We start from the raw sequence: 243,793 nt of genomic DNA, 5'->3' as shown, positions 1-243,793 counted from the left end.
TTCCTTTCAGTTAGTCCTGACGAAGGGTCTCAGCCCAAAACATCGACAGCGCTTCTCCCTATAGATGCTGCCTGGCCTGCTGTGTTCCACCAGCATTTTGTGTGTGTTGTTGTTCATATTAGTTTAATTTCTTTTCCAGTTCTGACAAAGAGTCTGGGATCTGAAGCAAACCATTCCGCTCTCTATGATCGCTGTCTGACCTGCTGAATGTTTCCAGTATTTTCTGTTTTAAATTTTGGTATATTGCACTGCATTGCCAAAATCCAATACTGCAGTCAGATGCTAACCTGAAAACATCAGATAATCATGAACTAATCCCGAGAGCCACAGGTCAATCGAATTTCACTCAGGGGATGCAGGTACAGCTAATATGACCCAACCCTGAAACCCCAGTGAAACTGACTCTGGGACTACTTAAGATCGCGCGGGAAATTCACATGTGGGCGACGTCGGGTGGGGGTGGTGTTTATCTCAACGGAGGAGGAGGAAACAATAATGTTTTTTCCCCAAAAAATAAAACATACAACATATTAGTTCCGGAAGCAGAGATGTGGGGCTCAGGGGTGGGGATATTGGTTGAAATGCCGTACAGAGACGACCGAGCCTGGGCTGCTGATTTATTTGGGAGAAGAGTTTAGGGAGAAAGCGATGGGGAGGGTGGGGGGAGTCGCAAGAAGATAAAAGGCAGGGCTTGGTTGGAAACGCGCACACGTCCGGGCTTTCAGGTCGGCGCAGACGTGCGCGGGTTCGGGAATGTGGCAAGAGAGCAGCAGAGGGTGGCCCCTGGTGCCAGGGAGGACGCGGGTGGCACGGAGCCGAGCGGAGCAAGGGATGAGCAGCGGCCCCGGTCCATGTCCTCTTTCTCTCCGTTAGACTGCCGTACACAATGGGAGGTGCGGAGACAATGGAACCGGCGATTTCCTAACGCAGCGCCGAATCAGGGAATTCTGCTACCGGTGTTGTATTTGGCCGCATATATTTTATTATCCAGCGATCAATAATCGACTTCTTTACATTTTTTTGTTTCTTTTTCTTGCATACGACTTAGTACAAACACCAGATGTAAATGATGTTCAAGTATCACATCCGCATGGTTTGCAATGACCTGAAGGTACTGGTTTTGATGAGATCTTTCGCGATGCAGAGGAGCGAGCAGGATTTGGAGACGGGCCGGAGAAGGGGTGGAGGAGGAGGAGGAGGAGGAGAAGAAGAGGGAGGGGGAGCAGGAGGAGGACGGCTGACCAGATCGGGATGCGGCTGGCCTCCCTTCCCCAATTGTTCGTCCCGGGCCGACGAGGATTGTTACGGGTCGAACGGTGCTGGAGCTGGAGGAGGATACGACGACAAGGAGAGGAATGGTGCTCTCCAAACCGGAATGGACTCCGTGTCCCTGAGCAGCAGCGAGAGTGGAATGAGGAGCCCTCTGTGCCGAATCTGTTTCCAGGGACCAGACCAGGTACAGCGAGGAGAAATGCTGAGATACCACATTCCGCTCACATATTCTGATCATTCTCAACATAGCCACTGTATCGAAGGCTCAGAGTTGTTAACAGAAGACAAATAACAAAGCATGTATATTTCTGCAAATGGTTATTTATCTGTATTGATGTGTTAGTCCCTCGGGGTAGACTAAGGAGCTATCTCAGGTGTCCAGGAATGATTAAAGGATTCCTTGGTTTCTTGGGGGAAAGCATCATTAAAATTAGAAGGAAAGGGTGATGACAGGATGGACAAAAGGGTGGTGGAAATATGGCACTCTTCGTCCCACAAAACAAATCTGTTGAGGCTGGGATTTGATTAAAATATTAAAATGTAATTTTAATTGATTTGATTTTATTGGATGGGGCACCAAGGAATGTGGAGCAAAGGTGGAGAGTTGGATTTTAGGTGCAGATCAGCAAATGAAAAGGAGGGAAGAAGGGCTGAATGGTCTCATTTTGAACCTACAAAATCTTGTCACCATTTTATAAGAGTACCATGTTTATTTCTTTTATGGTTTACATATTAAAATTCAAGGAACAGCGGGCTGAACTCACTGGGAAATGAAGTTGGTACAATCAGTGAATGTTGGAAATACATAGCGGATTACACAGCATGTCAAGTGAAAGATTAAACAGGAAGTGATATGACAAGAACCAGGAAAACGCTTTAACAGAATGAGATGTTTTGGGAGGAATGGAATAAAGGGGAAAGTTGGCTGAAGAGCTTAACTGTAAGAGGGAGGGACACTTGAGAATGAAGAGCAGTTTAGATAGGCTCATGAATGTGAGGAAGATAGAAGGACATGGCCATTGTGTGGGCAGGAGCAATTAGTTTGCTTGGTTATTTGATGACTATTTAATTTGGTATGGCACAACATTGTGGATGGACGGGCCTGTTCCGGTGCTGTACTGTTGAATGTTCTACATCTGATGAACTGTGTGCTGAGTTGGTCTCCCTATATAAGGAAGGACCTACTGGCCTTGGAATATAAATTCACAAGATTGATTCTGGGTATGAAGAGATTGTGTATTAGGAGAGACTAAGATTTGGCCATAATCATTGGGGTTTAGAAGAACGACAGGCAATGTCATTAAGACACCAGCTTTCGGAAGGGATCTTACAGGGTGGATATTGACAAGTTGTTTTCCCTGCAGGTAGACAGTCTGGATCTGGAAAGGGGGTCTCAGAGTAAGGGGTCACTCACTCACACTGAGAATGAGAAATTCCTTCACTTGGAGCGTGAGAATCTTTGTAATTCTTCAGCACAGAGGTCTGCTTGGGTTTAACAAATTAAAACTTGACCTGAAACCAACCCAAACATGAGCAAGTTGAACCCAGCATATCAACTGGCCAGAGCCTGAGGGCATTGTTTTTTTTTTTTGCTACCCAACCTGAACCTGATATTTGGCCGCGGAGGGGCCTGGGCTGGGTAGTGAGGGTCCAGGTTAGAAGGAAGGGTCAGAGCAGAGCATTGGCTGGGGCTTCAAGTGGGCTTTGCTGTGGGCACTACCCTTGCATGTCTGCTCACTTCGTCCGCTTTCCAGCCTCAGTTTCTTCATCCTTCTTGCTTTCCAATTCAGAGCGCCCCAAATATACTCATATTTGGCACAACCTAATAATGACATTAAATAGTGATAGTTTTTATAATTTTGTTATAAAGATCTGTCCCAACCCAAGAACTTTTCACTTCCTTCAGAGTTACTCCATATTTGGAGTAGCCCCATTTTGGCCTTGGTCAAACAGCCAGAGTAGAGGGCTTTAGATAAATTATTAAATCTCAACTAAAATTGACAGATCTTTAAACACTAAGGGTAATTGGGGATATGGGAATTGGAAAAAAATGGATGAGGTTGAGAATTGGTTGTGATTTCATTGAAGGGTGCAGGGGGCTTGAGGGGCCACATTTTGGAATTCTATTATTTTTCATTGAGGTCTGTTTAAGAGACAGATCAGATCCTGTTCCTTGAATGGGTGCTGAGATATTATCTAATTTCTGTTTTGAAACCAAGTTTAATCACTTTGGTTCAGTGAAATCACCTAAAACACACTGACCATTTCTTCTTGGCGAGTTAGCATATTTTGCACTGAATCTATCGTGACTAATGAGTGTGACTATTCACCAGCATATGGATGGTTGTGCAGCAGCAACATGCATGAGAAAGGAAAATGGACTTAAACTGATTCTGGTGCTGTATTAGAGTCATGAAGTTCAGCTGGTGGTTCTAACCTTTTGGAATTTTGCTCTTTATTGATAAGTTGCATGGTATTTGCTGCTTTGTAATAGTGAACGGTATGGGGAGCAGATTTAACCTGATCTCCAAAGGGCAGATCCATGGGATTAGGTGAAACATGGATTTCACTGCCCTGTCCCTTGAGAGTGAGATCAGACAGGGTGTAAAACTGGTCCTACATGCAACCAACTTCTCAACAGATGGACGGTTAGCCAGGTTAAAGTCTGTGCATCTGACCACCAACATAGTCTACTTCTCAGTTTAGGGAAGTGAGCTCCGACATTCAGCAATTCCCAGAGAACTGGCCTGCAGTTGCATTCTCATTCGCAGTAATTTCTGTAATCTGAGGACCAGTGGTTTCTCTGGTGTGAGGGCAAGATTTCCTCTTTGGTTGTTGTCTGTTTGTGGTGTTGTAAACATAGTGGGCAGGTTCCCTGCATTTGCTTTTTCCTGCAAACTTGCAGGTGTGTTTTAAATGAGAGGGTAAAATCCTCCTGAGTATCTGTTGAATGAGATTGCTTTCTCCGATCTCATCTTTGAGCAACAGCATACTCATCAATGGTAAATATTAATATTTTATTCTGTAGAAGATGAAGAAAAGGTGTTGTCTTCTTATCAATGTCATCACAAGGTATGATTGGTTGATCCTGGCGGGAAATGCATACTCCACAAATTGTAGTGGTGCACTGGCATGTCTTTATTTCTGCATCCATTAACAGCGTGTGGCTGTCACTGGCCAGGCCTCAGTTGTCCCTTACCCTGAGTGGTTTGCTCAGCCATTTCAGAGTCAACCACATTGCTGTTGGCCAATGACCCGGACTGGTAAGGGCAACAGATTTCTTCCTGTAAAAGATACCAATAAATCAGGCAGATATTATAACATTCTGGTATTTTAATTATCACTAATATCAACACCGATAATCAACTTTTTTCCCCATTTATTTAATACCTTGAACTTCCTCAGCTGCTGTGGGTTTGAATTTGTGTCTTTAGGTTGAAATTCCAGACTTCTGAATGTGGGCATCACAGTGGGAAAGCAGGTTGTGTTTTTGTCTTGAAGTCCAGTAACCTGTGTTCAGTTGTGCTGTCTGTCTGGAGTTTGCATGTTCTCCCTTTATCTCTTAGATTTCCCCTGAGTGCTTCAGTTTCCCCTTACACCCTGAAGATGGACAGGTTGGCAGGAACACGAGATTTTGCAGATGCTGGAAATCTTGAGTAACACACACAAAATGCTGGAGGAGTTCAGCAGGTCAGGCAGCATCTATGTAGGGGAGTAAACAGTTGATGCTTGGGGCTGAGACCCTTCATCAGGCTCAAAATGTTGGTTGTTTATTCCCCTCCATAGATGCTGCCTGACCTGCTGTGTTCCTCCAGTGTTTGTGTGTGTTGCTCAGGTTGGTATGCAATTGGTTATTGGTGTAAGAGAACGTAAATATTACTGACCTAGTAAGTTAACTATGTTATCATCCCTATTACGGGAAATATATAGGATATAATAGAGTCAGAAGGTTCAAGGACTTGAGGTGAAAAATCTAGGCTGACACTCCAGCGTTGTTGGAGGTAACATGCTTAATACAAAGCACCCTCCACCCAATCTTGTGGATGGAAAAGATCACATGGCCACCATTTCATAAAAGAGCAGAAGGGCTTCCTGCCAGTGTTGTGGCCAATATTTATCCCTCAACCGTTTCTATGAACTTGCTGACAAGTTTCTACTTTACCATAGTGACTGTACAGAGCAAAGTGCTCTAAAATTGTGGAAGATCCCATAAAAATGCATGCCTTTTCTGAAGACCGTGGTGAGGAAACAAAAAGCATTTTGTTCCATTAAGTTCTACGGGCTTGCACTGAGTGAGTGGATTAAGATAACACGTAGTTCTCTTCTTAAAAATTTGGAATAAATCAAATTCTGATTTGGAAACATAAATAGCTCTACAATGTCTAATTTTATTGAAGGTGGTTCCAGCTGTGGTGGAAGAGAATAACTGTATACATTGCTTATTGGGTTTAGAAAAATTTTGATGTCTTATCACCTGTAATGGTCTTCACTAGCATCAAGTTCATAGCACCATATCAGCAGAGAAAGAAGTTTTACGGCATATCATCTGTGTATTAGCTCTTTTAAAGTCTCTGAGAAGTCCAACTCCTAATCCCTCATTTGCGAGCATTTCCTTTTGGTATCAGGATTGGCAGTTCTAACAAAATGGCCAATGAACTATTTCCCTCAACCCAATTTAGTAGCCCCACAGGTGCCTTTTGTCCCATATACTTGCAACGGTTTGATGTACATACAGCCTATTTCAGATCCTGTCATAAAAATTGCAACCAAGCACGAGTTTAAACTTAGAACATAGAATATTACAGGCCCTTTGGCCCATAATGTTGTGCCAACTTTTTAACAGACTTTAAGATCAAGCTAACCCTTTCCACCCACATAGCCCCAATTTTTCTATCATCCATGTGCCTATCTAAGAGTTTCTTAAATGCCCTCTAACTCGACCCTGGCAGTTTGTTCCACATGCTCACTGCTCTCTGTGTAAAGAACAGGCTTCTGATATTACACCCCCCCCTCTATAATTTCCTCCACATCTTAAAATTATGCCCCCTTTTAAGCCACTGTTTGTCCACTCTGTCTATGCCTTTTACCATCTTCTACATTTTTATCAAGTCACCTCTCATCCTTCTCTTTTCCAAAGGAAAAAGCCTAGCTCACCCAGCCTATCCTCATAAGATATGCCCTCTCATCCAGATACATCTCCTCTGCACCCTCTCTAAAGTTTCCACATCCTTCCTATAAAGAGGCGACCAGAAATAAACACAGTGTTACAATTGTGGTCTAACCAGGGTTTTGGAGAGCTACACAACATTACCTTGCCTCCTTGAACTTGATCCCCCAACTGATGAAGGCCCACATGCCTTCTCAACGACCCTATCAACTTGCACGGCAACTTTGAGGAATCTATGGACATCGATCCTAAGGTTCCTCTGTTCCTCCGCACTGCCAAGATTTCTGCCATTAACAAGCAGTAGAAAATCTGCAGATGTTGGAAATCCAAGCAATACACACAAAATGCTGGAAGAACTCAGCAGGCCAGGCAGCATCTATGGAAAAGAGTAAATAGTTGACGTTTTCAGCCAAAATATCGAATGTTTACACTTTTCCATAGATGCTGCCTGATCTGCTGAGTTCTTCCAGCATTTTGAGTGTGTTTCTTGCCATTAACCCTGTATTCTGCCTTTAAATTGGACTTTCAAAAGTGAATCACTTCACACTTTTCCCAACTGAACTGTATTTGCCACTTCTCAGCCCAGCTCTGCCCCATTGCAACCGATGACAATCCTCCACACAATCCACAACTCCACTAGTCTTTGTTTTATCTTCAAACTTACTAACCCTCACTAAACCATTTATAAAAATCAAAAGGAGCAGGGATCCCAGAACAGATTCCTGTGGAGCACCACTGGTCACCATTCTCCAGGGAAAATATGCTCCTTCTGCTACCATCCTCAGCCTTCCGTGGGCAAGCCAGTTCTGTATCCACACAGCCACGTTTCTTTGGATCCCATGCCTCCTGACTTTCTGAATGAGGTTACCATGGGGAATCTTATCACACTCCTTCCTAAAGTCCATATACACTTGTATGCACTGCTCACATCCTTAAAGAATTCAATCACTCTTGTGAGACATGACCTGTCCTTCACAAAGAAATGCTGACTACTAACCCTTATCATTCGTTGCTTTTCCATAGAATGGAATATTCCGAATATAGTGATTGCTCCCTTCCTGATCTTTTCCACAGTGTCTCTGTTACTATTCGAGGGGTGTCTATGGAATATTCCCTATATATTGATTGCTCCCTTCCCGATCTGTTCCTGAGTATCTCAGTTACTGTTCGATGGCTGTCTATAGAATACTCCAAAAGGAATGATTGCTCCCTTCCCGATCTGTTCCTCAATGTCCGTCTTACTATTCGAGGGGTGTCTATCGAATACTCCCAATGGAATTATTGCTCCCTTCCTGATCTGTTCCACAGTGTCTCTGTTACTATTCGAGGGGTGTCTATAGAATACTCCCAAAGGAATGATTGCTCCCTTCCCGATCTGTTCCTCAGTGTCTCTGTTACTGTTCGAGGGCTGTCTATAGAATACTCCCAAAGGAATGATTGCTCCCTTCCCGATCTGTTCCTCAGTGTCTCTCTTACTATTCGAGGGGTGTCTACGGAATATTCCCAATATAGTGATTGCTCCCTTCCCGATCTGTTCCTCAGTGTCTCAGTTACTATTCGAGGGGTGTCTATAGAATACTCGCAACAGAGTGATTGCTCCCTTCCCGATCTGTTCCACAGTGTCTCTGTTACTATAGCAGGGTTGGGGGGGGGGGGGTGGTCTATAGAATACTCCCAATAGAGTGGTTGCTCTCTTCTCTGTTCCTATTGGTGTGCGGGGGGGGGGGGGGGGAGGTGGAGTTAGTCAACATAATACTCCCAATAGAAATTGCTCCCTTCTCTCTCTGTTCCTCAGTGTCTCTGTTCCTATTGGGGTGGGGTGGAGCGGGGGGAGTGAGACTGTAGAATATTCCCAATAGAGAGATTGCTCCCTTCCAGATCTGTTACACAGTGTCTCTGTTACTAATGGGGCAGGTGTCGGAATCGGAATCAGAATCAGGTTTATTATCACCAGAAGGTGTTGTGAAATTTGTTAACTTAGCAGCAGCAGTTCAATGCAATATGTAATCCAGCAGCGAGAGAAAAAAATAATAAGAATAAATAAAATGAAATAATAAATAAACAAGTAAGTCAATTACGTATATTGAATAGACGTTTAAAAAGTACAAAAACAGAAATACTGTATATTAAAAAAATGAGGTAGTGTCCAAAGCTTCAATGTCCATTTAGGAATCGGATGGCAGAGGGGAAGAAGCTGCTCCTGAATCGCTGAGTGTGTGCCTTCAGGCTTCTGTATCTCCTACCTGATGGTAACAGTGAGAAAAGTGCATGCCCTGGGTGCTGGAGGTCCTTAATAATGGACGCTGCTTCCTAAAGATGTCCTGGGTACTTTGTAGGCTAGTACCCAAGATGGAGCTGACTAGATTTACAACCTTCTGCAGCTTCTTTCAGTCCTGTGCAGTATCCCTTCGAAACCAGACAGTGATGCAGCCTGTCTCCACGGTACAACTATAGAAGTTTTGGAGTGTATTTGTTGACATGCCAAATCTCTTCAAACTCCTAATAAAGTATAGCCCTGTCTTGCCTTCTTTATGACTACATCGATATGTTGGGACCAGTTAAGATTCTCAAAGATCTTGACACCCAGGAACTTGAAGCTGCTCAATCTCTCCACTTCTGGTCCCTCTATGAGGATTGGTATGTGTTCCTTCATCTTACCCTTCCTGAAGTCCACAATCAGCTCTTATTGACATTGAGTGTCCATAGAATACTCCCAGTAGTGTGATTGCTCCCTTCTCGATTATGTTCCTCAGTGTCTCTCTTACTATTGTGTGTGGGTGTCGATAGAATACTCCCAATAGAGATATTGCTCCCTTCTGGACATGTTTGTTAGTGTCTCTGTTACTGTTCGATGGCTGTCTATAGAATACTCGCAACAGAGTGATTGCTCCCTTCCCGATCTGTTCCTCAGTGTCTCTGTTACTATTCGAGGGGTGTCTATAGAATACTCGCAACAGAGTGATTGCTCCCTTCCCGATCTGTTCCTCAGTGTCTCTGTTACTATTCGATGGCTGTCTATAGAATACTCCCAAAGGAATGAATGCTCCCTTCCTGATCTGTTCCTCAGTGTCTCTCTTACTATTCGAGTTGTCTCTATGGAATATTCCCAATATAGTGATTGCTCCCTTCCCGATCTGTTCTACAGTGTCTCTGTTAACTGTTCGAGGGGTGTCTATAGAATACTCCCAAAGGAATGATAGCTCCCTTCCCGATCGCTTCCACAGAGTCTCTGTTACTATTCCAGGGGTGTCTATAGAATACTCCCAAAGGAATGATTGCTCCCTTCCCGATCTGTTCCTCAGTGTCTCTCTTACTATTCGAGGGGTATCTATAGAATACTCCCAAAGGAATGATTGCTCCCTTCCCGATTTGTTCCTCAGTGTCTCTCTTACTATTCGAGGGGTGTCTATTGAATATTTCCAATATAGTGATTGCTCCCTTCCCAATCTGTTCCACAGTGTCTCTGTTACTGTTCGATGGCTGTCTATACAATTCTCGCAACAGGGTGATTGCTCCCTTCCCGATCTGTTCCTTGGTGTCTCTGTTACTATCCGAGGGGTATCTATAGAATACTCACAGTGGAATGATTGCTCCGTTCCCGATCTGTTCCACAGTGTCTCACTTACTATTCGAGGGTTGTCGATGTAATACTCCCAATGGAATGATTGCTCCCTTCCCGATCGCTTCCACAGAGTCTCTGTTACTATTCCAGGGGTGTCTATAGAATACTGCCAAAGGAATGATTGCTCCCTTCCCGATCTGTTCCTCAGTGTCTCTCTTACTATTCGAGGGGTATCTATAGAATACTCCCAATGGAATGATTGATCCCTTCCCGATCTGTTCCTCAGTGTCTCTCTTACTATTCGAGGGGAATCTATGGAATATTCCCAATATAGTGATTGCTCCCTTACCGATGTGTTCCACAGTGTCTCTGTTACTGTTCGATGGATGTATGTAGAATACACCCAAAGGAATGATTGCTCCCTTCCTGATCTGTTCCACAGTGTCTCTGTTACTATTCGAGGGGTGTCTATAGAATACTCCCAATGGAATGATTGCTAACCTTCCCGATCTGTTCCTCTGCGTCTCAGTTACTATTCGAAGGGTGTCTATAGAATACTCCCAAAGGAATGATTGCTCCCTTCCCAATCTGTTCCACAGTATCTCTGTTACAATTCGAGGGGTGTCTATAGAATACTCCCAAAGGAATGATTGCTCCCTTCCCGATCTGTTCCTCAGTGTCTCTCTTACTATTCGAGGGGTCTCTATGGAATATTCCCAATATAGTGATTGCTCCCTTCCCGATCTGTTCCTCAGTGTCTCTGTTAACTGTTCGAGGGGTGTCTATAGAATACTCCCAAAGGAATGATTGCTCCCTTCCCGATCTGTTCCTCAGTGTCTCTCTTACTATTCGAGGGGTGTCTATGGAATATTCCCAATATAGTGATTGCTCCCTTCCCGATCGGTTCCACAGCGTCTCTGTTACTATTCCAGGGGTGTCTATACAATACTCCCAAAGGAATGATAGCTCCCTTCCCGATCTGTTCCTCAGTGTCTCTGTTACTATTCCAGGGGTGTCTACAGAATACTCCCAAAGGAATGATTGCTCCCTTCCCGATCTGTTGCTCAGTGTCTCTCTTACTATTCGAGGGGTGTCTATAGAATACTCCCAAAGGAATGATTGCTCCCTTCCCGATTTGTTCCTCAGTGTCTCTCTTACTATTCGAGGGGTGTCTATAGAATACTCCCAAAGGAATGATTGCTCCCTTCCCAATCTGTTCCTCAGTGACTCTCTTACTATTCGAGGGGTGTCTATGGAATATTCCCAATATAGTGATTGCTCCCTTCCCGTTCTGTTCCTCAGTGTCTCTGTTACTGTTCGATGGCTGTCTATACAGTACTCGCAACAGAGTGATTGCTCCCTTCCCGATCTGTTTCACAGTGTCTCTGTTATTATTCGAGGGGTGTCTATGTAATATTCCCAATGGAATGATTGCTCCCTTCCTGATCTGTACCTCAGTATCTCTCTTGCTATTCGTGGGGTGTCAATAGAATACTCCCAAAGGAATGATTGCTCCCTTCCCGATCTGTTCCTCAGTGTCTATCTTACTATTCGAGGGGTGTCTATACAATGGTCCCACAGGAATGATTGCTCCCTTCCCGATTTGTTCCTCAGTGTCTCTCTTACTATTCGAGGGGTGTCTATAGAATACTCCCAAAGGAATGATTGCTACCTTCCCGTTCCGTTCCTCAGTGTCTCTGTTACTGTTCGATGGCTGTCTATGGAATACTCGCAACAGGGTGATTGCTCCCTTCCCGATCTGTTCCACAGTGTCTCTGTTACTATTAGAGGGGTGTCTATAGTATACTCCCAATGGAATGATTGCTCCGTTCCCTATCTGTTCCTCAGTGTCTCTGTTACTATTCGAGGGGGTCTATAGAATGGTCCCAAAGGAATGATTGCTCCCTTCCCGATCTGTTCCTGAGTGTCTCTGTTACTGTTCGAGGGGTGTCTATAGGATACTCCCAAAGGAATGATTGCTCCCTTCCTGACCTGTTCCTCAGTGTCTCTCTTACTATTCGAGGGGTGTCTATTGAATATTTCCAATAAGGTGATTGCTCCCTTCCCAATCTGTTCCACAGTGTCTCTGTTACTGTTCGATGGCTGTCTATACAATTCTCGCAACAGGGTGATTGCTCCCTTCCCGATCTGTTCCTTGGTGTCTCTGTTACTATTCGAGGGGTGTCTATGGAATATTCACAACATAGTGATTGCTCCCTTCCCGATCTGTTCCTCAGTGTCTCTGTTACTATTCGAGGGGTGTCTATAGAATACTCCCAAAGGAATGATTGCTCCCTTCCCAATCTGTTCCTCAGAGTCTCTGTTGCTGTTCGAGGGGTGTCTATAGAATGGTCCCACAGGAATGATTGCTCCCTTCCCGATCTGTTCCACAGTGTCTCTGCTACTATTCGAGGGGTGTCTATAGAATACTCCCAAAGGAATGATTGCTCCCTTCCCGATCTTTTCCACAGTGTCTCTCTTACTATTCGAGGGGTGTCTGTAGAATACTCCCAAAGGAATGATTGCTCCCTTCCCGATTTGTTCCTCAGTGTCTCTCTTACTATTCGAGGGGTGTCTATAGAATACTCCCAAAGGAATGATTGCTACCTTCCCGATCTGTTCCTCAGTGACTCTCTTACTATTCGAGGGGTGTCTATAGAACACTCCCAATGCAATCATTGATCCCTACCCGATCTGTTCCTCAGTGTCTCTCTTACTATTCGAGGGGTGTCTATAGAATACTCCGAAAGGAATATTTGCTACCTTCCCGATCTGTTCCTCAGTGTCTCTCTTACTATTCGAGGGGTGTCTATAGAATACTCCCAATGGAATGATCGCTCCCTTCCCGATCTGTTCCTCAGTGTCTCTGTTACTATTCGAGGGGTGTCTGTAGAATACTCGCAAAGGAATGATTGCTCCCTTCCCGATCTTTTCCACAGTGTCTCTCTTACTATTCGAGGGGTGTCTGTAGAATACTCCCAAAGGAATGATTGCTCCCTTCCCGATCTGTTGCTCAGTGTCTCTGTTACTATTCGAGGGGTGTCTATAGAATACACCCAATGGAGTGATTGCTCCCTTCCCGATCTGTTCCACAGTGTCTCTGTTACTATGCGAGGGGTGTTTACAGAATACTCGCAACAAAGTGATTGCTCCCTTCCCGATCTGTTTCTCACTGTCTCTCGTACAATTCGAGGGGTGTCTATACAATACTCGCAACAGGGTGATTGCTCCTTCCCAATCTGTTCCTCAGTGTCTCTGTTACTATTCGAGGGGTGTCTATAGAATACTCCCAAAGGAATGATTGCTCCCTTCCCAATCTGTTCCTCAGAGTCTCTGTTGCTGTTCGAGGGGGTCTATAGAATGGTCCCAAAGGAATGATTGCTCCCTTCCCGATCTGTTCCTGAGTGTCTCTGTTACTGTTCGAGGGGTGTCTATAGGATACTCCCAAAGGAATGATTGCTCCCTTCCTGACCTGTTCCTCAGTGTCTCTCTTACTATTCGATGGGTGTCTATTGAATATTTCCAATAAGGTGATTGCTCCCTTCCCAATCTGTTCCACAGTGTCTCTCTTACTGTTCGATGGCTGTCTATACAATTCTCGCAACAGGGTGATTGCTCCCTTCCCGATCTGTTCCACAGTGTCTCTGTTACTATTCGAGGTGTGTCTATAGAATACTCCCAATGGAATGATTGCTCCCTTCCCGATCTGTTCCTCAGTGTCTCTGTTACTATTCGAGGGGTGTCTATAGAATACTCCCAAAGGAATGATTGCTCCCTTCCCAATCTGTTCCTCAGAGTCTCTGTTGCTGTTCGAGGGGTGTCTATAGAATGGTCCCACAGGAATGATTGCTCCCTTCCCGATCTGTTCCACAGTGTCTCTGCTACTATTCGAGGGGTGTCTATAGAATACTCCCAAAGGAATGATTGCTCCCTTCCCGATCTTTTCCACAGTGTCTCTCTTACTATTCGAGGGGTGTCTGTAGAATACTCCCAAAGGAATGATTGCTCCCTTCCCGATTGTTCCTCAGTGTCTCTCTTACTATTCGAGGGGTGTCTATGCAATATTCCCAATATAGTGATTCCTCCGTTCCCGATCTGTTGCTCAGTGTCTCTGTTACTATTCGAGGGGTGTCTGGAATACACCCAATGGAGTGATTGCTCCCTTCCCGATCTGTTCCACAGTGTCTCTGTTACTATGCGAGGGGTATTTACAGAATACTCGCAACAAAGTGATTGCTCCCTTCCCGATCTGTTCCTCAGTGTCTCTCTTACTATTCGAGGGGTGTCTATAGAATACTCCCAATGGAATGATCGCTCCCTTCCCGATCTGTTCCTCAGTGTCTCTGTTACTATTCGAGGGGTGTCTGTAGAATACTCGCAAAGGAATGATTGCTCCCTTCCCGATCTTTTCCACATTGTATCTCTTACTATTCGAGGGGTGTCTGTAGAATACTCCCAAAGGAATGATTGCTCCCTTCCTGATCTGTTGCTCAGTGTCTCTGTTACTATTCGAGGGGTGTCTATAGAATACACCCAATGGAGTGATTGCTCCCTTCCCGATCTGTTCCACAGTGTCTCTGTTACTATGCGAGGGGTGTTTACAGAATACTCGCAACAAAGTGATTGCTCCCTTCCCGATCTGTTCCTCACTGTCTCTCTTACAATTCGAGGGGTGTCTATACAATACTCGCAACAGGGTGATTGCTCCTTCCCAATCTGTTCCTCAGTGTCTCTGTTACTATTCGAGGGGTGTCTATAGAATACTCCCAAAGGAATGATTGCTCCCTTCCCAATCTGTTCCTCAGAGTCTCTGTTGCTGTTCGAGCGGTGTCTATAGAATACTCCCAAAGGAATGATTGCTCCCTTCCCGATCTTTTCCACAGTGTCTCTCTTACTATTCGAGGGGTGTCTGTAGAATACTCCCAAAGGAATGATTGCTCCCTTCCCGATTTGTTCCTCAGTGTCTCTCTTACTATTCGAGGGGTGTCTATAGAATACTCCCAAAGGAATGATTGCTACCTTCCCGATCTGTTCCTCAGTGACTCTCTTACTATTCGAGGGGTGTCTATAGAATACTCCCAATGCAATCATTGATCCCTACCCGATCTGTTGCTCAGTGTCTCTGTTACTATTCGAGGGGTGTCTATAGAATACACCCAATGGAGTGATTGCTCCCTTCCCGATCTGTTCCTCAGTGTCTCTGTTACTATTCGAGGGGTGTCTATACAATACTCCCAATGGAATGATTGCTCCCTTCCCGATCTGTTTCAAAATGTCTCTGTTAATATTCGAGGGGTGTCTATTGAATACTCCCGATGGAATGATTGCTCCCTTCCCGATCTGTTCCTCAGTGTCTCTCTTATTATTCGAGGGGTGTCTATAGAATACTCCCAAAGGAATGATTGCTCCCTTCCCGATCTGTTCCACAGTGTCTCTGTTACTATTCCATGGGTTTCTATAGACTACTCCCAATGGAATGATAGCTCCCTTCCCGATCTCTTCCACTGTGTCTCTGTTACTATTCGAGGAGTGTCTATAGAATACTCCCAAAGGAATGATTGCTCCCTTCCCGATCTGTTCCTCAGTGTCACTCTTACTATTTGAGGGGTGTCTGTGGAATATTCCCAATATAGTGTCTGCTCCCTTCCAGATCTGTTCCTCAGTGTCTCTGTTACTATTCGAGGGGTGTCTATAGAATACTCCCAATGGAATGATTGCTCCCTTCCCGATCTGTTCCACAGTGTCTCTGTTACTATTCGAGGGGTGTCTATAGAATACTCCCAATGGAATGATTGCTCCCTTCCGGATCTGTTCCTCAGTGTCTCTGTTACTATTCGAGGGGTGTCTATAGAATACTCCCAAAGGAATGATTGCTCCCTTCCCGATCTGTTCCTCAGTGACTCTCTTACTATTCGAGGGGTGTCTATACAATGGTCCCACAGGAATGATTGCTCCCTTCCCGATTTGTTCCTCAATGTCTCTCTTACTATTCGAGGGGTGTCTATAGAATACTCCCAAAGGAATGATTGCTCCCTTCCCGATCTGTTCCTCAGTGTCTATCTTACTATTCAAGGGGTGTCTATACAATGGTCCCACAGGAATGATTGCTGCCTTCCCGATTTGTTCCTCAGTGTCTCTCTTACTATTCGAGGGGTGTCTATAGAATACTCCCAAAGGAATGATTGCTACATTCCCGTTCTGTTCCTCAGTGTCTCTGTTACTGTTCGATGGCTGTCTATACAATTCTCGCAACAGGGTGATTGCTCCCTTCCTGATCTGTTCCTCAGTGTCTCTGTTACTATTCGATGCCTGTCTGTACAATACTCGCAACAGGGTGATTGCTCCCTTCCTGCTCTGTTCCTCAGTGTCTCTGTTACTATTCGAGGGGTGTCTATGGAATACTCCCAATGGAATGATTGCTCCCTTCCCTATCTGTTCCTCAGTGTCTCTGTTAGTATTCGAGGGGTGTCTATGTAATATTCCCAATGGAATGATTGCTCCCTTCCTGATCTGTTCCTCAGTATCTCTGTTACCATTCGAGGGGTGTCTATGGAATACTCCCAATGGATTGATTGCTCCCTTCCCTATCTGTTCCTCAGTGTCTCTGTTACTATTTGAGGGGTGTCTATGTAATATTCCCAATGGAATGATTGCTCCCTTCCCTATCTGTTCCTCAGTGTCTCTGTTACGATTCGAGGGGTGTCTATGGAATACTCCCAATAGAATGATTGCTCCCTTCCCTATCTGTTCCTCAGTGTCTCTGTTACTATTCGAGGGGTGTCTATAGAATGGTCCCAAAGGAATGATTGCTCCCTTCCCGATCTGTTCCTGAGTGTCTCTGTTACTGTTCGAGGGGTGTCTATTGAATATTTCCAATAAGGTGATTGCTCCCTTCCCGATCTGTTCCTCAGAGTCTCTGTTGCTGTTCGAGGGGTGTCTATAGAATGGTCCGACAGGAATGATTGCTCCCTTCCCGATCTGTTCCACAGTGTCTCTGTTACTATTCCATGGGTTTCTATAGACTACTCCCAATGGAATGATAGCTCCCTTCCCGATCTCTTCCACTGTGTCTCTGTTACTATTCGAGGGGTGTCTATAGAATACTCCCAAAGGAATGATTGCTCCCTTCCCGATCTGTTCCTCAGTGTCACTCTTACTATTTGAGGGGTGTCTGTGGAATATTCCCAATATAGTGTCTGCTCCCTTCCAGATCTGTTCCTCAGTGTCTCTGTTACTATTCGAGGGGTGTCTATAGAATACTCCCAATGGAATGATTGCTCCCTTCCCGATCTGTTCCTCAGTGTCTCTGTTACTATTCGAGGGGTGTCTATAGAATACTCCCAAAGGAATGATTGCTCCCTTCCCGATCTGTTCCTCAGTGTCTATCTTACTATTCGAGGGGTGTCTATACAATGGTCCCACAGGAATGATTGCTGCCTTCCCGATTTGTTCCTCAGTGTCTCTCTTACTATTCGAGGGGTGTCTATAGAATACTCCCAAAGGAATGATTGCTACATTCCCGTTCTGTTCCTCAGTGTCTCTGTTACTGTTCGATGGCTGTCTATACAATTCTCGCAACAGGGTGATTGCTCCCTTCCTGATCTGTTCCTCAGTGTCTCTGTTACTATTCGAGGGGTGTCTATACAATACTCCCAATGGAATGATTGCTCCCTTCCCGATCTGTTTCAAAATGTCTCTGTTAATATTCGAGGGGTGTCTATTGAATACTCCCGATGGAATGATTGCTCCCTTCCCGATCTGTTCCTCAGTGTCTCTCTTATTATTCGAGGGGTGTCTATAGAATACTCCCAAAGGAATGATTGCTCCCTTCCCGATCTGTTCCACAGTGTCTCTGTTACTATTCCATGGGTTTCTATAGACTACTCCCAATGGAATGATAGCTCCCTTCCCGATCTGTTCCACTGTGTCTCTGTTACTATTCGAGGGGTGTCTATAGAATACTCCCAAAGGAATGATTGCTCCCTTCCCGATCTGTTCCTCAGTGTCACTCTTACTATTTGAGGGGTGTCTGTGGAATATTCCCAATATAGTGTCTGCTCCCTTCCAGATCTGTTCCTCAGTGTCTCTGTTACTATTCGAGGGGTGTCTATAGAATACTCCCAATGGAATGATTGCTCCCTTCCCGATCTGTTCCACAGTGTCTCTGTTACTATTCGAGGGGTGTCTATAGAATACTCCCAATGGAATGATTGCTCCCTTCCGGATCTGTTCCTCAGTGTCTCTGTTACTATTCGAGGGGTGTCTATAGAATACTCCCAAAGGAATGATTGCTCCCTTCCCGATCTGTTCCTCAGTGACTCTCTTACTATTCGAGGGGTGTCTATACAATGGTCCCACAGGAATGATTGCTCCCTTCCCGATTTGTTCCTCAATGTCTCTCTTACTATTCGAGGGGTGTCTATAGAATACTCCCAAAGGAATGATTGCTCCCTTCCCGATCTGTTCCTCAGTGTCTATCTTACTATTCAAGGGGTGTCTATACAATGGTCCCACAGGAATGATTGCTGCCTTCCCGATTTGTTCCTCAGTGTCTCTCTTACTATTCGAGGGGTGTCTATAGAATACTCCCAAAGGAATGATTGCTACATTCCCGTTCTGTTCCTCAGTGTCTCTGTTACTGTTCGATGGCTGTCTATACAATTCTCGCAACAGGGTGATTGCTCCCTTCCTGATCTGTTCCTCAGTGTCTCTGTTACTATTCGATGCCTGTCTGTACAATACTCGCAACAGGGTGATTGCTCCCTTCCTGCTCTGTTCCTCAGTGTCTCTGTTACTATTCGAGGGGTGTCTATGGAATACTCCCAATGGAATGATTGCTCCCTTCCCTATCTGTTCCTCAGTGTCTCTGTTACTATTCGAGGGGTGTCTATGTAATATTCCCAATGGAATGATTGCTCCCTTCCTGATCTGTTCCTCAGTATCTCTGTTACCATTCGAGGGGTGTCTATGGAATACTCCCAATGGATTGATTGCTCCCTTCCCTATCTGTTCCTCAGTGTCTCTGTTACTATTTGAGGGGTGTCTATGTAATATTCCCAATGGAATGATTGCTCCCTTCCCTATCTGTTCCTCAGTGTCTCTGTTACCATTCGAGGGGTGTCTATGGAATACTCCCAATAGAATGATTGCTCCCTTCCCTATCTGTTCCTCAGTGTCTCTGTTACTATTCGAGGGGTGTCTATAGAATGGTCCCAAAGGAATGATTGCTCCCTTCCCGATCTGTTCCTGAGTGTCTCTGTTACTGTTCGAGGGGTGTCTATTGAATATTTCCAATAAGGTGATTGCTCCCTTCCCGATCTGTTCCTCAGAGTCTCTGTTGCTGTTCGAGGGGTGTCTATAGAATGGTCCGACAGGAATGATTGCTCCCTTCCCGATCTGTTCCACAGTGTCTCTGTTACTATTCCATGGGTTTCTATAGACTACTCCCAATGGAATGATAGCTCCCTTCCCGATCTCTTCCACTGTGTCTCTGTTACTATTCGAGGGGTGTCTATAGAATACTCCCAAAGGAATGATTGCTCCCTTCCCGATCTGTTCCTCAGTGTCACTCTTACTATTTGAGGGGTGTCTGTGGAATATTCCCAATATAGTGTCTGCTCCCTTCCAGATCTGTTCCTCAGTGTCTCTGTTACTATTCGAGGGGTGTCTATAGAATACTCCCAATGGAATGATTGCTCCCTTCCCGATCTGTTCCTCAGTGTCTCTGTTACTATTCGAGGGGTGTCTATAGAATACTCCCAAAGGAATGATTGCTCCCTTCCCGATCTGTTCCTCAGTGTCTATCTTACTATTCGAGGGGTGTCTATACAATGGTCCCACAGGAATGATTGCTGCCTTCCCGATTTGTTCCTCAGTGTCTCTCTTACTATTCGAGGGGTGTCTATAGAATACTCCCAAAGGAATGATTGCTACATTCCCGTTCTGTTCCTCAGTGTCTCTGTTACTGTTCGATGGCTGTCTATACAATTCTCGCAACAGGGTGATTGCTCCCTTCCTGATCTGTTCCTCAGTGTCTCTGTTACTATTCGATGCCTGTCTGTACAATACTCGCAACAGGGTGATTGCTCCCTTCCTGCTCTGTTCCTCAGTGTCTCTGTTACTATTCGAGGGGTGTCTATGGAATACTCCCAATGGAATGATTGCTCCCTTCCCTATCTGTTCCTCAGTGTCTCTGTTACTATTCGAGGGGTGTCTATGTAATATTCCCAATGGAATGATTGCTCCCTTCCTGATCTGTTCCTCAGTATCTCTGTTACCATTCGAGGGGTGTCTATGGAATACTCCCAATGGATTGATTGCTCCCTTCCCTATCTGTTCCTCAGTGTCTCTGTTACTATTTGAGGGGTGTCTATGTAATATTCCCAATGGAATGATTGCTCCCTTCCCTATCTGTTCCTCAGTGTCTCTGTTACCATTCGAGGGGTGTCTATGGAATACTCCCAATAGAATGATTGCTCCCTTCCCTATCTGTTCCTCAGTGTCTCTGTTACTATTCGAGGGGTGTCTATAGAATGGTCCCAAAGGAATGATTGCTCCCTTCCCGATCTGTTCCTGAGTGTCTCTGTTACTGTTCGAGGGGTGTCTATTGAATATTTCCAATAAGGTGATTGCTCCCTTCCCGATCTGTTCCTCAGAGTCTCTGTTGCTGTTCGAGGGGTGTCTATAGAATGGTCCGACAGGAATGATTGCTCCCTTCCCGATCTGTTCCACAGTGTCTCTGTTACTATTCCATGGGTTTCTATAGACTACTCCCAATGGAATGATAGCTCCCTTCCCGATCTCTTCCACTGTGTCTCTGTTACTATTCGAGGGGTGTCTATAGAATACTCCCAAAGGAATGATTGCTCCCTTCCCGATCTGTTCCTCAGTGTCACTCTTACTATTTGAGGGGTGTCTGTGGAATATTCCCAATATAGTGTCTGCTCCCTTCCAGATCTGTTCCTCAGTGTCTCTGTTACTATTCGAGGGGTGTCTATAGAATACTCCCAATGGAATGATTGCTCCCTTCCCGATCTGTTCCACAGTGTCTCTGTTACTATTCGAGGGGTGTCTATAGAATACTCCCAATGGAATGATTGCTCCCTTCCGGATCTGTTCCTCAGTGTCTCTGTTACTATTCGAGGGGTGTCTATAGAATACTCCCAAAGGAATGATTGCTCCCTTCCCGATCTGTTCCTCTAGTGACTCTCTTACTATTCGAGGGGTGTCTATACAATGGTCCCACAGGAATGATTGCTCCCTTCCCGATTTGTTCCTCAATGTCACTCTTACTATTTGAGGGGTGTCTATGGAATATTCCCAATATAGTGTCTGCTCCCTTCCAGATCTGTTCCTCAGTGTCTCTGTTACTATTCGAGGTGTGTCTATAGAATACTCGCAACAGAGTGATTGCTCCTTCCCGATCTGTTCCTCAGTGTCTCTGTTACTATTCGAGGGGTGTCTATAGAATACTCCCAAAGGAATGATTGCTCCATTCCTGACCTGTTCCTCAGTGTCTCTCTTACTATTCGAAGGGTGTCTATTGAATATTTCCAATAAGGTGATTGCTCCCTTCCCAATCTGTTCCACAGTGTCTCTGTTACTGTTCGATGGCTGTCTATACAATTCTTGCAACAGGGTGATTGCTCCCTTCCCGATCTGTTCCTCAGAGTCTCTGTTGCTGTTCGAGGGGTGTCTATAGAATGGTCCGACAGGAATGATTGCTCCCTTCCCGATCTGTTCCACAGTGTCTCTGCTACTATTCGAGGGGTGTCTATAGAATACTCCCAAAGGAATGATTGCTCCCTTCCCGATCTTTTCCACAGTGTCTCTCTTACTATTCGAGGTGTGTCTGTAGAATACTCCCAAAGGAATGATTGCTCCCTTCCCGATTTGTTCCTCAGTGTCTCTCTTACTATTCGAGGGGTGTCTATGGAATACTCCCAATGCAATCATTGATCCCTACCCAATCTGTTCCTCAGTGTCTCTCTTACTATTCGAGGGGTGTCTATAGCATATTCCCAAAGGAATAATTGCTCCCTTCCCGATTTGTTCCTCAGTGTCTCTCTTACTATTCGAGGGGTGTCTATGGAATACTCCCAATGCAATCATTGATCCCTACCCAATCTGTTCCTCAGTGTCTCTCTTAGTATTCGAGGGGTGTCTATGCAATATTCCCAATATAGTGATTCCTCCGTTCCCGATCTGTTGCTCAGTGTCTCTGTTACTATTCGAGGGGTGTCTGGAATACACCCAATGGAGTGATTGCTCCCTTCCCGATCTGTTCCACAGTGTCTCTGTTACTATGCGAGGGGTATTTACAGAATACTCGCAACAAAGTGATTGCTCCCTTCCCGATCTGTTCCTCAGTGTCTCTCTTACTATTCGAGGGGTGTCTATAGAATACTCCCAATGGAATGATTGCTCCCTTCCCGATCTGTTCCTCAGTGTCTCTGTTACTATTCGAGGGGTGTCTGTAGAATACTCGCAAAGGAATGATTGCTCCCTTCCCGATCTTTTCCACATTGTCTCTCTTACTATTCGAGGGGTGTCTGTAGAATACTCCCAAAGGAATGATTGCTCCCTTCCCGATCTGTTGCTCAGTGTCTCTGTTACTATTCGAGGGGTGTCTATAGAATACACCCAATGGAGTGATTGCTCCCTTCCCGATCTGTTCCACAGTGTCTCTGTTACTATGCGAGGGGTGTTTACAGAATACTCGCAACAAAGTGATTGCTCCCTTCCCGATCTGTTCCTCACTGTCTCTCTTACAATTCGAGGGGTGTCTATACAATACTCGCAACAGGGTGATTGCTCCTTCCCAATCTGTTCCTCAGTGTCTCTGTTACTATTCGAGGGGTGTCTATAGAATACTCCCAAAGGAATGATTGCTCCCTTCCCAATCTGTTCCTCAGAGTCTCTGTTGCTGTTCGAGCGGTGTCTATAGAATACTCCCAAAGGAATGATTGCTCCCTTCCCGATCTTTTCCACAGTGTCTCTCTTACTATTCGAGGGGTGTCTGTAGAATACTCCCAAAGGAATGATTGCTCCCTTCCCGATTTGTTTCTCAGTGTCTCTCTTACTATTCGAGGGGTGTCTATAGAATACTCCCAAAGGAATGATTGCTCCCTTCCCGATCTGTTCCTCAGTGTCACTCTTACTATTTGAGGGGTGTCTGTGGAATATTCCCAATATACTGTCTGCTCCCTTCCAGATCTGTTCCTCAGTGTCTCTGTTACTATTCGAGGGGTGTCTATAGAATACTCCCAATGGAATGATTGCTCCCTTCCCGATCTGTTCCACAGTGTCTCTGTTACTATTCGAGGGGTGTCTATAGAATACTCCCAATGGAATGATTGCTCCCTTCCGGATCTGTTCCTCAGTGTCTCTGTTACTATTCGAGGGGTGTCTATAGAATACTCCCAAAGGAATGATTGCTCCCTTCCCGATCTGTTCCTCAGTGACTCTCTTACTATTCGAGGGGTGTCTATACAATGGTCCCACAGGAATGATTGCTCCCTTCCCGATTTGTTCCTCAATGTCTCTCTTACTATTCGAGGGGTGTCTATAGAATACTCCCAAAGGAATGATTGCTCCCTTCCCGATCTGTTCCTCAGTGTCTATCTTACTATTCGAGGGGTGTCTATACAATGGTCCCACAGGAATGATTGCTGCCTTCCCGATTTGTTCCTCAGTGTCTCTCTTACTATTCGAGGGGTGTCTATAGAATACTCCCAAAGGAATGATTGCTACATTCCCGTTCTGTTCCTCAGTGTCTCTGTTACTGTTCGATGGCTGTCTATACAATTCTCGCAACAGGGTGATTGCTCCCTTCCTGATCTGTTCCTCAGTGTCTCTGTTACTATTCGATGCCTGTCTGTACAATACTCGCAACAGGGTGATTGCTCCCTTCCTGCTCTGTTCCTCAGTGTCTCTGTTACTATTCGAGGGGTGTCTATGGAATACTCCCAATGGAATGATTGCTCCCTTCCCTATCTGTTCCTCAGTGTCTCTGTTACTATTCGAGGGGTGTCTATGTAATATTCCCAATGGAATGATTGCTCCCTTCCTGATCTGTTCCTCAGTATCTCTGTTACCTTTCGAGGGGTGTCTATGGAATACTCCCAATGGATTGATTGCTCCCTTCCCTATCTGTTCCTCAGTGTCTCTGTTACTATTTGAGGGGTGTCTATGTAATATTCCCAATGGAATGATTGCTCCCTTCCTGATCCGTTCCTCAGTATCTCTGTTACCATTCGAGGGGTGTCTATGGAATACTCCCAATGGAATGATTGCTCCCTTCCCTATCTGTTCCTCAGTGTCTCTGTTACCATTCGAGGGGTGTCTATGGAATACTCCCAATAGAATGATTGCTCCCTTCCCTATCTGTTCCTCAGTGTCTCTGTTACTATTCGAGGGGTGTCTATAGAATGGTCCCAAAGGAATGATTGCTCCCTTCCCGATCTGTTCCTGAGTGTCTCTGTTACTGTTCGAGGGGTGTCTTTTGAATATTTCCAATAAGGTGATTGCTCCCTTCCCGATCTGTTCCTCAGAGTCTCTGTTGCTGTTCGAGGGGTGTCTATAGAATGGTCCGACAGGAATGATTGCTCCCTTTCCGAAATGTTCCACAGTGTCTCTGCTACTATTCGAGGGATCTCTATAGAATACTCCCAAAGGAATGATTGCTCCCTTCCCGATCTTTTCCACAGTGTCTCTCTTACTATTCGAGGGGTGTCTGTAGAATACTCCCAAAGGAATGATTGCTCCCTTCCCGATCTGTTCCACAGTGTCTCTGTTACTATTCCAGGGGTTTCTATAGACTACTCCCAATGGAATGATAGCTCCCTTCCCGATCTGTTCCACTGTGTCTCTGTTACTATTCGAGGGGTGTCTATAGAATACTCCCAAAGGAATGATTGCTCCCTTCCCGATCTGTTCCTCAGTGTCACTCTTACTATTTGAGGGGTGTCTATGGAATATTCCCAATATAGTGATTGCTCCCTTCCAGATCTGTTCCTCAGTGTCTCTGTTACTATTCGAGGGGTGTCTATAGAATACTCCGAAAGGAATGATTGCTCCCTTCCCGATCTGTTCCACAGTGTCTCTGTTACTATTCAAGGGGTGTTTACAGAATACTCGCAACAAAGTGATTGCTCCCATCCCGATCTGTTCCTCACTGTCTCTCTTACAATTCGAGGGGTGTCTATAGAATACTCGCAACAGAGTGATTGCTCCTTCCCGATCTGTTCCTCAGTGTCTCTGTTACTATTCGAGGGGTGTCCATAGAATACTCCCAAAGGAATGATTGCTCCATTCCCGATCAGTTCCACAGTGTCTCTGTTACTATTCGAGGGGTGTCTACAGAATACTCGCAACAAAGTGATTGCTCCCTTCCCGATCTGTTCCTCAGTTTCTCTGTTACTATTCGAGGGGTGTCTAGAGAATACTCCCAATGGAATGATTGCTCCCTTCCCGATCTGTTTCAAAATGTTTCTGTTACTATTCGAGGGGTGTCTATAGAATACCCCCAAAGGAATGATTGCTCCCTTCCCGATCTGTTCCTCAGTGTCTCTCTTAATATTCGAGGAGTGTCTATAGAATACTCCCAAAGGAATGATTGCTCCCTTCCCGATCTGTTCCACAGTGTCTCTGTTACTATTCCAGGGGTTTCTATAGACTACTCCCAATGGAATGATAGCTCCCTTCCCGATCTGTTCCACTGTGTCTCTGTTACTATTCGAGGGGTGTCTATGGAATACTCCCAATGGAATGATTGATAACCTTCCCGATCTGTTCCTCAGTGTCTCTGTTACTATTCGAGGGGTGTCTATAGAATACTCCCAAAGCAGTGATTGCTCCCTTCCCGATCTGTTCCTCAGTGTCACTCTTACTATTTGAGGGGTGTCTATGGAATATTCCCAATATAGTGTCTGCTCCCTTCCAGATCTGTTCCTCAGTGTCTCTGTTACTATTCGAGGGGTGTCTATAGAATACTCCCAAAGGAATGATTGCTCCCTTCCCGATCTGTTCCACAGTGTCTCTGTTACTATTCGAGGGGTGTTTTCAGAATACTCGCAACAAAGTGATTGCTCCCTTCCCGATCTGTTCCTCACTGTCTCTCTTACAATTCGAGGTGTGTCTATAGAATACTCGCAACAGAGTGATTGCTCCTTCCCGATCTGTTCCTCAGTGTCTCTGTTACTATTCGAGGGGTGTCTATAGAATACTCCCAAAGGAATGATTGCTCCATTCCTGACCTGTTCCTCAGTGTCTCTCTTACTATTCGAAGGGTGTCTATTGAATATTTCCAATAAGGTGATTGCTCCCTTCCCAATCTGTTCCACAGTGTCTCTGTTACTGTTCGATGGCTGTCTATACAATTCTTGCAACAGGGTGATTGCTCCCTTCCCGATCTGTTCCTCAGAGTCTCTGTTGCTGTTCGAGGGGTGTCTATAGAATGGTCCGACAGGAATGATTGCTCCCTTCCCGATCTGTTCCACAGTGTCTCTGCTACTATTCGAGGGGTGTCTATAGAATACTCCCAAAGGAATGATTGCTCCCTTCCCGATCTTTTCCACAGTGTCTCTCTTACTATTCGAGGTGTGTCTGTAGAATACTCCCAAAGGAATGATTGCTCCCTTCCCGATTTGTTCCTCAGTGTCTCTCTTACTATTCGAGGGGTGTCTATGGAATACTCCCAATGCAATCATTGATCCCTACCCAATCTGTTCCTCAGTGTCTCTCTTACTATTCGAGGGGTGTCTATAGCATATTCCCAAAGGAATAATTGCTCCCTTCCCGATTTGTTCCTCAGTGTCTCTCTTACTATTCGAGGGGTGTCTATGGAATACTCCCAATGCAATCATTGATCCCTACCCAATCTGTTCCTCAGTGTCTCTCTTACTATTCGAGGGGTGTCTATGCAATATTCCCAATATAGTGATTCCTCCGTTCCCGATCTGTTGCTCAGTGTCTCTGTTACTATTCGAGGGGTGTCTGGAACACACCCAATGGAGTGATTGCTCCCTTCCCGATCTGTTCCACAGTGTCTCTGTTACTATGCGAGGGGTATTTACAGAATACTCGCAACAAAGTGATTGCTCCCTTCCCGATCTGTTCCTCAGTGTCTCTCTTACTATTCGAGGGGTGTCTATAGAATACTCCCAATGGAATGATCGCTCCCTTCCCGATCTGTTCCTCAGTGTCTCTGTTACTATTCGAGGGGTGTCTGTAGAATACTCGCAAAGGAATGATTGCTCCCTTCCCGATCTTTTCCACATTGTCTCTCTTACTATTCGAGGGGTGTCTGTAGAATACTCCCAAAGGAATGATTGCTCCCTTCCCGATCTGTTGCTCAGTGTCTCTGTTACTATTCGAGGGGTGTCTATAGAATACACCCAATGGAGTGATTGCTCCCTTCCCGATCTGTTCCACAGTGTCTCTGTTACTATGCGAGGGGTGTTTACAGAATACTCGCAACAAAGTGATTGCTCCCTTCCCGATCTGTTCCTCACTGTCTCTCTTACAATTCGAGGGGTGTCTATACAATACTCGCAACAGGGTGATTGCTCCTTCCCAATCTGTTCCTCAGTGTCTCTGTTACTATTCGAGGGGTGTCTATAGAATACTCCCAAAGGAATGATTGCTCCCTTCCCAATCTGTTCCTCAGAGTCTCTGTTGCTGTTCGAGCGGTGTCTATAGAATACTCCCAAAGGAATGATTGCTCCCTTCCCGATCTTTTCCACAGTGTCTCTCTTACTATTCGAGGGGTGTCTGTAGAACACTCCCAAAGGAATGATTGCTCCCTTCCCGATTTGTTCCTCAGTGTCTCTCTTACTATTCGAGGGGTGTCTATAGAATACTCCCAAAGGAATGATTGCTCCCTTCCCGATCTGTTCCTCAGTGTCACTCTTACTATTTGAGGGGTGTCTGTGGAATATTCCCAATATAGTGTCTGCTCCCTTCCAGATCTGTTCCACAGTGTCTCTGTTACTATTCGAGGGGTGTCTATAGAATACTCCCAATGGAATGATTGCTCCCTTCCGGATCTGTTCCTCAGTGTCTCTGTTACTATTCGAGGGGTGTCTATAGAATACTCCCAATGGAATGATTGCTCCCTTCCCGATCTGTTCCACAGTGTCTCTGTTACTATTCGAGGGGTGTCTATAGAATACTCCCAATGGAATGATTGCTCCCTTCCGGATCTGTTCCTCAGTGTCTCTGTTACTATTCGAGGGGTGTCTATAGAATACTCCCAAAGGAATGATTGCTCCCTTCCCGGTCTGTTCCTCAGTGACTCTCTTACTATTCGAGGGGTGTCTATACAATGGACCCACAGGAATGATTGCTCCCTTCCCGATTTGTTCCTCAATGTCTCTTACTATTCGAGGGGTGTCTATAGAATACTCCCAAAGGAATGATTGCTCCCTTCCCGATCTGTTCCTCAGTGTCTATCTTACTATTCGAGGGGTGTCTATACAATGGTCCCACAGGAATGATTGCTGCCTTCCCGATTTGTTCCTCAGTGTCTCTCTTACTATTCGAGGGGTGTCTATAGAATACTCCCAAAGGAATGATTGCTACATTCCCGTTCTGTTCCTCAGTGTCTCTGTTACTGTTCGATGGCTGTCTATACAATTCTCGCAACAGGGTGATTGCTCCCTTCCTGATCTGTTCCTCAGTGTCTCTGTTACTATTCGATGCCTGTCTGTACAATACTCGCAACAGGGTGATTGCTCCCTTCCTGCTCTGTTCCTCAGTGTCTCTGTTACTATTCGAGGGGTGTCTATGGAATACTCCCAATGGAATGATTGCTCCCTTCCCTATCTGTTCCTCAGTGTCTCTGTTACTATTCGAGGGGTGTCTATGTAATATTCCCAATGGAATGATTGCTCCCTTCCTGATCTGTTCCTCAGTATCTCTGTTACCATTCGATGGGTGTCTATGGAATACTCCCAATGGATTGATTGCTCCCTTCCCTATCTGTTCCTCAGTGTCTCTGTTACTATTTGAGGGGTGTCTATGTAATATTCCCAATGGAATGATTGCTCCCTTCCTGATCCGTTCCTCAGTATCTCTGTTACCATTCGAGGGGTGTCTATGGAATACTCCCAATGGAATGATTGCTCCCTTCCCTATCTGTTCCTCAGTGTCTCTGTTACCATTCGAGGGGTGTCTATGGAATACTCCCAATAGAATGATTGCTCCCTTCCCTATCTGTTCCTCAGTGTCTCTGTTACTATTCGAGGGGTGTCTATAGAATGGTCCCAAAGGAATGATTGCTCCCTTCCCGATCTGTTCCTGAGTGTCTCTGTTACTGTTCGAGGGGTGTCTATTGAATATTTCCAATAAGGTGATTGCTCCCTTCCCGATCTGTTCCTCAGAGTCTCTGTTGCTGTTCGAGGGGTGTCTATAGAATGGTCCGACAGGAATGTTTGCTCCCTTTCCGATTTGTTCCACAGTGTCTCTGCTACTATTCGAGGGATGTCTATAGAATACTCCCAAAGGAATGATTGCTCCCTTCCCGATCTTTTCCACAGTGTCTCTCTTACTATTCGAGGGGTGTCTGTAGAATACTCCCAAAGGAATGATTGCTCCCTTCCCGATCTGTTCCACAGTGTCTCTGTTACTATTCCAGGGGTTTCTATAGACTACTCCCAATGGAATGATAGCTCCCTTCCCGATCTGTTCCACTGTGTCTCTGTTACTATTCGAGGGGTGTCTATAGAATACTCCCAAAGGAATGATTGCTCCCTTCCCGATCTGTTCCTCAGTGTCACTCTTACTATTTGAGGGGTGTCTATGGAATATTCCCAATATAGTGATTGCTCCCTTCCAGATCTGTTCCTCAGTGTCTCTGTTACTATTCGAGGGGTGTCTATAGAATACTCCGAAAGGAATGATTGCTCCCTTCCCGATCTGTTCCACAGTGTCTCTGTTACTATTCAAGGGGTGTTTACAGAATACTCGCAACAAAGTGATTGCTCCCATCCCGATCTGTTCCTCACTGTCTCTCTTACAATTCGAGGGGTGTCTATAGAATACTCGCAACAGAGTGATTGCTCCTTCCCGATCTGTTCCTCAGTGTCTCTGTTACTATTCGAGGGGTGTCCATAGAATACTCCCAAAGGAATGATTGCTCCATTCCCGATCAGTTCCACAGTGTCTCTGTTACTATTCGAGGGGTGTCTACAGAATACTCGCAACAAAGTGATTGCTCCCTTCCCGATCTGTTCCTCAGTTTCTCTGTTACTATTCGAGGGGTGTCTAGAGAATACTCCCAATGGAATGATTGCTCCCTTCCCGATCTGTTTCAAAATGTCTCTGTTACTATTCGAGGGGTGTCTATAGAATACCCCCAAAGGAATGATTGCTCCCTTCCCGATCTGTTCCTCAGTGTCTCTCTTAATATTCGAGGAGTGTCTATAGAATACTCCCAAAGGAATGATTGCTCCCTTCCCGATCTGTTCCACAGTGTCTCTGTTACTATTCCAGGGGTTTCTATAGACTACTCCCAATGGAATGATAGCTCCCTTCCCGATCTGTTCCACTGTGTCTCTGTTACTATTCGAGGGGTGTCTATGGAATACTCCCAATGGAATGATTGATAACCTTCCCGATCTGTTCCTCAGTGTCTCTGTTACTATTCGAGGGGTGTCTATAGAATACTCCCAAAGCAGTGTTTGCTCCCTTCCCGATCTGTTCCTCAGTGTCACTCTTACTATTTGAGGGGTGTCTATGGAATATTCCCAATATAGTGTCTGCTCCCTTCCAGATCTGTTCCTCAGTGTCTCTGTTACTATTCGAGGGGTGTCTATGGAATACTCCCAATGGAATGATTGCTCCCTTCCCTATCTGTTCCTCAGTGTCTCTGTTACTATTCGATGCCTGTCTGTACAATACTCGCAACAGGGTGATTGCTCCCTTCCTGCTCTGTTCCTCAGTGTCTCTGTTACTATTCGAGGGGTGTCTATGGAATACTCCCAATGGAATGATTGCTCCCTTCCCTATCTGTTCCTCAGTGTCTCTGTTACTATTCGAGGGGTGTCTATGTAATATTCCCAATGGAATGATTGCTCCCTTCCTGATCTGTTCCTCAGTATCTCTGTTACCATTCGAGGGGTGTCTATGGAATACTCCCAATGGATTGATTGCTCCCTTCCCTATCTGTTCCTCAGTGTCTCTGTTACTATTTGAGGGGTGTCTATGTAATATTCCCAATGGAATGATTGCTCCCTTCCTGATCCGTTCCTCAGTATCTCTGTTACCATTCGAGGGGTGTCTATGGAATACTCCCAATGGAATGATTGCTCCCTTCCCTATCTGTTCCTCAGTGTCTCTGTTACCATTCGAGGGGTGTCTATGGAATACTCCCAATAGAATGATTGCTCCCTTCCCTATCTGTTCCTCAGTGTCTCTGTTACTATTCGAGGGGTGTCTATAGAATGGTCCCAAAGGAATGATTGCTCCCTTCCCGATCTGTTCCTGAGTGTCTCTGTTACTGTTCGAGGGGTGTCTATTGAATATTTCCAATAAGGTGATTGCTCCCTTCCCGATCTGTTCCTCAGAGTCTCTGTTGCTGTTCGAGGGGTGTCTATAGAATGGTCCGACAGGAATGATTGCTCCCTTTCCGATCTGTTCCACAGTGTCTCTGCTACTATTCGAGGGATGTCTATAGAATACTCCCAAAGGAATGATTGCTCCCTTCCCGATCTTTTCCACAGTGTCTCTCTTACTATTCGAGGGGTGTCTGTAGAATACTCCCAAAGGAATGATTGCTCCCTTCCCGATCTGTTCCACAGTGTCTCTGTTACTATTCCAGGGGTTTCTATAGACTACTCCCAATGGAATGATAGCTCCCTTCCCGATCTGTTCCACTGTGTCTCTGTTACTATTCGAGGGGTGTCTATAGAATACTCCCAAAGGAATGATTGCTCCCTTCCCGATCTGTTCCTCAGTGTCACTCTTACTATTTGAGGGGTGTCTATGGAATATTCCCAATATAGTGATTGCTCCCTTCCAGATCTGTTCCTCAGTGTCTCTGTTACTATTCGAGGGGTGTCTATAGAATACTCCGAAAGGAATGATTGCTCCCTTCCCGATCTGTTCCACAGTGTCTCTGTTACTATTCAAGGGGTGTTTACAGAATACTCGCAACAAAGTGATTGCTCCCATCCCGATCTGTTCCTCACTGTCTCTCTTACAATTCGAGGGGTGTCTATAGAATACTCGCAACAGAGTGATTGCTCCTTCCCGATCTGTTCCTCAGTGTCTCTGTTACTATTCGAGGGGTGTCCATAGAATACTCCCAAAGGAATGATTGCTCCATTCCCGATCAGTTCCACAGTGTCTCTGTTACTATTCGAGGGGTGTCTACAGAATACTCGCAACAAAGTGATTGCTCCCTTCCCGATCTGTTCCTCAGTTTCTCTGTTACTATTCGAGGGGTGTCTAGAGAATACTCCCAATGGAATGATTGCTCCCTTCCCGATCTGTTTCAAAATGTCTCTGTTACTATTCGAGGGGTGTCTATAGAATACCCCCAAAGGAATGATTGCTCCCTTCCCGATCTGTTCCTCAGTGTCTCTCTTAATATTCGAGGAGTGTCTATAGAATACTCCCAAAGGAATGATTGCTCCCTTCCCGATCTGTTCCACAGTGTCTCTGTTACTATTCCAGGGGTTTCTATAGACTACTCCCAATGGAATGATAGCTCCCTTCCCGATCTGTTCCACTGTGTCTCTGTTACTATTCGAGGGGTGTCTATGGAATACTCCCAATGGAATGATTGATAACCTTCCCGATCTGTTCCTCAGTGTCTCTGTTACTATTCGAGGGGTGTCTATAGAATACTCCCAAAGCAGTGTTTGCTCCCTTCCCGATCTGTTCCTCAGTGTCACTCTTACTATTTGAGGGGTGTCTATGGAATATTCCCAATATAGTGTCTGCTCCCTTCCAGATCTGTTCCTCAGTGTCTCTGTTACTATTCGAGGGGTGTCTATAGAATACTCCCAAAGGAATGATTGCTCCCTTCCCGATCTGTTCCTCAGTGTCTCTGTTACTATTCGAGGGGTGTCTATAGAATACTCCCAAAGCAGTGTTTGCTCCCTTCCCGATCTGTTCCTCAGTGTCACTCTTACTATTTGAGGGGTGTCTATGGAATATTCCCAATATAGTGTCTGCTCCCTTCCAGATCTGTTACACAGTGTCTCTGTTACTATTCGAGGGGTGTTTACAGAATACTCGCAACAAAGTGATTGCTCCCTTCCCGATCTGTTCCTCACTGTCTCTCTTACAATTCGAGGTGTGTCTATAGAATACTCGCAACAGAGTGATTGCTCCTTCCCGATCTGTTCCTCAGTGTCTCTGTTACTATTCGAGGGGTGTCTATAGAATACTCCCAAAGGAATGATTGCTCCATTCCTGACCTGTTCCTCAGTGTCTCTCTTACTATTCGAAGGGTGTCTATTGAATATTTGCAATAAGGTGATTGCTCCCTTCCCGATCTGTTCCTCAGTGTCTCTGTTACTATTCGAGGGGTGTCTATAGAATACTCCCAAAGCAGTGTTTGCTCCCTTCCCGATCTGTTCCTCAGTGTCACTCTTACTATTTGAGGGGTGTCTATGGAATATTCCCAATATAGTGTCTGCTCCCTTCCAGATCTGTTCCTCAGTGTCTCTGTTACTATTCGAGGGGTGTCTATGGAATACTCCCAATGGAATGATTGCTCCCTTCCCTATCTGTTCCTCAGTGTCTCTGTTACTATTCGATGCCTGTCTGTACAATACTCGCAACAGGGTGATTGCTCCCTTCCTGCTCTGTTCCTCAGTGTCTCTGTTACTATTCGAGGGGTGTCTATGGAATACTCCCAATGGAATGATTGCTCCCTTCCCTATCTGTTCCTCAGTGTCTCTGTTACTATTCGAGGGGTGTCTATGTAATATTCCCAATGGAATGATTGCTCCCTTCCTGATCTGTTCCTCAGTATCTCTGTTACCATTCGAGGGGTGTCTATGGAATACTCCCAATGGATTGATTGCTCCCTTCCCTATCTGTTCCTCAGTGTCTCTGTTACTATTTGAGGGGTGTCTATGTAATATTCCCAATGGAATGATTGCTCCCTTCCTGATCCGTTCCTCAGTATCTCTGTTACCATTCGAGGGGTGTCTATGGAATACTCCCAATGGAATGATTGCTCCCTTCCCTATCTGTTCCTCAGTGTCTCTGTTACCATTCGAGGGGTGTCTATGGAATACTCCCAATAGAATGATTGCTCCCTTCCCTATCTGTTCCTCAGTGTCTCTGTTACTATTCGAGGGGTGTCTATAGAATGGTCCCAAAGGAATGATTGCTCCCTTCCCGATCTGTTCCTGAGTGTCTCTGTTACTGTTCGAGGGGTGTCTATTGAATATTTCCAATAAGGTGATTGCTCCCTTCCCGATCTGTTCCTCAGAGTCTCTGTTGCTGTTCGAGGGGTGTCTATAGAATGGTCCGACAGGAATGATTGCTCCCTTTCCGATCTGTTCCACAGTGTCTCTGCTACTATTCGAGGGATGTCTATAGAATACTCCCAAAGGAATGATTGCTCCCTTCCCGATCTTTTCCACAGTGTCTCTCTTACTATTCGAGGGGTGTCTGTAGAATACTCCCAAAGGAATGATTGCTCCCTTCCCGATCTGTTCCACAGTGTCTCTGTTACTATTCCAGGGGTTTCTATAGACTACTCCCAATGGAATGATAGCTCCCTTCCCGATCTGTTCCACTGTGTCTCTGTTACTATTCGAGGGGTGTCTATAGAATACTCCCAGAGGAATGATTGCTCCCTTCCCGATCTGTTCCTCAGTGTCACTCTTACTATTTGAGGGGTGTCTATGGAATATTCCCAATATAGTGATTGCTCCCTTCCAGATCTGTTCCTCAGTGTCTCTGTTACTATTCGAGGGGTGTCTATAGAATACTCCGAAAGGAATGATTGCTCCCTTCCCGATCTGTTCCACAGTGTCTCTGTTACTATTCAAGGGGTGTTTACAGAATACTCGCAACAAAGTGATTGCTCCCATCCCGATCTGTTCCTCACTGTCTCTCTTACAATTCGAGGGGTGTCTATAGAATACTCGCAACAGAGTGATTGCTCCTTCCCGATCTGTTCCTCAGTGTCTCTGTTACTATTCGAGGGGTGTCCATAGAATACTCCCAAAGGAATGATTGCTCCATTCCCGATCAGTTCCACAGTGTCTCTGTTACTATTCGAGGGGTGTCTACAGAATACTCGCAACAAAGTGATTGCTCCCTTCCCGATCTGTTCCTCAGTTTCTCTGTTACTATTCGAGGGGTGTCTAGAGAATACTCCCAATGGAATGATTGCTCCCTTCCCGATCTGTTTCAAAATGTCTCTGTTACTATTCGAGGGGTGTCTATAGAATACCCCCAAAGGAATGATTGCTCCCTTCCCGATCTGTTCCTCAGTGTCTCTCTTAATATTCGAGGAGTGTCTATAGAATACTCCCAAAGGAATGATTGCTCCCTTCCCGATCTGTTCCACAGTGTCTCTGTTACTATTCCAGGGGTTTCTATAGACTACTCCCAATGGAATGATAGCTCCCTTCCCGATCTGTTCCACTGTGTCTCTGTTACTATTCGAGGGGTGTCTATGGAATACTCCCAATGGAATGATTGATAACCTTCCCGATCTGTTCCTCAGTGTCTCTGTTACTATTCGAGGGGTGTCTATAGAATACTCCCAAAGCAGTGTTTGCTCCCTTCCCGATCTGTTCCTCAGTGTCACTCTTACTATTTGAGGGGTGTCTATGGAATATTCCCAATATAGTGTCTGCTCCCTTCCAGATCTGTTCCTCAGTGTCTCTGTTACTATTCGAGGGGTGTCTATAGAATACTCCCAAAGGAATGATTGCTCCCTTCCCGATCTGTTCCTCAGTGTCTCTGTTACTATTCGAGGGGTGTCTATAGAATACTCCCAAAGCAGTGTTTGCTCCCTTCCCGATCTGTTCCTCAGTGTCACTCTTACTATTTGAGGGGTGTCTATGGAATATTCCCAATATAGTGTCTGCTCCCTTCCAGATCTGTTACACAGTGTCTCTGTTACTATTCGAGGGGTGTTTACAGAATACTCGCAACAAAGTGATTGCTCCCTTCCCGATCTGTTCCTCACTGTCTCTCTTACAATTCGAGGTGTGTCTATAGAATACTCGCAACAGAGTGATTGCTCCTTCCCGATCTGTTCCTCAGTGTCTCTGTTACTATTCGAGGGGTGTCTATAGAATACTCCCAAAGGAATGATTGCTCCATTCCTGACCTGTTCCTCAGTGTCTCTCTTACTATTCGAAGGGTGTCTATTGAATATTTGCAATAAGGTGATTGCTCCCTTCCCGATCTGTTCCTCACTGTCTCTCTTACAATTCGAGGGGTGTCTATACAATACTCGCAACAGGGTGATTGCTCCCTTCCCGATCTGTTCCTCAGAGTCTCTGTTGCTGTTCGAGGGGTGTCTATAGAATGGTCCGACAGGAATGATTGCTCCCTTCCCGATCTGTTCCACAGTGTCTCTGCTACTATTCGAGGGGTGTCTATAGAATACTCCCAAAGGAATGATTGCTCCCTTCCCGATCTTTTCCACAGTGTCTCTCTTACTATTCGAGGTGTGTCTGTAGAATACTCCCAAAGGAATGATTGCTCCCTTCCCGATTTGTTCCTCAGTGTCTCTCTTACTATTCGAGGGGTGTCTATAGAATACTCCCAATGCAATCATTGATCCCTACCCAATCTGTTCCTTAGTGTCTCTCTTACTATTCGAGGGGTGTCTATAGAATATTCCCAAAGGAATAATTGCTACCTTCCCGATCTGTTCCTCAGTGTCTCTCTTACTATTCGAGGGGTGTCTATACAATACTCCCAATGGAATGATCGCTCCCTTCCCGATCTGTTCCTCAGTGTCTCTGTTACTATTCGAGGGGTGTCTATAGAATACTCCCAAAGGAATGATTGCTCCCTTCCCAATCTGTTCCTCAGTGTCTCTCTTACTACTCGAGGGGTGTCTATGCAATATTCCCAATATAGTGATTGCTCCCTTCCCGATCTGTTGCTCAGTGTCTCTGTTACTATTCGAGGGGTGTCTGGAATACACCCAATGAAGTGATTGCTCCCTTCCCGATCTGTTCCACAGTGTCTCTGTTACTAAGCGAGGGGTGTTTACAGAATACTCGCAACAAAGTGATTGCTCCCTTCCCGATCTGTTCCTCACTGTCTCTCTTACAATTCGAGGGGTGTCTATACAATACTCGCAACAGAGTGATTGCTCCTTCCCGATCTGTTCCTCAATGTCTCTGTTACTATTCGAGGGGTGTCTCTAGAATACTCCCAATGGAATGATTGCTCCCTTCCCGATCTGTTTCAAAATGTCTCTGTTAATATTCGAGGGGTGTCTATAGAATACTCCCAATGCAATCATTGATCCCTACCCGATCTGTTCCTCAGTGTCTCTCTTACCATTCGAGGGGTGTCTATAGAATACTCCCAAAGGAATGATTGCTCCCTTCCCGATCTTTTCCACAGTGTCTCTCTTACTATTCGAGGGGTGTCTGTAGAATACTCCGAAAGGAATGATTGCTCCCTTCCCGATTTGTTCCTCAGTGTCTCTCTTACTATTCGAGGGGTGTCTATAGAATACTCCCAATGCAATCATTGATCCCTACCCAATCTGTTCCTCAGTGTCTCTCTTACAATTCGAGGGGTGTCTATAGAATACTCCCAAAGGAATAATTGCTACCTTCCCGATCTGTTCCTCAGTGTCTCTCTTACTATTCGAGGGGTGTCTATAGAATAATCCCAATGGAATGATCGCTCCCTTCCTGATCTGTTCCTCAGTGTCTCTGTTACTATTCGAGGGGTGTCTATAGAATACTCCCAAAGGAATGATTGCTCCCTTCCCAATCTGTTCCTCAGTGACTCTCTTACTATTCGAGGGGTCTCTATGGAATATTCCCAATATAGTGTCTGCTCCCTTCCAGATCTGTTCCTCAGTGTCTCTGTTACTATTCGAGGGGTGTCCATAGAATACTCCCAAAGGAATGATTGCTCCCTTCCCGATCTGTTCCACTGTGTCTCTGTTACTATTTGAGGGGTGTCTATGGAATATTCCCAATATAGTGTCTGCTCCCTTCCAGATCTGTTCCTCAGTGTCTCTGTTACTATTCGAGGGGTGTCCATAGAATACTCCCAAAGGAATGATTGCTCCCTTCCCGATCTGTTCCTCAGTGTCTCTCTTACTATTCGAGGGGTGTCTATAGAATATTCCCAAAGGAATAATTGCTACCTTCCCGATCTGTTCCTCAGTGTCTCTCTTACTATTCGAGGGGTGTCTATACAATACTCCCAATGGAATGATCGCTCCCTTCCCGATCTGTTCCTCAGTGTCTCTGTTACTATTCGAGGGGTGTCTATAGAATACTCCCAAAGGAATGATTGCTCCCTTCCCAATCTGTTCCTCAGTGTCTCTCTTACTACTCGAGGGGTGTCTATGCAATATTCCCAATATAGTGATTGCTCCCTTCCCGATCTGTTGCTCAGTGTCTCTGTTACTATTCGAGGGGAGTCTGGAATACACCCAATGGAGTGATTGCTCCCTTCCCGATCTGTTCCACAGTGTCTCTGTTACTAAGCGAGGGGTATTTACAGAATACTCGCAACAAAGTGATTGCTCCCTTCCCGATCTGTTTCAAAATGTCTCTGTTAATATTCGAGGGGTGTCTATAGAATACTCCCAATGCAATCATTGATCCCTACCCGATCTGTTCCTCAGTGTCTCTCTTACCATTCGAGGGGTGTCTATATAATACTCCCAAAGGAATGATTGCTCCATTCCTGACCTGTTCCTCAGTGTCTCTCTTACTATTCGAGGGGTGTCTATTGAATATTTCCAATAAGGTGATTGCTCCCTTCCCAATCTGTTCCACAGTGTCTCTGTTACTGTTCGATGGCTGTCTATACAATTCTTGCAACAGGGTGATTGCTCCCTTCCCGATCTGTTCCTCAGAGTCTCTGTTGCTGTTCGAGGGGTGTCTATAGAATGGTCCGACAGGAATGATTGCTCCCTTCCCGATCTGTTCCACAGTGTCTCTGCTACTATTCGAGGTGTGTCTGTAGAATACTCCCAAAGGAATAATTGCTCCCTTCCCGATTTGTTCCTCAGTGTCTCTCTTACTATTCGAGGGGTGTCTATGGAATACTCCCAATGCAATCATTGATCCCTACCCAATCTGTTCCTCAGTGTCTCTCTTACTATTCGAGGGGTGTCTATAGAATATTCCCAAAGGAATAATTGCTACCTTCCCGATCTGTTCCTCAGTGTCTCTCTTACTATTCGAGGGGTGTCTATACAATACTCCCAATGGAATGATCGCTCCCTTCCCGATCTGTTCCTCAGTGTCTCTGTTACTATTCGAGGGGTGTCTATAGAATACTCCGAAAGGAATGATTGCTCCCTTCCCAATCTGTCCCTCAGTGTCTCTGTTACTATTCGAGGGGTGTCTGGAATACACCCAATGGAGTGATTGCTCCCTTCCCGATCTGTTCCACAGTGTCTCTGTTACTATGCGAGGGGTATTTACAGAATACTCGCAACAAAGTGATTGCTCCCTTCCCGATCTGTTCCTCACTGTCTCTCTTACAATTCGAGGGGTGTCTATACAATACTCGCAACAGGGTGATTGCTCCCTTCCCGATCTGTTCCTCAGAGTCTCTGTTGCTGTTCGAGGGGTGTCTATAGAATACTCCCAAAGGAATGATTGCTCCCTTCCCGATCTTTTCCACAGTGTCTCTCTTACTATTCGAGGTATGTCTGTAGAATACTCCCAAAGGAATGATTGCTCCCTTCCCGATTTGTTCCTCAGTGTCTCTCTTACTATTCGAGGGGTGTCTATAGAATACTCCCAATGCAATCATTGATCCCTACCCAATCTGTTCCTCAGTGTCTCTCTTACTATTCGAGGGGTGTCTATAGAATATTCCCAAAGGAATAATTGCTACCTTCCCGATCTGTTCCTCAGTGTCTCTCTTACTATTCGAGGGGTGTCTATACAATACTCCCAATGGAATGATCGCTCCCTTCCCGATCTGTTCCTCAGTGTCTCTGTTACTATTCGAGGGGTGTCTATAGAATACTCCGAAAGGAATGATTGCTCCCTTCCCAATCTGTCCCTCAGTGTCTCTCTTACTATTCGAGGGGTGTCTATGCAATATTCCCAATATAGTGATTCCTCCGTTCCCGATCTGTTGCTCAGTGTCTCTGTTACTATTCGAGGGGTGTCTGGAATACACCCAATGGAGTGATTGCTCCCTTCCCGATCTGTTCCACAGTGTCTCTGTTACTATGCGAGGGGTATTTACAGAATACTCGCAACAAAGTGATTGCTCCCTTCCCGATCTGTTCCTCACTGTCTCTCTTACAATTCGAGGGGTGTCTATACAATACTCGCAACAGGGTGATTGCTCCCTTCCCGATCTGTTCCTCAGAGTCTCTGTTGCTGTTCGAGGGGTGTCTATAGAATGGTCCGACAGGAATGATTGCTCCCTTCCCGATCTGTTCCACAGTGTCTCTGCTACTATTCGAGGGGTGTCTATAGAATACTCCCAAAGGAATGATTGCTCCCTTCCCGATCTTTTCCACAGTGTCTCTCTTACTATTCGAGGTGTGTCTGTAGAATACTCCCAAAGGAATGATTGCTCCCTTCCCGATTTGTTCCTCAGTGTCTCTCTTACTATTCGAGGGGTGTCTATAGAATACTCCCAATGCAATCATTGATCCCTACCCAATCTGTTCCTCAGTGTCTCTCTTACTATTCGAGGGGTGTCTATAGAATATTCCCAAAGGAATAATTGCTACCTTCCCGATCTGTTCCTCAGTGTCTCTCTTACTATTCGAGGGGTGTCTATACAATACTCCCAATGGAATGATCGCTCCCTTCCCGATCTGTTCCTCAGTGTCTCTGTTACTATTCGAGGGGTGTCTATAGAATACTCCCAAAGGAATGATTGCTCCATTCCTGACCTGTTCCTCAGTGTCTCTCTTACTATTCGAAGGGTGTCTATTGAATATTTCCAATAAGGTGATTGCTCCCTTCCCAATCTGTTCCACAGTGTCTCTGTTACTGTTCGATGGCTGTCTATACAATTCTTGCAACAGGGTGATTGCTCCCTTCCCGATCTGTTCCTCAGAGTATCTGTTGCTGTTCGAGGGGTGTCTATAGAATGGTCCGACAGGAATGATTGCTCCCTTCCCGATCTGTTCCACAGTGTCTCTGCTACTATTCGAGGGGTGTCTATAGAATACTCCCAAAGGAATGATTGCTCCCTTCCCGATCTTTTCCACAGTGTCTCTCTTACTATTCGAGGTGTGTCTGTAGAATACTCCCAAAGGAATGATTGCTCCCTTTCCGATTTGTTCCTCAGTGTCTCTCTTACTATTCGAGGGGTGTCTATGGAATACTCCCAATGCAATCATTGATCCCTACCCAATCTGTTCCTCAGTGTCTCTCTTACTATTCGAGGGGTGTCTATAGAATATTCCCAAAGGAATAATTGCTACCTTCCCGATCTGTTCCTCAGTGTCTCTCTTACTATTCGAGGGGTGTCTATACAATACTCCCAATGGAATGATCGCTCCCTTCCCGATCTGTTCCTCAGTGTCTCTGTTACTACTCGAGGGGTGTCTATAGAATACTCCGAAAGGAATGATTGCTCCCTTCCCAATCTGTCCCTCAGTGTCTCTCTTACTATTCGAGGGGTATCTATGCAATATTCCCAATATAGTGATTCCTCCGTTCCCGATCTGTTGCTCAGTGTCTCTGTTACTATTCGAGGGGTGTCTGGAATACACCCAATGGAGTGATTGCTCCCTTCCCGATCTGTTCCACAGTGTCTCTGTTACTATGCGAGGGGTGTCTATACAATACTCGGAACATAGTGATTGCTCCTTCCCGATCTGTTCCTCACTGTCTCTCTTACAATTCGAGGGGTGTCTATACAATACTCGGAACATAGTGATTGCTCCTTCCCGATCTGTTCCTCAGTGTCTCTGTTACTATTCGAGGCGTGTCTCTAGAATACTCCCAATGGAATGATTGCTCCCTTCCCGATCTGTTTCAAAATGTCTCTGTTAATATTCGAGGGGTGTCTATAGAATACTCCCAATGCAATCATTGATCCCTACCCGATCTGTTCCTCAGTGTCTCTCTTACCATTCGAGGGGTGTCTATAGAATACTCCCAAAGGAATGATTGCTCCCTTCCCGATCTTTTCCACAGTGTCTCTCTTACTATTCGAGGGGTGTCTGTAGAATACTCCCAAAGGAATGATTGCTCCCTTCCCGATTTGTTCCTCAGTGTCTCTCTTACTATTCGAGGGGTGTCTATAGAATACTCCCAATGCAATCATTGATCCCTACTCAATCTGTTCCTCAGTGTCTCTCTTACTATTCGAGGGGTGTCTATAGAATACTCCCAAAGGAATAATTGCTACCTTCCCGATCTGTTCCTCAGTGTCTCTCTTACTATTCGAGGGGTGTCTATAGAATAATCCCAATGGAATGATCGCTCCCTTCCTGATCTGTTCCTCAGTGTCTCTGTTACTATTCGAGGGGTGTCTATAGAATACTCCCAAAGGAATGATTGCTCCCTTCCCAATCTGTTCCTCAGTGACTCTCTTACTATTCGAGGGATGTCTATAGAATACTCCGAAAGGAATGATTGCTCCCTTCCAGATCTGTTACACAGTGTCTCTGTTACTAATGGGGCAGGTGTCAGAATCGGAATCAGACAGTGATGCAGCCTGTCTCCACGGTACAACTATAGAAGTTTTGGAGTGTATTTGTTCACATGCCAAATCTCTTCAAACTCCTAATAAAGTATAGCCCTGTCTTGCCTTCTTTATGACTACATCGAAAGGTGGGACCAGTTAAGATTCTCAAAGATCTTGACACCCAGGAACTTGAAGCTGCTCAATCTCTCCACTTCTGGTCCCTCTATGAGGATTGGTATGTGTTCCTTCATCTTACCCTTCCTGAAGTCCACAATCAGCTCTTATTGACATTGAGTGTCCATAGAATACTCCCAGTAGTGTGATTGCTCCCTTCTCGATTATGTTCCTCAGTGTCTCTCTTACTATTGTGTGTGGGTGTCGATAGAATACTCCCAATAGAGATATTGCTCCCTTCTGGACATGTTTGTTAGTGTCTCTGTTACTGTTCGATGGCTGTCTATAGAATACTCGCAACAGAGTGATTGCTCCCTTCCCGATCTGTTCCTCAGTGTCTCTGTTACTATTCGAGGGGTGTCTATAGAATACTCGCAACAGAGTGATTGCTCCCTTCCCGATCTGTTCCTCAGTGTCTCTGTTACTATTCGATGGCTGTCTATAGAATACTCCCAAAGGAATGAATGCTCCCTTCCCGATCTGTTCCTCAGTGTCTCTCTTACTATTCGAGTTGTCTCTATGGAATATTCCCAATATAGTGATTGCTCCCTTCCCGATCTGTTCTACAGTGTCTCTGTTAACTGTTCGAGGGGTGTCTATAGAATACTCCCAAAGGAATGATAGCTCCCTTCCCGATCGCTTCCACAGAGTCTCTGTTACTATTCCAGGGGTGTCTATAGAATACTCCCAAAGGAATGATTGCTCCCTTCCCGATCTGTTCCTCAGTGTCTCTCTTACTATTCGAGGGGTATCTATAGAATACTCCCAAAGGAATGATTGCTCCCTTCCCGATTTGTTCCTCAGTGTCTCTCTTACTATTCGAGGGGTGTCTATTGAATATTTCCAATATAGTGATTGCTCCCTTCCCAATCTGTTCCACCGTGTCTCTGTTACTGTTCGATGGCTGTCTATACAATTCTCGCAACAGGGTGATTGCTCCCTTCCCGATCTGTTCCTTGGTGTCTCTGTTACTATCCGAGGGGTATCTATAGAATACTCACAGTGGAATGATTGCTCCGTTCCCGATCTGTTCCACAGTGTCTCACTTACTATTCGAGGGTTGTCGATGTAATACTCCCAATGGAATGATTGCTCCCTTCCCGATCGCTTCCACAGAGTCTCTGTTACTATTCCAGGGGTGTCTATAGAATACTGCCAAAGGAATGATTGCTCCCTTCCCGATCTGTTCCTCAGTGTCTCTCTTACTATTCGAGGGGTATCTATAGAATACTCCCAATGGAATGATTGATCCCTTCCCGATCTGTTCCTCAGTGTCTCTCTTACTATTCGAGGGGAGTCTATGGAATATTCCCAATATAGTGATTGCTCCCTTACCGATGTGTTCCACAGTGTCTCTGTTACTGTTCGATGGATGTATGTAGAATACACCCAAAGGAATGATTGCTCCCTTCCTGATCTGTTCCACAGTGTCTCTGTTACTATTCGAGGGGTGTCTATAGAATACTCCCAATGGAATGATTGCTAACCTTCCCGATCTGTTCCTCTGCGTCTCAGTTACTATTCGAAGGGTGTCTATAGAATACTCCCAAAGGAATGATTGCTCCCTTCCCAATCTGTTCCACAGTATCTCTGTTACAATTCGAGGGGTGTCTATAGAATACTCCCAAAGGAATGATTGCTCCCTTCCCGATCTGTTCCTCAGTGTCTCTCTTACTATTCGAGGGGTCTCTATGGAATATTCCCAATATAGTGATTGCTCCCTTCCCGATCTGTTCCTCAGTGTCTCTGTTAACTGTTCGAGGTGTGTCTATAGAATACTCCCAAAGGAATGATTGCTCCCTTCCCGATCTGTTCCTCAGTGTCTCTCTTACTATTCGAGGGGTGTCTATGGAATATTCCCAATATAGTGATTGCTCCCTTCCCGATCGGTTCCACAGCGTCTCTGTTACTATTCCAGGGGTGTCTATACAATACTCCCAAAGTAATGATAGCTCCCTTCCCGATCTGTTCCTCAGTGTCTCTGTTACTATTCCAGGGGTGTCTACAGAATACTCCCAAAGGAATGATTGCTCCCTTCCCGATCTGTTGCTCAGTGTCTCTCTTACTATTCGAGGGGTGTCTATAGAATACTCCCAAAGGAATGATTGCTCCCTTCCCGATTTGTTCCTCAGTGTCTCTCTTACTATTCGAGGGGTGTCTATAGAATACTCCCAAAGGAATGATTGCTCCCTTCCCAATCTGTTCCTCAGTGACTCTCTTACTATTCGAGGGGTGTCTATGGAATATTCCCAATATAGTGATTGCTCCCTTCCCGTTCTGTTCCTCAGTGTCTCTGTTACTGTTCGATGGCTGTCTATACAGTACTCGCAACAGAGTGATTGCTCCCTTCCCGATCTGTTTCACAGTGTCTCTGTTATTATTCGAGGGGTGTCTATGTAATATTCCCAATGGAATGATTGCTCCCTTCCTGATCTGTACCTCAGTATCTCTCTTGCTATTCGTGGGGTGTCAATAGAATACTCCCAAAGGAATGATTGCTCCCTTCCCGATCTGTTCCTCAGTGTCTCTCTTACTATTCGAGTTGTCTCTATGGAATATTCCCAATATAGTGATTGCTCCCTTCCCGATCTGTTCTACAGTGTCTCTGTTAACTGTTCGAGGGGTGTCTATAGAATACTCCCAAAGGAATGATAGCTCCCTTCCCGATCGCTTCCACAGAGTCTCTGTTACTATTCCAGGGGTGTCTATAGAATACTCCCAAAGGAATGATTGCTCCCTTCCCGATCTGTTCCTCAGTGTCTCTCTTACTATTCGAGGGGTATCTATAGAATACTCCCAAAGGAATGATTGCTCCCTTCCCGATTTGTTCCTCAGTGTCTCTCTTACTATTCGAGGGGTGTCTATTGAATATTTCCAATATAGTGATTGCTCCCTTCCCAATCTGTTCCTCAGTGTCTCTGTTACTATTCGAGAGGTGTCCATAGAATACTCCCAAAGGAATGATTGCTCCCTTCCCGATCTGTTCCACTGTGTCTCTGTTACTATTTGAGGGGTGTCTATGGAATATTCCCAATATAGTGTCTGCTCCCTTCCAGATCTGTTCCTCAGTGTCTCTTTTACTATTCGAGGGGTGTCCATAGAATACTCCCAAAGGAATGATTGCTCCCTTCCCGATCTGTTCCTCAGTGTCTCTCTTACTATTCGAGGGGTGTCTATAGAATACTCCCAATGCAATCATTGATCCCTACCCAATCTGTTCCTCAGTGTCTCTCTTACTATTCGAGGGGTGTCTATAGAATATTCCCAAAGGAATAATTGCTACCTTCCCGATCTGTTCCTCAGTGTCTCTCTTACTATTCGAGGGGTGTCTATACAATACTCCCAATGGAATGATCGCTCCCTTCCCGATCTGTTCCTCAGTGTCTCTGTTACTATTCGAGGGGTGTCTATAGAATACTCCCAAAGGAATGATTGCTCCCTTCCCAATCTGTTCCTCAGTGTCTCTCTTACTACTCGAGGGGTGTCTATGCAATATTCCCAATATAGTGATTGCTCCCTTCCCTATCTGTTGCTCAGTGTCTCTGTTACTATTCGAGGGGTGTCTGGAATACACCCAATGGAGTGATTGCTCCCTTCCCGATCTGTTCCACAGTGTCTCTGTTACTAAGCGAGGGGTGTTTACAGAATACTCGCAACAAAGTGATTGCTCCCTTCCCGATCTGTTCCTCACTGTCTCTCTTACAATTCGAGGGGTGTCTATACAATACTCGCAACAGAGTGATTGCTCCTTCCCGATCTGTTCCTCAGTGTCTCTGTTACTATTCGAGGGGTGTCTCTAGAATACTCCCAATGGAATGATTGCTCCCTTCCCGATCTGTTTCAAAATTTCTCTGTTAATATTCGAGGGGTGTCTATAGAATTCTCCCAATGCAATCATTGATCCCTACCCGATCTGTTCCTCAGTGTCTCTCTTACCATTCGAGGGGTGTCTATAGAATACTCCCAAAGGAATGATTGCTCCCTTCCCGATTTGTTCCTCAGTGTCTCTCTTACTATTCGAGGGGTGTCTATAGAATACTCCCAATGCAATCATTGATCCCTACCCGATCTGTTCCTCAGTGTCTCTGTTACTATTCGAGGGGTGTCTATAGAATACTCCCAAAGGAATGATTGCTCCATTCCTGACCTGTTCCTCAGTGTCTCTCTTACTATTCGAAGGGTGTCTATTGAATATTTCCAATAAGGTGATTGCTCCCTTCCCAATCTGTTCCACAGTGTCTCTGTTACTGTTCGATGGCTGTCTATACAATTCTTGCAACAGGGTGATTGCTCCCTTCCCGATCTGTTCCTCAGAGTCTCTGTTGCTGTTCGAGGGGTGTCTATAGAATGGTCCGACAGGAATGATTGCTCCCTTCCCGATCTGTTCCACAGTGTCTCTGCTACTATTCGAGGGGTGTCTATAGAATACTCCCAAAGGAATGATTGCTCCCTTCCCGATCTTTTCCACAGTGTCTCTCTTACTATTCGAGGTGTGTCTGTAGAATACTCCCAAAGGAATGATTGCTCCCTTTCCGATTTGTTCCTCAGTGTCTCTCTTACTATTCGAGGGGTGTCTATGGAATACTCCCAATGCAATCATTGATCCCTACCCAATCTGTTCCTCAGTGTCTCTCTTACTATTCGAGGGGTGTCTATAGAATATTCCCAAAGGAATAATTGCTACCTTCCCGATCTGTTCCTCAGTGTCTCTGTTACTGTTCGATGGCTGTCTATACAATACTCGCAACAGAGTGATTGCTCCTTCCCGATCTGTTCCTCAGTGTCTCTGTTACTATTCGAGGGGTGTCTATAGAATACTCCCAATGGAATGATTGCTCCCTTCCCGATCTGTTTCAAAATGTCTCTGTTAATATTCGAGGGGTGTCCATAGAATACTCCCGATGGAATGATTGCTCCCTTCCCGATCTGTTCCTCAGTGTCTCTCTTATTATTCGAGGGGTGTCTATAGAATACTCCGAAAGGAATGATTGCTCCCTTCTCGATCTATTCCTCAGTGTCTCCCTTAATATTCGAGGGGTGTCTATAGAATACTCCCAAAGGAATGATTGCTCCCGTCCCGATCTGTTCCACAGTGTCTCTGTTACTATTCCAGGGGTTTCTATAGACTACTCCCAATGGAATGATAGCTCCCTTCCCGATCTGTTCCACTGTGTCTCTGTTACTATTAGAGGGGTGTCTATAGAATACTCCCAAAGGAATGATTGCTCCCTTCCCGATCTGTTCCACAGTGTCTCTGTTACTATTCGAGGGGTCTTTACAGAATACTCGCAACAAAGTGATTGCTCCCTTCCCGATCTGTTCCTCACTGTCTCTCTTACAATTCGAGGGGTGTCTATAGAATACTCGCAACAGAGTGATTGCTCCTTCCCGATCTGTTCCTCAGCGTCTCTCTTACTATTCGAGGGGTGTCTATAGAATACTCCCAAAGGAATGATCGCTCCATTCCCGATCTGTTCCTCAGTGTCTCTCTTAGTATTCGAGGGGTGTCTATAGAATACTCCCAAAGGAATGATTGCTCCCTTCCCGATCTGTTCCTCAGTGTCTCTGTTACTATTCGAGGGGTGTCTATAGAATACTCCCAAAGGAATGATTGCTCCCTTCCCGATCTGTTCCTCAGTGTCTCTGTTACTATTCGAGGGGTGTCTATAGAATACTCCCAAAGGAATGATTGCTCCCTTCCCGATCTGTTCCTCATTGTCTCTGTTACTATTCGAGGGGTGTCTATAGAATACTCCCAATGGAATGATCGCTCCATTCCCGATCTGTTCCTCCGTGTCTCTGTTACTATTCGAGGGGTGTCTATAGAATACTCCCAACGGAATGATTGCTCCCTTCCCGATCTGTTCCTCAGTGTCTCTGTTACTATTTGAGGGGTGTCTATGCAATATTCCCAATATAGTGATTGCTCCCTTCCCGATCTGTTCCTCACTGTCTCTCTTACAATTCGAGGGGTGTCTATAGAATACTCGCAACAGAGTGATTGCTCCTTCCCGATCTGTTCCTCAGCGTCTCTCTTACTATTCGAGGGGTGTCTATAGAATACTCCCAAAGGAATGATCGCTCCATTCCCGATCTGTTCCTCAGTGTCTCTCTTAGTATTCGAGGGGTGTCTATAGAATACTCCCAAAGGAATGATTGCTCCCTTCCCGATCTGTTCCTCAGTGTCTCTGTTACTATTCGAGGGGTGTCTATAGAATACTCCCAAAGGAATGATTGCTCCCTTCCCGATCTGTTCCTCAGTGTCTCTGTTACTATTCGAGGGGTGTCTATAGAATACTCCCAAAGGAATGATTGCTCCCTTCCCGATCTGTTCCTCATTGTCTCTGTTACTATTCGAGGGGTGTCTATAGAATACTCCCAATGGAATGATCGCTCCATTCCCGATCTGTTCCTCCGTGTCTCTGTTACTATTCGAGGGGTGTCTATAGAATACTCCCAACGGAATGATTGCTCCCTTCCCGATCTGTTCCTCAGTGTCTCTGTTACTATTTGAGGGGTGTCTATGCAATATTCCCAATATAGTGATTGCTCCCTTCCCGATCTGTTCCTCACTGTCTCTCTTACAATTCGAGGGGTGTCTATACAATACTCGCAACAGAGTGATTGCTCCTTCCCGATCTGTTCCTCAGCGTCTCTCTTACTATTCGAGGGGTGTCTATAGAATACTCCCAAAGGAATGATCGCTCCATTCCCGATCTGTTCCTCAGTGTCTCTCTTAGTATTCGAGGGGTGTCTATAGAATACTCCCAAAGGAATGATTGCTCCCTTCCCGATCTGTTCCTCAGTGTCTCTGTTACTATTCGAGGGGTGTCTATAGAATACTCCCAAAGGAATGATTGCTCCCTTCCCGATCTGTTCCTCAGTGTCTCTGTTACTATTCGAGGGGTGTCTATAGAATACTCCCAAAGGAATGATTGCTCCCTTCCAGATCTGTTCCTCAGTGTCTCTTTTACTATTCGAGGGGTGTCCATAGAATACTCCCAAAGGAATGATTGCTCCCTTCCCGATCTGTTCCTCAGTGTCTCTCTTACTATTCGAGGGGTGTCTATAGAATACTCCCAATGCAATCATTGATCCCTACCCAATCTGTTCCTCAGTGTCTCTCTTACTATTCGAGGGGTGTCTATAGAATATTCCCAAAGGAATAATTGCTACCTTCCCGATCTGTTCCTCAGTGTCTCTCTTACTATTCGAGGGGTGTCTATACAATACTCCCAATGGAATGATCGCTCCCTTCCCGATCTGTTCCTCAGTGTCTCTGTTACTATTCGAGGGGTGTCTATAGAATACTCCCAAAGGAATGATTGCTCCCTTCCCAATCTGTTCCTCAGTGTCTCTCTTACTACTCGAGGGGTGTCTATGCAATATTCCCAATATAGTGATTGCTCCCTTCCCTATCTGTTGCTCAGTGTCTCTGTTACTATTCGAGGGGTGTCTGGAATACACCCAATGGAGTGATTGCTCCCTTCCCGATCTGTTCCACAGTGTCTCTGTTACTAAGCGAGGGGTGTTTACAGAATACTCGCAACAAAGTGATTGCTCCCTTCCCGATCTGTTCCTCACTGTCTCTCTTACAATTCGAGGGGTGTCTATACAATACTCGCAACAGAGTGATTGCTCCTTCCCGATCTGTTCCTCAGTGTCTCTGTTACTATTCGAGGGGTGTCTCTAGAATACTCCCAATGGAATGATTGCTCCCTTCCCGATCTGTTTCAAAATTTCTCTGTTAATATTCGAGGGGTGTCTATAGAATTCTCCCAATGCAATCATTGATCCCTACCCGATCTGTTCCTCAGTGTCTCTCTTACCATTCGAGGGGTGTCTATAGAATACTCCCAAAGGAATGATTGCTCCCTTCCCGATTTGTTCCTCAGTGTCTCTCTTACTATTCGAGGGGTGTCTATAGAATACTCCCAATGCAATCATTGATCCCTACCCGATCTGTTCCTCAGTGTCTCTGTTACTATTCGAGGGGTGTCTATAGAATACTCCCAAAGGAATGATTGCTCCATTCCTGACCTGTTCCTCAGTGTCTCTCTTACTATTCGAAGGGTGTCTATTGAATATTTCCAATAAGGTGATTGCTCCCTTCCCAATCTGTTCCACAGTGTCTCTGTTACTGTTCGATGGCTGTCTATACAATTCTTGCAACAGGGTGATTGCTCCCTTCCCGATCTGTTCCTCAGAGTCTCTGTTGCTGTTCGAGGGGTGTCTATAGAATGGTCCGACAGGAATGATTGCTCCCTTCCCGATCTGTTCCACAGTGTCTCTGCTACTATTCGAGGGGTGTCTATAGAATACTCCCAAAGGAATGATTGCTCCCTTCCCGATCTTTTCCACAGTGTCTCTCTTACTATTCGAGGTGTGTCTGTAGAATACTCCCAAAGGAATGATTGCTCCCTTTCCGATTTGTTCCTCAGTGTCTCTCTTACTATTCGAGGGGTGTCTATGGAATACTCCCAATGCAATCATTGATCCCTACCCAATCTGTTCCTCAGTGTCTCTCTTACTATTCGAGGGGTGTCTATAGAATATTCCCAAAGGAATAATTGCTACCTTCCCGATCTGTTCCTCAGTGTCTCTGTTACTGTTCGATGGCTGTCTATACAATACTCGCAACAGAGTGATTGCTCCTTCCCGATCTGTTCCTCAGTGTCTCTGTTACTATTCGAGGGGTGTCTATAGAATACTCCCAATGGAATGATTGCTCCCTTCCCGATCTGTTTCAAAATGTCTCTGTTAATATTCGAGGGGTGTCCATAGAATACTCCCGATGGAATGATTGCTCCCTTCCCGATCTGTTCCTCAGTGTCTCTCTTATTATTCGAGGGGTGTCTATAGAATACTCCGAAAGGAATGATTGCTCCCTTCTCGATCTATTCCTCAGTGTCTCCCTTAATATTCGAGGGGTGTCTATAGAATACTCCCAAAGGAATGATTGCTCCCGTCCCGATCTGTTCCACAGTGTCTCTGTTACTATTCCAGGGGTTTCTATAGACTACTCCCAATGGAATGATAGCTCCCTTCCCGATCTGTTCCACTGTGTCTCTGTTACTATTAGAGGGGTGTCTATAGAATACTCCCAAAGGAATGATTGCTCCCTTCCCGATCTGTTCCACAGTGTCTCTGTTACTATTCGAGGGGTCTTTACAGAATACTCGCAACAAAGTGATTGCTCCCTTCCCGATCTGTTCCTCACTGTCTCTCTTACAATTCGAGGGGTGTCTATAGAATACTCGCAACAGAGTGATTGCTCCTTCCCGATCTGTTCCTCAGCGTCTCTCTTACTATTCGAGGGGTGTCTATAGAATACTCCCAAAGGAATGATCGCTCCATTCCCGATCTGTTCCTCAGTGTCTCTCTTAGTATTCGAGGGGTGTCTATAGAATACTCCCAAAGGAATGATTGCTCCCTTCCCGATCTGTTCCTCAGTGTCTCTGTTACTATTCGAGGGGTGTCTATAGAATACTCCCAAAGGAATGATTGCTCCCTTCCCGATCTGTTCCTCAGTGTCTCTGTTACTATTCGAGGGGTGTCTATAGAATACTCCCAAAGGAATGATTGCTCCCTTCCCGATCTGTTCCTCATTGTCTCTGTTACTATTCGAGGGGTGTCTATAGAATACTCCCAATGGAATGATCGCTCCATTCCCGATCTGTTCCTCCGTGTCTCTGTTACTATTCGAGGGGTGTCTATAGAATACTCCCAACGGAATGATTGCTCCCTTCCCGATCTGTTCCTCAGTGTCTCTGTTACTATTTGAGGGGTGTCTATGCAATATTCCCAATATAGTGATTGCTCCCTTCCCGATCTGTTCCTCACTGTCTCTCTTACAATTCGAGGGGTGTCTATAGAATACTCGCAACAGAGTGATTGCTCCTTCCCGATCTGTTCCTCAGCGTCTCTCTTACTATTCGAGGGGTGTCTATAGAATACTCCCAAAGGAATGATCGCTCCATTCCCGATCTGTTCCTCAGTGTCTCTCTTAGTATTCGAGGGGTGTCTATAGAATACTCCCAAAGGAATGATTGCTCCCTTCCCGATCTGTTCCTCAGTGTCTCTGTTACTATTCGAGGGGTGTCTATAGAATACTCCCAAAGGAATGATTGCTCCCTTCCCGATCTGTTCCTCAGTGTCTCTGTTACTATTCGAGGGGTGTCTATAGAATACTCCCAAAGGAATGATTGCTCCCTTCCCGATCTGTTCCTCATTGTCTCTGTTACTATTCGAGGGGTGTCTATAGAATACTCCCAATGGAATGATCGCTCCATTCCCGATCTGTTCCTCCGTGTCTCTGTTACTATTCGAGGGGTGTCTATAGAATACTCCCAACGGAATGATTGCTCCCTTCCCGATCTGTTCCTCAGTGTCTCTGTTACTATTTGAGGGGTGTCTATGCAATATTCCCAATATAGTGATTGCTCCCTTCCCGATCTGTTCCTCACTGTCTCTCTTACAATTCGAGGGGTGTCTATACAATACTCGCAACAGAGTGATTGCTCCTTCCCGATCTGTTCCTCAGTGTCTCTGTTACTATTCGAGGGGTGTCTATGGAATACTCCCAATGGAATGATTGCTAACCTTCCCGATCTGTTCCTCAGTGTCTCTGTTACTATTCGAGGGGTGTCTATAGAATACTCACAAAGGAATGACTGCTCCCTTCCCGATCTGTTCCTCAGTGTCACTCTTACTATTTGAGGTGTGTCTATGGAATAATCCCAATATACTGTCTGCTCCCTTCCAGATCTGTTCCTCAGTGTCTCTGTTACTATTCGAGGGGTGTCTATAGAATACTCCGAAAGGAATGATTACTCCCTTCCCGATCTGTTCCACAGTGTCTCTGTTACTATTCGAGGGGTGTTTACAGAATACTCGCAACAAAGTGATTGCTCCCTTCCCGATCTGTTCCTCACTGTCTCTCTTACATTTCGAGGGGTGTCTATAGAATACTCGGAACAGAGTGATTGCTCCTTCCCGATCTGTTCCTCAGTGTCTCTGTTACTATTCGAGGGGTGTCTATAGAATACTCCCAATGGAATGATTGCTCCCTTCCCGATCTGTTTCAAAATGTCTCTGTTAATATTCGAGGGGTGTCTATAGAATACTCCCGATGGAATGATTGCTCCCTTCCCGATCTGTTTCAAAATGTCTCTGTTAATATTCGAGCTGTGTCTATAGAATACTCCCGATGGAATGATTGCTCCCTTCCCGATCTGTTCCTCAGTGTTTCTCTTATTATTCCAGGGGTGTCTATAGAATACTCCCAAAGGAATGATTGCTCCCTTCCCGATCTGTTCCTCAGTGTCTCTCTTAATATTCGAGGAGTGTCTATAGAATACTCCCAAAGGAATGATTGCTCCCTTCCCGATCTGTTCCACAGTGTCTCTGTTACTATTCCAGGGGTTTCTATAGACTACTCCCAATGGAATGATAGCTCCCTTCCCGATCTGTTCCACTGTGTCTCTGTTACTATTCGAGGGGTGTCTATGGAATACTCCCAATGGAATGATTGCTAACCTTCCCGATCTGTTCCTCAGTGTCTCTGTTACTATTCGAGGGGTGTCTATAGAATACTCACAAAGGAATGATTGCTCCCTTCCCGATCTGTTCCTCAGTGTCACTCTTACTATTTGAGGGGTGTCTATGGAATATTCCCAATATAGTGTCTGCTCCCTTCCAGATCTGTTCCTCAGTGTCTCTGTTACTATTCGAGGGGTGTCTATAGAATACTCCGAAAGGAATGATTACTCCCTTCCCGATCTGTTCCACAGTGTCTCTGTTACTATTCGAGGGGTGTTTACAGAATACTCGCAACAAAGTGATTGCTCCCTTCCCGATCTGTTCCTCACTGTCTCTCTTACAATTCGAGGGGTGTCTATAGAATACTCGCAACAGAGTGATTGCTCCTTCCCGATCTGTTCCTCAGTGTTTCTCTTATTATTCGAGGGGTGTCTATAGAATACTCCCAAAGGAATGATTGCTCCCTTCCCGATCTGTTCCTCAGTGTCTCTCTTAATATTCGAGGAGTGTCTATAGAATACTCCCAAAGGAATGATTGCTCCCTTCCCGATCTGTTCCACAGTGTCTCTGTTACTATTCCAGGGGTTTCTATAGACTACTCCCAATGGAATGATAGCTCCCTTCCCGATCTGTTCCACTGTGTCTCTGTTACTATTAGAGGGGTGTCTGTAGAATATTCCCAAAGGAATGATTGCTCCCTTCCCGATCTGTTCCACAGTGTCTCTGTTACTATTCGAGGGGTCTTTACAGAATACTCGCAACAAAGTGATTGCTCCCTTCCCGATCTGTTCCTCACTGTCTCTCTTACAATTCGAGGGGTGTCTATAGAATACTCGCAACAGAGTGATTGCTCCTTCCCGATCTGTTCCTCAGCGTCTCTCTTACTATTCGAGGGGTGTCTATAGAATACTCCCAAAGGAATGATCGCTCCATTCCCGATCTGTTCCTCAGTGTCTCTGTTACTATTCGAGGTGTGTCTATAGAATACTCCCAAAGGACTGATTGCTCCCTTCCCGATCTGTTCCTCAGTGTCTCTGCTACTATTCGAGGGGTGTCTATAGAATACTCCCAATGGAATGATTGCTCCCATCCCGATCTGTTCCTCAGTGTCTCTGTAACTATTTGAGGGGTGTCTATGGAATACTCCCAAAGGAATAATTGCTACCTTCCCGATCTGTTCCTCAGTGTCTCTCTTACTATTCGAGGGGTGTCTCTGGAATACTCCCAATGTAGTGATTGCTCCCTTCCCGATCTGTTCCTCAGCGTCTCTCTTAGTATTCGAGGGGTGTCAAGAGAATACTCCCAAAGGAATGATCGCTCCATTCCCGATCTGTTCCTCAGTGTCTCTGTTACTATTCGAGGGGTGTCTATAGAATACTCCCAAAGGAATGATTGCTCCCTTCCCGATCTGTTCCTCAGTGTCTCTGTTACTATTCGAGGGGTGTCTATAGAATACTCCCAAAGGAATGATTGCTCCCTTCCCGATCTGTTCCTCAGTGTCTCTGTTACTATTCGAGGGGTGTTTATAGAATACTCCCAAAGGAATGATTGCTCCCTTCCCGATCTGTTCCTCATTGTCTCTGTTACTATTCGAAGGGTGTCTATAGAATACTCCCAATGGAATGATCGCTCCATTCCCGATCTGTTCCTCAGTGTCTCTGTTACTATTCGAGGGGTGTCTATAGAATACTCCCAACGGAATGATTGCTCCCTTCCCGATCTGTTCCTCAGTGTCTCTGTTACTATTTGAGCGGTGTCTATGGAATACTCCCAAAGGAATAATTGCTACCTTCCGGATCTGTTCCTCAGTGTCTCTCTTACTATTCGAGGGGTGTCTCTGGAATATTCCCAATATAGTGATTGCTCCCTTCCCGATCTGTTCCTCCGTGACTCTCTTACTATTCGAGGGGTGTCTATAGAATACTCCCAAAGGAATAATTGCTCCCTTCCCGATCTGTTCCTCACTGTCTCTCTTACAATTCGAGGGGTGTCTATACAATACTCGCAACAGAGTGATTGCTCCTTCCCGATCTGTTCCTCAGTGTCTCTGTTACTATTCGAGGGGTGTCTATGGAATACTCCCAATGGAATGATTGCTAACCTTCCCGATCTGTTCCTCAGTGTCTCTGTTACTATTCGAGGGGTGTCTATAGAATACTCACAAAGGAATGACTGCTCCCTTCCCGATCTGTTCCTCAGTGTCACTCTTACTATTTGAGGGGTGTCTATGGAATAATCCCAATATACTGTCTGCTCCCTTCCAGATCTGTTCCTCAGTGTCTCTGTTACTATTCGAGGGGCGTCTATAGAATACTCCGAAAGGAATGATTACTCCCTTCCCGATCTGTTCCACAGTGTCTCTGTTACTGTTCGATGGCTGTCTATAGAATACTCGCAATAGAGTGATTGCTCCCTTCCCGATCTGTTCCACAGTGTCTCTGTTACTATTCGAGGGGTGTTTACAGAATACTCGCAACAAAGTGATTGCTCCCTTCCCGATCTGTTCCTCACTGTCTCTCTTACAATTCGTGGGGTGTCTATAGAATACTCGCAACAGAGTGATTGCTCCTTCCCAATCTGTTCCTCAGTGTCTCTGTTACTATTCGAGGGGTGTCTATAGAATACTCCCAAAGGAATGATGGCTCCATTCCCGATCAGTTCCACAGTGTCTCTGTTACTATTCGATGGGTGTTTACAGAATACTCGCAACAAAGTGATTGCTCCCTTCCCGATCTGTTCCTCACTGTCTCTCTTACAATTCGAGGGGTGTCTATAGAATACTCGCAACAGAGTGATTGCTCCTTCCCGATCTGTTCCTCAGTGTCTCTGTTACTATTCGAGGGGTGTCTATAGAATACTCCCAAAGGAATGATGGCTCCCTTCCCGATCTGTTCCTCAGTTTCTCTGTTACTACTCGAGGGGTGTCTATAGAATACTCCCAATGGAATGATTGCTCCCTTCCCGATCTGTTTCAAAATGTCTCTGTTAATATTCGAGCTGTGTCTATAGAATACTCCCGATGGAATGAAATCTCCCTTCCCGATCTGTTCCTCAGTGTCTCTCTTATTATTCGAGGGGTGTCTATAGAATACTCCCAAAGGAATGATTGCTCCCTTCCCGATCTGTTCCTCAGTGTCTCTCTTAATATTCGAGGAGTGTCTATAGAATACTCCCAAAGGAATGATTGCTCCGTTCCCGATCTGTTCCTCACTGTCTCTCTTACAATTCGAGGGGTGTCTATAGAATATACGCAACAGAGTGATTGCTCCTTCCCGATCTGTTCCTCAGTGTCTCTGTTACTATTCGAGGGGTGTCTATAGAATACTCCCAAAGGAATGATGGCTCCCTTCCCGATCTGTTCCTCAGTTTCTCTGTTACTATTCGAGGGGTGTCTAGAGAATACTCCCGATGGAATGATTGCTCCCTTCCCGATCTGTTTCAAAATGTCTCTGTTAATATTCGAGGGGTGTCTAGAGAATACTCCCGATGGAATGATTGCTCCCTTCCCGATCTGTTCCTCAGTGTCTCTCTTATTATTCGTGGGGTGTCGATAGAATACTCCCAGTGGAATGATTGTTCCCTTCCCGATCTGTTTCAAAATGTCTCTGTTAATATTCGAGGGGTGTCTATAGAATACTCCCGATGGAATGATTGCTCCCTTCCCGATCTGTTCCTCAGTGTCTCTGTTACTATTCGAGCGGTGTATATAAAATACTCCCAATGGAATGATTGCTCCCTTCCCGATCTGTTCCTCAGTGTCTCTGTTACTATTCGAGGGGTTTCTATAAAATACTCGCAACAGAGTGATTGCTCCCTTCCTGATCTGTTCCTCACTGTCTGTCTTACTATTCGAGGGGTGTCAATTGAATACACCGAATGGAATGATTGCTCCCTTCCGGATCTGTTCCACTGTGTAACTGTTACTATTCGAGCGGTGTATATAAAATACTCCCAATGGAATGATTGCTCCCTTCCCGATCTGTTCCTCAGTGTCTCTGTTACTATTCGAGGGGTTTCTATAAAATACTCGCAACAGAGTGATTGCTCCCTTCCTGATCTGTTCCTCACTGTCTGTCTTACTATTCGAGGGGTGTCAATTGAATACACCGAATGGAATGATTGCTCCCTTCCCGATCTGTTCCTCAGTGTCTCTGATAGTATTTGAGGGGTTTCTATGGAATACACCCAATGGAATGATAGCTCACTTCGCAATCTGTTCCTAGGTGTCTCTGTTACTATTCGTGGGGTGTCTATGGAATATTCCAAATATAGTGATTGCTCCCTTCCTGATCTGTTCCACAGTGTCTCTGATAGTATTCGAGGGGTGTCTATAGAATACTCCAAAAGGAATGATTGCTCCGTTCCCGATCTGTTCCTCAGTGCCTCTCTTACTATTCGTGGAGTGTCTATGGAATATTTCAAATATAGTGATTGCTCCCTTCCCGATCTGTTCCACAGTGTCTCTGTTACTGTTCGATGGCTGTCTATAGAATACTCGCAGCAGAGTGATTGCTCCCTTCCCGATCTGTTCCTCCGTGTCTCTGTTACTGTTCGATGTCTGTCTATAGAATACTCGCAACAGAGTGATTGCTCCCTTCCTGATCTGTTCTTCAGTGTCTGTCTTACTATTTGAGGGGTGTCTATAGAATACTCCCAATGGAATGATTGCTCCGTTCCCGATCTGTTCCTCAGTGCCTCTCTTACTATTCGTGGAGTGTCTATGGAATATTTCAAATATAGTGATTGCTCCCTTCCCGATCTGTTCCACAGTGTCTCTGTTACTGTTCGATGGCTGTCTATAGAATACTCGCAGCAGAGTGATTGCTCCCTTCCCGATCTGTTCCTCCGTGTCTCTGTTACTGTTCGATGTCTGTCTATAGAATACTCGCAACAGAGTGATTGCTCCCTTCCTGATCTGTTCTTCAGTGTCTCTCTTACTATTTGAGGGGTGTCTATAGAATACTCCCAATGGAATGATTGCAACCTTCTTGATCTGTTCCACAGTGTCTCTGTTACAATTCGAGGTGTGTCTATAGAATACTCCCAGTGGAATTATTGCTATCCCTCCCGATCTGTTCCTCAGTGTCTCTGTTACTATTCGAGGGGTGTCTATGGAATACTCCCAAACGAATGAATGCTCCGTTCCAGATCTGTTCCTCAGTGTCTCTCTTTCTATTCGAGGGTTGTCTATAGAATACTCCCAATGGAATGATTGCTATCCTTCCCGATCTGTTCCTCAGTGTCTCTGTTACTATTCGAGGGGTGTCTATAGAATACTCCCAATGGAATGATTGCTCCCTTCCCGATATGTTCCTCAGTGTCTCTGTTACTGTTCGATGGCTGTCTATAGAATACTCGCAACAGAGTGATTGCTCCCTTCCTGATCTGTTCCTCACTGTCTGTCTTACTATTCGAGGGGTGTCAATTGAATACTCCTAATGGAATGATTGCTCCCTTCCCGATCTGTTCCTCAGTGTCTCTGTTACTATTTGAGGGGTTTCTGTGGAATACTCCCAATGGAATGATTGCTCCCTTCCTGATCTTTTCCACAGTGTCTCTGTTACTATTCGAGGGGTGTCTATGATAATATTCCCAGTATAGTGATTGCTCCCTTCCCGATCTGTTCCTCAGTGTCTCTCTTACTATTCGATGGGTGTCTATCGAATACTCCCAATGGAATGATTGCTAACCTTCCCGATCTGTTCCTCAGTGTCTCTGTTACTGTTCGATGCCTGTCTGTAGAATACTCGCAACAGAGTGATTGCTCCCTTCCTGATCTGTTCCACAGTGTCTCTGATAGTATTCGAGGGGTTTCTATAGAATACACCCAATGGAATGATTGCTCACTTCCCAATCTGTTCCTCAGTGTCTCTGTTACTATTCGAGGGGTGTCTATGGAATACTCCCAATGGAATGATTGCTCCCTTCCTGATCTGTTCCTCAGTGTATCTGTTACTATTCGAGGGGTGCCTAAGAATACTCCCAATGGAATGATTGCTAAACTTCCCGATCTGTTCCTGTGTGTCTCTGTTACTGTTCGATGGCTGTCTATAGAATACTCGCAACAGAGTGATTGCTCCCTTTCTGATCTGTTCCTCAGTGTCTCTGTTACTATTTGAGGTGTGTCTATAGAATACTCGCAACAGAGTGATTGCTCCCTTCCCTATCTGTTCCTCCGTGTCTCTGTTACTGTTCGATGTCTGTCTATAGAATACTCGCAACAGACTGATTGCTCCCTTCCTGATCTGTTCCTCAGTGTCTCTGTTACTTTTCGATGGCTGTCTATAGAATACTCGCAACAGAGTGATTGCTCCCTTCCTGATCTGTTCCACAGTGTCTCTGTTACTATTCGAGGTGTGTCTATAGAATACTCCCAATGGAATTATTGCTATCCTTCCCGATCTGTTCTTCAGTGTCTCTCTTACTATTTGAGGGGTGTCTATAGAATACGCCCAATGGAATGATTGCTCCCTTCCTGATCTGTTCCACAGTGTCTCTGTTACTATTCGAGGTGTGACTATAGAATACTCCCAATGGAATGATTGCTCCCTTCCTGATCTGTTCCTCACTGTCTCTCTTACTATTCGAGGGGTGTCAATTGAATACTCCCAATGGAATGATTGCTCCCTTCCCGATCTGTTCCTCAGTGTCTCTGTTACTATTCGAGGGGTTTCTATAGAATACTCCCAATGGAATGATTGCTCCGTTCCTGATCTTTTCCACAGTGTCTCTGTTACTATTCGAGGGGTGTCTATGGAATATTCCCAATATAGTGATTGCTCCCTTCCCGATCTGTTCCAGAGTGTCTCTGTTACTATTCGAGGGGTGTCTATAGAATACTCCCAATGGAATGATTGCTCCATTCCCGATCTGTTCCTCAGTGTCTCTGTTACTATTCGAGGGGTGTCTATAATATACTCCCAATGGAGCGATTGCTCCCTTCCCGATCTGTTCCTCAGTGTCTCTGTTACTATTCGATGTGTGTCTATAGAATACTCGCAACAGAGTGATTGCTCCCTTCCCGATCTGTTCCTCCGTGTCTCTGTTACTGTTCGATGTCTGTCTATGGAATAATCGCAACAGAGTGATTGCTCCCTTCCTGATCTGTTCTTCAGTGTCTCTCTTACTATTTGAGGATTGTCTATAGAATACTCCCAATGGAATGATTGCTCCCTTCCCTATCTGTTCCTCAGTGTCTGGGTTACTATTCGAGGTGTGTCTATAGAATACTCCCAATGGAATTATTGCTATCCTTCCCGATCTGTTCTTCAGTGTCTCTCTTACTATTTGAGGGGTGTCTATAGAATACGCCCAATGGAATGATTGTTCCCTTCCTGATCTGTTCCACAGTATCTCTGTTACTATTCGAGGTGTGTCTATAGAATACTCCCAATGGAATTATTGCTAACCTTCCCGATCTGTTCTTCAGTGTCTCTCTTACTATTTGAGGGGTGTCTATAGAATACGCCCAATGGAATGATTGCTCCCTTCCTGATCTGTTCCACAGTGTCTCTGTTACTATTCGAGCTGTGTCTATAGAATACTCCCAATAGAATGATTGCTCCCTTCCTGATCTGTTCCTCACTGTCTCTCTGACTATTCGAGGGGTGTCAATTGAATACTCCCAATGGAATGATTGCTCCCTTCCCGATCTGTTCCTCAGTGTCTCTGTTACTATTCGAGGGGTTTCTATAGAATACTCCCAATGGAATGATTGCTCCGTTCCTGATCTTTTCCACAGTGTCTCTGTTACTATTCGAGGGGTGTCTATGGAATATTCCCAATATAGTGATTGCTCCCTTCCCGATCTGTTCGTCAGTGTCTCTGTTATTATTCGAGTGGTGTCTATACAATACTCGCAACAGAGTGATTGCTCCCTTCCCAATATGTTTCTCAGTGTCTCTGTTACTATTTGAGGGGTGTCTATAGAATACTCCCAAAGGAATGATTGCTCCGTTCCCAATCTGTTCCACAGTGTCTCTGTTACTATTCGAGGGGTGTCTATAGAATACTCCCAATGGAATGATTGCTCCATTCCCGATCTGTTCCTCAGTGCCTCTCTTACTATTCGTGGGGTGTCTATGGAATATTCCAAATATAGTGATTGATCCCTTCCCGATCTGTTCCACAGTGTCTCTGTTACTGTTCGATGGCTGTCTATAGAATACTCGCAACAGAGTGATAGCTCCCTTCCCGATCTGTTCCTCAGTGTCTCTGTTACTATTCGATGTGTGTCTATAGAATACTCGCAACAGAGTGATTGCTCCCTTCCCGATCTGTTCCTCCGTGTCTCTGTTACTGTTCGATGTCTGTCTATAGAATACTCGCAACAGAGTGATTGCTCCCTTCCTGATCTGTTCTTCAGTGTCTCTCTTACTATTTGAGGATTGTCTATAGAATACTCCCAATGGAATGATTGCTCCATTCCCGATCAGTTCCTCAGTGTCTCTGTTACTATCGAGGTGTGTCTATAGAATACTCCCAATGGAATTATTGCTATCCTTTCCGATCTGTTCCTCAGTGTCTCTGTTACTATTCGAGGGGTGTCTATGGAATACTCCCAAACGAATGATTGCTCCGTTCCCGATCTGTTCCTCAGTGTCTCTGTTACTGTTCGATGTCTGTCTATAGAATACTCGCAACAGAGTGATTGCTCCCTTCCTGATCTGTTCTTCAGTGTCTCTCTTACTATTCGAGGGGTGTCTATTGAATACTCCCAATGGAATGATTGCTCACTTACCGATCTGTTCCTCAGTGTCTCTGTTACTATTCGAGGTGTGTCTATAGAATACTCGCAACAGAGTGATTGCTCCCTTCCCGATCTGTTCCTCCGTCTCTCTGTTACTGTTCGATGTCTGTCTATAGAATACTCGCAACAGAGTGATTGCTCCCTTCCTGATCTGTTCTTCAGTGTCTCTCTTACTATTTGAGGATTGTCTATAGAATACTCCCAATGGAATGATTGCTCCATTCCCGATCAGTTCCTCAGTGTCTCTGTTACTATTCGAGGTGTGTCTATGGAATACTCCCAATGGAATTATTGCTATCCTTCCCGATCTGTTCCTCAGTGTCTCTGTTACTATTCGAGGGGTGTCTATGGAATACTCCCAAACGAATGATTGCTCCGTTCCCGATCTGTTCCTCAGTGTCTCTCTTTCTATTCGAGGGTTGTCTATAGAATACTCGCAACAGAGTGATTGCTCCCTTCCTGATCTGTTCCTCAGTGTCTCTGTTACTATTCGATGTGTGTCTATAGAATACTCGCAACAGAGTGATTGCTCCCTTCCCGATCTGTTCCTCCGTGTCTCTGTTACTGTTCGATGTCTGTCTATGGAATAATCGCAACAGAGTGATTGCTCCCTTCCTGATCTGCTCTTCAGTGTCTCTCTTACTATTTGAGGATTGTCTATAGAATACTCCCAATGGAATGATTGCTCCCTTCCCGATCTGTTCCTCAGTGTCTGCGTTACTATTCGAGGTGTGTCTATAGAATACTCCCAATGGAATTATTGCTATCCTTCCCGATCTGTTCTTCAGTGTCTCTCTTACTATTTGAGGGGTGTCTATAGAATACGCCCAATGGAATGATTGTTCCCTTCCTGATCTGTTCCACAGTATCTCTGTTACTATTCGAGGTGTGTCTATAGAATACTCCCAATGGAATTATTGCTAACCTTCCCGATCTGTTCTTCAGTGTCTCTCTTACTATTTGAGGGGTGTCTATAGAATACGCCCAATGGAATGATTGCTCCCTTCCTGATCTGTTCCACAGTGTCTCTGTTACTATTCGAGCTGTGTCTATAGAATACTCCCAATAGAATGATTGCTCCCTTCCTGATCTGTTCCTCACTGTCTCTCTGACTATTCGAGGGGTGTCAATTGAATACTCCCAATGGAATGATTGCTCCCTTCCCGATCTGTTCCTCAGTGTCTCTGTTACTATTCGAGGGGTTTCTATAGAATACTCCCAATGGAATGATTGCTCCGTTCCTGATCTTTTCCACAGTGTCTCTGTTACTATTCGAGGGGTGTCTATGGAATATTCCCAATATAGTGATTGCTCCCTTCCCGATCTGTTCGTCAGTGTCTCTGTTATTATTCGAGTGGTGTCTATACAATACTCGCAACAGAGTGATTGCTCCCTTCCCAATATGTTTCTCAGTGTCTCTGTTACTATTTGAGGGGTGTCTATAGAATACTCCCAAAGGAATGATTGCTCCGTTCCCAATCTGTTCCACAGTGTCTCTGTTACTATTCGAGGGGTGTCTATAGAATACTCCCAATGGAATGATTGCTCCATTCCCGATCTGTTCCTCAGTGCCTCTCTTACTATTCGTGGGGTGTCTATGGAATATTCCAAATATAGTGATTGATCCCTTCCCGATCTGTTCCACAGTGTCTCTGTTACTGTTCGATGGCTGTCTATAGAATACTCGCAACAGAGTGATAGCTCCCTTCCCGATCTGTTCCTCAGTGTCTCTGTTACTATTCGATGTGTGTCTATAGAATACTCGCAACAGAGTGATTGCTCCCTTCCCGATCTGTTCCTCCGTGTCTCTGTTACTGTTCGATGTCTGTCTATAGAATACTCGCAACAGAGTGATTGCTCCCTTCCTGATCTGTTCTTCAGTGTCTCTCTTACTATTTGAGGATTGTCTATAGAATACTCCCAATGGAATGATTGCTCCATTCCCGATCAGTTCCTCAGTGTCTCTGTTACTATCGAGGTGTGTCTATAGAATACTCCCAATGGAATTATTGCTATCCTTTCCGATCTGTTCCTCAGTGTCTCTGTTACTATTCGAGGGGTGTCTATGGAATACTCCCAAACGAATGATTGCTCCGTTCCCGATCTGTTCCTCAGTGTCTCTCTTTCTATTCGAGGGTTGTCTATAGAATACTCGCAACAGAGTGATTGCTCCCTTCCCAATCTGTTCCTCAGTGTCTCTGTTACTATTCGAGGTGTGTCTATAGAATACTCGCAACAGAGTGATTGCTCCCTTCCCGATCTGTTCCTCCGTGTCTCTGTTACTGTTCGATGTCTGTCTATAGAATACTCGCAACAGAGTGATTGCTCCCTTCCTGATCTGTTCTTCAGTGTCTCTCTTACTATTCGAGGGGTGTCTATTGAATACTCCCAATGGAATGATTGCTCACTTACCGATCTGTTCCTCAGTGTCTCTGTTACTATTCGAGGTGTGTCTATAGAATACTCGCAACAGAGTGATTGCTCCCTTCCCGATCTGTTCCTCCGTCTCTCTGTTACTGTTCGATGTCTGTCTATAGAATACTCGCAACAGAGTGATTGCTCCCTTCCTGATCTGTTCTTCAGTGTCTCTCTTACTATTTGAGGATTGTCTATAGAATACTCCCAATGGAATGATTGCTCCATTCCCGATCAGTTCCTCAGTGTCTCTGTTACTATTCGAGGTGTGTCTATGGAATACTCCCAATGGAATTATTGCTATCCTTCCCGATCTGTTCCTCAGTGTCTCTGTTACTATTCGAGGGGTGTCTATGGAATACTCCCAAACGAATGATTGCTCCCTTCCCGATCTGTTCCTCCGTCTCTCTGTTACTGTTCGATGTCTGTCTATAGAATACTCGCAACAGAGTGATTGCTCCCTTCCCGATCTGTTCCTCAGTGTCTCTGTTACTATTCGAGGTGTGTCTATAGAATACTCGCAACAGAGTGATTGCTCCCTTCCCGATCTGTTCCTCCGTGTCTCTGTTACTGTTCGATGTCTGTCTATAGAATACTCGCAACAGAGTGATTGCTCCCTTCCTGATCTGTTCTTCAGTGTCTCTCTTACTATTCGAGGGGTGTCTATTGAATACTCCCAATGGAATGATTGCTCACTTACTGATCTGTTCCACAGTGTCTCTGTTACTATTCGAGGGGTGTCTATAGAATACTCCCAAAGCAATGAATGCTCCCTTCCCGATCTGTTCCTCAGTGTCTCCCTTACTGTTCGAGTGTTGTCTATGGAATATTCCCAATATAGTGATTGCTCCCTTCCCGATCTGTTCCACAGTGTCTCTGTTACTATTCGAGGGGTGTCTATAGAATACTCCAAAAGGAATGATTGCTCCGTTCCCGATCTGTTCCTCAGTGCCTCTCTTACTATTCATGGGGTGTCTATGGAATATTCCAAATATAGTGATTGCTCCCTTCCCGATCTGTTCCACAGTGTCTCTGTTACTGTTCGATGGCTGTCTATACAATACTCGCAAAAGGGTGATTGCTCCCTTCCGGATCTGTTCCTCAGTGTCTCTGTTACTGTTTGATGGCTGTCTATAGAATACTCGCAACAGAGTGATTGCTCCCTTCCTGATCTGTTCCTCACTGTCTGTCTTACTATTCGAGGGGTGTCAATTGAATACTCGGAATGGAATGATTGCTCCCTTCCCGATCTGTTCCTCAGTGTCTCTGTTACTATTCGAGGGGTTTCTATAGAATACTCCCAATGGAATGATTGCTCCCTTCCTGATCTTTTCTGCAGTGTCTCTGTTACTATTCGAGGGGTGTCTATGGAATATTCCCAATATAGTGATTGCTCCCTTCCCGATCTGTTCCTCACTGTCTGTCTTACTATTCGAGGGGTGTCAATTGAATACTCGGAATGGAATGATTGCTCCCTTCCCGATCTGTTCCTCAGTGTCTCTGTTACTATTCGAGGGGTTTCTATAGAATACTCCCAATTGAATGATTGCTCCCTTCCTGATCTTTCCTGCAGTGTCTCTGTTACTATTCGAGGGGTGTCTGTGGAATATTCCCAATATAGTGATTGCGCCCTTCCCTATCTGTTCCTCAGTGTCTCTCTTACTATTCGATGGGTGTCTATCGAATACTCCCAATGGAATGATTGCTAACCTTCCCGATCTGTTCCTCAGTGTCTCTGTTACTATTCGAGGGGTGACTATAGAATACTCCCAAAGGAATGATTGCTCCCTTCCGGATCTGTTCCTCAGTGTCTCTGTTACTATTCGAGGGGTGTCTATAGAATACTCGCATCAGAGTGATTCCTCCCTTCCTGATCTGTTCCACAGTGTCTCTGTTACTATTCGTGGGGTGTCTATGGAATATTCCAAATCTAGTGATTGCTCCCCTCCCGATCTGTTCCACAGTGTCTCTGTTACTGTTCGATGGCTGTCTATAGAATACTCGCAACAGAGTGATTGCTCCCTTCCCGATCTCTTCCTCAGTGTCTCTGTTACTATTCGAATGGTGTCTATACAATACTCGCAACAGATTTATTGCTCCCTTCCTGATCTGTTCTTCAGTGTCTCTCTTACTATTCGAGGGGTGTCTATTGAATACTCCCAATGGAATGATTGCTCACTTACTGATCTGTTCCACAGTGTCTCTGTTACTATTCGAGGGGTGTTTATAGAATACTCCCAAAGCAATGAATGCTCCCTTCCCGATCTGTTCCTCAGTGTCTCCCTTACTGTTCGAGTGTTGTCTATGGAATATTCCCAATATAGTGATTGCTCCCTTCCCGATCTGTTCCACAGTGTCTCTGTTACTATTCGAGGGGTGTCTATAGAATACTCCAAAAGGAATGATTGCTCCGTTCCCGATCTGTTCCTCAGTGCCTCTCTTACTATTCATGGGGTGTCTATGGAATATTCCAAATATAGTGATTGCTCCCTTCCCGATCTGTTCCACAGTGTCTCTGTTACTGTTCGATGGCTGTCTATACAATACTCGCAAAAGGGTGATTGCTCCCTTCCGGATCTGTTCCTCAGTGTCTCTGTTACTGTTTGATGGCTGTCTATAGAATACTCGCAACAGAGTGATTGCTCCCTTCCTGATCTGTTCCTCACTGTCTGTCTTACTATTCGAGGGGTGTCAATTGAATACTCGGAATGGAATGATTGCTCCCTTCCCGATCTGTTCCTCAGTGTCTCTGTTACTATTCGAGGGGTTTCTATAGAATACTCCCAATGGAATGATTGCTCCCTTCCTGATCTTTTCTGCAGTGTCTCTGTTACTATTCGAGGGGTGTCTATGGAATATTCCCAATATAGTGATTGCTCCCTTCCCGATCTGTTCCTCACTGTCTGTCTTACTATTCGAGGGGTGTCAATTGAATACTCGGAATGGAATGATTGCACCCTTCCCGATCTGTTCCTCAGTGTCTCTGTTACTATTCGAGGGGTTTCTATAGAATACTCCCAATTGAATGATTGCTCCCTTCCTGATCTTTCCTGCAGTGTCTCTGTTACTATTCGAGGGGTGTCTGTGGAATATTCCCAATATAGTGATTGCGCCCTTCCCTATCTGTTCCTCAGTGTCTCTCTTACTATTCGATGGGTGTCTATCGAATACTCCCAATGGAATGATTGCTTACCTTCCCGATCTGTTCCTCAGTGTCTCTGTTACTATTCGAGGGGTGACTATAGAATACTCCCAAAGGAATGATTGCTCCCTTCCGGATCTGTTCCTCAGTGTCTCTGTTACTATTCGAGGGGTGTCTATAGAATACTCGCATCAGAGTGATTCCTCCCTTCCTGATCTGTTCCACAGTGTCTCTGTTACTATTCGTGGGGTGTCTATGGAATATTCCAAATCTAGTGATTGCTCCCCTCCCGATCTGTTCCACAGTGTCTCTGTTACTGTTCGATGGCTGTCTATAGAATACTCGCAACAGAGTGATTGCTCCCTTCCTGATCTCTTCCTCAGTGTCTCTGTTACTATTCGAATGGTGTCTATACAATACTCGCAACAGATTTATTGCTCCCTTCCCAATATGTTTCTCAGTGTCTCTGTTACTATTCGAGGTGTGTCTATAGAATACTCGCAACAGAGTCATAGCTCCCTTTCCGATCTGTTCCTCCGTGTCTCTGTTACTGTTCGATGTCTGTCTATAGAATACTCGCAACAGAGTGATTGCTCCCTTCCTGATCTGTTCTTCAGTGTCTGTCTTACTATTTGAGGGGTGTCTATAGAATACTCCCAATGGAATGATTGCTCTCTTCCTGATCTGTTCCACAGTGTCTCTGTTACTATTCGAGGTGTGTCTATAGAATACTCCCAAAGGAATGATTGCTCCCTTCCCGATCTGTTCCTCAGTGTCTCTCTTACTATTCGAGGGGTGTCTCTGGAATATTCCCAATATAGTGATTGCTCCCTTCCCAATCTGTTCCACAGTGTCACTGTTACTATTCGAGGGGTGTCTATAGATTACTCCCAATGGAATTATTGCTATCCTTCCTGATCTGTTCCTCAGTGTCTCTGTTACTATTCGAGGGGTGTCTATGGAATACTCCCAAACGAATGATTGCCCCGTTCCCGATCTGTTCCTCAGTGTCTCTCTTTCTATTCGAGGGTTGTCTATAGAATACTCCTAATGGAATGATTGCTATCCTTCCCGATCAGTTCCTCAGTGTCTCTGTTACTATTCGAGGGGTGTCTATAGAATACTCCCAAACGAATGATTGCTCCGTTCGCGATCTGTTCCTCAGTGTCTCTCTTTCTATTCGAGGGGTGTCTATAGAATACTCCCAATGGAATGATTGCTCCCTTCCAGATGTGTTCCACAGTGTCTCAGTTACTATTCGAGGGGTGTCTATAGAATACTCGCAACAGAGTGATTGCTCCCATCCCGATTTGTTCCTCAGTGTCTCTCTTTCTATTCGAGGGGTGTCTATACAATACTCCCAATGGAATGATTGCTCCCTTCCCGATCTGTTCCACGGTGTCTCTCTTTCTATTCGAGGGGTGTCTATAGAATACTCCCAATGGAATGATTGATCACTTCCCGATCTGTTCCACAGTGTCTCTGTTACTAATCGAGGGGTGTCTATAGAATACTCCCAATATAGTGATTGCTCCCTTCCCGATCTGTTCTACAGCGACTCTGTTACTGTTCGATAGCTGTCTATACAATACTCGCAAAAGGGTGATTGCTCCCTTCCGGATCTGTTCCTCAGTGTCTCTGTTACTATTCGAGGTGTGTCTATAGAATACTCCCAATGGAATTATTGCTATGCTTCCCGATCTGTTCTTCAGTGTCTCTCTTACTATTTGAGGGGTGTCTATAGAATACGCCCAATGGAATGATTGCTCCCTTCCTGATCTGTTCCACAGTGTCTCTGTTACTATTTGAGGTGTGTCTATAGAATACTCCCAATGGAATGATTGCTTCCTTCCTGATCTGTTCCTCACTGTCTCTCTTACTATTCTAGGGCTGTCAATTGAATACTCCCAATGGAATGATTGCTCCCTTCCCGATCTGTTCCTCAGTGTCTCTGTTACTATTCGAGGGGTTTCTATAGAATACTCCCAATGGAATGATTGCTCCGTTCCTGATCTTTTCCACAGTGTCTCTGTTACTATTCGAGGGGTGTCTATAGAATACTCGCAACAGAGTGATTGCTCCCTTCCCGATTTGTTCCTCAGTGTCTCTCTTTCTATTCGAGGGGTGTCTATACAATACTCCCAATGGAATGATTGCTCCCTTCCCGATATGTTCCACAGTGTCTCAGTTACTATTCGAGGGGTGTCTATAGAATACTCCCAATGGAATGATTGATCACTTCCCGATCTGTTCCACAGTGTCTCTGTTACTAATCGAGGGGTGTCTATAGAATACTCCCAATATAGTGATTGCTCCCTTCCCGATCTGTTCTACAGTGACTCTGTTACTGTTCGATAGCTGTCTATACAATACTCGCAAAAGGGTGATTGCTCCCTTCCGGATCTGTTCCTCAGTGTCTCTGTTGTTATTCGAGTGGTGTCTATACAATACTCGCAACAGAGTGATTGCTCTCTTCCCAATATGTTTCTCAGTGTCTCTGTTACTATTCGAGGGGTGTCTATAGAATTCTCCCAATGGAATGATTGCTCCATTCCCGATCTGTTCCTCAGTGTCTCTGTTACTACTCGAGGGGTGTCTATAAAATACTCCCAATGGAGTGATTGCTCCCTTCCTGATCTGTTCCACAGTGTCTCTGATAGTATTCGAGGGGTGTCTATAGAATACTCCAAAAGGAATGATTGCTCCGTTCCCGATCTGTTCCTCAGTGCCTCTCTTACTATTCGAGGGGTGTCTATGGAATATTCCAAATATAGTGATTGCTCCCTTCCCGTTCTGTTCCACAGTGTCTCTGTTACAGTTCGATGGCTGTCTATAGAATACTCGCAACAGAGTGATTGCTCCCTTCCGGATCTGTTCCTCAGTGTCTCTGTTACTATTCGATGTGTGTCTATAGAATACTCGCAACAGAGTGATTGCTCCCTTCCCGATCTGTTCCTCCGTGTCTCTGTTACTGTTCGATGTCTGTCTATAGAATACTCGCAACAGAGTGATTGCTCCCTTCCTGATCTGTTCTTCAGTGTCTCTCTTACTATTTGAGGGTTGTCTATAGAATACTCCCAATGGAATGATTGCTCCATTCCCGATCAGTTCCTCAGTGTCTCTGTTACTGTTCGAGGTGTGTCTATAGAATACTCCCAATGGAATTATTGCTATCCTTCCCGATCTGTTCCTCAGTGTCTCTGTTACTATTCGAGGGGTGTCTATGGAATACTCCCAAACGAATGATTGCTCCGTTTCCGATCTGTTCCTCAGTTTCTCTCTTTTATTCGAGGGTTGTCTATAGAATACTCGCAACAGAGTGATTGCTCCCTTCCTGATCTGTTCCTCAGTGTCTCTGTTACTATTCGAGGTGTGTCTATAGAATACTCGCAACAGAGTGATTGCTCCCTTCCCGATCTGTTCCTCCGTGTCTCTGTTACTGTTCGATGTCTGTCTATAGAATACTCGCAACAGAGTGATTGCTCCCTTCCTGATCTGTTCTTCAGTGTCTCTCTTACTATTCGAGGGGTGTCTATTGAATACTCCCAATGGAATGATTGCTCACTTCCCGATCTGTTCCACAGTGTCTCTGTTACTATTCGAGGGGTGTCTATAGAATACTCCCAAAGCAATGAATGCTCCCTTCCCGATCTGTTCCTCAGTGTCTCCCTTACTGTTCGAGTGTTGTCTATGGAATATTCCCAATATAGTGATTGCTCCCTTCCCGATCTGTTCCACAGTGTCTCTGTTACTATTCGAGGGGTGTCTATAGAATACTCCAAAAGGAATGATTGCTCCGTTCCCGATCTGTTCCTCAGTGCCTCTCTTACTATTCTTGGGGTGTCTATGGAATATTCCAAATATAGTGATTGCTCCCTTCCCGATCTGTTCCACAGAGTCTCTGTTACTGTTCGATGGCTGTCTATACAATACTCGCAAAAGGGTGATTGCTCCCTTCCGGATTTGTTCCTCAGTGTCTCTGTTACTGTTTGATGGCTGTCTATAGAATTCTCGCAACAGAGTGATTGCTCCCTTCCTGATCTGTTCCTCACTGTCTGTCTTACTATTCGAGGGGTGTCTATACAATACTCCCAATGGAATGATTGCTCCCTTCCCGATCTGTTCCACGGTGTCTCTCTTTCTATTCGAGGGGTGTCTATAGAATACTCCCAATGGAATGATTGATCACTTCCCGATCTGTTCCACAGTGTCTCTGTTACTAATCGAGGGGTGTCTATAGAATACTCCCAATATAGTGATTGCTCCCTTCCCGATCTGTTCTACAGTGACTCTGTTACTGTTCGATAGCTGTCTATACAATACTCGCAAAAGGGTGATTGCTCCCTTCCGGATCTGTTCCTCAGTGTCTCTGTTACTATTCGAGGTGTGTCTATAGAATACTCCCAATGGAATTATTGCTATGCTTCCCGATCTGTTCTTCAGTGTCTCTCTTACTATTTGAGGGGTGTCTATAGAATACGCCCAATGGAATGATTGCTCCCTTCCTGATCTGTTCCACAGTGTCTCTGTTACTATTTGAGGTGTGTCTATAGAATACTCCCAATGGAATGATTGCTTCCTTCCTGATCTGTTCCTCACTGTCTCTCTTACTATTCTAGGGCTGTCAATTGAATACTCCCAATGGAATGATTGCTCCCTTCCCGATCTGTTCCTCAGTGTCTCTGTTACTATTCGAGGGGTTTCTATAGAATACTCCCAATGGAATGATTGCTCCGTTCCTGATCTTTTCCACAGTGTCTCTGTTACTATTCGAGGGGTGTCTATAGAATACTCGCAACAGAGTGATTGCTCCCTTCCCGATTTGTTCCTCAGTGTCTCTCTTTCTATTCGAGGGGTGTCTATACAATACTCCCAATGGAATGATTGCTCCCTTCCCGATATGTTCCACAGTGTCTCAGTTACTATTCGAGGGGTGTCTATAGAATACTCCCAATGGAATGATTGATCACTTCCCGATCTGTTCCACAGTGTCTCTGTTACTAATCGAGGGGTGTCTATAGAATACTCCCAATATAGTGATTGCTCCCTTCCCGATCTGTTCTACAGTGACTCTGTTACTGTTCGATAGCTGTCTATACAATACTCGCAAAAGGGTGATTGCTCCCTTCCGGATCTGTTCCTCAGTGTCTCTGTTGTTATTCGAGTGGTGTCTATACAATACTCGCAACAGAGTGATTGCTCCCTTCCCAATATGTTTCTCAGTGTCTCTGTTACTATTCGAGGGGTGTCTATAGAATTCTCCCAATGGAATGATTGCTCCATTCCCGATCTGTTCCTCAGTGTCTCTGTTACTACTCGAGGGGTGTCTATAAAATACTCCCAATGGAGTGATTGCTCCCTTCCTGATCTGTTCCACAGTGTCTCTGATAGTATTCGAGGGGTGTCTATAGAATACTCCAAAAGGAATGATTGCTCCGTTCCCGATCTGTTCCTCAGTGCCTCTCTTACTATTCGAGGGGTGTCTATGGAATATTCCAAATATAGTGATTGCTCCCTTCCCGTTCTGTTCCACAGTGTCTCTGTTACAGTTCGATGGCTGTCTATAGAATACTCGCAACAGAGTGATTGCTCCCTTCCGGATCTGTTCCTCAGTGTCTCTGTTACTATTCGATGTGTGTCTATAGAATACTCGCAACAGAGTGATTGCTCCCTTCCCGATCTGTTCCTCCGTGTCTCTGTTACTGTTCGATGTCTGTCTATAGAATACTCGCAACAGAGTGATTGCTCCCTTCCTGATCTGTTCTTCAGTGTCTCTCTTACTATTTGAGGGTTGTCTATAGAATACTCCCAATGGAATGATTGCTCCATTCCCGATCAGTTCCTCAGTGTCTCTGTTACTGTTCGAGGTGTGTCTATAGAATACTCCCAATGGAATTATTGCTATCCTTCCCGATCTGTTCCTCAGTGTCTCTGTTACTATTCGAGGGGTGTCTATGGAATACTCCCAAACGAATGATTGCTCCGTTTCCGATCTGTTCCTCAGTTTCTCTCTTTTATTCGAGGGTTGTCTATAGAATACTCGCAACAGAGTGATTGCTCCCTTCCTGATCTGTTCCTCAGTGTCTCTGTTACTATTCGAGGTGTGTCTATAGAATACTCGCAACAGAGTGATTGCTCCCTTCCCGATCTGTTCCTCCGTGTCTCTGTTACTGTTCGATGTCTGTCTATAGAATACTCGCAACAGAGTGATTGCTCCCTTCCTGATCTGTTCTTCAGTGTCTCTCTTACTATTCGAGGGGTGTCTATTGAATACTCCCAATGGAATGATTGCTCACTTCCCGATCTGTTCCACAGTGTCTCTGTTACTATTCGAGGGGTGTCTATAGAATACTCCCAAAGCAATGAATGCTCCCTTCCCGATCTGTTCCTCAGTGTCTCCCTTACTGTTCGAGTGTTGTCTATGGAATATTCCCAATATAGTGATTGCTCCCTTCCCGATCTGTTCCACAGTGTCTCTGTTACTATTCGAGGGGTGTCTATAGAATACTCCAAAAGGAATGATTGCTCCGTTCCCGATCTGTTCCTCAGTGCCTCTCTTACTATTCTTGGGGTGTCTATGGAATATTCCAAATATAGTGATTGCTCCCTTCCCGATCTGTTCCACAGAGTCTCTGTTACTGTTCGATGGCTGTCTATACAATACTCGCAAAAGGGTGATTGCTCCCTTCCGGATTTGTTCCTCAGTGTCTCTGTTACTGTTTGATGGCTGTCTATAGAATTCTCGCAACAGAGTGATTGCTCCCTTCCTGATCTGTTCCTCACTGTCTGTCTTACTATTCGAGGGGTGTCAATTGAATACTCCCAATGGAATGATTGCACCCTTCCTGATCTTTCCTGCAGTGTCTCTGTTACTATTCGAGGGGTGTCTATGGAATATTCCCAATATAGTGATTGCGCCCTTCCCTATCTGTTCCTCAGTGTCTCTCTTAGTATTCGATGGGTGTCTATCGAATACTCCCAATGGAATGATTGCTAACCTTCCCGATCTGTTCCTCAGTGTCTCTGTTACTATTCGAGGGGTGACTATAGAATACTCCCAAAGGAATGATTGCTCCCTTCCCGATCTGTTCCACAGTGTCTCTGATAGTATTCGATGGGTTTCTATAGAATACACCCAATGGAATGATTGCTCACTTCCGGATCTGTTCCTCAGTGTCTCTGTTACTATTCGAGGGGTGTCTATAGAATACTCGCAACAGAGTGATTCCTCCCTTCCTGATCTGTTCCTCAGTGTCTCTGTTACTATTCGAGGTGTGTCTGTAGAATACTCCCAAACGAATGATTGCCCCGTTCCCGATCTGTTCCTCAGTGTCTCTCTTTCTATTCGAGGGTTGTCTATAGAATACTCCTAATGGAATGATTGCTATCCTTCCCGATCAGTTCCTCAGTGTCTCTGTTACTATTCGAGGGGTGTCTATAGAATACTCCCAAACGAATGATTGCTCCGTTCGCGATCTGTTCCTCAGTGTCTCTCTTTCTATTCGAGGGGTGTCTATAGAATACTCCCAATGGAATGATTGCTCCCTTCCCGATATTTTCCACAGTGTCTCAGTTACTATTCGAGGGGTGTCTATAGAATACTCGCAAAAGAGTGATTGCTCCCTTCCCGATCTGTTCCACGGTGTCTCTCTTTCTATTCGAGGGGTGTCAATTGAATACTCCCAATGGAATGATTGCTCCCTTCCCGATCTGTTCCACAGTGTCTCTGTTACTATTCGAGGGGTGTCTATAGAATACTCCCAATGGAATGATTGCTCCATTCCCGATCTGTTCCTCAGTGCCTCTCTTACTATTCGTGGGGTGTCTATGGAATATTCCAAATATAGTGATTGATCCCTTACCGATCTGTTCCACAGTGTCTCTGTTACTGTTCGATGGCTGTCTATAGAATACTCGCAACAGAGTGATAGCTCCCTTCCCGATCTGTTCCTCAGTGTCTCTGTTACTATTCGATGTGTGTCTATAGAATACTCGCAACAGAGTGATTGCTCCCTTCCCGATCTGTTCCTCCGTGTCTCTGTTACTGTTCGATGTCTGTCTATAGAATACTCGCAACAGAGTGATTGCTCCCTTCCTGATCTGTTCTTCAGTGTCTCTCTTACTATTTGAGGATTGTCTATAGAATACTCCCAAAGGAGTGATTGCTCCATTCCCGATCTGTTCCTCAGTGTCTCTGTTACTATCGAGGTGTGTCTATAGAATACTCCCAATGGAATTATTGCTATCCTTTCCGATCTGTTCCTCAGTGTCTCTGTTACTATTCGAGGCGTGTCTATGGAATACTCCCAAACGAATGATTGCTCCGTTCCCGATCTGTTCCTCAGTGTCTCTCTTTCTATTCGAGGGTTGTCTATAGAATACTCGCAACAGAGTGATTGCTCCCTTCCTGATCTGTTCCTCAGTGTCTCTGTTACTATTCGAGGTGTGTCTATAGAATATTCCCAATGGAATTATTGCTATCCTTCCCGATCTGTTCTTCAGTGTCTCTCTTACTATTTGAGGGGTGTCTATAGAATACGTCCAATGGAATGATTGCTCCCTTCCCGATCTGTTCTACAGTGACTCTATTACTGTTCGATAGCTGTCTATACAATACTCGCAAAAGGGTGATTGCTCCCTTCCGGATCTGTTCCACAGTGTCTCTGATAGTATTCGAGGGGTGTCTATAGAATACTCCAAAAGGAATGATTGCTCCGTTCCCGATCTGTTCCTCAGTGCCTCTGTTACTGTTCGATGTCTGTCTATAGAATACTCGCAACAGAGTGATTGCTCCCTTCCTGATCTGTTCTTCAGTGTCTCTCTTACTATTTGAGGGGTGTCTATAGAATACGCCCAATGGAATGATTGCTCCCTTCCTGATCTGTTCCACAGTGTCTCTGTTACTATTCGAGGTGTGTCTATAGAATATTCCCAATGGAATTATTGCTATCCTTCCCGATCTGTTCTTCAGTGTCTCTCTTACTATTTGAGGGGTGTCTATAGAATACGCCCAATGGAATGATTGCTCCCTTCCTGATCTGTTCCACAGTGTCTCTGTTACTATTCGAGGTGTGTCTGTAGAATACTCCCAATGGAATGATTGCTCCCTTCCCGATCTGTTCCTCAGTGTCTCTGTTACTATTCGAGGGGTTTCTATAGAATACTCCCAATGGAATGATTGCTCCGTTCCTGATCTTTTCCACAGTGTCTCTGTTACTATTCGAGGGGTATCTATGGAATATTCCCAATATAGTGATTGCTCCCTTCCCGATCTGTTCGTCAGTGTCTCTGTTATTATTCGAGTGGTGTCTATACAATACTCGCAACAGATTTATTGCTCCCTTCCCAATATGTTTCTCAGTGTCTCTGTTACTATTCGAGGGGTGTCTATAGAATACTCCCAATGGAATGATTGCTCCATTCCCGATCTGTTCCTCAGTGTCTCTGATAGTATTCGAGGGGTGTCTATAGAATACTCCAAAAGGAATGATTGCTCCGTTCCCGATCTGTTCCTCAGTGCCTCTCTTACTATTCGTGGGGTGTCTATGGAATATTCCAAATATAGTGATTGCTCCCTTCCCGATCTGTTCCACAGTGTCTCTGTTACAGTTTGATGTGTGTCTATAGAATACTCGCAACAGAGTGATTGCTCCCTTCCCGATCTGTTCCTCCGTGTCTCTGTTACTGTTCGATGTCTGTCTATAGAATACTCGCAACAGAGTGATTGCTCCCTTCCTGATCTCTTCTTCAGTGTCTCTCTTACTATTTGAGGGTTGCCTATAGAATACTCCCAATGGAATTATTGCTATCCTTCCCGATCTGTTCCTCAGTGTCTCTGTTACTATTCGAGGGGTGTCTATGGAATACTCCCAAACGAATGATTGCTCCGTTTCCGATCTGTTCCTCAGTTTCTCTCTTTCTATTCGAGGGTTGTCTATAGAATACTCGCAACAGAGTGATTGCTCCCTTCCTGATCTGTTCCTCAGTGTCTCTGTTACTATTCGAGGTGTGTCTATAGAATACTCGCAACAGAGTGATTGCTCCCTTCCCGATTTGTTCCTCCGTGTCTCTGTTACTGTTCGATGTCTGTCTATAGAATACTCGCAACAGAGTGATTGCTCCCTTCCTGATCTGTTCTTCAGTGTCTCTCTTACTATTCGAGGGGTGTCTATTGAATACTCCCAATGGAATGATTGCTCACTTCCCGATCTGTTCCACAGTGTCTCTGTTACTATTCGAGGGGTGTCTATAGAATACTCCCAAAGCAATGAATGCTCCCTTCCCGATCTGTTCCTCAGTGTCTCCCTTACTGTTCGAGTGTAGTCTATGGAATATTCCCAATATAGTGATTGCTCCCTTCCCGATCTGTTCCACAGTGTCTCTGTTACTATTCGAGGGGTGTCTATAGAATACTCCAAAAAGAATGATTGCTCCGTTCCCGATCTGTTCCTCAGTAGCTCTCTTACTATTCATGGGGTGTCTATGGAATATTCCCAATATAGTGATTGCGCCCTTCCCTATCTGTTCCTCAGTGTCTCTCTTAGTATTCGATGGGTGTCTATCGAATACTCCCAATGGAATGATTGCTAACCTTCCCGATCTGTTCCTCAGTGTCTCTGTTACTATTCGAGGGGTGACTATAGAATACTCCCAAAGGAATGATTGCTCCCTTCCCGATCTGTTCCACAGTGTCTCTGATAGTATTCGATGGGTTTCTATAGAATACACCCAATGGAATGATTGCTCACTTCCGGATCTGTTCCTCAGTGTCTCTGTTACTATTCGAGGGGTGTCTATAGAATACTCGCAACAGAGTGATTCCTCCCTTCCTGATCTGTTCCTCAGTGTCTCTGTTACTATTCGAGGTGTGTCTGTAGAATACTCCCAAACGAATGATTGCCCCGTTCCCGATCTGTTCCTCAGTGTCTCTCTTTCTATTCGAGGGTTGTCTATAGAATACTCCTAATGGAATGATTGCTATCCTTCCCGATCAGTTCCTCAGTGTCTCTGTTACTATTCGAGGGGTGTCTATAGAATACTCCCAAACGAATGATTGCTCCGTTCGCGATCTGTTCCTCAGTGTCTCTCTTTCTATTCGAGGGGTGTCTATAGAATACTCCCAATGGAATGATTGCTCCCTTCCCGATATTTTCCACAGTGTCTCAGTTACTATTCGAGGGGTGTCTATAGAATACTCGCAAAAGAGTGATTGCTCCCTTCCCGATCTGTTCCACGGTGTCTCTCTTTCTATTCGAGGGGTGTCAATTGAATACTCCCAATGGAATGATTGCTCCCTTCCCGATCTGTTCCACAGTGTCTCTGTTACTATTCGAGGGGTGTCTATAGAATACTCCCAATGGAATGATTGCTCCATTCCCGATCTGTTCCTCAGTGCCTCTCTTACTATTCGTGGGGTGTCTATGGAATATTCCAAATATAGTGATTGATCCCTTACCGATCTGTTCCACAGTGTCTCTGTTACTGTTCGATGGCTGTCTATAGAATACTCGCAACAGAGTGATAGCTCCCTTCCCGATCTGTTCCTCAGTGTCTCTGTTACTATTCGATGTGTGTCTATAGAATACTCGCAACAGAGTGATTGCTCCCTTCCCGATCTGTTCCTCCGTGTCTCTGTTACTGTTCGATGTCTGTCTATAGAATACTCGCAACAGAGTGATTGCTCCCTTCCTGATCTGTTCTTCAGTGTCTCTCTTACTATTTGAGGATTGTCTATAGAATACTCCCAAAGGAGTGATTGCTCCATTCCCGATCTGTTCCTCAGTGTCTCTGTTACTATCGAGGTGTGTCTATAGAATACTCCCAATGGAATTATTGCTATCCTTTCCGATCTGTTCCTCAGTGTCTCTGTTACTATTCGAGGCGTGTCTATGGAATACTCCCAAACGAATGATTGCTCCGTTCCCGATCTGTTCCTCAGTGTCTCTCTTTCTATTCGAGGGTTGTCTATAGAATACTCGCAACAGAGTGATTGCTCCCTTCCTGATCTGTTCCTCAGTGTCTCTGTTACTATTCGAGGTGTGTCTATAGAATATTCCCAATGGAATTATTGCTATCCTTCCCGATCTGTTCTTCAGTGTCTCTCTTACTATTTGAGGGGTGTCTATAGAATACGTCCAATGGAATGATTGCTCCCTTCCCGATCTGTTCTACAGTGACTCTATTACTGTTCGATAGCTGTCTATACAATACTCGCAAAAGGGTGATTGCTCCCTTCCGGATCTGTTCCACAGTGTCTCTGATAGTATTCGAGGGGTGTCTATAGAATACTCCAAAAGGAATGATTGCTCCGTTCCCGATCTGTTCCTCAGTGCCTCTGTTACTGTTCGATGTCTGTCTATAGAATACTCGCAACAGAGTGATTGCTCCCTTCCTGATCTGTTCTTCAGTGTCTCTCTTACTATTTGAGGGGTGTCTATAGAATACGCCCAATGGAATGATTGCTCCCTTCCTGATCTGTTCCACAGTGTCTCTGTTACTATTCGAGGTGTGTCTATAGAATATTCCCAATGGAATTATTGCTATCCTTCCCGATCTGTTCTTCAGTGTCTCTCTTACTATTTGAGGGGTGTCTATAGAATACGCCCAATGGAATGATTGCTCCCTTCCTGATCTGTTCCACAGTGTCTCTGTTACTATTCGAGGTGTGTCTGTAGAATACTCCCAATGGAATGATTGCTCCCTTCCCGATCTGTTCCTCAGTGTCTCTGTTACTATTCGAGGGGTTTCTATAGAATACTCCCAATGGAATGATTGCTCCGTTCCTGATCTTTTCCACAGTGTCTCTGTTACTATTCGAGGGGTATCTATGGAATATTCCCAATATAGTGATTGCTCCCTTCCCGATCTGTTCGTCAGTGTCTCTGTTATTATTCGAGTGGTGTCTATACAATACTCGCAACAGATTTATTGCTCCCTTCCCAATATGTTTCTCAGTGTCTCTGTTACTATTCGAGGGGTGTCTATAGAATACTCCCAATGGAATGATTGCTCCATTCCCGATCTGTTCCTCAGTGTCTCTGATAGTATTCGAGGGGTGTCTATAGAATACTCCAAAAGGAATGATTGCTCCGTTCCCGATCTGTTCCTCAGTGCCTCTCTTACTATTCGTGGGGTGTCTATGGAATATTCCAAATATAGTGATTGCTCCCTTCCCGATCTGTTCCACAGTGTCTCTGTTACAGTTTGATGTGTGTCTATAGAATACTCGCAACAGAGTGATTGCTCCCTTCCCGATCTGTTCCTCCGTGTCTCTGTTACTGTTCGATGTCTGTCTATAGAATACTCGCAACAGAGTGATTGCTCCCTTCCTGATCTCTTCTTCAGTGTCTCTCTTACTATTTGAGGGTTGCCTATAGAATACTCCCAATGGAATTATTGCTATCCTTCCCGATCTGTTCCTCAGTGTCTCTGTTACTATTCGAGGGGTGTCTATGGAATACTCCCAAACGAATGATTGCTCCGTTTCCGATCTGTTCCTCAGTTTCTCTCTTTCTATTCGAGGGTTGTCTATAGAATACTCGCAACAGAGTGATTGCTCCCTTCCTGATCTGTTCCTCAGTGTCTCTGTTACTATTCGAGGTGTGTCTATAGAATACTCGCAACAGAGTGATTGCTCCCTTCCCGATTTGTTCCTCCGTGTCTCTGTTACTGTTCGATGTCTGTCTATAGAATACTCGCAACAGAGTGATTGCTCCCTTCCTGATCTGTTCTTCAGTGTCTCTCTTACTATTCGAGGGGTGTCTATTGAATACTCCCAATGGAATGATTGCTCACTTCCCGATCTGTTCCACAGTGTCTCTGTTACTATTCGAGGGGTGTCTATAGAATACTCCCAAAGCAATGAATGCTCCCTTCCCGATCTGTTCCTCAGTGTCTCCCTTACTGTTCGAGTGTTGTCTATGGAATATTCCCAATATAGTGATTGCTCCCTTCCCGATCTGTTCCACAGTGTCTCTGTTACTATTCGAGGGGTGTCTATAGAATACTCCAAAAAGAATGATTGCTCCGTTCCCGATCTGTTCCTCAGTAGCTCTCTTACTATTCATGGGGTGTCTATGGAATATTCCAAATATAGTGATTGCTCCCTTCCCGATCTGTTCCACAGTGTCTCTGTTACTGTTCGATGGCTGTCTATACAATACTCGCAAAAGGGTGATTGCTCCCTTCCTGATCTGTTCCACAGTGTCTCTGATAGTATTCGAGGGGTGTCTATAGAATACTCCAAAAGGAATGATTGCTCCGTTCCCGATCTGTTCCTCAGTGCCTCTCTTACTATTCGTGGGGTGTCTATGGAATATTCCAAATATAGTGATTGCTCCCTTCCCGATCTGTTCCACAGTGTCTCTGTTACAGTTCGATGTGTGTCTATAGAATACTCGCAACAGAGTGATTGCTCCCTTCCCGATCTGTTCCTCCGTGTCTCTGTTACTGTTCGATGTCTGTCTATAGAATACTCGCAACAGAGTGATTGCTCCCTTCCTGATCTCTTCTTCAGTGTCTCTCTTACTATTTGAGGGTTGCCTATAGAATACTCCCAATGGAATGATTGCTCCATTCCCGATCAGTTCCTCAGTGTCTCTGTTACTATTCGAGGTGTGTCTATAGAATACTCCCAATGGAATTATTGCTATCCTTCCCGATCTGTTCCTCAGTGTCTCTGTTACTATTCGAGGGGTGTCTATGGAATACTCCCAAACGAATGATTGCTCCGTTTCCGATCTGTTCCTCAGTTTCTCTCTTTCTATTCGAGGGTTGTCTATAGAATACTCGCAACAGAGTGATTGCTCCCTTCCTGATCTGTTCCTCAGTGTCTCTGTTACTATTCGAGGTGTGTCTATAGAATACTCGCAACAGAGTGATTGCTCCCTTCCCGATTTGTTCCTCCGTGTCTCTGTTACTGTTCGATGTCTGTCTATAGAATACTCGCAACAGAGTGATTGCTCCCTTCCTGATCTGTTCTTCAGTGTCTCTCTTACTATTCGAGGGGTGTCTATTGAATACTCCCAATGGAATGATTGCTCACTTCCCGATCTGTTCCACAGTGTCTCTGTTACTATTCGAGGGGTTTCTATAGAATACTCCCAAAGCAATGAATGCTCCCTTCCCGATCTGTTCCTCAGTGTCTCCCTTACTGTTCGAGTGTTGTCTATGGAATATTCCCAATATAGTGATTGCTCCCTTCCCGATCTGTTCCACAGTGTCTCTGTTACTATTCGAGGGGTGTCTATAGAATACTCCAAAAGGAATGATTGCTCCGTTCCCGATCTGTTCCTCAGTGCCTCTCTTACTATTCATGGGGTGTCTATGGAATATTCCAAATATAGTGATTGCTCCCTTCCCGATCTGTTCCACAGTGTCTCTGTTACTGTTCGATGGCTGTCTATACAATACTCGCAAAAGGGTGATTGCTCCCTTCCGGATCTGTTCCTCAGTGTCTCTGTTACTGTTTGATGGCTGTCTATAGAATTCTCGCAACAGAGTGATTGCTCCCTTCCTGATCTGTTCCTCACTGTCTGTCTTACTATTCGAGGGGTGTCAATTGAATACTCCCAATGGAATGATTGCTCCCTTCCTGATCTTTTCTGCAGTGTCTCTGTTACTATTCGAGGGGTGTCTATGGAATATTCCCAATATAGTGATTGCGCCCTTCCCTATCTGTTCCTCAGTGTCTCTCTTACTATTCGATGGGTGTCTATCGAATACTCCCAATGGAATGATTGCTAACCTTCCCGATCTGTTCCTCAGTGTCTCTGTTACTATTCGAGGGGTGACTATAGAATACTCCCAAAGGAATGATTGCTCCCTTCCCGATCTGTTCCACAGTGTCTCTGATAGTATTCGAGGGGTTTCTATAGAATACACCCAATGGAATGATTGCTCACTTCCGGATCTGTTCCTCAGTGTCTCTGTTACTATTCGAGGGGTGTCTATAGAATACTCGCAACAGAGTGATTCCTCCCTTCCTGATCTGGTCCACAGTGTCTCTGATAGTATTCGAGGGGTGTCTATAGAATTCTCCCAATGGAATGATTGCTCACTTCCGGATCTGTTCCTCAGTGTCTCTGTTACTATTCGAGGGGTGTCTATAGAATACGCCCAATGGAATGATTGCTCCCTTCCTGATCTGTTCCACAGTGTCTCTGTTACTATTCGAGGGGTGTCAATTGAATACTCCCAATGGAATGATTGCTCCCTTCACGATCTGTTCCTCAGTGTCTCTGTTACTATTCGAGGGGTTTCTATAGAATACTCCCAATGGAATGATTGCTCCGTTCCTGATCTTTTCCACAGTGTCTCTGTTACTATTCGAGGGGTGTCTATGGAATATTCCCAATATAGTGATTGCTCCCTTCCCGATCTGTTCGTCAGTGTCTCTGTTATTATTCAAATGGTGTCTATACAATACTCGCAACAGATTTATTGCTCCCTTCCCAATATGTTTCTCAGTGTCTCTGTTACTATTCGAGGGGTGTCTATAGAATACTCCCAATGGAATGATTGCTCCATTCCCGATCTGTTCCTCAGTGTCTCTGTTACTATTCGAGGGGTGTCCATAAAATACTCCCAATGGAGTGATTGCTCCCTTCCTGATCTGTTCCACAGTGTCTCTGATAGTATTCGAGGGGTGTCTATAGAATACTCCAAAAGGAATGATTGCTCCGTTCCCGATCTGTTCCTCAGTGCCTCTCTTCCTATTCGTGGGGTGTCTATGGAATATTCCAAATATAGTGATTGCTCCCTTCCCGATCTGTTCCACAGTGTCTCTGTTGCAGTTCGATGGCTGTCTATAGAATACTCGCAACAGAGTGATTGCTCCCTTCCCGATCTGTTCCTCAGTGTCTCTGTTACTATTCGATGTGTGTCTATAGAATACTCGCAACAGAGTGATTGCTCCCTTCCCGATCTGTTCCTCCGTGTCTCTGTTACTGTTCGATGTCTGTCTATAGAATACTCGCAACAGAGTGATTGCTCCCTTCCTGATCTGTTCTTCAGTGTCTCTCTTACTATTTGAGGGAGGTCTATAGAATACTCCCAATGGAATGATTGCTCCATTCCCGATCAGTTCCTCAGTGTCTCTGTTACTATTCGAGGGGTGTCTATGCAATACTCCCAAACGAATGATTGCTCCGTTTCCGATCTGTTCCTCAGTTTCTCTCTTTCTATTCGAGGGTTGTCTATAGAATACTCGCAACAGAGTGATTGCTCCCTTCCTGATCTGTTCCTCAGTGTCTCTCTTACTATTCGAGGGGTGTCTATTGAATACTCCCAATGGAATGATTGCTCACTTCCCGATCTGTTCCACAGTGTCTCTGTTACTATTCGAGGGGTGTCTATAGAATACTCCCAAAGCAATGAATGCTCCCTTCCCGATGTGTTCCTCAGTGTCTCCCTTACTGTTCGAGTGTTGTCTATGGAATATTCCCAATATAGTGATTGCTCCCTTCCCGATCTGTTCCACAGTGTCTCTGTTACTATTCGAGGGGTGTCTATAGAATACTCCAAAAGGAATTATTGCTCCGTTCCCGGTCTGTTCCTCAGTGCCTCTCTTACTATTCATGGGGTGTCTATGGAATATTCCAAATATAGTGATTGCTCCCTTCCCGATCTGTTCCACAGTGTCTCTGTTACTGTTCGATGGCTGTCTATACAATACTCGCAAAAGGGTGATTGCTCCCTTCCGGATCTGTTCCTCAGTGTCTCTGTTACTGTTTGATGGCTGTCTATAGAATTCTCGCAACAGAGTGATTGCTCCCTTCCTGATCTGTTCCTCACTGTCTGTCTTACTATTCGAGGGGTGTCAATTGAATACTCCCAATGGAATGATTGCTCCCTTCCTGATCTTTTCTGCAGTGTCTCTGTTACTATTCGAGGGGTGTCTATGGAATATTCCCAATATAGTGATTGTGCCCTTCCCTATCTGTTCCTCAGTGTCTCTCTTACTATTCGATGGGTGTCTATCGAATACTCCCAATGGAATGATTGCTAACCTTCCCGATCTGTTCCTCAGTGTCTCTGTTACTATTCGAGGGGTGACTATAGAATACTCCCAAAGGAATGATTGCTCCCTTCCCGATCTGTTCCACAGTGTCTCTGATAGTATTCGAGGGGTTTCTATAGAATACACCCAATGGAATGATTGCTCACTTCCGGATCTGTTCCTCAGTGTCTCTGTTACTATTCGAGGGGTGTCTATAGAATACTCGCAACAGAGTGATTCCTCCCTTCCTGATCTGTTCCACAGTGTCTCTGATAGTATTCGAGGGGTGTCTATAGAATACTCCCAATGGAATTATTGCTATCCTTCCCGATCTGTTCTTCAGTGTCTCTCTTACTATTTGAGGGGTGTCTATAGAATACGCCCAATGGAATGATTGCTCCCTTCCTGATCTGTTCCACAGTGTCTCTGTTACTATTCGAGGGGTGTCAATTGAATACTCCCAATGGAATGATTGCTCCCTTCCCGATCTGTTCCTCAGTGTCTCTGTTACTATTCGAGGGGTTTCTATAGAATACTCCCAATGGAATGATTGCTCCGTTCCTGATCTTTTCCACAGTGTCTCTGTTACTATTCGAGGGGTGTCTATGGAATATTCCCAATATAGTGATTGCTCCCTTCCCGATCTGTTCGTCAGTGTCTCTGTTATTATTCGAATGGTGTCTATACAATACTCGCAACAGATTTATTGCTCCCTTCCCAATATGTTTCTCAGTGTCTCTGTTACTATTCGAGGGGTGTCTATAGAATACTCCCAATGGAATGATTGCTCCATTCCCGATCTGTTCCTCAGTGTCTCTGTTACTATTCGAGGGGTGTCCATAAAATACTCCCAATGGAGTGATTGCTCCCTTCCTGATCTGTTCCACAGTGTCTCTGATAGTATTCGAGGGGTGTCTATAGAATACTCCAAAAGGAATGATTGCTCCGTTCCCCATCTGTTCCTCAGTGCCTCTCTTCCTATTCGTGGGGTGTCTATGGAATATTCCAAATATAGTGATTGCTCCCTTCCCGATCTGTTCCACAGTGTCTCTGTTGCAGTTCGATGGCTGTCTATAGAATACTCGCAACAGAGTGATTGCTCCCTTCCCGATCTGTTCCTCAGTGTCTCTGTTACTATTCGATGTGTGTCTATAGAATACTCGCAACAGAGTGATTGCTCCCTTCCCGATCTGTTCCTCCGTGTCTCTGTTACTGTTCGATGTCTGTCTATAGAATACTCGCAACAGAGTGATTGCTCCCTTCCTGATCTGTTCTTCAGTGTCTCTCTTACTATTTGAGGGAGGTCTATAGAATACTCCCAATGGAATGATTGCTCCATTCCCGATCAGTTCCTCAGTGTCTCTGTTACTATTCGAGGGGTGTCTATGCAATACTCCCAAACGAATCATTGCTCCGTTTCCGATCTGTTCCTCAGTTTCTCTCTTTCTATTCGAGGGTTGTCTATAGAATACTCGCAACAGAGTGATTGCTCCCTTCCTGATCTGTTCCTCAGTGTCTCTCTTACTATTCGAGGGGTGTCTATTGAATACTCCCAATGGAATGATTGCTCACTTCCCGATCTGTTCCACAGTGTCTCTGTTACTATTCGAGGGGTGTCTATAGAATACTCCCAAAGCAATGAATGCTCCCTTCCCGATGTGTTCCTCAGTGTCTCCCTTACTGTTCGAGTGTTGTCTATGGAATATTCCCAATATAGTGATTGCTCCCTTCCCGATCTGTTCCACAGTGTCTCTGTTACTATTCGAGGGGTGTCTATAGAATACTCCAAAAGGAATTATTGCTCCGTTCCCGGTCTGTTCCTCAGTGCCTCTCTTACTATTCATGGGGTGTCTATGGAATATTCCAAATATAGTGATTGCTCCCTTCCCGATCTGTTCCACAGTGTCTCTGTTACTGTTCGATGGCTGTCTATACAATACTCGCAAAAGGGTGATTGCTCCCTTCCGGATCTGTTCCTCAGTGTCTCTGTTACTGTTTGATGGCTGTCTATAGAATTCTCGCAACAGAGTGATTGCTCCCTTCCTGATCTGTTCCTCACTGTCTGTCTTACTATTCGAGGGGTGTCAATTGAATACTCCCAATGGAATGATTGCTCCCTTCCTGATCTTTTCTGCAGTGTCTCTGTTACTATTCGAGGGGTGTCTATGGAATATTCCCAATATAGTGATTGTGCCCTTCCCTATCTGTTCCTCAGTGTCTCTCTTACTATTCGATGGGTGTCTATCGAATACTCCCAATGGAATGATTGCTAACCTTCCCGATCTGTTCCTCAGTGTCTCTGTTACTATTCGAGGGGTGACTATAGAATACTCCCAAAGGAATGATTGCTCCCTTCCCGATCTGTTCCACAGTGTCTCTGATAGTATTCGAGGGGTTTCTATAGAATACACCCAATGGAATGATTGCTCACTTCCGGATCTGTTCCTCAGTGTCTCTGTTACTATTCGAGGGGTGTCTATAGAATACTCGCAACAGAGTGATTCCTCCCTTCCTGATCTGTTCCACAGTGTCTCTGATAGTATTCGAGGGGTGTCTATAGAATACTCCCAATGGAATTATTGCTATCCTTCCCGATCTGTTCTTCAGTGTCTCTCTTACTATTTGAGGGGTGTCTATAGAATACGCCCAATGGAATGATTGCTCCCTTCCTGATCTGTTCCACAGTGTCTCTGTTACTATTCGAGGGGTGTCAATTGAATACTCCCAATGGAATGATTGCTCCCTTCCCGATCTGTTCCTCAGTGTCTCTGTTACTATTCGAGGGGTTTCTATAGAATACTCCCAATGGAATGATTGCTCCGTTCCTGATCTTTTCCACAGTGTCTCTGTTACTATTCGAGGGGTGTCTATGGAATATTCCCAATATAGTGATTGCTCCCTTCCCGATCTGTTCGTCAGTGTCTCTGTTATTATTCGAATGGTGTCTATACAATACTCGCAACAGATTTATTGCTCCCTTCCCAATATGTTTCTCAGTGTCTCTGTTACTATTCGAGGGGTGTCTATAGAATACTCCCAATGGAATGATTGCTCCATTCCCGATCTGTTCCTCAGTGTCTCTGTTACTATTCGAGGGGTGTCCATAAAATACTCCCAATGGAGTGATTGCTCCCTTCCTGATCTGTTCCACAGTGTCTCTGATAGTATTCGAGGGGTGTCTATAGAATACTCCAAAAGGAATGATTGCTCCGTTCCCGATCTGTTCCTCAGTGCCTCTCTTCCTATTCGTGGGGTGTCTATGGAATATTCCAAATATAGTGATTGCTCCCTTCCCGATCTGTTCCACAGTGTCTCTGTTGCAGTTCGATGGCTGTCTATAGAATACTCGCAACAGAGTGATTGCTCCCTTCCCGATCTGTTCCTCAGTGTCTCTGTTACTATTCGATGTGTGTCTATAGAATACTCGCAACAGAGTGATTGCTCCCTTCCCGATCTGTTCCTCCGTGTCTCTGTTACTGTTCGATGTCTGTCTATAGAATACTCGCAACAGAGTGATTGCTCCCTTCCTGATCTGTTCTTCAGTGTCTCTCTTACTATTTGAGGGAGGTCTATAGAATACTCCCAATGGAATGATTGCTCCATTCCCGATCAGTTCCTCAGTGTCTCTGTTACTATTCGAGGGGTGTCTATGCAATACTCCCAAACGAATGATTGCTCCGTTTCCGATCTGTTCCTCAGTTTCTCTCTTTCTATTCGAGGGTTGTCTATAGAATACTCGCAACAGAGTGATTGCTCCCTTCCTGATCTGTTCCTCAGTGTCTCTCTTACTATTCGAGGGGTGTCTATTGAATACTCCCAATGGAATGATTGCTCACTTCCCGATCTGTTCCACAGTGTCTCTGTTACTATTCGAGGGGTGTCTATAGAATACTCCCAAAGCAATGAATGCTCCCTTCCCGATGTGTTCCTCAGTGTCTCCCTTACTGTTCGAGTGTTGTCTATGGAATATTCCCAATATAGTGATTGCTCCCTTCCCGATCTGTTCCACAGTGTCTCTGTTACTATTCGAGGGGTGTCTATAGAATACTCCAAAAGGAATTATTGATCCGTTCCCGGTCTGTTCCTCAGTGCCTCTCTTACTATTCATGGGGTGTCTATGGAATATTCCAAATATAGTGATTGCTCCCTTCCCGATCTGTTCCACAGTGTCTCTGTTACTGTTCGATGGCTGTCTATACAATACTCGCAAAAGGGTGATTGCTCCCTTCCGGATCTGTTCCTCAGTGTCTCTGTTACTGTTTGATGGCTGTCTATAGAATTCTCGCAACAGAGTGATTGCTCCCTTCCTGATCTGTTCCTCACTGTCTGTCTTACTATTCGAGGGGTGTCAATTGAATACTCCCAATGGAATGATTGCTCCCTTCCTGATCTTTTCTGCAGTGTCTCTGTTACTATTCGAGGGGTGTCTATGGAATATTCCCAATATAGTGATTGCGCCCTTCCCTATCTGTTCCTCAGTGTCTCTCTTACTATTCGATGGGTGTCTATCGAATACTCCCAATGGAATGATTGCTAACCTTCCCGATCTGTTCCTCAGTGTCTCTGTTACTATTCGAGGGGTGACTATAGAATACTCCCAAAGGAATGATTGCTCCCTTCCCGATCTGTTCCACAGTGTCTCTGATAGTATTCGAGCGGTTTCTATAGAATACACCCAATGGAATGATTGCTCACTTCCGGATCTGTTCCTCAGTGTCTCTGTTACTATTCGAGGGGTGTCTATAGAATACTCCCAATGGAATGATTGCTCCCTTCCCGATCTGTTCCTCAGTGTCTCTGTTACTATTCGAGGGGTTTCTATAGAATACTCCCAATGGAATGATTGCTCCGTTCCTGATCTTTTCCACAGTGTCTCTGTTACTATTCGAGGGGTGTCTATGGAATATTCCCAATATAGTGATTGCTCCCTTCCCGATCTGTTCGTCAGTGTCTCTGTTATTATTCGAGTGGTGTCTATACAATACTCGCAACAGATTTATTGCTCCCTTCCCAATATGTTTCTCAGTGTCTCTGTTACTATTCGAGGGGTGTCTATAGAATACTCCCAATGGAATGATTGCTCCATTCCCGATCTGTTCCTCAGTGTCTCTGTTACTATTCGAGGGGTGTCCATAAAATACTCCCAATGGAGTGATTGCTCCCTTCCTGATCTGTTCCACATTGTCTCTGATAGTATTCGAGGGGTGTCTATAGAATACTCCAAAAGGAATGATTGCTCCGTTCCCGATCTGTTCCTCAGTGCCTCTCTTACTATTCGTGGGGTGTCTATGGAATATTCCAAATATAGTGATTGCTCCCTTCCCGATCTGTTCCACAGTGTGTCTGTTGCAGTTCGATGGCTGTCTATAGAATACTCGCAACAGAGTGATTGCTCCCTTCCCGATCTGTTCCTCAGTGTCTCTGTTACTATTCGATGTGTGTCTATAGAATACTCGCAACAGAGTGATTGCTCCCTTCCCGATCTGTTCCTCCGTGTCTCTGTTACTGTTCGATGTCTGTCTATAGAATAATCGCAACAGAGTGATTGCTCCCTTCCTGATCTGTTCTTCAGTGTCTCTCTTACTATTTGAGGGTTGTCTATAGAATACTCCCAATGGAATGATTGCTCCATTCCAGATCAGTTCCTCAGTGTCTCTGTTACTATTCGAGGTGTGTCTATAGAATACTCCCAATGGAATTATTGCTATCCTTCCCGATCTGTTCCTCAGTGTCTCTGTTACTATTCGAGGGGTGTCTATGCAATACTCCCAAACGAATGATTGCTCCGTTTCCGATCTGTTCCTCAGTTTCTCTCTTTCTATTCGAGGGTTGTCTATAGAATAGTCGCAACAGAGTGATTGCTCCCTTCCTGATCTGTTCCTCAGTGTCTCTCTTACTATTCGAGGGGTGTCTTTTGAATACTCCCAATGGAATGATTGCTCACTTCCCGATCTGTTCCACAGTGTCTCTGTTACTATTCGAGGGGTGTCTATAGAATACTCCCAAAGCAATGAATGCTCCCTTCCCGATCTGTTCCTCAGTGTCTCCCTTACTGTTCGAGTGTTGTCTATGGAATATTCCCAATATAGTGATTGCTCCCTTCCCGATCTGTTCCACAGTGTCTCTGTTACTATTCGAGGGGTGTCTATAGAATACTCCAAAAGGAATGATTGCTCCGTTCCCGATCTGTTCCTCAGTGCCTCTCTTACTATTCATGGGGTGTCTATGGAATATTCCAAATATAATGATTGCTCCCTTCCCGATCTGTTCCACAGTGTCTCTGTTACTGTTCGATGGCTGTCTATACAATACTCGCAAAAGGGTGATTGCTCCCTTCCGGATCTGTTCCTCAGTGTCTCTGTTACTGTTTGATGGCTGTCTATAGAATTCTCGCAACAGAGTGATTGCTCCCTTCCTGATCTGTTCCTCACTGTCTGTCTTACTATTCGAGGGGTGTCAATTGAATACTCCCAATGGAATGATTGCTCCCTTCCTGATCTTTTCTGCAGTGTCTCTGTTACTATTCGAGGGGTGTCTATGGAATATTCCCAATATAGTGATTGCGCCCTTCCCTATCTGTTCCTCAGTGTCTCTCTTACTATTCGATGGGTGTCTATCGAATACTCCCAATGGAATGATTGCTAACCTTCCCGATCTGTTCCTCAGTGTCTCTGTTACTATTCGAGGGGTGACTATAGAATACTCCCAAAGGAATGATTGCTCCCTTCCCGATCTGTTCCACAGTGTCTCTGATAGTATTCGAGGGGTGTCTATAGAATACTCGCATCAGAGTGATTCCTCCCTTCCTGATCTGTTCCACAGTGTCTCTGATAGTATTCGAGGGGTGTCTATAGAATACTCCAAAAGGAATGATTGCTCCATTCCCGATCTGTTCCTCAGTACCTCTCTTACTATTCGTGGGGTGTCTATGGAATATTCCAAATATAGTGATTGCTCCCTTCCCGATCTGTTCCACAGTGTCTCTGTTACTCTTCGATGGCTGTCTATAGAATACTCGCAACAGAGTGATTGCTCCCTTCCCGATCTGTTCCTCAGTGTCTCTGTTACTATTCGAGGTGTGTCTATAGAATACTCGCAACAGAGTCATTGCTCCCTTTCCGATCTGTTCCTCCGTGTCTCTGTTACTGTTCGATGTCTGTCTATGGAATACTCGCAACAGAGTGATTGCTCCCTTCCTGATCTGGTCTTCAGTGTCTCTCTTACTATTTGAGGGGTGTCTATAGAATACTCCCAATGGAATGATTGCTCTCTTCCTGATCTGTTCCACAGTGTCTCTGTTACTATTCGAGGTGTGTCTATAGAATACTCACAATGGAATTATTGCTATCCTTCCCGATCAGTTCCTCAGTGTCTCTGTTACTATTCGAGGGGTGTCTATAGAATACTCCCAAACGAATGATTGCTCCGTTCGCGATCTGTTCCTCAGTGTCTCTCTTTCTATTCGAGGCGTGTCTATAGAATACTCCCAATGGAATGTTTGCTCCCTTCCCGATATGTTCCACAGTGTCTCAGTTACTATTCGAGGGGTGTCTATAGAATACTCGCAACAGAGAGATTGCTCCCTTCCCGATCTGTTCCTCAGTGTCTCTCTTTCTATTCGAGGGGTGTCTATAGAATACTCCCAAAGCAATGAATGCTCCCTTCCCGATCTGTTCCTCAGTGTCTCCCTTACTGTTCGAGTGTTGTCTATGGAATATTCCCAATATAGTGATTGCTCCCTTCCCGATCTGTTCCACAGTGTCTCTGTTACTATTCGAGGGGTGTCTATAGAATACTCCAAAAGGAATGATTGCTCCGTTCCCGATCTGTTCCTCAGTGCCTCTCTTACTATTCATGGGGTGTCTATGGAATATTCCAAATATAATGATTGCTCCCTTCCCGATCTGTTCCACAGTGTCTCTGTTACTGTTCGATGGCTGTCTATACAATACTCGCAAAAGGGTGATTGCTCCCTTCCGGATCTGTTCCTCAGTGTCTCTGTTACTGTTTGATGGCTGTCTATAGAATTCTCGCAACAGAGTGATTGCTCCCTTCCTGATCTGTTCCTCACTGTCTGTCTTACTATTCGAGGGGTGTCAATTGAATACTCCCAATGGAATGATTGCTCCCTTCCTGATCTTTTCTGCAGTGTCTCTGTTACTATTCGAGGGGTGTCTATGGAATATTCCCAATATAGTGATTGCGCCCTTCCCTATCTGTTCCTCAGTGTCTCTCTTACTATTCGATGGGTGTCTATCGAATACTCCCAATGGAATGATTGCTAACCTTCCCGATCTGTTCCTCAGTGTCTCTGTTACTATTCGAGGGGTGACTATAGAATACTCCCAAAGGAATGATTGCTCCCTTCCCGATCTGTTCCACAGTGTCTCTGATAGTATTCGAGGGGTGTCTATAGAATACTCGCATCAGAGTGATTCCTCCCTTCCTGATCTGTTCCACAGTGTCTCTGATAGTATTCGAGGGGTGTCTATAGAATACTCCAAAAGGAATGATTGCTCCATTCCCGATCTGTTCCTCAGTACCTCTCTTACTATTCGTGGGGTGTCTATGGAATATTCCAAATATAGTGATTGCTCCCTTCCCGATCTGTTCCACAGTGTCTCTGTTACTCTTCGATGGCTGTCTATAGAATACTCGCAACAGAGTGATTGCTCCCTTCCCGATCTGTTCCTCAGTGTCTCTGTTACTATTCGAGGTGTGTCTATAGAATACTCGCAACAGAGTGATTGCTCCCTTCCCGATCTGTTCCTCCGTGTCTCTGTTACTGTTCGATGTCTGTCTATAGAATACTCGCAACAGAGTGATTGCTCCCTTCCTGATCTGTTCTTCAGTGTCTCTCTTACTATTTGAGGGTTGTCTATAGAATACTCCCAATGGAATGATTGCTCCATTCCAGATCAGTTCCTCAGTGTCTCTGTTACTATTCGAGGGGTGTCTATGGAATATTCCCAATATAGTGATTGCGCCCTTCCCTATCTGTTCCTCAGTGTCTCTCTTACTATTCGATGGGTGTCTATCGAATACTCCCAATGGAATGATTGCTAACCTTCCCGATCTGTTCCTCAGTGTCTCTGTTACTATTCGAGGGGTGACTATAGAATACTCCCAAAGGAATGATTGCTCCCTTCCCGATCTGTTCCACAGTGTCTCTGATAGTATTCGAGGGGTGTCTATAGAATACTCGCATCAGAGTGATTCCTCCCTTCCTGATCTGTTCCACAGTGTCTCTGATAGTATTCGAGGGGTGTCTATAGAATACTCCAAAAGGAATGATTGCTCCATTCCCGATCTGTTCCTCAGTACCTCTCTTACTATTCGTGGGGTGTCTATGGAATATTCCAAATATAGTGATTGCTCCCTTCCCGATCTGTTCCACAGTGTCTCTGTTACTCTTCGATGGCTGTCTATAGAATACTCGCAACAGAGTGATTGCTCCCTTCCCGATCTGTTCCTCAGTGTCTCTGTTACTATTCGAGGTGTGTCTATAGAATACTCGCAACAGAGTCATTGCTCCCTTTCCGATCTGTTCCTCCGTGTCTCTGTTACTGTTCGATGTCTGTCTATGGAATACTCGCAACAGAGTGATTGCTCCCTTCCTGATCTGGTCTTCAGTGTCTCTCTTACTATTTGAGGGGTGTCTATAGAATACTCCCAATGGAATGATTGCTCTCTTCCTGATCTGTTCCACAGTGTCTCTGTTACTATTCGAGGTGTGTCTATAGAATACTCACAATGGAATTATTGCTATCCTTCCCGATCAGTTCCTCAGTGTCTCTGTTACTATTCGAGGGGTGTCTATAGAATACTCCCAAACGAATGATTGCTCCGTTCGCGATCTGTTCCTCAGTGTCTCTCTTTCTATTCGAGGCGTGTCTATAGAATACTCCCAATGGAATGTTTGCTCCCTTCCCGATATGTTCCACAGTGTCTCAGTTACTATTCGAGGGGTGTCTATAGAATACTCGCAACAGAGAGATTGCTCCCTTCCCGATCTGTTCCTCAGTGTCTCTCTTTCTATTCGAGGGGTGTCTATAGAATACTCCCAAAGCAATGAATGCTCCCTTCCCGATCTGTTCCTCAGTGTCTCCCTTACTGTTCGAGTGTTGTCTATGGAATATTCCCAATATAGTGATTGCTCCCTTCCCGATCTGTTCCACAGTGTCTCTGTTACTATTCGAGGGGTGTCTATAGAATACTCCAAAAGGAATGATTGCTCCGTTCCCGATCTGTTCCTCAGTGCCTCTCTTACTATTCATGGGGTGTCTATGGAATATTCCAAATATAATGATTGCTCCCTTCCCGATCTGTTCCACAGTGTCTCTGTTACTGTTCGATGGCTGTCTATACAATACTCGCAAAAGGGTGATTGCTCCCTTCCGGATCTGTTCCTCAGTGTCTCTGTTACTGTTTGATGGCTGTCTATAGAATTCTCGCAACAGAGTGATTGCTCCCTTCCTGATCTGTTCCTCACTGTCTGTCTTACTATTCGAGGGGTGTCAATTGAATACTCCCAATGGAATGATTGCTCCCTTCCTGATCTTTTCTGCAGTGTCTCTGTTACTATTCGAGGGGTGTCTATGGAATATTCCCAATATAGTGATTGCGCCCTTCCCTATCTGTTCCTCAGTGTCTCTCTTACTATTCGATGGGTGTCTATCGAATACTCCCAATGGAATGATTGCTAACCTTCCCGATCTGTTCCTCAGTGTCTCTGTTACTATTCGAGGGGTGACTATAGAATACTCCCAAAGGAATGATTGCTCCCTTCCCGATCTGTTCCACAGTGTCTCTGATAGTATTCGAGGGGTGTCTATAGAATACTCGCATCAGAGTGATTCCTCCCTTCCTGATCTGTTCCACAGTGTCTCTGATAGTATTCGAGGGGTGTCTATAGAATACTCCAAAAGGAATGATTGCTCCATTCCCGATCTGTTCCTCAGTACCTCTCTTACTATTCGTGGGGTGTCTATGGAATATTCCAAATATAGTGATTGCTCCCTTCCCGATCTGTTCCACAGTGTCTCTGTTACTCTTCGATGGCTGTCTATAGAATACTCGCAACAGAGTGATTGCTCCCTTCCCGATCTGTTCCTCAGTGTCTCTGTTACTATTCGAGGTGTGTCTATAGAATACTCGCAACAGAGTCATTGCTCCCTTTCCGATCTGTTCCTCCGTGTCTCTGTTACTGTTCGATGACTGTCTATGGAATACTCGCAACAGAGTGATTGCTCCCTTCCTGATCTGGTCTTCAGTGTCTCTCTTACTATTTGAGGGGTGTCTATAGAATACTCCCAATGGAATGATTGCTCTCTTCCTGATCTGTTCCACAGTGTCTCTGTTACTATTCGAGGTGTGTCTATAGAATACTCACAATGAAATTATTGCTATCCTTCCCGATCAGTTCCTCAGTGTCTCTGTTACTATTCGAGGGGTGTCTATAGAATACTCCCAAACGAATGATTGCTCCGTTCGCGATCTGTTCCTCAGTGTCTCTCTTTCTATTCGAGGCGTGTCTATAGAATACTCCCAATGGAATGTTTGCTCCCTTCCCGATCTGTTCCTCAGTGTCTCTCTTTCTATTCGAGGGGTGTCTATAGATTACTCCCAATGGAATGATTGCTCCCTTCCCGATATGTTCCACAGTGTCTCAGTTACTATTCGAGGGGTGTCTATAGAATACTCGCAACAGAGTGATTGCTCCCTTCCCGATCTGTTCCACGGTGTCTCTCTTTCTATTCGAGGGGTGTCTATAGAATACTCCCAATGGAAAGAATGCTCCCTTCCCGATCTGTTCCTCAGTGTCTCCCTTACTGTTCGAGTGTTGTCTATGGAATATTCCCAATATAGTGATTGCTCCCTTCCCGATCTGTTCTACAGTGACTCTGTTACTGTTCGATAGCTGTCTATACAATACTCGCAAAAGGGTGATTGCTCCCTTCCGGATCTGTTCCTCAGTGTCTCTGTTACTGTTCGATGGCAGTCTATAGAATACTCGCAACAGAGTGATTGCTCCCTTCCTGATCTGTTCCTCACTGTCTGTCTTACTATTCGAGGGGTGTCAATTGAATACTCGGAATGGAATGATTGCTCCCTTCCCGATCTGTTCCTCAGTGTCTCTGTTACTATTCGAGGGGTTTCTATAGAATACTCCCAATGGAATGATTGCTGCCTTCCTGATCTTTTCCACAGTGTCTCTGTTACTATTCGAGGAGTGTCTATGGAATATTCCCAATATAGTGATTGCTCCCTTCCCGATCTGTTCCTCAGTGTCTCTGTTACTATTCGAGGTGTGTCTATAGAATACTCGCAAACGAATGATTGCTCCGTTCCCGATCTGTTCCTCAGTGTCTCTCTTACTATTCGAGGGGTGTCTCTGGAATATTCCCAATACAGTGATTGCTCCCTTCCCGATCTGTTCCTCAGTGTCTCTCTTTCTATTCGAGGGTTGTCTATAGATTACTCCCAATGGAATGATTGCTATCCTTCTCGATCTGTTCCTCAGTGTCTCTGTTACTATTCGAGGGGTGTCTATAGAATACTCCCAAACTAATGATTGCTCCGTTCCCGTTCTGTTCCTCAGTGTCTCTCTTTCTATTCGAGGGGTGTCTATAGAATTCTCCCAATGGAATGATTGCTCACTTTCCGATCTGTTCCACAGTGTCTCAGTTACTATTCGAGGGGTGTCTATAGAATACCCCCAAAGGAATGAATGCTCCCTTCCCGATCTGTTCCTCAGTGTCTCCCTTACTGTTCGAGTGTTGTCTATGGAATATTCCCAATATAGTGATTGCTCCCTTCGCGATCTGTTCTACAGTGACTCTGTTACTGTTCGAAGGCTGTCTATACAATACTCGCAAAAGGGTGATTGCTCCCTTCCGGATCTGTTCCTCAGTGTCTCTGTTACCTTTCGATGGCTGTCTATAGAATACTCGCAACAGAGTGATTGCTCCCTTCCTGATCTGTTCCTCACTGTCTGTCTTACTATTCGAGGGGTGTGAATTGAATACTCCCAATGGAATGATTGCTCCCTTCCTGATCTTTTCCACAGCGTCTCTGTTACTATTCGAGGGGTGTCTATGGAATATTCCCTATATAGTGATTGCTCCCTTCCCGATCTGTTCCTCAGTGTCTCTGTTATTATTCGAGTGGTGTCTATAGAATACTCGCAACAGAGTGATTGCTCCCTTCCCGATCTATTCCACAGTGTCTCTGTTACTATTCGAGGGGTGTCTATAGAATACTCCCAATGGAATGATTGCTCCATTCCCGATCTGTTCCTCAGTGTCTCTGTTACTATTCGAGGGGTGTCTATAAAATACACCCAATGGAATGATTGATCCCTTCCCGATCTGTTCCAGAGTGTCTCTGTTACTATTCGAGGGTTGTCTATAGAATACTCCCAATGGAATGATTGCTAACCTTCCCGATCTGTTCCACAGTGTCTCTCTTACTATTTGAGGGGTGTCTAAAGAATACGCCCAATGGAATGATTGCTCCCTTCCTGATCTGTTCCACAGTGTCATTGTTACCATTCGAGGTGTGTCTATAGAATACTCCCAATGGAATGATTGCTCCCTTCCTGATCTGTTCCTCACTGTCTCTCTTACTATTCGAGGGGTGTCAATTGAATACTCCCAATGGAATGATTGCTCCCTTCCCGATCTGTTCCTCAGTGTCTCTGTTACTATTCGAGGGGTTTCTATAGAATACTCCCAATGGAATGATTGCTCCCTTCCTGATCTTTTCCACAGTGTCTCTGTTACTATTCGAGGGGTGTCTATGGAATATTCCCAGTATAGTGATTGCTCCCTTCCCGAACTGTTCCTCAGTGTCTCTCTTACTATTCGATAGGTGTCTATCGAATAATCCCAATGGAATGATTGCTAACCTTCCCGATCTGTTCCTTAGTGTCTCTGTTACTATTCGAGGGTTGTCTATAGAATACTCCCAATGGAATGATTGCTAACCTTCCCGATCTGTTCCACAATGTCTCTGTTAGTATTCTAGGGGCGTCTGTAGATTACTACCAATGGAATGATTACTCCCTTCCAGATCTGTTCCTCAGTGTCTCTCTTACTATGCGAGGGTTGTCTATAGAATACTCCCAAAGGAGTGATTGCTCCCTTCCCAATCTGTTCCTCAGTGTCTCTCTTACTATTCGAGGGGTGTCTATAGTATACTCCCAATGGAATGATTGCTCCCTTCCCAATCTGTTCCACAGTGTCTCTGTTACTATTCGAGGGGTGTCTATAGAATACTCCCAAAGGAATGATTGCTCCCTTTCCGATCTGTTCCTCAGTGTCTCTCTTACTATTCGAGGGGTGAATCTGGAATATTCCCAATATAGTGATTGCTTCCTTCCCGATCGGTTCCTCAGTGTCTCTGTTACTATTCGAGGGGTGTCTATAGAATACTCCCAATTGAATGATTGCTCCCTTCCCAATCTGTTCCACAGTGTCTCTCTTACTATTCGAGGGGTGTCTATAGAATATTCCCAAAGGAGTGATTGCTCCCTTCCCGATCTGTTCCTCAGTGTCTCTCTTACTATTCGAGGGGTGTCTATAGAATACTCCCAATTGAATGATTGCTCCCTTCCCGATCTGTTCCTCAGTGTCTCTCTTACTATTCGAGGAGTGTCTATAGAATACTCCCAATTGAATGATTGCTCCCTTCCCGATCTGTTCCTCAGTGTCTCTCTTACTATTCGAGTGTTGTCTATGGAATATTCCCAATATAGTGAATACTCCCTTCCCGTTCTGTTCCTCTGTGTCTCTGTTACTCTTCGATGGCTGTCTATACAATACTGGCAACAGAGTGATTGGTCCCTTTCCGATCTGTTCCACAGTGTCTCTGCTACTGTTCGATCGCTGTCTATACAATTCTCGCAGCAGAGTGATTGCTCCATTCCCTGTCTGTTCCTCAGTGTCTCTGTTACTATTCGATGGCTGTCTATAGAATACGCGCAACAGAGTGATTGCTCCCTTCCCGATCTGTTCCACAGTGTCTCTGCTGCTGTTCGATCGCTGCCTATGGAGTACTCGCAGCAGAGTGATTGCTCCATTCCCTGTCTGTTCCTCAGTGTCTCTGTTACAATTCGAGGGGTGTCTATAGAATACTCCCCAAGGAATGATTTCTCCCTTCCCGATCTGTTCCTCAGTGTCTCTGTTACTATTCGAGGGGTGTCTATAGAATACACCCAATGGAATGATTGCTAACCTTCTCGATCTGTTCCTCAGTGTCTCTGTTACTATTTGAGGGGAGTCTATAGAATACGCCCAAAGGAATGATTGCTCCCTTCCCGATCTGCTCCTCAGTGTCTCTCTTACTATTCGAGGGTTTTCTGTAGAATACTCCCAATGGAATGATTGCTCCCTTCCCGATCTGTTCCTCAGTGTCTCTGGTACTATTCGAGGGGTTTCTATAGAATACTCCCAATGGAATGATTGCTCCCTTCCTGATCTTTTCCACAGTGTCTCTGTTACTATTCGAGGGGTGTCCATGGAATATTCCCAATGGAATGATTTCTCCCTTCCCGATCTGTTCCCAAATGTCTCTGTTACTATTCGAGGGGTGTCTATAGAACACTCGCAACAGAGTGATTGCTCCCTTCCCGATCTGTTCCAAAGTGTCTCTGTTACTGTTCGATGGCTGTCTATGGAATACTCGCAACAGAGTGATTGCTCCCTTCCTGATCTGTTCTTCAGTGTCTCTCTTACTATTCGAGGGGTGTCTATAGAATACTCCCAATGGAATGATTGCTCCCTTCCCGATCTGTTCTTCAGTGTCTCTCTTACTATTTGAGGGGTGTCTATAGAATACGCGCAATGGAATGATTGCTCCCTTCCTGATCTGTTCCTCAGTGTCTCTGTTACTGTTCGATGGCTGTCTATGGAAAACTCGCAACAGAGTGATTGCTCCCTTCCTGATCTGTTCTTCAGTGTCTCTGTTACTATTCGAGGGGTGTCTATAGAATACTCCCAATGGAATGATTGCTCCCTTCCCGATCTGTTCTTCAGTGTCTCTCTTACTATTTGAGGGGTGTCTATAGAATACGCGCAATGGAATGATTGCTCCCTTCCTGATCTGTTCCACAGTGTCTCTGTTACTATTCGAGGGGTGTCTATAGAATACTCCCAATGGAATGATTGCTCCCTTCCCGATCTGTTCCTCAGTGTCTCTCTTACTATTCGAGGGGTGTCTCTGGAATATTCCCAATATAGTGATTGCTCCCTTCCCAATCTGTTCCTCTGTGTCTCTCTTACTATTCGAGGGGTGTCTATGAAATACTCCCAATGGAATGATTTCTCCCTTCCCGATCTGTTCCACAATGTCTCTGTTACTATTCGAGGGGTGTCTATAGAACACTCGCAACAGAGTGATTGCTCCCTTCCCGATCTGTTCCTCTGTGTCTCTGTTACTATTCGAGGGGTGTCTATAGAATACTCCCAATGGAATGATTGCTCCCTTCCCGATCTGTTCCTCAGTGTCTCTGTTACTATTCGACGGGTGTCTATAGAATACTCCCAAAGGAATGATTGCTCCCTTTCCGATCTGTTCCTCAGTGTCTCTCTTACTATTCGAGGGGTGAATCTGGAATATTCCCAATATAGTGATTGCTTCCTTCCCGATCGGTTCCTCAGTGTCTCTGTTACTATTCGAGGGGTGTCTATAGAATACTCCCAAAGGAATGATTGCTCCCTTCCCGATCTGTTCCTCAGTGTCTCTCTTACTATTCGAGGGGTGTCTATAGTATACTCCCAATGGAATGATTGCTCCCTTCCCTATATGTTCCACAGTGTCTCTGTTACTATTCGAGGGGTGTCTATAGATTACTCCCAATGGAATGATTGCTCCCTTCCCGATCTGTTCCTCAGTGTCTCTGTTACTATTCGAGGGGTGTCTATAGAATATTCCCAAAGGAGTGATTGCTCCCTTCCCGATCTGTTCCTCAGTGTCTCTCTTACTATTCGAGGGGTGTCTATAGAATACTCCCAATTGAATGATTGCTCCCTTCCCAATCTGTTCCACAGTGTCTCTCTTACTATTCGAGGGGTGTCTATAGAATATTCCCAAAGGAGTGATTGCTCCCTTCCCGATCTGTTCCTCAGTGTCTCTCTTACTATTCGAGGGGTGTCTATAGAATACTCCCAATTGAATGATTGCTCCCTTCCCGATCTGTTCCTCAGTGTCTCTCTTACTATTCGAGTGTTGTCTATGGAATATTCCCAATATAGTGATTACTCCCTTCCCGTTCTGTTCCTCTGTGTCTCTGTTACTCTTCGATGGCTGTCTATACAATACTGGCAACAGAGTGATTGGTCCCTTTCCGATCTGTTCCACAGTGTCTCTGCTGCTGTTCGATCGCTGTCTATGGAATACTCGCAGCAGAGTGATTGCTCCATTCCCTGTCTGTTCCTCAGTGTCTCTGTTACAATTCGAGGGGTGTCTATAGAATACTCCCCAAGGAATGATTGCTCCCTTCCCGATCTGCTCCTCAGTGTCTCTCTTACTATTCGAGGGGTGTCTATAGAATACACCCAATGGAATGATTGCTAACCTTCCCGATCTGTTCCTCAGTGTCTCTGTTACTATTTGAGGGGAGTCTATAGAATACGCCCAAAGGAATGATTGCTCCCTTCCCGATCTGCTCCTCAGTGTCTCTCTTACAATTCGAGGGGTGTCTGTGGAATATTCCCAAAGGAATGATTGATCCCTTCCCGATCTGTTCCTCAGTGTCTCTCTTACTATTCGAGTGTTGTCTGTAGAATTCTCCCAATGGAATGATTGCTCCCTTCCCGATCTGTTCCTCAGTGTCTCTGGTACTATTCGAGGGGTTTCTATAGAATACTCCCAATGGAATGATTGCTTCCTTCCTGATCTTTTCCACAGTGTCTCTGTTACTATTCGAGGGGTGTCCATGGAATATTCCCAATATAGTGATTGCTCCCTTCCCAATCTGTTCCTCTGTGTCTCTCTTACTATTCGAGGGGTGTCTATGAAATACTCCCAATGGAATGATTTCTCCCTTCCCGATCTGTTCCACAATGTCTCTGTTACTATTCGAGGGGTGTCTATAGAACACTCGCAACAGAGTGATTGCTCCCTTCCCGATCTGTTCCTCAGTGTCTCTGTTACTGTTCGATGGCTGTCTATGGAATACTCGCGAAAGTGTGATTGCTCCCTTCCTGATCTGTTCTTCAGTGTCTCTCTTACTATTTGAGGGGTGTCTATAGAATACGCGCAATGGAATGATTGCTCCCTTCCTGATCTGTTCCACAGTGTCTCTGTTACTATTCGAGGTGTGTCTATAGAATACTCCCAATGGAATGATTGCTCCCTTCCCGATCTGTTCCTCAGTGTCTCTGTTACTATTCGAGGGGTTTCTATAGAATACTCCCAATGGAATGATTGCTCCCTTCCTGATCTTTTCCACAGTGTCTCTGTTACTATTCGAGGGGTGTCTATGGAATATTCCCAGTATAGTGATTGCTCCCTTCCCGATCTGTTCCTCAGTGTCTCTCTTACTATGCGAGGGTTGTCTATAGAATACTCCCAAAGGAGTGATTGCTCCCTTCCCAATCTGTTCCTCAGTGTCTCTCTTACTATTCGAGGGGTGTCTATAGTATACTCCCAATGGAATGATTGCTCCCTTCCCAATCTGTTCCACAGTGTCTCTGTTACTATTCGAGGGGTGTCTATAGAATACTCCCAAAGGAATGATTGCTAACCTTCCCGATCTGTTCCTCAGTGTCTCTCTTACTATTCGAGGGGTGAATCTGGAATATTCCCAATATAGTGATTGCTTCCTTCCCGATCTGTTCCTCAGTGTCTCTGTTACTATTCGAGGGGTGTCTATAGAATATTCCCAAAGGAGTGATTGCTTCCTTCCCGATCTGTTCCTCAGTGTCTCTCTTACTATTCGAGGGGTGTCTATAGAATACTCCCAATTGAATGATTGCTCCCTTCCCGATCTGTTCCTCAGTGTCTCTCTTACTATTCGAGTGTTGTCTATGGAATATTCCCAATATAGTGATTACTCCCTTCCCGTTCTGTTCCTCTGTGTCTCTGTTACTCTTCGATGGCTGTCTATACAATACTGGCAACAGAGTGATTGGTCCCTTTCCGATCTGTTCCACAGTGTCTCTGCTACTGTTCGATCGCTGTCTATACAATTCTCGCAGCAGAGTGATTGCTCCATTCCCTGTCTGTTCCTCAGTGTCTGTGTTACTATTCGATGGCTGTCTATAGAATACGCGCAACAGAGTGATTGCTCCCTTCCCGATCTGTTCCACAGTGTCTCTGCTGCTGTTCGATCGCTGTCTATGGAATACTCGCAGCAGAGTGATTGCTCCATTCCCTGTCTGTTCCTCAGTGTCTCTGTTACAATTCGAGGGGTGTCTATAGAATACTCCCCAAGGAATGATTGCTCCCTTCCCGATCTGCTCCTCAGTGTCTCTCTTACTATTCGAGGGGTGTCTATAGAATACACCCAATGGAATGATTGCTAACCTTCCCGATCTGTTCCTCAGTGTCTCTGTTACTGTTCGATGGCTGTCTATGGAATACTCGCGAAAGTGTGATTGCTCCCTTCCTGATCTGTTCTTCAGTGTCTCTCTTACTATTTGAGGGGTGTCTATAGAATACGCGCAATGGAATGATTGCTCCCTTCCTGATCTGTTCCACAGTGTCTCTGTTACTATTCGAGGTGTGTCTATAGAATACTCCCAATGGAATGATTGCTCCCTTCCTGATCTGTTCCTCACTGTCTCTCTTACTATTCGAAGGGTGTCAATTGAATACTCCCAATGGAATTATTGCTCCCTTCCCGATCTGTTCCTCAGTGTCTCTGTTACTATTCGAGGGGTTTCTATAGAATACTCCCAATGGAATGATTGCTCCCTTCCTGATCTTTTCCACAGTGTCTCTGTTACTATTCGAGGGGTGTCTATGGAATATTCCCAGTATAGTGATTGCTCCCTTCCCGATCTGTTCCTCAGTGTCTCTCTTACTATTCGAGGGGTGAATCTGGAATATTCCCAATATAGTGATTGCTTCCTTCCCGATCGGTTCCTCAGTGTCTCTGTTACTATGCGAGGGGTGTCTATAGAATACTCCCAAAGGAGTGATTGCTCCCTTCCCGATCTGTTCCTCAGTGTCTCTCTTACTATTCGAGGTGTGTCTATAGTATACTCCCAATGGAATGATTGCTCCCTTCCCTATATGTTCCACAGTGTCTCTGTTACTATTCGAGGGGTGTCTATAGATTACTCCCAATGGAATGATTGCTCCCTTCCCGATCTGTTCCTCAGTGTCTCTGTTACTATTCGAGGGGTGTCTATAGAATATTCCCAAAGGAGTGATTGCTCCCTTCCCGATCTGTTCCTCAGTGTCTCTCTTACTATTCGAGGGGTGTCTATAGAATACTCCCAATTGAATGATTGCTCCCTTCCCAATCTGTTCCACAGTGTCTCTCTTACTATTCGAGGGGTGTCTATAGATTACTCCCAATTGAATGATTGCTCCCTTCCCGATCTGTTCCTCAGTGTCTCTCTTACTATTCGAGTGTTGTCTATGGAATATTCCCAATATAGTGATTACTCCCTTCCCGTTCTGTTCCTCTGTGTCTCTGTTACTCTTCGATGGCTGTCTATACAATACTGGCAACAGTGTGATTGGTCCCTTTCCGATCTGTTCCACAGTGTCTCTGCTACTGTTCGATCGCTGTCTATACAATTCTCGCAGCAGAGTGATTGCTCCATTCCCTGTCTGTTCCTCAGTGTCTCTGTTACTATTCGATGGCTGACTATAGAATACGCGCAACAGAGTGATTGCTCCCTTCCCGATCTGTTCCACAGTGTCTCTGCTGCTGTTCGATCGCTGTCTATGGAATACTCGCAGCAGAGTGATTGCTCCATTCCCTGTCTGTTCCTCAGTGTCTCTGTTACAATTCGAGGGGTGTCTATAGAATATTCCCCAAGGAATGATTTCTCCCTTCCCGATCTGTTCCTCAGTGTCTCTGTTACTATTCGAGGGGTGTCTATAGAATACACCCAATGGAATGATTGCTAACCTTCCCGATCTGTTCCTCAGTGTCTCTGTTACTATTTGAGGGCAGTCTATAGAATACGCCCAAAGGAATGATTGCTCCCTTCCCGATCTGCTCCTCAGTGTCTCTCTTACTATTCGAGGGGTGTCTGTGGAATATTCCCAAAGGAATGATTGATCCCTTCCCGATCTGTTCCTCAGTGTCTCTCTTACTATTCGAGGGTTGTCTGTAGAATACTCCCAATGGAATGATTGCTCCCTTCCCGATCTGTTCCTCAGTGTCTCTGGTACTATTCGAGGGGTTTCTATAGAATACTCCCAATGGAATGATTGCTCCCTTCCTGATCTTTTCCACAGTGTCTCTGTTACTATTCGAGGGGTGTCCATGGAATATTCCCAATATCGTGATTGCTCCCTTCCCAATCTGTTCCTCTGTGTCTCTCTTACTATTCGAGGGGTTTCTATAGAATACTCCCAATGGAATGATTGCTCCCTTCCCGATCTGTTCCACAGTGTCTCTCTTACTATTCGAGGTGTGTCTATAGAATACTCCCAAAGGAATGATTGCTCCCTTCCTGATCTGTTCCTCACTGTCTCTCTTACTATTCGAGGGGTGTCAATTGAATACTCCCAATGGAATGATTGCTCCCTTCCTGATCTGTTCTTCAGTGTCTCTCTTACTATTTGAGGGGTGTCTATAGAATACGCGCAATGGAATGATTGCTCCCTTCCTGATCTGTTCCACAGTGTCTCTGTTACTATTCGAGGTGTGTCTATAGAATACTCCCAATGGAATGATTGCTCCCTTCCTGATCTGTTCCTCACTGTCTCTCTTACTATTCGAGGGGTGTCAATTGAATACTCCCAATGGAATGATTGCTCCCTTCCCGATCTGTTCCTCAGTGTCTCTGTTACTATTCGAGGGGTGTCTATAGAATACTCCCAAAGGAATGATTGCTCCATTCCCGATCTGTTCCTCAGTGTCTCTCTTACTATTCGAGGGGTGTCTATGCAATATTCCCAATATAGTGATTGCTCCCTTCCCGATCTGTTCCTCAGTGTCTCTGTTATTATTCGAGTGGTGTCTATAGAATACTCGCAACAGAGTGATTGCTCCCTTCCCGAAATGTTTCTCAGTGTCTCTGTTACTATACGAGGGGTGTCTATAGAATACTCCCAATGGAATGATTGCTCCATTCCCGATCTGTTCCTCAGTGTCTCTGTTACTATTCGAGGGGTGTCTATAGAATACTCCCAATGGAATGATTACTAACCTTCCCGATCTGTTCCACAATGTCTCTGTTAGTATTCTAGGGGCGTCTATAGATTACTCCCAATGGAATGATTACTCCCTTCCCGATCTGTTCCTCAGTGTCTCTCTTACTATTCGAGGGGTGTCTATAGAATACTCCCAAAGGAATGTTTGCTCCGTTCCCGATCTGTTCCTCAGTGTCTCTCTTTCTGTTCGAGGGGTGTCTATAGAATACTCCCAATGGAATGATTGCTCCCTTCCTGATCTTTTCCACAGTGTCTCTGTTACTATTCGAGGGCTGTCTATGGAATATTCCCAATATAGTGATTGCACCCTTCCCGATCTGTTCCTCAGTGTCTCTCTTACTATTCGATGGGTGTCTATAGAATACTCCCAATGGAATGATTGCTAACCTTCCCGATCTGTTCCTCAGTGTCTCTGTTACTATTCGAGGGGTGACTATAGAATACTCCCAAAGGAATGATTGCTCCCTTCCCGATCTGTTCCACAGTGGCTCTGTTACTATTCGAGGGGTGTCTATAGATTACTCCCAATTGAATGATTGCTCCCTTCCCGATCTGTTCCTCAGTGTCTCTCTTACTATTCGAGTGTTGTCTATGGAATATTCCCAATATAGTGATTACTCCCTTCCCGTTCTGTTCCTCTGTGTCTCTGTTACTCTTCGATGGCTGTCTATACAATACTGGCAACAGTGTGATTGGTCCCTTTCCGATCTGTTCCACAGTGTCTCTGCTACTGTTCGATCGCTGTCTATACAATTCTCGCAGCAGAGTGATTGCTCCATTCCCTGTCTGTTCCTCAGTGTCTCTGTTACTATTCGATGGCTGACTATAGAATACGCGCAACAGAGTGATTGCTCCCTTCCCGATCTGTTCCACAGTGTCTCTGCTGCTGTTCGATCGCTGTCTATGGAATACTCGCAGCAGAGTGATTGCTCCATTCCCTGTCTGTTCCTCAGTGTCTCTGTTACAATTCGAGGGGTGTCTATAGAATACTCCCCAAGGAATGATTTCTCCCTTCCCGATCTGTTCCTCAGTGTCTCTGTTACTATTCGAGGGGTGTCTATAGAATACACCCAATGGAATGATTGCTAACCTTCCCGATCTGTTCCTCAGTGTCTCTGTTACTATTTGAGGGGAGTCTATAGAATACGCCCAAAGGAATGATTGCTCCCTTCCCGATCTGCTCCTCAGTGTCTCTCTTACTATTCGAGGGGTGTCTGTGGAATATTCCCAAAGGAATGATTGATCCCTTCCCGATCTGTTCCTCAGTGTCTCTCTTACTATTCGAGGGTTGTCTGTAGAATACTCCCAATGGAATGATTGCTCCCTTCCCGATCTGTTCCTCAGTGTCTCTGGTACTATTCGAGGGGTTTCTATAGAATACTCCCAATGGAATGATTGCTCCCTTCCTGATCTTTTCCACAGTGTCTCTGTTACTATTCGAGGGGTGTCCATGGAATATTCCCAATATCGTGATTGCTCCCTTCCCAATCTGTTCCTCTGTGTCTCTCTTACTATTCGAGGGGTGTCTATGAAATACTCCCAATGAAATGATAGCTCCCTTCCCGATCTGTTCCACAATGTCTCTGTTACTATTCGAGGGGTGTCTATAGAACACTCGCAACAGAGTGATTGCTCCCTTCCCGATCTGTTCCTCAGTGTCTCTGTTACTGTTCGATGGCTGTCTATGGAATACTCGCAACAGAGTGATTGCTCCCTTCCTGATCTGTTCCTCAGTGTCTCTGTTACTGTTCGATGGCTGTCTATGGAATACTCCCAATGCAATGATTGCTCCCTTCCTGATCTGTTCTTCAGTGTCTCTCTTACTATTTGAGGGGTGTCTATAGAATACGCGCAATGGAATGATTGCTCCCTTCCTGATCTGTTCCACAGTGTCTCTGTTACTATTCGAGGTGTGTCTATAGAATATTCCCAATGGAATGATTGCTCCCTTCCTGATCTGTTCCTCACTGTCTCTCTTACTATTCGAGGGGTGTCAATTGAATACTCCCAATGGAATGATTGCTCCCTTCCCGATCTGTTCCACAGTGTCTCTGTTACTATTCGAGGGGTGTCTATAGAATACTCCCAAAGGAATGATTGCTCCCTTCCCGATCTGTTCCTCAGTGTCTCTCTTACTATTCGAGGGGTGTCTATGCAATATTCCCAATATAGTGATTGGTCCCTTCCCGATCTGTTCCTCAGTGTCTCTGTTATTATTCGAGTGGTGTCTATAGAATACTCGCAACAGAGTGATTGCTCCCTTCCCGAAATGTTTCTCAGTGTCTCTGTTACTATTCGAGGGGTGTCTATAGAATACTCCCAATGGAATGATTGCTCCATTCCCGATCTGTTCCTCAGTGTCTCTGTTACTATTCGAGGGGTGTCTATAGAATACTCCCAATGGAATGATTACTAACCTTCCCGATCTGTTCCACAATGTCTCTGTTAGTATTCTAGGGGCGTCTATAGATTACTCCCAATGGAATGATTACTCCCTTCCCGATCTGTTCCTCAGTGTCTCTCTTTCTATTCGAGGGGTGTCTATAGTATACTCCCAAAGGAATGTTTGCTCCGTTCCCGATCTGTTCCTCAGTGTCTCTCTTTCTATTCGAGGGGTGTCTATAGAATACTCCCAATGGAATGATTGCTCCCTTCCTGATCTTTTCCACAGTGTCTCTGTTACTATTCGAGGGGTGTCTATGGAATATTCCCAATATAGTGATTGCACCCTTCCCGATCTGTTCCTCAGTGTCTCTCTTACTATTCGATGGGTGTCTATAGAATACTCCCAATGGAATGATTGCTAACCTTCCTGATCTGTTCCTCAGTGTCTCTGTTACTATTCGAGGGGTGACTATAGAATACTCCCAAAGGAATGATTGCTCCCTTCCCGATCTGTTCCACAGTGGCTCTGTTACTATTCGAGGGGTGTCTATAGAATACTCGCAACAGAGTGATTGCTCCCTTCCTGATCTGCTCCACAGTGTCTCTGATAGTATTCGAGGGGTGTCTATAGAATACTCCAAAAGGAATGATTGCTCCGTTCCCGATCTGTTCCTCAGTGCCTCTCTTACTATTCGTGGGGTGTCTTTTGAATATTCCCAATATAGTGATTACTCCCTTCCCGTTCTGTTCCTCTGTGTCTCTGTTACTCTTCGATGGCTGTCTATACAATACTCGCAACAGAGTGATTGCTCCCTTCCCTATCTGTTCCACAGTGTCTCTGCTGCTGTTCGATCGCTGTCTATGGAATACTCGCAGCAGAGTGATTGCTCCATTCCCTGTCTGTTCCTCAGTGTCTCTGTTACAATTCGAGGGGTGTCTATAGAATACTCCCCAAGGAATGATTTCTCCCTTCCCGATCTGTTCCTCAGTGTCTCTGTTACTATTCGAGGGGTGTCTATAGAATACACCCAATGGAATGATTGCTAACCTTCCCAATCTGTTCCTCAGTGTCTCTGTTACTATTTGAGGGTAGTCTATAGAATACGCCCAAAGGAATGATTGCTCCCTTCCCGATCTGCTCCTCAGTGTCTCTCTTACTATTCGAGGGGTGTCTGTGGAATATTCCCAAAGGCATGATTGATCCCTTCCCGATCTGTTCCTCAGTGTCTCTGGTACTATTCGAGGGGTTTCTATAGAATACTCCCAATGGAATGATTGCTCCCTTCCTGATCTTTTCCACAGTGTCTCTGTTAGTATTCGAGGGGTGTCCATGGAATATTCCCAATATCGTGATTGCTCCCTTCCCAATCTGTTCCTCTGTGTCTCTCTTACTATTCGAGGGGTGTCTATGAAATACTCCCAATGGAATGATTTCTCCCTTCCCGATCTGTTCCACAATGTCTCTGTTACTATTCGAGGGGTGTCTATAGAACACTCGCAACAGAGTGATTGCTCCCTTCCCGATCTGTTCCTCAGTGTCTCTGTTACTGTTCGATGGCTGTCTATGGAATACTCGCAACAGAGTGATTGCTCCCTTCCTGATCTGTTCCTCAGTGTCTCTGTTACTGTTCGATGGCTGTCTATGGAATACTCGCGAAAGAGTGATTGCTCCCTTCCTGATCTGTTCTTCAGTGTCTCTCTTACTATTCGAGGGGTGTCTATAGAATACGCGCAATGGAATGATTGCTCCCTTCCTGATCTGTTCCACAGTGTCTCTGTTACTATTCGAGGTGTGTCTATAGAATACTCCCAATGGAATGATTGCTCCCTTCCTGATCTGTTCCTCACTGTCTCTCTTACTATTCGAGGGGTGTCAATTGAATACTCCCAATGGAATGATTGCTCCCTTCCCGATCTGTTCCTCAGTGTCTCTGTTACTATTCGAGGGGTGTCTATAGAATACTCCCAAAGGAATGATTGCTCCCTTCCCGATCTGTTCCTCAGTGTCTCTCTTACTATTCGAGGGGTGTCTATGCAATATTCCCAATATAGTGATTGCTCCCTTCCCGATCTGTTCCTCAGTGTCTCTGTTATTATTCGAGTGGTGTCTATAGAATACTCGCAACAGAGTGATTGCTCCCTTCCCGAAATGTTTCTCAGTGTCTCTGTTACTATTCGAGGGGTGTCTATAGAATACTCCCAATGGAATGATTGCTCCATTCCCGATCTGTTCCTCAGTGTCTCTGTTACTATTCGAGGGGTGTCTATAGAATACTCCCAATGGAATGATTACTAACCTTCCCGATCTGTTCCACAATGTCTCTGTTAGTATTCTAGGGGCGTCTATAGATTACTCCCAATGGAATGATTACTCCCTTCCCGATCTGTTCCTCAGTGTCTCTCTTACTATTCGAGGGGTGTCTATAGAATACTCCCAAAGTAATGTTTGCTCCGTTCCCGATCTGTTCCTCAGTGTCTCTCTTTCTATTCGAGGGGTGTCTATAGAATACTCCCAATGGAATGATTGCTCCCTTCCTGATCTTTTCCACAGTGTCTCTGTTACTATTCGAGGGGTGTCTATGGAATATTCCCAATATAGTGATTGCACCCTTCCCGATCTGTTCCTCAGTGTCTCTCTTACTATTCGATGGGTGTCTATAGAATACTCCCAATGGAATGATTGCTAACCTTCCCAATCTGTTCCTCAGTGTCTCTGTTACTATTCGAGGGGTGACTATAGAATACTCCCAAAGGAATGATTGCTCCCTTCCCGATCTGTTCCACAGTGGCTCTGTTACTATTCGAGGGGTGTCTATAGAATACTCGCAACAGAGTGATTGCTCCCTTCCTGATCTGCTCCACAGTGTCTCTGATAGTATTCGAGGGGTGTCTATAGAATACTCCAAAAGGAATGATTGCTCCGTTCCCGATCTGTTCCTCAGTGCCTCTCTTACTATTCGTGGGGTGTCTATTGAATATTCCCAATATAGTGATTACTCCCTTCCCGTTCTGTTCCTCTGTGTCTCTGTTACTCTTCGATGGCTGTCTATACAATACTCGCAACAGAGTGATTGCTCCCTTTCCGATCTGTTCCACAGTGTCTCTGCTACTGTTCGATCGCTGTCTATAGAATACTCGCAGCAGAGTGATTGCTCCATTCCCTGTCTGTTCCTCAGTGTCTCTGTTACTATTCGAGGGGTGTCTATAGAATACTCGCAACAGACTGATTGCTCCCTTCCCGATATGTTCCACAGTGTCTCTGTTACTCTTCGATGGCTGTCTATACAATACTCGCAACAGAGTGATTGCTCCCTTCCCGATCTGTTCCACGGTGTCTCTCTTTCTATTCGAGGGGTGTCTATAGAATACTCCCAATGGAATGATTGCTCACTTCCCGATCTGTTCCACAGTGTCTCTGTTACTACTCGAGGGGTGTATATAGAATCCTCCCAAAGGAATGAATGCTCCCTTCCCGATCTGTTCCTCAGTGTCTCCCTTACTGTTCGAGTGTTGTCTATGGAATATTCACAATATAGTGATTGCTCCCTTCCCGATCTGTTCTACAGTGACTCTGTTACTGTTCAATGGCTGTCTATACAGTACTCGCAAAAGTGTGATTGCTCCCTTCCGGATCTGTTCCTCAGTGTCTCTGTTATTGTTCGATGGCTGTCTATAGAATACTCGCAACAGAGTGATTGCTCCCTTCCTGATCTGTTCCTCACTGTCTGTCTTACTGTTCGAGTGGTGTCAATTGAATGCTCCCAATGGAATGATTGCTCCCTTCCCGATCTGTTCCTCAGTGTCTCTGTTACTATTCGAGGGGTTTCTATAGAATACTCCCAATGGAATGATTGCTAACCTTCCCGATTTGTTCGTCGGTGTCTCTGTTACTATTCGACGGGTGACTATAGAATACTCCCAAAGGAATGATTGCTCCCTTCCCAATCTGTTCCACAGTGTCTCTGTTACTATTCGAGGGGTGACTATAGAATACTCCCAAAGGAATGATTGCTCCCTTCCCAATCTGTTCCTCAGTGTCTCTGTTACTGTTCGAGGGGTGACTATAGAATACTCCCAAAGGAATGATTGCTCCCTTCCCGATCTGTTCCACAGTGTCACTGAAAGTATTCGAGGGGTTTCTATAGAATACACCCAATGGAATGATTGCTCCCTTCCCACTCTGTTCCTCAGTGTCTCTGTTACTATTCGTGGGGTGTCTATAGAATACTCCCAATGGAATGATTGCTCCCTTCCTGATCTGTTCCACAGCGTCTCTGTTACCATTCGAGGGGTGTCTATAGAATACTCCCAATGGAATTATTGCTATCCTTCCCGATCTGTTCCTCGTTGTCTCTGTTACTATTCGAGGGGTGTCTGTAGAATACTCCCAATGGAATTAATGCTATCCTTCCCGATCTGTTCCTCGTTGTCTCTGTTACTATTCGAGGGGTGTCTATAGAATACTCCAAAAGGAATGATTGCTCCGTTTCCGATCTGTTCCTCAGTGCCTCTCTTACTATTCGTGGGGTGTCTATGGAATATTCCCAATATAGTGATTGCTCCCTTCCCGATCTGTTCCACAGTGTCTCTGTTACTGTTCGATGGCTGTCTATACAATACTCGCAACAGAGTGATTGCTCCCTTCCCGATCTGTTTCTCCGTGTCTCTGTTACTGTTCGATGTCTGTCTATAGAATACTCGCAACTGAGTGATTGCTCCCTTCCTGATCTGTTCTTCAGTGTCTCTCTTACTATTTGAGGGGTGTCTATAGAATACTCCCAAAGGAATGATTGCTCCCTTCCTGATCTGTTCCTCAGTGTCTCTGTTACTATTCGAGGGGTGTCTATAGAATACTCCCAAACTAATGATTGCTCCGTTCCCGATCTGTTCCTCAGTGTCTCTCTTTCTATTCGCGGGTTGTCTATAGAATACTCCCAATGGAATGATTGCTATCCTTCCCGATCTGTTCCTCAGTGTCTCTGTTACTATTCGAGGGGTGTCTATAGAATACTCCCATACGAATGATTGCTCCGTTCCCGATCTGTTCCTCAGTGTCTCTCTTTCTAATCGAGGGGTGTCTATAGAATACTCCCAATGGAATGATTGCTCCCTTCCCGATATGTTCCACAGTGTCTCAGTTACTATTCGAGGGGTGTCTATAGAATACTCGCAACAGAGTGATTGCTCCCTTCCCGATCTGTTCCACAGTGTCTCTGTTACTATTCGAGCGGTGTCTATAGAATACTCCCAAAGGAATGAATGCTCCCTTCCCGATCTGTTCCTCAGTGTCTCTCTTACTATTCGAGGGGTGTCTATAGAATACTCCCAAAGCAATGAATGCTCCCTTCCCGATCTGTTCCTCAGTGTCTCCCTGACTGTTCGAGTGTTGTCTATGGGATGTTCCCAATATAGTGATTGCTCCCTTCCCGATCTGTTCTACAGTGACTCTGTTACTGTTCGATGGCTGTCTATACAATACTCGCAAAAGGGTGATTGCTCCCTTCCTGATCTGTTCCTCAGTGTCTCTGTTACTGTTCGATGGCTGTCTATGGAATACTCGCAACAGAGTGATTGCTCCCTTCCTGATCTGTTCCTCACTGTCTCTCTTACTATTCGAGGGGTGTCAATTGAAAACTCCCAAAGGAATGATTGCTCCCTTCCCAATCTGTTCCACAGTATCTCTGTTACTATTCGAGGGTTGACTATAGAATACTCCCAAAGGAATGATTGCTCCCTTCCCAATCTGTTCCTCAGTGTCTCTGCTACTGTTCGAGGGGTGACTATAGAATACTCCCAAAGGAATGATTGCTCCCTTCCCGATCTGTTCCACAGTGTCTCTGAAAGTATTCGAGGGGTATCTATAGAATACACCCAATGGAATGATTGCTCCCTTCCCACTCTGTTCCTCAGTGTCTCTGTTACTATTCGTGTGTGTCTATAGAATACTCCCAATGGAATGATTGCTCCCTTCCTGATCTGTTCCACAGCGTCTCTGTTACCATTCGAGGGGTGTCTATAGAATACTCCCAATGGAATTATTGCTATCCTTCCCGATCTGTTCCTCGTTGTCTCTGTTACTATTCGAGGGGTGTCTATAGAATACTCCCAATGGAATTAATGCTATCCTTCCCGATCTGTTCCTCGTTGTCTCTGTTACTATTCGAGGGGTGTCTATAGAATACTCCAAAAGGAATGATTGCTCCGTTTCCGATCTGTTCCTCAGTGCCTCTCTTACCATTCGTGGGGTGTCTATGGAATATTCCCAATATAGTGATTGCTCCCTTCCCGATCTGTTCCTCAGTGTCTCTGTTACTATTCGAGGGGTGTCTATAGAGTACTCCCAATGGAATGATTGCTCCCTTCCCGATATGTTCCACAGTCTCTCTGTTACTATTCCAGGGGTGTCTATAGAATACTCGCAACAGAGTGATTGCTCCCTTCCCGATCTGTTCCACAGTGTCTCTCTTTCTATTCGAGCGGTGTCTATAGAATACTCCCAATGGAATGATTGCTCACTTCCCGATCTGTTCCACAGTGTCTCTGTTACTATTCGAGCGGTGTCTATAGAATACTCCCAAAGGAATGAATGCTCCCTTCCCGATCTGTTCCTCAGTGTCTCTCTTACTATTCGAGGGGTGTCTATAGAATACTCCCAAAGCAATGAATGCTCCCTTCCCGATCTGTTCCTCAGTGTCTCCTTTACTGTTCGAGTGTTGTCTGTGGAATGTTCCCAATATAGTGATTGCTCCCTTCCCGATCTGTTCTACAGTGACTCTGTTACTGTTCGATGGCTGTCTATACAATACTCGCAAAAGGGTGATTGCTCCCTTCCGGATCTGTTCCTCAGTGTCTTTGTTACTGTTCATTGGCTGTCATAGAATACTCGCAACAGAGTGATTGCTCCCTTCCTGATCTGTTCCTCACTGTCTCTCTTACTATTCGAGGGGTGTCAATTGAAAACTCCCAAAGGAATGATTGCTCCCTTCCCAATCTGTTCCACAGTATCTCTGTTACTATTCGAGGGTTGACTATAGAATACTCCCAAAGGAATGATTGCTCCCTTCCCAATCTGTTCCTCAGTGTCTCTGCTACTGTTCGAGGGGTGACTATAGAATACTCCCAAAGGAATGATTGCTCCCTTCCCGATCTGTTCCACAGTGTCTCTGAAAGTATTCGAGGGGTATCTATAGAATACACCCAATGGAATGATTGCTCCCTTCCCACTCTGTTCCTCAGTGTCTCTGTTACTATTCGTGTGGTGTCTATAGAATACTCCCAATGGAATGATTGCTCCCTTCCTGATCTGTTCCACAGCGTCTCTGTTACCATTCGAGGGGTGTCTATAGAATACTCCCAATGGAATTATTGCTATCCTTCCCGATCTGTTCCTCGTTGTCTCTGTTACTATTCGAGGGGTGTCTATAGAATACTCCCAATGGAATTAATGCTATCCTTCCCGATCTGTTCCTCGTTGTCTCTGTTACTATTCGAGGGGTGTCTATAGAATACTCCAAAAGGAATGATTGCTCCGTTTCCGATCTGTTCCTCAGTGCCTCTCTTACCATTCGTGGGGTGTCTATGGAATATTCCCAATATAGTGATTGCTCCCTTCCCGATCTGTTCCACAGTGTCTCTGTTACTGTTCGATGGCTGTCTATACAATACTCGCAACTGAGTGATTGCTCCCTTCCTGATCTGTTCTTCAGTGTCTCTCTTACTATTTGAGGGGTGTCTATAGAATACTCCCAAAGGAATGATTGCTCCCTTCCTGATCTGTTCCTCAGTGTCTCTGTTACTATTCGAGGGGTGTCTATAGAATACTCCCAAACTAATGATTGCTCCGTTCCCGATCTGTTCCTCAGTGTCTCTCTTTCTATTCGCGGGTTGTCTATAGAATACTCCCAATGGAATGATTGCTATCCTTCCCGATCTGTTCCTCAGTGTCTCTGTTACTATTCGAGGGGTGTCTATAGAATACTCGCAACAGAGTGATTGCTCCCTTCCCGATCTGTTCCACAGTGTCTCTGTTACTATTCGAGCCGTGTCTATAGAATAATCCCAAAGGAATGAATACTCCCTTCCCGATCTGTTCCTCAGTGTCTCTCTTACTATTCGAGGGGTGTCTATAGAATACTCCCAAAGCAATGAATGCTCCCTTCCCGATCTGTTCCTCAGTGTCTCTCTTACTATTCGAGGGGTGTCTATGGAATGTTCCCAATATAGTGATTGCTCCCTTCCCGATCTGTTCTACAGTGACTCTGTTACTGTTCGATGGCTGTCTATACAATACTCGCAAAAGGGTGATTGCTCCCTTCCTGATCTGTTCCTCAGTGTCTCTGTTACTGTTCGATGGCTGTCTATGGAATACTCGCAGCAGAGTGATTGCTCCCTTCCTGATCTGTTCTTCAGTGTCTCTCTTACTATTTGAGGGGTGTCTATAGAATACTCCCAATGGAATGATTGCTAACCTTCCCGATCTGTTCGTCAGTGTCTCTGTTACTATTCGAGGGGTGACTATAGAATACTCCGAAAGGAATTATTGCTCCCTTCCCGATCTGTTCCACAGTGTCTCTGTTACTATTCGAGGGGTGACTATAGAATACTCCCAAAGGAATGATTGCTCCCTTCCCGATCTGTTCCACAGTGTCTCTGATAGTATTCAAGGGGTTTCTATAGAATACACCGAATGGAATGATTGCTCCCTTCCCACTCTGTTCCTCAGTGTCTCTGTTACTATTCGTGGGGTGTCTATAGAATACTCCCGATGGAATGATTGCTCCCTTCCTGATCTGTTCCACAGCGTCTCTGTTACCATTCGAGGGGTGTCTATAGAATACTCCCAATGGAATTATTGCTATCCTTCCCTATCTGTTCCTCGTTGTCTCTGTTACTATTCGAGGGGTGTCTATAGAATACTCCAAAAGGAATGATTGCTCCATTCCCGATCTGTTCCTAAGTGCCTCTCTTACTATTCGTGGGGTGTCTATGGAATATTCCCAATATAGTGATTGCACCCTTCCCGATCTGTTCCACAGTGTCTCTGTTACTGTTCGATGGCTGTCTATAGAATACTCGCAACAGAGTGATTGCTCCCTTCCCGATCTGTTCCTCAGTGTCTCTGTTTATATTCGAGGTGTGACTATAGAATACTCGCAACAGAGTGATTGCTCCCTTCCCGATCTGTTCCTCCGTGTCTCTGTTACTGTTCGATGTCTGTCTATAGAATACTCGCAACAGAGTGATTGCTCCCTTCCTGATCTGTTCTTCAGTGTCTCTCTTACTATTTGAGGGGTGTCTATAGAATACTCACAATGGAATGATTGCTCCCTTCCTGATCTGCTCCTCAGTGTCTCTGTTACTATTCGAGGGGTGTCTATAGAATACTCCCAAACGAATGATTGCTCCGTTCCCGATCTGTTCCTCAGTGTCTCTCTTTCAATTCGAGGGTTGTCTATAGAATACTCCCAATGGAATGATTGCTATCCTTCCCGATCTGTTCCTCAGTGTCTCTGTTACTATTCGAGGGGTGTCTATAGAGTACTCCCAATGGAATGATTGCTCCCTTCCCGATATGTTCCACAGTCTCTCAGTTACTATTCGAGGGGTGTCTATAGAATACTCGCAACAGAGTGATTGCTCCCTTCCCGATCTGTTCCACAGTGTCTCTCTTTCTATTCGAGCGGTGTCTATAGAATACTCCCAATGGAATGATTGCTCACTTCCCGATCTGTTCCACAGTGTCTCTGTTACTATTCGAGCGGTGTCTATAGAATACTCCCAAAGGAATGAATGCTCCCTTCCCGATCTGTTCCTCAGTGTCTCTCTTACTATTCGAGGGGTGTCTATTGAATACTCCCAAAGCAATGAATGCTCCCTTCCCGATCTGTTCCTCAGTGTCTCCTTTACTGTTCGAGTGTTGTCTATGGAATGTTCCCAATATAGTGATTGCTCCCTTCCCGATCTGTTCTACAGTGTCTTTGTTACTGTTCATTGGCTGTTATAGAATACTCGCAACAGAGTGATTGCTCCCTTCCTGATCTGTTCCTCACTGTCTCTCTTACTATTCGAGGGGTGTGAATTGAAAACTCCCAATGGAATGATTGCTCCCTTCCCGATCGGTTCCTCAGTGTCTCTGTTACTATTCGATGGCTGTCTATGGAATACTCGCAACAGAGTGATTGCTCCCTTCCTGATCTGTTCTTCAGTGTCTCTCTTACTATTTGAGGGGTGTCTATAGAATACGCCCAATGGAATGATTGCTCCCTTCCCGATCGGTTCCTCAGTGTCTCTGTTACTATTCGATGGCTGTCTATGGAATACTCGCAACAGAGTGATTGCTCCCTTCCTGATCTGTTCTTCAGTGTCTCTCTTACTATTCGAGGGGTGTCTATAGAATACTCCCAAAGGAGTGATTGCTCCCTTCCCGATCTGTTCCTCTGTGTCTCTGTTACTGTTCGATGGCTGTCTATGGAATACTCGCAACAGAGTGATTGCTCCCTTCCTGATCTGTTCTTCAGTGTCTCTCTTACTATTTGAGGGGTGTCTATAGAATACGCCCAATGGAATGATTGCTCCCTTCCTGATCTGTTCCACAGTGTCTCTGTTACTATTCAAGGTGTGTCTATAGAATACTCCCAATTGAATGATTGCTACCTTCCTGATCTCTTCCTCACTGTCTGTCTTACTATTCGAGGGTGTCAATTGAATACTCGCAACAGAGTGATTGCTCCCTTGCTGATCTGTTCCACAGTGTCTCTCTTACTATTCAAGGGTTGTCTATAGAAAACTCCCAATGGAATGATTGCTCCCTTCCTGATCTGTTCCACAGTGTCTCTGTTACCATTCGAGGGGTGTCTATAGAATACTCCCAATGGAATTATTGCTCCCTTCCTGATCTGTTCCACAGTGTCTCTGTTACCATTCGAGGGGTGTCTATAGAATACTCCCAATGGAATGATTGCTCCCTTCCTGATCTGTTCCACAATGTCTCTGTTACCATTCGAGGGGTGTCTATAGAATACTCCCAATGGAATTATTGCTATCCTTCCCGATCTGTTCCTCGTTGTCTCTGTTACTATTCGAGGGGTGTCTATAGAATACTCCAAAAGGAATGATTGTTCCGTTCCCGATCTGTTCCTCAGTGCCTCTCTTACTATTCGTGGGGTGTCTATGGAATATTCCCAATATAGTGTTTGCTCCCTTCCCGATCTGTTCCACAGTATCTCTGTTACTGTTCGATGGCTGTCTATAGAATACTCGCAACAGAGTGATTTTTCCCTTCCCTATCTGTTCCTCAGTGTCTCTGTTTGTATTCGAGGTGTGTCTATAGAATACTCGCAACAGAGTGATTGCTCCCTTCCCGATCTGTTCCACCGTGTCTCTGTTACTGTTCGATGTCTGTCTATAGAATACTCGCAACAGAGTGATTGCTCCCTTCCCGATCTGTTCTTCAGTGTCTCTCTTACTATTCGAGGGGTGTCTATAGAATACTCCCCAAGTAATGATTGCTCCCTTCCCGATCTGTTCCTCAGTGTCTCTATTAATATTCGAGGGGTGTCTATAGAATACTCCCCAAGTAATGATTGCTCCCTTCCGGATCTGTTCCTCAGTGTCTCTGTTACTGTTCGATGGCTGTGTATAGAATACTCGCAACAGAGTGATTGCTCCCTTCCTGATCGGTTCCTCACTGTCTCTGTTAGTATTCGAGGGGTGTCAATTCAATACTCCCAATGGAATGATTGCTCCCTTCCGGATCTGTTCCTCAGTGTCTCTGTTACTATTCGAGGGGTGTCTATAGAATACTCCCAAAGGAATGAATGCTCTCTTCCCGATCTGTTCCACAGTGTCGCTGTTACTATTCGAGGGGTGTCTATCGAATACTCCCAAAGGAATGAATGCTCCCTTTCCGATCTGTTCCTCAGTGTCTCTCTTACTATTCGAGGGGTGTCTATAGAATACTCGCAACAGAGTGATTGCTCCCTTCCCGATCTGTTCCACAGTGTCTCTGTTAGTATTCGAGGGGTGTCTATAGAATACTGCCCAAGGAATGATTGCTCCCTTCCCGATCTGTTCTTCAGTGTCTCTGTTACTATTCGAGGCGTGTCTATAGAATACTCACAACAGAATGATTGCTCCGTTCCTGATCTGTTCCACAGTGTCTCTGTTATTATTCGAGTGGAGTCTATAGAATACTCCCAATGGAATGATTGCTCCCTTCCCGATCTGTTCCACAGTGTCTCTGTTACTTTTCGAGGGGTGTCTATACGCTATTCCCAAAGGAGTGATTGCTCCGTTCCCGGTTTGTTCCTCAGTGTCTCTGTTACTATTCGAGGGCTTTCTATAGAATACTCCCAATGGAATGATTGCTCCCTTCCCGATCTGTTCCACAGTGTCTCTGTTATTATTCCAGGGGTGTCTATAGAATACTCCCAATGGAATGATTGGTCCCTTCCCGATCTGTTCCACAGTGTCTCTGTTACTATTCAAGGGGTGTCTATAGAATACTCCCAATGGAATTATTGCTATCCTTCCCGATCTGTTCCTCGGTGTCTCTGTTACTATTCGAGGGGTGTCTATCGAATACTCCCAAAGGAATGAATGCTCCCTTTCCGATCTGTTCCTCAGTGTCTCTCGTACTATTCGAGGGGTGTCTATAGAATACTCCCAATATAGTGATTGCTCCCTTCCCGATCTGTTCCACAGTGTCTCTGTTAATGTTCGATCGCTGTCTATAGAATACTCGTAGCAGAGTGATTGCTCCATTCCCTGTCTGTTCCACAGTGTCTCTGTTACTATTCGAGGTGTGTCTATAGAATACTCCCCAAGGAATGTTTGCTCCCTTCCCGATCTGTTCCTCAGTGTCTCTATTAATATTCGAGGGGTGTCTATAGAATACTCCCCAAGTAATGATTGCTCCCTTCCCGATCTGTTCCTCAGTGTCTCTATTAATATTCGAGGGGTGTCTATAGAATACTCCCCAAGTAATGATTGCTCCCTTCCGGATCTGTTCCTCAGTGTCTCTGTTACTGTTCGATGGCTGTGTATAGAATACTCGCAACAGAGTGATTGCTCCCTTCCTGATCGGTTCCTCACTGTCTCTGTTAGTATTCGAGGGGTGTCAATTCAATACTCCCAATGGAATGATTGCTCCCTTCCGGATCTGTTCCTCAGTGTCTCTGTTACTATTCGAGGGGTGTCTATAGAATACTCCCAAAGGAATGATTGCTCTCTTCCCGATCTGTTCCACAGTGTCGCTGTTACTATTCGAGGGGTGTCTATCGAATACTCCCAAAGGAATGAATGCTCCCTTTCCGATCTGTTCCTCAGTGTCTCTCTTACTATTCGAGGGGTGTCTATGGAATATTCCCAGTATAGTGATTGCTCCCTTCCCGATCTGTTCCACAGTGTCTCTGTTAATGTTCGATCGCTGTCTATAGAATACTCGCAGCAGAGTGATTGCTCCATTCCCTGTCTGTTCCTCAGTGTCTCTGTTACTATTCGAGGGGTGTCTATAGAATACTCGCAACAGACTGATTGCTCCCTTCCCGATCTGTTCCACAGTGTCTCTGTTAGTATTCGAGGGGTGTCTATAGAATACTCCCCAAGGAATGATTGCTCCCTTCCCGATCTGTTCCTCTGTGTCTCTGTTACTATTCGAGGCGTGTCTATAGAATACTCACAACAGAATGATTGCTCCGTTCCCGATCTGTTCCACAGTGTCTCTGTTACTATTCGAGTGGAGTCTATAGAATACTCCCAATGGAATGATTGCTCCCTTCCCGATCTGTTCCACAGTGTCTCTGTTACTTTTCGAGGGGTGTCTATACACTATTCCCAAAGGAGTGATTGCTCCGTTCCCGGTCTGTTCATCAGTGTCTCTGTTACTATTCGAGGGTTTTCTATAGAATACTCCCAATGGAGTGATTGGTCCCTTCCCGATCTGTTCCACAGTGTCTCTGTTACTATTCGAGGGGTGTCTATCGAATACTCCCAAAGGAATGAATGCTCCCTTTCCGATCTGTTCCTCAGTGTCTCTCGTACTATTCGAGGGGTGTCTATAGAATACTCCCAATATAGTGATTGCTCCCTTCCCGATCTGTTCCACAGTGTCTCTGTTAATGTTCGATCGCTGTCTACAGAATACTCGTAGCAGAGTTATTGCTCCATTCCGTGTCTGTTCCACAGTGTCTCTGTTACTATTCGAGGGGTGTCTATGGAATACTCGCAATAGAGTGATTGATCCCTTCCCGATCTGTTCCACAGTGCCTCTGTTAATGTTCGATCGCTGTCTATAGAATACTCGCAGCAGAGTGATTGCTCCATTCCCTGTCTGTTCCTCAGTGTCTCTGATACTATTCGAGGGGTGTCTATAAAATACTCCCAATGGAATGATTGCTCCCTTCCCGATCTGTTCCTCAGTGTCTCTCTTACTATTCGAGGGGTGTCTATAGAATACTCGCAACAGAGTGATTGCTCCCTTCCCGATCTGTTCCACAGTGTCTCTGTTAGTATTCGAGGGGTGTCTATAGAATACTGCCCAAGGAATGATTGCTCCCTTCCCGATCTGTTCTTCAGTGTCTCTGTTACTATTCGAGGCGTGTCTATAGAATACTCACAACAGAATGATTGCTCCGTTCCTGATCTGTTCCACAGTGTCTCTGTTATTATTCGAGTGGAGTCTATAGAATACTCCCAATGGAATGATTGCTCCCTTCCCGATCTGTTCCACAGTGTCTCTGTTACTTTTCGAGGGGTGTCTATACGCTATTCCCAAAGGAGTGATTGCTCCGTTCCCGGTTTGTTCCTCAGTGTCTCTGTTACTATTCGAGGGCTTTCTATAGAATACTCCCAATGGAATGATTGCTCCCTTCCCGATCTGTTCCACAGTGTCTCTGTTATTATTCCAGGGGTGTCTATAGAATACTCCCAATGGAATGATTGGTCCCTTCCCGATCTGTTCCACAGTGTCTCTGTTACTATTCAAGGGGTGTCTATAGAATACTCCCAATGGAATTATTGCTATCCTTCCCGATCTGTTCCTCGGTGTCTCTGTTACTATTCGAGGGGTGTCTATCGAATACTCCCAAAGGAATGAATGCTCCCTTTCCGATCTGTTCCTCAGTGTCTCTCGTACTATTCGAGGGGTGTCTATAGAATACTCCCAATATAGTGATTGCTCCCTTCCCGATCTGTTCCACAGTGTCTCTGTTAATGTTCGATCGCTGTCTATAGAATACTCGTAGCAGAGTGATTGCTCCATTCCCTGTCTGTTCCACAGTGTCTCTGTTACTATTCGAGGTGTGTCTATAGAATACTCCCCAAGGAATGTTTGCTCCCTTCCCGATCTGTTCCTCAGTGTCTCTATTAATATTCGAGGGGTGTCTATAGAATACTCCCCAAGTAATGATTGCTCCCTTCCCGATCTGTTCCTCAGTGTCTCTATTAATATTCGAGGGGTGTCTATAGAATACTCCCCAAGTAATGATTGCTCCCTTCCGGATCTGTTCCTCAGTGTCTCTGTTACTGTTCGATGGCTGTGTATAGAATACTCGCAACAGAGTGATTGCTCCCTTCCTGATCGGTTCCTCACTGTCTCTGTTAGTATTCGAGGGGTGTCAATTCAATACTCCCAATGGAATGATTGCTCCCTTCCGGATCTGTTCCTCAGTGTCTCTGTTACTATTCGAGGGGTGTCTATAGAATACTCCCAAAGGAATGATTGCTCTCTTCCCGATCTGTTCCACAGTGTCGCTGTTACTATTCGAGGGGTGTCTATCGAATACTCCCAAAGGAATGAATGCTCCCTTTCCGATCTGTTCCTCAGTGTCTCTCTTACTATTCGAGGGGTGTCTATGGAATATTCCCAGTATAGTGATTGCTCCCTTCCCGATCTGTTCCACAGTGTCTCTGTTAATGTTCGATCGCTGTCTATAGAATACTCGCAGCAGAGTGATTGCTCCATTCCCTGTCTGTTCCTCAGTGTCTCTGTTACTATTCGAGGGGTGTCTATAGAATACTCGCAACAGACTGATTGCTCCCTTCCCGATCTGTTCCACAGTGTCTCTGTTAGTATTCGAGGGGTGTCTATAGAATACTCCCCAAGGAATGATTGCTCCCTTCCCGATCTGTTCCTCTGTGTCTCTGTTACTATTCGAGGCGTGTCTATAGAATACTCACAACAGAATGATTGCTCCGTTCCCGATCTGTTCCACAGTGTCTCTGTTACTATTCGAGTGGAGTCTATAGAATACTCCCAATGGAATGATTGCTCCCTTCCCGATCTGTTCCACAGTGTCTCTGTTACTTTTCGAGGGGTGTCTATACACTATTCCCAAAGGAGTGATTGCTCCGTTCCCGGTCTGTTCATCAGTGTCTCTGTTACTATTCGAGGGTTTTCTATAGAATACTCCCAATGGAGTGATTGGTCCCTTCCCGATCTGTTCCACAGTGTCTCTGTTACTATTCGAGGGGTGTCTATCGAATACTCCCAAAGGAATGAATGCTCCCTTTCCGATCTGTTCCTCAGTGTCTCTCGTACTATTCGAGGGGTGTCTATAGAATACTCCCAATATAGTGATTGCTCCCTTCCCGATCTGTTCCACAGTGTCTCTGTTAATGTTCGATCGCTGTCTACAGAATACTCGTAGCAGAGTTATTGCTCCATTCCGTGTCTGTTCCACAGTGTCTCTGTTACTATTCGAGGGGTGTCTATGGAATACTCGCAATAGAGTGATTGATCCCTTCCCGATCTGTTCCACAGTGCCTCTGTTAATGTTCGATCGCTGTCTATAGAATACTCGCAGCAGAGTGATTGCTCCATTCCCTGTCTGTTCCTCAGTGTCTCTGATACTATTCGAGGGGTGTCTATAAAATACTCCCAATGGAATGATTGCTCCCTTCCCGATCTGTTCCTCAGTGTCTCTGTTACTATTCGAGGTGTGTCTATAGTATACTCCCAATGGAATGATTGCTCCCTTCCCGATCTGTTCCAGAGTGTCTCTGTCACTATTCGAGGGGTGTCTATAGAACACTCCCCAAGGAATGATTGCTCCCTTCCGGATCTGTTCCTCAGTGTCTCTGTTACTATTCGAGGGGTGTCTATAGAATACTCCCAAAGGAATGATTGCTCCCTTCGCGATCTGTTCCTCAGTGTCTCTGCTACTATTCGAGGGGTGTCTATAAAATAATCCCAATGGAATGATTGCTCCCTTCCCGATCTGTTCCAGAGTGTCTCTGTTACTATTCGAGGGTTGTCTATAGAAGACATCCCAAAGGAATGATTGCTCTCTTCCCGATCTGTTCCATAGTGTCTCTGTTAATATTCGAGGGTTGTCCATAGAAGACATCCCAAAGGAATGATTGCTCTCTTCCCGATCTGTTCCACAGTGTCGCTGTTACTATTCGAGGGGTGTCTATCGAATACTCCCAAAGGAATGAATGCTCCCCTTCCGATCTGTTCCTCAGTGTCTCTCTTACTATTCGAGGGGTGTCTATGGAATATTCCCAGTATAGTGATTGCTCCCTTCCCGATCTGTTCCACAGTGTCTCTGTTAATGTTCGATCGCTGTCTATAGAATACTCGTAGCAGAGTGATTGCTCCATTCCCTGTCTGTTCCACAGTGTCTCTGTGACTATTCGAGGGGTGTCTATAGAATACTCCGCAAGGAATGACTGCTCCATTCCCGATCTGTTCCTCAGTGTCTCTATTACTATTCGAGGGGTGTCTATGTAATACTCGCAATAGAGTGATTGATCCCTTCCCGATCTGTTCCACAGTGTCTCTGTTACTATTCGAGGTGAGTCTATAGAATGCTCCCAATGGAATGATTGCTCCCTTCCCGATCTGTTCCACAGTGTCTCTGTTAATGTTCGATCGCTGTCTATAGAATACTCCCCAAGGAATGATTGCTCCCTTCCCGATCTGTTCCTCAGTGTCTCTATTAATATTCGAGGGGTGTCTATAGAATACTCCCCAAGTAATGATTGCTCCCTTCCCGATCTGTTCCTCAGTGTCTCTATTAATATTCGAGGGGTGTCTATAGAATACTCCCCAAGTAATGATTGCTCCCTTCCGGATCTGTTCCTCAGTGTCTCTGTTACTGTTCGATGGCTGTGTATAGAATACTCGCAACAGAGTGATTGCTCCCTTCCTGATCGGTTCCTCACTGTCTCTGTTAGTATTCGAGGGGTGTCAATTCAATACTCCCAATGGAATGATTGCTCCCTTCCGGATCTGTTCCTCAGTGTCTCTGTTACTATTCGAGGGGTGTCTATAGAATACTCCCAAAGGAATGAATGCTCCCTTTCCGATCTGTTCTCAGTGTCTCTCTTACTATTCGTGGGGTGTCTATGGAATATTCCCAGTATAGTGATTGCTCCCTTCCCGATCTATTCCACAGTGTCTCTGTTAATGTTCGATCGCTGTCTATGGAATACTCGCAGCAGAGTGATTGCTCCATTCCCTGTCTGTTCCTCAGTGTCTCTGTTACTATTCGAGGGGTGTCTATAGAATACTCGCAACAGACTGATTGCTCCCTTCCCGATCTGTTCCACAGTGTCTCTGTTAGTATTCGAGGGGTGTCTATAGAATACTCCCCAAGGAATGATAGCTCCCTTCCCGATCTGTTCCTCAGTGTCTCTGTTACTATTCGAGGCGTGTCTATAAAATACTCACAACAGAATGATTGCTCCGTTCCCGATCTGTTCCACAGTGTCTCTGTTACTATTCGAGTGGAGTCTATAGAATACTCCCAATGGAATGATTGCTCCCTTCCCGATCTGTTCCACAGTGTCTCTGTTACTTTTCGAGGGGTGTCTATACACTATTCCCAAAGGAGTGATTGCTCCGTTCCCGGTCTGTTCCTCAGTGTCTCTGTTACTGTTCGATGGCTGTCTATACAATACTCGCAACAGGGTGATTGCTCCCTTCCGGATCTGTTCCTCAGTGTCTCTGTTACTATTCGAGGGGTGTCTATAGAATACTCCCAAAGGAATGATTGCTCCCTTCGCGATCTGTTCCTCAGTGTCTCTGCTACTATTCGAGGGGTGTCTATAAAATAATCCCAATGGAATGATTGCTCCCTTCCCGATCTGTTCCAGAGTGTCTCTGTTACTATTCGAGGGTTGTCTATAGAAGACATCCCAAAGGAATGATTGCTCTCTTCCCGATCTGTTCCATAGTGTCTCTGTTAATATTCGAGGGGTGTCCATAGAAGACATCCCAAAGGAATGATTGCTCTCTTCCCGATCTGTTCCACAGTGTCGCTGTTACTATTCGAGGGGTGTCTATCGAATACTCCCAAAGGAATGAATGCTCCCTTTCCGATCTGTTCCTCAGTGTCTCTCTTACTATTCGAGGGGTGTCTATGGAATATTCCCAGTATAGTGATTGCTCCCTTCCCGATCTGTTCTTCAGTGTCTCTGTTACTATTCGAGGGGTGTCTATAAAATACTCCCAATGGAATGATTGCTCCCCTCCCGATCTGTTCCTCAGTGTCTCTGTTACTATTCGAGGGGTGTCTATAGAACACTCCCCAAGGAATGATTGCTCCCTTCCCGATCTGTTCCTCAGTGACTCTGCTACTATTCGAGGGGTGTCTATCGAATACTCCCAAAGGAATGAATGCTCCCTTTCCGATCTGTTCCTCAGTGTCTCTCTTACTATTCGAGGGGTGTCTATAGAATACTCCCAATATAGTGATTGCTCCCTTCCCGATCTGTTCCACAGTGTCTCTGTTAATGTTCGATCGCTGTCTATAGAATACTCGTAGCAGAGTGATTGCTCCATTCCCTGTCTGTTCCACAGTGTCTCTGTGACTATTCGAGGGGTGTCTATAGAATACTCCGCAAGGAATGTCTGCTCCATTCCCGATCTGTTCCTCAGTGTCTCTGTTACTATTCGAGGTGTGTCTATAGTATACTCCCAATGGAATGATTGCTCCCTTCCTGATCTGCTCCAGAGTGTCTCTGTTACTATTCGAGGGGTGTCTATAGAACACTCCCCAAGGAATGATTGCTCCCTTCCCGATCTGTTCCTCAGTGTCTCTGTTACTGTTCGATGGCTGTCTATACAATACTCGCAACAGGGTGATTGCTCCCTTCCGGATCTGTTCCTCAGTGTCTCTGTTACTATTCGAGGGGTGTCTATAGAATACTCCCAAAGGAATGATCGCTCCCTTCCCGATCTGTTCCTCAGTGTCTCTGCTACTATTCGAGGGGTGTCTATAAAATAATCCCAATGGAATGATTGCTCCCTTCCCGATCTGTTCCAGAGTGTCTCTGTTACTATTCGAGGGGTGTCTATAGAATACTCCCCAAGGAATGATTGCTCCCTTCCCGATCTGTTCCTCAGTGTCTCTATTAATATTCGAGGGGTGTCTATAGAATACTCCCCAAGTAATGATTGCTCCCTTCCCGATCTGTTCCTCGGTGTCTCTATTAATATTCGAGGGGTGTCTATAGAATACTCCCCAAGTAATGATTGCTCCCTTCCGGATCTGTTCCTCAGTGTCTCTGTTACTGTTCGATGGCTGTGTATAGAATACTCGCAACAGAGTGATTGCTCCCTTCCTGATCGGTTCCTCACTGTCTCTGTTAGTATTCGAGGGGTGTCAATTCAATACTCCCAATGGAATGATTGCTCCCTTCCGGATCTGTTCCTCAGTGTCTCTGTTACTATTCGAGGGGTGTCTATAGAATACTCCCAAAGGAATGAATGCTCCCTTTCCGATCTGTTCTCAGTGTCTCTCTTACTATTCGAGGGGTGTCTATGGAATATTCCCAGTATAGTGATTGCTCCCTTCCCGATCTATTCCACAGTGTCTCTGTTAATGTTCGATCGCTGTCTATAGAATACTCGCAGCAGAGTGATTGCTCCATTCCCTGTCTGTTCCTCAGTGTCTCTGTTACTATTCGAGGGGTGTCTATAGAATACTCGCAACAGACTGATTGCTCCCTTCCCGATCTGTTCCACAGTGTCTCTGTTAGTATTCGAGGGGTGTCTATAGAATACTCCCCAAGGAATTGTAGCTCCCTTCCCGATCTGTTCCTCAGTGTCTCTGTTACTATTCGAGGCGTGTCTATAGAATACTCACAACAGAATCATTGCTCCGTTCCCGATCTGTTCCACAGTGTCTCTGTTACTATTCGAGTGGAGTCTATAGAATACTCCCAATGGAATGATTGCTCCCTTCCCGATCTGTTCCAAAGTGTCTCTGTTACTTTTCGAGGGGTGTCTATACACTATTCCCAAAGGAGTGATTGCTCCGTTCCCGGTCTGTTCCTCAGTGTCTCTGTTACTATTCGATGGCTGTCTATACAATACTCGCAACAGGGTGATTGCTCCCTTCCGGATCTGTTCCTCAGTGTCTCTGTTACTATTCGAGGGGTGTCTATAGAATACTCCCAAAGGAATGATTGCTCCCTTCCCGATCTGTTCCTCAGTGTCTCTGCTACTATTCGAGGGGTGTCTATAAAATAATCCCAATGGAATGATTGCTCCCTTCCCGATCTGCTCCAGAGTGTCTCTGTTACTATTCGAGGGGTGTCTATAGAATACTCCCCAAGGAATGATTGCTGTCTTCCCGATCTGTTCCACAGTATCCCTGTTACTATTCGAGGGGTGTCTATCGAATACTCCCAAAGGAATGAATGCTCCCTTTCCGATCCGTTCCTCCGTGTCTCTGTTACAATTCGAGGCGTGTCTATAGAATACCCGCAACAGAGTGATTGCTCCCTTCCCGATCTGTTCATCAGTGTCTCTGTTACTATTCGAGGGGTGTCTATGGAATATTCCCAATATAGTGATTGCTCCCTTCCCGATCTGTTCCACAGTGTCTCTGTTAATGTTCGATCGCTGACTATAGAATACTCGCAGCAGAGTGATTGCTCCATTCCCTGTCTTTTCCACAGCGTCTCTGTTACTATTCGAGTGGTGTCTATAGAATACTCCCCAAGGAATGACTGCTCCATTCCCGATCTGTTCCTCAGTGTCTCTGTTACTATTCGAGGGGTGTCTATGGAATACTCCCAAAGGAATGATTGCTCCCTTCCCGATCTGTTCCTCAGTGTCTCTGCTACTATTCGAGGGATGTCTATAAAATAATCCCAATGGAATGATTGCTCCCTTCCCGATCTGTTCCAGAGTGTCTCTGTTACTATTCGAGGGGTGTCTATAGAAGACATCCCAAAGGAATGATTGCTCTCTTCCCGATCTGTTCCACAGTATCTCTGTTACTATTCGAGGGGTGTCCATCGAATAATCCCAAAGGAATGAATGCTCCCTTTCCGATCCGTTCCTCAGTGTCTCTCTTACTATTCGAGGGGTTTCTATGGAATATTCCCACTATAGTGATTGCTCCCTTCCCGATCTGTTCCACAGTGTCTCTGTTAATGTTCGATCGCTGTCTATAGAGTACTCGCAGCAGAGTGATTGCTCCATTCCCTGTCTGTTCCTCAGTGTCTCTGATACTATTCGAGGGGTGTCTATAGAATACTCGCAACAGACTGATTGCTCCCTTCCCGATCTGTTCCACAGTGTCTCTGTTACTATTCGAGGGGTTTCTATAGAATACTCCCCACGGAATGACTGCTCCCTTCCTGATCTGTTCCTCAGTGTCTCTGTTACAATTCGAGGCGTGTCTATAGAATACTCGCAACAGAGTGATTGCTCCCTTCCCGATCTGTTCATCAGTGTCTCTGTTACTATTCGAGGGGTGTCAATGGAATATTCCCAATATAGTGATTGCTCCGTTCCCGATCTGTTCCACAGTGTCTCTGTTACTATTCGAGGGGTGTCTATAGTATACTCCGAATGGAATGATTGCTCCCTTCCCGATATGTTCCACAGTGTCTCTGTTACTATTCGAGGGGTGTCAATAGATTACTCCCAATGGAATGATTGCTCCCTTCCCGATCTGTTCCTCAGTGTCTCTGTTACCATTCGAGGGGTGTCTATAGAATATTCCCAATGGAATGATTGCTAACCTTCCCAATCTCTTCCTCAGTGTCTCTGTTACTATTCGAGGGGTGTCTCTGGAATATTCCCAATATAGTGATTGCTCCCTTCCCGATCTGTTCCTCAGTGTCTCTGTTGCTATTCGAGGGGTGTCTATAGAACACTCCCAAAGGAATGATTGCTCCCTTCCCGATCTGTTCCACAGTGTCTCTGTTACTATTCGAGGGGTGTCTATAGAATACTCCCAAAGGAATGATTGCTCCCTTCCCGATCTGTTGCTCAGTGTCTCTGTTACTATTTGAGTGGTGTCTATAGAATACTGCCAATGGAATGATTGCTAACCTTCCCGATCTGTTCCTCAGTGTCTCTGTTACTATTCGAGGAGTGTCTATAGAATACTCCCAATGGAATGATTGCTCCCTTCCCGACCTGTTCCACAGTGTCTCTGTTACTATTCGAGGGGTGTCTATAGAATACTTCCAATGGAATGATGGCTAACCTTCCCGATCTGTTCCACAATGTCTCTGTTACTATTTGAGGGGTGTCTATAGATTACTCCCAATGGAATGATTGCTCCCTTCCCGATCTGTTCCTCAGTGTCTCTCTTACTATTAGAGGGTTCTCTATAGTATACTCCAAATAGAATGATTGCTCCCTTCCCAATCTGTTCCACAGTGTCTCTGTTACTATTCCAGGGGTGTCTATAGAATACTCCCAAAGGAATAATTGCTCCCTTCCCGATCTGTTCCACAGTGTCTCTGTTACTATTCGAGGGGTGTCTATAGAATACTCCCAAAGGAATGATTGCTCCCTTCCCGATCTGTTCCTCAGTGTCTCTGTTACTATTCCAGGGGTGTCTATAGAATACTCCCAATGGAATGATTGCTCCCTTCCCGATCTGTTCCACAGTGTCTCTGTTACTATTCGAGGTGAGACTATAGAATACTCCCAAAGGAATGAATGCTCCCTTTCCGTTCCGTTCCTCAGTGTCTCTCTTACTATTCGAGGGGTTTCTATGGAATATTCCCACTATAGTGATTGCTCCCTTCCCGATCTGTTCCACAGTGTCTCTGTTAATGTTCGATCGCTGTCTATAGAGTACTCGCAGCAGAGTGATTGCTCCATTCCCTGTCTGTTCCTCAGTGTCTCTGATACTATTCGAGGGGTTTCTATAGAATACTCGCATCAGACTGATTGCTCCCTTCCCGATCTGTTCCACAGTGTCTCTGTTACTATTCGAGGGGTGTCTATAGAATACTCCGCACGGAATGACTGCTCCCTTCCCGATCTGTTCCTCAGTGTCTCTGTTACAATTCGAGGAGTGTCTATAGAATACTCACAACAGAGTGATTGCTCCGTTCCCGATCTGTTCCACAGTGTCTCTGTTACTATTCGAGGGGTGTCTATAGTATACTCCGAATGGAATGATTGCTCCCTTCCCGATATGTTCCACAGTGTCTCTGTTACTATTCGAGGGGTGTCTATAGAATACTCCCAATGGAATGATTACTCCCTTCCCGATCTGTTCCACAGTGTCTCTGTTACTATTCGAGGGGTGTCTATAGAATACTCCCAATGGAATGATTGCTAACCTTCCCAATCTGTTCCATAATGTCTCTGTTACTATTTGAGGGGTGTCAATAGATTACTCCCAATGGAATGATTACTCCCTTCCCGATCTGTTCCACAGTGTCTCTGTTACTATTCGAGGGGTGTCTATAGAATACTCCCAATGGAATGATTGCTAACCTTCCCGTTCTGTTCCACAGTGTCTCTGTTACTATTCGAGGGGTGTCTATAGAATACTCCCAATGGAATGATTGCTAACCTTCCCAATCTGTTCCATAATGTCTCTGTTACTATTCGAGGAGTGTCTATAGAATACTCCCAATGGAATGATTGCTCCCTTCCCGATCTGTTCCACAGTGTCTCTGTTACTATTCGAGGGGTGTCTATAGAATACTCCCAATGGAATGATGGCTAACCTTCCCGATCTGTTCCACAATGTCTCTGTTACTATTTGAGGGGTGTCTATAGATTACTCCCAATGGAATGATTGCTCCCTTCCCGATCTGTTCCTCAGTGTCTCTCTTACTACTAGAGGGGTGTCTATAGTATACTCCCAATGGAATGATTGCTCCCTTCCCGATCTGTTCCACAGTGTCTCTGTTACTATTCGAGGGGTGTCTATAGAATACTCCCAAAGGAATGATTGCTCCCTTCCCGATCTGTGCCTCAGTGTCTCTGTTACAATTCCAGGGGTGTCTATAGAATACTCCCAAAGGAAAGATTGCTCCCTTCCCGATCTGTTCCACAGTGTCTCTGTTACTATTCGAGGGGTGTCTATAGAATACTCCCAATGGAATGATTGCTCCCTTCCCGATCTGTTCCTCAGTGTCTCTCTTACTATTCGAAGGGTGTCTATAGTATACTCCCAATGGAATGATTGCTCCCTTCCCGATCTGTTCCTCAGTGTCTCTGTTACTATTCGAGGGGTGTCTATAGAATACTCCCAAAGGAATGCTTGCTCCCTTCCCAATCTGTTCCTCAGTGTCTCTCTTACTATTCGAGGGGTGTCTCTGGAATATTCCCAATATAGTGATTGCTCCCTTCCCGATCTGTTCCTCAGTGTCTCTGTTGCTATTCGAGGGGTGTCTATAGAATACTCCCAAAGGAATGATTGCTCCCTTCCCGATCTGTTCCACAGTGTCTCTGTTACTATTCGACGGGTGTCTATAGAATACTCCCAATGGAATGATTGCTAACCTTCCCGATCTCTTCCTCAGTGTCTCTGTTACTATTTGAGGGGAGTCTATAGAATACTCCCAAAGGAATGATTGCTCCCTTCCCGATCTGTTGCTCAGTGTCTCTGTTACTATTCGAGGGGTGTCTATAGAATACTCGCAACGGAGTGATTGCTCCCTTCCCGATCTGTTCCTCAGTGTCTCTATTACTATTCGAGGGGTGTCTACAGAATACTCACAATGGAATGATTGCTAACCTTCCCAATCTGTTCCACAATGTCTCTGTTTCTATTTGAGGGGTGTCTATAGATTACTCCCAATGGAATGATTGCTCCCTTCCCGAACTGTTCCTCAGTGTCTCTGTTACTATTCGAGGGGTGTCTATAGAATACTCCCAAAGGAATGCTTGTTCCCTTCCCGATCTGTTCCTCAGTGTCTCTCTTACTATTCGAGGGGTGTCTCTGGAATATTCCCAATATAGTGATTGCTCCCTTCCCGATCTGTTCCTCAGTGTCTCTGTTGCTATTCGAGGGGTGTCTATAGAATACTCCCAAAGGAATGATTGCTCCCTTCCCGATCTGTTCCACAGTGTCTCTCTTACTATTCGAGGGGTGTCTATAGAATACTCCCAAAGGAATGATTGCTCCCTTCCCGATCTGTTGCTCAGTGTCTCTGTTACTATTTGAGGGGTGTCTATAGAATACTGCCAATGGAATGATTGCTAACCTTCCCGATCTGTTCCTCAGTGTCTCTGTTACTATTCGAGGAGTGTCTATAGAATACTCCCAATGGAATGATGGCTAACCTTCCCGATCTGTTCCACAATGTCTCTGTTACTATTTGAGGGGTGTCTATAGATTACTCCCAATGGAATGATTGCTCCCTTCCCGATCTGTTCCTCAGTGTCTCTCTTACTATTAGAGGGGTGTCTATAGTATACTCCCAATGGAATGATTGCTCTCTTCCCAATCTGTTCCACAGTGTCTCTGTTACTATTCGAGGTGTGTCTATAGAATACTCCCAATGGAATGATTGCTCCCTTCCCGATCTGTTCCACAGTGTCTCTGTTACTATTCGACGGGTGTCTATAGAATGCTCCCAATGGAATGATTGCTAACCTTCCCGATCTGTTCCTCAGTGTCTCTGTTACTATTCGAGGGGTGTCTATAGAATACTCCCAAAGGAATGCTTGCTCCCTTCCCAATCTGTTCCACAGTGTCTCTGTTACTATTCCTGGGGTGTCTATAGAATACTCCCAAAGGAATGATTGCTCCCTTCCCGATCTGTTCCTCAGTGTCTCTCTTACTATTCGAGGGGTGTCTATAGAATACTGCCAATGGAATGATTGATAACCTTCCCAATCTGTTCCACAATGTCTCTGTTACTATTTCAGGGGTGTCTATAGATTACTCCCAATGGAATGATTGCTCCATTCCTGATCTGTTCCTCAGTGTCTCTCTTACTATTCGAAGGGTGTCTATAGTATACTCCCAATGGAATGATTGCTCCATTCCCGATCTGTTCCTCAGTGTCTCTCTTACTATTCAAGGGGTGTCTCTGGAATATTCCCAATATAGTGATTGCTCCCTTCCCGATCTGTTCCTCAGTGTCTCTGTTGCTATTCGAGGGGTGTCTATAGAATACTCCCAATGGAATGATTGCTAACCTTCCCGATCTCTTCCTCAGTGTCTCTGTTACTATTCGAGGGGTGTCTATAGAATACTCCCAATGGAATGATTGCTCCCTTCCCGATCTGTTCCTCAGTGTCTCTCTTACTATTCGAGGGGTGTCTATAGAATATTCCCAATGGAATGATTGCACCCTTCCCGATCTGTTCCACAGTGTCTCTGTTACTATTAGAGGGGTGTCTATAGAATACTCCCAATGGAATGATTGCTAACCTTCCCGATCTGTTCCACAATGTCTCTGTTACTATTTGAGGGGTGTCTATAGATTACACCCAATGGAATGATTGCTCCCTTCCCGATCTGTTCCTCAGTGTCTCTCTTACTATTAGAGGAGTGTCTATAGTATACTCCCAATGGAATTATTGCTCCCTTCCCAATCTATTCCTCAGTGTCTCTGTTACTATTCGAGGGTGTCTATAGAATACTCCCAATGGAATGATTGTTCCCTTCCCGATCTGTTCCACAGTGTCACTGTTACTATTCGAGGGGTGTCTCTGCAATATTCCCAATATAGTGATTGCTCCCTTCCCGATCTGTTCCTCAGTGTCTCTCTTACTATTCGAGGGGTGTCTATAGAATACTCGCAACAGAGTGATTGCTCCCTTCCCGATCTGTTTCTCAGTGTCTCTGTTACTATTCGAGGGGAGTCTATAGAATACTCCCAAAGGAATGCTTGCTCCATTCCCAATCTGTTCCTCAGTGTCTCTGTTGCTATTCGAGGGGTGTCTATAGAATACTCCCAATGGAATGATTGCTCCCTTCCCGATCTGTTCCACAGTGTCTCTGTTAGTATTCGAGGGGTGTCTATAGAATACTCCCAATGGAATGATTGCTAACCTTCCCGATCTCTTCCTCAGTGTCTCTGTTACTATTTGAGGGGAGTCTATAGAATACTCCCAAAGGAATGATTGCTCCCTTCCCGATCTGTTGCTCAGTGTCTCTGTTACTATTCGAGGGGTGTCTATAGAATATTCCCAATGGAATGATTGCTCCCTTCCTGATCTGTTCCACAGTGTCTCTGTTACTATTCGAGGGGTGTCTATAGAATACTCCCAATGGAATGATTGCTAACCTTCCCGATCTGTTCCACAATGTCTCTGTTACTATTTGAGGGGTGTCTATAGATTACTCCCAATGGAATGATTGCTCCCTTCCCGATCTGTTCCTCAGTGTCTCTCTTACTATTAGAGGGGTGTCTATAGTGTACTCCCAATGGAATTATTGCTCCCTTCCCAATCTATTCCTCAGTGTCTCTGTTACTATTCGAGGGTGTCTATAGAATACTCCCAATGGAATGATTGTTCCCTTCCCGATCTGTTCCACAGTGTCACTGTTACTATTCGAGGGGTGTCTCTGCAATATTCCCAATATAGTGATTGCTCCCTTCCCGATCTGTTCCTCAGTGTCTCTCTTACTATTCGAGGGGTGTCTATAGAATACTCGCAACAGAGTGATTGCTCCCTTCCCGATCTGTTTCTCAGTGTCTCTGTTACTATTCGAGGGGAGTCTATAGAATACTCCCAAAGGAATGCTTGCTCCATTCCCAATCTGTTCCTCAGTGTCTCTGTTGCTATTCGAGGGGTGTCTATAGAATACTCCCAATGGAATGATTGCTCCCTTCCCGATCTGTTCCACAGTGTCTCTGTTAGTATTCGAGGGGTGTCTATAGAATACTCCCAATGGAATGATTGCTAACGTTCCCGATCTCTTCCTCAGTGTCTCTGTTACTATTTGAGGGGAGTCTATAGAATACTCCCAAAGGAATGATTGCTCCCTTCCCGATCTGTTGCTCAGTGTCTCTGTTACTATTCGAGGGGTGTCTATAGAATATTCCCAATGGAATGATTGCTCCCTTCCTGATCTGTTCCACAGTGTCTCTGTTACTATTCGAGGGGTGTCTATAGAATACTCCCAATGGAATGATTGCTAACCTTCCCGATCTGTTCCACAATGTCTCTGTTACTATTTGAGGGGTGTCTATAGATTACTCCCAATGGAATGATTGCTCCCTTCCCGATCTGTTCCTCAGTGTCTCTCTTACTATTAGAGGGGTGTCTATAGTGTACTCCCAATGGAATTATTGCTCCCTTCCCAATCTATTCCTCAGTGTCTCTGTTACTATTCGAGGGTGTCTATAGAATACTCCCAATGGAATGATTGTTCCCTTCCCGATCTGTTCCACAGTGTCACTGTTACTATTCGAGGGGTGTCTCTGCAATATTCCCAATATAGTGATTGCTCCCTTCCCGATCTGTTCCTCAGTGTCTCTGTTACTATTCGAGGGGTGTCTATAGAATACTGCCAATGGAATGATTGCTAACCTTCCCGATCTGTTCCTCAGTGTCTCTGTTACTATTCGAGGGGTGTCTATAGAATACTCCCAATGGAATGATTGCTCCCTTCCCGATCTGTTCCACAGTGTCTCTGTTACTATTCGAGGGGTTTCTATAGAATACTCCCAATGGAATGATTGCTCCCTTCCCGATCCGTTCCTCAGTGTCTCTCTTACTATTAGAGGGGTTTCTACAGTATACTCCCAATGGAATGATTGCTCCCTTCCCAATCTGTTCCACAGTGTCTCTCTTACTATTCGAGGGGTGTCTATAGAATACTCCCAATGGAATGATTGCTAACCTTCCCAATCTGTTCCACGGTGTCCCTGTTACTATTCCAGGGGTGTCTATAGAATACTCCTAAAGGAATGATTGCTCCCTTCCCCATCTGTTCCTCAGTGTCTCTCTTACTATTCGAGGGGTGTCTCTGGAATATTCCCAATATAGTGATTGCTCCCTTCCCGATCTGTTCCTCAGTGTCTCTGTTGCTATTCGAGGGGTGTCTATAGAATACTCCCAATGGAATGATTGCTCCCTTCCCGATCTGTTCCTCAGTGTCTCTGTTACTATTCGAGGGGTGTCTATAGAATACTCCCAAAGGAATGATTGCTCCCTTCCCGATCTGTTCCACAGTGTCTCTGTTACTATTCGAGAGGTGTCTATAGAATACTCCCAATGGAATGATTGCTAACCTTCCCGATCTGTTCCTCAGTGTCTCTGTTACTATTTCTGGGGTGTCTATAGAATACTCCCAAAGGAATGATTGCTCCCTTCCCGATCTGTTGCTCAGTGTCTCTGTTACTATTCGAGGGGTGTCTATTGAATACTGCCAGTGGAATGATTGCTAACCTTCCCGTTCTGTTCCTCAGTGTCTCTCTTACTATTCGAAGGGTGTCTATAGTATACTCCCAATGGAATGATTGCTCCCTTCCCGATCTGTTCCACTGTGTAACTGTTACTATTCGAGGGATGTCTATAGAATACTCCCAAAGGAATGCTTGCTCCCTTCCCAATCTGTACCACAGTGTCTCTGTTACTATTCCAGGGGTGTCTATAGAATACTCCCAAAGGAATGATTGCTCCCTTCCCGATCTGTTCCTCAGTGTCTCTCTTACTATTCGAGGGGTGTCTCTGGAATATTCCCAATATAGTGATTGCTCCCTTCCCGATCTGTTCCACAGTGTCTCTGTTACTATTCGAGGGGTGTCTATAGAATACTCCCAATGGAATTATTGCAAACCTTCCCGTTCTCTTCCTCAGTGTCTCTGTTACTATTTGAGGGGTGTCTATAGAATCCTCCCAAAGGAATCATTGCTCCCTTCCCGATCTGTTGCTCAGTGTCTCTGTTACTATTCGAGGGGTGTCTATAGAATACTGCCAATGTAATGATTGCTAACCTTCCCGATCTGTTCCTCAGTGTCTCTGTTACTATTCGAGGGATGTCTATAGAATACTCCCAATGGAATGATTGCTCCCTTCCCGATCTGTTCCACAGTGTCTCTGTTACTATTCGAGGGGTGTCTATAGAATACTCCCAAAGGAATGATTGCTCCCTTCCCGATCTGTTGCTCAGTGTCTCTGTTACTATTCGAGGGGTGTCTATAGAATACTGCCAATGGAATGATTGCTAACCTTCCCGATCTGTTCCTCAGTGTCTCTGTTACTATTCGAGGGGTGTCTATAGAATACTCCCAATGGAATGATTGCTCCCTTCCCGATCTGTTCCACAGTGTCTCTGTTACTATTCGAGGGGTTTCTATAGAATACTCCCAATGGAATGATTGCTCCCTTCCCGATCCGTTCCTCAGTGTCTCTCTTACTATTAGAGGGGTGTCTACAGTATACTCCCAATGGAATGATTGCTCCCTTCCCAATCTGTTCCACAGTGTCTCTGTTACTATTCGAGGGGTGTCTATAGAATACTCCCAATGGAATGATTGCTAACCTTCCCAATCTGTTCCACGGTGTCCCTGTTACTATTCCAGGGGTGTCTATAGAATACTCCTAAAGGAATGATTGCTCCCTTCCCCATCTGTTCCTCAGTGTCTCTCTTACTATTCGAGGGGTGTCTCTGGAATATTCCCAATATAGTGATTGCTCCCTTCCCGATCTGTTCCTCAGTGTCTCTGTTGCTATTCGAGGGGTGTCTATAGAATACTCCCAATGGAATGATTGCTCCCTTCCCGATCTGTTCCTCAGTGTCTCTGTTACTATTCGAGGGGTGTCTATAGAATACTCCCAAAGGAATGATTGCTCCCTTCCCGATCTGTTCCACAGTGTCTCTGTTACTATTCGAGAGGTGTCTATAGAATACTCCCAATGGAATGATTGCTAACCTTCCCGATCTGTTCCTCAGTGTCTCTGTTACTATTTCTGGGGTGTCTATAGAATACTCCCAAAGGAATGATTGCTCCCTTCCCGATCTGTTGCTCAGTGTCTCTGTTACTATTCGAGGGGTGTCTATTGAATACTGCCAGTGGAATGATTGCTAACCTTCCCGTTCTGTTCCTCAGTGTCTCTCTTACTATTCGAAGGGTGTCTATAGTATACTCCCAATGGAATGATTGCTCCCTTCCCGATCTGTTCCACTGTGTAACTGTTACTATTCGAGGGATGTCTATAGAATACTCCCAAAGGAATGCTTGCTCCCTTCCCAATCTGTACCACAGTGTCTCTGTTACTATTCCAGGGGTGTCTATAGAATACTCCCAAAGGAATGATTGCTCCCTTCCCGATCTGTTCCTCAGTGTCTCTCTTACTATTCGAGGGGTGTCTCTGGAATATTCCCAATATAGTGATTGCTCCCTTCCCGATCTGTTCCACAGTGTCTCTGTTACTATTCGAGGGGTGTCTATAGAATACTCCCAATGGAATTATTGCAAACCTTCCCGTTCTCTTCCTCAGTGTCTCTGTTACTATTTGAGGGGTGTCTATAGAATCCTCCCAAAGGAATCATTGCTCCCTTCCCGATCTGTTGCTCAGTGTCTCTGTTACTATTCGAGGGGTGTCTATAGAATACTGCCAATGTAATGATTGCTAACCTTCCCGATCTGTTCCTCAGTGTCTCTGTTACTATTCGAGGGGTGTCTATAGAATACTCCCAAAGGAATGATTGCTCCCTTCCCGATCTGTTGCTCAGTGTCTCTGTTACTATTTGAGGGGTGTCTATAGAATACTGCCAATGGAATGATTGCTAACCTTCCCGATCTGTTCCTCAGTGTCTCTGTTACTATTCAAGGAGTGTCTATAGAATACTCCCAATGGAATGATTGCTCCCTTCCCGATCTGTTCCACAGTGTCTCTGTTACTATTCGAGGGGTGTCTATAGAATACTCCCAAAGGAATGATTGCTCCCTTCCCGATCTGTTCCTCAGTGTCTCTGTTACAATTCCAGGGGTGTCTATAGAATACTCCCAATGGAAAGATTGCTCCCTTCCTGATCTGTTCCACAGTGTCTCTGTTACTATTCGAGGGGTGTCTATAGAATACTCCCAATGGAATGATTGCTCCCTTCCCGATCTGTTCCTCAGTGTCTCTCTTACTATTCGAAGGGTGTCTATAGTATACTCCCAATGGAATGATTGCTCCCTTCCCGATCTGTTCCTCAGTGTCTCTGTTACTATTCGAGGGGTGTCTATAGAATACTCCCAAAGGAATGCTTGCTCCCTTCCCAATCTGTTCCTCAGTGTCTCTCTTACTATTCGAGGGGTGTCTCTGGAATATTCCCAATATAGTGATTGCTCCCTTCCCGATCTGTTCCTCAGTGTCTCTGTTGCTATTCGAGGGGTGTCTATAGAATACTCCCAAAGGAATGATTGCTCCCTTCCCGATCTGTTCCACAGTGACTCTGTTACTATTCGACGGGTGTCTATAGAATACTCCCAATGGAATGATTGCTAACCTTCCCGATCTCTTCCTCAGTGTCTCTGTTACTATTTGAGGGGTGTCTATAGAATACTCCCAAAGGAATGCTTGCTCCCTTCCCAATCTGTTCCACAGTGTCTCTGTTACTATTCCAGGGGTGCCTATAGAATACTCCCAAAGGAATGATTGCTCCCTTCCCGATCTGTTCCTCAGTGTCTCTCTTACTATTCGAGGGGTGTCTCTGGAATATTCCCAATATAGTGATTGCTCCCTTCCCGATCTGTTGCTCAGTGTCTCTGTTACTATTCGAGGGGTGTCTATAGAATACTGCCAATGGAATGATTGCTAACCTTCCCGATCTGTTCCTCAGTGTCTCTGTTACTATTCGAGGAGTGTCTATAGAATACGCCCAATGGAATGATTGCTCCCTTCCCGATCTGTTCCACAGTGTCTCTGTTACTATTCGAGGGGTGTCTATAGAATACTCCCAATGGAATGATGGCTAACCTTCCCGATCTGTTCCACAATGTCTCTGTTACTATTTGAGGGGTGTCTATAGATTACTCCCAATGGAATGATTGCTCCCTTCCCGATCTGTTCCTCAGTGTCTCTCTTACAATTAGCGGGGTGTCTATAGTATACTCCCAATGGAATGGTTGCTCTCTTCCCAATCTGTTCCACAGTGTCTCTGTTACTATTCGAGGTGTGTCTATAGAATACTCCCAATGGAAAGATTGCTCCCTTCCCGATCTGTTCCACAGTGTCTCTCTTATTATTCGAGGGGTGTCTATAGAATACTCCCAAAGGAATGATTGCTCCCTTCCCGATCTGTTCCACAGTGTCTCTGTTACTATTCGACGGGTGTCTATAGAATACTCCCAATGGAATGATTGCTAACCTTCCCGATCTCTTCCTCAGTGTCTCTGTTACTATTCGAGGGGTGTCTATAGAATACTCCCAAACGAATGCTTGCTCCCTTCCCAATCTGTTCCACAGTGTCTCTGTTACTATTCCAGGGGTGTCTCTGGAATATTCCCAATATAGTGATTGCTCCCTTCCCGATCTGTTGCTCAGTGTCTCTGTTACTATTCGAGGGGTGTCTATAGAATACTGCCAATGGAATGATTGCTAACCTTCCCGATCTGTTCCTCAGTGTCTCTGTTACTATTCGAGGAGTGTCTATAGAATACTCCCAATGGAATGATTGCTCCCTTCCCGATCTGTTCCACAATGTCTCTGTTACTATTTGAGGGGTGTCTATAGATTACTCCCAATGGAATGATTGCTCCCTTCCCGATCTGTTCCTCAGTGTCTCTCTTACTATTAGAGGGGTGTCTATAGTATACTCCCAATGGAATGATTGCTCTCTTCCCAATCTGTTCCACAGTGTCTCTGTTACTATTCGAGGTGTGTCTATAGAATACTCCCAATGGAATGATTGCTCCCTTCCCGATCTGTTCCACACTGTCTCTGTTACTATTCGAGGGGTGTCTATAGAATACTCCCAAAGGAATGATTGCTCCCTTCCCGATCTGTTCCTCAGTGTCTCTGTTACTATTCCAGGGGTGTCTATAGATTACTCCCAATGGAATGATTGCTCCCTTCCCGATCCGTTCCTCAGTGTCTCTCTTACTATTAGAGGGGTGTCTACAGTATACTCCCAATGGAATGATTGCTCCCTTCCCAATCTGTTCCACAGTGTCTCTGTTACTATTCGAGGGGTGTCTATAGAATACTCCCAATGGAATGATTGCTAACCTTCCCAATCTGTTCCACAATGTCTCTGTTACTATTTGAGGGGTGTCTATAGATTACTCCCAATGGAATGATTGCTCCCTTCCCGATCTGTTCCTCAGTGTCTCTCTTACTATTAGAGGGGTGTCTATAGAATACTCCCAATGGAATGATTGCTCCCTTCCCGATCTGTTCCACAATGTCTCTGTTACTATTTGAGGGGTGTCTATAGATTACTCCCAATGGAATGATTGCTCCCTTCCCGATCTGTTCCTCAGTGTCTCTCTTACTATTAGAGGGGTGTCTATAGTATACTCCCAATGGAATGATTGCTCTCTTCCCAATCTGTTCCACAGTGTCTCTGTTACTATTCGAGGTGTGTCTATAGAATACTCCCAATGGAATGATTGCTCCCTTCCCGATCTGTTCCACACTGTCTCTGTTACTATTCGAGGGGTGTCTATAGAATACTCCCAAAGGAATGATTGCTCCCTTCCCGATCTGTTCCTCAGTGTCTCTGTTACTATTCCAGGGGTGTCTATAGATTACTCCCAATGGAATGATTGCTCCCTTCCCGATCCGTTCCTCAGTGTCTCTCTTACTATTAGAGGGGTGTCTACAGTATACTCCCAATGGAATGATTGCTCCCTTCCCAATCTGTTCCACAGTGTCTCTGTTACTATTCGAGGGGTGTCTATAGAATACTCCCAATGGAATGATTGCTAACCTTCCCAATCTGTTCCACAATGTCTCTGTTACTATTTGAGGGGTGTCTATAGATTACTCCCAATGGAATGATTGCTCCCTTCCCGATCTGTTCCTCAGTGTCTCTCTTACTATTCGAAGGGTGTCTATAGTATACTCCCAATGGAATGATTGCTCCCTTCCCGATCTTGTTCCACAGTGTCTCTGTTACTATTCGAGGGGTGTCTATAGAATACTCCCAAAGCAATGCTTGCTCCCTTCCCAATCTGTTCCACGGTGTCCCTGTTACTATTCCAGGGGTGTCTATAGAATACTCCTAAAGGAATGATTGCTCCCTTCCCCATCTGTTCCTCAGTGTCTCTCTTACTATTCGAGGGGTGTCTCTGGAATATTCCCAATATAGTGATTGCTCCCTTCCCGATCTGTTCCTCAGTGTCTCTGTTGCTATTCGAGGGGTGTCTATAGAATACTCCCAATGGAATGATTGCTCCCTTCCCGATCTGTTCCTCAGTGTCTCTGTTACTATTCGAGGGGTGTCTATAGAATACTCCCAAAGGAATGATTGCTCCCTTCCCGATCTGTTCCACAGTGTCTCTGTTACTATTCGAGAGGTGTCTATAGAATACTCCCAATGGAATGATTGCTAACCTTCCCGATCTGTTCCTCAGTGTCTCTGTTACTATTTCTGGGGTGTCTATAGAATACTCCCAAAGGAATGATTGCTCCCTTCCCGATCTGTTGCTCAGTGTCTCTGTTACTATTCGAGGGGTGTCTATTGAATACTGCCAGTGGAATGATTGCTAACCTTCCCGTTCTGTTCCTCAGTGTCTCTCTTACTATTCGAAGGGTGTCTATAGTATACTCCCAATGGAATGATTGCTCCCTTCCCGATCTGTTCCACTGTGTAACTGTTACTATTCGAGGGATGTCTATAGAATACTCCCAAAGGAATGCTTGCTCCCTTCCCAATCTGTACCACAGTGTCTCTGTTACTATTCCAGGGGTGTCTATAGAATACTCCCAAAGGAATGATTGCTCCCTTCCCGATCTGTTCCTCAGTGTCTCTCTTACTATTCGAGGGGTGTCTCTGGAATATTCCCAATATAGTGATTGCTCCCTTCCCGATCTGTTCCACAGTGTCTCTGTTACTATTCGAGGGGTGTCTATAGAATACTCCCAATGGAATTATTGCAAACCTTCCCGTTCTCTTCCTCAGTGTCTCTGTTACTATTTGAGGGGTGTCTATAGAATCCTCCCAAAGGAATCATTGCTCCCTTCCCGATCTGTTGCTCAGTGTCTCTGTTACTATTCGAGGGGTGTCTATAGAATACTGCCAATGTAATGATTGCTAACCTTCCCGATCTGTTCCTCAGTGTCTCTGTTACTATTCGAGGGATGTCTATAGAATACTCCCAATGGAATGATTGCTCCCTTCCCGATCTGTTCCACAGTGTCTCTGTTACTATTCGAGGGGTGTCTATAGAATACTCCCAAAGGAATGATTGCTCCCTTCCCGATCTGTTGCTCAGTGTCTCTGTTACTATTCGAGGGGTGTCTATTGAATACTGCCAGTGGAATGATTGCTAACCTTCCCGTTCTGTTCCTCAGTGTCTCTCTTACTATTCGAAGGGTGTCTATAGTATACTCCCAATGGAATGATTGCCCCCTTCCCGATCTGTTCCACAGTGTCTCTGTTACTATTCGAAGGGTGTCTATAGAATACTCCCAATGGAATAATTGCTAACCTTCCCGATCTGTTCCACAATGTCTCTGTTACTATTCGTGGGGTGTCTATAGAATACTGCCAATGGAATGATTGCTAACCTTCCCGATCTGTTCCTCAGTGTCTCTGTTACTATTCGAGGAGTGTCTATAGAATACGCCCAATGGAATGATTGCTCCCTTCCCGATCTGTTCCACAGTGTCTCTGTTACTATTAGAGGGGTGTCTATAGAATACTCCCAATGGAATGATGGCTAACCTTCCCGATCTGTTCCACCATATCTCTGTTACTATTTGAGGGGTGTCTATAGATTACTCCCAATGGAATGATTGCTCCCTTCCCGATCTGTTCCTCAGTGTCTCTCTTACTATTAGAGGGGTGTCTATAGTATACTCCCAATGGAATGGTTGCTCTCTTCCCAATCTGTTCCACAGTGTCTCTGTTTCTATTCGAGGTGTGTCTATAGAATACTCCCAATGGAAAGATTGCTCCCTTCCCGATCTGTTCCACAGTGTCTCTCTTACTATTCGAGGGGTGTCTATAGAATACTCCCAAAGGAATGATTGCTCCCTTCCCGATCTGTTCCTCAGTGTCTCTGTTACTATTCGAGGGGTGTCTATAGAATACTCCCAAAGGAATGATTGCTCCCTTCCCGATCTGTTCCACAGTGTCTCTGTTACTATTCGACGGGTGTCTATAGAATACTCCCAATGGAATGATTGCTAACCTTCCCGATCTCTTCCTCAGTGTCTCTGTTACTATTCGAGGGGTGTCTATAGAATACTCCCAAACGAATGCTTGCTCCCTTCCCAATCTGTTCTACAGTGTCTCTGTTACTATTCCAGGGGTGTCTCTGGAATATTCCCAATATAGTGATTGCTCCCTTCCCGATCTGTTGCTCAGTGTCTCTGTTACTATTCGAGGGGTGTCTATAGAATACTGCCAATGGAATGATTGCTAACCTTCCCGATCTGTTCCTCAGTGTCTCTGTTACTATTCGAGGAGTGTCTATAGAATACTCCCAATGGAATGATTGCTCCCTTCCCGATCTGTTCCACAATGTCTCTGTTACTATTTGAGGGGTGTCTATAGATTACTCCCAATGGAATGATTGCTCCCTTCCCGATCTGTTCCTCAGTGTCTCTCTTACTATTAGAGGGGTGTCTATAGTATACTCCCAATGGAATGATTGCTCTCTTCCCAATCTGTTCCACAGTGTCTCTGTTACTATTCGAGGTGTGTCTATAGAATACTCCCAATGGAATGATTGCTCCCTTCCCGATCTGTTCCACACTGTCTCTGTTACTATTCGAGGGGTGTCTATAGAATACTCCCAAAGGAATGATTGCTCCCTTCCCGATCTGTTCCTCAGTGTCTCTGTTACTATTCCAGGGGTGTCTATAGATTACTCCCAATGGAATGATTGCTCCCTTCCCGATCCGTTCCTCAGTGTCTCTCTTACTATTAGAGGGGTGTCTACAGTATACTCCCAATGGAATGATTGCTCCCTTCCCAATCTGTTCCACAGCGTCTCTGTTACTATTCGAGGGGTGTCTATTGAATACTGCCAGTGGAATGATTGCTAACCTTCCCGATCTGTTCCTCAGTGTCTCTGTTACTATTCGAGGGGTGTCTATAGAATACTCCCAATGGAATGATTGCCCCCTTCCCGATCTGTTCCACAGTGTCTCTGTTACTATTCGAAGGGTGTCTATAGAATACTCCCAATGAAATAATTGCTAACCTTCCCGATCTGTTCCACAATGTCTCTGTTACTATTCGTGGGGTGTCTATAGAATACTGCCAATGGAATGATTGCTAACCTTCCCGATCTGTTCCTCAGTGTCTCTGTTACTATTCGAGGAGTGTCTATAGAATACGCCCAATGGAATGATTGCTCCCTTCCCGATCTGTTCCACAGTGTCTCTGTTACTATTCGAGGGGTGTCTATAGAATACTCCCAATGGAATGATGGCTAACCTTCCCGATCTGTTCCACAATGTCTCTGTTACTATTTGAGGGATGTCTATAGATTACTCCCAATGGAATGATTGCTCCCTTCCCGATCTGTTCCTCAGTGTCTCTCTTACTATTAGAGGGGTGTCTATAGTATACTCCCAATGGAATGGTTGCTCTCTTCCCAATCTGTTCCACAGTGTCTCTGTTTCTATTCGAGGTGTGTCTATAGAATACTCCCAATGGAAAGATTGCTCCCTTCCCGATCTGTTCCACAGTGTCTCTCTTACTATTCGAGGGGTGTCTATAGAATACTCCCAAAGGAATGATTGCTCCCTTCCCGATCTGTTCCTCAGTGTCTCTGTTACTATTCGAGGGGTGTCTATAGAATACTCCCAAAGGAATGATTGCTCCCTTCCCGATCTGTTCCACAGTGTCTCTGTTACTATTCGACGGGTGTCTATAGAATACTCCCAATGGAATGATTGCTAACCTTCCCGATCTCTTCCTCAGTGTCTCTGTTACTATTCGAGGGGTGTCTATAGAATACTCCCAAACGAATGCTTGCTCCCTTCCCAATCTGTTCTACAGTGTCTCTGTTACTATTCCAGGGGTGTCTCTGGAATATTCCCAATATAGTGATTGCTCCCTTCCCGATCTGTTGCTCAGTGTCTCTGTTACTATTCGAGGGGTGTCTATAGAATACTGCCAATGGAATGATTGCTAACCTTCCCGATCTGTTCCTCAGTGTCTCTGTTACTATTCGAGGAGTGTCTATAGAATACTCCCAATGGAATGATTGCTCCCTTCCCGATCTGTTCCACAATGTCTCTGTTACTATTTGAGGGGTGTCTATAGATTACTCCCAATGGAATGATTGCTCCCTTCCCGATCTGTTCCTCAGTGTCTCTCTTACTATTAGAGGGGTGTCTATAGTATACTCCCAATGGAATGATTGCTCTCTTCCCAATCTGTTCCACAGTGTCTCTGTTACTATTCGAGGTGTGTCTATAGAATACTCCCAATGGAATGATTGCTCCCTTCCCGATCTGTTCCACACTGTCTCTGTTACTATTCGAGGGGTGTCTATAGAATACTCCCAAAGGAATGATTGCTCCCTTCCCGATCTGTTCCTCAGTGTCTCTGTTACTATTCCAGGGGTGTCTATAGATTACTCCCAATGGAATGATTGCTCCCTTCCCGATCCGTTCCTCAGTGTCTCTCTTACTATTAGAGGGGTGTCTACAGTATACTCCCAATGGAATGATTGCTCCCTTCCCAATCTGTTCCACAGCGTCTCTGTTACTATTCGAGGGGTGTCTATAGAATACTCCCAATGGAATGATTGCTAACCTTCCCAATCTGTTCCACAATGTCTCTGTTACTATTTGAGGGGTGTCTATAGATTACTCCCAATGGAATGATTGCTCCCTTCCCGATCTGTTCCTCAGTGTCTCTCTTACTATTCGAAGGGTGTCTATAGTATACTCCCAATGGAATGATTGCTCCCTTCCCGATCTTGTTCCACAGTGTCTCTGTTACTATTCGAGGGGTGTCTATAGAATACTCCCAAAGCAATGCTTGCTCCCTTCCCAATCTGTTCCACGGTGTCCCTGTTACTATTCCAGGGGTGTCTATAGAATACTCCTAAAGGAATGATGGCTCCCTTCCCCATCTGTTCCTCAGTGTCTCTCTTACTATTCGAGGGGTGTCTCTGGAATATTCCCAATATAGTGATTGCTCCCTTCCCGATCTGTTCCTCAGTGTCTCTGTTGCTATTCGAGGGGTGTCTATAGAATACTCCCAATGGAATGATTGCTCCCTTCCCGATCTGTTCCTCAGTGTCTCTGTTACTATTCGAGGGGTGTCTATAGAATACTCCCAAAGGAATGATTGCTCCCTTCCCGATCTGTTCCACAGTGTCTCTGTTACTATTCGAGAGGTGTCTATAGAATACTCCCAATGGAATGATTGCTAACCTTCCCGATCTGTTCCTCAGTGTCTCTGTTACTAGTTCTGGGGTGTCTATAGAATACTCCCAAAGGAATGATTGCTCCCTTCCCGATCTGTTGCTCAGTGTCTCTGTTACTATTCGAGGGGTGTCTATTGAATACTGCCAGTGGAATGATTGCTAACCTTCCCGATCTGTTCCTCAGTGTCTCTGTTACTATTCGAGGGGTGTCTATAGAATACTCCCAATGGAATGATTGCCCCCTTCCCGATCTGTTCCACAGTGTCTCTGTTACTATTCGAAGGGTGTCTATAGAATACTCCCAATGGAATAATTGCTAACCTTCCCGATCTGTTCCACAATGTCTCTGTTACTATTCGAGGGGTGTCTATAGAATACTCCCAATGGAATAATTGCTAACCTTCCCGATCTGTTCCACAGTGTCTCTGTTACTATTCGAGGGGTGTCTATAGAATACTCCCAAAGGAATGATTGCTCCCTTCCCGATCTGTTCCTCAGTGTCTCTCTTACTATTAGAGGGGTGTCTATAGTATACTCCCAATGGAATGATTGCTCCTTTCCCGATCTGTTCCTCAGTGTCTCTCTTACTATTCGACGGTTGACTATAGAATACTCCCAATGGAATGATTGCTAACCTTCCCGATCTGTTCCACGGTGTCTCTGTTACTATTCGAGGGGTGTCTATAGAATACTCCCAATGGAATGATTGCTAACCTTCCCAATCTGTTCCACAATGTCTCTGTTACTATTTGAGGGGTGTCTATAGATTACTGCCAATGGAATGATTGCTCCCTTCCCGTTCTGTTCCTCAGTGTCTCTCTTACTATTCGAAGGGTGTCTATAGTATACTCCCAATGGAATGATTGCTCCCTTCCCGATCTGTTCCACTGTGTAACTGTTACTATTCGAAGGGTGTCTATAGAATACTCCCAATGGAATAATTGCTAACCTTTCCGATCTGTTCCACAATGTCTCTGTTACTATTCGAGGGGTGTCTATAGAATACTCCCAATGGAATAATTGCTAACCTTCCCGATCTGTTCCACAGTGTCTCTGTTACTATTCGAGGGGTGTCTATAGAATACTCCCAAAGGAATGATTGCTCCCTTCCCGATCTGTTCCTCAGTGTCTCTCTTACTATTAGAGGGGTGTCTATAGTATACTCCCAATGGAATGATTGCTCCTTTCCCGATCTGTTCCTCAGTGTCTCTCTTACTATTCGACGGTTGACTATAGAATACTCCCAATGGAATGATTGCTAACCTTCCCGATCTGTTCCACGGTGTCTCTGTTACTATTCGAGGGGTGTCTATAGAATACTCCCAATGGAATGATTGCTAACCTTCCCAATCTGTTCCACAATGTCTCTGTTACTATTTGAGGGGTGTCTATAGATTACTGCCAATGGAATGATTGCTCCCTTCCCGTTCTGTTCCTCAGTGTCTCTCTTACTATTCGAAGGGTGTCTATAGTATACTCCCAATGGAATGATTGCTCCCTTCCCGATCTGTTCCACTGTGTAACTGTTACTATTCGAGGGATGTCTATAGAATACTCCCAAAGGAATGCTTACTCCCTTCCCAATCTGTACCACAGTGTCTCTGTTACTATTCCAGGGGTGTCTATAGAATACTCCCAAAGGAATGATTGCTCCCTTCCCGATCTGTTCCTCAGTGTCTCTCTTACTATTCGAGGGGTGTCTCTGGAATATTCCCAATATAGTGATTGCTCCCTTCCCGATCTGTTCCACAGTGTCTCTGTTACTATTCGAGGGGTGTCTATAGAATACTCCCAATGGAATTATTGCAAACCTTCCCGTTCTCTTCCTCAGTGTCTCTGTTACTATTTGAGGGGTGTCTATAGAATCCTCCCAAAGGAATCATTGCTCCCTTCCCGATCTGTTGCTCAGTGTCTCTGTTACTATTCGAGGGGTGTCTATAGAATACTGCCAATGGAATGATTGCTCCCTTCCCGATCTGTTCCACAGTGTCTCTGTTACTATTCGAGGGGTGTCTATAGAATACTCCCAAAGGAATGATTGCTCCCTTCCCGATCTGTTGCTCAGTGTCTCTGTTACTATTTGAGGGGTGTCTATAGAATACTGCCAATGGAATGATTGCTCCCTTCCCGATCTGTTCCACAGTGTCTCTGTTGCTATTCGAGGGGTGTCTATAGAATACTCCCAAAGGAATGATTGCTCCCTTCCCGATCTGTTCCACAGTGTCTCTGTTACTATTCGACGGGTGTCTATAGAATACTCCCAATGGAATGATTGCTAACCTTCCCGATCTCTTCCTCAGTGTCTCTGTTACTATTCGAGGGGTGTCTATAGAATACTCCCAAAGGAATGCTTGCTCCCTTCCCAATCTGTTCCACAGTGTCTCTGTTACTATTCCAGGGGTGTCTATAGAATACTCCCAAAGGAATGATTGCTCCCTTCCCGATCTGTTCCTCAGTGTCTCTCTTACTATTCGAGGGGTGTCTCTGGAATATTCCCAATATAGTGATTGCTCCCTTCCCGATCTGTTGCTCAGTGTCTCTGTTACTATTCGAGGGGTGTCTATAGAATACTGCCAATGGAATGATTGCTAACCTTCCCGATCTGTTCCTCAGTGTCTCTGTTACTATTCGAGGAGTGTCTATAGAATACGCCCAATGGAATGATTGCTCCCTTCCCGATCTGTTCCACAGTGTCTCTGTTACTATTCGAGGGGTGTCTATAGAATACTCCCAATGGAATGATGGCTAACCTTCCCGATCTGTTCCACAATGTCTCTGTTACTATTTGAGGGGTGTCTATAGATTACTCCCAATGGAATGATTGCTCCCTTCCCGATCTGTTCCTCAGTGTCTCTCTTACTATTAGAGGGGTGTCTATAGTATACTCCCAATGGAATGGTTGCTCTCTTCCCAATCTGTTCCACAGTGTCTCTGTTACTATTCGAGGTGTGTCTATAGAATACTCCCAATGGAAAGATTGCTCCCTTCCCGATCTGTTCCACAGTGTCTCTCGTACTATTCGAGGGGTGTCTATAGAATACTCCCAAAGGAATGATTGCTCCCTTCCCGATCTGTTCCTCAGTGTCTCTGTTACTATTCGAGGGGTGTCTATAGAATATTCCCAAAGGAATGATTGCTCCCTTACCGATCTGTTCCACAGTGTCTCTGTTACTATTCGACGGGTGTCTATAGAATACTCCCAATGGAATGATTGCTAACCTTCCCGATCTCTTCCTCAGTGTCTCTGTTACTATTCGAGGGGTGTCTATAGAATACTCCCAAACGAATGCTTGCTCCCTTCCCAATCTGTTCCACAGTGTCTCTGTTACTATTCCAGGGGTGTCTCTGGAATATTCCCAATATAGTGATTGCTCCCTTCCCGATCTGTTGCTCAGTGTCTCTGTTACTATTCGAGGGGTGTCTATAGATTACTCCCAATGGAATGATTGCTCCCTTTCCGATCTGTTCCACAGTGTCACTGTTACTATTCGAGGGGTGTCTATAGAATACTCCCAAAGGAATGCTTGCTCCCTTCCCAATCTGTTCCACAGTGTCTCTGTTACTATTCCAGGGGTGTCTATACAATACTCCCAAAGGAATGATTGCTCCCTTCCCGATCTGTTCCTCAGTGTCTCTCTTACTATTCGAGGGGTGTCTCTGGAATATTCCCAATATAGTGATTGCTCCCTTCCCGATCTGTTGCTCAGTGTCTCTGTTACTATTCGAGGGGTGTCTATAGAATACTCCCAATGGAATTATTGCTCACCTTCCCGATCTGTTCCTCAGTGTCTCTGTTACTATTCGAGGAGTGTCTATAGAATACGCCCAATGGAATGATTGCTCCCTTCCCGATCTGTTCCACAGTGTCTCTGTTACTATTCGAGGGGTGTCTATAGAATACTCCCAATGGAATGATGGCTAACCTTCCCGATCTGTTCCACAATGTCTCTGTTACTATTTGAGGGGTGTCTATAGATTACTCCCAATGGAATGATTGCTCCCTTCCCGATCTGTTCCTCAGTGTCTCTCTTACTATTAGAGGGGTGTCTATAGTATACTCCCAATGGAATGGTTGCTCTCTTCCCAATCTGTTCCACAGTGTCTCTGTTACTATTCGAGGTGTGTCTATAGAATACTCCCAATGGAAAGATTGCTCCCTTCCCGATCTGTTCCACAGTGTCTCTCGTACTATTCGAGGGGTGTCTATAGAATACTCCCAAAGGAATGATTGCTCCCTTCCCGATCTGTTCCTCAGTGTCTCTGTTACTATTCGAGGGGTGTCTATAGAATATTCCCAAAGGAATGATTGCTCCCTTCCCGATCTGTTCCACAGTGTCTCTGTTACTATTCGACGGGTGTCTATAGAATACTCCCAATGGAATGATTGCTAACCTTCCCGATCTCTTCCTCAGTGTCTCTGTTACTATTCGAGGGGTGTCTATAGAATACTCCCAAACGAATGCTTGCTCCCTTCCCAATCTGTTCCACAGTGTCTCTGTTACTATTCCAGGGGTGTCTCTGGAATATTCCCAATATAGTGATTGCTCCCTTCCCGATCTGTTGCTCAGTGTCTCTGTTACTATTCGAGGGGTGTCTATAGATTACTCCCAATGGAATGATTGCTCCCTTTCCGATCTGTTCCACAGTGTCACTGTTACTATTCGAGGGGTGTCTATAGAATACTCCCAAAGGAATGCTTGCTCCCTTCCCAATCTGTTCCACAGTGTCTCTGTTACTATTCCAGGGGTGTCTATACAATACTCCCAAAGGAATGATTGCTCCCTTCCCGATCTGTTCCTCAGTGTCTCTCTTAGTATTCGAGGGGTGTCTCTGGAATATTCCCAATATAGTGATTGCTCCCTTCCCGATCTCTTCCTCAGTGTCTCTGTTACTATTTGAGGGGTGTCTATAGAATCCTCCCAAAGGAATGATTGCTCCCTTCCCGATCTATTGCTCAGTGTCTCTGTTACTATTCGAGGGGTGTCTATAGAATACTGCCAATGTAATGATTGCTAACCTTCCCGATCTGTTCCTCAGTGTCTCTGTTACTATTCGAGGGGTGTCTATAGAATACTCCCAATGGAATGATTGCTCCCTTCCCGATCTGTTCCACAGTGTCTCTGTTACTATTCGAGGGGTGTCTATAGAATACTCCCAATGGAATGATTGCTAACCTTCCCAATCTGTTCCACAATGTCTCTGTTACTATTTGAGGGGTGTCTATAGATTACTCCCAATGGAATGATTGCTCCCTTCCCGTTCTGTTCCTCAGTGTCTCTCTTACTATTCGAAGGGTGTCTATAGTATACTCCCAATGGAATGATTGCTCCCTTCCCGATCTGTTCCACAGTGTCACTGTTAGTATTCGAGGGGTGTCTATAGGATACTCCCAAAGGAATGCTTGCTCCCTTCCCAATCTGTTCCACAGTGTCTCTCTTACTATTCGAAGGGTGTCTATAGTATAGTCCCAATGGAATGATTGCTCCCTTCCCGATCTGTTCCACAGTGTCACTGTTACTATTCGAGGGGTGTCTATAGAATACTCCCAAAGGAATGCTTGCTCCCTTCCCAATCTGTTCCACAGTGTCTCTCTTACTATTCCAGGGGTGTCTATAGAATACTCCCAAAGGAATGATTGCTCCCTTCCCGATCTGTCCCTCAGTGTCTCTCTTACTATTCGAGGGGTGTCTCTGGAATATTCCCAATATAATGATTGCTCCCTTCCCTATCTGTTCCACAGTGTCTCTGTTACTATTCGAGGGGTGTCTATAGTATACTCCCAATAGAATGATTGCTCCCTTCCCAATCTGTTCCACAGTGTCTCTGTTACTATTCGAGGGGTGTCTATAGAATACTCCCAAAGGAATAATTGCTCCCTTCCCGATCTGTTCCACAGTGTCTCTGTTACTATTCGAGGGGTGTCTATAGATTACTCCCAATGGAATGATTGCTCCCTTTCCGATCTGTTCCACAGTGTCACTGTTACTATTCGAGGGGTGTCTATACAATACTCCCAAAGGAATGCTTGCTCCCTTCCCAATCTGTTCCACAGTGTCTCTGTTACTATTCCAGGGGTGTCTATAGAATACTCCCAAAGGAATGATTGCTCCCTTCCCGATCTGTTCCTCAGTGTCTCTCTTACTATTCGAGGGGTGTCTCTGGAATATTCCCAATATAGTGATTGCTCCCTTCCCGATCTGTTCCACAGTGTCTCTGTTACTATTCGAGGGGTGTCTATAGAATACTCCCAATGGAATTATTGCTAACCTTCCCGATCTCTTCCTCAGTGTCTCTGTTACTATTTGAGGGGTGTCTATAGAATCCTCCCAAAGGAATGATTGCTCCCTTCCCGATCTATTGCTCAGTGTCTCTGTTACTATTCGAGGGGTGTCTATAGAATACTGCCAATGTAATGATTGCTAACCTTCCCGATCTGTTCCTCAGTGTCTCTGTTACTATTCGAGGGGTGTCTATAGAATACTCCCAATGGAATTATTGCTAACCTTCCCGATCTCTTCCTCAGTGTCTCTGTTACTATTTGAGGGGTGTCTATAGAATCCTCCCAAAGGAATGATTGCTCCCTTCCCGATCTGTTCCTCAGTGTCTCTGTTACTATTCGAGGGGTGTCTATAGACTACTCCCAATGGAATGATTACTCCCTTCCCGATCTGTTCCACAGTGTCTCTGTTACTATTCGAGGGGTGTCTATAGAATACTCCCAATGGAATAATTGCTAACCTTCCCGATCTGTTCCACAATGTCTCTGTTACTATTTGAGGGGTGTCTATAGATTACTCCCAAAGGAATGATTGCTCCCTTCCCGATCTGTTCCTCAGTGTCTCTCTTACTATTAGAGGGGTGTCTATAGTATACTCCCAATAGAATGATTGCTCCCTTCCCAATCTGTTCCACAGTGTCTCTGTTACTATTCGAGGGGTGTCTATAGAATACTCCCAAAGGAATAATTGCTCCCTTCCCGATCTGTTCCACAGTGTCTCTGTTACTATTCGAGGGGTGTCTATATAATACTCCCAAAGGAATGATTGCTCCCTTCCCGATTTGTTCCTCAGTGTCTCTCTTACTATTCGAGGGGTGTCTCTGGAATATTCCCAAAATAGTGATTGCTCCCTTCCCGATCTGTTCCTCAGTGTCTCTGTTACTATTCGAGGGGTGTCTATAGAATACTCCCAAAGCAGTGATTGCTCCCTTCCCGATCTGTTCCTCAGTGTCTCTCTTACTATTCGAGGGGTATCTATAGTATACTCCCAATGGAATGATTGCTCCCTTCCCGATATGTTCCACAGTGTCTCTGTTACTATTTCAGGGGTTTCTATAGAATACTCCCAATGGAATGATTGCTAACCTTCCCGATCTGTTCCACAATGTCTCTGTTACAATTCAAGGGGTGTCTATAGATTACTCCCAATGGAATGATTGCTCCATTCCCGATCTGTTCCTCAGTGTCTCTCTTACTATTCGAAGGTTGTCTATAGAATACTCCCAAAGGAGTGATTGCTCCCTTCCCGATCTGTTCCTCAGTGTCATTCTTACTATTCGAGGGGTGTCTATAGAATACTCCCAATGGAATGATTGCTCCCTTCCCGATCTGTTCCACAGTGTCCCTGTTACTATTCGAGGGGTGTCTATAGAATACTCCCAAAGGAATGATTGCTCCCTTCCCGATCTGTTCCACAGTGTCTCTGTTACTATTCGAGGGGTGTCTATAGAATACTCCCAATGGAATGATGGGTAACCTTCCCGATCTGTTCCACAATGTCTCTGTTACTATTTGAGGGGTGTCTATAGATTACTCCCAATGGAATGATTGCTCCCTTCCCGATCTGTTCCTCAGTGTCTCTCTTACTATTAGAGGGGTGTCTATAGTATACTCCCAATGGAATGGTTGCTCTCTTCCCAATCTGTTCCACAGTGTCTCGGTTACTATTCGAGGTGTGTCTATAGAATACTCCCAATGGAATGATTGCTAACCTTCCCGATCTCTTCCTCAGTGTCTCTGTTACTATTCGAGGGGTGTCTATAGAATACTCCCAAACGAATGCTTGCTCCCTTCCCAATCTGTTCCACAGTGTCTCTGTTACTATTCCAGGGGTGTCTCTGGAATATTCCCAATATAGTGATTGCTCCCTTCCCGATCTGTTGCTCAGTGTCTCTGTTACTATTCGAGGGGTGTCTATAGAATACTGCCAATGGAATGATTGCTAACCTTCCCAATCTGTACCACAGTGTCTCTGTTACTATTCCAGGGGTGTCTATAGAATACTCCCAAAGGAATGATTGCTCCCTTCCCGATCTGTTCCTCAGTGTCTCTCTTACTATTCGAGGGGTGTCTCTGGAATATTCCCAATATAGTGATTGCTCCCTTCCCGATCTGTTCCACAGTGTCTCTGTTACTATTCGAGGGGTGTCTATAGAATACTCCCAATGGAATTATTGCAAACCTTCCCGTTCTCTTCCTCAGTGTCTCTGTTACTATTTGAGGGGTGTCTATAGAATCCTCCCAAAGGAATCATTGCTCCCTTCCCAATCTGTTGCTCAGTGTCTCTGTTACTATTCGAGGGGTGTCTATAGAATACTGCCAATGTAATGATTGCTAACCTTCCCGATCTGTTCCTCAGTGTCTCTGTTACTATTCGAGGGGTGTCTATAGAATACTCCCAATGGAATGATTGCTCCCTTCCCGATCTGTTCCACAGTGTCTCTGTTACTATTCGAGGGGTGTCTATAGAATACTCCCAAAGGAATGATTGCTCCCTTCCCGATCTGTTGCTCAGTGTCTCTGTTACTATTTGAGGGGTGTCTATAGAATACTGCCAATGGAATGATTGCTAACCTTCCCGATCTGTTCCTCAGTGTCTCTGTTACTATTTGAGGGGTGTCTATAGAATCCTCCCAAAGGAATGATTGCTCCCTTCCCGATCTGTTCCTCAGTGTCTCTGTTACTATTCGAGGGGTGTCTATAGACTACTCCCAATGGAATGATTACTCCCTTCCCGATCTGTTCCACAGTGTCTCTGTTACTATTCGAGGGGTGTCTATAGAATACTCCCAATGGAATAATTGCTAACCTTCCCGATCTGTTCCACAATGTCTCTGTTACTATTTGAGGGGTGTCTATAGATTACTCCCAAAGGAATGATTGCTCCCTTCCCGATCTGTTCCTCAGTGTCTCTCTTACTATTAGAGGGGTGTCTATAGTATACTCCCAATAGAATGATTGCTCCCTTCCCAATCTGTTCCACAGTGTCTCTGTTACTATTCGAGGGGTGTCTATAGAATACTCCCAAAGGAATAATTGCTCCCTTCCCGATCTGTTCCACAGTGTCTCTGTTACTATTCGAGGGGTGTCTATATAATACTCCCAAAGGAATGATTGCTCCCTTCCCGATTTGTTCCTCAGTGTCTCTCTTACTATTCGAGGGGTGTCTCTGGAATATTCCCAAAATAGTGATTGCTCCCTTCCCGATCTGTTCCTCAGTGTCTCTGTTACTATTCGAGGGGTGTCTATAGAATACTCCCAAAGCAGTGATTGCTCCCTTCCCGATCTGTTCCTCAGTGTCTCTCTTACTATTCGAGGGGTATCTATAGTATACTCCCAATGGAATGATTGCTCCCTTCCCGATATGTTCCACAGTGTCTCTGTTACTATTTCAGGGGTTTCTATAGAATACTCCCAATGGAATGATTGCTAACCTTCCCGATCTGTTCCACAATGTCTCTGTTACAATTCAAGGGGTGTCTATAGATTACTCCCAATGGAATGATTGCTCCATTCCCGATCTGTTCCTCAGTGTCTCTCTTACTATTCGAAGGTTGTCTATAGAATACTCCCAAAGGAGTGATTGCTCCCTTCCCGATCTGTTCCTCAGTGTCATTCTTACTATTCGAGGGGTGTCTATAGAATACTCCCAATGGAATGATTGCTCCCTTCCCGATCTGTTCCACAGTGTCTCTGTTACTATTCGAGGGGTGTCTATAGAATACTCCCAAAGGAATGATTGCTCCCTTCCCGATCTGTTCCACAGTGTCTCTGTTACTATTCGAGGGGTGTCTATAGAATACTCCCAATGGAATGATGGCTAACCTTCCCGATCTGTTCCACAATGTCTCTGTTACTATTTGAGGGGTGTCTATAGATTACTCCCAATGGAATGATTGCTCCCTTCCCGATCTGTTCCTCAGTGTCTCTCTTACTATTAGAGGGGTGTCTATAGTATACTCCCAATGGAATGGTTGCTCTCTTCCCAATCTGTTCCACAGTGTCTCTGTTACTATTCGAGGTGTGTCTATAGAATACTCCCAATGGAATGATTGCTAACCTTCCCGATCTCTTCCTCAGTGTCTCTGTTACTATTCGAGGGGTGTCTATAGAATACTCCCAAACGAATGCTTGCTCCCTTCCCAATCTGTTCCACAGTGTCTCTGTTACTATTCCAGGGGTGTCTCTGGAATATTCCCAATATAGTGATTGCTCCCTTCCCGATCTGTTGCTCAGTGTCTCTGTTACTATTCGAGGGGTGTCTATAGAATACTGCCAATGGAATGATTGCTAACCTTCCCAATCTGTACCACAGTGTCTCTGTTACTATTCCAGGGGTGTCTATAGAATACTCCCAAAGGAATGATTGCTCCCTTCCCGATCTGTTCCTCAGTGTCTCTCTTACTATTCGAGGGGTGTCTCTGGAATATTCCCAATATAGTGATTGCTCCCTTCCCGATCTGTTCCACAGTGTCTCTGTTACTATTCGAGGGGTGTCTATAGAATACTCCCAATGGAATTATTGCAAACCTTCCCGTTCTCTTCCTCAGTGTCTCTGTTACTATTTGAGGGGTGTCTATAGAATCCTCCCAAAGGAATCATTGCTCCCTTCCCAATCTGTTGCTCAGTGTCTCTGTTACTATTCGAGGGGTGTCTATAGAATACTGCCAATGTAATGATTGCTAACCTTCCCGATCTGTTCCTCAGTGTCTCTGTTACTATTCGAGGGGTGTCTATAGAATACTCCCAATGGAATGATTGCTCCCTTCCCGATCTGTTCCACAGTGTCTCTGTTACTATTCGAGGGGTGTCTATAGAATACTCCCAAAGGAATGATTGCTCCCTTCCCGATCTGTTGCTCAGTGTCTCTGTTACTATTTGAGGGGTGTCTATAGAATACTGCCAATGGAATGATTGCTAACCTTCCCGATCTGTTCCTCAGTGTCTCTGTTACTATTCGAGGAGTGTCTATAGAATACTCCCAATGGAATGATTGCTCCCTTCCCGATCTGTTCCACAGTGTCTCTGTTACTATTCGAGGGGTGTCTATAGAATAGTCCCAATGGAATGATGGCTAACCTTCCCGATCTGTTCCACAATGTCTCTGTTACTATTTGAGTGGTGTCTATAGTATACTCCCAATGGAATGATTGCTCCCTTCCCGATCTGTTCCACAGTGTCTCTGTTACTATTCGAGGGGTGTCTATAGAATACTCCCAAAGGAATGATTGCTCCCTTCCCGATCTGTTCCTCAGTGTCTCTGTTACAATTCCAGGGGTGTCTATAGAATACTCCCAATGGAAAGATTGCTCCCTTCCCGATCTGTTCCACAGTGTCTCTGTTACTATTCGAGGGGTGTCTATAGAATACTCCCAATGGAATGATTGCTCCCTTCCCGATCTGTTCCTCAGTGTCTCTCTTACTATTCGAAGGGTGTCTATAGTATACTCCCAATGGAATGATTGCTCCCTTCCCGATCTGTTCCTCAGTGTCTCTGTTACTATTCGAGGGGTGTCTATAGAATACTCCCAAAGGAATGCTTGCTCCCTTCCCAATCTGTTCCTCAGTGTCTCTCTTACTATTCGAGGGGTGTCTCTGGAATATTCCCAATATAGTGATTGCTCCCTTCCCGATCTGTTCCTCAGTGTCTCTGTTGCTATTCGAGGGGTGTCTATAGAATACTCCCAAAGGAATGATTGCTCCCTTCCCGATCTGTTCCACAGTGTCTCTGTTACTATTCCAGGGGTGTCTATAGAATACTCCCAAAGGAATGATTGCTCCCTTCCCGATCTGTTCCTCAGTGTCTCTCTTACTATTCGAGGGGTGTCTCTGGAATATACCCAATATAGTGATTGCTCCCTTCCCGATCTGTTGCTCAGTGTCTCTGTTACTATTCGAGGGGTGTCTATAGAATACTGCCAATGGAATGATTGCTAACCTTCCCGATCTGTTCCTCAGTGTCTCTGTTACTATTCGAGGAGTGTCTATAGAATACTCCCAATGGAATGATGGCTAACCTTCCCGATCTGTTCCACAATGTCTCTGTTACTATTTGAGGGGTGTCTATAGATTACTCCCAATGGAATGATTGCTCCCTTCCCGATCTGTTCCTCAGTGTCTCTCTTACTATTAGAGGGGTGTCTATAGTATACTCCCAATGGAATGGTTGCTCTCTTCCCAATCTGTTCCACAGTGTCTCTGTTACTATTCGAGGTGTGTCTATAGAATACTCCCAATGGAAAGATTGCTCCCTTCCCGATCTGTTCCACAGTGTCTCTCTTACTATTCGAGGGGTGTCTATAGAATACTCCCAAAGGAATGATTGCTCCCTTCCCGATCTGTTCCTCAGTGTCTCTGTTACTATTCGAGGGGTGTCTATAGAATACTCCCAAAGTAATGATTGCTCCCTTCCCGATCTGTTCCACAGTGTCTCTGTTACTATTCGACGGGTGTCTATAGAATACTCCCAATGGAATGATTGCTAACCTTCCCGATCTCTTCCTCAGTGTCTCTGTTACTATTCGAGGGGTGTCTATAGAATACTCCCAAACGAATGCTTGCTCCCTTCCCAATCTGTTCCACAGTGTCTCTGTTACTATTCCAGGGGTGTCTCTGGAATATTCCCAATATAGTGATTGCTCCCTTCCCGATCTGTTGCTCAGTGTCTCTGTTACTATTCGAGGGGTGTCTATAGAATACTGCCAATGGAATGATTGCTAACCTTCCCGATCTGTTCCTCAGTGTCTCTGTTACTATTCGAGGAGTGTCTATAGAATACTCCCAATGGAATGATTGCTCCCTTCCCGATCTGTTCCACAATGTCTCTGTTACTATTTGAGGGGTGTCTATAGATTACTCCCAATGGAATGATTGCTCCCTTCCCGATCTGTTCCTCAGTGTCTCTCTTACTATTAGAGGGGTGTCTATAGTATACTCCCAATGGAATGATTGCTCTCATCCCAATCTGTTCCACAGTGTCTCTGTTAATATTCGAGGTGTGTCTATAGAATACTCCCAATGGAATGATTGCTCCCTTCCCGATCTGTTCCACAGTGTCTCTGTTACTATTCGAGGGGTGTCTATAGAATACTCCCAAAGGAATGATTGCTCCCTTCCCGATCTGTTGCTCAGTGTCTCTGTTACTATTCGAGGGGTGTCTATAGAATACTCCCAATGGAATGATTGCTCCCTTCCCGATCTGTTCCACAGTGTCTCTGTTACTATTCGAGGGGTGTCTATAGAATACTCCCAATGGAATGATTGATAACCTTCCCAATCTGTTCCACAATGTCTCTGTTACTATTTCAGGGGTGTCTATAGATTACTCCCAATGGAATGATTGCTCCATTCCTGATCTGTTCCTCAGTGTCTCTCTTACTATTCGAAGGGTGTCTATAGTATACTCCCAATGGAATGATTGCTCCATTCCCGATCTGTTCCTCAGTGTCTCTCTTACTATTCAAGGGGTGTATCTGGAACATTCCCAATATAGTGATTGCTCCCTTCCCGATCTGTTCCTCAGTGTCTCTGTTGCTATTCGAGGGGTGTCTATAGAATATTCCCAAAGGAATGATTGCTCCCTTCCCAATCTCTTCCTCAGTGTCTCTGTTACTATTCGAGGGGTGTCTATAGAATACTACCAATGGAATGATTGCTCCCTTCCCGATCTGTTCCTCAGTGTCTCTCTTACTATTCGAGGGGTGTCTATAGAATATTCCCAATGGAATGATTGCTCCCTTCGCGATCTGTTCCACAGTGTCTCTGTTACTATTCCAGGGGTGTCTATAGAATACTCCCAATGGAATGATTGCTAACCTTCCCGATCTGTTCCACAATGTCTCTGTTACTATTTGAGGGGTGTCTATAGATTACTCCCAAAGGAATGCTTGCTCCCTTCCCAATCTGTTCCACGGTGTCCCTGTTACTATTCCAGGGGTGTCTATAGAATACTCCTAAAGGAATGATTGCTCCCTTCCCCATCTGTTCCTCAGTGTCTCTCTTACTATTCGAGGGGTGTCTCTGGAATATTCCCAATATAGTGATTGCTCCCTTCCCGATCTGTTCCTCAGTGTCTCTGTTGCTATTCGAGGGGTGTCTATAGAATACTCCCAATGGAATGATTGCTCCCTTCCCGATCTGTTCCTCAGTGTCTCTGTTACTATTCGAGGGGTGTCTATAGAATACTGCCAAAGGAATGATTGCTCCCTTCCCGATCTGTTCCACAGTGTCTCTGTTACTATTCGAGAGGTGTCTATAGAATACTCCCAATGGAATGATTGCTAACCTTCCCGATCTGTTCCTCAGTGTCTCTGTTACTATTCGAGGGGTGTCTCTGGAATATTCCCAATATAATGATTGCTCCCTTCCCTATCTGTTCCACAGTGTCTCTGTTACTATTCGAGGGGTGTCTATAGTATACTCCCAATAGAATGATTGCTCCCTTCCCAATCTGTTCCACAGTGTCTCTGTTACTATTCGAGGGGTGTCTATAGAATACTCCCAAAGGAATAATTGCTCCCTTCCCGATCTGTTCCACAGTGTCTCTGTTACTATTCGAGGGGTGTCTATAGATTACTCCCAATGGAATGATTGCTCCCTTTCCGATCTGTTCCACAGTGTCACTGTTACTATTCGAGGGGTGTCTATAGAATACTCCCAAAGGAATGCTTGCTCCCTTCCCAATCTGTTCCACAGTGTCTCTGTTACTATTCCAGGGGCGTCTATAGAATACTCCCAAAGGAATGATTGCTCCCTTCCCAATCTGTTCCACAGTGTCTCTCTTACTATTCGAAGGTTGTCTATAGAATACTCCCAAAGGAGTGATTGCTCCCTTCCCGATCTGTTCCTCAGTGTCTCTCTTACTATTCGAGGGGTGTCTATAGTATACTCCCAATAAATGATTGCTCCCTTCCCGATCTGTTCCACAGTGTCTCTGTTACTATTCCAGGGGTGTCTATAGAATACTCCCAATGGAATGATTGCTCCCTTCCAGATCTGTTCCACAGTGTCACTGTTACTATTGGAGGGGTGTCTATAGAATACTCCCAATGGAATTATTGCTAACCTTCCTGATCTCTTCCTCAGTGTCTCTGTTACTATTTGAGGGCTGTCTATAGAATCCTCCCGAAGGAATGATTGCTCCCTTCCCGATCTGTTGCTCAGTGTCTCTGTTACTATTCGAGGGGTGTCTATAGAATACTCCCAATGGAATGATTGCTCCCTTCCCGAACTGTTCCTCAGTGTCTCTCTTACTATTAGAGGGGTGTCTATAGTATACTCCCAATAGAATGGTTGCTCCCTTCCCAATCTGTTCCACAGTGTCTCTGTTACTATTCGAGGGGTGTCTATAGAATACTCCCAAAGGAATAATTGCTCCCTTCCCGATCTGTTCCACAGTGTCTCTGTTACTATTCGAGGGGTGTCTATAGATTACTCCCAATGGAATGATTGCTCCCTTCCCGATCTGTTCCACAGTGTCTCTGTTACTATTCGAGGGGTGTCTATAGAATACTCCCAATGTAATGATTGCTAACCTTCCCGATCTGTTCCTCAGTGTCTCTGTTACTATTCGAGGGGTGTCTATAGAATACTCCCAATGGAATGATTGCTCCCTTCCCGAACTGTTCCTCAGTGTCTCTCTTACTATTAGAGGGGTGTCTATAGTATACTCCCAATAGAATGGTTGCTCCCTTCCCAATCTGTTCCACAGTGTCTCTGTTACTATTCGAGGGGTGTCTATAGAATACTCCCAAAGGAATAATTGCTCCCTTCCCGATCTGTTCCACAGTGTCTCTGTTACTATTCGAGGGGTGTCTATAGATTACTCCCAATGGAATGATTGCTCCCTTCCCGATCTGTTCCACAGTGTCTCTGTTACTATTCGAGGGGTGTCTATAGAATACTCCCAATGGAATGATTGCTAACCTTCCCGATCTGTTCCACAATGTCTCTGTTACTATTTGAGGGGTGTCTATAGATTACTCCCAAAGGAATGCTTGCTCCCTTCCCAATCTGTTCCACGGTGTCCCTGTTACTATTCCAGGGGTGTCTATAGAATACTCCTAAAGGAATGATTGCTCCCTTCCCCATCTGTTCCTCAGTGTCTCTCTTACTATTCGAGGGGTGTCTCTGGAATATTCCCAATATAGTGATTGCTCCCTTCCCGATCTGTTCCTCAGTGTCTCTGTTGCTATTCGAGGGGTGTCTATAGAATACTCCCAATGGAATGATTGCTCCCTTCCCGATCTGTTCCTCAGTGTCTCTGTTACTATTCGAGGGGTGTCTATAGAATACTGCCAAAGGAATGATTGCTCCCTTCCCGATCTGTTCCACAGTGTCTCTGTTACTATTCGAGAGGTGTCTATAGAATACTCCCAATGGAATGATTGCTAACCTTCCCGATCTGTTCCTCAGTGTCTCTGTTACTATTCGAGGGGTGTCTCTGGAATATTCCCAATATAATGATTGCTCCCTTCCCGATCTGTTCCACAGTGTCTCTGTTACTATTCGAGAGGTGTCTATAGAATACACCCAATGGAATGATTGCTAACCTTCCCGATCTGTTCCTCAGTGTCTCTGTTACTATTCGAGGGGTGTCTCTGGAATATTCCCAATAGAATGATTGCTCCCTTCCCAATCTGTTCCACAGTGTCTCTGTTACTATTCGAGGGGTGTCTATAGAATACTCCCAAAGGAATAATTGCTCCCTTCCCGATCTGTTCCACAGTGTCTCTGTTACTATTCGAGGGGTGTCTATAGATTACTCCCAATGGAATGATTGCTCCCTTTCCGATCTGTTCCACAGTGTCACTGTTACTATTCGAGGGGTGTCTATAGAATACTCCCAAAGGAATGCTTGCTCCCTTCCCAATCTGTTCCACAGTGTCTCTGTTACTATTCCAGGGGTGTCTATAGAATACTCCCAAAGGAATGATTGCTCCCTTCCCAATCTGTTCCACAGTGTCTCTCTTACTATTCGAAGGTTGTCTATAGAATACTCCCAAAGGAGTGATTGCTCCCTTCCCGATCTGTTCCTCAGTGTCTCTCTTACTATTCGAGGGGTGTCTATAGCATACTCCCAATGAAATGATTGCTCCCTTCCCGATCTGTTCCACAGTGTCTCTGTTACTATTCCAGGGGTGTCTATAGAATACTCCCAATGGAATGATTGCTCCCTTCCCGATCTGTTCCACAGTGTCACTGTTACTATTGGAGGGGTGTCTATAGAATACTCCCAATGGAATTATTGCTAACCTTCCTGATCTCTTCCTCAGTGTCTCTGTTACTATTTGAGGGCTGTCTATAGAATCCTCCCGAAGGAATGATTGCTCCCTTCCCGATCTGTTGCTCAGTGTCTCTGTTACTATTCGAGGGGTGTCTATAGAATACTGCCAATGTAATGATTGCTAACCTTCCCGATCTGTTCCTCAGTGTCTCTGTTACTATTCGAGGGGTGTCTATAGAATACTCCCAATGGAATGATTGCTCCCTTCCCGAACTGTTCCTCAGTGTCTCTCTTACTATTAGAGGGGTGTCTATAGTATACTCCCAATAGAATGGTTGCTCCCTTCCCAATCTGTTCCACAGTGTCTCTGTTACTATTCGAGGGGTGTCTATAGAATACTCCCAAAGGAATAATTGCTCCCTTCCCGATCTGTTCCACAGTGTCTCTGTTACTATTCGAGGGGTGTCTATAGATTACTCCCAATGGAATGATTGCTCCCTTTCCGATCTGTTCCACAGTGTCACTGTTACTATTCGAGGGGTGTCTATAGAATACTCCCAAAGGAATGCTTGCTCCCTTCCCAATCTGTTCCACAGTGTCTCTGTTACTATTCCAGGGGTGTCTATACAATACTCCCAAAGGAATGATTGCTCCCTTCCCGATCTGTTCCTCAGTGTCTCCCTTACTATTCGAGGGGTGTCTCTGGAATATTCCCAATATAGTGATTGCTCCCTTCCCGATCTGTTCCACAGTGTCTCTGTTACTATTCGAGGGGTGTCTATAGAATACTCCCAATGGAATTATTGCTCACCTTCCCGATCTCTTCCTCAGTGTCTCTGTTACTATTTGAGGGGTGTCTATAGAATCCTCCCAAAGGAATGATTGCTCCCTTCCCGATCTGTTCCTCTGTGTCTCTCTTACTATTCGAGGGGTGTCTCTGGAATATTCCCAATATAATGATTGCTCCCTTCCCGATCTGTTCCACAGTGTCTCTGTTACTATTCGAGGGGTGTCTATAGTATACTCCCAATAGAATGATTGCTCCCTTCCCAATCTGTTCCACAGTGTGTCTGTTACTATTCAAGGGGTGTCTATACAATACTCCCAAAGGAATAATTGCTCCATTCCCGATCTGTTCCACAGTGTCTCTGTTACTATTCGAGGGGTGTCTATAGATTACTCCCAATGGAATGATTGCTCCCTTCCCGATCCGTTCCACAGTGTCTCTGTTACTATTCGAGGGGTGTCTATAGAATACTCCCAATGGAATGATTGCTAACCTTCCCAATCTGTTCCACAATGTCTCTGTTACTATTTGAGGGGTGTCTATAGATTACTCCCAATGGATTGATTGCTCCCTTCCCGTTCTGTTCCTCAGTGTCTCTCTTACTATTCGAAGGGTGTCTGTAGTATACTCCCAATGGAATGATTGCTCCCTTCCCGATCTGTTCCACAGTGTCACTGTTACTATTGGAGGGGTGTCTATAGAATACTCCCAAAGGAATGCTTGCTCCCTTCCCAATCTGTTCCACAGTGTCTCTGTTACTATTCCAGGGGTGTCTATAGAATACTCCGAAAGCAGTGATTGCTCCCTTCCCGATCTGTTCCTCAGTGTCTCTCTTACTATTCGATGGGTGTCTATACTATACTCCCAATGGAATGATTCCTCCCTTCCCGATATGTTCCACAGTGTCTCTGTTACTATTCCAGGGGTGTCTATAGAATACTCCCAATGGAATGATTGCTAACCTTCCCGATCTGTTCCACAATGTCTCTGTTACTATTCAAGGGGTGTCTATAGAATACTCCGAATGGATTGATTGCTCCTTTCCCGATCTGTTCCTCAGTGTCTCTCTTACTATTCGAGGGTTGTCTATAGAATACTCCCAAAGGTGTGATTGCTCCCTTCCCGATCTGTTCCTCAGTGTATCTCTTACTATTCGAGGGGTGTCTATAGTATGCTCCCAATGGAATAATTGCTCCCTTCCCGATCTGTTCCACAGTGTCTCTGTTACTATTTGAGGGGTGTCTAATAGAATACTCCCAATGGAATGATTGCTATCCTTCCCGATCTGTTCCACAATGTCTCTGTTACTATTTGAGGGGTGTCTATAGATTACTCCCAATGGAATGATTGCTCCCTTCCCGATCGGTTCCTCAGTGTCTCTGTCACTATTCCAGGGGTGTCTATAGAATACTCCCAATGGAATGATTGCTCCCTTCCCGATTTGTTCCACAGTGTCTCTGTTACTATTCGCGGGGTGTCTATAGAATACTCCCAAAGGAATAATTGCTCCCTTCCAAATCTGTTCCACAGTGTCTCTGTTACTATTCGAGGGGTGTCTATAGAATACTCCCAAAGGAATGATTGCTCCCTTCCCGATCTGTTCCTCAGTGTCTCTCTTACTATTCGAGGGGTGTCTATAGAATACTCCGAAAGCAGTGATTGCTCCCTTCCCGATCTGTTCCTCAGTGTCTCTGTTAATACTCGAGGGGTGTCTATAGAATACTCCCAATGGAATGATTGCTCCCTTCCCGATCTGTTCCTCAGTGTCTCTCTTACTATTAGAGGGGTGTCTATAGTATACTCCCAATAGAATGATTGCTCCCTTCCCAATCTGTTCCACAGTGTCTCTGTTACTATTCGAGGGGTGTCTATAGAATACTCCCAAAGGAATAATTGCTCCCTTCCCGATCTGTTCCACAGTGTCTCTGTTACTATTCGAGGGGTGTCTATAGATTACTCCCAATGGAATGATTGCTCCCTTCCCGATCTGTTCCACAGTGTCTCTGTTACTATTCGAGGGGTGTCTATAGAATACTCCCAATGGAATGATTGCTAACCTTCCCAATCTGTTCCACAATGTCTCTGTTACTATTTGAGGGGTGTCTATAGATTACTCCCAATGGAATGATTGCTCCCTTCCCGTTCTGTTCCTCAGTGTCTCTCTTACTATTCGAAGTGTGTCTATAGTATACTCCCAATGGAATGATTGCTCCCTTCCCGATCTGTTCCACAGTGTCACTGTTACTATTCGAGGGGTGTCTATAGAATACTCCCAAAGGAATGCTTGCTCCCTTCCCAATCTGTTCCACAGTGTCTCTGTTACTATTCCAGGGGTGTCTATAGAATACTCCCAAAGGAATGATTGCTCCCTTCCCGATCTGTTCCTCAGTGTCTCTCTTACTATTCGAGGGGTGTCTCTGGAATATTCCCAATATAGTGATTGCTCCCTTCCCGATCTGTTCCACAGTGTCTCTGTTACTATTCGAGGGGTGTCTATAGTATACTCCCAATAGAATGATTGCTCCCTTCCCAATCTGTTCCACAGTGTCTCTGTTACTATTCGAGGGGTGTCTATAGAATACTCCCAAAGGAATAATTGCTCCCTTCCCGATCTGTTCCACAGTGTCTCTGTTACTATTCGAGGGGTGTCTATAGATTACTCCCAATGGAATGATTGCTCCCTTCCCGATCTGTTCCACAGTGTCTCTGTTACTATTCGAGGGGTGTCTATAGAATACTCCCAATGGAATGATTGCTAACCTTCCCAATCTGTTCCACAATGTCTCTGTTACTATTTGAGGGGTGTCTATAGATTACTCCCAATGGAATGATTGCTCCCTTCCCGTTCTGTTCCGCAGTGTCTCTCTTACTATTCGAAGGGTGTCTATAGTATACTCCCAATGGAATGATTGCTCCCTTCCCGATCTGTTCCACAGTGTCACTGTTACTATTCGAGGGGTGTCTATAGAATACTCCCAAAGGAATGCTTGTTCCCTTCCCAATCTGTTCCACAGTGTCTCTGTAACTATTCCAGGGGTGTCTATAGAATACTCCCAAAGGAATGATTGCTCCCTTCCCGATCTGTTCCTCAGTGTCTCTCTTACTATTCGAGGGGTGTCTCTGGAATATTCCCAATATAGTGATTGCTCCCTTCGCGATCTGTTCCACAGTGTCTCTGTTACTATTCGAGGGGTGTCTATAGAATACTCCCAATGGAATTATTGCTAACCTTCCCGATCTCTTCCTCAGTGTCTCTGTTACTATTTGAGGGGTGTCTATAGAATCCTCCCAAAGGAATGATTGCTCCCTTCCCGATCTGTTGCTCAGTGTCTCTGTTACTATTCGAGGGGTGTCTATAGAATACTCCCAATGGAATGATTGCTCCCTTCCCGATCTGTTCCACAGTGTCTCTGTTACTATTCGAGGGGTGTCTATAGAATACTCCCAATGGAATGATTGCTAACCTTCCCGATCTGTTCCACAATGTCTCTGTTACTATTTGAGGGGTGTCTATAGATTACTCCCAAAGGAATGATTGCTCCCTTCCCGATCTGTTCCTCAGTGTCTCTCTTACTATTAGAGGGGTGTCTATAGTATACTTCCAATAGAATGATTGCTCCCTTCCCAATATGTTCCACAGTGTCTCTGTTACTATTCGAGGGGTGTCTATAGAATACTCCCAAAGGAATAATTGCTCCCTTCCCGATCTGTTCCACAGTGTCTCTGTTACTATTCGAGGGGTGTCTATAGCATACTCCCAAAGGAATGATTGCTCCCTTCCCGATCTGTTCCTCAGTGTCTCACTTACTATTCGAGGGGTGTCTCTGGAATATTCCCAATATAGTGATTGCTCCGTTCCCGATCTGTTCCTCAGTGTCTCTGTTACTATTCGAGGGGTGTCTATAGAATACTCCCAAAGCAGTGATTGCTCCCTTCCCGATCTGTTCCTCAGTGTCTCTCTTACTTTTCGAGGGGTATCTATAGTATACTCCCAATGGAATGATTGCTCCCTTCCCGATATGTTCCACAGTGTCTCTGCTACTATTTCAGGGGTTTCTATAGAATACTCCCAATGGAATGATTGCTAACCTTCCCGATCTGTTCCACAATGTCTCTCTTACAATTCAAGGGGTGTCTATAGATTACTCCCAATGGAATGATTGCTCCATTCCTGATCTGTTCCTCAGTGTCTCTCTTACTATTCGAAGGTTGTCTATAGAATACTCCCAAAGGAGTGATTGCTCCCTTCCAGAACTGTTCCTCAGTGTCTCTCTTACTATTCGAGGGGTGTCTATAGTATACTCCCAATGGAATGATTGCTCCCTTCCCGATCTGTTCCTCAGTGTCTCTGTTACTATTCCAGGGGTGTCTATAGAATACTCCCAATGCAATGATTGCTCCCTTCCCGATCTGTTCCACAGTGTCTCTGTTACTATTCGAGGGGAGTCTATAGAATACTCCCAATGGAATGATTACTCCCTTCCCGATCTGTTCCACAGTGTCACTGATACTATTCGAGGGGTGTCTATAGATTACTCCCAATGGAATGATTGCTCCCTTCCCGATCTGTTCCTCAGTGTCTCTCTTACTATTCGAGGGGTGTCTATAGTATACTCCCAAAGGAATGATTCCTCCCTTCCCGATCTGTTCCTCAGTGTCTCTGTTACTATTCCAGGGGTGTCTATAGAATACTCCCAATGCAATGATTGCTCCCTTCCCGATCTGTTCCTCAGTGTCTCTCTTACTATTCGAGGGGTGTCTATAGTATACTCCCAAAGGAATGATTCCTCCCTTCCCGATCTGTTCCTCAGTGTCTCTCTTACTATTCGAGGGGTGTCTCTGGAATATTCCCAATATAGTGATTGCTCCCTTCCCGATCTGTTCCTCAGTGTCTCTGTTACTATTCGAGGGGTGTCTATAGAATACTCCCAAAGGAGTTATTGCTCCCTTCGCGATCTGTTCCTCAATGTCTCTCTTACTATTCGAGGGGTGTCTATAGTATACTCCCAATGGAATGATTGCTCCCTTCCCGATCTGTTCCACAGTGTCTCTGTTACTATTCGAGGGGTGTCTATAGAATACTCCCAATGGAATGATTGCTAACCTTCCCGATCTGTTCCACAATGTCTCTGTTACTATTTGAGGGGTGTCTCTGGAATATTCCCAATATAGTGATTGCTCCCTTCCCGATCCGTTCCTCAGTGTCTCTGTTACTATTCCAGGGGTGTCTATAGAATACTCCGAATGGAATGATTGCTCCCTTCCCGATCTGTTCCACAGTGTCTCTGTTACTATTCAAGGGGTGTCTATAGAATACTCCCAAAGGAATGATTGCTGCATTCACGATCTGTTCCTCAGTGTCTCTCTTACTATTCGAGGGGTTTCTCTGGAATATTCCCAATACAGTGATTGCTCCCTTCCCGATCTGTTCCTCAGTGTCTCTCTTACTATTCGATGGGTGTCTATAGAATACTCCCAATGCAACGATTGCTAACCTTCCCGATCTGTTCCACAATGTCTCTGTTACTATTTGAGGGGTGTCTATAGAATACTCCCAAAGGAATGATTGCTCCCTTCCCGATCTGTTCCTCAGTGTCTCTCTTACTATTCGAGGGGTGTCTCTGGAATATTCCCAATATAGTGATTGCTCCCTTCCCGATCTGTTCCTCAGTGTCTCTGTTACTATTCGAGGGGTGTCTATAGAATACTCCGAAAGCAGTGATTGCTCCCTTCCCGATCTGTTCCTCAGTGTCTCTCTTACTATTCGATGGGTGTCTATAGAATACTCCCAATGCAACGATTGCTAACCTTCCCGATCTGTTCCACAATGTCTCTGTTACTATTTGAGGGGTGTCTATAGAATACTCCCAAAGGAATGATTGCTCCCTTCCCGATCTGTTCCTCAGTGTCTCTGTTACTATTCGAGGGGTGTCTATAGAATACTCCGAAAGCAGTGATTGCTCCCTTCCCGATCTGTTCCTCAGTGTCTCTCTTACTATTCGAAGGGTGTCTATAGTATACTCCCAAAGGAATGCTTGCTCCCTTCCCAATCTGTTCCACAGTGTCTCTGTAACTATTCCAGGGGTGTCTATAGAATACTCCCAAAGGAATGATTGCTCCCTTCCCGATCTGTTCCTCAGTGTCTCTCTTACTATTCGAGGGGTGTCTCTGGAATATTCCCAATGTAGTGATTGCTCCCTTCGCGATCTGTTCCACAGTGTCTCTGTTACTATTCGAGGGGTGTCTATAGAATACTCCCAAAGGAATGATTGCTCCCTTCCCGATCTGTTCCTCAGTGTCTCTCTTACTATTCGAGGGGTGTCTCTGGAATATTCCCAATATAGTGATTGCTCCCTTCCCGATCTGTTCCTCAGTGTCTCTGTCACTATTCCAGGGGTGTCTATAGAATACTCCCAATGGAATGATTGCTCCCTTCCCGATCTGTTCCACAGTGTCTCTGTTACTATTCGCGGGGTGTCTATAGAATACTCCCAAAGGAATAATTGCTCCCTTCCAAATCTGTTCCACAATGTCTCTGTTACTATTTGAGGGGTGTCTATAGAATACTCCCAAAGGAATAATTGCTCCCTTCCAGATCTGTTCCACAGTGTCTCTGTTACTATTCGAGGGGTGTCTATAGAATACTCCCAAAGGAATGATTGCTCCCTTCCCGATCTGTTCCTCAGTGTCTCTGTTACTATTCGAGGGGTGTCTATAGAATACTCCGAAAGCAGTGATTGCTCCCTTCCCGATCTGTTCCTCAGTGCCTCTCTTACTATTCGAGGGGTGTCTATAGTATACTCCCAATGGAATGATTCCCCCCTTCCCGATATGTTCCACAGTGTCTCTGTTACTATTCCAGGGGTGTCTATAGAATACTCCCAATGGAATGATTGCTAACCTTCCCGATCTGTTCAACAATGTCTCTGTTACTATTCAAGGGGTGTCTATAGAATACTCCCAATGGATTGATTGCTCCCTTCCCGATCTGTTCCTCAGTGTCTCACTTACTATTCGAGGGTTGTCTATAGAATACTCCCAAAGGAGTGATTGCTCCCTTCCCGATCTGTTCCTCAGTGTCTCTCTTACTATTCGAGGGTTGTCTATAGAATACTCCCAAAGGAGTGATTGCTCCCTTCCCAATCTGTTCCTCAGTGTCTCTCTAACTATTCGAGGGGTGTCTATAGTATGCTCCCAATGGAATAATTGCTCCCTTCCCGATCTGTTCCACAGTGTCTCTGTTACTATTCGAGGGATGTCTATAGAATACTTCCAAAGGAATGATTGCTCCCTTCCCGATCTGTTCCTCAGTGTCTCTCTTACTATTCGAGGGGTGTCTCTGGAATATTCCCAATATAGTGATTGCTCCCTTCCCGATCTGTTCCACAGTGTCTCTGTTACTATTCGAGGGGTGTCTATAGAATACTCCCAATGGAATGATTGCTAACCTTCCCGATCTCTTCCTCAGTGTCTCTGTTACTATTCGAGGGGTGTCTATAGAATCCTCCCAAAGGAATGATTGCTCCCTTCCCGATCTGTTGCTCAGTGTCTCTGTTACTATTCGAGTGGTGTCTATAGAATACTGCCAATGGAATGATTGCTAACCTTCCCGATCTCTTCCTCAGTGTCTCTGTTAGTATTCGAGGGGTGTCTATAGAATACTCGCAACGGTGTGATTGCACCCTTCCCGATCTGTTCCTCAGTGTCTCTGTTACTATTCGAGGGGTGTCTATAGAATACTCCCAAAGGAATGATTGCTCCCTTCCCGATCTGTTCCTCAGTGTCTCTCTTACTATTCGAGGGCTGTCTATAGAATACTCCCAAAGGAGTGATTGCTCCCTTCCCGATCTGTTCCTCAGTGTCTCTGTTACTATTCGAGGGGTGTCTATAGAATACTCCCAATGGAATGATTGCTCCCTTCCCGATCTGTTCCTCAGTGTCTCTCTTAGTATTCGAGGGGTGTCTATAGTATACTCCCAATGGAATGATTGCTCCCTTCCCAATCTGTTCCTCTGTGTCTCTCTTACTATTCGAGGGGTGTCTCTGGAATATTCCCAATATAGTGATTGCTCCCTTCCCGATCTGTTCCTCAGTGTCTCTGTTGCTATTCGAGGGGTGTCTATAGAATACTCCCAAAGGAATGATTGCTCCCTTCCCAATCTGTTCCTCAGTGTCTCTCTTACTATTCGAGGGGTGTCTCTGGAATATTCCCAATATAGTGATTGCTCCCTTCCCGATCTGTTCCTCAGTGTCTCTGTTGCTATTCGAGGGGTGTCTATAGAATACTCCCAAAGGAATGATTGCTTCCTTCCCGATCTGTTGCTCAGTGTCTCTGTTACTATTCGAGGGGTGTCTATAGAATACTGCCAATGGAATGATTGCTAACTTTCCCAATCTGTTCCACAGCGTCTCTGTTACTATTCGAGGGGTGTCTATAGAATACTCGCAACAGAGTGATTGCTCCTTCCCGATCTGTTCCTCAGTGTCTCTGTTACTATTCGAGGGGTGTCTATAGAATACTCCCAAAGGAATGATTGCTCCCTTCCCGATCTGTTCCTCAGTGTCTCTCTTACTATTCGAGGGGTGTCTCTGGAATATTCCCAATATAGTGCTTGCTCCCTTCCCGATCTGTTCCTCAGTGTCTCTGTTACTATTCGAGGGGTGTCTATAGAATACTCGCAACGGTGTGATTGCTCCCTTCCCGATCTGTTCCTCAGTGACTCTGTTACTATTCAAGGGGTGTCTATAGAATACTCCCAAAGGAGTGATTGCTCCCTTCCCGATCTGTTCCACAGTGTCTCTGTTACTATTCGAGGGGTGTCTATAGAATACTCCCAATGGAATGATTGCTAACCTTCCCGATCTGTTCCACAATGTCTCTGTTACTATTTGAGGGGTGTCTATAGATTACTCCCAATGAAATGATTGCTCCCTTCCCGATCTGTTCCTCAGTGTCTCTGTTACTATTCCAGGGGTGTCTATAGAATACTCCCAATGGAATGATTGCTCCCTTCCCGATCTGTTCCACAGTGTCTCTGTTGCTATTCGAGGGGTGTCTATAGAATACTCCCAATGGAATGATTGCTAACCTTCCCAATCTGTTCCACAATGTCTCTGTTACTATTTGAGGGGTGTCTATAGATTACTCCCAAAGGAATGATTGCTCCCTCCCCGATCTGTTCCTCAGTGTCTCTGTTACTATTCGAGGGGTGTCCATAGAATACTCCCAAAGGAATGATTGCTCCGTTCCCGATCTGTTCCTCAGTGTCTCTCTTACTATTCGAGGGGTGTCTCTGGAATATTCCCAGTATAGTGATTGCTCCCTTCCCGACCTGTTCCTCAGTGTCTCTGTTGCTATTCAAGGGGTGTCTATAGAATACTCCCAAAGGAATGATTGCTCCCTTCCCGATCTGTTCCACAGTGTCTGTTACTATTCGAGGGGTGTCTATAGAATACTCCCAATGGAATGATTGCTAACCTTCCCGATCTCTTCCTCAGTGTCTCTGTTACTATTCGAGGGGTGTCTATAGAATACTCCCAAAGGAGTGATTGCTCCCTTCCCGATCTGTTCCTCAGTGTCTCTCTTACTATTCGAGGGTTGTCTATAGAATACTCCCAAAGGAGTGATTGCTCCCTTCCCGATCTGTTCCTCAGTGTCTCTCTAACTATTCGAGGGGTGTCTATAGTATGCTCCCAATGGAATAATTGCTCCCTTCCCGATCTGTTCCTCAGTGTCTCTGTTACTATTCTAGGGGTGTCTATAGAATACTCCCAAAGGAATGATTGCTCCCTTCCCGATCTGTTCCTCAGTGTCTCTCTTACTATTCGAGGGGTGTCTCTGGAATATTCCCAGTATAGTTATTGCTCCCTTCCCGATCTGTTCCTCAGTGTCTCTGTTGCTATTCAAGGGGTGTCTATAGAATACTCCCAATGGAATGATTGCTCCCTTCCCGATCTGTTCCTCAGTGTCTCTCTTACTATTCGAGGGTTGTCTATAGAATACTCCCAAAGGAGTGATTGCTCCCTTCCCGATCTGTTCCTCAGTGTCTCTCTAACTATTCGAGGGGTGTCTATAGTATGCTCCCAATGGAATAATTGCTCCCTTCCCGATCTGTTCCACAGTGTCTCTGTTACTATTCGAGGGGTGTCTATAGAATACTCCCAATGGAATGATTGCTCCCTTCCCGATCTGTTCCTCAGTGTCTCTGTTACTATTCCAGGGGTGTCTATAGAATACTCCCAATGGAATGATTGCTCCCTTCCCGATCTGTTCCACAGTGTCTCTGTTACTATTCTAGGGGTGTCTATAGAATACTCCCAAAGGAATGATTGCTCCCTTCCCGATCTGTTGCTCAGTGTCTCTGTTACTATTCGAGGGGTGTCTATAGAATACTGCCAATGGAATGATTGCTAACCTTCCCGATCTGTTCCTCAGTGTCTCTGTTACTATTCGAGGGGTGTCTATACAATACTCCCAATGGAATGATTGCTCCCTTCCCGATCTGTTCCACAGTGTCTCTGTTACTATTCGAGGGATGTCTATAGAATACTCCCAAAGGAATGATTGCTCCCTTCCCGATCTGTTCCTCAGTGTCTCTCTTACTATTCGAGGGGTGTCTCTGGAATATTCCCAATATAGTGATTGCTCCCTTCCCGATCTGTTCCTCAGTGTCTCTGTTGCTATTCGAGGGGTGTCTATAGAATACTCCCAAAGGAATGATTGCTCCCTTCCCGATCTGTTCCACAGTGTCTCTGTTACTATTCGAGGGGTGTCTATAGAATACTCCCAATGGAATGATTGCTAACCTTCCCGATCTCTTCCTCAGTGTCTCTGTTACTATTCGAGGGGTGTCTATAGAATCCTCCCAAAGGAATGATTGCTCCCTTCCCGATCTGTTGCTCAGTGTCTCTGTTACTATTCGAGGGGTGTCTATAGAATACTGCCAATGGAATGATTGCTAACCTTCCCGATCTCTTCCTCAGTGTCTCTGTTAGTATTCGAGGGGTGTCTATAGAATACTCGCAACGGTGTGATTGCACCCTTCCCGATCTGTTCCTCAGTGTCTCTGTTAGTATTCGAGGGGTGTCTATAGAATACTCCCAAAGGAATGATTGCTCCCTTTCCGATCTGTTCCTCAGTGTCTCTCTTACTATTCGAGGGCTGTCTATAGAATACTCCCAATGGAATGATTGCTCCCTTCCCAATCTGTTCCACAGTGTCTCTGTTACTATTCGAGGGGTGTCTATACAATACTCCCAATGGAATGATTGCTCCCTTCCCGATCTGTTCCACAGTGTCTCTGTTACTATTCGAGGGGTGTCTATAGAATACTCCCAATGGAATGATTGCTAACCTTCCCGATCTGTTCCACAATGTCTCTGTTACTATTTGAGGGGTGTCTATAGATTACTCCCAATGAAATGATTGCTCCCTTCCCGATCTGTTCCTCAGTGTCTCTGTTACTATTCCAGGGGTGTCTATAGAATACTCCCAATGGAATGATTGCTCCCTTCCCGATCTGTTCCACAGTGTCTCTGTTACTATTCGAGGGGTGTCTATAGAATACTCCCAAAGGAATGCTTGCTCCCTTCCCAATCTGTTCCACAGTGTCTCTGTTAACATTCCAGGGGTGTCAATAGAATACTCCCAAAGGAATGATTGCTCCCTTCCCGATCTGTTCCTCAGTGTCTCTCTTACTATTCGAGGGGTGTCTCTGGAATATTCCCAGTATAGTGATTGCTCCCTTCCCGATCTGTTCCTCAGTGTCTCTGTTGCTATTCAAGGGGTGTCTATAGAATACTCCCAATGGAATGATTGCTAACCTTCCCGATCTCTTCCTCAGTGTCTCTGTTATTATTTGAGGGGTGTCTATAGAATACTCCCAAAGGAATGATTGCTCCCTTCCCGATCTGTTGCTCAGTGTCTCTGTTACTATTCGAGGGGTGTCTATAGAATACTGCCAATGGAATGTTTGGTAACCTTCCCTATCTGTTCCTCAGTGTCTCTGTTACTATTCGAGGGGTGTCTATAGAATACTCCCAATGGAATGATTGCCCCCTACCCGATCTGTTCCACAGTGTCTCTGTTACTATTCGAGGGGTGCTATAGAATACTCCCAATGGAATTATTGCTAACCTTCCCGATCTGTTCCACAATGTCTCTGTTACTATTTGAGGTGTGTCTATAGATTACTCCCAATGGAATGATTGCTCCCTTCCCGATCTGTTCCTCAGTGTCTCTCTTACTATTCGAGGGGTGTCTATAGTATACTCCCAATGGAATGATTGCTCCCTTCCCTGTCTGTTCCTCAGTGTCTCTGTTACTATTCGAGGGGTGTCTATAGAATACTGCCAATGGAATGATTGCTAACCTTCCCAATCTGTTCCTCAGCATCTCTCATACTATTGTTGTTGTGTGGAGGGGGATTCTATAGAAGACTCCGAACAGTGAGATTGCTCCCTTCCCTATCTGTTCTCCAATATCTCTGTTATTCTTGGGGTGGGTGTCTATAGAATACTTCCAATAGAGTTATTGCAGCCTTCCTGTTTCTGACTTGAGAATACCTGTACAACATCCTCCCTTTCTGCTGCTGTGATACTGTCCCTGATTAGCAATTCCACTCTCCCTATCTTCCTCCCTGTTCCTTTTGAAAGATCTGAACCCCAAACTTGCAGAAGCCATTCCTGCCCCTGTCACAGCCAGGTCTCTGCATTGGCCACAATATCTTAGTTCCACGTATTCATCCGTGCTCTCAGTTGATCACCCTTGGTCCTGATATTTCTTGGATTAAAATAGAAACCTTTCAACTGATCCCTACTGACTAACGTTTGCCCTACCAGCTGTCTATCCTTCCTCACAGTCTCTCTACATGCTGCATCTACCTGTACACCAACTGCTCCATCCTCTGATCTATCACTCTGGTTTAAACCCTCCCCAACAGCTCCAGCAATTTTTCTCATAAGGGTATTGGTCCTCCTCATGTTCAGGTGTACCCTGTCCTTTTTGTACAGGTCATATACCTTCCCTAGAAGAGATCCCAGAAATCCAGAAAACTGCAACCCTGGTCTCTGCACCAATTCATAAGCCACACATTCAACTGATAAATCATCTTAGTCTTACCCTGAGTGGCACGTGGGATAGGCAAGAATCTAGAGGTTACTACCCTTGAGGTCCTGCTTTTGAGCCTCCTACCTAACTGCCTATATTCTCTCTTCAGCAGCTCACTCCTTTTCCTACCTATATCATTGGTTCCAATATGTACCATGAACTGCCCCTTTAGAATGCTGTGGGCCTGATCCTGGTAACTGGCAGGCAATGTACAATCCGGGTCTCTCTTTCATGTCCACAGAATCTGCTGTCTGCTCCTCTTCTCCCCCTTTCCTTTCTCAGCCACGGAGCCAGACTTAGTGTCAGGAATCTGGTCACTGCAGTTTTTCCCTGATAGGTCATTTCCCCAACACCGGCAACGGTGTCTGAACTTGTTATTGACAGGAATGGCCACTGGGGTACTCTGTACTCTTGACCTATTCCCTTTCCCTCTCCTGACTCCTGCAACTTCATTCTACACTAGCTAGGCACATAGACAAAGAAAGAAAGAAACTTCTCTTAGCCTTTGCCGCTTCTTGCCTAAGCCTCTTCAGCCAAAGCCTCAAAACCTCCACTCTAACACTCCAACATGGCCACTCCGCATAAACCTTGCCTCTTTTTATAGGCCCTTGCCAAGTGCACAGAATGTTCTGACCGGCTGTTTTCAAATCTCGCTCCCATAATGTACAATTCAACACTCCTCGCTGCATTCATTTTGTGCAAGAACATAGAGTGACAACAGCAACAACTTCACCTCATGTGGAGTCTTTAACACAGCAAGATATTCCAAGATGCCAAGTGTCTTAAGAAAATAATAAACAAGAGGAAATCTGCAGATGCTGGAAATCCGAGCAACACACACAAAATACTGGAGGATCCCAGCATGACAGGCAGTATCTAGGAAAAGAGTACAGTTGTCGTTTCAGGCCGAAACATCGACGGTACTTTTTTCCATAGATGCTGCCTGGTCTGTTGAGTTCCTCCAGCATTTTGTGCAAGAAAATAATAAGAGCTGATGACCATAGGCTCAGTCAGTAGGACAAAGAGTGGCAGAAAAGTCTAGGGAGAGAAATCCAGAGGGCAGAGGTCATGGCCCGGGTGACTAAAGGCACAACCACCAGCAGCAGATACTCATGAGGCCAGATTTGAAGGAGTGTGTAGATCTTTAAAGCAGAAGGAAGCATACAGAGTGGGAGGGTAAGGCCATTGGAGAGGGTGACATTTTTTAAGATTGGAGTGTTATTTAGCCAGGATCTAGTGAAGGTCAGCAAGGGGTGAATAGAGTTCTGTGCAAATTTGGGCAGAAGGCAAATAAGTATATTAGAGATGTGGAGAGTAGAATGAGTGAGGCTGGTCATAAAGGTGCTGAAATAGTCGTATCAGGAAGTAACAAATGTTTCAGTGACTGAGGTGGATTTGGAATGGCATCAGGATTAGGGCTGGTGATTTCAAAGCCTGTCTGAATTTGCCCCCTGCCTCTTATCATCAATTTCAGATTTGCAGAGGGAGGATGTGGTTGGTGAAGAGCGTTTGTGACTTGGATTGAAGATGATGACTTGAAAAATACTTTCAATGTTGAATCTGCACAAAAAAAAAACAGTAAGAAGGGACTCTTGCCTCATCATTCTGGTCTAAGTTTAAAGCCCACATCTACGAGGGGTGATTGATAAGTTTGTGACCTAAGGTAGAAGGAGTCAATTTTAGAAAACCTAGCACATTTATTTTTCAACATAGTCCCCTCCTACATTTACACACTTAGTCCAGCGGTCGTGGAGCATACAGATCTTGGACCTCCAGAAAGTGTCCACAGCAGGGACGATTGATATATTGGTGGCCTAAGGTAGAAGGAGATGAGTTATTAACTTCAAACTTTCTGCATAATCACTCAAAGAGTTGAGCTGCATGTGCATGTGACGAGAGCTGTATAACTCATCTCCTTCTACCTTAGGCCACCAATATATCAATCGCCCCTGATGTGGACACTTTCTGCAGGTCCAAGATCCGTATGCTCCACGACTGCTGGACTAAGTGTGTAAATGTAGGAGGGGACTATGTTGAAAAATAAATGGGCTAGATTTTCTAAAATTGACTCCTTCAACGAACTTATCAATCACCCCTCATAAGTGTCAGATGAAGTTTACTATGATGGACTTTAGAGGTTAAATGGCCTTCTCCTGTTCTTGTGTAAAACAACTCACTTTCCAAATTCAGTATATCCTTTTCAAATCTGAATCTGGTTGTCAAAGGTTATGCACATTACTCTAATATTTGTAAAGTCATTTAAAAATGGTTTAACTGCACAAAATGCATGAATTAATAAATTAACCAATTTCATTGGTAAAAACTCATAGAGGACCTAAATTAGGGGGAGACTTTTTTTTAAAGCTACGATTTGTAGTTGGTGGAAAATCAAAATGAATCATCTGTTATCCCTAGTTGCTTATTATTACAAACAATTGGTGATTGTGACTGGCTTCGGTTTGAAACTTGTTTTGTCTTGAACTTTATTTTAACACAAATTCTGAACACCAAACCCTTGGTAGGAGGAGAGCAAAGTCCAGGAATATCCAAAGTCATTGAGGATTCTGTTCAGTGCTGAGGCAGTGGTGAGCGGTGCAGCTCTGAGAGTATGTTGGTGGTGCAATACAGTGTTGCTAGAACTATACTGTGGATGAGGTGTTCAGTCAGAGGCCTGTGTATCCTCTCCGGGTGTATTATAAAGCTCCTGTGGTGGGAATGAAGAAGTGGGAGTCAGAGTCATAGGGGACTACAGCACAGAAACCGGCCCTCCCGCCCACATAGCCCATGCTCAACGATTATTCTGCCTCGTCCCGTTGACCTGCACCTGGGCCATAACCCTCCATATCCCTATCTAATGTACCTATCTAAATTCCTCTTAAATGTTGAAATCAAACCTGTATCCACCACTTCATTCCACACTCTCACCGCCCTCTGAGTGAAGATCCACTTCATGTTCCCCTAAAACATTTCACCTTTCACCCTTTACCTTTGACCTCTAGTTCTAGACTCACGCAACCTCAGTGGAAAAGGCCTATCTGTACCCTCCATAATTTTGTATACCTCTATCAAATCTCCCCTCATTCTCCTACGCTCCAGGGAATTAATTTCTAACCATGATTGATTTAGAAACCTGACTTCACGTTATCAATCCCTGAAGACCAGGCATACTGTGAAATTCATCTGAATGGTTTGTTGGTTTAGCAGGGAGGAAAGACCCTCAATTAAGCTGATGTTGCTGTCTTTTTAAAATACTGGTTAGCAACCGGTTGCAAAGTGCAACCAGTCTGGGCTGCAAGGGAAAAAAGGAATTGGACACAGTGAGCGGGCATGAAGTAGCACTGGCTCTCACACAGGCACATAAAGTGTTCGGGACAGATAGAGAGGGAAGGGTTGGTGGTTGCCTCATGTAAGGTGGCACCCAAAGGGTTGGCAGTCACTTGGGTGTTATAAAAAGTCCAGGCAGTGAGTGGGTGGTGCAGAAATGAAATGCATCTCAGACTTTGCATTGGGATCCTCATGCCAACTGGTAGCTTGCTGCAAGCCAACTCTGAGAGACTTTTTAACCCGTGTCAGTCCACCCCTTGAACTTATTTGGCCTTTTGCAATTAATCAGTTGATCAGGTTTTGGGAAGAGCAAGCAGGCCAGGGAAGTGGGTCAGATATTGAACGGTGTAAAAGAACAGGAGGAGATTGGGGTACATGTGAATAAGATAATTAAGAAGCTTCAAAGGAATACTTGCTTTTGTCAGCAAGGCATAGAATTCAAAAGCGGGAAGGTCTACAACACAAGAGTGGGGAAAGAGCTGCTTGAGAGGATGGGTTGGTGTGTAGTTCACAAAGTGATTTTCTGTGTGCATTCTTGCCATGTGGACTCAATGCCATCCTCCATACTCCTCCATTTGAAGTGGTCGTGGGCCAGGGATTCCTAGTGCCCATTTTTCGGTAGTCTCATGCTAATGATGTGGACAGGCTTGGAATGACCTTTTCTCTCAGAGGGTCACGAGCCTTTGGAGCTCTCTTCCTACAACAGAGAGGTGGAAGCACAATGTCTGAATGTTTTGAAGCCAGAAGTAGATATTTGATCAGCAAGCGGGTGAAAGGTTACCATGGATTGATAAAAATGTGTAGTTGAGATTGCAATCAGATCTTATTAAATGGCAGAACAGGCTTGACAGGCTGAGTGCTCCAATTCATGCTTGTTTGATTGAGTGTATTTAGAGGCTTTGTTGGCCAGTTAATTTGGAAGATTCTTCAGAGACAGGATTGGTGGTATGTCTCCAGTACTTCGAGATGCTTGCTGAACATAGTCCATGTGTGCAGGAAGACAGGAATCACTGCTGCCTGTCTGGCTCTCAGTTTCATGCCAGATCGCAAAGGTTCATTTTGTTATCAAACTCTGGGCTTTGTCTTCTCCAGACAGCCATAAAATACAGAAAAACCATAGAAGTAGTTGAAGGAAACACATCAATCTCCCCCCCAAACCCTTCCCTCGCACAAAAATTTCCCACATGGAGAAATAACAACAAGAACATGAAACCCCAAACCCCCAGCGACAAGGAAAAATGGGCGAGAGCTGAAAGAAGCCAATATGAACTGCAGTCCAATTCGTAAATCTCAGAATTTCGATAGCATCTCTGAGAGCATTCCAAGGGCAGCGGCCTCTCTGAGAACCGCTCGCTCTCCTCTGCATTTGCCTTGATGTTTTAGTCATCCTAGGTGCTTTTATCAGCGAGAAGTGTAGTCAATCATGTCCCCTTGTCTTGTCTCTGAGCTTCTCCTCATGGCTGCTCGTGCTCGTATTTCTCTTCTGGAGATTTCTCAGGGACAGCTGAGCACTAGATCACTCGATTGAACTGTCGACTGTCAGTCCCAGGCTCCAACAGTTTCATAAACAAAATTAAGATAAAAAGAAAAAATAAAAGGCCTAGAAAAACTGAAATGATTGACTATCTGGAAGATGTCGCTCGAGGAATCATTATTCACTGGTGCCATCTTGACCGGAAATTAAATTGAGGTTTTGACTGTCAAGTGCTCCTTTCTTCAGTTAGCTAAAAGTAGTATTGGCACACTGGATACTATAACACTATAAGACCATAAGACACAGGAGCAGAATTAGGCCATTCAGCCCATTGAGTCTGATCTGCCCTCATGGCTGATCCAGTTCCCTTTTAACCCCGTTCTCCTACCTTCTCCCCATAACTTATCACACCCAAACTAATCAAAAACCTATCAATCCCTGCCTTAAATATATCCAATGACCTGGCATCCACAGCCACCTATGGCAGTGAATTCCACAGATTCGCCACTCTCTGGCTAAAGAAATTCTTCCTCGTCTTTGTTCTGAATGGATGTCCCTATATTCCCTATGTTCCCTTGGTTCTAGACCCCCCCACCATAGGAAACTCCCTGTCCACATCCACTCTATCTAGGCCTTTCAACATTCGATAGGGTTCAATGAGATCCCTTCTCTCATTCTTCTGAATTCCAGTGAGTACAGACCCAGAGCCATCAAATACTCCTCATATGATAATCCTTTGGTTCACGGAATCGTTTTTATGAACCTCCTTTGAACACTTCCCATTTTCAGCACATCCTTTCTTAGATAAGCGGCCCCCAACTGCTCACCGTACTCCAAATGAAGCCTCAACAATGTCTTGTGAAGCCTCAGCGTTGCATCCCTGCTTTTATATTCTGGTCCTCTCAAAATGAATGCGAACATTGCATGTGTCTTCCTCACCACTGAGTCAACCTGCAAGTTAACTTTTAGGGAATCCTGCGTGATGTCTCCCAAGTCCCTCCCATTTCTGAATTTGCTTCCTGTTTAGAAAATAATCTGTGCTTTTATTCCTTCTACCAAAGTGCATGACCATACATTTCCCTGTACTATATTCCATCTACCACTTCTTTGCCAATTTCCCAAATCTGTCCAAGTCCTTCTGCAGTCTCCCTGCTTCCACAACACTATCTATCCCTCCACATATCTTTGCAACATCCACAAACTTTGCCACAAAGCCATCAATTCCATCATCCAAAGCATTGATATATAATATAAAAAGAATCGGTCCCAACACAGACCTTGTGGAACACCACTAGTCACCAGCAGCCAATCAGAAAAGGCTCACTTTGTTCCCACTCTTTGTCTTTGTCCATCAGCCACTGCTCTATCCATTCTAGAGTATTTCCTGTAATAGCTAAGCAGCCTCATGTGTGGCACCTTGTCAAAGGCCTTCTGAAAATCCAAGCACACAACATCCACTGATTCTCCTTTGCCTATTCTGCTTGATATTTCTTCAAAGAATTTGAACAGATTTGTCAGGCAAGATTTTCCCTTGAGGAAACCATGCTGACTACAGCCAATTTAATCATGTGCTCCAAGAACCCTGAGACCCCATCCTTACTAATCAACTCCAACATCTTTCCAACTACTGAGGTCAGACTAACTGGCCTATAGTTTCCTTTCTTCTGCCTCTCTCCCTTCTTGACGAGTGGAGTGACATTTGGAATTTTCTAGTCTTCCGGAACCATTCCAGAATCTAGTGATTCTTGAAGGGTCATTACTAATGCCTCCACTATCTCTTCAGCTACCTCCTTCAGAACCCTGGGGCGTACACCATCTGATCCAGGTGACTTCAGACCTCTCAGTTTCCCAAGATCCTTCTCTCTAGTAATAGTAACTTCACACACTTCATGACCCCTGACATCTGGAACTTCCACCATATTGCTAGTGTCTTCCACAGTGAAAACTGATGCAAAATACTTAATTAGTTTGCCTGCTATTTCCTTATCCCCAATTACTACCTCTCCAGTCTAATTTTCCAGCAGTCCAATATCTACTCTCACCTCTCTTTTACACTTCATGTATCTGAAGAAACTTTTGGTATCCTCTTTAATATTATTGTCTAGCTTACTTTCATATTCCATATTTACCTTCTTAATGACTTTCTTAGTTGCCTTCTGCTGGTATTTGAAAGCTTCCTAATCCTCGAACTTCCCACTAATTTTTGCTTTATTTATGAGCTCTCTTTGGCTTTTATGTTGGCTGATTGGCAGGAGGAAAAGAGTGGGAATAAAGGGAGCCATTTCTGGTACCATTTCTGGTAGGCTGACAGAGATTAGTGGTGTTCCACGGGGGTCCATGTTGGAACCGATTCTTTTTACTGTATATGTCAATGATTTAGATGTACGAATTTATAGCTTTGTTGCAAAGTTTGCAGATAATGTGAAGATAGGTGGAGGGGCTACAGAAGGTCTTAGACAGATTGGGAGAATGGACAAACAAGTGGCAGATGACATACAGAGTCAGGAAGTCGATGGTTATGCATTTTGGTAGAAGAAATGAAAGGATTGACTATTTTCTAAATGGAGAAAAAATACAAAAAAAAACTGAGGCACAAAGTGACTTGGGGGTCCTTGTTCAGGATTCCCTAAAGGTTAATTTGCAGGTTGAGTCTGTGGTGAGGAAGGCAGAATATAAAAGTATCTAACGTTGAGACTTTATAAAGTACTGATGAAGCTTCACTTGGAATGCATGAGCAGTTTTGTGCCCCTTATCTTAGAAAGGAGGTGCTGAAAGTGGAGAGGGTTCATGAGTGTTTAGTTGCTCTGGGCGTGTATACACTAGAATTAAGAAGAATGAGGGGTGACCTCATTGAAATCTATTGAATGGTGAAAGGCTTTGATTGAGTGGATGGGGAGATGATGTTTCCTATGATGGGAGAATCTAAGACCAGAGGACAGAGCCTCAGAATAGAGGGACGTCCTTTTAGAATGAAGATAAGGAGGAATTTCTTTAGCCAGAGAATGGTGAATCTGTGAAATTCTTTGCCACAGTCAGCTGTGGAGGCCAAGTCTTTATTTATATTTAAGGCAGAGGTTGATAGATTCTTGATTGGTCAGGGCATGAAGGGATATGGGGAGAAGGCAGGAGATTGGGGCTGAGAGGAAAATTGGATCAGTCATCATGAAATGGCGGAGCAGACTTAATGGGCCAAAAGGCCTAATTCTGCTCCTATATCTTATGGTCTTATGGTATCCTCTTTGATATTATTGGCTAGCTTACCTTCATCTTTTCCCTCCTAATGGCTTTTTAGCTGCCTTCTGTTGGTTTTTAAAAGCTTTCAAATCTTCTACCTTCCCATTAATTTTTGCTCTATTATATGCCCTGTCTTTTACTTTTTATATTGGTTTTAACTTCCTTGTCAGCCATGGTTGTGTCATCCTACCTTTAGAGTACAACTTCTTCTTTGGGATGCATCCATCCTGCGCCTTCCAATTATCTCCCAGAAATTCCAGCCATTGCTGTTCTGCTGTCATCCCTACTTGTGTCCCCTTCCAATCAACTTTGGTCAGCTCCTCTCTCGTGCCTCTGTAATTCCCTTTACTGCTTAGTCATACCGATACATCTGACTTTAGCTTCTCCTTCTCAAATTGTAGGGTGAATTCCATCATATTATGATCTGCCTCCTAAGAGTTTCTTTACCTTAAGCTCCCTAATCAAATCTGGCTTATTACACAACACTAAGTCCAGAAATAGCTGATCCCCTAGTGGGCTTAACCACAAGCTGCTCTAAGATGCCTTCTCATAGGCATTCTGCAAATTCTCTCTTGGGATCTAAGATCAGCACCAACCTGGGTTTCCTAATTTACCTGCATGGTGAAATCCCCCATGACTATCATAACATTGCCCTTTTGACATGCAGTTTCTATCTCCCTCTATAATTTGTAGCCAACATCCTGGCTACTGTTTGGAAGGCTGTATATAAATCCCATCAGGTTCTTTTTACCCTTCCAGTTCGTAAACTCTACCCATCATGGTGAATTACATCATGGCTAGCATAATATGGGAAGTGTTTCACATTTTTTAGGGTCTCGTCCATAGAGCTGTATTGTTGGAGAGCAATGTTTTTCCGAGGGGGAAAGTTAGTAAAAAATCTTTGTTTTGTGGTTATTATGCAAGCTGTTTCTCTCATATGCTCCAGTGGCCAAGTTGACAATGACCTGGAGCTTAATGCAAGCATCATCTATGTACTGTAGCTCAGTGACTGTAGCTGGACCGATCTTTGTTTGAGAATGTATGTGACATAGGTTGAGCAGGAATTTTTCTCTTTATAGAGTACATGCCGGAAAAGTATGAAACATCAGTCAAGGCAGACCTTGCTTACCATTTACAGTCTTGGTCACATTGCAGGAATAGTAGTGTGATCACTCGAGTTCAGTATGATGTTCTCCTAAGGGGTTGCCTATTGATGGATTTTTAGGTGGCTGTGGCCCTTGATCTGGGATATGCATGTTCTTGTACTAGGGGCTTCCAGAACTCACAGTCCTGCCTACTTCACCACTTGCTGTGAGGGTCCTGACGAGGTGTTTTAGCACAAAACGTTGACTGTTTATTCCTCTCTCTAGATGCTGCCTGACCTGCTGAATTCCTCCATTTTATGTGTGTGTTGTTCTGGAAAATTACAGTTCCATGGAAAGATTGACTGGGTGTGGTTGTTTCGTTGTGGATAAAGAGAACCTTGAGATGCATAACATTATGAACGGCCTAGAATTAATTGATGAGAAAGAAGCATTTGCCATAAACAGGCAAATGGGAATAGCCTAGATGGGCACCTTGGTTGGTGTTGACAACTTGGGCTGAGGGGCCTGTTTCTATGCTATCTAACTATGACTCTATAACAGAGAGGTCAGTAACCTGGGGCTTAGTTAGAGGGGAACCCCACGCAAGGCCAAGTATGGTTGGGATCTCAAACCCATTCCCTGAAGGATGGTGGAGACAAAATCTTTACATTATGTGGATGATCACTTGATATGCTGTAACCTATAAGGCCATGAGCTGGGAAGTGAGATTAATCTTAATGGCATCCCAAAAACACAAGAGATTCTGTAGATGCTGGAAATCTTGAGCAACACACACAAAATGCTGGAGAAGCTCAGCAAGTCAGGCAGCATCTATGAAAGGGAATAAAAAAATTTTGCCAGTCTGGATCAGATAGACTGAATAGCCTTCTATTACTATAATTTAACTAGTCCTGAAGAAGGATCTTGGCCTGAAATGTTGACTGTTTATTCAGTTCCACAGATGCTGCCTGACCTGCTGTGTTCCTCCAGCATTTTGTGTGTTGATTTGGATTTTCTGCGGGCTTTCTGGTGTTTGTTATTAACGGGTTGGATTGGCTCATCTCTCACCAGCCTGCCAGCTCTGGTATCTGAAATAAAACAGGACTTGCTAGGAATTCTCAGCAGGTGAGGCAGTGCCTGTGTAGAGAGCAAGAGTTAATGTTTCAGATTGGTGACATTTGGTCCTGATGCTCTTGTCTCCCTCCAGCCCAGTTTATTGACACTATTGGCATTAGCTGACACAGTACCGACAGCAGCACCATGGTCTGAATAAATCAGTAGTTGAGCATGTGGGATTGAAACCCTACATCCCAAAGGGAAAGAGTCCAACCATTTCACTCTCATACCCACTGTTCCCCTTCCTCTTGACTTTCCATTTCATTTTGATTAGACCATAGAGTTGCTTTTAGGTGAAGGTTACTTATTCCATCATCATTTAGAAAGACCTCACACTCCAATTGTCTGATTGTTTCTGAAACAAATCCAGACCCCTTGGCTCCCTTTGTCCTTCCAGGAATACAATGAACACGTCAATCACTCGTTCTCTGTGAAGCATAACTTCCAACATCAGGCCTGCATCCCTCTTTTCCAAATTTTAAATCTGTCTATCCTTATCCAGAAACCCAGAGAGATTCCCAGTGAGCCCCGTGGCGCTTCTGCATCCAGAGGTTGTCCTAAGTTAGAGGCTCTTCAGCCCATGATGTTGTGCCAACTTTTTAACCTACTCCAAGATCAACCTAACCTTCCCCTCCTGTATGGTCCGTCATTTTTCTATCGTCTATCTAAGAGTCCCTTAAATGTTCCTAATGTAGCTGCCTCTGCCACTACCCTTAGCAGGGTGTTTCATGCACCCAGCACTCTCTGTGTAAAAAACTTCTGACATCCCCCTATACTTTCCTCCAATCACCTTAAAGGCTTGTCCTTTCCTGTCTTAAATTTAAAGTTGCCTTAAATTACCATGAAGAAATGTTGCTTTTAGTTATTCCCTCAGGGCACAGTCTCACTGGCAACACCAACATTTACTCTTCGTCTTTAATTGCCCCTGAGCTGGGGAGTCAATTAAGTGCATGGAGTCACATACAGGCCAGAAAGTATAAGGATGGCAGAGTTCCTTAGTTTTTACAACAATCTTGATTCTTGCTTCTTTGCAGACTAATTTAATTACTTGAATTTAAATTCCACAGCTACCTTTGTGGGATTCAAGCTGACTTCCAAATGGCTGACCTTCCTCCATCACTCCCTGAATCTGGATCTCTGACCCAGGCCTCGCCCCCTCACTGGCGAACCAAGAGTCCAAGTTTTCCCCACAACCGTTCAGCAAATCTCAGCCCTCCCTGCGCCTTGTTCCCACCCAATCCCAGATCTCTCGACGCCACAGATTTGGGCATGCTTCGATTAGTTTATTTTTGTTGATTGTCACTCCAGGTTGGTTGGACATGCTGAATATGGTTGATCTATCTCAAACACAATTTTCCTACACTTATCCTGTTCTGAAATCTTATTCACTACTTTGAATTCTATCAGTGACTGAACCTCCACAGCCTCTGGGGTAGAGACCTTGGAAGATTCACCATTTTCTGGGTAAAGACTTTTTTTTCTCATTTCAGTCCTGCCCATTATTTCTAAATGGTGGCCCTTTTTTCTAGACTCCTTAGCCAGGAAGACATCATCCCTGCATCTACCTTGTAAAAAATTTAGTACATTTCAATGGCGTCACCTCACATTCTTTCAAACAATTTACTGTCTGATGCTTATGGACAGGAGACTCTCAGATGGGAGAAAGTTATCAGAGCTGGGTGGTGGGTGTTGTAAAACAGAATCAAAATGAAATGGCCTCCTCTAGTCCAGTCTAATGGCCCTTGCATCCCACTCTAGGTTGCTAGTCTACAGTGTTCAGGCTACAGTGGCCTGAACATCTGGACATATGGGGGTGGTGAGGGGTGAGGAGGCTGATCCTTCAGATTGACCTAGAAGTACAGTAATGCAGTTCTCTTTTGTGTTTGTGAGAAATGCGATAGGTTCTCCAGAGGAGCCGGGTGTGGGTGAGAATTCAGAGACTGGTACATCTATCCACAAATAAGTTCTAGCTGGGCATTGATTTGGAGCGTGACTCACTGACGATTTGCACTTCCCCTCCCCTTTATCAGCTCAGAGCCTTGAGACAAACTCACCATCTCACCAGGCCTAGCCTCAGCCAATAGCACAGCCTGGGGTCAATGTCTGAGACAAACTCCTGGTGCCTTGGCCCCTGACTGGAGTTGAAAGGTTGCGGCTGGAGCAGGGAAGTGAAAGTAGCAACTTTCACATGACCATTGGCAGGAGACAGGAGAAATCACCTTCCCTTTTTGAATGTCATTGCTTCTGCAGGCTAACAATTGGATTACAGAGCAGCACACACAAGACGCTGGAGGAACTCACCAGGCTAGGCAGCATCTATGGAAAATTCACTGATGAAGGGTCTTGACCCAAAACGTCGACTGTTTACTTTTTTCCGTAGATGCTGCCTGGCCTTCTGAGTTCCTCCAGAATTTGGATGTATGGCTTGGATTTCCAGCATCTACAGATTTTTTTCTTGTTTGTGAGTGGGATTACAGAGCGCAGTGGTATTCTTGTATTCCACATAAGAATGAGAGCAGTGGTATTTCAAGTGCTTGAAGGTCAACTCTAGGTTCATGTAGAAGCTTGGGCTGGGGTGAATATTAGACACTTGTCCACAGACTGTTGGCTTAGCACTAAGCTAACTCATCAAACTGAAATTTATTGTCTCATTTGCCTCTCCAGCTGATCCTTGCACTACGTCCATTTGGGTTATGGCAATTTATACCTGTAGAATTTGCAATCATGACTCAAAATTTTAAGATACAGAATAAAATTTGCTCTTACAAAACTTATGTGGAGAAGAAGTAATTAAACAAAAGATTGCTTTTCAACTTGCATTTCTTGGTGGAAGTACAGATGACCCAACTTGTGTTATATAGACCCTTTTCAAGGAACACAACCAACCTCCTTAATGCTGGGGTCATATGTATTTATTTCTAGGCCCTACTGTTCCCTGGTACTTGGAATTTCAAGTATTTTTTTATTACAGATTTTAAGGTATTATGGGAAACAGTTTTTTTTTCCATCTGACCTACTTTTGCTGATTGGGAAGTCTGGGACTAGGCTAGAGCTTTCGTAAATGAGATCTAGTTTTCAGGAGTGAAGTTGGAAACACATGCAGAGAATGGGAGAAATTTGAAACGCTCTTTCTCAAATTTTCAAACTGGATCAATTGTTAATTTTAAACCTGGTGAAATATTTTTCTTAGATAAAAACATAGAAATATAGAAAACCTACAGCACAATACAGGCCCTTCGGCCCACAATGCTGTGCTGGACATGTCCCTACCTTAGAAATTACTAGGCTCACCTATAGCCCTCTATTTTACTAAGCTCCATGTACCTATCTAAAAGTCTCTTTAAACACCCTATCATATCCACCTCCACAACCGTTGCCGGCAGCCCATTCCACGCACTTGCCGCTCTCTGAGTAAAAAACTTACCCCTGACATCTCCTCTGTACCTACTCCCCAGCACCTTAAACCTGTGTCCTCTTGTGGCAGCCATTTCAGCCCTGGGAAAAAGCCTCTGAATATCCACACGATCAATGCCTCTCAGCATCTTATACGCCTCTATCAGGTCACCTCTCATCCTCTGTCACTCCAAGGAGAAAAGGCCGAGTTCACTCAACCTATTCTCATAACCAAAGACATTGAGGGATAGGAGCAAAGAATACAATTTCTGTACTCTCGTGGGGTCTTAGTGTAGTAACTTGCAAAATGTCCAGAGTAATTCATGGGAAACCAGTAGAGTTCTAAAAGAACATGTGTCTTGTTTATTCAGTGTTTTCATCCGCACACAGTTTAAGAACAGTGATACGTGAGATCAAGTATGACAAAAAAAAACATCATATGCTTTTCCGTACACTCTTTCACTTCCCAAAACCTTGTCTATTATGTGGATTTTCCCTGCCCTGCCTTCATAATTACCAGAAATGAAAAACTAAAAACTGCAAATATCTGGAAATCTGAAATAATAAAAAAAATCTGGAAACAGTCAGCTGGTCAGGCAGCATTTGTGGAAAGAACAAGCAGTTAACATTTCAGGACCTAGATCCCATTATGCCTGTTTCTCTTTCCACATATGCTGCCTGGCCTGCTGACTGTTTCTAGCATTTTCTGTTTTTATTCCACAATTTACAGGTACCACACATAATCTTTGTGTTGGCACGTGGCCTAGTGGATAAGGCTTCGGTCTAGTGATCTGAAGGTCACTGGTTTGAGCCTCAGCTGAGGCAGCGTGTTTGTTTCCTTGAGCAAGGCACTTAACAACACATTGCTCTGCGACGGCACCGGTGCCAAGCTGCCCGGGTCCTAGTGCCCTTCCCTTGGACAACATCGGTGGCGTGGAGGCTTGCAGCTTGGGCAACTGCCGGTCTCTCATACAACCCTACCCAGGCCTGCGCCCTGGAAACCTTCCAAGGTGCAAATCCATGGTCTCATGAGACTAACGGATGCCTATACTAAACTATACACATAATCTTCAGGGTACAGGTGGTACCAAGAGTACCAAGAAAGACTTGCTGTGGAGACTCCTCTTGCACATCCTCTCCCCCCTCCCACTACCATTGTTCATCCTTCCACAGTTGAAGTAGCAATGCCAGTATCAGTCAAAGTTCTGACAGGAACATGGCATAATATTGGGCTATGCTTTAGGATGAAAGTTAAGTGATATTCTTGGAAATTTCCACTTGGATTTTTCAGAGCTTTAGTATAAACTTGACTCCTGAAGCATCCACTCTACACGTAGATGTTACTGTGGCTCACTCTACTGCCATGAGTATAAGCCTTTAGGTACCCTTGAAAACTTTGTTACTTCAAGTGGTTTTGATTTTTTTTTTCTCAATCTCATTCTTGTTGCCAGTAGACATTTGAGTTTCTACTTTAGTAACTTGCAGTGTGTGTAGACTAAGGCATGGGGAACACTAAGAGGTGTGTCAGGTCTACCTAAGGTTCTTAAACTGAGCACGTTGATGGTGTACATTGGATCATATACATCAGAAATAACATCACACAAATTTACATGGAGCCCAGGCAAAACCAGCTCTGATCTCTCAGTAATGAAAATACTTGGGTTTGAACCTCTTCTTCCAGTGTTAGTATACTCACCCTTTTCCTTCAGAAGTAATACAATGCCCATTTTGTGCGCAGGAAGCTATTGGAAACAGCATAATAAATGATTAATTATCTGTTTGCAACTTTAATATTGGCCCCATATAGCAGTGAAGAGAATTCCCCTGCTTTGAAATAGTTGCCATGGGATATGTTTGAGAGGTTGGAGAGAGCCTCAGCTTAACACTCCAAGGAGAAGCAAATATTTTGGAGTTTGGGACCCTGGGGACAGGTATCAAACCCAGAACTTTCTGAAGTTGAGGTGAGCACTACCCACTAAACTGTAGCTGACAGGTGATGATAGCTTGAGTGCAACTTCCTTGTATGTTTGACCTCAGTCTCTATGGATAGCTTATTCCAGCTGCTGTTTTATTCGAGACTCTGCTCCAGATCAAGAAGGAGAGGGTCTTAGAATGGAGTCTCTTTGTACTCTTATGATCTTGGAGTAAGGTAATTTGGTTTTAAATAACTGATCTGTTTATCCCATAACCAGCTCTTAGTTTTTGTTCACAGAAGTCTAAACGCAAAACTCCAGTGCAGTGCTCTGTAAAGGAAGCACCACACTGTTGCCATGGGAGTGTTGGGACATTGCAGATGGAGCGTTGCAGTGTTGAAGGGATTAGCTGTCAGATTGAGGTCCTGTCTTCTTTCAGTTGGATGTGTGAGACTAATACAGCGCTTGAAGGAAAAGCAGGGCAGTTCTTTGATGTCCTGATGGTTATAATTATCACTCGATCGAGATCACTAACCCAGCTTTCAGTTTCTCGAACAGTGTTAGTGGGATCAGCTGCACCATTTTGCATTCCATGAGCACTGGCGCTCCACTGGCTGTATGACCTGAGGGTGTGAATGATGCCTCCGAAATGCCAGACCCCAGACACTGCAGGTGACGGAGTATGTAGCAACAATCAGCTGGAGGAACTCAGACCGCCCATTTGCCCCCACGGATGCTACTCAACACACTATGTTTTGAGTCAAAATGCTGCGATAGGACTGAGAGTGGAGAGGAGGAATAGCCAGTATAAAGAGTTGGAGAGGTGAGACTCACCCAGAGGTGATTGGTAGACTGAAGAGGGGTGAAGGATAACAGGCAAATTTGGCCAGGTAGGGGGAGAGGTGAGTGAAGATGGAGACAACTAGGAGGGTGATAAGCAGGAACGTAAAGGCTACCACTGCCAGCAGCCCTTTATGGGGGTGGGGGGGGGGATTGGAGAAGGAACTCACAGTCTAGATAGGTTCAGTGGAAAGGCCAGGAACACATCAGTGCTCTCTCCATAATCACCCGCTGAACTCCAGATGTGGAGTTAGACGGGACGGTAATGTATGTTGTCCCTGATTAGCCAGGCAGCTCTCATTGTCTGGGCTGACACATGAAATGTACTTGCTTTGCGTGTGATCCCAGTGGAGGTGGGTGGGTAATGGGGAGAATAAGTCTTACCAAAAAAGATCAAGGTAAGCATGTTGCTCAGTGTGATCTCATGTGAAGAGTATTTTTTAATGTACTGTGAGAATAACAAGGCTGGAGTGATTCAGGATCCCTGTAGGGTTGTCATCTGTAATTGTGCCATCTAGAATGGATAATAATAGACTCGATGTATGTGTGGGCTGTGTTATCACAGTCGATGTGGATCAGTGTGCTCCGAGACATGTTGGAGACGACAAGAGCAGCACGGTTCAGCTCCAGCTCAGGAAACAAAAATGAAATTTGCATCCATTCAGTTCCTTGGTGTGTGTCAGTGTGCAGCACTTCTCCTTGAGTCAGAAGGTTGTCGGTTCAAGTCTCACCCCAGAGACTTGAGCTTCGTTCTGCAGGGCTGAGAGAGTGTTGTGCTGCTGGAGGGATGGAGCAGTTGTTTTTCAGTATGAGCCATTAAAGCCGTCTTTCCTTCTCAGATGGGAATTGATGCTATTTCAAATTAAGACAAGTCTTCTCCCTGATTCTCATTCAAATTGACTGGCACGTGAGCAGCGATGTATCCTCGTACTTTGCTGTGTGTGACACTGAAAGGGAGACTGGTCCCCAGAGGGGTGTGAGAGGCCTGCTGCTTATTGTGTCTTCCTTTGTTTTTTTCAGGGTGATCTGCTGAGCCCCTGTCGGTGTGATGGCTCCGTGCGTTGCACTCACCAGCCATGCCTAATCCGCTGGATCAGCGAGCGAGGCTCCTGGAGCTGCGAGCTCTGTTACTTTAAGTACCAGGTCCTGGCCATCAGCACCAAGAACCCCCTGCAGGTCAGTTGCAGATACCCACTGGTGTGCTGGAAGGAGGGCAAAAAGAAACGGAGCGGGCCATTGATGCATTTCCTGTGTGGCGGTAGTTGTCTCCAGCTTGGCCTCTCCATGACAGATCACGGCTTGAGTAGGGGCAAGAGAAACCCTCATCCCGTTAAACCTGAATGTGACCAAGAGCTGGGAGGTGGGATTAGTCTAACGTTCCTTTGTTGTGATGGTTGAATGGCCTCCTCCTGTACTGTCACCACAGCTCCTGGCAGCAGCTTCGTCTGATGGAGCTGTCCCGTGATGTTCCAGTGTCGCTCCATCCCCACCCTCCTCTCCCCTCCCCTTCCCTCCGCACGTCCCGGCAAGCAGCGTGATGGTAATGGGGTGGGGGTGGGGGGGTCAGGGTTCACCAGCACCAGTTCCTGTCAGGCAGGAGCGGACTGCAAGCTGGGGCATCTCTCAGTGAGAAAGGTAGGAACAGGGTGGTGGAGGGGGTGGGATGGGAACCCATCCCTAGCCTCCATGCCTCTTGGCTGCAGTTCTGGCAGTGGATTTGATGGGAAAACATCAAAGAAGCTATTGAAGATCTTGTTTTAACGTTGGGGAGGGGATGCCCCTAAAAAGGCAAAAGGTTGCCATGCATCGGAGTTCCAACACACCGTGCTACCCAGATACAAACCCCTCATTGCCTTGCGCAGTGCCTGAGCCACCTTGTTGCCAGCAATGCATTAATACAATGGCCCAACACTACAAGTAAGGAAATCTCTTCTCAACTCTCTCTTTCTCACTTGCATTTGGAAAATTGCTGGTGGTTGTATAACTCCGTTTCAGATCCATCAAGGAACTTATTCACAAACGATGTTTTGCTGTTAAAACTGATCTGCCAAGAATGTGCCTCACAGACTCAAGACCAGAGTCTCTTCCACCCTGCATGCACTAATGATAGCTTTCAGCTCATACCCACAGCGGGGTTTGGGGTGAATTTGGAGGATATAAGCATTCATTTCCTGAAAAATGCTTGAATATCACATGGAAGAGAGGAGGAAGGGAGTGAGTTCAGAGACAAAAACAGGAGAGAGGTGAGAGTGTGGATCCATAAAAAGGGAGAAGACTTAAGACACAGAGGGCTGAGTGTCTATTGATGCCAGCACTTCGCAGCTAGAAGGGAAACCTGCCTTGCATTGGTGACTTTGAATGCTGGCCAATACTTGCTGTTAATTAACTGCAACATATTGTACATAAAGTATCAGACAGATGAGAGGGTTCCAAGGAACAATAAGTGGTACTTACCTCAAGGTTCAAAGGTCAAGTTTAATGTCAGAGAAATGTTTGCAATACGCATTCTGAAATGCTTTTTCTTCGCAAAACATCCACGAAAACAGAGAAGTGCCCCAAAGAATGAACGACAATTAAACGCGAGAAACCCAAAGTCCCCCCCATCTCCCCCCTCCCGCGCTTAAGCGGCAGCGAGCAATGATTCCCCTCCTCCCACCGGCAAAAATAAACGCACATTAGTACAATCACCGAGCCCAAGCGTGTGCTAAGCGATAGCAAAGTACAGACCTGGCAGTTCCCCCAAATCTTCGCATTTCATCCGAATTCACCAACCCACAGGTTCTCTCTCTCTCCTGGCAAGGGAGAGGGAGGTGTCCCCCATTTTCACAGCCAGCGAGAGACATAACAACAACCCGCTGGTTTTATGATCTTAAAAGTCTGTTTTGTTGCTTTTTTCGGGCTCTCTGTGTCTGAAGGTTGCAAAGACCTCGGGTCTTCGGGCCCACAGTGAAAGATTTTCCGGCCTCCCTAACGATACACGAGTCTCCCGCCATGACACCAACCCTCGATCCGCCCGTCTCCAGAGTCCCAAGATCTTAGGCTTCCAAATACGATTGAGCTTCTCAGGCTGAACCCTTGGCATGTCGAATAATGGCCAGGCGTGGAACCCCAAGAACGGGTCCCATTCCCGCAAAGAATTGAAGCCTGTGTGTAACTCCAGGTCAGGGTCTTCAAAGGAACCCTGAAAGGAAGAAAATAAAGATATTAAAGATGGAAGTAGAGCTGTTTCTGAAGATGCAAGCAAAGGAGTCGCCGTTAGGCACCATCATCCTCCTAAGCTCTGCCTAGTCCACGGAGAACATCCAGTCATTTTATCCATCCCCAATTTTCAGCTTTGTTTTACTGACCACCTTTCTCAGAGGACCAAGCTGCCTGCTTGGTCACTCTTTGCACACTCACTGCTCGAGAGGCCCAGGTTCAACCCTGACCTGTATGGCGTGGAGTCTGCATGTGCTCACTGTGACCACAGGGGTGGGTTTCTCCCCACATCCCAGAGACCTGCTGATTGGTAGGTGAACTGGCCGCTGTGTGCAGGTGAAGGGTAGAAGCTGGAGGGAGTTGATGGGAATGTGGGGAAAATATAATTGTGATTAGTGTAGGATTATTGTGGGTGGGTGATGCAGACTCAGTGGGTCAAAGGGCCCAAGACCGTTCTGTATGACACTGTCGTGAGGCGGTTTAATTTTGGATGGTGTTGCAGTCCTGCCTGGTCCTCTGCAAAGAGGGTTGATGTACAGCACTGGGGGCAGGCAGGTGATTAGAAAGTTAGTGCCCCTCCGTAAACCCAAATTACAAAGAGACAGCCGAGAGCAGAAGGGCACCACACTGTGAGAGGGACATTAAGAAGGAGTGCTGCCCTGAGGGAGGGGCACTACAATGGATGGCTAAACTATAGGAGAGGCAGAATGACAGAGAGTGTTGGAGGCGACATTTTGGACATGGTTAATCCAAAGGCCCCATCAGCCCCCTGGGGTGTACATCCACATGACACTGTTTGAAGGAGGGCAGGAAAGTTCTTCCTGCTGACCCAGGCCAATGTTGAACTATCATCCAAAAGCAAACAGCATTCTTGTTTGAGGGAGCCTGCTCTGCGCAAATGAGCTGTGCATTTCCCTTCATTTGGAATGGCTGTGAAACATTATTGGAACATGAAAGATGCAATAGAAATGCAAGCAAAGCCCAGCCATACTTGGCAACACAGCAAATACCCATGGTTCTTTGTGTGTAGGAGTGCAGGAATTCCAAGAGAGTTGATCATATGGCTCAGATCATGGAAGCATTGTCAGCAGCTGCAATGTGAGGGGGCAGCATTCGGGATTTCTGGCTAGAGTCTTATTACCATTTACCCTGCACGCAATCCTGCACCTTCTGTGAGCATTCCTTTTCAGTGAGCACCAAGTCTGCTTCGTGCCCCCCTTCCAGCATCTGTGGACATTCACCTCAGGTGACGACCGTGTCTTTCATCGAGAGCAGAACTTCAGCCTGTGCAGATGAGGCACCACTTTCCTATTGACTGAAGAAGACGGCAGCTACAATCAGCCTTGCTCTTTAACCAGAAAATTTTACTCCAACGCTATAATGTGAAAGCCAGCAGCTGGGACCAGCTTGGTCAGCATGAGTCAAATGGGCCGAAGAACCACCTCTCTTGAACTGATTTTTGGTGATTGGAAACACCTAATTGTGTCCCAGTCAGTTAGCAGCTTCTTGTTCAGCTCCTTCCAGGAGTTCCTCATACAGCATGTATCATGGAACCTCTGGTTTTGTGGTTACTACTTGGAAGAATGATAATAAACAATCTTGAATCTTGATGGGAAGACTTTGATGCCACCCCTGGCCCACTCCCAGCTCGCCAAGCTCCTCTTAAAATTAGCCTCACCTCTTTTGGGCCTTGGATTCCCACATCTGTTCCAGTTGCTTTTATCAGCCTCTTTTGCCAGCACAAACGTGTCGTTGGGATCCTGGGGGTGCATGGTGCATTGGTACTGCGAGTACTGTTTCAGGTCACTGCACAGTAACTGACCACCAAACTGCTTGGCCAAGTTGTAAACATTCTCCACTAAAAACTGTTGCTGTGCATATAACATCGGCACTTCGAGGCTTCTGTCAAACTCATTCCACGTGGCCATCTGCTCATATTCCCAGATTTTCACTCGTACCACATTTTCCTTGCCCTGATCCTCCCACACATACTAAAAGTTTGGCCTCACGGTCCTTTCTTTGGGCCCGTTTGTGACTCCAGCTGGTTGTATTGGTAGTACTTTGGGCCTTACCTGACTTTGTTTGGTCGGCCATCTTCTACGTGGATGCCCATTTACTTCATTTATCTAGGGTCAGTTTTTAGATCTTGCTAGAGCCCAATTCTTGGGCTGTTGTGACACAGCATCTCCTTCTCTTACTCTCCTTTAAGACATCTCTCTTTGTCAAAGCTCTTGGTTGCCTGTCCTAGCACCTGCTTCATTTGATAATGCTTCTGGGAGGTTTTGATTTGCTAATAAATGGAGGCTGCTGTTTTTTGGATGAAGTCCTAAACCAAGGCCCTTTTTGTCCTCAGTTGGATGAAAAAGATCTTACAGGTACTGCTTTGAACAAGGGCAGGAGATTTCTTCCCAATATTTATCCCTCTGCCTACATCCCTGAGACCTAGCATTTCATCATTATTACATGATGTGCATAAATTGGCTGTCACATTTCCTACATTAATAAAAGTATTTCAGTGAGTGTAATGTGTTTTGGGATGACCTGTGGTTGTGAAAAACATCATATAAATTTAAATCTCTTTTTTTTCTGAGATGTCTGTGATGTACATGATCGTTGCACAGTAAGCTTGGGTCCCAATGTCCACAGGTTATCCACCTTCACAACTCATGAGTTTGCGTAGTTTCTTGTACCCCCTTTGCTCCATAAAGTACTTAATATAGCCAGTTTTGCCAAGCTGAGTGGCCCTCCCAATAAAGTTACTTCCCACACATTTCCATCTCAGCCCCCAGAGAAATGCCAGAGGAAATCAGTGCAAGTAGCTCCTTTGCTCTTTTTTGTCCTACTTCAGTGGCTTGTAAGGAGGTGCTGGCCCTTGTACTTGCTCCTGCTGCTCTGCATGCGATTTATTGTAGATCATGCATAGAATGTGCTGGTGCCAGAGGTAGCACGGCCAGAGATGTTGAATAAATAATAAGCAAAGCTCACCAATCCCTCAGACTAAGCTTGATCGATTCACGTCTAGGCTGTAATATGTCGATTAATTGTACTGCTCCACGGCTCAGTAGATGATCGGACTGGTTGGGGTCGCTACAGAAACATGGAAGACGGTGTGGGCTCCTGAACATCTATGTTGGCAAGGCTGGCACTTTGTCAGGTTAGACAGTAGGCGAGAGGGTGCAGGGGTCAGCAGGGAGTTTGATTTGGTGCTCCAGAAGCAGCCTGGATTTCTTTCCCCTTGGTTGCTACCTGGAAACAGGTGTGTAAATGTACAAGATTAGATTCAGCTTGTGGTTTTCTTACCTTCCTGATTGAATAGCCTAGTTGCTTTCCGTGTTGGCTAGGGTGAAGATCAAGGTAGCAATGAGCTGGTGGCACCCGTGCACAGTGTCAACAGTGTCTTAATATTTTGGTGATGTTTTTATTATTACTCATTTACACTGATGGTAAGGCAGGCATTAATCCCATTTCCCACTGTTCTTTGAACTGAACAGCTCTATGGCCACCTTGGGACAGTTAACAGTAAACCACATTAGTAAGTTTGAACCAGGTATAAGCAGCAGATTTCCTCTCCCATGAAGATCATGAAACCAGACAGGATTTTACAATGACCAGCAGTTTTATGCCCACCAGGAACAATGCAAGACTTCTGTTTCATTCCAATTTGAATGAACTTATTAGCTAGATTTAAATTTCACACCTGCTTGGTGACGTTTGAACTCAGGAAGTGGAGGAATTAAATGAGGAGCACATGGGGTGCACCAAAGGCTATTATTGATTCATATGATGACGGACACGGCCAAATCCATTCCCTTCATGCTGTCTCTTTTTATTTCTTCACAAGATCTAGACAAATCCAATATTTACTACACATTCACAATTCCCCCTTGAAAGCTGCCTTCTTAAACCACTGCATTCGTTGTGGCGAAGGTGCTCACACAGTGCTATAAGGTGGAACGTTTTACAACCTAGATCCAGTGATGATGAAAGAAGGGCACAGTGGAGCAGTTAGTAAAATTACTACCTCGCAGATCCCTATCTTGAACCTTGCTGCCGTGTGTGTGTGTGTGTGTGTGTGTGTACACGTTCTTCTTGTGACTGCATGGGTCTCCCTTGGGTGCTCCAGTTTCCTTCCACATCCCAAACATGTGGGAGTTGGTGGGTTCATCGTCTACTGTAAATGACCCCCTAGAGTGTAGTTAAGTAGTAAAATCTGGGCAGATGGGGAATTGATGACAATGTGGGGGAAAATATATCAGTTTGGTGTTAATGTGTGATTGTGGGCTGGAAGACCTGTTTCCACATTTCCAAAGTTTGTAACTTGGAGGGGAACCTGTGGGCTGTAGTGTTTCCACTCACCTGCTGCCCTTCGTGTGGTACGGAGGAGGGGGTTGTGGTTTGCTTTCTGAGGCCTGTGCTGCCTTGTTTCCTTTATTCCTGCACACATCTCTTAGCTTTTGCTGCCCAGCACAAAATGAGTGTGAGCCTGCGTCAGGTCAAATCCTTATAACCCCTCCAGAAGTCCATTTAGATGCAGGTCCTCCCTCTCTCCCTGACCGTACTATGCACACTCGCCCAGGGAGATGACACAGGTAGCAATTTAAGAGGCGAAAAGGCAGAATAGGCCAGCCCAGGCTAGGAAGCTGAAAGGAGTTGAAGAAAGGAGGAGCTTGGGGGAGTAGGAATGGGAACCCATTACAAACCACAGCACAATGGCTTAATCAGACTTGTCGCTGGAACTGCTGAAACCTGAGTGAAGGCCCCCTTGCTGAGACAGAGTCAAGGCAACTGTCACTCTGTACCCTCCCTGGCCTTTACCCGGAGCTGCTTTGCACTGTGATGGCTTATCCCATTACAACGCCAATTGATCTGTCATGCTAGAGTGCCTTTTTTTTAATAATCCTCAGGGCTTGTTCTTTCAGCTGTAACTTGAGCTATCTCGCGGGCCAGAGCTTTAGGTGATTCCCTGGGGTTGAGAGTCCCAAGATGTCATAATTTCATGCGCAATTGCAATGGAGTCATGTGATACTAGCAAAAGGTGCTTAGCTTTAATGTTATTCTCTCTCCCTCTCATGTTCCCAACCCCGGCCCACTCATTCTCTTGTGTTGAAATCACTCACTCACTCTTTCTTACTATCTCTCCCCATCCTCCTTGTTCATTTTCTGCTTTATTTCTACTTCCCCTGTTTCATCTTGTCTCTGGTCTGTCATGCTATTTTGCTCCCTTTCTCTTTCCACCTTGTATTCTCTCACCTTCCATCTTCTGCGCCCTTCCCCCTCCCATTCCAGTGGCAGGCAATCTCCCTCACAGTGATTGAAAAGGTGCAGATAGCCGCAATCATCCTTGGCTCCCTCTTCCTAATTGCTAGCATCTCCTGGTTAATTTGGTCCTCCCTCAGTCCGTCGGCTAAGTGGCAGAGACAGGACCTGCTCTTCCAGATCTGTTACGGGATGTATGGCTTCATGGATGTCGTCTGTATAGGTGAGCATCTCTGAATCAATGGTCAAACTGTTGATCATGCTGTGGGCAGTGTCTATGTAACAACTGAGGTTCTGATACGCCAGTTTGCACAAACTTTTAAAGATAGGATTCTAGTCTCCTAGACTAACTTGATCTATCTCAGCAACTCAGAAGTATGGAACCCCATTTCCTTTGCCTCCTCCTCTCCCCAGACTTATAAATCTCTTCTTCACCAGGTTTCAGGTTAGCTTGCTTGATCGCACTTTCACCTCTCAAGCCAGTGGGTTGTGGGTTCAAGCTCCACTCTAGGACTTTATCTAGGCTGCCTCTCCAATCACAACGTCTCAGCTTCTGTCCATTTCAGAGGGGCATTATATCCTGACATGATAACGACACACTCTTGGAAGTAGGCAGGGGATTTTTCCAATATCCTAGTGAAGGTTCATTTCTTGCAAAAACACAATAGCTGGCCATTGCTGTTTGTTTGATCTTGCTGTGCGCAAATTGCCTGCTGCATTTAGCTCCGTAACAGTGACTCAACTCTCAAAGCAATTCGTTCAATGAGATGTTTCAGAGCAAAAGTGTAATGAGGCGCTATAAAATTGCAAGCCTGCCATTTCTTGTCTGCTGCCTTGTTCCCACCTCTGGCCTGAGGGGCATACACTTGAATGGCATCAATATTTGCTAAAAAAAATCACAAATTTCTTCTTATTTGGGCCAAACCGTATTCATTTTTACTGAGCATGTGCAGAAAGGCTCCCTCTCCCTCTCAGTTGGATTGTTTCTATGGTGTGAGGCAAAACTCCCAAGATGTTCTCTATGAATTGAGTGAATTCAGTGGGCTCATTTTTTGACCCCACTGACCAATCAGCAATGTTAAACAGATACTGCAGTTAAAGTGTGCCCAAAGATATGTAGTGCTTTATTCTTATATACCCAAGAACTTACCCTGGCTCTGGCTTCTTGGAGCACCAGAATGGGCAAGTGGCTGGGGACACTGCTGCATCACTGCGCCCTGCCACTTGCCAGCTAAGACGGTGCTGAGTATACGGGTGGAACAGGTAATGCTTTGATCCAAAGGTCACAAATTCAGGAAGGGCATGTCTCAAGGGGCAGAGGAGATGGCATCCTCAGGTCACAAAACCAGAATGCTAGCGAGGCTTTGGAATAATAAACATTGCTTGTGGTAAGTCAGAGAACGCACTACATATTATTAGATATAACCTAATGCTATGGAACGCACAAATCAATAGGTATTATGATGGACTTCCCCTAACAGCAGTAAAATTACTTTTAGGGTGGCTTTCCTGTTGGTTTGCTGAGGCTATATTTAATATCACCTCTCCTTCTGAGGCACCAAAGTAGCCTGGAATTCTTAACATGGGAAAGATCCCACCAGAAGGTCCCAGACCAGGTCAATAGATGTTGGGGCAAATAACCAAAAGCTCATCCAAAGAAGTCATTTTCAGGAGCAGTTTAGGGAGGAGATTCTGGAGCTTGGGACCCAGGTAGCTGAAGGAACAGCCACCAATGCTGGAGCGACTAACTTTGGAGATCATGTGAACGCCTGGAATTCGAGGAGCACAACAATCTCAGAGAGTTTTATGGGCTGTCAACCATTTAAGGTGAAAGGGGAGGGTGAGATCATGAATGGATTTGAATTTAACCATCGACATATGAAATCAGGTTTGGCAAAAAAAAGTGCAGCCAGATCCACCCATTCTCAGCTGGGCTGACTTGCACAGTTCTTCCCAAGATCCTGAACAAGTGGTGTAAGAATTGTTGATCTCCACTGTGCATAATAGCCATGCGATGAGACAACCATTGATGTCTTACACTTAGAAAATACAAAAGGTCCCAAGGTAATCTTAAAACAGTTGGCCAAGGGTCTGGACAGAGAAATAGGTTCTGAGTAGGGAATTCCAGAACTCTGGGAGAACTCTAACCATCATCCCTTGTGCCTGAGGAAATGTTGTCAACATCTGTAAAACTGCAGCTGGTTTGCAGGGCCAAGAGCTGCCTATTGCTGGCTGGCACATGATTCTCAAAAGGTACAGCTGGCACCTCCTCCTCCAAATGGTGCCCACTTGTAGGGATGTTGAAGAAGTGCCATCTTTGCTGGTGCTCCCCTTTGATCACATCTCCAGATAGAATGTATTAATTGTGGAAGCAGGACCACTTTGTGGAGATCAGAGATTTTAAAGCTATTTTAAAAAATTTACATGTGACAGGCATTTTACACTGAGATCGCCAGTATTAATTTTCCATTTCTAATTGCCCCTAAACAAGAGTCACAGAGAGCCCAGAATAGATAGGGAGAACACTTTGCATACTTAAAAGGACACTGGTGAAGCACTTGGGTTTTCACAATCCAGTAGTGTTATGATTTATGTTACTTATTTTAGTGTATTCCTCTTTAAATTCCAGATTTGTTTAATTACTTGAATTAAATTCCCCATTCATAGTGGTGGCAAACTTGTGTCATTGGATTGGTTTCTAATTGTTAGTCTAGTAAGTTAAACCACTTCTGCCATTGGCAACCAGAACAGATGAGCGTTGGGAATATGCAAGCAAATCAATTATATGGAATCGCCTGTAGACTTTTCCCAATGGGATTCTGTTTAGCGCTTTTAATTTTTAAAAAAACTTGTTTCTAATCTTGAAGGCCAACCTCCAGTTTAAATAGCCTTAAGTTATGGCACTCTACCTGCCTGACCTTTCTCAGTGGGAGTTCTACTGTTGTACAAAATGTTTCAAATTAGTTAGGGAATTCTCTGATACTTTTCAATGAAAGCAACTAAGAATATCTGGGGGGAAAAAAAGCTAGTCAAGTTTCAAGAGCTGTCAGTCAGCACATCAAATCTCATTCCCTTGCTACTTAAACTCTTCCAGGATCATATTGTTGAATGTTCTACCATTTTTATTGAAGGGGACAGAATTTTTCAAAAGAGGAGACTAATTTCTTATAAGAAATTGTATGAATTATACTTTTTTGACCTTGTATTCACAGGAAATTACTAGCCATCCATGTTGCCCTTAAGAAAATATGCTTCCACTTCAGAGCAGTTTAAAAATCACCCTTGATGTAGAGCCTGCAGTAATATAACGCTCCATAGCAGGGGTGCATATCTGTAGGGACGTTATTGGAACTGCTACACACTTGATGTCAATGTGACAGTTTCACTATCTCTTTCATAGCAATTGTTGAAACAAAAATGTTGATTTTAAATTCTTGAGCTGGAATATTATGATTTGAACTTGTATCTGTAGAAAATTAGCCCAGTAATATGGCCATCACAGTTTTGATTTTATTAATGGATCAATACTTATGAAGTAAAACAGCTTATGCTCTTATGTTATTGTAAATGCTTTTACAAAATTCCTTCTTATCCAAAATTTGTAGACTAAATTTTCTGTTAAATTGAATGTAAGTGTTTTGGTTTCCCTAAAGGACAGGTTTGTATGCTTTGTTGCTATCACCATCCTGGCTATAGGCCAGAGCTCACATGACACTTACTTTGAAGCTGTTAACATAATAATGTTGATTCAACAATTAGTCCCCATTTAACCATCTGGGCTTTCAATAAACGGGTATTTTGGCATTTCAAGAGCACAGTATACTGGGTTGAGTCAGTGGTGAGGAAGGTAAAGGTTAGCATTTATTTCTAGAGGTCTAGATTTCAAGAGCAGGGATGTGATGCTGAGGCTTAATAAGGCACTGGTGAGGCCTCACCTTGAGTATTGTGAACAGTTTTGGGTTCCTCATCTTAGAAAAGATGTGCTGACATAGGGGAGGGTTCAGAAGAGGTTCACAAGGATGATTCCGGGAGTGAAAGGGTTATCATACGAGGAACGTTTGATGGCTCTGGGTCTGTACTCGCTAGAATTCAAAATGATGATGGGGGATCTCATTGAAACCTTTCGAATGTTGAAAGGCTTAGAGAGAGTAGCTGTGAAGAGGATGTTTCCCATGGTGGCAGAGTCTAGGACCAGAGGGCACAGCCTCAGGATAGAGGGGCATCCATTTAAAACAGATATGCTGAGAAATTTCTTTGGCCAGCAGGTGGTGAATTTGTGGAATTTATTACCACATGCAGCTGTGGAGGCCAGGTCGTTAAGTGTAGTTAAGACAGAAATCAATAGGTTCTTGATTGGCCACAGCATCAAAGGTTACGGGGAGAAAGCCGGGGTGTGGGGCTGAGGAGGGGAAAAAGGATCAGCCATGATCAAATGGCAGAGCAGGCTCGATGGGCCAAATGGCCTAATTCTACTCCTATGTCTTATGTCTCAGCTGAGCATTGAAAACCTTTAAACATTGTAAAAGCATCCCAAATTGCTCTGCAGGAGTTTTTCAAATAAAAATTAACACAGTCACGTCGGACAGACCCCAGGTAAGCATTTAAAAGATTGATCCTAAAGAAAATGAGAGAAAAGCAGAGAGCTTGAAGGGAGGGAATTTGGGACCGCCAAACCCAGACATCTGAAGGTATTACAGGGGATGATTGAGAGGCTAAAATCTCAGGGCTGGCAGGGAATGGGAGGGTGAACCCATCAAGGGATTTGAAAACAAGAATAAGAGTTGTAAAGTCGTGGCAAAAGCCAGTGAGCTCAGAGGTGGATTCAGTGTAAGACAATGAGTTCACAAAGGGTAAAATGAGGGAGGTTCAACACAAATACGTTGAAACCAGCGGGACAGATAGCAGTTTGATCAACCGATAAACTGAGGAATTATGAAGTGTAAGTGTTTCTTTTTTGGTATGGATTTGTGCTCTGAAGCTTAATCCAGTGTCAGAGTGAGGAAATGGAAGAGAAAATGGTAAAGGTAGGGCACTTCAAAAATGGGGGAAAAAACACAAACTGCTGGAAAAGCTCAGTGGGTTAAGCAGTGTCTGTGAAGGCAAAGGGGTTGTCAGCATTTCAGGTTGGGACTCTACATCTGGACTCAAAAGTGTAGAGAGCAGTTAACCACTATGAGGAGGTGAGTGGGAGGGGTGAGACAGGGGCTGGCAGGCAATAGGTGGAATTGAGTGAAGTGGGGTGGGGGAAGATGGCCAGATGGGAGGTTTGAAACAGAGGCTGGTGGGTGATGGGTGGAAACAGATAAGGATGCATCAAAAGGGAAGAGTGAGGAGGTAGAGACCGAGGCTGGAAGGTCATGTGGAACCAGGTAAGGGAGGGATGGAGCTCGATGGGGAAGAGGTAGGCCATGGAGAGGAAACCCAGGTGGATGGGTGCAGGGGTGGTGGACAGGTAGAGCCGGGGGGGGGTGGGGGGGAGAGGTATCTAGGTAATAGGGAGAAGGGAAAAGGTGAACAAAGGGAGAGAGAACCTAAGCAGGCCAGAAGTAGGAAAGGAACACTGGGAGTGAAACTGGAAAATTGGCAACATTGAATTTTTTGGGTTCTTCTAGGTTGTGTCTGGATTCTCCATGGCAGAGGAGAAAGCTGAAGATGGATAGGTCAGTGTGGGAACGAGATGGGGAGTTGAAATGAAATGTAATCAGAAGCTCAAGATAGCCGCTGTGGACAGGGTGCAGATGCTCTGCAGAACAGTTGCCAAGTCTACACTCGGCCTTGCCATTGTAGAGGGAGCTACATCAATAGACATGGTTGGAGGCTTTAAACCTGCAGACTGGAAGCTGAGACGAGGATTAGATTGTAGGACTCAGACAGGTTAACGCGAGGTTGCATGTCACATAATACAAAATGGAATTTATCTCACTCCACTGAAGCAACAGGAGGGTGATGATTTTATGACAGCTGGCGCACTTTACTGGCTTGTTAGTGCCCCTGGTGGAGGTCACCCTTGTGCTTTCCATAAATCTTGTAATAGAGAATGAAATAACTTCTTTCTGCAGGGAATAAAGAGCAGCGACTTTATTATTCACTCATCTGACAAGGCCAAGTCAAAATTGTCAGGAAGTGATAATTTATCTGTTTTCAATAGAGATCTCCTCTCTTCCCCCCCCCCCCCCCCATTTCCTCTCCTCCCACTGAAATGTTCATATCCCATACTTTGTAACTAGGCACCCGTGGGAGATGGGAGAGAGTTCTTATCTAGGTGGGAGTGATGATTAATTGAGTACGATTGAGATGTTGTTCTTATCAAGGCAGTAAAGAAAAACAAGCGATGCTTTTTCAGCTCTGAGATGCCTGGCGTCTCAGTGAAAAATGTCCTAGGATCTTTCCTGTTCCGGTCACAGACCAGACAGATCTGAAAGGGAAGTGGGTGTAAATCAGACTGTGACCTGTGTTTGTTTCCCATTTATTCAAATAATGAGAGTCACGTTTGAAAATCTGAGCCAGGATTCTACCACTCCTTTCAAGCACATGCTAAATATGAGATGCCTGTTCACTTCATCAAATTGGACACAAAGATCTGGAGCACTGCATTTATATAGCACCTCTGAAGGCCTTCACTATAAATGGGTTGCCGTGTTAAATAGACGTCCCATTTATAGTGAAATGCAATCACTTGACACAGGCTCGCCTTTATTTAACCTTACTTTAACTGCTGCAGGGCCAATTGTAACAGCCAGTTAATGGGTGCGCAGGCATAGCTCCAATATGATCTTACGGGTTGTAATTCATTGCAAATTTACCACACAGAAAGAAGCTATTCGGCCCACTGTTTCTGTGTCGATAGTGAAAAACGCTATCCAGCCTAATCCGACCTTCCAACAGTGAGTCACAGCTCTTTCAAGTGCATGTCCAAATCCTGTTTAAATGCAGAGAGCTTTTCTACCTCCACCACCCCTTTAGGCAGCAATTTTAAGATCCGTTGGTTAGAGAAATTTTACCTCATCTGCCTTCTAAACTTTTGACAATTTCAATCTATACCCCCTGGTTGTTAATAATTTAATACACCTCATTTAAGTGTCCTTCAGCACCCTTGTTTAAAGAAAACAACACACGCTAGTGTTCATATTTCACTCAAGCACTGAATTCTCAATTGCATTTCTTTGTGACTTTATAAATTCTCGTTCCCCTATACATTTTGCACTGACTATATTCCGATTCCGATTCAGATTCAGTTTATTGTCATTTAGAAACCACAAATGCAATGCAGTTAAAAAATGAGACAACGTTCCTCCAGAATGATATCACAAAAGCATATGACAAAACAGACTACACTAGAAAATCCACGTAACGTTTGGCAATCCCCAATCCAGGGTCCAGAGAGGCTGCTGCGTATTAATATCGCGCTATCGTCTTAGCGCGTTCCCCGGAAAGGAGCGCCAAATCTACCAGACAAAACAAGACCAAAAACTAAAGCTACAAGACCTGCACAAAACCACATAGTTCCAACAGTGCAAACAATAGCATAATTGATTAAAAAAAACAGGCCATGGGCACAGAAAAAATAGTCCAAAGATGTTAAAGGACTATAAGTTCAAAAGAAATCACCACACAGTTTCCACAAGTCCCCAGGGTCCTGACAGACTCGCCATCCCACGCCGATTATTCCGATCAATATTCAGGTAATTGAAATCCCCCTCTATACCTGCCCCATTGTTTAACAATTTTTCATGAAGCTGCCTACATATATACCATTCTATCCCCCTCAACTGCCTTGCAGATGTATACTGCCCTCCCAGTAGTGTGATTGACTAGTTTTTATAGTTAATTCAAACAATAAAACCTCATTTGGCGATCTTGTAACATATTATTCCTTCTACAGCTGTAAGTTTTTAAAGCCAGTATTACCACCCCCCCACTCCCCCACCCTCCTCCTTTTCATTGTCTTTACTATCCCATCTGGGTCAAGCCATCTTGTGCCAAGATGACCTTATTGATTCAGCTTAGAGAGGACGTTGAAGAAAAATAGCTAGTGGCTCAATGAAGGGTTGGTTCAATCTGTGGAATGGATCTGGATTATAGAGGAGATTAAATTTAATGATTAGGCTTATGGACAGAAGACAGAGACAGTTCCAAATTTGGCACCAAACTGCCCAAAATTATTGACAATTGCAAAATGATGATACCATGATGTGTGAGTTTTTGGGCTCATTAATCTGCATGCTCTTTTGCCAGGCCTCATCATTCACGAAGGATCGTCTGTGTACCGAATCTTTAAGCGCTGGCAGGCTGTGAATCAACAATGGAAAGTACTGAACTATGAAAAATCCAAGGACCTTGGGGAAGCCATTAGTGGGACAAGCAAGATAGGGGGAAGAAATTCACGAACGAACCACTCGTCAAACAATGACAGAAGTTCCAATCAGCGCACTGGAACCATTTTGAATCATCACTGTGGATATACCATCCTGCACATTCTCAGCTATCTGAGGCCGAGCAACCATCAGAACAGTAACAGCGCAAACAGAGAGCTGGTAATGCGGGTTACAACTGTCTGAGGCTAAACAAGAGAGACCATTCACTGAACCTCACTTAAAACAAAAAAACTGTAAAGTATGTGCAACAAAGACGAGAAGTAATGCTGGGGCTGTGAGACTCGGAAACTGAGTTAAATTCGAGGCTGAGATATGGGTCACACTGGGCCTCAATCTCCACACCTGGACTCTGCCATCTTTATTGTTTTCTAAACCATTTTTTCTATAAAATAAGGGAAATCTCTCCTGAAACAAAGTGGGGTGGGGGGTGGGAGGGGAACTGACTCTGAGAGAAATGGAATGCTAGATAGTTTGTTGAAAAACTGCCCAAAAGAAGTGAATGCAATAACAGACGTCAGTTCCAGGGTGCTGTGGGATTTTGGCAATAAGTTCTCTGTATACTTCACCCTTAAGTTAATGCATGTCACTGTTTCTCTCGCCACCTATCTCAAATTAGAAGGCATATAATTTATATGCAAATGGTGGTCTGCAAATAAATTTCTGGTTTTTTAGGAGGGTGTTTTCGGAGAGCTGTAAATATAGGTCTACGATGATTATTGGGACATCATTTATACACAGTCTCCCAAGTCGGTACTATAGATTGCGTTCTAGCGTACCTGTGGGCGTTCCTATCTTGCTCCAATAATGTCTATGATATGTAAATGAACATCCTATCTTGGTACTGTGAAGTGTATTTTAATATATACAAGAGTGGCCTAACAAGGTACCACAGAGTGCATTTAAATATATATTTAGGAGTGCTCTATCTTGTTTCACAGATTGTATAACTATCCAATAAATTTAAAGTGGTCCAACTCAAAAGCAAAGAATGTATTCTAATATGTGCAGGACACTTTTTATATATTAAAATACAATTCAATATAAAGTTTCTTTTGTGTTGTTTTAAGTTTTGACCATGGCAGAAAATTTAATTCAATGTCCATTACCGGTATCACAGGACAATATTTGAACACCTACCCCCCACCACCTCACAGAAACTTTTGGTCAATGTTGACGTGGTTTGATTTAGACAAAACTTGTTTCAGTAAAGGGTTTGTGAAAAGAGGAGCTTAACGTGTGACAAAGCAAGAGACCAATTTTGAGGCGCAGGTAATAAAAGCTTACTGATACCTGGTAGATATTGCTGGGCACCAGAATAGATCTCCTGAATTAACTAGTCACTTTGAATTACTAGTGACAGACCCCTTACTCTGCTTCTCCAATACCTAAAGCTGGAGGGGGCAGCTTCACTTTCCACAGTTGGATGGCGGTAGGACTGGTAGGAACTGGTGAATATGAAGACTGCGCAACTTGTTGTACAGTTTATTTCTGCCCACCAAATAGGTAACTATCACAGTGTTTCACTCATTGAGCGGCCAGCAATGACCAGGTCCCATCATTCGCCTTAGCTGAAATAGTTTTAAGAGGTGGGTATGATGCACTCGGGCAAAGGTCAATGCTTGACCTCAAACTAAACAGATGGTGATCATCAGGTTTAAGGAGTCAGTCAAGTGAAAACTATGTTGAGAATAAGATGCCAGTGTCAATAAGTGATAAATCTAAGTCCACACTAATTACCCTTGCCCTCATTCTCTGCTAGTCACCCCATTGGTGGGTGCAGATCCCTTTCCTATTGACATAGGAGAACAGATGCTAACAGGGTTGAAAGGTTCAATTATGAGGAGTGGTTCCATCAGCGCAATGTGTTCCCTCAAATGCGGGAGCTTAAGGGATGATTTGATGGAGGGGTTTAAAGGACTGGATAGCTTAGGGAGAAACCGTTGTTCAGACAGTTTTGGAGAATCAAGAAGTACCTTTTCTACATAAGAGTGGGGAAGATCTGGAACTCCTCTCAAAAACACGTTGAAGCTGGAGATTAATTGAAAATGTGAAGATTGATTTAACAGAGATCAATAATGGAGACATGGGTGATAAGTGTTTTCACTCAGAGGTTGGTGAGACATTTATTGAAAGGATGCCGGAGACATAAACCATCATTACGTTCAGAAGCACATGAAGTGCCATTAACCTACAGGGTCCACACTATGAGATGGAGAGTAGGGTTAGTTTGAATAGCTGTTTTTTTTTGGCTTGTTCAGTTTGTAAAAAAGAAACATTTCTCCTTCAGCTACTTCTTTCAAGCGAGGCTTCCACAGGAGTATGGGTCAGACATTGTGCAGGCTGAGGCTCCCTTCTGGAGTCTAGGTCTTGAACAAAGTCTCACATTTCCAAAGTCTCTTTCACAGCCCTTTATTGATACGCAATGCACTTTACCTCCAATGAAGTATGTTTGAAGTTTAGTCATTGTTGTAGTGTAGACAACAAAGCCACCAATTTGAACATAAAGTATGCCATTGGTTGTACGTTCCAAGGCTCTGAAAGTTTGTTCTTCACTTTGACTGTCCTCCACTTACATCTCATTGATCAGTTTGATCCTAGGCTCCCACCCCTTTGTCTGAGCTGAAATTGAGCTTTATAAAAGATTGGCCAACTGGCAGAAGGCAAAGAGTGGGAATAAAGAGAGCCTCCTCTGGTCACCTACCAGTGTCTAGTGGTGTTCCACAGGGGTTGGCTGGGATCAATTCTTTTCACATTACTTGTCAATGATCTGGATGACAAATTGATGGCTTTGTGGATGATACAAGGGTAGGTGGAGGGGCAGGTAGTCTTGAGGAAGCAGGGAGTCTGCAGAAGGACTTCGATTAGAAGCATGAGGAGGGGATCTCACTGAAACCTATCAAATATTGAAAGGCCTAGACAAGTGGTCGTGGAAAGGATGTTTCCTATAGCAGTGGGATCCAGGACTAGAGGGCGCAGCCTCAGAATACAAGGACATCCCTTTAGAACAGAGATGAGGTGGAATCTCTTTGGACAGAGGATAGTGAATCTGTGGAATTCATTACCACGCACGACTGTGGAGGCCAAGTCACTGGGTATATTTAAAGCAGAGGTTGACAGGTTCTTCATTAGTTAGGGTGTCAAAGATTACAGGGAGTAGGCAGGAGAATGGGATTGAGAGAGAAAATGAATCAGCAATGATGAAATAACGAAGGAAACTTGATGGGCTGAATGGCTTAATTCTGTTCCAATGTCTTATAGATTTATGTATTGACAGGGTGTGGGCATCACTGACAAGACCAGCGTTCTCAATAGCCCTTTGAGAAGGTGGTGGTGAACTGCTGAAGAAAGTACTCTCACAATACTGAGATTCAGACCCAGCAATATATGGTCAAGTCAGAAATGAGAAATGGTGTCCTGAAACCAATACTTATACCTTTATTAACATTGCTAAAATACTGTGGACGATCTGGATATTATTCTCATTGTTGTTTGTGAAATATTGCTTTGTGATTTGGCTGTCACCTTTTAAAAAAAATCTGCATTAATTGTAAAACAGTTTGGGACATCCTGAAGAAATATGACAGAAACTATGAAAATGCAAATCTTGCTCTTCTCCTTGTTTTGAAAGTTGCAAGGGATATTTTCTCAGTAAAACACGGCATTTTACTTTAATGGCTGCCTTCTTGCTGGAAGCAACATTATCTAACATTTGTTAAAAACTGTCAAACGAGGATTAGAGGCCCTGTGCCTTTTCACAGCATATGGTAGCGTCCCATCATTGCTGCACCTTATCCATAGCTTCATTGTAAGCAACCTTTGAGGCACACTGTCATGGCAACATAACTGCCTTTTATGTTGCAGCAATCCTCAGTGCCTTCACTGTCATCTGCAGTGACGAAAAGCCTGAGCTTTTTAAACAAATGTGGTTTCAGCCTGAGAACTTTCAGCCCAATATCTCTCAACATGATTATTTTTTTCTACCTGCAATGAATCCTACTTGAATCCTGAAATCTACCCGTCTCTAAAGCTTTAAGCATCACTGAGGGGAAATGACAGGATCTCCAAAAGCATGATTTAAATCAACGCTAAGTCTTTTGTGTTTAAAATAAAGGTAATAAAAGAGCAGTGCAGTGAGGAGAGAGAACCATGAAGTTAATGAGATGTGGAAACTGCTTTGGTATCGGGGCTGATTTTGCCAACATAGTTCTTGCACTGGCACGACTACTTTATACTAATAAAGATTTCTTCAGATTAGTTCCCAGGATAGTGAGTGTTGCTGGGAAGGCTGGTATTTATTGCCCATCCGAATTACCACCTCAGAGGGTGGTGTTCGGGTGCTGTTGGCTCAGGAGTTCAGTGACAATGAACTCCATCAAGATGATGTGAGACTTGGAGGGAAGCCTTCAGGTAGTGGCGGGTTTGGGAGGTGCTGTCTAAGTAGTCTGGATGAGTAACCAATGATTTTTTTTTTGGAAGACGTACACTGCAGCTTGATGTACTGGTGGTTGAGGGGCTGCTGATCAAGATGACTGCTTTGTGAATGGTATCTATCTTGGGTACCGTTGCTTCCATCCAGACAAGCAGAAAGAATTCCATTGTAGTCCTTGCCCTGATGATGGTGAAAAGGATGATTGATGTCAAGAGATGTTTTATTAAAATGAGACAGTTAAGAGGTGGAGGAACACTTTGTACTGCTGGGTCTGCAAATCCTTTTTTTAATTAATCCTTTAAAAAATAATCTTCTGGCTTTAAAAAATATCAGCAATAGGATTAGTAGATCTGGGGGTCAGTTGTGTTGGGAGGGGGAAGAGATTTAATTTCTTTTGATGTTTCATCGAACAGCAGTCCAAATTAATTATTTTTCATATTGAAGGGTTTGCAGCATTTGCAAAATTGCAAGGAAGCACCCAATAAAATTAGTGACCCATACCCAGAGTAGATTAATTTCTGAGCAGTAAAAGACGAGTAAGTCCTGAGGGTTAAATATGTATTTCACCTCTTTAAATTACTTGCTTATTAATGAGGACTTAATGAAAAGGTTCATGGAGTGCTGGTGCTTCTATCCAGAGGACTGGAGCACACAGGGTTAGAAGTAATGCCGCGGCAACACAAATTCCGAGTAGACATGCCTGGAGACGTTTTGGCACCACATTCAAGGAAAGATATGTGATACCTGAACTCCAAGGGTTAAATTACAAAGAGAGACTTTGCAAATTTGGGATGTGTTACCTGGAGAAATAAATAAGGAATAAAGTAGATGAGCTTGAGGCTCAGTTGGAAATTGGCAAGTACCATGTTGTGGGAATAACAGAGACATGGCTTCAAGCTGACAGGGCCTGGGAAATGAATATTCAAGGTATACATCTTATCGAAAGGACAGACTGACTGGCGGAGGGGGTGGGGTGGCTCTGTTGGTGAGGAATGATATTTAGTCCATTGCGAGGGGGGACATAGAATCTGGGGATGTAGAGTCAGTATGGATAGAACTGAGAAATTATAAGGGTAGAAAGACCCTGATGGGGGTTATCTACAGGCCCCCAAACAGCAGTCTGGATGTAGGGTGTAGGTTGAATGAAGAGTTAAAATTGGCATGTCGCAAAGGTAATGATACAGTTGTCATGGGGGATTTCAACATGCAGGTAGACTGGGAGAATCAGAATGGTACTGGATCCCAAGAAAGGGAGTTTGTGGAGTGCCTCTGAGATGGATTCTTAGAACAGCTTGTACTGGAGCCTACCAGGGAGAAGGCAATTCTAGATTTAGTGTTGTGCAATGAACCGGATTTGATCAGGGACCTCAAGGTAAAGGAACCATTAGGAGGTAGTGACCATAATATGATATGTTTTAACCTACAATTTGAGAAGGAGAAGGGAAAATCGGATGTGTCAGTATTACAGTTGAACAAAGGGAACTATGGAGCTATGAGGGAGGAGCTGGCCAAAGTTCAATGGAACAATACCCTAGCAGGGGAGACAGTGGAACAAAAATGGCAGGTATTTCTGGGAATAATGCAGAAGGTGCAGGATCAGTTCATTTCACAGAGGAAGAAAGATCCTAAGGGGAGTAAGGGGCGGCCGTGGCTGACGAGGGCAGTATAAAAATAAAAGAGAAGAAGTATAACATAGCAAAGATGAGTGGGAAACTGGAGGACTGGGAAGCTTTTAAAGAGCAACAGAAGATAACAAAAAAGGCAATACGCCAAGAAAAAATGAGGTACGAAGGTAAACTAGCCAAGAATATAAAGAGGATAGTAAAAGCTTCTTTAGGTATGTGAATAGCAAAAAAATATTTAAGACCAAAATTGGGCCATTGAAGACAGAAACGGGTGAATTTATTATGGGGAACAAGGAAATGGCAGATGAGTTGAACAGGTACTTTGGATCTGTCTTCACTAGGGAAGACACAAACAATCTCCCAGATGTAATAGTGGCCAAAGGAACTAGGGTAATGGATGAACTGAGGAAATTTATATTAGGCAAGAAACGGTGTTGGATAGACTGTTGAGTCTGAAGGCTGATAAGTCCCTGGGACCTGATGGTCTGCATCCCAGGGTACTTAAAGAGGTGGCTCTAGAAATCATGGACGCATTGGTAATCATTTTCCAATGTTCTATAGATTCAGGAACAGTTCCTGCTGATTGGAGGGTGGCTAATGTCCCACTTTTCAAGAAAGGAGGGAGAGAGAAAACAGGGAATTATAGACCGGTTAGCCTGACGTCAGTGGTGGGAAAGATGCTGGTGTCAATTATAAAAGGGGAAAATTACGACACATTTGGATAGCAGTAGGAGGATCAGTCCAAGTCAGCATGGATTTATGAAGGGAAAATCATGCTTGACTAATCTTCTGGAGTTTTTTGAGGATGTAACTATGAAAATGGACAACAGTGGATGTAGTGTACCTGGACTTCCAGAAAGCTTTTGATAAAGTCCCACATAGGAGATTAGTGGGCAAAATTAGGGCACATGGTATTGGGGGCAGAGTACTGACATGGATTGAAAATTGGCTGGCTGACAGGAAACAAAGAGTAGTGATTAATGGGTCCCTTTCGGAATGGCAGGCTGTGACCAGTGGGGTACCGCAAGGTTCGGTGCTGGGATCGCATCTGTTTACAATATACATTAATGATTTAGATGAAGGGGTTAAAAGTAACATTAGCAAATTTGCTGATGACACAAAGCTGGGTGGCAGTGTGAAATGTCAGGAGGATGTTATGAGAATGCAGAGTGACTTGGACAGGTTGGGTGAGTGGGCAAATGTATGGCAGATGCTGTTTAATGTGGATAAAGGTGAGGTTATCCACTTTGGTGGCAAGAACAGGAAGGCAGATTACTATCTGAATGGTGTCAAGTTAGGAAAAGGGGACGTACAATGAGATCTAGGTGTTCTTGTACATCAGTCAATGAAAGTAAACATGCAGGTACAGCAGGCAGTGAAGAAAGCTAATGGCATGTTGGCCTTCATAACAAGGGGAGTTGAGTATAGGAGCAAAGAGGTTCTTCTGCAGTTGTACAGGGTCCTGGTGAGACCACACCTGGAGTATTGTGTGCAGTTTTGGTCCCCAAATTTGAGGAAGGACATTCTTGCTATTGAGGGAGTGCAGCGTAGGTTCACAAGGTTAATTCCCGGAATGGCGGGACTGTCATATGTTGAAAGATTGGAGCGACTGGGCTTGTATACACTGGAATTTAGAAGGATGAGAGGGGATCTGAATGAAACATATAAGATTATTAAGGGATTGGACACGCTGGAGGCAGGAAACATGTTCCCGCTGATGGGTGAGTACAGAACTAAAGGCCACAGTTTAAAAATAAGGGGTAGGCCATTTAGAACAGAGATGCAGAAAAACTTTTTCACCCAGAGAGTGGTGGATATGTGGAATGCTCTGCCCCAGAAGGCAATGGAGGCCAAGTCTCTGGATGCATTCAAGAGAGAGTTAGATAGAGCTCTTATAGATAGCGGGGTCAAGGGATATGGGGAGAGGGCAGGAACGGGGTACTGATTGTGTATGATCATCCATGATCACAGTGAATGGCGGTGCTGGCTAGAAGGGCCGAATGGTCTACTCCTGCACCTACTGTCTATTGTCTATTGAAATTGGTTTGGAAATCTGGAACTAGGAGAAAGGGCCAAAAATTTAGGGTCAGGCCTATCAGAAGTGAACAAAAAACAATAAGCTGGAGATGTTGGAAATCTGAAATAGAACAGAAAATGCTGGAAATACCACGTCCAACTGTTTAGACCATCCCCTCTGTGACTCCCTAATCAACTCTTCAGCACCCAATCCCCTTTGTTGCCTGACGTTCCCATGCAGCCACAGCAAATGCAACACTTTCATTTATACCACATCTCTTCCCATCACCCAGGGACTCCCAGGTGAAGCAGTGAATCAGTCGCCGTTCTTCTAATTTAACATTGTCCCTTCAAGAGTTGGGATGACACGTTACAACTCTACGAGACAATGGTAAGACTGCTCGTGGAGTACTGTGTGCAGTTCTGGTCATAATGTTGCAGGAAGAATTTAAATAGGCTAGAGAATGCAGTAGCGATTCACAAGAGAGACTGAATAAACTGGGTCTGTTTTCTTTAGAGTGAATGAGGCTGAGGGATTATCTAACAAGGGGTATATAAAATCATGAGGTGATGGATGCTCACTGTCTTTTTCCCCAGTGTAGGCATAGCTTTAAGGTGAGAGGGGAAAGATTTAAAGGGAACCTAAAGGGCAAGTTTTTTTTTACACAGAGGTTGGTAGCCATATGGAACAAACTGCCTCAAGGAGTAGTAGAGACAGGTACAATTACAACATTTGAACAGGCACATGGGCAGGATATGGGTCAAACATATGTAAATGCGACTAGCTCAGGTAGGCACCTTGCTCAGCATGGACAATTTGGGCGGAAGGGCCTGATTTGACACTATACAAATCAATAACTCAGAAACCAAACACTATAGGGTGACTACTTTATGAAACACTTCAGTTCAGTTTGCAAAGGCTATCCTGACTTTCCAAACGGCTGTTACATTAATTCTCCATCCCATACTTCTGGCTGCTTAAGACTGTTTCGGCAAAGTCCAATGTAAATTTAATTTACACCTCAACTTCTAAACAGACACGCTAGCTCTTTGAGGCAATACTTTGATGACTTCAGTTAACCAGCCTTTCCAGTTTGCATCCTAACAGACAAGTCCTGGTTTACACAAAGTACACTGCAGATGCAGTGGTCAAATCAACACGTACAAACAAGCTGGATGAACTCAGCAGGTCAGGCAGCATCCGTTGAAACAAGCAGTCAACGTTGGTCTCAGCCCAAAACATTGACTGCTCGTTTCAACGAATGCTGCCCGACCTGCTGAGTTCATCCAGCTTGTTTGTAAGTCCTGGTTTAGCAGTGGGTTGGGTGGCATCTATGGAGAGGTTTAGCATTTCGGGTCGGAGACCTTTCATGATGGAGATGGTGGTTGCCCTGGAACAAAGCGTCTATTTCTCTCTCCACAGAAGCTGCTTCTGTGTGGAGAAGCAGTGGCCAAGTGTGGCGCGTGGCCAAGTGGTTAAGGCATCGGACTAGCGATCTGAAGGTTGTGAGTTTGAGCCCCAGCCGAGGCAGTGTGTTGTGTCCTTGAGCAAGGCACTTAAACCACACAATGCTCCAGTCCACCCAGCTGAAAATGGGTACCGGCAAAATGCTGGGGGTTAGACTCGCGATAGACTGGCATCCTATCCGGGGGGGGGGGGGGGGGGGGTCTCGTACTCTCAGTTGCTTCACGCCATGGAAACCGGCATCAGCACCGGCCTGATGAGCCTATAAGGCTCGGGACAGACTCTAACTTTAAGAAGCTGCTTGGCTGAGTCTTTGCAACACTTTTTGTTTCAGAAACCCAGCACCTGTGTGTTTTTGCTTTTCAATCTACAGGACTCCATTTTTTCTGTCTTCACAGATGCTGCCTGACTTGCTAGACTTTTTCAACATTCTTCTTTATTTAAGATGTCCAGTGCTTTGCATCTTACAATTCCTGCATTTCCTTTAGTTTCTCTCTCTTCTACTTTCCCACTACAATAAATCTCTGATAATCTGACACCCTTGGGACTTTGGTAGTGTTGGACTAGCAAATTTTCCAGACTATTGTATTTTACTCCTACTAGTAGCTGAAAACACTTTTATTTCATGTTTTTTTTTTCCATGCCAACACAGTATTATAATACATACCCAGATACCTGATCCTGGATTTTCTAGACCCCAGCCCCAGCTCCGGTCACAGACCAGGTCCACAGTCTAGACCCCAGCCCCAGCTCCGGTCACAGACCAGGTCCACAGTCTAGACCCCAGCCCCAGCTCCGGTCACAGACCAGGTCCACAGTCTAGACCCCAGCCCCAGCTGCGGTCACAGACCAGGTCCACAGTCTAGACCCCAGCCCCAGCTCCGGTCACAGACCAGGTCCACAGTCTAGACCCCAGCCCCAGCTCCGGTCACAGACCAGGTCCACAGTCTAGACCCCAGCCCCAGCTGCGGTCACAGACCAGGTCCACAGTCTAGACCCCAGCCCCAGCTCCGGTCACAGACCAGGTCCACAGTCTAGACCCCAGCCCCAGCTGCGCTCCAGTCCTTAGGCCCTGGGTACACTCTTGGTCGTCAGCTCACATTCCAGATTAACGAGTGGGCCAGATGCCAGACCATTAGAATTTTCAAACAACCAAGTGCAAGGTTATTGGAATTTAACTGTATTTATTATGGTATATTTTATACACACATACAGATTATTATTGAGTGCAGTATGGTAGCAATAGTGGTTAGCATAACTCTTTATAGCACCAGCAATTGGGGTTCGATTCACTCTGCTGTCTGTAAGGAGTCTACACTGGTTGTCCCCACGTGTTCCGACTTCCTCCCACATTCCAAAGGCGTGTGGCTTCGGGTTAGTAAGTTGAGGACGTACTACGTTGGTGCAGGATGCGTGGCGATACTCGCGGGCTGCCCCCAGCACATCCTCAGACCGTTTTGGTCGTTGACGCAAAAGACTCATTTCACTGTAAGTTTCAATGTTTCTATGTACATGTGACAAATAAAGTTACATGTATTGAGATAGAGTGAACAGCTCTTGTCTGTGTGCCATCCAGATAGATCATGCCATACGTACTTGTATTGAGGTTGTAAAGACAAAACAGGATGCAGATTATAGTGTTGCAGTTAAAGAGAAAGTGCAGAGCAGGTACAAGGACTACATTGAAGTAGAATGGAAGATCAAGAGTGCAGAAGATCACCTTTTAGTGTATGAGAGGTCCATTCAAAAGCCTGATAACATTGGGATGGAAACGGTTTCAGCCCAGTGCTTCATGCTTTCAGGCTCTTGTGTCTTGTGCCAATGGAAGAGAGGGGAAGAGATATTTGCCAGGGTAGGGTGCAGCCCTCATTACACTAGCTACTTTTCCAAAATCGCGGAAAGTGTAGTTGGAGTCAGTGAAGGGGGGGGCTTTGTGTGATAGATAGGGCTGCGTTCAGAACCCTTTGCAGTTCCCTGTGTTCTCAGGAAGAGCAGTTGCCATGCCCAGCTGTGATGTATCCAAAGAAGATGCTTTCTGTGGTGCATCAATAACAATTAGTTAGCCATCAGGGACATGCCGACGTTCTTTAACCCAGGGCAAACTGTTGGTGATATTTACACCTAGCAACTTAAATCTCACAACTGTCTCCATCATTTACACCACCAAAAGGCTAGCAGCCATTGATAAGCCTTCACCATGCTTTAGCTCTTCACCCTATCACAGACATTTCCTTTGTTCTGTCCACCATCCCCCTTGTCTGCAATTTAAACATGCCTGTTTTCAAATGTTCCCTTGTTCGGACAAAAGGCAGTTGAAGTGAAAAGTTGATAAGAAAAAAGTACAGACGCTGCACATTTGAAATCTGATTAAGGGTCCCAGACCTGAAATGTTTCTCTTGCAATATGTCTTCCACATCTTCTCGTTTTATGACCTGAAACATCTCTCCACAGAGGCTCTACAGAGTGGAAGGCAGGAATAATGGAAAGAAAATTTGCTGCAAAGAGAAATCGGTTCTTGGTTAATTATTAATTTTAAATCATAGATCATAGGCACCAATCTCTGCAGCACCCACCTGCCAACCCAAAAGCGATCCGTTTGTTCCCGCTCTCTCTGTCCATTAACCAGAAATGAAACAAATTTTAAGTCACAGAGAAAGTGAGTGGAGCAGAGATGGTGATCAGGGAGGACTGAATGACACAGTAATGGCAGTGTCAGCTGAGAGAAGGTAATAAGAGCTTGTGAGCAGGGCCAGGAGCGGCAGGAGTATGTGTAAATAGGAGACCAGTGAAACCTAAAATTACCAGATGAGGAGAGAGCAAAAAATATATACTGAATGCTGGAACTATGAGATATATGGATGGAACGGCTGATTTCAATGTTGCTTTCAGATGCACTTTAGTATGTTTAATTACTGACAGGCTGGGGAGATATTTGAGCCCCCACTGCTGCCCAGCCTACACCCATTCTAGTTGCTACATAGGGATATTATCCAGCACTGAATCAAAGAGGCCCAACTTAAGGAATATGTTAAAGGAACAGAGGTGTGGACAGTGTCACTTTTTCTGATTTATACCCCCCTATAGCTTTTGCTGTGTTTCAGTACTGCATAAAACTGAGTTGTTGCTGTTTCTGGTGACCCTAACAGGCAATAATGTGTACATTGTGATAAGTGAAGGCTTGCGTTAGCAGCCAATCTTTTTATCACTGTACTGGCTTACATTTAATCAGATGAGATAAAATGCTCCTTCTTTGACCCAAATCAATTCAGTTTCATATCAGCAAGGGAGACTGCACCACACTTGGGGTCTCGAAGCTCGGAGGTGATTGTCTTTAAAGTGTAAAGAAAGCTTGGACAAAGAATCGATTCAAGACCACAAGAACACTGTGTGTAATTGTATTAGTTATTAATTATAGCAGGATTGCTCCTGACATTCTCCCCAGAGTGTATGGTAGTAATTACTGGTCTCAGCGTCGTTATTGGATCCTAGGGAGACCTTCATTCAGGGGATCATGGACTCCTATTCCAGTCAATGGAAGGCCTTTATTCTTTTGTCTCTCACTTGCTACTCATAGTAACTAATATGTCTCCCAGCACACATTGAAACAAACCACATAGGTTCTCCAGTAACAGGAATGGCAGTGAGTACCTCTCTCACCTCTGAATGAGAGAGTTGTGGATTCAAATACTGCTCCAAAGGTGTGAAGCAGAAAAGCTAGGCTATCACTTAGTGCAGCGTTGCGGGACTGCTGCATTGGCAGACGGGCTGTGCTGAGGTAGCTTTCATTGTTTGAGGAGCTATCCTGAGGGAGCGCTGCATTTTGGAGGGGTTGCACTGTTGAGGAGTCATTTTTCAGATGAGATATTAAATCATGACCCAACCTGCCCTCTTAGCGGATGCAAAGGAATCCCACTGTGACTCTTGACGAAGAGCAGGGGAGTTATCCCTGAGGCCAACATAGATCTCTTTCTCAACATCCATTCATTATAAGGGTTATATTCTGTGCCCATTAGGAGTTTGAGGGCATTTGAAACATCACGAAAGACTTGCAAATTTCTACAGATGTATGATGGAGAGCGTTCTGACTGGTTATGGAGGGGCCACTGCACAGCAGGAAGTTGCAGGACTCAACCAGCGCCATCATGGGCACAACCTACCTCACCACTGAGGATATCTTCATGAGGCCAGTGCCTCAGGAAGCCAGCATCCATCACTAAGGATGCTCATTATCCGGGACATGCCCTCTTCTCATTACTACCATTGGGGAGGAGGTACAGGAGCCTGAAGACCCACCCCAATGTATTAGGAAGAGATTCTGCCCACCATCAGATTTCTAAATGGTCCATGAACCCAAGAACACTCTAGTTATTCCCTTTTTGCACTAATTTGTAATTCTAGTTAAATTTAATGTCCCTGCACTCTACCACAGCTGCAAAACAACAAATTTCACGTCATCTAAATCAATGATAATAAACCTGATTCAGACTCCGCCCCGCACACAAATTGCCTACATTAATCTTGCACTTTAGAAAGATAATTCATTAGTTGTGAAACACTGGTGTATTATGAAAGGTGCTGTATGAATACAAGCCTTTCTTTATAATCTCCTGATACCCAACACTAAACAGAATTGCTCTGAAAGCCTAGTGTGTTTAGTTGAAAGCCTGAGGGACCACATTCAACTCCAGCTGTTGCAGAGTTTATTTTTAGGTGCTGTTTCCATTAATAATTATACTTAAGTATTAATGGAGCAGCATCCAATTAATTTTGACGAAGATTCACTACAGGAACCTCCAGCTAATTGTTTTCCAAAAGAAAACTCTGAAAATGCGTTTTGTTTAAAAGCCATTATCACTCTGCAATCAAAAAGAAAGAGTGTGTATGTAGCCTCCTTTTGCAGCTCTCAAGACATCCTGAAGCACTTTGTATACAATGAATTCCTTTAGTGACAGCCAGCAGGCAGATTTATCTCTTCATATTCATTTATGGGATGTGGGTGTCACGGGCAGACCAGTATTTATAGCCCATCCTTAATTGCCCTTGAGAAAGTGATAGTAAACTGCCTTCCTGAGTTCCTGCAATTTTCAGTGAAAGTGCTCCCACGGTGCTGCTGGGCAGGGAATTCCGAATATTAGACCCGGTGCCAATGAATGAATGGTAATGTGTTTACAAATTAGAATACCATGAGACTTGGAGGAGACACTCTGGAGGAGACACTCTAGGGATGGGGTTCCCACACGCCTGCTGCCCATGTCCTTCTTGGTGATAGTGGTTGCAGGTTAGGGACGTGAAAAACTGCAGCACATTTTGTATATGATATACAGTACATCACAGCCACAGTTACTGGTGTTTGAGGGAGTGGCTACTTGACAAACTATCTTTCAAGTGTGTTGCTTTATCCTGGATGGTGTCAAGCATCTTCAGCATTCAGTGGAGAGAGTTCCATATGGATGGTGCTGGAAAAAAATTTGGGTATCAGGAGTCGAGTCACTTGTTCCATGACCTACTGCTCTTGTAGTCTTGTTCCTCATGCAGCTGGTCCAGCCAAATTCTGTTCCATGCTATTCAAAGGTTCATTTATTATCAAAGCACGGATCCATCTACAACTCTGAGATTTGTCTTCTTCAGACAGCCACAAAACAAAGAAAGAACATAACAGTTGTTCAGAGAGAAACACCAAACCCACCCCCTCCTGTACAAAAAAGAACATCCGATCTTCAACACCCTTCGTCACACAAAACAGAACATAGACCCCCCTCAAAAAACAACCCCTCCCCGTAGAGAAAAACTAATAGAACTCAACAGAACATCATCCTCCAAGCCCCTTCCACTTGCACAACAAAACAGAAAAGGAATGGGCAATAATAAAGCAGAACATAAAAACCACAAGTCGGAAAAAGTCCAGAGTCCATAAAGGCAATAGTCCAATCATAAATGCAGAACCAGGATACCATCCTCCAATATCACTGACATTCATTGAAAGAGAGGGGTATCACACGAGCACAGAGGCCTACCTGCCTGCCACACAGCAACAGGCCACTCACAGATTTCTTCTCCGGCAGCGATCAAAAGGCTGAAACTCTTCAGTCGGTTCAGTCGGTGCTGAAACTCTTGCTCGCTTTCCACATTTGCGTTGATGTCTCAATCTTCCTTGTTGCTTTAATTGGTGATTAATGAATGCTTTAAATGGCAAAATGGAGTCAAACATCGCTTCACGCTCAGTCTCGAAGTTTCCTCGCATCAAGGTCATCCGAGTACGTCCTCACTTCCTGGAATCTTCTCGGAGCCAGCAGAACACTGGATCATTCAAACAATCTCCAAGCTGTAAATCGCAGACTCTAACAGTCCCAGAAAAACGTTTAAGGAGATTAACAGTTGTAAAAGAAGTAAGCTATCTGGAAGGTGTCGACTAAGGGAGCATTGACCAGAAGATGTTGATAGAACATAGAGCAGTACAGCACAGGAATAGGCCCTTCAGTCCACGATGTTCTGCCAAACTAATTAAATTAGCAATTAAATGCTTAATTAAACCAATCCCTTTGCCTACACAATGTCCCTCCCCCTCCATTCCCCGCATATCCACATGCTTGTTAAAGAGCCTGAGTGAGGGGAAAGGATAGGGTAGGGGAGGGGATGATTGCAGTGAAGGGTCGGGGAGGGGGGAGTGTCCCTAGGGAAGGATGGGAGGAGGGGATGATCGGAGGTCACAGTGAAGGGATGGGGAGGGGGAGTGGCTCTGGGGAAGGATGGGAGGGGTTGATCGGAGTGAAGGGTCGAGAAGGGGGTAGAGTCCCTGTTAAATATCTCTATCATATTTGCCTCCACCACCACCCCTGGCAGCACATTCCAGGCACCCAACTCTCCCTGTGTAAGTAACTTGCTCCACATATCTCCTTTGAATTTGCCCCCTCTCACCTTATATGCATGCCCCCTAGTACTAAACATTTCGACCCTGTGAAAAAGAAAAGCTACAAAAGCCTCTCAAAACCTCTATCAGCATTCCCCTTGGCCTCCAGAGAAAACAACCCATGTTTGTGTAGCTCACAATCTCAAATCCAGGCAGCATCCCGGTAAGTTTCTTCTGCTCCCTCTCCAAAACCTTCACACGAGCAGAGAGGGATCTTCAAGAATTTGCCCAGAAGCACAGGACAGACATTTTGATCCCAGGGAAGAAGCACAAAACTCAGAAATCACTTAGTTCACTTAGTTTAAAGTTTCCACAAACATTGAAAAGGTGGATGGAGGTGATGCCATCTTGCACATGGACTGTTGCAAGCAGAGGTAATCATTTGAACACACTTCATCTTCTGTCTGGGCATGTTGTAGCCTGCAGGACTCAAAACGGAATTCTCCAACTTCAGAAAACTTGTTCTTCCTTTCTGTTTGTGTTGGGACAGGTCATTTCTTCCAAACATTTCCCTCTTCTTTCTTTAATTTTTATATTCTCTTCTGCTAGGCATGTCCATTATTTCACCCTATCACAGAAACTTTCTTGTTCCGCTCCTTGTGGAACGGCAGGTCCTTTCATCTTGGAGCAAGTTATTGAGAACACGTTCAGGGCACATATTATAACAATAATCATCAGTTGAGTTCAGGTTTCCTGTTCTATCCCCGAGTCAGAGATCGGTTGATGGATTAATAGATCTCTTTCCCATTGCCTTATAATGACTGTAGAGAGACAATTCCTCCTTTATAACTGTGCCAATCCAGTTCAGGGTCAACGCTGTTTCGAGCTAGCCTTTGTTGCATTTTTCTCCTCTTTACCCTGTTGTATGGCCACAGAGCAAATAAAACATCCAACCACTGGCAGGAGACCTTAACAAATCTCCCGAGGCTTAATTTGTGATGCTGAAAAGCCAAGTTCCACTTTCATTCTTGAATATTTACAGGTGCTATTGGAATTCATACCACAATGCCACACATTTATAACTACTGGAGAAAGCTTAGACTATTGATTCAGAGACTTGAGTTCAAATCCAACCATAGTAGCTGAAGAATTTAAATGCAGTTAGTGAAATGGACTTGAAATTAAAAGCTAGTCTTCGTAACACTGAATCTGTTGGTTCACTAATGTCCTTTGCAGAAGGAAATTTGCCTCCTCTGATCTGGCTTATGCGTGACATCAGACTCTACAGATATGATTTGACTCTTAACTGCCCCATGAAATGCCCCAGCCAGTCACTCAGTACAAAATAGAGGATGGGAAGTAAATGCCAACCTCACCAGCGACACACATAGCTCAGGAGCGAGTAAAACGCTAAGGTTCGTTGGTTCCTGAAGTTTGAATAATCCACTTTCTTTTTCTCTTTACAGAGATTTCTCACATTCTCACCAACCTTCTGGTGGCAAAATACTACAGATCCTTGGGTGCTTCCACAAGCTGTTCCTTTATGTTTGCCATTGGAATTAAAGGTGTTGTTATTTTATGTATGACTTATTAAATATTTGTATTACAGTTATCTATTATTACTGACCACAGAAGAATACAAGATAACAGTAGGAGGAGTAGGCAATCATGCCCTTCAAGCTGGGCTCCCTCACCTCCAAACCTCTGACTCTCAATACAGGAGCCCCTCAGGGCTGCGTACTGAGTTCCCTCCTTTACTCCCTGTATAGCCATGTCTGTATCACCACCCACCGCTCCAATCTACAAATTAAATTTGCTGACGACACTACATTGACTGGCCTTATCTCAAACAAAACCGAGGTGGCCTACAGGGAAGAAGTCATCTCTCTGACACAGTGTTGCGAAAACAAAGGAGCTGGTTCTGGATTACAGGAGGAATGGGGACAGGCTAACCCCTATTGACATCAATGGATCTAGGGTTGAGAGGGTAAACAGCTTTAAGTTCCTTGGCATCCACATCACCGAGGACCTCACGTGGTCTGTACATACCAGCGGTGTGGTGGAAAAGGCACAACAGCGCCTCTTTCACCTCAGATGGTTGAAGTTTGGTGTGGGCCCCAAATCCTAAGAACTTTCTACAGGGGCACAATTGAGAGCATCCTGACTGGCTGTATCATTACCTGGTACGGGAACTGTACTTCCCTTAATCACAGGACTCTGCAGAGAGTGGTGCAGACAGCCCAGTGCATCTGTAGATGGGAACTCCCCACTATTCAGGACACTTACAAGGACAGGTGCGTAAAAAGGGCCCGCTGGATCATTGGGGACCCGAGTCACCCCAACCACAAACTGTTCCAGCTGCTACCATCCGGGAAACGGTACCACAGCATAAAAGCCAGGACCAGCAGGCTCTGGGACAGCTTCTTCCACCAGACCATCAGACTGATGAACTCACGCTGATTTGAGTGTATTTCTGTTACATTGACTGTTCTATTTATTATAAATTAGTATGATTGCACATTGCACATTTAGATGGAGACTTAACATAAAGATTTTTACTCCTCATGTATGTGAAGGATGTAAGAAATAAAGTCAATTTAATTCAAAAAATTCAGCTCCTTTTCTGTGCCATTGTTCACATCCCTCTGTTCCTTGATCTATCAAATAGTTATCCCTCTCCGCTTTAAAAACTTCTAATGATCCAACTTCTCCCATGACAGAGACAGAGTGTTCCAAGGATTCACCACCTTCTGTGAGAACTTGGGCCTATTCAATGGCAATCAGCTTGCTTCCCTGTTTACAGGCCGAGACAGACCATGTGCCAATGAGATCAAAACCAGTTAGGACCACATAAATTTGAGGAACAGCACTTTATCTTGTTCCACCAGACTCAAAGACAGCTTCTTTCCCACTGTTGTAAGACTGTGAGATGGTCCCCTAATGTGATAAAATGAACTTTGACTTCACAATCTACCTCATCATGGCTCTTTCACCTTGTTGCCATGATAGAATGGTGGAGCAGACTCGATGGGCCAAATAGCCTAATTCTGCTCCTATTATCTTCTGGACCTATCATCTGTCTGCAGTGCACTTTCTCTGTAACTGTTACACTTTATTCTGCATTGTGTTATTGCTTTCCCCTTGTACTGCCTCAATGTACTGATCTTTTGAAATGATCTGTGTGGATAGCATGCAAAACAAGGTTTTTCACTCTTACACTGTACATGTTACAATAATAGATCAATGTAACAATTTTCTTGGGGCTTATCATGTTACCTTTCTATTCATCTTTCTCTCTTCATCTCTTCACAGTTGTAGCTATGCCACTCTGTAAATCTGTTTACTTTTCCCAGGTGCCAGCTTTTAAAATAATCGCTATCTTGACAGCTTTGGTCTGTACCCTATCACAAGCATTCCTTCCGTTCTCTCCTCCCTCCCTCTCTCTGCAAGTTATCACACTTGTTTTCTCAGTTTTTTCCAGTTCTGATGCAGGATCCTTAACTTTTTTTCTTCCCCCCCACCCCCGCCCCAATAGATGCTGCTTAACCTGTTGAGCGCTTCTAGCATTTTGTTTTAGATTTCCAATGTCTGCAGTATTTTGGTCCAATGGCTCAGGAAGAACTTAACAGGGTAGATGCCATTTGTCTGTTTCCCCTTGCAGAAAAATGGGGGAACTCTTTCAGGATTGAGGTTCCTCTGCCATTCATATCTGGCTGCCCAAAGCAAATCTGCAGTTTGCCACCCTTAGTGATATTCAGGGCTCAGTAATAAAGCCATCCACACACCATAATCCTGAGGCCTTTATAAAGCATTGGTCAGACTGCATTTGGAACATTGTGAGCAGTTCTGGGCCTCTTATCTGAGAAAGAATATGTTGGCATTGAAGAGGGTCCAGAGGAGGTTCATAAGAGTGATCCTGGGAAAGAAAGGGTTAATGTATGAGGAGTGTTTGATGGCTCCGGGCCTGTACTCACTGGAGTTTAGAAGAATGAGGGGGTGGGGGGGGGGGGGGAATCTCATTGAAACCTATCAAATATTGAAAGACCTAGATAGCGTGGATGTTTCCTATAGTGTGGGAGTCTAGGACCAGAGGGCAAAGCCTCAAAAAAGAAGGGACATTCATTTAGAACAAAGATAAGGAGGAATTTATTTAGCTAGAGGGATTTCTCTAGCCTGATGGTAGTGAATCTGTGGGGTTCATTGCGACAGACAGTTGTGGAGGTCAAATCATCGGGTATATTCAAAGCGGAGGTTAATAGGTCCTTGATTAGTCAGGGTGTCAAAGGTTACGGGGAGAAGGCAGGAGAATTGGTTTGAGAGGGATAATAAATCAGCCGTGATGGAATTGTGGAGCAGACTCGATGGGCCAAATCGCCTAATTCTGCTCCTATGTCTTATGGTATCCTCTTTGCACTGGTCAGATAGTGATCCTAGCCCAGTTTAAAAGGTTACTAAAATAGCAGAAATTTTTCAAAGAATCCTGCAAGTTCACTGACAGTTATTTCCATCCAGACCTAAGGAGTTCACAGTGAAAACAAATAAATGCATGGATCATGTGTCAGTAAAGTATAATCTAACCATTTCTGCTGTTAACTACAGCTATTCGGTGCATACAAATGTATCATTAAGTATGTATGAGCAGGTTCTCAAAGTGATATGGTCTGATGCTTGCCTTGAATTAAATTGGAGTTGTTTTAATAGAATGACATTTGTCCAATTGAACTGGGGAAATTAAGACTGAATAAGACTGAAGGGAGCAAAAATAATAGCTGTTCATATTTAACAAGCACAATGGGATTGTCAAGAGAGCAAACGTATGTTAAAATTAGACAAAGTTAGTCCATTTTTCTAATTGTTTCCAAAAAGTTAGTCATCCTGCAAAGCTTAATCATACAAAAGAAAGGGTAGAAGAATCATTTTCCTCAAAGTCCTACAGAGGTAGTTACTGGATTGACATGGTACATTAAGTTCTCTGTAATGATTTCTTTCCTCTTAAGTCATTCCCCCATCCACCAAATTCGTCATTAGTGGTGAGGACTTCAGCTAGTTTGATCTATTTGAATTTCTCTCCCTCATCCCTTTTCATCTTACTGTCTGTCTTGGTACTAACTTTCCAGGTGTTTCCTGGAGTCTCCAGCAACCAGGATAATGAAACAAGCAAAATTCTGGAAGAAATTCAATAAGACGTAACAGTTTTTTTTAAATACTAAGAGGGAGATGGGAATAAAGGGTTGCTGCCAATTATTTACATGGGTAATGCTGAATCTGATGGGCAGATTGGCCTCCTGTGCCAATAATTTGCTACATTTCTCCATTTGCTGATTAAACTGGGAATGGCATGCACTGTAAGAATGTCCGTGTAGGAGGGTTGCTGAGAGTGCCGACGTGTATGTTGAAACCTACAATGAAAGGTGCCACCTTACCAAACCACTCAGTCCTCTCTGAGATACCTACATGTTTTAAAACTGCGCTATGATGTGGAAGGAGCCTATGTGCCTGTTCCAGCTGTTTAAAGCTTTCCCTGACTAATCCCACCTTCCTGCACTGCACATTTACCCTGCAGGTCACAGCCCTTAAACTGTACTTCGATGTTTACTTGAAGTCTGATTAGGGTCTCAGCCTCCACCACCCTTTCAACAGAGTTCCAGATCCCTCCCACCCTCTGTAAATCCCTTGTACTAATCTCTGCTCCCATTGATTTTTGACCCCTCCCCCCTTGTAAAGGAGACAGTTCTTCCCTGCTTACTTTATCTCAACCCCTTATAATTTTATACAACTCAATTAAATCCTTGTTTAGTTAGCCTCCACTGCACGAGGAAAACAAACCAATCTTCCCTCATACACACAATCTTCTAGTCCTGCCATCACTTTCGTAAACTCATTCCATGAACTCTCCAGTGCAACCACATCCTCTCCCTCACGTGATGACCAGAACGTGAGATGTCGTTATCAGTCACAAACGAGAGAAATTCTGCAGATGCTCGTAATCCAAATCAACACACTCGCACAAAATGCTGGAGGAACTCAGCAGGCCAGGCAGCATCTATGGAAAAGAGTACAGTCAACGTTTCAGGCTGAGACCTTTCATCAGGACTGGAGAAAAATAGATGAGGAGTCAGAGTAAGAAGGTGGGAGGAAGGGACGAATAAACGCAAGGTGATAGGTGAAACTGGGAGGGGGAGTTGATTAGTGAAAAAGATACAGGGCTGGAGAAGGGGAATCTGATAGGAGAGGACAGTAGGCCATGGAATAAAGAAAAGGGGGAGGAGCACCAGAGGGAGGTGATAGGCAGGTAAGGAGATAAGGTGAGAGAGGGTAAAGGGAATGGGGAATGGTGAAGGGGGGCATTACCTTGAGAAATTGATCTTCATGCCATCAGATTGGAGGCTACCCAGACAGAAAATAAGGTGTTGTTCCTCCTACCTGAGTGTGGCCTCATCGTGACAGTAGAGGAAGCCATGGACTGATGTGTCAGAATGAGAATAGGAAGTCGAATTAAAATGGGTGGCCACTGGGAGATCCCACAACTTCTGGTGGACGGAGCGTAGGTGCTCGGTAAAGCGGTCTCCCAATCTACGTCAGGTCTCACCAATATACAGGAGGCCACACCAGGAGCACCAAACACACATGTGACCCCAACAGACTCACAGGTGAAGTGTCGCCTCACCTGGAAGGACTGTTTGTGGCCCTGAATGGTAGTGAGGGAGGAAGTGTTGAGACAGGTGTAGCACTTGTTCCACTTGAAAGGATAAGTGCCAGGAGGGTGATCAGTGGGGAGGGATGAATGGACAAGGGAGTCGCGTAGGGAGCGATCCCCCTGGAAAGCAGAAAGTTGGGGCGGGGGGGGGGGGGGAAGGAAAGGATGCGTTTGGTGATGGGTTCCCGTTGGAGGTGGCAGAAGTTTCAGAGAATTATGTGCTGGACACATAGGCTGGTGGAGTGGTAGATGAGGACAGGAGGGTGGCAGGAGGATGGGGTAAGAGCAGATGTGTGTGAAATGGAAGAGATGTGGTTGAGGGCAACGTTGACAGTGGAGGAAGGGAAACCCCTTTCTTTGAAGAAGGAGGACATCTGATTAGTTCTGGAACGAAAAGCCAGAACTCAGGTTCCTCAGGTTCACAAATGGAGTGAAAAACCTCATCTGGTAGGAGAGGACAGAAGGCCATGAAAGAAAGATTCACAGATTCCCCCTTTGTCAGCCCTGTATCTCTTTCACCAATCAACTTCCCAGCTCTTTACTTCACCCCTCCCCCTCCCAGTTTCACCTATCACTTTGTGTTTCTTCCTCCCCTCCCCTCACCTTCTTACTCTGACGCCTCATCTTTTTTTTTCTCCAGACCTGATGAAGGGTCTTGGTCCGAAACGTTGACTGTACTCTTTTCCATAGATGCTACCCGGCCTACTGAGTTCCTCCAGCACTTTGCGTCTGTTGTTAACAGCTCATTGTTTTCCTCATCTCTTGATTTTTGTCACATTGCGTGTCCCTGGGAACAGCTATATAGCAGAGTCCTGTTTTACATACCTGTTAGAGAGCATCACTTCCCAGCTCTTCCTGCAAAGAAACATGCTCTCACTCCCAGTGAAGCAATGTGCTATTTTGGTCTTACACAAAGTTTGTGATGGGAAGGGCCTTTCTCACGACCAATCAAGCAAGATCTTGGTGGTTTCTTGAACGCTTTGATGAAAACATTCTACAATATGCCTTTGACAGTCTGCTCAGGGGATCAGCTGACAAGTTTCATGACATTTCAAAGAGCACTGAATAATTGATCATAGGTGTTTATGTGGTAGGTTAAAATTACTCACTTGGTGTGTGTCAAGTCTTTCATCTTTTCCTGCACCCCACCAGCAGTGGACACTACACTTTAGTATATGTGATTAAGCAGGAGGCTCACTGCCATGTCCATTACTAATGGGAAGCTGCAGAGAGTAGTGAACTCTGCCCAGTACATTACAGGCACATCCCTTCTCACCATCAGTATCCACAAAAGGTGCACTGCCTCAAGCTGGCGACATCCATCAATAAAGATGCCCCACCATCTGTGCCGCGCCACCTATAGGACAGGAAGTATGGAAGACCCACACCGCCAGGTTCAGGAACAGGCACTTCCCTTCAACCATTCGGGTTCCGGAACAATTTCAAACGAGGTTGGAAGCGACATCGGTTGTATGACAACTCTGGAAGGGTTTGCAAGACACTACTGCCTACAAAGCGAAACTCGATAGCATGAATGGCAGCGACGCTTCACTACCAGGTGAACTCAATGCTTCCTATGCCCACTTAGAAAGGAAGAACACAACTGACGCTGTGAAGATCCCTGCTGCACCTGATGACCCTGTGATCTCCGTTTCAGAGGCCGATGTTAGGCTGTCTTTAAAGAGAGTGAACCCTCGCAAGGTAGAAGGTCCCAATGGAGTACCTGGTAAGGCTTTGAAAACCTGTGCCAACCAACTAGTGGGAGTATTCAAAGACATTTTCAACCTCTCACTTCTACAGGCAGAAGTTCCCACTTGCTTCTAAAAGACAACAGTTATACCAGTGCCTAAGAAGGATAATGTGGGCTGCCTTAATGACTATCGCCCGGTAGCACTCACATCGACAGTGATGAAATGCTCTGATAGGTTGGTCATGACTAGACTGAACTCCTGCCTCAGCAAGAAGGTGGGGGGGGGGGGGAAACAAAGGAACACATACCAAACCTCATAGACAATAGTGCCTGATTTGTAGTGACCTGGGTTCAATTCCCGTACTGCCTGTAAGGAGTTTGTATGTCTCTCCATGACTGCATGGGTTTCCTCTGGGTGCTCCAGTTCTCTTCCCCTGCCTCCCCACCCACCCACATTCCAAAGATGTACTGGTTGATTGGTTAATTGGTCATTGTAAATTGTCCTGTGATTAGGCTATGGTTAAATCAGGGGTTGCTAGGCAGTGCAGCTCGAATGGCCAGAGGGGCCTACTCCTCGCTGGATCTCAATTGATTAATTATAAAAACAAACTCATGGGATTATGGCAGGTTTTAGCCATCTAAAGAGCCCTGGGTGTGGTCAGACATTCTTGCTCCCCCTACCCCAACATAGCACAGACTGCCAACCCAGCAAGTCAATTGTTACAGGTCGATAATACTATGGATCTATGGAAGGTGGGGTTAAAATCTGAGTGGATCTTTGGGGTGGGAGTCAACAATGTCAGAGCTGCAGGCTCTTTTAAAGATTTTGTCACATTCACGACCGCTGAACCACAAATAATAAACACAACACAATTATGTAGAGCAGATGGTAGTACTCTCTGCATGCTGTCCCAGTAATGATTCATACTACGCTATGCAAGGACTGGTGATAGTCTGCAAATGTGTATTTGTCCATCAGAGGGAGCTAATTATGAAAGAATGCCATTGTTCTGTAGTAACACATTCAAAACGCTGGAGGAACTCAGCAGGTCAGTCAGCATCTATGGAAAGCAATACACAGTTGTATACACTTGGCCTGAACCTAAATACTAAAATGGGATCCAAGTTGCAAAGGCCACATTGCAGTCTGACCACTCTGCACATTTCTCTTGTGATGACTCCACTGGAAA

At 44.9% G+C, this 243,793-nt stretch overlaps 1 protein-coding gene across 1 annotated transcript; it reads left to right on the top strand.

The window, feature by feature from the left end:
- Nucleotides 1-754: 754 nt before the first annotated feature.
- LOC132384476 (E3 ubiquitin-protein ligase MARCHF9-like) lies at nt 755-218,233 on the top strand. Its single transcript, XM_059955628.1, has 4 exons — nt 755-1,456; nt 202,026-202,181; nt 209,490-209,682; nt 217,695-218,233. Exons 1-4 carry the CDS (start codon nt 1,067-1,069, stop codon nt 218,015-218,017), a joined length of 1,062 nt encoding a protein of 353 aa, XP_059811611.1. The 5' UTR covers nt 755-1,066; the 3' UTR covers nt 218,018-218,233.
- The last annotated feature ends 25,560 nt before the right edge of the window (nt 218,234-243,793 follow it).

The sequence above is a fragment of the Hypanus sabinus genome, chromosome X1, assembly GCF_030144855.1.
Source record: "Hypanus sabinus isolate sHypSab1 chromosome X1, sHypSab1.hap1, whole genome shotgun sequence".
In the NCBI taxonomy this organism is placed as follows: Eukaryota; Metazoa; Chordata; class Chondrichthyes; order Myliobatiformes; family Dasyatidae; genus Hypanus; species Hypanus sabinus.
This window is presented reverse-complemented; position numbering and strand designations above follow the sequence as displayed.

Coding starts and splice junctions, on each gene's coding strand:
- LOC132384476 (XM_059955628.1), top strand. CDS start 1,067: ATGATGTTCAAGTATCACATCCGCATGGTTTGCAATGACCTGAAGGTA. Junction 1,457..202,025: donor GTTTCCAGGGACCAGACCAG/GTACAGCGAGGA, acceptor TGTTTTTTTCAG/GGTGATCTGCTGAGCCCCTG. Junction 209,683..217,694: donor CATGGATGTCGTCTGTATAG/GTGAGCATCTCT, acceptor CTCTTTTGCCAG/GCCTCATCATTCACGAAGGA.